We start from the raw sequence: 227,822 nt of genomic DNA, 5'->3' as shown, positions 1-227,822 counted from the left end.
TGAAACTCAAGCTCAAGTTTTTAGCTGGTTAATAATAGCTTAGGCTTCAACCACATTGGCCTAGAGACCAGTTGGTTACAACCTGGTAATCTCTGGTCAATATGGAAAAATATATATTCCTCAATTATTTGGCAAGTGGTTACTAGCTGTTGGTGAAGTAGGTTGCAAGAAGGGTGCTACAAAAACCTCCTTGTGATTGCTTTGGTTGCTAACTGGTTGCTGCTGTTTCCCATAGTTTCCAGTGCTGGTGCAACATTTACTTTCAAAGTAAAAGTTGTGCCTTACCACTGATGTTTCAAAGGGACATCTTTTATTTTGATGGTGAATGATCTGTTTCCAGCTGGCATAGCACTCTTCCCAATTTCTCTACTGCTTAGCAAGTGGTTGGCAAGTGTTTGCAGACAAGTCAGCATCTTCCCAATAAATTATTGACATTTGTGGTAATCTATTAGCAGCCCAAACAATCACAAGAAGGTGTTTAGTACTGCACCACCTAGTGACTGTTGGCAAGAACTGGTGAGGGAATACATGCACAACTAATTGGTGCCAGGCAGTTTCTAACCCAATTCTAGATCTGGGTAATTGAGGCTTTAGTGTTTTTGTAGCACTTGCAGTAACTAGGTTGACTGAGGAAGACATTGACTTTGAAACATGTCGGCCGAAGTAAGTCAAACTTGGGAACAAATGTAAAAGTGCTGAGAAAATTGTGCGCTCACAGTTGGTGATCCCAACTGCTGCTCTTGCCTTTTACACTTAGCAATCCAAGATGTAATTCTGCACTTTTAAAACTGTGGCTACATTTCTCCATGTTTTGTTATCCCCTGTTTAGGGGATGGAAACACAACATGAAGAGCATCCATCTTCCTCGAAGTCCCAAGTAGCCACTAGAGCAAGTTTCACAAATATAGTGAGCCAATGCCAAAGCAACAAACAAACAAGTGTGTCTATGGATCCAAACTGAGATAACCTGACCAAAAGAAACAAACCAAAACAATAAGACTAATAATAAAAATGTCCTGTCTAGCATAAACAAGAAAGAACTGTTCAAAATAAATTGCAGCTCAGCCCTGGTCACACCTTTAACCTTGAACACAAAACACATTGCAGAAGTTACACATTAGCACAGGCGTGGCTCTTTGGAAAGTGGAGATGTGAATCATCCTCTCCCTTAATGGTAGCCACCTTGGCTCCTTCTGTAGGGTGTGGTATTCAAGCTGAATCCAATCATCTTTGAGTTATATATGAGGCACACATATTGCTGCCAGGCACCTTCACTTTCCTTTAACGGAAAGAAACACGTTAGACAGAATGGCACAAAAACCATGACAACAGTTTTAACAGTGTACTCTACCTGTATTGTGGTACTGAGGTATGTTTTAAAGTAGATTATTAATTTTCAAACAAGTGGCCCATTATACAGTTATATTAATTGCCTCTTGCGGAACAGTTTTGGTGTAAATTGGGTCTTTCTGAGTGCACAGTGTGCAAGAGTGCACGAGGGCATGTAAGGGGCATAAATTTCCTTTCTTTTTAAACACTAAACTAAGTTGAACTAAATGCCCGCTGTCAGAGTTGGTTGCCTCTCCAAATGATATGTTCTGGTGCCAAGCTTGTAAGATTTATTCACATTGCTTTTTCCTGTGGCACCACACAACACAAGTTGACAGTTTTGAAAATTGTGACTCCACCAGAATTGGTGATCCTCTCACTTTTCCTTTCCTTTGGCCAGAATGTCTTTTTTTTGTTGTAAGTTCAATACCGACTGCAAAAAGATTACAAACCAAACCAAAACATTTCCTATAGTCAGAGGCCATGTCTAATAGATTTTCCTTTGAAAACGCATCTTTTTCTCTCCGTTTTGGCGTTCCGTCTACACTGAGACTGTTTTCGATCAAGGAAAACGGAATGTTTTGAAAACGCCGTTTTCGGGTCGCAGTGTGGCTAGCAAACCCGGAGCCTATTAAACTAAGATAGCGGAGGGCATAACACAGCAGTTGTTTTGTCTGCTCTCAATTTTGACAGCCCCATTAAAGATTAATATCTGTTTGTACATGCTTCATATAGCTTTTCTTCAAATTCTTTCATTCTCACTCGCTTTTGCAACTTTGTGCTTTTGTGTTACTCACAGCAACAACTCCACTTCATTGTTAGTCAATTTAAAAAACTTGGTGCCTTTCCTCAACATTTTGCTGTGACGTTTCAAAGAGCTGGAAAGTAAATAAACGGCAGACAGAAATGAGGCAGGTCGAATCGCTTTGCGTTTCACACATGCGCAGTACTGGAACATAAGCATTTTTGGACGTTTTTAATGTGAAAACGAATTAAAATGATAGTGTGAACGCAGAGCATCATTTTCAGACGTGTACAAATTTCAAATTTATCCGGGCTAGTGTAGACGTAGCCATGTAGGTCATTTGTTAGCTTTTTGTGTTTGACTGGTTGTTCTAAGTGACAAATGGCACCCTTACCCTTTCACAGTTAAAAGTAACTGTATCACACAGTGTGCTTGATTTTAAACTGACACAAAAAAGAACCATACTTTTAGCTAGCACGCTGCTAAACTGCTAAAAGATAGCTAACAGCACGCTGACATTATCACTGTGAGCATGTGAGCTTGATGATGGTGGGGATTTATCTCAAATTACCAGTCTCACAGAGCTGCTGGCTCTAGACTTGTTAAGAAATACTTTAACACAGAAAACAGCTTTATGTATATGAACAGGAAGATTGCATATCTTTGGTGCCATGACTAATTAACTCCTGACAGCTGGCGGTGACATAATCCAAACTTGTTCAATTGACTGTACACAAGCATGAGGTTCATGCCAAGAATATATGACGTTAATATTGCTTTGCAAAAAAAGGTCTTCTGTTTGAGAGGCGCGTGGGTGGGCGCGGGGCAGCTTGGAGCGGCAGATGTGGTGTGTGTGAAGGGACGAGTCCAGGCATGCTTATGCAAGTCACCACCACGTAGTTCATTTCATGTTTTGTGCATGTTAGCTTGCTGAAACATTGGAACACATAAAGAAAAGTGCTGTGATTATTTTATACCACCAAATGTTTGCTCTGTCATGTTACTTACAAGTGACTGAAGCAGAAATATGTTGCAAAGTGCAAACAAGTGCAAAACTTTTCATCTTTGCTTTTTAATCTTTCACGCTTTCAGTAAAATGACTTTATTGTTTATGTACTTCATATTGAACTTACTCAACAGTTTTCCTACTGACACCTGAAAACTGAGCTGCTTTAAACCCCTGAGCCGTCAATAGATCGGCTTGGCCCCCCGAGTGCCAGCTACTTTCTGCGATTGTTATTTCCTCTTTTTCTCTCCTCTCCTCTGCGACTGAGGGTGGGACATAACAATTTATTCCTTCGCTAACTGTTGAATCTGATTGTTGGTGACTTGAGTGCCCCAAAGGATCTGAGCAGTCATTTTTAGCTGAAGCATGTTTTTTGCCAGAGAATTACTGTAAACAATCATTTTCTAATAAGTAACAGACTTGTTTACAGTGTACACACTGACAGGCCTTTATCAAGCTTTATGGATGGGGAAAGAAGTGACCCTCGTACCCTCACATACCCCTGAGGGGATCTCATTAGCTGGTCAAGACCGCTTTTGTCCAGTTGAGCCAAAGGTCTGCCAGAGGCTTAGGAAAGACATTAACATTGTGGTGTACAGTATTTTTCTGTGCACCCTCCTCTTCCGGCTCATGTTTATGCTTTTTAACTGCATGTTGTTGGACTAATGTTTGAATTGAGCAAATAAAAAACTTTTATTAGGTTATTTCTGAATAATTTTAGCATAATTTTATGTTTTGTGCACGGAAATAGCTATGTTAATTGATGGTTTATAATTAAATGTAGTTGCAGTCGGGGGGCCTAAAACCGCTATCAGATTCCTGAGTCGATCAGTGCGTTAGGGCCTGTAAAACTTAGTTAAGCAGTTAAGAATCTAGTCAGGATTCAACACAACAAATAAAATTGTATAGAAGAAGAATAGAAGAAATGTGTATGCCATCCAACACTTTATTTATAATTAAGATATAGATACACTGAAACTGATTGTTTAAGTGGTATAATGTGATTTCTTTTAAATATGTGTCACACCATGTGCTTGTAGGTTATCACTGATCCATTAATTTTTCTTCTTTGTTGGTCACAGGAAATGTAAACTATTAACTTTACACTTGTTTGACACTATCACACATTAATTATGAAGTCATTCTTTTTCCCAGAGGCTGTGCTGTGTGAAATGATGATACAGTTTATGCATTCTCTTCCTTCGAGCTCTCATTTCAAAGAAAATCACATTGTGGGAGAAGAATTGTCTGCAAAAGCTCGATCAGCTCTTTTGTTTTTATTTCCTCTTTCCCACTAAACAGTGCTGGCATGTTCAGGAGGGTACGTTTAATACCAATACACTTCACATCCAGGACAGACAAATCCTACAAGTGCTGTGTCCAAAAAGCATACCTGAGGGAAGGAAAATAAGCCATTGTATTGCAGTCGTATTATTTCCTTAGTGTTTCAAAAATGGATTAATGTATCCTGGTGTTGCTGTATTGTTCTTATCAGGGAGGTGGGGGGGCGGTTACTGACTTTAATGCTGAATTGTAGATTATGTCGCCCAATGTGAGGAAATGCAGACCCGAGTCTTTGGCTCCTGCTTTCCTGCAGTAGCAAGGTTAAAGGAAGCTGAGGGTCTAGTACCAAGAGTATTGTTGGGGTAGTTTGGAAAATGTCTTAATCTTTGGAAAACTGCGGCAATTTCATGTAGAATTAGAAACAATAATGGCATCTTGGAATTTAACCACCTATGTTTACCTTGTAAATGATGCATCATTTAAAAATGACCTACAGTGTAGGTTAATAATAGGGAACCATGGTTTTCCCTCAGAGGATAGAGTATACACAGGTGAAATGTGATATTCTTTAACCCTAAGCCTAATTTAAATGCAAATTGTGTACTCTCCTAAGTACTCAGGCTTTCTTGAGCTTAGCTTAAATGTCCTCAGTACCGGATTGGTTGAGCAACTACACCCAGTTCCTGCTCATTTCCTGCTGTCTTTCTTTAGGGCCTGTGTTCCAGCTTGCTACTGCAGATAAAGGAGATGGAGTAATAAACTAAGCCAAACCACCTGTGCTAAATTAGACTTCTGCTCCCTTGCCTAATTCTCTGGACCACTTAGAGCATACTTACACTATGCTCTCTGTACCAGTGCTCTCAGTACGGTTGACCCCTAAAGTCTAGTTTATTTGACTAGTATGACTACTACACAGTGCCCACAAACCTTACAGTGTTTTCATTGTTTAGCCAATTGTTCATGTAAAAATATGGTAAACGAGGGAGGATGTGAGATGAGATTGTGCTTAAGCAATCAAACAGCTACTCATGCAGTTGCCTGCAATGGAGTATAAGCTCCACTTAAAGGAGTGGTTTTACTATGTTGCATGCATCTCAGAGCTGGAGACACGATGGCTGAGTAGTCATTCCTGTTATTACGCTTTGAAGTCAGCTTGAAGTCCTGACCAAGGATGCACGTCTGTGTTTTCACAAACAAATTATGAGACATGCACAGGGATCCTTGCAGCACCATTATGATCGCCACATCACCCATATTATGTGCAAACAGTGGCATCACCACAACTCTGAATGTACTGTCTACCTTACAATATAAAGCACCAAATCACAACTGTTGTTGTTGAATAAATAAAATTGAATTGAACTGAACGGAACCATTTCTACCAGTGCAGAGGATACCAGCGCCTACTGGAATAATCTCCTGAATGATAGTTATCTCTACTCAGACAAAACCTCCATCCACAAAGCCAAAACAGGAAACAACGAAACTGTATTTTCTGTGTTTATATGTATGTATGCTAAAAAAAAAGTCAAAATGATTGTACACCCCTGTTTTCATCAGTGGCACATGTGAGAGGTTAGAATGGCGAGTGTGAAGGGCCGATTACACTCAGTGTGTGATAATAAAACTTATGTGATGTGAACCCAAGTAGATTTAGACTTGCAGATGAAGGTGTATAACTGACAGAATGGTCCAACTAACTAAACTTTGGGGGTCACACAGATTCAGAGAGCATAATATGAATATGCTCTACTCTTTGTCCTGCAAGACTGATTGCAAATACATAAATATTAAACTTTCTAGTAAAAACAAGAGAATGTAGGAGGACAAGAGGACTATCCCACTTTTCATCCAAGATGCAAGGGTGAGTAAGAAAAATTTCACTTGTAATTATTCACAGCGCTCTGTGATAGAGCCAAGTAGTGTAAACATGGATCTATACCACCCTAACAGGGATCTTACAGCTGGTAAAACAGAAAGGTGATTTGTTCTGGTACATAAATGATTTGTTGCTCTTTAGCTTTCTTGTTATGTTCCTTAGATGTGTTCTAACAGTGACTCTAGTATCCCAGGTAGAACAGTCAGCAGTTTTAGTTTTACAACCATGCCGAACGGTCTACATGTTCAACAATATACAATAAGGAAACTCAATGCTTCTGATACCTATTAGGGATATCAACCTATCAAATCTTCTGACCCAGTAAGTTAAAACACCATTTGGGCCATTTCCTCTGCTACTGCCCGTTAAGCTAATTACACTAATGGTAGCTGTTGAATGGCATTAACAGTTTGTCACTTTTATGTCATCTGCAGCTGCTTCCCAGTATTGTGGTGGCACCCTGGCTACGTAAGCACAATGTGCGGACAGCCAGACGCAGTGGGTCAGTGGTTCTCTGGCCCAGAATGAAGAGTCGTGGGAGGTCCAGACCCCGGTTCTGTTTTTGGACACACAGTCACAAACAGGAAGTCCTTGCAAACCAGTCACACAGCGCCACTTCCTCCTTTTGTTTACAATGGGGGTTGAATTAAATTCCCAAAGACAAAGTTGTACCAGTGTTTGTTGCTCCAGCTCCATTTTGGCCCTGCTGCTTTGACTCTGATTTTTCAGCCTGCTGCCTTTGCTTCACAGTGAATCTTGATTGAATCTTGTTTGTTTTCCTTTACCCATCATCTCTTTTGAAACTCAGGAACCTAGGAATGAATGGGCTGTTTAGTTAAGAACATCAAATTCAAAGTTTTTTTTAAATGGAATAGCTCTTTTTTAAATTAAAAAAAAATCATTTCTAACTTTACCGATCGATATAGACATAAGCAGAAGATTTTCAGAAACAAATCTAATTTCTTACCTTTATACTTAAAACATTTTAGCAAGTAACCAGTTAGCTCACAACTGTGTTTTTTTATGTAAAACATCACGTGTATTCTGTATACCAGGGGTTTTTCGACTGTTCTTTTTTACCCGTTTCCAATGACTCCCTGTAGGTTTGACAATAAATAGATGAATAAGTATAATGATTGCTTTCATCTGATTCATAAAAGGCTTTCACGTGGTTGCATTGGTAAACATTGTTTATTAGTACTATAATTTCCTAAATACAACAGAAATCTGGTGTTATTGTAATGACAGGAAGTTAAAGCAACAAAATAATGTTGAATAAACATTAATAGCTCACTACGGAGTACCTTTGTGGATCCTTTCCAGATATTCCAGCAGAAAAACCCTACAAACTCCATTACTCCAAATACAGTTAGTGGGGTTAGGTTAACAGGGGATTCTAAATTGGCTCTAGGTGTGAATGTGAGTGCGAAACGTTGTCTGTCTCTCTGTGTTAGCCCATCGACCGGAAAAATGTATAGGGTGTACCCCACCCTATGGAATGGCTCCAGCCCCACTGTGACCCTGAATTAGATATGCAGAAGACGGATGGATGTTTCAGAGCATGGACAGGGAACAAAAGGCATTGTACCAGAGAGAAATGACATCAAAGTATGCTGATTTGAAATCTGCAGAATTATAAATCACTAAAAATGGTGGTAGAAAACTGAATATAGTGCAAGTCAGCAAACATTTTTAAAATTTTTAATCGATATATCTGATGGCTCTGTTATGTAGGTTTTATATCCAGGTGAAATTATAAAGGAAACTACCCTACACTAAGTGACCAGAGATATTTCCGGAAGGCTGCCAAGCGGTAAGACTTGCTTATGGGACCTCCTCTGCATGCTGTGGGATTTTAATATGGGATGTTTGGGTTACTTGGGTGCCTTTGTTGTGATCCTGAACAGTTTTTGGTGATGAGGCAGGTTTTGGTGATCAGCTACAGGAGGCTGCTGCTACATGAAAGTGCAGCAGCTGTGCTTGCAACCATATTTAATATGAGATTTTACGTGTTATGTGACTTTGAAGTAAATGCAGAAACCTGTGGATTCTCACAGAACCTTGCACTGGGACAAGGTGAACAATATTATACACTTCATCTGTCACTTGTGTAAATGTTTTGGCTAATCACTATACATCCAGATGGACCTTATGTAACTGTTGCTTTAATTATGCAGGTGCAGTCAGTGCCATAATGCCCTACACATAGCGAGTCTGTTGGGAGCAACACAGGAAGTTCACTTGATGATCGAGTCACAAAGTCTGCCGAGTGAATAGCTCAGGGACGTGAGTCAATAATATGCCTGACTATAAGAAGCACATTTAATGTTTTATTCTCTGTCTTCAATAAATGTTGATGTTGATACATGGGACCACGAAGGCTTAAGTAAAGACAGCGCTCACAGCTGCTGCTGAGGTGACAAAACGGGGACTAATTTCTTGGTTGAACACAGTTTGCATTTTACAGATTCTACAGAAAAATGGTGATACCGCTACCACAGTGCAGATTTCTTTCCTTCAGCAGTGCATTTATCTTGTTGTGGCTGAAGACTTGGTATGACACACCTCTGAATGTGCTCAGGCAGAAAATACAGTTCCTTTGTTCCCTAAATATCTGATAATTACCGCAGGGAACTCTGCATACCACACTATGCTACCTTTATGGGAAAGGCCTCCACTGTTTACATTGTGTGAAGTCTCTGCAATAATGAGTGAAAAGCATGTAGAATAATGGAAAAAGTAATATCAGAGGCTGTGTTCAGAGGATGCAAAGGCTTCTCAAGGGGATTATATGTTACTTAAAATGTTAACTTCGCAATATTAGTGCAGCCAGAGGGAAAAAACATGCTGTGTTTAAGTGAGTTTGGGAACTGTGTGGCCTTTCGCTTATTAGAATTTCCCAAGGGAGTGAAATTCCACTTCTCCCCCAAACTTCTTCACTTCTTCCGTATTTCTTACTGGGTTTCTCCCCCTCACTTAAAATGTATTTCACCTTTTTTTCTTTCCCTGTCTCTCCTTCTCGTTCTGTCTTTAAGTCTTCCATTCTCTGTTTTCTCCCTTAATATTCCAGCTTTAGCCAGGAGCATGTCACTCCCACACAACACTGGCCATGCCATGTGTCAGAGGTCCAGGCCTGTGAAATTCCCAAAGGTGGTTTAAACAATTGTAAAATGAAACACAAAACTAGTGAAATATATGAATATGTTACAGATGTAGTAGAAGGCCTGTTTTGGTCCTTAAAAATTTCCAAAAAGAGCAGTGACAACGTGCCATTAATATCTCTTGATTATTGTAAAACAAAAGAGCCTTGAAGTCACTTACATGTGCCACACAAAACCCCATTTATTGATGCCAGATTTGACACAATGATGTCACTGAACGGTACCAAAAATCTGCACCATTGAGTCACTTCCTGGAGGAGAACAGCCGCCACCTAACATCACGGTTAGGTGTGTCACCTTTTCCCACTCACAGCCCATTTGGGTTCAGTTTTGGCATTCCCACTCTTCTTTTTATGGAGTTACACAGCCCAACCTCTCTCGTGCTCACATTTCTGAGACATTAAATGGAGAAAGGAAATGGAGCGAAAAAGGTATAGCATGAGTCGCCAGTGAAAGCTCTCTGCCTGAAAGTCAGGGTGTGGTTCATTACTGTAAGTTAAGGACAAATCTGGTCAGAGTGCAACAGCTTTCCTTTTAAAATCGTATACTGCAGTTTTAAAAACGGAGGTTTTAAAAAAGCCTTTTAATTATTAGTATTGCTAAAATGAAAAAGAATGAAAAAAGGATGATTATTAGTTCATCAGCGACAGCGCCCCCTAGCAACACCAGTACTTTTTATCTATACCAACTAATAATGAGAGCGTTCATTGTATAAAACTGTATCCAAAAGATGGATGTAGTTTCATGGTGTGACAAATTTAACTAATTAAACTTCAGCCTCCATTTTTCTAGTGTCCACCCAGGGGCGACTCTCTTGTTTAAAAAAAGTCCATTTGTATAGAAGTCTATGCTTCATCCGTAACCTCTGAAAACACTTTACTGTAGGTTTTATGGTTAAGTCCTTCATTGAAAGTGTGACTGACTAAAACAGGATGTTCACTTTATGGTCCTTATGGTCATAAATAACGATAAAGCAAGGTATTCATTCATGTTTTTTTAACATCTGGTTTTAAAGATATACTTTTACTGTAAAACCAGATGTTATATATACAGAATACTCAGCTCGAGGCTTCAAGATCAGATTGTCAGCTGACCTCACAGTGACTACTACATCTTTTATTTACAGTCTATGAATGCAATATGCAGTGCAGTAGGTGTCTTGGGCATTAAAATTTGCTTATAACATTCGAATCAAATAGGCAAAAGCAATGCCTTTAAGGGGAATGATTTCCATAGCAATAGCTATATACACCCAAAGCTATGAAATATATGTGGCATTTGACTTAAAGTAGATTCAGTCATCTGCTGTCATGGAAAATGGTGGTATTCGATGATTAAATGTTGATAAGGAAAATACTGTGTTTCCCCCTTCTTTTTTTGGATAAATGAAAACCATAAATAACACACCAGCTGCATTATTTTGAATGTTTTCCTTCAGTCTGCATCATGCCATCTTTTCTGTCAGCACCTGCCTTCCACTCACTGTCAAATCTGCTCTCTTGTGATGTAACTTTGATAAGAGGGATGTGATGACAGAGGGCAAAGTTGTACCGTGCTGTTGGCACAAACGAGCTCCATGATCCTGTGGGATTGTGGGTAAATATCTGCAGCCCAGTCATGGGAATGAAATTGCTCCATGTCAAGTTTGTGAGCTGGGGTTACTAATATAGATTTAACCAGTGCAAGGTCACTTTGGAGGACCAAGGGACTTTGTACTCCTCTCATCAAGGACTATTTCTTCCCCTGTTTCTAACTCTGTAGAGACAAATTTACTCACTGTGTTCTTTTTACTCCTTTTCCCACTGTATATCTTCATAAGGAAAATATTTTCTTGAAAATAGCTGTTTACACGGAACTTTGATGTGCCCCGGGATTATTATTGTAAGATTTAATGTCTCCAAAAGTCCTCAAAGTTTGGACAACACAGTGGCAAGGAACCAATAACGTGTGTGTGAGTGTGTGAGCTGCTTGTTTGTGAACATAATCACATAATTGTAGTTTGTGTAAGAGAGAAGGAAGGGTGAGGATTAGCGTTCCTCTGTGTGTCGCTGTGTGATGTCTGCATGAGAACACTGTGGAAGCTCGTGACACAGTGCCACACAAAGAGTAAGGAAACCCGCTAGCGTGTGGGACAATGAAGCACCTGAGGAGTTTAGCTCAGCACTTTGGAGGAGGATGTGGCAGTAAGAACAAATTCACACACCTCTCATTTACGTATAACAATGACACTAAAGTTCTCGGGGGTCTTTGTTTCTTTCCTTCTTCTTTTTGTTTATTGGTTTCTGCCATGGAAAAAAAAATTGGAGGATGAAATAAAAACATAATTATTTTTATTCCCCTACAAAAATGTGGCTTGGTTTCACATCATATATTTTTTTCTCCTGTTTATCAGTGCTTAATCAGTGGGAACTCCCCACAATTTGAGAGCAGCTGTGTTAAACAGCAGCACCTTAAACAGTAAAAAGCTATTAAAAAAGAAAAAAAATTCAGCCCTGTGTGTTTTTCATGAGAAATATCTACAATATCTTGCAGCAGCTTGCTTATCCTTGGTAGCTGAAAATAACGGCACACCACAGTCTCTGATGTGTCTCATGCAAATATAGCTAAGCACACAGAATTACAAAATTTCTGCTGATGTGTTGCATAAAGATTTTTTGCATGAAGTTATGTCATTCATCTATAAATATAGAGAATATACTTCAGGTTCAGGTTAAGGTTACTTTAGGTTTGGTCTGTAGTAGTGAGTCATGCACCCTTACATTAACATTTTCAGTACAAACAAAGACAGCAGGTTAGCATAATGCAAAATACTGAAGAAATAACTAAATAATAACAAAAGAAGATTCAAACACCATCATGCAGGATGGAAAAGCTGTGATTTGTCTGTCAGAGAACTTTTTTTAACCCACGCTGTTGTCCACAGCATCATGGTTTTTGCAAAGAAAAACATTATTGTATGTAAAGTTTTGCTGAAAACTGTAACTGAGTTCAATTGTTTCTTTTGGCAAAATGTACAGCAATCAAAAAAGAACCTGCACAAACATGGAGAACATACTGTGCTGCTTTTCCCAGGAGCACGTACACATTTCAGAGGAAGTAAATGTTTTGTTTTCTGTGATTAAGGTCCTTAGCGTCTAGTTATAAACAGGCTTTCTGTTACCGTCTCACCTATACGCCTGCGAGATCAAGGATATCTCTGATTTATGTTCAGAATTCCCCTTTCACTTCCCAAAAAATTTAGAAGGACTTTTTTAAATTACAGGCTCTGTGACTATTTGCTTATCTACTTAATCCCTCTCTTTAAAGAAAACAGCTATTTGAGTCTTCCAGGCAGTTCACAGGCTACTAGAGTATCCCTTCCGTCTAAACAGAGATAAAAACTGTTGTCTTCATATTTAGACCTGTGTGTTCCTGACTGGCTCCCATGACAAGACAACGTCACGACGGTGGGAAATTCATTTTCCTGTTCGGCTAAACAATTGGGCGGCATTAATCCTGAAACTGCAGCTGTGAGAAAGTTCTGGAAAAAAAAGAGTTCATTACACCTTCTGACTGATAATAGGTGTGAACTGCTTTTTACTCAACCAAACAAGGAATAATGGGAAAAAAAACAATACAATACATCTTTAAAATCAGGCTCAGACTTCAGGCTCTCATCCTTCATTTCTCACATTCTGAAAACTTTCTTTTCACCGGCTGCTTTGAGTTCAAACACATCGTCAGTTAGAGACTTTAATGGATGCGCTAAGACTTCAAAAGGATGCATTAAATAAGACTGTTAATCCTATTGTTTGAGGTAGGTAGGCTGGAGCCTACATCAGCTACCATAGGGTGAGGGGCAGGGTAAACCCTGGACAGTTGCCAGCTTGTTGCAAGGTCAACATAGAGAGAGACAAACATTCACACCTATGGGCATTTGGTAACCTAAACCCACTAAGTGTGCCTCTGGACTGTGGAAGGAAGCTGGAATACCTGCAGAGAACACACAGAATAACAGGGGGCACTAACCCAATATTTTTAGTGGCGCCCATATTGCCACCTCTATTAAAAAAATAATAATAATAATTTGGAGGCACCCCTGCATGCAACCCCCCAGCCAGTTGGTGGATTAAAACCCAGGACCTTCTTGCTGTAAAGCAACAGTTCTGACCACCTTGCCACTGTGCTACCCAGCAATTTGTTGATAAAACAAAAACATCTGTGTTGTATATAACGGTAGAAACGTGTCCTTTTCTCTCTGTTTCTACTGGAAGATCATCAAAGTCATCAGTCAAAATTTCCTGTTTGTGAGTGCACTTCACTGCAAACCAATCAAACAACCATTTTTTCCTCCTACAGTCAAAAACCTCTCTCTGTAATGGCTTGATTAAAGGATGAAGCATGAACATAGTATATGGATCTTGTCCCTGGCTGACTAACTGAGTTCACATCACTGGTGCAAAAAGCTGGAGGTGGAAATCAGATGCCTGGGCTGCATGACAGGAAGTGGCCTGTTTTTCCCAGCGCCATAGAGCGCAATACATGTGGAGAGAATTCAGCTTAGGAGGTTCAGTCCAAAATCATTCCAATATATTTGATCTTTTTATGCATCTTTCAAGAATATATTACCAGTTGGAAAGTATCTAATAGTGTGAAATGCAGTCTGCAGGCTTAATATATCAAGACTCCCAACTTCCAGTTCCAGGAAAAGGTGACTGTGAGATATATGCCTATAACAGCTTCACAAACTCTTATCAAGCTGTTCATCAGTTTCCCACACCGTGTCCACAGCAAGCGATGTTCCCTCTCTGAGACTGGTTTGCAAATGCTGATGCTGTGTGATGGAGTATTTCACAGCCCGCATGAAACTAGAAGTTCTCGTTATTTTCTCCTGGCCCAGGTAGACTCAGAGACCGTTTATCTGACACCTGTCATCCTGTTCCATTCCAGCTGACGGTTTGTTTCCCCGCTTCATTCCTGCAGCACAATGGGAAAAAAGCCTGGGGGTTATTGTCTATTGTTTACCAACTAACCCCATATCTTTTACTCTCCCTGCGCACTGTTTTTGGTGAGATTTTCTTTTTTTGAGCGGGAAAAAAAATTCTCTGGAGGCAGCTTGGGGGAAAAAAATAAATAAAGGAAATGATATTGATGTTTGTGTTCACACAGTGGTTTTCCTGATACCCAAAGAGGTTTTACTAGGTTTGGAGTACCACTATTGTCCTCCCGAAATATTTACAGTTCATTTTTTTGCATGACAACAAGCAGATGTTTCACACTGAACGAGATCATATCACGGTTTTTACACAATCCATTACTGTTTCTGCTGGGAAAAAAACCTGTTGACAGTCTCATCAGGCAGCTCGTATCATTTTACATGATCATGTTTATCCTTTTAAGTGTGAGGAAGAGAGGAAAAAACATCAGCAAGAAATTCTGGATAACAGAATTTTTTAAGTGTTCAGCTGTGTAAATATTTAAGTTTTTCTGTGTTTATGAAAGAGCAGAACACACACAAAATTTTTCCAATCTTCCAGATCTCTATTTACAATATAAGCTGCATAACTGTAGGCAAACAAACTCATAAACAAAGAGCTATATTTATCCTGTTTGCTCATTCAGGATCACTCAGCTCTGACGGCAATCTCCAACTGACAGATCCTCTTGCTCTCTGGACCTACACCTCAACTAAGGGAGTTAAAGGCTCAAATGACCGGTTTCATACTACTGAATATAACTACTGTGAAAACTACTGTGAAGTACAAAGCAGTTTATGCTTCTTTGCTGTAGATTCAAATAACTGTTTCCTTCAGCGATTCATTGGGTAGAATTCCCCCTTGGAATAGCAGGAAAATTAACAGTACAACTGGGTTATAATCTATGACTAGTGACCCCCAAAGTGTTTTTTTCATTGAGATAACCATTTTCTATCTTCCATCTATCCATTCTCTGCCACTTGTCCTTTTCAGGGTCGTGAGGGGCTGGAGCCTATCCCAGCTGTCTTAGGGCAAGAGGCAGGGTACAGCCTGGACAGGTCACCAGTGTCTAAAATTGTTGCATACATTCAAAATGACTGAAGAAAACTATTTATATGGATTATTATACGTGGACTAATGTCAACTTGCTAATGTTAAGACCCCAGTTATGGTCTGTTAGATCCACATTGACAATCAAATGTGTTTTTCAAACGACAGTTTTTGGGTGGGTATGAATAGTGCAGCTCAGGGTTATTTCCATAAAGAAGTAAAACATGTAATAAATAATATAGAGCTAGAAGTTCAAGTGACAACGATAGTGATCACAATTGTAAAAGCAGATTGCAAGTTACTGCTTCCTCACATCAGAAAGGTGCAGGGGGAGCAACCGACGTGCAACTCAGACTGAACAAAATACAGCTGATGTTATATTTTTTTACATAATGTTTTATTTTATCCTGTGACCCCAAATCAGATAATTAAAAAAAAGAAATAAATGGATGGATATTTTATTTTGTAGTCCAAACACTGAGTTGAGGTTCTTGGACCGGATGCAATGTTGCATCAGGAATTGGGTGTAAAATCTATGCACAGTGTATGGATCCATCCGGTGTGTCTTTGGGAAATAAGAGAACAATCAAAATTACCTTTTCTTTGGTGTTTTTCTCCTCATGGATACCCTGTAGATAACTAATTCAAGCTTTTGGCCACCAACATCTTGGTGTTTTAAAATCAGACCTCATGAGGACAGACCTGCCTTAGAGGATACCCTGCTTTAGCATCTATCTTAACTCTGTATTTAACAAAATGAAGATCCTGTTTATTGCTTTTTAAGTATTATTAAGTCCATAAACTCATCAGGTGTGGTGCTTACGGAGGTCATGAATCATTCTTTACGGGACTTCTTTTTGCAGCCTTTGTGATTTTTTTTTACTGTTCTCTGAAAATCTATATTCACTCCCTGATCACAAAGTTCAGAAATATGTGGCTTTTTAGCTGTTAAATACTTACTGTAACTGTGTTCAGTGAAGAGTGTTTCAAATAAAGTATGCATGATCAGCATTGACCAACCTCATTCATGTAACTGACACATTTCATATTTGTCATTAAACAACCAAGGTTCCTATGTAGCCTTTTACACATACCGTAGCTAAAAAGCTTCGTTTGAATCAGCTGCAGACAAAAATACCCATTTCACTCAAAGGTTAATCCTTGCGCCTCATAAAAGCTCTGTTTTTCACAGTTCACAGTCCTATTAGATATCTTAAACCCTGTTTAATGTCTAATAGCATTTGGTCACAGTCTCCTTTCAGCTCCAACTGTCATAACCAGTACCATAACTATGAGGGCTTTTGCAGGGCAGCCCTCATATGGTCTGGGTGAACTGGTCATTGCCTCTTTCTGTAGCTGGTCTCCTCTGGGAATAAAGGCTCTTACTGTGTGTGGTTGGACACTGTTGATAACAACGAAATGTCTGGGTCTGACATAGTCAGGCCAACGGTGACGAGGGCCACACAGGCTCTCGTCCTTTCATCGCAATTATGTGCAGTCCTTCTGCTAATTGCAGAGAGCTGGCTGGAGTGAGGCAAGAACAGGCTGTTGGGATTTTATTGAGCGGAGGGACGGAAGGTGGAAGAGAGGGACGAAGCCGGGTCATGGAGATGGTTGCTCATTAGAGATTGAACAGCTGCCAATCTTCCAGCTGCCTCTGCTCGACACGGGGATTACTGAGGAGGCAGAAATGCAGAACATGCATGTCTGTGGTATACTTTTCCTAACAAGTTTTCTTTACCTTTCTTATTCTTTTTATTCTTTTCTGCTTTCTTTTCTGTAGTTTCACTTTGTTTCTTAAACTCCATCCTTCATGCTTTCTGCTTTAGTTTTGATGGGTTTTTTGGTACCTCTGTTGTGTTTCCCCCCTTTTATCATTTTGCTTGACCCTTCTTTCTGTGTGGGCAAAGAACAGGCAGGAGGACATGACTGAGATCAACTCTGGCTCCGGTATCATTTATCACTGATATCAGCACAAGACCCATCTGCAGAGTGATGCTAATTAACCAAACTCTAAAGAGAGCTTCAATCAGTTCTGATCTCCTGGTAGTCAGCACTGAATCCCAGCAGGTTTGTTAGGGCAGCATGGGAAATAGTGTTTAGCTGCTGTGTCCCCCATTAAAGCCCTGGGAAGTAGGAGACTTTTGGAGGGTGCTGGATTCAATTTGGCAACAAATGAGAGATTTCCTTTATTTTTGTCTGAGGTAATAAAAAGTTAGTAAATGTCACCTATTCCAAAATGAAACACAGGGGGCTACAAGTCATTGAAAGGTCTGGAGATTTTGCAGTAAAGCTGTATCAGCATAAACATGGCCAACAGACTGCTGAATTAAAAAACAAATAAACAGACAATTTATTGTTCTTGTGAGTTTTAAGGTCTTCATTATGTGCACCGTTCAGAATGCAGTTATTCCCAAATAGAGATCCCCAGTCTTTGCTTATTTGTGGTTCTATAACTATATAGTAGTGAATTCACATTTGAACGTTTTGGTTCAAATTATCATCAGTACACATGGAAGAGGTCAGGAGAGAGTTACAACAGTGGGTGGGTACAGCCATCTGTGAAACAGAGTGGAGGCTCTGTCATCATTTGAGCATTTCAGCCATCGTTATTTGGAATCTTGACAAAACTGAAGGGGATTGGAATTATGATCCCCGAAAAGAAGCATCAGATTTTTGCGCAAGACTAACTGAAAAACATCAGTGGCTCCATTTTTCAGCATGGAAATGAGCCCAGACACACTGCCAGAGCAGTCAAAGCCTACCTGGAAAACACACAGCAGAACACTATTAGTCATGGATTGTCCTCCTTAGAGCCTGGATTTCAACATTACTGAATGTGGGATTATTTAAAGGCAGCCAATATTCAAAGAAAAGCTTGAATATCCTTCAAGAACTCTTCCTGAAAACTACAATAAATTACAAGAAAGCTTGGCACAAAAAGGCAGGGGTTAAAACTGCACACTGCTTTGCAATTCTAACCACTTACTTCAAATGCAATGCCCCTGGAGGCCATTACTAACTGAAATTACTTTGTGAAGTTTGAAAACTGACAAAATAAGTTTTCTTATTTGTTTGAATAAGGTGTTTATTGATCGAGTCAACTGCATTTAAAAGCCTCTGTGTTTTTGTTGTTATACTTCCACTGATCTACTTCTGGCAATATGTCCATACAATAATAATTACAAAGACTAAAATTATAATAAAAACGAACCTCTTTCAAACAACAAAGTGAAACAAAACTGCATTGAAAAACAAAAATTAACCACAAAATTACAATAACTCTCAAAAGTAGCGAGTACCCACACATTATCATAAACCTAAGGAGAGATAAGAGATAAAATTAGTTAAATACATTATCCTGACAGCTACATAGGTATACCTGTACCTATGTAGCTGTCAGGATAATCTGTGTGTGAACCGGTGGCTGTTTATGATTGTGACCTTAAGGAGACCATTGTTCCTGTAGTGATGAGGTGTCATTCCAGCTCTATTGTCTACATGAGTGCAAATCTCTGGAAAGTATTAAGCTTGTTCCCTCCATTCAGCTTCTGCCAGCCAGAAGGCAGCAAAGTTGATTTCACTACAAAATGCTGGATGACAAACAAATAAACAAGGCAAACAGCTACAGCTGAAGCTGTTTGTACAAGGTCGCTTTTAGTTAAAGTTACAAACAAACAGGTGACCAAAGCTCAGAAGCTCATGTGCTTGCTGGTGCCTGGATGATAAAGTTTATACCCTGGACTATGTTTTTGAAAACACCAACCCTCCATTATAACATAAGCTATATAATATGAAGTCAGATGTTTTTGGATTAATAAAGATTAAAACATCTGTTGACCGTAGATTAGAAGACATACGACAGGAACGAGCAGCCACATATGTGTCCTCTGGCAGACTGACCGAGGATTTGTCCTGATTTGTGCTAAATTGGTTTGGCTGAGCTTTGTATGAGAGCTTGTAACACATTTTAGTGTTAAAGGGTTTAAAGAGAATCAAGTCTTTAAAGTTTTAAATACTTGCAAAAAAATAGAAAGCTACCATCATGTAAAAAATAAAATTAGTTAGTGGACTTAAATTTTTGACAGGACTGCACAGAGCCCTGTGAATCAATACCTTGTGGAACCTCCTTTAGCAGCAATAAGTAACTTGAAGTAACAGTTTTTTGTATTAATTTCAGTCTCTTGCGTCACTGTGGAGGAGTTTTAGTTCACTTCTTGCTTTAGTTAATTGAAGTTTGCAGGCATTCATTTGCACAGCTCGCTTAAGATCTTGCCACAGCGGTGTGGATTTTGACTGAGCCGTTGCAACACCTCGATTCTTTTCTTTCTTAGCTTTCAGTTCAGCTTTAGCTGTCGGACAAATGACTTCACTTTGAGTCTAGAATACCAGAGTACAGTTTTGATTTTGGTCATGTCTGTGCAAAGGACACTGATCCTTGTTGTGATTTGTTAAGATGCAATGCCGCAATCCTAACCTGTGCAAAAATACCTTCTCCCTCTCCAAACATGCTGTACTTGCTCAGTCTTTTTGCACATTGTACTTTAGCATTTAACATGCTAACTTAGGCCTGTATAGTCTAAGATATTCAAAATACTTTTTGTTTTGATTTTTTGTAAATTCTCTGAGCAAATGTGCTTAGACATTCATTCCTGGAATTATTCTGGCATTGCATAACACTGAATGACCACAAACTGCTCAAACCTCTGCTTTTATAGAGTTGATCACAGTTTTTTTTATGATCAATTAATCAAGTGCATTTAATTAGCAGGACCTGGCAACACTTTACCCTCTTATTTCTTATGGAAGCAGTAGGGGTATACTCAGTTTTTCACAGGAGTCTTAAAGTCCTGTGAAATCTCCACCAGATTTGCCAAGTCCAATAACAATCCATCTCACAGATACAACTGAAAAGTCTGGAAAATCTACTAAATGGACCTTGAGATATGATATTATATCGGCAACTTTCTAAAATCAAGACTGAGCTTGACCTTAAAAATGTGAGTGATTATGACCATGTGATCCACATGTAGCATGTGGAGTTTTTAGAAGTATATAAGAAAAAATAAAACGTGAAAAAATGAGCTGATAGATTTTCTGCCATGTATTCTGACTGTGTACAGTTCTTTAGTCTTCTTTCTTAGATAAACAGGTTGGTTATCTGAATACAAGCCACACTACGGGGAGCTCTGTGCGACAGGCTGCTACAGTAGTTTATTTTAGGTGTATCTTGAATGTACGAGCCAAGTTTACATGTGCCAGATTTTCTCAGACAAAAAAGAAAAGTATTTGACAGTTACGTTACTTTGTGCTGAACCTCTAAACATCATAAATCTCAGTCTCAAGAAAACAATCCTTAGCAAATATCTAAGCCTTTTGTTGACAGCAAATCACAGATGACTATTCTGGAAACAGACATGTCTGTGACAAAACACACATGTGAGGCATGTGAGGCACTGACAGTTCAATTCCCTGGTGGTGTCGTGGATGAAACCTGAAAACCTGAAACCATGTCAAGTATGCCTCAGCTGCTTGATGTTGAATTGTTGTGGGTCCAAGAGGAAACACAATACGCTTTATGAAATATCAGCTGTGATGGTCTAGCATGAGGTACACAGCGTTGGGCTTGGCACAACACAAAGGCTCCCAAGGCAAGCTGAATTTTGTGGATTCAGAATCAGAATCAGAATCAGAATCAGAATACTTTATTGATCCCTGGGGGAAATTATTTTTTGTTACAGTGCTCCATTTTAAACCAACATTAAGACAAGACAGACAATACGCTTATGATGAAAATAAAAAGTGGAACCTTTAGCTGCAAGCTTTTTCTTTGTCAGTTAATTATGAGTCTTATAAGAAACCTCACGGATGGACCCCAACTGAAAGCAACAGTGTTAAATGTTATTGGAACATTTAACACTGGGATTTGGTGCCATATGGATAAAACTGAACTAACTAAAAGTACAAAGGGTGATGACTTTATATCTTGTCCATCCAGTCATTCCGAAACTGCTATCCTTTACTCTTATTTAACTTCATGTTTTCTGTTTCCTTTAAAGGGTGCTCTTTACAGAAGGTCATGTCATTGCATTTGTAGCTATCTGTGGCAATCCTTAAATATCTTCTCCTTTTGTTTTCAGTGTGTTCACCATTTGACCTTAGAACTGAAGAAGCTTCTCGGATGAGAGGTGAAACGTCTTCAAGCAACTTAAAGAAGTCCAGACGCTTTTCTTTGCAAGCTCCTTTGACTACGATGACCTGGATGACTGAGAACCTTCACAGACATACTGTGTTTATTCTTCTTCCCCTCTGTCAGTTTATTCCCTTTTTATTTTGAAAGTTCATGTTTTACTTGCCTCGTTTGCTCTCTCTCGACTAAGTTCGCCCGGGCCTTATTCCCCATCTCCCTGGAGTGTGTCTGTGTTTTCTGCTTCAGCCTTTGTCAGGTCTTTGTCTAATCTCTCACTCGTTTTTCCTTTGAGTCATCTATTGTATTCACTTCCTACTTTTGGTTTATTCTAGTTATCTTGTTGGATTTGGTTTAGTTTGCTGGTTTCCCTCAGAGCAGCACTACTTAGTTTACTGTCAGCTATTCAGTTCCCTCAAAAACTTTCTGAGCTGTAACAAGTTGACTATATTATTTTTATGCTTCATCACAATTTTAAGAAATAGTTTTTCTTTTAACTCTTCTTTGATAAGTACTCTAAAGGATAAAAGACAGTTTGTCCATTGTGCTCAGCATATCCATCCCATATTATAATGATATTTTTGGCTGAAGCGTGAAGTCTGGAATGGGTATTGTTGTAAAAATATTGACACAGTCTAAAAGAACAGCAGTAGTTAGCTGTAAACTTGTGAAGGCTGCTGCACTGCTGTGAGCTTTGGGAGCAGCCGGCTGCTGTGTTTTGGCCGCTGACTGGAAGATGTACATGCTGCCGACAGCTGCTGCACATGCATGCACGCACACTTACTCACAGAAAGCCTTCATAGAGGTCTTTACACACACAGCATGCCATTGTTAACAGCTGGCAGGGGTTTAAGTGCTATTTTACTCTAGACACGCAAAGGAGAGGAGATAATGTGGCATGGTAACCTTGACTGTCAAAACTGGGATGTAAATGTAACACTGTGACACAAATAGCCATTTTGTTCGCAAGTGATTGCGAAACCGTGTAATCCCTGTGTAACTGTGAAGGAATGCTGGGGCACATTCATAACAAACGCGATTATAGTGAAACATCCATAATATTTGTAAAGAAGCCAGTTTGCAAGAAGCCACCTTTGCAATAAACACAGCATCAAATTGTGAGTTTGCGCTTGAATGTCTTAATATACAGAACATGAATAAAGATGTACAGGACACATTTTAATGCATGCAAGGTCAAGCAAATTTAGGTGAATCCATGATGACTCTTAAAAATAGTTGGCCCTCCTATTTTATCTGCTATTAACATCATTATATATCTTTACATGGCTTAGAAAACAATATTTTTCCTTTAAAAAAAAAGAAATTGCACCAACAAATTATTCCTCTGTCTGAGAGCAGGCAGTCAATCTGACGAGTTTGAAACCTGCTTTAATGCTTGTATAAAAAGCTTTAATTTTCCCAGATGGCAATTTCTGGAACTGAAAATTAAAGCCAGCCAGCCAAAACGTCAGTTCTTAAAACTTTCACATGAGACTGGATCTAAAAGCAAGTCAGTTAAAAAAATAGGTTATAAAATGTTAAAATGGTGTTAAAATGGCTAAACCGGCTAGATAGTGCTAGTGCTACTAAGTTTTATTCCTCATGTCTAATTATGGTCATTGACAACTATTAATTTATTTATTGTCTGAAAAAACAGGAGCCAGTTGTGGTGTTTTGTGTATCTGACCAGGATGCCTCTAGGGTACCTCCTGGGTTAGGCGCTCCAAAGACTTCCTCCTGAAATGGAGCCCTGGGGCAGACCCAGGATCTGCTGGGGAGATATATGTCTTGGTTGGATTGATAACACCTTTGTGTGCTCCTGGAAGAGCTGGAGGGGTTGGCCTGGGAGAGGGAGGTTTGGGCGTCTCTGCTCAGTCTGGTGCCCCTGCCACCCAAACTCAGATAAGATAAAGGTTCCAAAAAGGTTCTGCACTGGGCCCACAGTTACACTGGATGTAGCTATGTATATGATGTCACCCAGTGATTTCTGAAACCAAGTTTTGAAGCCTTGAGATGAGCGTTTCCAACACAACCTTGGTTGCAAAAAGTTGCACATGTCAAAAAAAGGGTTAGGTCAAACTGTAAAACTGCACATTCATTAGCTACGGTCTTGTGATCTACAAGAAATCAGCCAATTAACATGCAGTTTCACACCACAGATAATGCTCCATTTTGAAACATAAACTGGATGTCTGACATCTTGCAAGTTTGTCTTCAAAAGAAAATTTGAACTTCAACAACTTTATGTTGCCACATAATGTGCCATCTCCTCTAACTGGATGGGAAAAAAACTCTAACTGAAGCTGCACATATTTGTTTTACACTGGATCAGCTAATGGGTCACATTTAACAACCAAACAGCTGTTTTTAGCTTTGGGTGAAATTCTAATTGTCTATTTTCTGAGTAACACTTTAATTCTCCCAAACTCTTCATTTCTTATGAGCATGTGCATAAAGCTACTGTATGCCACCCATCTAAAGCAAATGGGGAATCAATATAAATGACCACAGGGTGACAATAAATAAGCATATACCTGCTCCTTGTTTGAACACATGCGTATTGAGTTTCAGATAACGCTATAGTTGTGTTTACAGCTGAACATTAAATCTAAAAGGAGGCCCTTGAACTTGATACAGTGATTTCAAATTCAGTAAAACCAGTAAGAATGAGATCATATGTAACTGTGTATTTATGGGAAGACTGCACTCAGTGTATGCTTGGATTGTGTACAACCATCCTTGATGCCATGACATCTGCAGAGGATGGTGGAGCCACATAGAGAAAGACAGAAAAAGACAACGATTAGGAAGCAGGAAGAATATAAAAAGCAAAGACTGTAGCGTGATGGAGTTAGGGAAATGAGTGGGAGAAGCAGGGGTCCCAGTCAGCCACAGAGAGTCCATGTTCAGTGGCGGGACCAGAGTTGGGGGAGGGTTGGGTGGAGATGTGTGAAGTTCCCATGCCCTGTAGTTCCCTGGGGAGTAGCGGTGGCAGATGTGACGTCTGGAGCCCGGCCTCCCTCCCTTCATCTGTGTCGCTCTTCCTCCCTAGCCTAGATGTTCTGGTTTCTCTGCTGCAAGTCTACTGAAGATAATCAAAATCTGTCACTCTGCCTTCGTTTACTATTTAATTTTTAAAAAGACTAGGCGAGAATTCTTTTTGTGCATTGTTACATGTCCAGTCAGAGATGTTGTGCCAAAGGAATGGACCACAAACTTCTTTTTAATGGTCTTACTGACTTAAATTTGTTATTTTTCAGAAGATGAAATACTTACATTATTATTTTTAAGCACTAAATTCCCAAGAAAGAGACTGGATTCCCATACAAAAGAAATGTTCCTTTTAATTTACAATTTAAGGGATTTAGGAAGTTAATATTTTCAATAAAGTTTGAATTAAGGGGACTGTTTTCATACTGGGATGTGGTACAGAGAGGACCCAAGTGCAAAGATGGAGCGAGTTGGAGTGCAGACAAAATGTTTAAGCTGATATTGATCCATAGATAAGAAAAGGAAACAAAAGGATAACTATGACAAAAGCAATACTTGGAGACCACTTGGAAGGAGCTTGGGACACACAGGCTGAGTACACAGAGAAGGCAGACACACATCACAACAACGAACAGACAAAAAACGATGGTTTAAATACGCACAGATACAAAGGCAATCAGCGAGGAGTGGAAACAGAAAGGTAACACAGCTGAAACTAATCAGAGACAAGACAAATAAAACTAAATATAAAAGCACAAAAGACAAAAAGACTTAAAGGCAAATAAAACAGGAACATGAAGACATCAAACAGGAGATGGAAATAAAAAACACAGGGGAGGCAGCCATAAACGGAAACTCCAGGAATAAAATATAAATTAAACTATAACCATGAATAGAAACTATAATGCAGATAACAGCAAAGTGAAAACGTAAGAAAACTGAGAGACTAAACTGGGAATATAATCATAACCAAAATAAACAATACATGAATACAATACAAATCTCAAAAAGGTTTTAAAACATCAAAAACACAAGAATCAGAAAATGAATGCGAAAACTCAAACTTCAGCAGAAAACCCAACAACTGTCATAATGTGTGGCTGCACTGAGAGGTTTGTTGGACAAGGACTGGGGGCAAAAATAGCTCATTGCTTGCAGTTTATGCATCAGAAACTGTGAAATAAATTTAAATTGTCTGCCCTAGTTTTAAGAGATACCTGCAGACTGTGACGTTAAGATAGCAAACACTGCAAACATTGGAGAGTCCAGTTGTTCTTTCTTGTCATTTTTTGGCGGTTATTGCGTGCAACTAGCATTTTCGGTTTGTGTCTTTTTCTGGGTTTTCCCAACTTGCATCACATTTCTGTAAATGCTGACCAAATTAAATTAGAGGAGGATTTAAAAGAGAATTGAAAGTGATTTTGTTATAAAGCCATAAAATCGCATTATAAAGAAAGTCAAGCTAGATGGATGGGTCAACAAAATTTGGCTCATTAACTCCTAAACAGACATCAGGTAAGCAACAGGCAGCAGAGTTTTAAAGCTGTGCTCTGAGTAGCTCTGAGGCATTTGGATCAAATTTGACTAACTTTGTTTGAAAGCATCATGCCTCACAGTTCAAATTGTGTAAAACATTTAAAAACGTCCGCACCAAAAGAGCAAAAGTTCCTTATCTTGTTCGTAGGTACTTGTTCAATCACTGTTGTTTTGGACATAAGCATTAAAAAAGGTTCTAATTATTGTTTTTTTGTAAAAGAGGTGATGGATGTTAAGGGTTTTTCCCAGTGAACAAAGATAGCCAGTGAAGACAAACTGAGATGTCAAAACAGGAAGTAACTAAATAGAGACTCATCACTTATCATTGTACATACAGTTTTTATAACTGTAAGTTCTGTGTCAAAGGTCTTCTAATCTTAGTAACGTAGTTCTTCTAATTCATACTACAGTACCAATACAACCTACTACCCAAAATGCAATTTATCATTAATCTAAAATGAATGTCAGCTTAAATTTTAAAGTAGAAATCCCTGCATACATGCTCCACTGAATTGTAGCACAGAGACTGTGGTTTCACTGTTTGTTAAATCATGTGTCTGAGAAAAACAGAAAAAATGTCTGAGGCTTTGCAGTGAAGTGAACAGTGTTATGAACCACAGCCACAAGGAGACCAATAAGAAGAGAGATTTATGGGTAAAAAGAAGGCCAAGCTTAAGTTTGAAAGGAATTGCAAAGGCTCCAAGGCAGAGACCTGAAGAGGAGATACAGCAGAAAAGAATGAAAAGATCAGTTTCTCCAAGAGTCTGTCAGCATGAGACAGCTGTGAGGAGAGGCCTTTATCTCACTAATGCACTGTATTACAGCAGGCCTCTTGGAAAAAGCCCTGTGCTCTGTGCGGCTTGATGAAAAAGATCCGGATTGGATGCCTCCTTTCTCTGAACAGATTAGGACCCTGTGAGTAGTCACACATCTGTAGCCACCACGTTGCTCTTTGAAGTCCCGCGAGTGGCTGTCGACGCCCATCAAACATGGCAGCAGGAGCACGACCTCTGACGCCTCACTGAGGGACCAAATCTCTGGGTTTGAATACCAGCAGGCAGCTCTCTTTGAGGCTTCTGAAAATAAACATGTTTTAAGACCCTGAGTGATAAGAGAGCGCTCGCTTTGGGCCAGTTTTGCAATGGGAATTAGAAAGAAAAGGAGCAGAGATGATGGAGGCATAACAAATTAAGCGGAGACTTCCTGGATGGTTGGAAAACAAATGCCGGGCCATTCAAGATGAGAGTTTCGGGAATAACAAACAGGATATGACCTCAGATCCTCTGTGAAAGAACGGACACGTTCATGTCCTGAGGGAAACCATCCTTCTAGGACATGAACGTGCCGAATGGTGTTTTTTATAATCAAACAGAAACATATCCAACGTTTTTCACACTAATTGATGAGATTTGCACAATAGTGTGATGAAATGTTACAACATAATACAGTTACAGATCAAGGAGCTCATAGACTTGAGCTGGTGGCTCATTGTTTACCAACCTTTGCTTCACCTCATCAGATAATCTTCATTAGGTTCAAAAGGATCAGTTAAGCTCAAGGGAAGTCCTAGAAGTGCTCAGAGTGAAGTTGCCTGATATATATATATTTTTTAAATATCTTGATATCTGATTACATTTATACCTCTTACTGATTGTCAACTGATGGTTAAAATAACTGAAACAAAGCAACTAAGATGACCTTTAATGGAGATCGTTCTGCCAAAGGATTTCTGTAAATACCAAAATTACAATCACAGAAGTTTATTGAGTAATACTGCAAGAAGAGGAGTTCATTTTCTTCTGGAGTCAGACCACACATAAAGACATGATAAATGCCATTGCCCCATTGACCATTGACCAATTAATGATGAACTGTGAGAATATTAATTGTAGGGGCAGAACTGAGAGGAGAAAGTGGGGCTGGACAACCTTGACATTATTTGATTCTTAACAGACTTGCGATATTAAGTGTAAGTTAGTATCATTTGGCCAAAAAGGTCAATTCATGTTACCGCCACTAATTACTGCCATTTGCCTGTCTGGCAGATAATCAGTATCACACAGCTGCACAGTCGAGCTATGAGCAGCTGTACAAGGAACTGATCTTTGTATTACTTTTGATATGAATTTACACAAACACACAAATTAAACTTTAACAGCTATGGAGGAAATAAAATGTTGCTGATTATTTTTAGATAATACACATGTTCTCTGTACTACACATTCCTCATGTATCCCCCCCCCCCAAATGTTCTTTATTCAACTGTGCACCACACAGGGAGAGCTCTTCCCTATTGATCCTTGGGGAAATCCCATCTGTGTGGCACCTGTTACATTTTTCAGAGAGGAGGATGTCCTCTCATCTACTAGCCCCTCACCAGCACATACAATACAGCCAACCCTATACTCCTCCGAAACACAACACATGGATATACAGTGTTAAATATAGGTCTCTCAACATTTGTCCCCGAGGAGCACCAATCTGATACCATTGTCTCTGGGTACATTACACCCCACACTCACACAAAGCTGAATCTATGAGCTCAGCTGGAGGACAAGGTAAAGAGCTAGACAAAGGGCAGTTTATACACCACAGTGCCTTCCTCTCTCCCTATCTGCCTACAGGGCAGAGCTTTCCTGGCACCTGAAGATACCAGAGGAAAGGAGAAAAATCCCGGCGGGGTCTCTGATCTGTTATCAACCAAAGGTCAGAGTTGACTCACGAGTCAGGTTTTGTTTCAGATGTTTCAAGCTTCATGAAAGAGATCTGGGCAGAGTGCTGTGCAGCATTGTGCAAAGCCAGTAATGGTGCCACTGCCCCCTCCTGGCCAAGTCAATATTGACTAAGAAGAGGCAGTTTGACTTCTTGATGCAGTGCCTGCTGTGTCTGGAGATGCAGAGGTGGTAGCTTTACGGAAGTTAAAGTTATGACACAGCAAAGATCAGGCATTTTGAGTAGAAGTACAGTATATGACAAAATGAAAGGCACTTTCTGCCATGGATGATTTTATACTAATGGATCAGTGTATAAGTAGAATTATAAATAGAATCAGTGTATAATAGAAGTAGACAACTGTCACAGCTCTCATAGCTGTCAAGCTGCACAAGCCAAAAAAGAGAAAAGCTCCTTTCTGTTGAAAACTAAGAGCTCATTTTAAGATGTTATGAAAATTGTTCCACCACTGACAAAAGAGTGACCGTAAAGTCACTGACATTTTCCTTTTCAGGTCAAAGAAAGTTACAGAGACTGTTTTCACACCCTGGGCATGTGCGAGATAATCTTTCCAGTCTCTGTTTTATTTTTTGTGTGAAGCTGTCGGGCTGTCGGGCTGGCGGGCAGCGACGAGGTGCATCCTGAACACGTTAGTTTACGCCCAGACTGCAGCTGTGTCAACAGCATTGCCCACGCAAGATAGTGATAATCTGTCAGTGTATGACTGAGGGCACAGATAAGATGCATAATAAGTTTGCAAACTCTCTTAGACTTTAAAATGTAGAGTTTGACATTTGTGACATTAAAAAAGTGTTAATCTTGATCTTGATCTTTCTCCCACACACTTATGATGACGAATTATACCATCATCATTTACAGCAAAATAAATTCCTATCACCACCAGAAGGTTTGGTATGTTCCACTTATCCAGACTTAAGTAGAGCTCTGAATACATTACTGTAAGTGGCATCTCTCTCTGAATCACCATATGGAACTGATCTGCTGGTTATATTAAAGGGCCTGGGCTCAGGTCAAAGGTTGCTGCAGGTCATTAGGGCCCCATGAGTATCTTCACACCACAACTGCCTGAAGCCAAATCAGCTGCATCTGCCATACAACATGGATGCTGATTTACTGGTTAAAGAGGAGCTTTCTGCATAGAAAACAAAAGCCTGGCCAAAGTCAAAGGTCTGCTTTGTGTTATTAGAGGTCATATGAGGTCATTGAAAGTCTTACAGGGAACACTAAAGCACACTTAACCCTTAACTGGAGTTCACTGCTGTGGAAAACTTGCAGTGAATTGGAATTTCATTTGGTTTTTTTTATTCCAATGACTGAAACATTTTCTCAACAAATGAACTTGAGTGCTGATGTAAAAAGTGTTTACCTCATCAAAGGTCGTAAAGGGCAGAGGTTAATCAGATGAGGGAGTCTCTCAGCTCATAATGAGGCCCTCATTTAAACAAAATAAACATGCAGGTTGAGGTCAAAAGTAAAACATAATGGACACATAAAGAGCTGATATGGCAAAACCTGAATTTCTATTTACACAAATGGTGTTCCTTGTAGAGACAAACCCACGAAGAATGATCACCTCACTCAGTTTGCCCAGCATTTTATAGCATCTGTTTTGTATGGGTCACAAAATAGCCACCACAGACAGTCAGAGTATATGTGGTGAATGATGTTAAGCAGAAAAAGAAACAGATAGTAGCTGATGACATGAATGAAGGTATAAATAGTGCTGAACTTGGATTCAAATTTATTTAATATTAAATAAATGTAACCATTCATAAGGTAAAAACACAGTAAATATTTGAAAACTATCTAATGGGAAGCAAGTTAATTTGCCTTTATATGGCCTTCATAAAAAAATCATTTATGATGATTAAAAAATAACTCAAAAACAAAACAAACACAAACACATAAGAAACCTCAAGCTTATTAAATAACTTTCTCTTGAAGTTTTAACTAACTTGTGGCTCCATTAAAAGGTCAGAGGTCAGAGTTCAATGTTTGACCCAAATACTGCTAACCAGTGCAGCAGGGTGTGTGTGTGTGTGTGTGTGTGTGTGTGTGTGTGTGTGTGTGTGTGTGTGTGTGGAGGGATGTAGTATATGCATTAGAACACAATAGTGCATTAGAACACAATGGTCTCAGCTCTCTCTCCCATTACTGCCACATCCACTCTCCATTCACCACTTCCTGGGCATCTGGTTTTACAACAGACTGGAGCGCAGTGTTTGTTTCTCTCCCAAGCCTTCCAACTGCAACAAACACACAGTCAAAGCTGACCTGGACAAATACTCAGAGGGAAACACACAGCGCCAGAGCCCACATTCCTGCTGCAGATCTGGGCCGTTATCAGCGATGCCTGGAAACAGAGGAGGGGAGGCCCAGGAAGTGAGGACAGCGTTGGCACCTTATATATATCTGAGCAAAGTCAGATCCAAGAGAAAGGCAAGAAAATATTCTGTTTCTTTAAAGAGGCTTTATTGTGATTATGCAGTCACACAACAACATTCTGTGCAGTAGTTCACAGCTTAAAACAGACAGTATTTAAAACACAAACACAATGAATAAATATACACAATAGGGAAATATTTAACAGCTGATTTAGTATTTTTGGTAATACTAAAGTTTCAGTTATATTTTCCCCCTGGTGATGCATGCCCAACCCGCAGGGGCTTGTACCCAACCAATGAGCAGGTGGTGGAGGAGGTTGAGGTCAGAATTCTGTTTTTCTTCATCTTTTTTTCCCTTTTTTTTTGTGGTCCTTGCTTTTGCCACAGTTAAAATCCCCACCAATTATTACGTGGTTCGGACACACAGGGGAGGTTTTTGCCAGAAAATTTGAATAGAACGATCTATCAAAAGTATTTGGTGCATAAACACTTCCCAATAGAATTAATTCCCCATATAGAAGCCCAGTAATCAAAATAAATCGTCCGTCCGTATCCCTTACAATAGTATGTAGCGTGAATGGTAGATTTTTATGGACCAATATTGCGACGCCTCTACTTTTAGAGTTAAAGGAGGAATAATAAATTTGTCCCACCCAATCACGTTTGAGTTTTAGGTGTTCGGAATCTGTGAGGTGAGTCTCTTGCAGTAATGCAATCTGCACTCTATCTTTTTTGAGTAAGGAAATTATCTTGCGCCTCTTAATGACGTGTCCTTGCTTTTGCACAAGTTGTAACAGGAAACATTCCTCCCCAAACACCTTTGAAATGTTTGAAAAAATCCTGCTTAGAAGGTGAAAAGCCAAATTTAACAAAAAACGAATGACAGATCCAGCTGTTGCAAGTTGCAAGGGACTATAAAAGTGTGCCGCAAGATGAATATTCTTATAATTATGATGTGATTGCAGAAGTCACTTGCAGATGTGTCTAAAATACATTTTTTACCATACTATAAGGAAACTATGTATCAAAGTCCTATGTATAAAAAGTATCTCTTTGATACATGTGGGAAATACAATGATTCCGTCCCCCAGCCTCCTCTTACAATGGCTAAACAAAGTTGTTGTTCTTTTTTGTTCAAATTGTGTTCATTTATTCCAATTTCAGAATCTTAAGCAGAGTCACAGCCAAACATAAATAACTGGTTAAATATGGCACAAAACTCCTGCCTTTCTATATGTCTCCATCTATGTTGGTGACATAAACACTCCATAGCGTGTTCATAGGGGAACTTTACAGATCACAGAAATCTTGGCCCTTTTACTGTCCATATAAACTATAGAGAAACACAGACCTCAAAGACATTCATAAGGAGTTAACAAAGAGTTCTCCCAACTCTTTTAACTGCTTCGTTGTAGAAAGTTAAACCATCCACTCAACTTTTGACTCTTTTCCAGAAGTTCCACTGTGCTGTTTTTACTTTCACTTATTCTTTTACATTAAACACATTAAAGTTTAAGTGCCGGCAAACTCTGATCCCTTCTGTATAACAGGTGGGCCCATGATCACACCTGCAGTAATATGCCTGAGGCCTGTAACCTGTGCCTGCTGTCTGTTAGCTGGAGATGCTATTATGCGTGATTAATGAACAGCATGTTTGTTGGCACATGTTCTCTCTCTCTCTCTCTCTCTCTCTCTCTCTCTCTCTCTCTCTCTCTCTCTCTCTCTCTCTCTCTCTCTCTCTCTCTCTGTGTGTGTGTGTGTGTGTGTGTGTGTGTGTGTGTTATAGCAGTTAGAGTTGTCACAGCTGTATACTGCCCTAAGGACAAAACCCCTGCACCTGCCTCTGTTTCTTATGGGCTAAACAAAAAGTGTGAGCAGGAGTAAATGGAGTTATTTGTACAGATGAGCTCAAGCTGTCAGGATGTCATGAGGCCATCATACATATGGAGGAAAAATTACACAGTACATCCTCCTCGGCCCTGCCCCCTGGCCCTTTTCTTTTTCTTGTCCTTCTCCTTCTTCACTTTATGCCATTATTCCAACTCCTCTCTTTTGCCAACCTGACCTCCACCTCCTGTCGACATTGTATAACCACACAAATAATAATGTTAATAATAAAGAAAGAAAAGAAAAAGACTAACCAGAGGAGCCTGTAGTATATAGCGCTCACCTTTGCAAAGTTAATGTACAACAGACCGTGATTCTACTTGATAAAATTGTGACACAGTACAGGTTAAACAAATACAAATAAAATAAATACAAAAACACTAAACATTGTTCTCAGAATATATCTAATGGGGTCACTTAGGAGAAGACCTGGAAGAGCTGATGGAGAAGATGTGAAGTGCACCTTGCATGTTGGGGCAAAACATCACCTCAGGAAAAGTTTCAAACTCTGACTCGCTGTTCACTTCATATTCTCAAGACAAGCTAAAGTTTTATATTAACATCAATTCAGCATGATTTTTTTTTAAAAAAAAATATATGACTCACAAAAACAGCAAGAAAAAGTATGAAAAAAGCAGAGGGGCCTTGAGCTAAATCGTAAAATACTCACAAAATCAATGCTAACATGAACATGTAACAGTGACTGCCACTCTTTAATGTTTTAACATACTAACATTTACTAATTAATACCACTAAAACCACAAAAGTAAGAAAAATCTAGGTGTCTTCATCTATGTTATTTGGGTTTTATTCCCTCCAAATCCAGGTTGAGTTTCCAGGTGCCGGTGAGTGGAGTTTAAGATTCCTGATCTTTACCTGTCACATCTTTTACTTGTGAATCTCATCTTTTGCTTTTACTTAAGGACCAGCTCCAACGTTTGATCTCCAATAGATTCTCTGCCTCCTTATAGTGGTAATCAGGCTCCTCTATGATTCTCCTGTTGTTTTAAGTTTTTTTGTTTCAGAGAGTTCCCTGTGTGGGGAACTCTCATTCCTGTCCCTGTTGAGCTGGTCTGTACCTTCTTGAATTCTTTCTCAAAAAACTGACAGCTCACCTGCCTGTTGACTTCCCCACTGTGGCAAACAGACCAGTGGCCCACTTCAAGTATGTTTCCCAGAATGATCAAGTAAGCAATCTCATATACAGGGAGTGCAGAATTATTAGGCAAGTTGTATTTTTGAGGAATAATTTTATCATTGAACAACAACCATGTTCTCAATGAACCCAAAAAACTCATTAATATCAAAGCTGAATGTTTTTGGAAGTAGTTTTTAGTTTGTTTTTAGTTTTGGCTATTTTAGGGGGATATCTGTGTGTGCAGGTGACTATTACTGTGCATAATTATTAGGCAACTTAACAAAAAACAAATATATACCCATTTCAATTATTTATTTTTACCAGTGAAACCAATATAACATCTCCACATTCACAAATATACATTTCTGACATTCAAAAACAAAACAAAAACAAATCAGCGACCAATATAGCCACCTTTCTTTGCAAGGACACTCAAAAGCCTGCCATCCATGGATTCTGTCAGTGTTTGGATCTGTTCACCATCAACATTGCGTGCAGCAGCAACCACAGCCTCCCAGACACTGTTCAGAGAGGTGTACTGTTTTCCCTCCTTGTAAATCTCACATTTGATGATGGACCACAGGTTCTCAATGGGGTTCAGATCAGGTGAACAAGGTGGCCATGTCATTAGTTTTTCTTCTTTTATACCCTTTCTTGCCAGCCACACTGTGGAGTACTTGGACACGTGTGATGGAGCATTGTCCTGCATGGAAATCATGTTTTTCTTGAAGGATGCAGACTTCTTCCTGTACCACTGCTTGAAGAAGGTGTCTTCCAGAAACTGGCAGTAGGACTGGGAGTTGAGCTTGACTCCATCCTCAACCCGAAAAGGCCCCACAAGCTCATCTTTGATGATACCAGCCCAAACCAGTACTCCACCTCCACCTTGCTGGCGTCTGAGTCGGACTGGAGCTCTCTGCCCTTTACCAATCCAGCCACGGGCCCATCCATCTGGCCCATCAAGACTCACTCTCATTTCATCAGTCCATAAAACCTTAGAAAAACCAGTCTTGAGATATTTCTTGGCCCAGTCTTGACGTTTCAGCTTGTGTGTCTTGTTCAGTGGTGGTCGTCTTTCAGCCTTTCTTACCTTGGCCATGTCTCTGAGTATTGCACACCTTGTGCTTTTGGGCACTCCAGTGATGTTGCAGCTCTGAAATATGGCCAAACTGGTGGCAAGTGGCATCTTGGCAGCTGCACGCTTGACTTTTCTCAGTTCATGGGCAGTTATTTTGCGCCTTGGTTTTTCCACACGCTTCTTGCGACCCTGTTGACTATTTTGAATGAAACGCTTGATTGTTCGATGATCACGCTTCAGAAGCTTTGCAATTTTGAGACTGCTGCATCCCTCTGCAAGATATCTCACTATTTTTGACTTTTTTGAGCCTGTCAAGTCCTTCTTTTGACCCATTTTGCCAAAGGAAAGGACGTTGCCTAATAATTATGCACACCTGATATAGGGTGTTGATGTCATTAGACCACACCCCTTCTCATTACAGAGATGCACATCACCTAATATGCTTAATTGGTAGTAGGCTTTCGAGCCTATACAGCTTGGAGTAAGACAACATGCATGAAGAGGATGATGTGGACAAAATACTCATTTGCCTAATAATTCTGCACTCCCTGTAACACTATCTGGAAAAATTCTGTGGAGCTGATGTCAGTGGGCTAACCAAGGCTAGCCTATCTCTCCCCTCTTCTCATGGTCTCCAGTCCTCTGAACTGTCCCCAGGAATTCCCACGACAGAGTTCACCTTCAGTGTCACCATTACTTAAGAAACCTTTTGAACTTGTCTGCACGAGTCCTGCTTTAGAGCACATTTATCATTTTGACAAATTTAGACATAACAATAGCACCAGATGAAGAATCTTATTTTTCTTATAATAGAATCTTATAATTTTATTTGAGATAAATGCTTGTATTATCATACTCACAATGATCTTCTAACCTTTGAGTATACTCAAAGTCTATAGCTTTAAAGAGGCCCTGATTCTAGTAAAAGTCTGTGTTTTCCTATAGATTCAAACTTCAGTACAGCTTGGATGAAACAGAACTCTTCTGCACAAAAAGATTAGATATACTAACAGCCTCATTAACTTTCTATGCTGGTAAAATGCTGCCTGTCCTGCTGATCCTTCTTACTTGGGTCCGTATAACCTTTAGCAGTTTTCACGTTATGGCTGTGCTTGACCCAGGACTCATACAACTCATACAACACGTGGTCAACTTCTCACAGTACATGAAGCCATTAGGAATTGATAGATGCCTTTAAATAAATAAATAAATAAAACATATACACATCTTCCACGAGAAAATAACTAAATACATTTTGGCCGATCCTCTGAAAACATAAAAGGTTAGAACCAAATTTTGGGATAATCCAAACTGGTGAAACTTTTCTTGAAGCCATATTGCTCCACAGGTTAGAAATATGTGTAAAATCAGGCCCGTGGCTCCTTGATGCTGACGTTGTCACTGTACATGAAAACAACTTTCCTTGAGGATTTAGCTAGTTTCTTTTACACAACTACAAAGAGCCCTCATCTGTTTTGCATCATCAAAAATTAACTCCATTCTTTAAAATAACAAAATGCCATGGGTGCATTGTTGGAGAAATCATTTGGATTTTTTTTCATCTCAGGATTTGCTATGCAGAGTGATTTTCTGGGTCTCCACAGGCTTTAATCAGAGAGTAAAAAATGGAAACCTGCCAAACAAGGGGCTCTGATTTTGAGAATGCCGCCTCAGGTTAAGAGGCAACGAACTATACAAGGCTTTGATCTGAGTTCATACCTAGGCAGAATAACGATGATACCTCTGACCAGAGCTATTGACGTCTGCGGAGTGTTAGCATGCTGCAGAGGGGAATTTGTAGCCACACAGGCCCCTTTAATGAGTTTTATTTGTTTTGTTTTATCCCCCTCCACCTCCTATCACCTCAGCACACAGAGTAATGATGAGGGAGGGGTAATACTAGTTAGGAATCAGCCCTCTCCACACCTTCACGGGGCTAATTATCTGACCCTCTTGAGGATCATCTCCTAGCTAAAGGAAGTGAGATTTCTCCTTTTCTCTTGACACATAAGTCCACATTAACCCCCTTTGTTAGAGTAAATTGGAATACTGCATGTTTGTCTCCATGCATATTGTTAGTGTGGAGGGGGCAAATAGTGCCTGGCATTTTCATGATAACTATTCGCATCCACGGGAGTCATAGCATGATATTTTGCTGTACAAACAAAAAGGTAAGATCTCAACAAATTAAACTATTATGAGCAATGTTGCATTTGTTTTACTTATTATTAATTATATTTCCTAATTTTGTGGAATAGGTATAGTTTTCATAGATTATTTCGCTCTTGAAAATAACTTTTTGTAACCCTGCGATAACTTAGAGAAGTTAATTTAGATAACAGAAAGATACCCTGGGTATGTTGAACTCTATTTGTAGCTCAGGGTCTGGAGAGATTTGAATAGAAAACAGTTTGCCCATTTGGACCAGCAGGACAAACTGTAATGGTCCCTGTTTTTTGGACCCTTGGTTACAATCATATGACCCCCCTATTAGCAACTGCTTTGGTGACGGAAAAACACCTGCAGGAAGAAACAGCAGAACCAGGCCATATTTAAAAAATGAATCCAAGGCAAAAGTATTATAATTTATTATTAATTCTAATGGCTAGCAGAGGGAAATGTCTCTTGTTGTCTCTTGTTAAAGCCTTGACTCCGCTGAACTATGATCACAGTAAAAGCTTTTCTCATGAGTTCACAGTCTCAGTTGATAGGTTTGACTTTTTATTTAATTTATATGATGTTATTTTTGTAAATTATGGTTTTCATTTGAGTCACAAAGGAGGATAAAGTGGAGCATGCTTTTAAGTCACTATCATATGAATATGCAGTGTTCTCCATTTTTCAGCCAGATCCACCCATTGTTTATCATGTTTCAAAATTTCTAACATGATGACTGTGAAAATGTCCAATTTGAGGAGTTAACAGAGGACCTCAATAAAAAGTAGAGGATGTTTTGGTGGCTATGTCTTTACACATTTACACAGCACTGCTCTCCATGCACTTTACAGAGAGGATTACTGTATTATTATTTCTGCATTGATCAGGCCATGCTAAAGGCTATCACTGATATCTAACATGGATAATATGAGTATGACTCTTTCCAGGTTTTGTGGGCAGAAGTTAGAGTATTTAGAGCTCTTTCAGGTATTCTTTTGTAAGAAACTTTATCTTTACTTAAGTTTTTTTGTCATTGTATTTAGTCATACAATCGTAATAATATTATGTTTCACATGCTTTTGTTTATTTTCGTGTTACGTACACAATACATTTGTGTATTTCTAAGGTGAAACTAGCTTTCCATAGCACGAAGTATATGTAAAACTCCTGTAACTTTTTTGTTAATGCTGCACAAAAGTAAAAACCTCGACTCCGAGTGTCTCCAGGGTTCAGCATGAAACGTTAATCCATCTGTCTCACTTCACAGTAATTTTCACATTCTCAGAAGTCATAATTACTGACACGGATGTTGCCTAGAAAGTGTGTCCTTTAACAGTATCGGTCACAGCACTTCCTCCACACAATACGCTTCCTATCTCGCTGTCAGACGGCAGGTCCCAGTCCATCCTTTCCTCATTAAGCATATGTCTCATTTTCCATTTCAGACAAGAGATAGCATAGAAGTGCTCACAAAAGCACTATTTTCAGGCCCTCGTCTGAAAGTCTAATGAGAGCAGATCAAATATAACTGACACCGAAGGGAGACAAAGGGAGACGTAGCCCTGGGTGAGAGATGAGGCGAAGCAGAACAATGGACCAGAATGTGCTGTCGCTGCGGCGGTACGGAGCAGGACGAGAGAATGCAGATGATTCTGTAATGAGGGATTAAGTGGTGGATTATGGGTCTTTATTAAGATGTTTCTGATCCTCATTAGGCTGAATCTTGTATCAGGGCATCGATTCCCTGCTTGCTCACTGGATTGGCTGTTCTCTGGAGGAAGAGTGGAAAGGAAAGAAAGAAGAGTGAGAAAGAATGATAGAAAGACATGCACTGCTAATATGCTCCTCGGAGGAATGGGAACTAAAAAAATTACGAGACAGGCAGTGAATTGTGCATATTTCTTTTGTCGTTATTGTTGAGACTTTTATATCACTAATTTAAACGAGGACCCACGCAGGACAATTAACGAAAACAAACCAAAATCTAAATTTTAGTATGTCATCCTCATACAACAGACATTACTTCTCATCACTTTCACAGGATTAAGAGTCTACAGCCATACTGACGGCTCTTTGTGGCTGTCTTTAAGCACCGTAGTAGTTTGAGTTCTGTAATGGTAGACGTACACGTTTTTTATATAATAGGGCATCATGGAGGGTGACATTTTTTCTGTAGTATGCAGGTTATGTGCACATTACATCAATATTAAAACAGTCAAAAATTGTTTTCTCTCTCGTCTAAATTAAAACAGTGTCAGAGTTAAAAGTGAAAACTGCTCCGTGAACAGAACCATGAATTTAAAAAAAGGTGACTTTAAGTCAAACAATAATTTAAGAATCACTTAAAGGGACAGGCTAACTTGTTTTCCAGCTCCATGTTATATTAGGCCTTGGTGCCCCCCTTAGTTTATTCAGTATTCGAATAAACAAGACATCCCTTCATACTGATATCACAAGAGCAGAAATAAACTGTGTTATTTAGAGCTGCCTGAAGCCTGAGCGTTTGGCTCATAAAGATTTCTTCAACATCCTGGCCTCATTATTTGAAGGTTTGACCATATTTAATAGGAGCATCCACCATTGTAACAGAATACACTCACCAGCTACTTTGATCAGCTGTTTGTTAACACAAACATCTAATTAGCTAGACACATTTAGGCATCTAGAGTTAAAATGACCAAGCAACAGATTTAAGTGACTATGAAAGTGGTGTAGCTTGGCAAAAAAGCGCTTACCAGGAGGTGGCTGGAGAAAGAGCCCCCAACAAAGAAAGATTGGATAGGAATAATGGAGGAAATATATAGAATGGAAAAATTTACTTTTTTTTTTAACCTCAAAATGGACCAATTTCATAAAAACTGGAGGAAGTGGGAGAGATTTGTTGAAGGTGGTAACATGGGATGAGATATTCACACAACTACTGGAAGAAGGAAGGTCTGCTAAGGACGTGGTCACGTTTTTTTTTTTAGTTTTTTTTTTTTAAGGTAGTTTATAAAAGAGACTGGAAATACCCTTCCGAATATGATCAGGGATGGACTGTAAAGTGCTGAGTGGACAGTAGTAAAAACCTAACGACATGGGACCTGTAAAGAGGTGGAGGGGAGCTCCCCCAGACCGAGCAGATCTGCGGGTTTCACTGTGCCATTATGTCATCGTTAGTGCGTAGTATCTTTGTTTGTTTGGTTGTTTTTTTTTTTGTTGTTGTTGTTTTTTTGGGGGGGGGGGGGGGGTGTTTGGGTTTTTTTTTTTTTTGTTTGTGTGTATTGCTAAATTAAAGTACCTTTTTATAAAAGAAAAAAAAAAGAAAGTGGTGTAGCTGTTGGTGCCAAATGGTCTTGATAGTTGAGAAACTCGTGATCTACTGGGACCACGAAATACAGACTAGACTGCTTTACAACCACAATATGCAGAAGAGCATCTCTGAATGTGCTACACATCAAACTTTGAAGCAGATGGGCCACAGCAAAACTTGACAACAGAAAATTGGGAAAATGTTGCATGGACCTGATGAATCTTGGTGTCTTGTAATTAATTTCTTTGTACTGAAATGATAGAATCAACTGCTGTTAGGCCATGTGAAAATTCAGAAAACATGCACGCCATCACCAAATGTCATGGTTGTTGAGATATATCAATATGTCAGAACAACAAATAGAGAATAAAAACAGACCATGTGCATATTGTTATTATGTAGCTGCTGTATATACACTGTGCTTTCAGGGTGCTTACCTGTATGCCTGCTCTATTCTTTTGCTCTAATGAGAACAGGACTGAGGGAAACAGTCTTGCAGAAACAAACCTAGGTGGTCCAACAATAACATTTGGATCTAATAACAACTCACGCTGAAACCTAACTGGTACAATGTAAATATAATCAGAGAATTTCAGCTATGCAAGTATTTACATGCCATTGTCCAAGTTTACTATAGAAGACTCTAGACACAACTGTTTTAGTTCTACTCAGAGTGAGACTAAACTTCCTTTATTTCAACAATTGCAACTATTGTTTTATAAACAACAAAGCTGCAGATCAGCATCATGTATTATGATTTCTCTGCTATTAAACAAAAGGCTTTACAGATAGTTACAGGCCCAGAAATTTACAGTGACTCTAAATGAAGGCCTCCTTCTTACAGCATGCTCAGAAACACTTACTGCTCTTTACAAGCATAAGTACTCAGTGTGTGTTTTGGTTCTGTGGAAAGATAGTCTTCACAAAGGGTGAAGTCTACAAATACTGTAAAAAACTAAAGTATCCTTCTAGAAGAAATCAAAAATGTCATACCAGTAACCTATAAGCCTGTAAGTTAAATCTGTATTCTTTCTAATGGCCAGCAGAGGGCGACTCTTCTGGTTACAAAGAAGACTGTTTACAACCAGAGAAAATGAATGTTCTTACCCTCAATAAACACTTTTCTAAAGTGCTCATGCTCTCAGTCTCTAGCTTGAAGCCTTAATGAATAGAATATGATGTTCATTTTTTTTTTTAATTTGAGTCCCAGTTAGAGTAGAGGGGTCAAAAAAGCAAACTATGCTTTGGGTCTCTGTTGTATCAAACTGAAATGTCTCAGGGTTTCTCTTATTTAGCCCCCCTGGTGAAAAGGCTAGGCTCAAGACCAGAATATAACTAAACAATAAATGTCTACTTCCATCTTTAATATACAGTCTATGTTTTGGTTTTTTTGGGGTTTGTTTTGCCTTTTAATTTTTAATTATTTTTTTTGATAGATGCAGTGAAGAGTGACAGGAAAGCAGAGGGAGAGAGAGGGGAAGACATGTGGCAATGGTCATATTTGAACCTGGGCCTGCCGATTTCAGCCATTTGGCTCATCCCAGTGAGCTAAATTTGGGCCCCACAGTCTATGGCTTTTAATGTAAAAAGATATGAAAAGAAGGTTATAAGAGGTTCACTGTGACAGTGAAGTTGTGGTACATATAAGTGAACATTTTGTGCTAAAAGGTTGCACAAATTTCACTTGTAGTTGATTTTTGAAAGAATGTGGTTTGAAAATAAGAATAAAAAGCAAATGACTTGCTTCTTCTGAATTACTGAAACGTTAGAATTTCTGAATGAACGTAAGTACTCAAAATCTACTCAAAATAATCCATGACTTAAACACACCAGTAGTTCAGTTCATGACAGCTTTATTTAGTGCAAAGACAGCCTAGTAGCAGGAGTCAGTGATGCGCCTCATGCTCATGAACCTCATGCCGCTGAATCCCATGTTCATGAAGCTCCTGTACTCTCCAGGCCTCATGTACATCATTCTGCCTCTGTAGTGGGGCTGCTCGTACATCAGCCAGTGGCCATCCATCACATTGCAGGACATGCAGTTGGACATGCGGTAACGGTCCATGATGTTATCACAGTCGTCCATCAGCTCATACATCTGACCACCAAAGTTCTCTCTCTCGTAGATCCTCATCCTGTAGGATCCCCTGTACTGTGAGGCAGAAGACAAATGGATTTAACTCAGAGTATTTTAATGATGTCATCCAGGGTAAATGACGACTGGCGTAAAATCTTACCATGGGGATCATACGGCAGGACCTGATGCAGTCGTTCATCCCCATCATGCTCATGTAGTCAGAATATTCACCCCTCCTCAGGAAGTACTGGTTGCCCATGTAGTTGGTGCGGTCGTACACCATGAAGCAGCCTCTCTCAACCCTGCAGGAGTGGCACCTGCTCAGGTAGGAGGACATGTCAGGGCAGTCGTTCATGACCTCATAGGAACGACCCAGGAAGTTCCTGTCCTCGTAGAAGATGATCTGAGGAGAGAGAGGAAACGAGCACATGTGAGGCATTTAATTTTTGAAGCTGAAAGAATTGGTGAGTTCAACAGTAGTACTGTTAAGTAGAAAGTTCAGGTGCAGCTTTAAACTTCTAATGAGGAATAAATCAATTTAGACATTTATACCTTTCTGTTAACTCTTAATGTGTCAGCTCCATGTCTGAATGAGCGATCTATGATTTTTCTATAAAGGTAACTAATCTAGTTTTATCAGGTCAGACCCAGCAGCAGTATAAATCATTTATACAAGAAGTGCACACATTTGAATCCACAGAGTCAGATGGGCACTCAAAGCACAGCAAAGTTCTCTTACTGAGCTGTTCAGCTCATGAGAGAAGCTCTTAACAGAAGCTAATATGTACATAGTGACATTTTATCTCGCAAAGTCTGTTTCTATTTTGTTGGCTTAGAATTTTAGAGCTTTTTTACTAGAAGAAATATCTGCAAGCTGTAGTTACTGAACCAAACAAGCACAGGCTCTGGCTGGAAAGCAAAAATAGGACTCAGAGATGCTTTAAAGCGGAGGAAAATTATACGATACACCATTCGTGCCACACCTCATGATTGGTTGCTGTTACAAATATAAATATTATATTTTTATAAACACACGTTTAAGACCTTAAAGGCAATTCTCTTACCCTGCTCATCATGTTCATTCCAGTGGTAGTCATATTGCTGATTATTGGGCTGCTGGCTGAGCTGCTGGTTGAGCTGCTGGTTGCTGCTGATGTTTCTGCTCTTGCACCAAACTGTATCCTACCTGGTTTAACCCTTTCCTTTTATACTAGACCCGACCGCACCAGCCCATTGTCCAAACCTCCTGAGTCAGCAGCTGTGTCATAGACATGCACTGAATATGGAGGGTTTTGTCCACATTTCCAGGGGCCAGCGAGCTTAGAAAATCCATTCAGCTGCGGTTCTCGTACATCACAGGGTCAGGGAATGGGTGAAAGGGTTAACAATCGGAGGTCACACCTTGACATTGTTTATTCAGTGTGACTTACACTGTTTTGTCAGCAGCAGCGTTTTTCTGCCGTTTCTTTGTGCTATTTGTAAAGTGACTGACTTTAACGTGTTGTAGTGAATGGAAAAGCTTTTGTCTTTTCATGAAAACACCCAGACAAGCATTTTTTTTCAATCAACTGAGCTAAACTAATGACGGCAAAATAAGTTACTTAAAGAACAGAGGATCTTGGATATTAGCAATGTAGTGCACAATAATATTGAGCGATTGAGTAAATAAAAGTCAGAAGTTTAAGTTCAGAGTCCATAAACGTAATTCTTTATCATCTGACTATGGCCAAATAACTAGTAAATGTATCTGACTGGATTATAATTTAAAGCATTATAATTTATAGCCCCATAGTATGTTTCTTTAAAAAAATCTTTGTAAGCTGACTAATACTTTTAAATACATCATTCAAATATATACTGGATATATATATATATATATATATATATATATATATATATATATATATATATATATATATATATATGATCTAAGCTTTGATCTGAGCAGATCAAAGCTTAGGTCATCTTTAGGTCTACTCGCTGAGAACAAAGGCTATGCTCTTGATTGTGATGTGAGGCAAAGTGGACAAATTGTAAGAGAATTAGAAATTAAATTGTAGCTGCAAATATCTACTCAATCGTATTACACTACACTGATTAAAATAGGCATGTTTTATGACATTTTGATGAGGGGTGGGCATGTTACTTGTGCTTCCTGACCTTTGTTCTCTGTCATTTTTATAAAACACCCATGAGTCTTTTGATGTCAATTATATAACATTTTTTTCTTGGCATTTTAAATGATATATTTAGAGAGCCAAAGCAAAAAAAGTGGTGCTCAAAAGAGGAAGGGAGTAGGAGCGCAGGATGGACTTTGGATTTGAGCAGTGTTGTCAATAACTTTGGTGATGTTCTGAGAGGTGAGTTGCCTTGTCTTTTTGTTTTTTAAGTATTACTAATACTTATCTTTTGAAAATGTGCACTCACAGTGTTACAGAGTTCTTATGCCAGCACATTGAGCTACAGTGTAAATTTAGTAAAAATTAGCCTCTTAGTAGGCTAATTTAGGTCAGATGTCTGTTGCCTGGAGTCCTCTCTCCTCGTATAAGAAGAAGCTCCCTGGAAATTATTCGAAGATGTGTAAGCTGCAGAAATGAGAAAGCAGGTGGTTATCCTAGTAGTTGACGCACAGGTATGGAAGTAATACCCCTTCTTAGCACACAGGGGCGCTGTGATACATGCTGAGTTCAGACTGCGACTCTCTTGGTAACAGAAATCTGTGTTGTCAAGCGTTGCTAAGGAAGTCACGGAGCTACTTTTAGTCAGTCTCCCTGACACCAACAGTGCACAAAAGGTAGCTTTACTTTCAGCCTGATAAAAGAGACATAAATTGTTAGTGCAAACGACAGAAACTACCAAAGTTATCCGTTTGTTAATGTGGTCACAGAAACGTACGCTTTAGGCAATAGTTAGCACAGCTTTAGCATTTTAGCTTTGTTAGCTGCAGCTGCAGGTTGTTATCCAGTGAAGAGAAAAGCTTAACAGATGACATTGTTGTGTATGTAAACGTGATTTAGATGATGGCTTAAGTAGAATTGTTAAAGTAGACTTTAACGGGACTTTTCGTTCAGCATTAAAGTTGTTGAAACAAGCAGTAATTGCGTTAGCTCATGTGCTTTGTCTTTTTTAGCTACAGCTCTTGCTTTTAATTGCTTGAAATCAAAAATGTTTGTTGTTTCCACTGATTGGGTATTTGATGCAGTAACCCTCTGCCGTGGCTGATATCAGAACGTATATCAGACAGTAAAGTGATCGTTTGAAGGCCATGTCAGTAAAACAAACTCCGCCGTGTGTCTGAACAGGTCTTGTGCCACTTGAAAATGAGAGCGCTTCATCCACCTCACCACAGCTGGACTCAGACATGAGAAGAGGATGACTGAGGATGGAGAGGACGGCCCCCTCCATCACTCCTGTGAGGCTCCTGGTAAAGGAGACTCAATTGCCAATGACAGCAGCAAACTCAATACCTCCATAGTAGATGTAAAATCCACCAACGGGCACAAGGATGACCTTAGGCTTAGAAACACAGGGGAAGGGATCAGTCCGTATCAGCCCCGCCCCCCCTTGCTACCCAGACTGTCGAAGTCCAGCAAAAGCATTTCATTGGAGGAGACTGTGAGAACCAGGAGGCTGAGAAACAGCCAAGAGAGTCTGAGCGACCCAGCTGAGACCGGCTCCTCCACAGACTCGCTTAAAGAGGATGAAACTGTTGTAGCTCCGAGTGGGTTCGTTATCCAGGGTACAGCTGCAGTGAGGAATGAGCGGGATCCCAGTGCGAGACCCCATTCTGCTGTTCCAACTGGATCCCCAGCCTTCCGGGACAGAGGGAGTAGTCTTTCTGACTATGAAAGGAGACCCCGCAGCCAGCAGAGCGACCTTACAGTCCAGCAGTGGAGGGCCGCCAAGGTGCGCCTGTCTCCGGTGCAACCCACCGGACCACTGCCTGCTCTGGAGAAGAGCTTTGCGTCAGCCACTTTGAGGGCAGCTAATAGGATTGACAGGGATTGTTTGGATTATGCCATGCCGGCCAGAGAGAAGCTTGGAGAAAGGCTCCACAGGAACCTGAGCGACAGCCGGCTTTTGGAGAACATGGGGTCGGATAGTGCCTCTGTCAACTCCATGAGGTCCACCTACAGCGTACTCAGCCCCATCAGACCGCAGGATATGAGGAACAGGTAGGTTTAGCAGGTAATATAAAGATGCACCTGTAGTCATCATCCTTGTGCTGGATTTGAAGGCTCTATTGTAAGATGTCCTGTAGATTAAAGTAACTGCACTCAGCTTCCTGTTAAACTGTAGTTACTTACCAGTCTCTTTCAAGGGTATTAAGCTAGTGACACTTAAAAACAAAAGAAGTAAGATGGGGTGTGTTTTTGTTTTGTTTTTGTTTTTTTGTCTGGATGAGCCCTTTCTAAGCTCACCCACTTTATACTCATATTACCCTTCTATTTTTCCTTTATTACAGTACACTTTAGCTCCAAAACCCCCACGCTCCCCTGCAAGCTGTGTTAGATTTAATTCATCTTTCATCATTCATCTTTCATTCCTCTTTCCAAACTAAATTTGAAATGTTTACACGTTAGTCTGCGATACTTTGTGGTAAAGAAATCAACATCTGAGCTGCTTTAGCTAAAAATGCACAAATAAGAATAAACAGCCTCCATTACTGGAGCAAAGAAGAACATAGGTGTGAGGAGATTCAGCAGGGTTTTTGACAGGATGAGTGGTAAAATGGTTCTTAGTCCACTGCTTTAATACTTATAAAGATAAATTATTGACCTGACCTCAGAGATAGCAGCCTTACAGCTGTGATTAAACTCGATATATGTGCTGATTTTACTTTTCGTCATCCAGGAGTTTTATGGAGGGCAGCGTGCTGGGTAGTGGTGCCTTGCTTGGGGCTGAGGAGCTGGACCGCCTCTTCCCCGACAGGAGAGTTGGCATCTACATCGCCACTTGGAACATGCAAGGAGAGAAGGTGGGAGGATGTTGTGACCTGCAGCATCTCTCACAAAGGTTTTTCTGATGGAGAAACTGAATCATAACCAAATTCCTGCCATTTTCAGGGCCTTCCAGTCAACTTAGATGATCTCCTCCTTCCAACAGACTCTGAATTTGCACAAGACTTTTATGTTATTGGGGTCCAGGAGGGCTGTCCTGACAGGTGGATCATTTAATGTTTTAAATAAAAGCCGGTTATTATGATGAATTACTCCGTAATGGCTTTCATTTTCCGCTTACTAATATGTAACTTTGTTTGTGTGCAGGAGGGAGTGGGAGACCAGACTTCAGGAGAGTCTGGGACCTTACTATGTCATGTTATATGCAGCTTCACATGGTGTTTTATATCTCACTGTATTTGTCAGAAGAGACCTCATCTGGTTCTGCTCAGGTCTGTCCTACTCTACGTATTAGTTCAGGAGGGATGGTGATTATGAAATGATATTTCTAAATTGCTCATATTTCTGTGGTGACTTGTGTATTTAATAGCATGTTGTCTTAAAGACAGGGTTTCTGGAGGTATTAAATGATTAAAATTGATTTCTTGTTCCTCAAAACAGGCTTTAAAAGGTTTAAATAGTCTTTAATTCAGATAGGTCTTTTATACTGTTGAATTAATTTTCTTAACTAATCAATTATTTGAGCTTTAAAATCTGAAAAAAATAATCAAAGCTAAGCTGTGAATGTTTAGTTTTCTAGATTAAACCTTTCTATAATATACTTAAAATGCTGTTTACAAGTCGATATGAATATCAAAACACTTGAAAAGATCCTTTAGTTTCAACTTACAACTCTCGACTGATATCCTTGTTGCTTTGGATGAAATGCTCCACCTACTATAACTGGCCAGAGGATTGTGACAAGGATTTTGTTGTAGTGACATGTTGATTTGTGTGCACAGACATGAACCACCTGAAAAGCGCTATACAAATACACGCCATTTACCTTTCTTCTTCTTTATTTTTTTGCACAGAGGCGGAGCACGCCACAGTCACAACGAGGATCATCTCGCAGATCAAGACCAAAGGCGCAGTGGGGATTGCCTTCACCTTTTTTGGCACTTCTTTCCTTTTCGTTACTTCCCATTTTACCTGTTAGTAGCAGCTTTTCCAAGTCAGAGAAGCTTTTTTTTACACTGCACATTAGTGTATTGCATTTAAACCCTACAGCCGGCCAATGTTGCATATTTCTAATGTGTTTTTCTGTTTTTCTCCCAGCCGGTGATGCCAAAGTCTACGAGAGAATACTTGATTACAACAAGATTGTCGAGGCTCTAGCTCTTCCAAAAGGCCTTCCAGATACCAACCCGTACCGCTCCACACCATGTAAGACTCTCTGAAGCTACTTTGTGTGAATAATTTAAAATGTTAAAGCTATTTGGATGGTTTATGCATCAGAATACTTAATCTTTTAAAGATGTAACAGTATAAAAGTGGCATGCATTCATTCTGATAAGACAAATAATCTTAAAACATTGCATTCATTTTCTAATTGTCCTTCTTTTTCAATCAAATCACAACATGATTGATTGCAACAACTGTAATTAGATTAAACATTCCTAGACACCTAGGTTTAGGATTATTTGCAGGAGGAAGGAATAAGCGGTCTGGCTAATGTACAGGAAGGTTTTTCTCTATAAATATAACAATCTATTTTTGTATTTGTTTCCATGGCCATCTTTGTACCAGCAGTTACTGATGATCTATATGTGGTTAAAATCTTAGTGCTTATAACACTAATTGCCAGTATTCAGTGAAAATTGATGGAATATAATTTTTCACTGCAGCTGACGTCACTACAAGATTCGATCAGGTCTTCTGGTTTGGAGACTTTAACTTTCGGCTGGATAAAGACCGGAGTGAGGTGGAGGCCATCATAAGCTCCACAGTAGGTGGCGATATGAGCCCTCTGCTGGAGCACGATCAGCTCTCCAAGGAAATGAAGGAAGGTATGCACATAGGAAGCCAAAGCGTCAACATTTGCAAAAACTCAGAAAGTTGATTTTGTTCATCTGGACGTCGCGCTTTCAGTGGGAGAAACATTTTGTCACTTCAGACTGAAAAAGTGGCTTGGCTGAGTGATGAAAATGATTTTCCCACAGGAAATGCAACGACTGGATGAGCAGAACCAACTTTCTTGGATTTTCTTCCCTACATGATTTTTTATGCATCTAAACAGTTGCAAAAGTTTTTATAGAAATAGGTTGTTGTTTTCCATTGATTCTTATCCTGTGAGTTGTTTGTCCCTCCAGGGTCAATCTTTAAAGGTTTCCAAGAGGCATCAATACACTTCTTACCCACGTACAAATTTGACATTGGTCGCGATGTCTATGACACCACTTCTAAACAGAGAACACCTTCATACACAGTAAGTAGAACAAAGACGTGTCGCACATGACAAAAGATAAACGCCTTAAGTTTTTTAAAAACACTTTGTTATTTCTATTAAAGTGGCTCTCAAACACATAGAACCTCTCTGTGTTCACAGGACAGGATCCTATTCAGGAGCAGGCAGGCTAATGACATAAAAACACTCATGTATACCAGCTGCTCAAACATCAAGACCTCGGACCACCGGCCTGTCATTGGTGTCTTTCAGGTCAAACTCAGGCCAGGAAGAGACAAGTGAGTCCCACTAACATTCACACATACACCTTAGTGCTGTAGTCCTTTTCAATTAAATTTAATTTCACATAAAGTTGGAATTTAATAGCCTGAAAGAAGGCATAAGTAAAAGTTGCCTTTTACTATGACCTATTTGACTGAGAGCCTTCACTCTCAGCGGTGTCACGTTTGGGCCTAGCACTTGTTTCTAGAGAGTCACTGGTGTAGGCATGTGTGGAGACTTATTGAGATTAGGCGCTGGCACAGGGTCTAGGGAAAAGAGATAAGAGCTTTTTTTTTTGGTTCCCACTCCTGTTATCCCATTCAAGTTTTCAACAAGTAACACAATTTATGAAGTAATATGTTAGATCAGATTCAGATGGGTTTTTTAGTGACACCAAATCACAGTAGTAGTCAGTCTCAAGCTCTTTGTATTGTAAGGTTAAGAGCTCTGCATCAGTAGAAACCCAAGAATCTCCTTTGACTAAGCATTTAGAAAATAAAGGAAGAAAAAGTCATCCCCAAGCAGAAGCAGCCTTGAGAAGACAGAACAGAGTAGAATAGAGAGAGAATGAAACACAAACAGGATGAAACTACGTGCAGCAGTGACATATAAAGGGGGAGAGTAAGAGAGTCCCCCAGAGGCTCCAGGCTTTAGTGATGTAATAAACTGTGCTGTCGTGGATTTTCGTAGGTAGTGCAAAGGTTATCATTGTGAAAGAATCCTGACAATCTTTAGCTGTGGTCACAAAACAGTAGCTCTGTGTCATACAAATTTGATGGCCTACCCAGGTTTATTAAGTTCATGTTGCACTGTGTGGGTTGCAGTTAAATTAAAGTCCATCCATCCATCCATCTTCATCCGCTTTGTCCGGGGCCGGGTCGCGGGGGCAGCAGCCTAAGCAAAGGGTTAAATTAAAGTGTTGCTGAAATATTACAATGCAAAAATCCATGCCTTAAATGATGGTTCTTTTTCACTGGACTGCAATTGATCATTTGGTAAACGATCAGTTGTGCTTTATGCATTTTGACTTTCTAACACCTGTAATGTTGTATTTGCTTGTATTTTTGTCAGCATTCCTCTGTGTGCCGGACAGTTTGACCGAAGCTTGTACTTGGAAGGTATCAGGAGGAGGCGGATCACCAGAGAAATAAAGACAAAGGAGGCCATGAAGAACCAAAGCAGCACGATCTGCACCATCTCTTAAAACCCATTAAGGAACACTCTGGACCAGATCAGGCTGGATTGGATCAGACCTGTGCCAGAAACAGGAAGGCCAGAAAGGACAAAAAGGAAAAACCAAAGTTGTCTTAACTACACAAATCCCAGCTGTGGTCGAGGTAACTGAGGTGCAGCTGTGTCCCGAAGAAGCTGGCTAGACTCGAGGGCAGGGATCTCGAGGTCATGCAGATATCAGCATTCTGGCCTTTATTTATTCTGCCCCCTGTACTCAAACATAACTAGGGAAGGGGGGTCTCCCTTTGTGGCTTAAAGTTCAGTCACATGCTCCAGTGTGGACTGATAAGACCTTACAGACAGTAACAATACCTATTTTCTCTCTATTTTTTGTAGCCGTTTAAGAAGCATCATATACTATAATACTCTGTTTTTCTGAATGCTATACCAGTGTTCAAATGCCTTGTGATTTTTGTCATGAAGTAATGTACTAAACATAACTACAGCACACTTTTAGGTGTCCGTTTTGTGGGGGAGTTTTGAGGATCAGGTCAAATATAGACTCTGAAGAGCATGTTGCACCTTGTTAAGAGCTACTGTTAAATTCAGGGAAATTACAGTTATTTGATGCTTTTATTCAATATTTCTTAAAGGAACTCACTTGCTATAAAAAAAACGTTTGAGCATTTTAATGATATTACTACTATATTACTACCATTATTGCTACCTTTTGTGTGATTAGGCCAAGTGAACCTTTGCAACACTAAACGCAATGCCTTACCTCTCATCTTATTACTGTGTAAACTGTCCATGTACTGTATGTAGCAGCACATTAATCATCTGCATTCCCAGCATGAAGAGCATTCTGTTTTTTAAAAAAAAGTGCCTGTGGGTATTGTTTTTACATCATCGGGACCTCTTATCCATAACTGTATCTTTTTATGTCACCTGATGTAACATCCCATAATAAAGGTTTGAAAACACCTTTGTTTGTTGGATACATTTTGCCCATAACAGATGTATTTAAGTGTGGGGGAGCACAATGTGTTGCAATGTTATCAACTTAATATAGTAGTTATAATACTGTGTTAAATCTAAGGTGAAGCTGAGCACCAGCTTCCAGAGCTTAAAGATGAAGCCTGTGTGGGAATCCCCAAAACTGCAGTTTCTCCAATGGCCACTTGAGGGTGCTTCTTAAACTGAGTCAAAAATAGTTGTCCCTTTGTCACTAACAAAGGTTAAAGTTAGGGGCATGATGTACAGGCTTACAGCCTCTTGTCAACAATCATGTAGTAAAAAGAAAGTGTGAAATAACTCATGTTTTATAGTCTAGATTCTTCAAAATAGCTATTCTTTTCTTTGATTACTGCTCTGCACACTCTAGGCATTCTCTCGACGAGCTTCATGTGATAGTCAGCTGAAATGGTTTTCCACTTGTTGGCCCTTTTCCCGTCACTCTGCAGTCCATCAGATCCCAACCCATCTAGACTGGGTTTAGGTCAGGTGACTGTAAAGGCCAAGCCATTTGGTGCAGCACTCCATCACTTTCCTTCTTGGTCAAATAGCCCTTACGCAGCCCATAGGTGTGTTTGGGGTGACTGTCCTGTTGAAAAATAAATGATGGTCCAACTAAACGCAAACCTGAGATGGGATGGCATGTTGCTACAAAATGCTGTGGTAGCCAATCTGGTTCAACGTACCTTCAGCTTTGAAAAAATCCCCAACAGTGTACCAGCAAAGCACCTCCAATCCATCACACCTCCTCCACGCTTCACAGTGGGAACCATGCATGTAGAGACCATCTTTTGATCTTTTCTGTGTCGCAGAAAGACACAGCAGGTGTAACCAAAGATCTCAGATTTGGACTCGAGCAGTCTCCTCTGAACAGTTAATGTAGAGATGTGTCTTCCACTGACTCTGTGAGGCATTTATCTGGGCTCTAATTTGAGGTGCTGTTAACATGATTTTCTGAGGCTGGTGAGGCAAATGAATTTATCCTCAGGAGCAGAGGTGACTCTTGGTCTTCCTTTCCTGGGGTGGTCCTCAAGAGTTTCATTGTAGCGCTTGATGGTTTTTGCGACTGCACTTGGGGACACATTCAAAGTTTTAGCAATTTTTCGTACTCACTGACCTTCAGTTCTTAAAGTAATGATGGACTGTTGTTTCTCTTTACTTAGCTGACTGGTTCTTGCCATATTATGAATTTTAAGTTGTCACAGCTGTTAGCTGTGTACAAACCTTACTTCTGCACAACACAACTGATGGTCCCAAACCCACTGAGAAGGCAAGAAATTACACAAATGAACCCTGACAAGGCACACCTGTGAAGTGAAAACTATTTCAGGTGACTACATCATGAAGCTTATTGAGAGAAGGCCAAGGTTTGCAGTGTTGTCAACAAAGAAAAGGGTGACTACTTTGAGGAATTAGGGTGACCAACCATCCTCCTTTTTTGCACTTGTTGACTTGTAAAAGTCTATATGATATTTTTTATTTTACCATTCATTAACGGCACAGAGAAGGCATTGTTTTCTTTAAACAAACAGTATTATTAAAGTTCTTCATGACTGGGCCAAGTGTCCACTTTTTGGGAAACCAAAATATGGTCACCCTACTAAAATATAAAACATATTTAGAGTTAATTATCTGCATTTCTTTGCTTCATAATTCCATATATTTTGTTTTATATATTTGATGTCTTCAATGTGTATCTACAATATAGAAAGTAGTAAGAACAAAAAAAAAACATTAAATGAGAGGTTGTGTTCAAAGTTTTGACTCTTAGATTGTGCGTTTCTGTGAGAATATCCATGAAACACAGACAAAAAAAGAATCAAGTCAACATATGTAGACAATCACTGCAGGTCAAACACTCAGACTATAACCTGCTTTTTCTTTGCCCTTATGTGGTCGTCACACAGCTGTGGCTCTTCATAACCAATGTGATTTGCAAAGCATTCAGCGTAACAGTAAAAACAAACACCACACTTGTTTAACCATCTTTTTACTGTACAATACACGAATCACAATTTCAGTCTGGAGGACAAGCAGTCAAGTCAGTGACTGATCCAAAAATCTCCATTTTGTTTTTAATCATATATTATGTAACTTTCTGCTGTCTCTGTACCTATAAAAGGACATTATGAAGTCTTGTCGTATAAATAACAGTTTAATCCACTGACTCTGGAATAAAGAATTTTTAGAGAGCTGCGATCTGCAAAGAAAGTAATGGTGGAATAAAAAAAACGAAAGAGTTTTAGGGGCATCCAGAACACAGTCTACTCTGAGTGGCTCTGTGACACTGATGAGGTTTTTAAATGGGAACCTTACATGATAATTTTGTGTTTCTTTAAAAGCAAACTCCTGCAAACCTCCCATAAAAATAATGAATTATTGACTTCCTGGCAACAAAACAAAAATACAGTTGTATACAGACTAGGATTACTGTAGAGTACAATGTGTCATTTCTTTAAAATCACCCCTTCTCTCAGAGGTATTTGTCACCCTTCACAGTAAGCTGTGGTGATTTCCGTGTTCGGAGGGAACACTAGTGTAATCTTCAAGTCCAGTTTATGTAAAGTGATGATGCGGGTCTATCTGAAGAGGCGGTATGTGCGGGGCAGACGTCCGTCCTTGCTGGACAAGGCGGCCTGGATGTGTTCGTACGAGGGCAGCTCCATGAGATCTCCAAGCGCTGCGACAGCTGGCTTACTGCGCAGCATCTTGGTGGTCACTCTTTTAATGTCACCAGGTGTCACGCTGCCTGAAAATTATTTGAATATTATCGTCACACAAATTTAGATGACTTGCAAAGAAAATAACACAAAAATCCTTCCAGTACTCACTTATTAGATGACAGAGCTCATGTGGCAGCTTTCTCTTTCCTGTGGAGAGAACCTGACGACCAACGTCTTCAAAAATAACCGGCCGTGATTCAAGGTTCATCATCAACATGGACTTAAGCTGAGTCTTTGCCCTCTCCAGCTCCATCTGGGCACATAAGGGAAATTTATTAAAAGAACTGTGTAATTTTTATTCTGCTAAATGATGATGACAAAGCTTGTGGCGATCATTACCTCTCCTGCACTGCCGCCCATCTGAATGAACTCTCTGGTGATTATTTCCACCATTTCTCTCACCTGGAAATGAATAAATGAAATAAGAAATAAGAAAAAGAACCACAAAAAACATGACAAACTATTCACTGGAGGTGAACTTTTCCCAAATATACACTCAGCTCCTTACAGGGAGAAAAAAGCAAGAGCACATTACCCATTCATCCTCTCTTTACTGGCTTCCTGCCACTTTTAGAATTTAGTTTTAGATTTTCACGGAGAAGCTGCATTCAGCTTTTATGCTCCTTATATCTGGAACAAACTCCCAGAAAGCCTCAGATCAGCTGAAACACTCAGTTTATTTAAATCCAGGTTGAAGACTCACCTGTTCTCAGCTGCATTTGAATAAAGCACCAAATCCACACTTTAAGCTTAAATTTCAAAACTTACATTTAACTACTGATTTTATCTACTGTTCTGATTTTATCTGTTTTGATTTTATATACTGTTTTGTTTGTTTGTTTGTTTGTTAATTAGTTAGTTAGTTTATTTGCTTGTTTTAATCAGTTTTAAATCATGCTTTTTATTTGTTCTTGTTTCTAATGTCTCTGTAAAGCACTTTGAATCACCTTGTTGTTGAATTGTACTATACAAATAAACTTGCCTTGCCTTGCCTTTATTGCTTGTTCTTAAGTCTTTGACCTTTGCCCCCTTTTTTATCTAAGCCTTTAAGCATCCACCCTCAAGTTAGGGCACTAAGGTTTTCTAATCAGAGGATTCTGGATGTTCCCAGGACAAGGTCAAAAACAGAGGGGATCGGGCCTTTCCAGTTGTAGGCCGTGTCCTGTGAAACCACCTACCCCAGAGCACCAGAGCTGCCAAAGCCTCATCAGAAAAAGTTTCAAAATTTAATTGAGAAATTTGTTACAGAATCCTAACAGATACTCTGCAGCTGTCCTGTATTGAGACTGTACCAACCTGTCTGGGGTCTGCACTAGCATGGATACACAGTAGGCCGCTGTCCTCGTAGCTATGATGGTAGGAGGTGGCGTTGTACATCCAATGATGTCTACAACAGATAACAAAAATTTAACAGTCGGTGACGACTAATTGGAATAGTTTTAGTACAATTTTCTTGTGAGACGCTCACCTGTTAAGGACGTTCAGGTACAGTCGGGTAAACATGCCTTTCCCGGGTCCTCCTGCAGAGAAGGAGCCGCCTCCACCCATCATCATGTTGAGCACAGCGAATGGGATAAAGTCATCCTCCTGTAAAGGGAACATTTTTACCCTTTAACATGTCTCAGGCCCCTGATTGGAGACTTTCCAAGACACTGCAAACACCCACCAGGTAGGAGCAGCTCTCCAGGCCGATCATGATGTGGGTAAGTTCTGGGATGGGGGTGGGGCCGAGGCTCACGTCTGACATATCCTTCTCCATCTAACAGAATAAAACACAATGTCCAACTTTTAAAGATCCGTTAAAAAGATCATTTGCTTTCTCCAGCAGAACGGAGGAATAATAACAAAAACAGGTATCTGCCAAACTTTGATTTTAAACAGAGCCTGGTTAATCACCTTGACGATGCCACCAGTGTACTGTGCTACAGAGAGGTCCACGTTGGGCGCTGAACTCGTTCCCCACACTGGTTTTACGTCCAGCAGGTATTTCCTGGCACTTTCGACCAGCTGCTCGTGCTCGATGCCCACTCCTGCCAGCACCATGCGCTCTGGACGGTAATAGTTACGCAGGTAACTGTGAAGCACATTCTTGTCAATCTTATCCACATTATCTGCAGGACAAAAACGAGGCAGCCCGACTGTGTTGCCTCGATACGCAGCCTGGAAACAAAACAACAAAGAAGGGTCACATATAGATTTAAAGATGAAAACAAACTAGGACTACTCACCATTGAGTTTGACATTAATGAGGTCAGAATATCTAAAAGTAATCCCTCTAACCCAATCAGACTTCAAATTACTCCAAACACTCATTTTCATAATTTTTGCCACTCCTGACTCTGTATGATATCAACAAGAGCGAAGCTCCTTAATGTGATTAACCCTGACATACAGAAGCCTTTTTCACTCCTTGTTCAAATCTTCTGTTTGCACGAGGCCTCCAATAAGAAGAAATTTGGCTTAAAGGAAGGGTGGACTCAAAGAGGGAAGAAGCAAAACAGCTTGGTTCAGACTGTGAGTGAATGGAGAGGCTGCACAAAAGCTCAGCTAAGGCAAATGGATCATTTTGGACTGTGAATCATGCAAAGTTACTCTATCAGAGTAGAAATGAGCATTGAAATTTTGACAGTGGATTTTGGTTTCATTAGTAATTCACTGATTAATAATAAAATGGGATGAATGGCTGGATGGACTAGCTAAGGAATAATGAGGCATAACTCACAGCATGGATCATCTCAGTGAGTAATGGCTCAGGATCTGGCCTCATGTTGAGATCTTCTAACTCAAAGCGCACCGCCATTCTGGTCATCTCGAGCTCTTCATCTGCACACAAAGAAACAGTTTGTATTACCGGTGGAGACTCTTGGACCGTTTGTGAGGACTGACCCTAAATTATATGTCCTTACCCAGCAGGCGAGGCTGCAGAACAGCATCAGACAGAAGACTGACCACTGTGTCCAGACCTTTCACTTCAGCAGACACTGCATACATTGTGGTGTCTCTGCAAAGCAAAACAACCAATCAACACACCTCAAATCAGCTGTGTGTTGTTTGCGTTTATCATTACATCATTCCACACTGAGACGGGAACTGTGTTAAATACCTGGATGTCTGGCAGTCACAGATCCCCCCGTGTTTCTCTAACGTAAGAAGGATTTCATCTTTACTCCCATACTGTGCAGTGGACTAAAGACATAAATGTTGTTGTCAGGTTTATTGCTCGCACCTCCACCTTTTTGGTCTTTTTCATTGGATTTTATTTAATACTTACAGAAAATGCAAGTTTTTCTAAGAAGTGTGCAATCCCACTTGGATACTTTGCTTCATGTCTGGATCCCGAATTAACCAAAACTAACAAAAGGAAGAAAGAGAGAGAATCTCACTTTATCCAGTTCTTGCAGGTGACAAAGAACTGTGAATATATCAGCACATCAAAGACACAACTTACCTCCAACTGTGCAGAATTCACCAAACTTGTTTTGGGAAGCAACTTTGAGGCCATTTTCTAGAGTGGTAATCTTGGTCTCATATTTTTCCTGACCATCCACTGAAGCGAACACTGGTTTGGGGATCCCAGGCAACGGTGTAGAGAGGGAGATATTTGGGTATCCGCCACCACTGCTGTATTTCCGGTAAGCTGCTATCCCATACCTTGGATGACAATAAAACAACTGCTATAAAAAAAAAAAAAAAAAACCTCATCGACTTTTAAAAGCTGAATTTCAAAAGCCAACTTTTGAAAAAACTGCAGCTTATACAACATGACCAATAAATATTAACATTGCTGGGTTTAATTTTTATACAACCTTTACATTGTACATAGCCCTTCTAGCCACAGCTACTTTAAAGACCTCACCAATTGGTCTTCTGACAAACAATGTGCCAATACAAAAATAAAAACAAACAGTACAACAAACAGCAATGAAAGAAGAAGAAGAAGAAAGTGTACTTTATTGGTCCCCGTGGGGAAAAAGAATAAAAAAGGAAAAGAAAAATCCAGCTTGCATGTTTTCCATACTCTTCAGAGGGAAACAGCCATTTTGCAAAGACATACTATTGTCTGCAGACTTTTTGGTCAGTAGGTGGTGATTTCATTACTGCTGATCTCTAGTCTGGACCAGGTTAGCTTTGCAGCATATTTTACCCAGTAAGAAAATGAAAATCGAATTACTTGATGAATTGTTGCAGCCCTAAATTCTAACAGCTGTAATCCTTTCAGTTTATGCATTTAACCCCCTCAAATATTACAATTTACACCAATTAAGTGAACACACAGGGAAAACTTTCGGTTAACTTAGCCAGCTGAAAACAAGCTTGACATGACTGCTTATCATGATTGCCAGTGTTAGGGTAAATGAATCCAGATAACATCACTTGAGTATACTGAAGTGGCTTCGTAGTACAGAGCCCTGGCCATGGTTAAGCTCCTCTAGCTGTGAGAAAACTCTGTTCTGATTGGCTGTCCATCATAAAAAGAACAGTGTGGGTTTTGTGTTTACAGCCACGCAACAGGGATCAGCATATTCACTGACATCATATAGCACCAAAAGTACGTAAAAACTCTCTGAAAATGACTATTTTCGCCTTTTGACTCAAACAGATTAGGTGCACATAGATACTATTATCGACTTCATTGTCCAAACGTGTTTGGAGCTTAAAAGTTTAACATTCCTCTTATAGCACTTCTATAATATCAGAATCTCAGCCACACAGTGATAAATTCAAAGTCAGCACGTATAATCCTCCACCATCCTCAGGCAAACGCACATTATTAAGTCCAGCAATCTATTCTCTTTTACCCAAATATGTCTCTTCATATTCAAATTCTCAACAAAAACAGCCTAACTAGCACGTCTATTTAAAATATATTAAAACAAAGCAGAACAATTCTTTATCTCGGACATTACAGAAAGCCGCTAAAATAATGCCAAAGCTTAAGCGAGAGGAGCATTTTTAGCTTCATTAACGGGTTATGATGTAACTTAGCATCATGCTAGCTGCTAATTAACGGTGACGAGGACGTAGAGAATTTCTAAACCCGCAGGGATGAGCGGAAACGTCAGGTGGGAGACAGTGGGTGTATCGGTGCTGCTGCAGTCTGTTCGCGTTAAACTCCACATTAGCGACACTGTAAGAGCGTTTATTTAAAACGTGTTACCTCTGAACCCGACTCCAGGTTCTGCACCTCGACATGTGAGTCGCCATCCTGGATCCTCTGTGACGGAGATCAACCCGGATGACGACGAAAGCTACTCGAAGCACTTCCGCTTTCAACCAGCTGACGGTTGTTGAACATGCAGCCCAGGGGCCAAAACCACACGATGTTACTGAATAATAAGAACATCACAGTGAAGTCATTAATAATTATTTAATAATCAGTTATAATTGTTAAATAAAAAACACTGCAATTTCAGCTAAGGGGGACAAACACATGTTTTAGGTTATTGCCATCCAAGTACATGACCCGTCCATTACCTCCTCAGTGTGGTGAAGTCACCCTGCAACCTTAACAGAAAAACAGCCCCGAAGCGTCATGTTTCCACCTCTGTGCTTGAGTGTGGGAATGGTGTGCTTTGGAAAATATTAAGCATTTCTCTTCCTCCAAACACGACAGGTCAAGCTGATGCCAGATAGTTTCATTTGACTACAGAACTTTCTTCCATGCTTTCTCTAAATCCTTTAGGTGTTCATTAAGTGTTTGTTGGGAAACTTAAGATTACCCTGTATATGTCCCTTCTTGGGCAGGTAGACCTTTGGTTGATATTCTGTTTTTCTCCATTAAAATGAAACAACCATAAAAATTACACTTAAAAATTCAACAAACTCAAATCAACATTGAGCAGAAATCCATTTTGAAAATTTATAGCACACCCCTGATCTAGAAGATTGACAGTACCTGTCTGGGGAGATAGTAACCCAGATTATTTTTTCTCTATGTACATTTTATAGATGTTCTGTAAATGCATCACACACAGGCAGTCATAAAGCAGAGTTTTGAAAACAGAACAGCTCCAAGTGTCGGCCGCCTCACAGGGCAGTCACAGCTGGCAGATCTGGGGTTGCAGCTTTCTCAAGAATTATCCATCCATCCATCCATCCATCCATCCATCCATCCATCCATCCATCCATCCATCCATCCATCCATCCATCCATCCATCCATTTTATGACAGCCTATCCATTGTCTTCCACTGGGTAGCAGCCAGAGGATGCACCACCCACCTCCTCCAGCTTGTCCAGGGGAACACCATGGTGTTCCCAGGCCAGCCAGGAGATATAGTCTGTGTGCCCTCGGCCTATCCCGATGGGACATGCTAAGAACACCTCAACTAGAGGTGTCCAAGAGGCATCCTAGTCAGAAGCCTGAAACACCTCAACTGGCTCCTATCGATGTGGAGGAATAGTGGCTCTACTCTGAGCCCCGTCTGGCTGGCCGAACTCACCTTATCTCTAAAGGAGAGAGTCCAGCCACACATCAGTGGCACGAGAAAGCTCATTTTGCTGCTCGTATCTGCGATCTCGTTCTTTCGGTCACTACACAAAGCTTGATTGACCATTTGATTTACCATCAAATGGTAAATCGAGAGCTTCACTTTTACGCTCAGCCCTCTCTTTTCCATGATGGGCTGGTACAGCGTCCGCATCATTGCAGCTGCAGCACAAGCCGTCAGTTAATTTCACACTCCACTCTCCCCTCACTTGTGAACAAAACCCCGAGATACTTAAACTCCTCCATTTGGGGCAATAACTCAAACCTTTTCCAGCTGAGGACCATGGCATCAGACTCAAAGGTTCTGATTCTCATTCCCGCAGCTTCACGCTCAGCTGTGAACCACTCCAGTGCAAGCTGGAGGCCACAACCTGATGAAGCCAACAGAACCACATCAGGTGAGAAAAGCAGAGACGAGATTCGGAGACCACCCAAGTGGAAGCCTTCCGCCACTTGGTTACGTCTAAAAATTCTGCCCATAAAAATTAGAAACACAATTGGTGACAAAGGGCAGCCCTGGCAGAGTCCAACACCCACCAGGAACACGTCCAACTTATTGCCACTGCCTGGGCAGTGTTCCGCTTGGCCTGTTGGTATATATCGGCTGCCTGCGAAGTTCTGCAGGCTAACCAAGCCCAATAGGACTCATTCTTCAGCCTGATGGTTCCCTTTACCTCTGGTGTCCACCATCTGGTTTGGGGGTTACCCCCAGGACAGGCATCAACCACCTTGTGGCCACAGCTCAGTGCAGCGTACCTAAATAGCATAAGTAAATAAAAAGTATTTTATTTATTTACAGGAAACCAAAAGCAACAAATACATAAATAAATAATCATTTGAGAACCAGTTTCGTTTTAGGCAAGCAAAGTAATGAAGAATTGTGAAAGAATTGTCTTTTTGGGGTGAAGGGACAAGTTAAAATTAAATTTATGTTAGGGTAAGATAAAGGGTTGGGCACTTAGCTGTAAAAGTTACAAATATAGCTAATGAGAATCCACAAATCTCACAAAGATAGCCAAATAAAGGAAGACACATTTAAAAGACCCCAAGAATACACTTGCCAAGTTTAAAGTGGATGGGACGAACTGTCATATAGACACAGAGATTTGTCTGACTATTAGTAGGTTTAAGGAGATAACTACTTACTGACTTAATTTCTTCAGTGCACTGCTCAAATTCACAGGTGCTTTTTGTTTTTGTTTTTTTTGTTTGTTTGGTTTTTTTGCTTTAGGATGAAGGTTTATTAACTCCAAACCAGCTCTATCCGTGTCTGTAATTTGGGCTCTAAGATCCAAAACAGAACAATTGATCCATTTGAGTGGGTAAGCGGGCCAAGAGCATTTAACTACCCATCAGTGAATCAATTCTGACACAGAAACAAGTCAGCTCCTCAATAACATTAACACTTCCACCTGACTTTAAAGCACTCTGCAGCTGAAGAGAGATTCAGCAGGACTGTGACCAGCAACAGCACATTTATTATTTGCCACAATGTTCTCCATTATGCATGTCACCGCAGTGCTTTGGATAATTTCTCTGTTTTCACACTCCGGCTCAGCTTACGAGCTCCAGGATACCATCCACACTCTGAAAGAAGAAAACCTCCACCTGCAGCACCAACTGGAGAACCTCACCAGGGCTCTCAGGGATTTGAAACATCTTCTGATTGAGCACTCCAAAGGTAAAAACAGAGCTTTCTTGTTACAAGTGGATAGAGTTTCAAAAATACAAAGTCTTAATAGATACTTTTATCAAATTTGAATATAGCTACTGGTGGGGAGCATGACCCTGAATATCTGCACGCCTGGAAGGAGTGGTCCCAACATGGTGAGCTCTCCAATTCTGGTTTTCAGAGCAGACTTTGTTGTAGCACTTAGTTGTCTCTATCCCAACAAAAAAACTCTATACTGTGTCCTTTAGGGATAAGTGCTGAGACCCACCAAATGCTGGAGCAGGCCCTGTGTTTAAACGAGCTCCACGATGCAGCGGATCACATCTTCATCACTCCGGTTTTCCTCCTCCTCTCACCTGTTATGTTTCTGGCACTGCTGTCATGACTTTGACCAACAACCCAACAAACATATTAAACTTTCACACAGATATGACACATTATAATAAGAAAATTTTCCTACATTAAAGTTCAGGATCAAAAATCAGATTGACTTTTAGATCTAAAATTGGACATAAATGAAATAAAGGTAGCCCTTGAGGATATATATGAATGCCTTGTACTAAGATGAATGGACAAATAACCATCTTATTCAACAACCTACACACATCTGCAGATTTACTCAGCTCAGGCTTTAACGACCAAAACAAAAGTCAAATGATGAAAAAAGGGATACCATGGTAACACAGTTAAAGCAGCATAAAAATGATAAGATAAATTTTGATAGATCTAATTTTAGATCTATCTACTGGGTCACACCCCTTTTGGCCTTAGATAAATCTAAAGATTTTAGTTTTAAGGTCATATTTCATCCTCCTGTATTTTTATATAGAAGCAGAGAAAGGGTACTGCACAGGTTGTATTTATTTATTGGTATATTTATTGTGTTTACAAACAGAAAATTACTTAAGAATGATGTGGAAATTTGTTTGGATAACATTTTAGACTAGATACAATCCCCTGCAATGAGTGGTATTTATTTTCTTGCAAATCTAATTGTCATTTGTTTGTGCTAATGTGCCCTTTTGTGTTTTGCAAAACAGTAACTTATGCACTGAAACAATATGGTTTATTATGCAGGTAATATGTGTTGTGAAATGTAATGTGATGTTCTATAGTTGTACTAAATGTAAAAAATACATTAAAAAAATATTAGAATTAATATGTATACAATACAAATTCTATATCTTGTTTGTGCAGACATGCAGTTTGGAAAGAAGAAATCCATCATCCTTCAGTCCTAAGGAAATACAATATATACAATACTTAAGTCAATAGCTCATGTATCAATATGTCATCACTTCAACTGTTATCAACATTTTTGCTCAGTGTTGAGCAAAGTCAGAGTGTCTTTTAGAATCTACATTAAACACAGTTCTGCCACAGTGGGAAAACTGGGACTATGAGAGTCTTTGGTGGATTTATGTGTTTGATGTTGTCCTGAATCCAACAGTGTTACATTTCACCCGCTACGTCTGCTTTGTCTGCTTAATTAAAATGACCCCTCCTGCATAGATTATAAATCGGTGCATTTGTACTTTCATTTCCATTTGATTATGCTGAATGGATTGCCAATTTACATTTGCAAGGACTTCATCTGGACCCAGTATTTGGCTGTAGACATGTCCTTGTGAATAAATGAGACAGAAGCCACCATATGGACAGTTTCTGTGTTGTTCTCCTTTTTTAATATAAAATATTGGTCACTTTGTGGATTAGGCAACATTAATAGTCTAAAGCTATGTTAGCAACTCTTAAGACATTAGTATCCTTTCAGGCTACTTATTCTTTTAAGTTTGTGGTTTAGCTGTTCACCACCTTAGTTTGGCCTGTTAGCATGCTAATTAGCACCAAATTTAAAGCTAAGAGTGATGAAAATGCATTTCCTGACGTATACCACTAAAAACATCAGGCAAATTCAAGGGATTACACACATAGTTAGGACTCAATTCCTTCCAGCTCCACTTTCGTTTGATGACTCTCAGCCACACTGTTTTCGCGTCTGGGACCTCTCCTTCTCCTGTGGGCCCTTTACAAGCCGCCTGTTTCGTGAAACTGGACACTAGCGCCTTTAGCTCGTTCCAGTAGTCTGCGTGGGACCGGTTCCCCTTTTTGTCCCGTTCACCCGAGCCCACCGTCCAAGGTGCCGGAAACTGTCTCCCGGTTTGCAGCTCGTATGGTGTAAAACCTGTGGATTGATTAACAGAACATCTTATGGTCATCAACGCAACCGGCAGGGCTGCGACCCAATTTAGCCCTGTTTGCGCGCAGATTTTTGCCAATTTGTTTTTCAAATTTAGGTTCATTCTTTCTACTTTCCCCTGAGACTGAGGATGATAGACCGTTCCAAATTTATGCTGGACGCCCAACATTTTTTCTACTTTTTCCAAATCTTGATTTTTAAAATGGGTTCCATTATCTGATCTAATTCTTTTTGGGAACCCATGACGGGGAATGTAATGATTGATTAAACCCTTAATGACAGTCTTAGCATCCTCCTTTTTTTGTAGCCCAGGCCTCTGGCCAGCCGGTCAAAGCGTCAACACACAATAACAAATATCTTACACCGCCCGGCCCAGAATCAATCATATCAGTGAAATCAATAACAATCTCCTCTCCCGGCCTCTCAGGGGGCCGAAACTTACCCACTTCCGGTTTTACTGCTGGTTTAGGATTGTGTGCCCCACAGATTAAGCACATCCTGGCCTTCTCCCTTATCATTCCTCGCAGCTCAGGATGCCACCAATGACACAAATTTCTTTCCATCTGGGCTCTCCCCACGTGGGCAAGTCCGTGGGCTTCATCCACCTTCTGTTCTTGGCTAGTCTCAAAGCTCGAGCTAAGGCTATCACTTCAGCTCTCTGGGCCGACTGCTTTCCCTCAATCCTTCCTGACTCTCTGACCTGATAATCTCCTTCTACTCTGCAGACCACCGCATACCCTGCTTTCAGTCCTCCTTCGTCTCGGTGGCAACATCCATCGGTGAACCAGTCCTCAGCTCCCGGTATGGGTTCGGCCTTCAGGTCCTCTCTAATCTTTTCCTCGATCTGTGCTCTTTTGGCGCAGTCATGTGGTTCCCCTACACCCATTAAATCTGCCATGTTAATTCCTTCATGTGTGAATGTCAAATTTGGGGCCTCTAAGACTTTGCTCAGTCTCTGTTGTGCCCGTGGTGACATACAAAATGCTTGTGAATTTACGTATGCCACTATGCTATGTGTAGTGAGTATTTTTAGTGGGTGTTCTCTCACTACATGTGCTGTTTTTTTGGATAATTCTCGCGACCCCTGCTGCATGTTGTGTGCATGTAGGATGCTTTGCTTCTGTTGGATGTAGTTTTACACTTACATACATGAGCACTTCTCTACCCCCCCCCCTTTTTTCTGAAACAACACTCCATTTACAATTGAGTTTGTTTCAGAAACATCCAAATAGAATGGCTCATCATAATTGGGTGTGGCTAAATCTGAGGCCCTTTAAATCTTGAGTCCATCAAACAATCTGAGCATGTCTCACCAAATGGCAGAACTAATCATTTTAAAGCCATTTTTTGCATATAATATATGGTTGACTAAAATCAAAGGGAATTATTTCCTAAGTACTCAGATCCTCTACATAGGTTGATTGCATTCTGTTGCAACAGTCATTATCATTCCCATTAACCTACATTTAAGAGGGAGCAGTTCAACCACCTCTTGCATGTTAAACGAGCTAAATAGTGCTCTTTATTAAGTGTTGCTGTGACGTCAGCTTAGACAACATTGTGCCAGCAATGCTCAAAACTCAGACAGCAGCAAGCTGATTTCAGCAGGTATCTGAGAAGTGATTTACACATTTACAAAACAAGTGAAAGGCCCCTAGTTAATCTAAGGAGGAGATTAGGTACTGCGGAGTCCCGCTGAAGTAGCTTTAGTGAATCATTGACCTCTTTCTGCATCCCTCCTGGTATTTGGTGTGGATGGTAGCCACATGTGAAGCAAGGTGTTCATTCATTAGAATCAGTCGCTGTATTATACAGACACTGGTATAAGAAGTCAAACCTTTATAGTTGCAACTGATGTTTTATCACTTCAATTCTCTTTGAAGTGTTTTGAAGACAAAGTTGGAGAAGTGAGGTTGAAATGGTTTAGAGGAGGAGGAATAGTAGATATATTGGACAAATGATGTGAATTATGGAGCTACCAGGCAGGAAGAAAATTTAATGGATGGAGAGAAGGAGAACATGCAGAGGGTTGGTGTGAGCAAAGACGATGCAAGTGACAGGGTGAGATGGAGGCAGATAATCCAATGTAGTGACTCTTAAAGAGAGCAGCTGAAAGAAGAAATGGAAGAACAGAGATATAGAGTATTTAAGCTTATTTGGGAATCGGCAGCATATTATAGTGGAAAAACTTTTACTTGTGCTCTACTCATGCAAAGTCTTTAAATCTATCCATCTGTTTTAATACCATAGCTACTATTTTTTATAATGTGTGGATATTTTTGCTTGACATTGTTCCTTGCACTAGTGTCATTTTATGATCATACTAATAATTTAAATAACTGGGGTTTTTGTCTCATTATAGCTGATGGCGTTGAATTAGAACACAGAGTATGTGTGTGTGTGTGCCAGATTGTGTGTGTTAAGTGGGTGTGGAGGGTGTCCAGAATATGTGAGCTGTTGCTTGCTGTTCACTCCCAGCTTGAAGCTCAGCAAATGTATCAGGAGAGAAAAGAGGAGAGGCACACAGAAACTGACTGAGAGCAAATTAATGGGCACCAGCGCAGAGAAAATTGTTCTAGAGTAAGTATCAGTTCTCTATATGAGCTTTCATTAACCCTGTGGTGGATACATTTTAATAGAAATCTTGTGAAAACAGCATGTGTGGGTATCCGAGGTTTATTTTTTACAACATGTACCTTTAAACTATCAAACTAGCTTTTAATATCAAAGCACATTAAAAGCTGCAATTTTGTAGTTTCTGAAAGTGCTTGTGCTGCACAACAGGTCCTGAATTTGTATGTCTATTGTATATCTACTGAAGGCATGGTCTTAAGTGTCAATAAGCAAAGAAAAAGATGAGATGTAGGCAGCAGGTAATAAAATAAATGGAATCATAACAATAAAAAAAGTAGGAATAGTGAATTAACTCATGGTATCATATTAAATCTACTGTATTTATTACATGTAAACAAAGCTGTTTGTGTATTGCTTGTATGTCTCAGAACATGTGAATTACTGTTAAAAGATGAGCAAAAGTTATCATCTTGGAAGCTGATCATGTGATTTAACTTATGTCCATTTAAAACCATACTACAGTCACAGCTCCTCATACAAACCTGAGCTATAACATCTTATTTTACCAACCGTGAACTGACTGCTACATCATCACCTGGATCATTAATGTTTCTATGTAGTGCCACACAGTGCGGGGCCAAAAATCTCACTCTGGTGTCACTCAGTGGTGGTGACAGAAATTCAGTGTTTGTGCCAAATGTTGTCTGTAGAAAGGAAGCTTACAAGTGAGTGTGTGGGCTAGAAACATCTTAATGACATGCTAAACAGTGTAAATGATCTATTGTGAGCCTTGTGAGTCAAACAAATACACACCCCCGGGCTCTTAGCATTATGTGAGTATAAGCAGCCCGTAGCCCCGCTGAACTCACCAGCAGTGATGGCTAATGTACTAATGTCTGTTTTGTCATTGCTTTAAGCACATCATCACTGGTGATTTCTTTTGTTCTTCAGAAGCAATTGAGGTGATAATTATAAAACTAAATTTACTGATAGTTTTTTTTTTCTTCTTTTTTTTGGCATGTAGTTCTGTTTGTCCATTCACACCGCTTTTGGTTTAAATTGTCCAGTATGGAGATATCAACTGTAGAGTGTAATGGAACCAGAAAGCACTCGCCTGGTTACTTACTGCTGAGCGGTTTCACTTAGTTTCAGTTTTCTTTCTAAGAAACGGGAAAGTAAGTCTGTGGCACAAAGCTGAACTGCAATTGCTAGCTTCCCGTTTTTTTTTCCCTCTTTTTTTGCAGTTGGTGGATCAGTTCGTAAAAATAAGCTCACTGACCACTTTATTAGGTACATTTTGCTTATACAGGGTCACATCCCTTTTGGCTTTAGAGCAGCCTTAACTCTTTGTTGCACAGATTCAATGAGGGGTTTGGAAACATTCCTTAAACATGCTGATGTAGATTGATTCATTCATTGATTCACCCTTGATTCATTCCAAGGGTGCTCTGTAGGTTCCAGATACAATTACTTCTTGAATCTTGAATCTACTGTGCAGGCCATTTGAGTACAGTGAGTCAATGTCATGTTCAAAGCAGTTTTTAAATGATTCGAGTTTTGTGACATGGTGTGTTAAACATGGCTGCTTTCAGACATGGTCAGTAACAATTCTCAGACAGGCTGTGGTGTTTGAACGATGCTCAGTTTGTGCGCCAGGAAATCTCCCCCACGCCATTACACCACCAGCCTGAACTGTTGATACAAGGCTTTCATATTTCTTATCCCAAATTCTGTCCCAAATGTCACAGAAGAAAATGAGATTCATCAGGTCATGATAATCTTCTATTGTCCAAATTTCGATAGCTCGAATAAATTGTACCGTCATTTTCCTGTTGTGCGTTTTCCTGTGTTGTGCGTTCAGAGATGCTCTTCTGCATCCTGTCATTTTACAGTAAGTGGTTATTTGAGTTACTATTGTCTTACTATCAGCGTCAAGCAGTCTGGCCATTCTGCTCTGACTTCTGGCATCAAAAAGGCATTTTTACCCAAGCAACTGCTGCTCATTGGATATTTTCTCTTTTTTCTCTGCAAACCCTAGAGATGGTTGTGTGGGAGCTCCACAGTTTCTGAAATACGTAGACCAATCCATCTGCTTAGAACTATTATTTTGTGCAGCTAGATCAGGAATTGTGGAAAGAAACATTGTTGCTGAGTCTTCTTTTTTGGTGATTCTAGGAAAAATCCTAGAATACGATTTTCTGTGAACTCTCTCCAATGTCTCATCTGCTACTTTTTCATTGCGTTGTGTTCTTGACAAATTTGCAAAATCGGGCACTGTCAATATTATCATAGAACTGTTTTGATTTTTATTTCAAGTTAGTTGCTTCCTGATGCTTGTTCGCCGTTTGGTTTTCTTATGGCTCACTCTTCGGCAATAATTTAATGGCAGTAGACCAGACATCAAGCTCCGCTTAATCATTTGTATTTTTTAAAATGTATTTTCTGATTTTTTTTAATATATTCATGAGCAGTCTGCTTTTTATATACAGAGGTTGTCTTAAAAAATCATCCCCAAAATACTAATAAATGTATCCATTATTAGCTTTTTGACTTTGTCACTGTCTGGCTTTAACTATATACTATAATTGTTCACTCGTGGAACTTCATCATCACATTCAAATAATAAAGGGTGAGCCCTTACATGGCCATACTGAGGATCATGAAAGCCTATACGATCAGACGGGTAGCTGTCCTCGCAGGGACCAATAACTGATCTTTACAGTACAAAGCTCCGCAGCCTCTTTTCATGTCACTTTCATTGAGTGGAGGGCCACGGTGCGAGCTCTATAAAGTGGCTGGGCCCATTCAAGGGACTAAAGAGGACAAAGCTGAGCTCACTGCGGCACCACAGACTCACAACCAAAATAGGAATGAAGCAGAGGGGGAAAGGGAGGGGAGGCTGTTAACAGAAAGAGAGGGAGAGAGGGAGGGATTTTAAATTAATCTGCTGAATATATTTACTGGAAACTGATGAGAAATGGTTCTATGCAACACCAGGTTCAGTCTCTGTGGTGTGTAGTGTATGAAAATAAAAGTCATATCACTGTGGAGAATCTCTGGAACACTATCATATATTTTTACATCAGATTGAACACTTAAAATCTGAGAATTACTGCCTTAAAATATGAATAAATATTCTGGTTATTTAAAAGTTGGAAGTATATGATGCTATGTACTACTGCCTGTTAATGGTAAGTGATGTCTTGGGTATGAGCTAACCCACTGTGTCTAACAATGGGTCATTATTTTAATACTAAATCAAAAGGACAACATTAATATAAAAGTTACACCATGTTAATATAACTGAGTAGGTTTACTCAGTTTTGTGTCAGTATATTTATCCAAACTGAACCTCATCCCTCATCCCCCCAAATTTTTTTACTGGTTGATAACTTTGTGTTATAAAAACCTATTTGATTGCTTTCTTGTGTGTCTGCATGTAGCTTAACAACAGCACTACAGAGCTGATAAAAACCCCTTCAGAACAACATAACCGTTTATAGTCACGTTTTGCTTCTGTCTCCTCCTTAAACTTAACCCTTTGCAGTTCGCGATACACAGCATGCATCGCCTCTGCTGCAGAGATGCTTTGAAGATCCATTTTAGCGTGTCTGTTGCCAAATGAAGATCACACACCTCAGTGCTGCCAGTAAATGTGCAGTCTCCATCAGTGATAGTAAGTAAAGAGAAATAAGAGCTCCTTTATGTGTGCACACTCTTCCAGCTGACACCATGGATGAAGCTGCAGGATGGTCTCCGAGTGGCTCCCATGGAGCTCGGCAATAGGATGCAAGTGTGTGTCTCCATCTGTTTGCTCCCACAGATGACTTCCCATCTTTGCTTACTCATCCTGTCTGGCTTGGCAGTCTCATCCCAGTTTGGTGAGTCCATCTACTCTTTTGTTTTTATTGTGTTTGGCCACGAGATAAAGTCAAAAGAAGGGTTGTTGGTCAATAAAAATGCCACTAAATTAAAAAAAAATAACAAATTTTTTTTATTAAAATGTTGAAATGTGGTAGCACTGTGCTTAAGTAAAGCTTAGATGTACTTGTGCTGTAGCCTGTTATGGCACTTTACACTTATTCTTCTTCCAGAGGATTATTTTACACTACATTTATAATGACTTTTAAACTTTTAAACAAAAAAGGAAACAATCATGCAACTGACATATTCTCTCATGAGAATATACTCTTAAATGTATATACCAGAGGTGGGACCAAGTCATTGTTTTGCAAGTCTCAAGTAAGTCTCAAGTCTTTATCCTCAAGTCTCAAGTCAAGTCTCAAGTAATGTCAGGCAAGTCAGAGTCGAGTCTCAAGTCACTGGTGTAAAAGTCCGAGTCAAGTCACAAGTCTGAAATTTTGAATTTCAAGTCCTTTCGAGTCATTAAAAAAAACGAAAAAAAGCATGTTGCAGTTATGCTAAATGTAAATTTTAGACCATGTGATTTTTAAATCTGTGTTTTTCTCAACACATGACAAAATAGTGAACTTAGAAAATATACACAAATTGTGAAATTGCACCTCTTTAAAATGCAGCTCAATTAAACCTAGCTCCAAGAATAATTTTCACCGACAGTTCTGAGATAAGCTGCATGTTATTCTTGGATGCGGTTGTAGGACCGGCTTTAAAATCGCATGACAAAAATATCACACACATTAAAAAAAAACTGCATCACCAACGTAGCCTGGAAAACATTTGCTAGTTAGATGAAGTCAGCTATCTCATATTTATATGCATATTTATAAGCATACGGTTCTTGGAGTGAGTGCATACACTCATGAAGTTTAGTAACTTCCGGTCACTGCAACAAGCCCAGGTACAGTTTACCGCCGGATGGGTGCAGGACCTTGAAACGCACGTGTAGAACGAAAGACCATCGTACGTATCATAAGTTTACCAGTCTCACAAATCGTCTTCATAAATACACATTCGTTAACCGTTTATTAATAGGACCTTTGAGCTCAACGGTAATTAATTAGTAGTGGAAATAATTTCTGGTACGCATCACAGAAATGTAGCAGTGACAATAATACTGTATGCTGTAATCGTACTGGGCAATTAGTGATACAAAAAACCTGTTTTATCCTGTGAATAAAAGTATATGTTTTTGTCAATGTACCATAATAACAGAAGCGAAACACAATATTGTGTCAGGACAATTCACTATTTATGCACAATAAATAAAGGAGCATAGCGCGACAATTTCTGTTCAGCGCCAGACTTGCTTGTAACCTATATCACTAATTATGTTATGAAAATGACGCATTAACTACAACAGCAGACTGACCTTTGTGGAAATGCTTGGAGCAGACTAACCTGTGAGCTGGAGTGTTCTGGGACGTTATATTTGATCTTTGAATGGCTGCAATCCAGGCCATCCGTCGCCTGTTTGTCACTTCGGAAACATGGCTCGAACAATTTCTCTTAAACGTCGTAATCCGATAACAACCGATCTCTTTACCCGTCGGCTTCCCGTGGCTGTCATGCGACCGGCTATCGCAGTTAATAATACAACGGCTTCTTGACATTTTTGTGTTTCTTTTTATCTCTGTGTAACTGATTTTAATTGAAAGCCTGCGTGCGCTAGTACTTCTTGCCACGAGTTCCCAGAATCCTTTGCGGTTCTACCCGTGAATGACGTCACATTTTCAATCTCTATATAATATGCGTGTTAAATTTTATATTTGGGGTGAAATATCAAGTCTTTTCAAGTAAACCGGTTCAAGTCCAATTCAAGTCCCAAGTCATTGGTGTAAAAGTCCAAGTCAAGTCACAAGTCTTAGAACATTTTTTCAAGTCAAGTCTAAAGTCATAAAATTAATGACTCGAGTCTGACTCGAGTCCAAGTCATGTGACTCGAGTCCACACCTCTGGTATATACTAATAATAAAACTACTACTACTAGTACTAATAGTTCCGGTTTTTTAAAGAAGATGCCTTTACCATCCTGTTCAAATATTGAAATTACTAATAAACTAAAGCTTTAACTTCTGGTTCAGCAACAGTGACACTATCAGCTGTGGGTAAAATTGATAAGTTGCTCACATTTTATCATCTGTATTTGCTGATTGAAGAAATATATCAGCAAATTAGCAATTTATTACTATTCAAGTAAGAAAATAACCATTAGTTGGTGTCCCCTGCAAAACAACATGGACACATCATTTATATCAAACTGATGATGCAGTGTAAGGCTTAACAGTTTTAGTTTAACATTCGCCTGACCATATCTGTGATATCAATACTTTTACTTAAGTAAATATTTTGAATACTTCCACTAGTGCTGGATAAAATATTGAGTAACATATTCAAAGCACACTGAATGGATACACTGTGTGTGTTCCAGGTTTGGAGGATGTTTTCTTCAGTCCGCAGGACCAGACAGTCAGAGAAGGAGAGGGAGTTTTCCTCCGGTGTGTATCAGGGGAGAGTTCACCTCCTGCAAGCATCACATGGCTCAAAGATGGAAAGGTGGTCACAAGAGGTAGACAGATTCAGGTAAAAAACAACTTCAGATTTTAGAAGGGCATCAAAGACTACTTTCTTGCAGAGTAGGACAAAAAGCAGTAAATATATCTGGTAGATATTAATGTAGTAACAGTCTCCATTAGACTCCAAGACAATAATCAGGCATAGAGTGGAGAACAGTTTTTACACTTTGCATTTCTTCTGCAGTTTAGAGAAATCCAGGCTAAAGAAAGGCCAATTTCATTCTCAAATTCATGTTTTTAACAGTTTTCTTGTGAATTTTAAAGCCATGGTTTGAGCCTCAACTTGATGGTTGGACATAAATTTCATGTGTAAGGCATCCACCTGCACTGCTGGAAACTACTATAATCAGATCAGGCTGTAGTTTCTCTCTTGGGCGTCTTCATTATATAAAAAAACTAATTGATTAGGAGTTTGATTACCCTGATTTTTCTTTTTCTTTTTTTTAAAACAGCATTTACTGAAACTGCTATAGCAATTTTTTTGTAGGTGCAAAATTTTCTGTCTGCAGAGCTTGTACACAGAACACAGTGCTGACTTAAATGCTGGGCAACCTTACAAATAGAAATTGATTTGAAGAACTCACAAACCTCAAGGAGACTCTGAAAGCCTCATGAGAAAAAACACTTTTTATTTCACTCAGGGCAAAAATAAAACAGAAAAATACACGTTGTTGCTTTTAACTTTGATATTGGACATATTTTCCATACTGTATGTGTCATCCTGCTCAGGGTGAATATGGAGGTGGGCACCAGAAGAAAACGTCAGGCACTCTTCATCTTTTCAACGTAACATTAGAAGATGAAGGGGTTTACGTTTGTGTCACACACAATCCTTCACTGAACATCAGCAAGAAGAGCAGACAAGCCAGACTTACTGTGCAGGGTGAGGCTTTTTCTTTAATTCACACTGACAAATTTTCAAATTGCAGCTGATCCAGGAGAGTTTATTAAATATAAATCCTGAGCTCTCTGGTTTTAACAAAAATACTGCTTTAATTAAAAAAAAACTAAACTAATTTATCATACTTGTGTGTGTTTGCAGAGGGTTAGTATCTTACTGTGACTGTCCGCCTTGCAGGGGTCCCTCGGAGGCTGCAGTTCATCCAGGGCCCTGACAACATCACTGTTGCTATAGGAACTGAAGTCTCCATGCACTGCAGTGTTCTCGGCTTCCCTGTTCCCATGGTGCACTGGTTCAAAGACGGGTGCCTCCTGATGAACTGCTCCGGCTCGTTCAGCCTCCAAAACAATGGACAGCTGCTCACATTCAGGTCCAACACTGCATGGCAGAACAGGAATATTAATTCTTTATTGTTTAACTCCAACTGTGGTTGACAGTTGATGATACAGTCAAAGATTTTGTCTTTTTTCTTCTGGTACAATTATAATAGTTTCTGGTTCTTACTGGTGCATAAAAGAAGGAAGGCTAAAGAGGAAGGATAAAGATTGGGTGTTTTAGAGAAAGAAGACATTTCTGTAAATATTCTGTATTCCCTGCAGGGTTGCCTCACAACAAGACTGTTGTGTTTGAATCTGCCACTGGGGGATTCCCTCCAGGAACTCTGGCTTCCTCCCACAGTTCAAATATTAATTAGTGTTTCTAAACTGGTTTCTAAACTGGCTAAGAAAAAAAAAAAAAAGCAAACAAAATCAAAAAGAATCCCTAAATGTTAAAATTACATTTAAAATATTTTTTGTGTTTGTCTTCTCCAGAAATGTGAGCAAGGAGCATGAGGGCTCATATCACTGTGAAGCATCAAACCAGAAAGAGACAATCAGGTCGCAGCCAGCCTTCCTACTTCCAGCTGGTATTGTCAACTCTGAACTGTTTAACTCAAGCAAGTGAATTGCCTTGTTAAAACCGTTTAGGTTTCTGCTTCAGCAGATTCCATGCTGTAAAAATCAGCAAAATCCAATAAGAGCAGATGTCCAAACTTATTAGTGATTTACATTTTGTGTTTACAGAAATGGACTGGAGTTTTGTGCAGCAGCCCACAAATCTAACGGTGAAGAGCGGCAAAAATGTTACGGTAACCTGTAGGCCTCCGTACAGCAGACCAGCAGCGCAGGTGTCCTGGTTTAAAAACAACCGGCTTCTCACTCCCACTGAAAATGTAACAATGCTGCCCAGTGGAGACCTCTTCATCCACAGGTCTTTATTGTTCATGCCTCATTATATGACTAGATAAATTAAATATAACACAAAAATTGTGTATAAATTAAAACTGGTTGGGCCAAAACTTTTAAAAAAGTTTAGTTAATTTGCATTGTTTACGGTATGTTTAGCGCTTAACATGAAGTCATAGAGTTATAAAATTGTGCCTGTAAATACAGCTCCAGGCAGCTGATTTTTGTTTTTAAAAGCTCTGCTGACCCTTTTCATAATTTTCTCTGTAGTGTGCAGGAGCACGATAGTGGCAGCTACTTCTGCAGGGCCTCAAACACCCATCTTCAAAGATTTCTTACCTCGAGACGAGCAACACTCAGTGTTTTGGGTATGACATCTGGCAGCCCTCCCTACTATCTCACTGGAAATGTATATATACATATATATATATATATATATATGTATATATACATATATATATACATGTATAGGTGCATAATAATATTCCAGACAGTGCTTTCCCTTCCTGGCAGCTCCTCCATCCGTCAAGCTATGGCCCCAGGTATTGACGGTGCCTTTGGGTGCTCAGGTGGTGCTGGAATGTCAGGTGTCTGGCCACCCTTTACCGTCCATCAGCTGGATGAAAAGAGGCCACACCAAGCAGACAGGAGGCAAAATTGCATTGGGGTAAGTTATAGTGTTCTGACTTTTTGAAAATTTTGTATACAAGCAGTTCATAATATATGGCAGCTTTCATGTTTCCTATTCAGACAGAGAAATGCCACTCTCTACATCCAGTCAGTCCGGAGCTACGATGAGGGGGTGTATGTGTGCGAGGCATCCAACACACTGGGACAAAGCCATGGCACAGCACTCCTGAGAGTTGCTGGTAAATTTTAAACCTTGCTGTTTTGCAATGTATTTACTCCTCAGATCAATAGACGAGTCAAAGTCAAGTCAGGAGCATGTGCCTGATACTTACTAAGCATTTATACACTTTAGATCAGGGGTAGGCAACTCCAGGCCTCGAGTGCCGGTGTCCTGCAGGTTTTAGATCCCACCCTGGGTTAACACACATGAATCAAATGATTAGTTCATTAACAGACCTCTGGAGAACTTCAAGAAATGCTGAGGAGTCATTTAGCCCTTTAAATCAGCTGTGATGGATCATGGACAAATCTAAAACCTCCAGGATACCGGCACTCGAGGCCTGGAGTTGCCTACCCCTGCTTTAGATGTTGTGGTTGGTTCAATACTAAGTATGATGACAGATATGTTCTTGTTAATGCAAACCTTTTAGATCATAATGAAGGTGAGGATTTAGATATGAGTTTGGTCTGACCCACTGATAAGTGTACTAAATAAAGCAAACCCTAGCCTGGAAGGCAAAGGGATTGTTGTCCCTCTGCTTTATGCCCCTATTTAATATTGCTTTTAAGTTGCAGTGAATTTGTAATTCCCTATAAGGTATCTTCATATAGTGTACATAATATTATCAAAGCATGGGCGTGGTCCTCATTGGCAGATCAACAAGTGTGTGTGATCATTCATTTTAACATGTCAGCTGTACTGTGTTGTTTTGAGAGTGCAGGAAAACTAGGCTGCAAAAATGAAAAATCATGAATAATTATCTAATAGGTATTAAGCTGAAATGCATTAAAGAAAAGAAAAGAAAAAACCTGTTGCTATTATAGAAAAGTACATGCTCGCAACCAAGGTCCTTCTAAAAGAACTGAATTATACACAGGAAAGAAACTGAGAAATTCTTCTTGTGTAGTACAAACGTCTTACAAATTTGAAATTAAAGGACATGGAGATCACCTTGAAATCCAGTCTTGCAAATGTGATCAAAGTAACAGACCATTTGAATGAAATTGTCATTTTATTTGCCATCTGCACACATTGCTAGTTTCATAAACTAATTCTAAAGAGTCATAGTCCAGGTAGCAGAACATACCGTGTCCTCAAAATTTTACATAGTTACTAAAATCTTTATAGGGGAACAGTTCTTGTATGTGTTATTTCTTTAAGGCACTTCTATGATCTATGAGCTTTATGTGACTTTTTTGATATTGTCTTTTCAATTTTCCCCTCTGCTTGGGCCAGTGAGCCCTTTAATAGTGGTCTTTAAAGATCAGGTGACCTACACGATTGGGACTTTAGTGGTCCTGCCCTGCAGAGCAATGGGGATTCTCCCTATCACATACACCTGGACGAGGGGCAGAACAGAGCCACAGTCCCCTATCAGTACCACCGAAGGCAGACACATAGATGGTGAGTCTAGTTTGTCTGGAGTCATTCTGCATTACTTTTCATCATGAAAACAGAGTAACCGTTTCAGGCACAACGTCCCCTACTTCATAGGTATGTAGAAGAGAATAAAATCTGAATAAGTTAATGTAACACATAGAACAACTTTATTGTTTGATGACCCTGATTAAGGCCACAGATCCAGTCAAGCAGTAGAGTTGTTCTATATACCACAAGTGTTGCTGCAGCTTGAACTTTCTCAACATTTATTTTAATCACCAGGTCCATCATTTGGAGTTGTTTTCAGCATATAAAATAAGTAGCATTCTCGGCAGAGATGGAAGTATACAGGAATTTTTTTTCTAATTTCTAAACGGTATGTGAGATCTCAGCTCTTTGTGTTTTATAATGTTTTGTCTTCTGGCCTGCAGAAGATGGGTCCCTGCATATTTCCAGTGTGCAGTACTCTGATGCAGGAGAGTATTACTGCACTGCTGAGAACCGAGCAGGACGACATCAGAAACGGATGATCCTCATCATCACAGGTGTGTTGATTTACCACCTCGTGTTATTTCTTCTCAGTGGCAATATTACTAAAATCATACCTGCATTTGGTATGCAATGGTAAAGCTCTATGAACAAAACTGAAGATGTAAAATGTATGAACAATTTGGCAATTTAATTGAAGTGACAGACTCCAATGTGTTGAGATCAAGGCTTTGTGAGGGGTCAGACTAGTTTTTTCAGGACATTGAGATGTTTTTCATGACTATCAGTGTATGTTTGGATCAGTATAATAAATGTGGGTCACTCAGATACTTCTCTCAGGGGAATTCGCAACTGTCTTCTGGTCATTTAGAGTGGGTGAAGTTCAGTGCATACTTAAACAACAAAATACTTCTTTGACCCCATATACCCAAGTTTCTTTTGCTTGTTGATTCTCTTTCATGTCATCCTTTGTCTTATGCTGAAGATCGACCTTCTGATAGAGGGAGACGGACAAGACTGGTTTTGTCTGCTGTGAGTATTGAGGATGTGGAAGTCTTTGCTTGTGTATTTTGTTCTCAAATCATTTTGCTAGACCTTGGTTTTATTTTCATAAGCAGTTCCAGTGTAGAAGCTGCAAATTTTCTAAGTGCATTTTTTCGCACAGATCATGTGATGGTCATGCATTGTTTACCCCTGTTTATTATTTGGTGTATGGACTTATTCCTTTTGACTGTGTCAAATGTGTCTCCTCTGAAAATAATCAGTGTTTTGAATATTTTTTAGAGCACCAGCGATAATGAACAACGTCCAGCTTCCAAGTGGAGCGACTCAGTAGCCGAGCAGCGCTTTAAAACAACACGTTATCCACATGTACAGGAAAAGCATAATGAGACAACATGTATGTATTTAAAAAAAATACTTAGCTCCAGTCATGTGTTGTGTAGGTCATTCAACATAACAAATATATAGTTACAAGTTAACAGGCTAAAACACGGTGCTATAAGGTTATAAGGTAAAATGAATATGGCTGAAAGCAGTGGTAAGGTCTCAGTCATACAGGCCTAGAGACCAGTCAGTGACTACCCCTGGCAACCACAGGTCACTAAGGAAAAATGTGTATTCCCAGATCAGCTGGTGAGTGGTTTTTGGAAGTTTTTAGTGGTTGCTGGCAGTTGCTAGGTAAAATTGGTCACAAAGAGGGATTCAGATCAGGCGATGGTAGAGTTAGAAGTTGGGTAACCAGAAGTTCTCACAAACTTTCCAGGATAAAGGTATCATTTCAATTTTGTGTCTGTTACCATTGCCACAAGACAAAAAAGATGTGTCAGGACATCCAAAAGCTAAAAAAAAAAAGCTAAATGCCAAATAATCCTGCTATAAGAGCTGCAGGAGTTTTTTCTGCTCAGATTTCAAAATTGACATGGAAATATTTTGTTTAAAAAAGTAATAAATCATATTTTTGTGTCTGTGTTATGTTAATGCTACTTTATGATTCAGTTACAAGAAATATTAGTAAATATAAATGTAAAGCAACAATTATGAGAGGCATTATTCTGGTGCGCACGTTACTAATCGAACTGCTTACAAAATGTATGGCTGGATCCCTTCAGATGAAATCAGATTTTTTTTCCTCTGAATGACACATAATAATAACACACAACATAAAATTGTTTAGGATATATTAAAGAAAATAAAGCACAAACTCTTTTTTTAATATTTACAGGTACCAACCCAGTCAGTGCAACTACACTTCCAACATTTTTAAGAAAAGCCGGGGCTGAGCTAGATATGCCATTGAGGACCCTTGCCCATGTTTTACATCACCATTTGAAACAGCCAACAACCAATTCTACCCAGTCGTTACTCAGTCAGATCAAGCCTCCTCTTCACCTGAACCTCCAATCAGAAGCTCTACACACCCAAGTACCAATGACCATTAAACCACATTTTATTTCACACAGTGAACCAGCTGCAACACAGAGCCTGGCACCTGAAGTAACCAGTGGAGTGTTGGTCGAAACCCTTCAGCATTCATTCAGTGAAAGTCGATCCCATTTGAGACAAATGCCATCAAAATTTCAGCATTCAGCCAGTAACAAGTTGTTTATAGTGCCCAGTTCTCAGGACCATTCTGTGCCTCAAGTTAATCAAATTGCAGAGACATCAGTAACTCAGCAACCATCTCAGCTACGTGTTACTGGACCTTTTGGCTTTCTAAAATCGGACCCCTTCATGGCAACTCCAACACCAAATCCTGTTACCCACGCTAAGATGAGACACTCCGATTCAGTCACCCTGACAGTTGCCTACAAAACATCATCATTTCAGCCTTTGCAACCTTCACCAACCCTCTCACAAACAACTCAAACTGATCCTCAACACTCCTCTACCTTAAGTTTTTTACCAAAGTTTCATCTTGAGCTTTCTACAATTCAGTATAATCTGCCTTCAACAGAACTTCCATCTTCTTTAATCCCCACGCCTCCAATATCCGAAATTCATCTTTCAACAACAACACCTTCAGCCAGTTCCAAACTTTCTCAAACCCAACCTGAATCATCTCCAACACAAAATTCACAGCTTCCATTCTCCACCATCCGCCCTTCAGATCAGTCACTCCATCCTTCATTGTTAGACGCTGAGGTAGTCCAACAGGTCAACAGGTCACATTGGCTGAATACTACTCATGAAAGTCATCCAGTTCAGCCAGAGCTCACAGACTGGTTGAAAAGGAACACTTCCCAGTCACCCATGACTAGCAATGATCCCAGGTAGGCAAAATAAAAATATGATAGATTGATAAATATTTCACCTGAGTTTATTACATTTAGGGAACAAAAGTAATAAAACATCAATAAGTCACTATCTTCTCCATTTCAGAGTGAAGCAGCAATCACCATCATGGCTGCCTGTGCTGGAAAAACATGACATCCCCATTGTGGTGGGAGTGGGTGTATCTTTGGCTTTCATCTTTATCACTGTTACCTTCTATTCTGTGGTACAAAAGAATGAACCCGCACCAACAAGCCGAGCAGGTCAGCAATCCGCCCTGCATGAAATGCTAGTGTCTTGGTTTTCCTAAAATCATGACCATATTTTGGCAAAATCGAAATGATTGGGGTGGTGAGGCTGCGACAGTCTGGTGATCTGTCCAGGGAGTACCCCACCTCTCACCCTATGGTAGCTGGGATAGACTCCAGCCCACCCTCGACCCTGCATTGGATAAGTGAAAGAGGATGGATCTTGATGGAATTGATAGAAAGTTATTAACCAACACTGCACTGGCTAGCAAGTGAGGTGCTAGTGTAACAAGTTGTAATTAACTGTGTATTAGAGTGCTAGGTTTGGCTAGTAAAATTAAACTATAATTTAGTTTATAGTTTAAATTTACTTAGGAAGTGAACATTTGTATTTTGACTTTCAATACATTGGGCATTTTAACATTGACTTGTTTATGAATTAACTCGCTTAAAGAGCCACCCTCAAGTGGCCATTTAAAGAACTGCAGGTTTTCCATATATACTTGGCTCAAACAAAAATGATATAACATAATAATAACTGAGCTCTACATGTGCTTTCAGATGAATTTTTAACACTGAACACAGTCTGGTTACCTCTTATATCTTTTTGCCAAGGTAAGCTAAATTAGCTTTATTTTAAACAGGTAATTGATCCACTTGTGTCACTCTACCAGAAAGCACATATGTAGAGCATTTTAACCCAAATGTTACTTTTTATTATTACGTCAAAACCACATTACATGTCTTTGACAGCTCAGAGGAATTTAGGTGTTCCCATACGACATGCTGAACGTCGAGCAGCAGGACGTACGTATGAAAACAGGTACTCTACTTCTCAGAATAGAAAAATAAATTATCCTTCACAACCCATCTTTCTGCATTCTAATACCAAGTGTTGTATGTCTTATGCAGAGCGTTTGAAGATGACGACTGTGTTGCAGTGATTGAACAGAGCCCCAACACATCAGAAACCAGAGCCAGACCCCCAGGGCCCAGCTTGGTTACGGTGCAGATGGAGAGCACGTTTGATGAACTACAAGAGGATACCCAGCGCTCTCTGGACAACCACTCAGTCACTGTAGAGACGTACCCTGAGCCTATTCTTGACATCAAGGTCTGGTAACACAGAAACACTTTACCATAAAAAAATGTATCCAGACATTTTTATCCGTGTTTAAGGGGAAGTTAAGAAAGTTACAAATTTATTGAGGCAACCCAATAGTATGGTGGTCAGCACCATTGTCCCACAGCAAGAAGGTCCTGGGATTGAATCCACCGAGCCACAGCAACAGCCTTTCTGTGTGGATCTTGGAGTGTGCATGTTCTCCGGCCTTCTGATAGACTAGATAGACTAGTGACCTATCCAAGGTGTGCCCCACCTCTCACCCTGTGACAGCTGGGATAGGGTCCAGAACAACCACTGATGATTCTTCTTCTTCTTTGGACTTCTTAGGCGGTCAACACAGCAGATCATCTGCCTCTATCTCAGCCCATCCCTTACATCCTCCAACCTTCTTTATGTCCTCTTTCACTACCTCCATGAATTTTCTCTAGGGTCTTCCCCTTTTCTTCCTGCCTGACAGCTCCATATTAACATAAAATACTAACATATTTTGCTTACTATATTGACTATCCCTCCTCTGCACATATCCAAACTATCTCACCCTACCCTCTCTAACTTTGTCTCCAAACTGGTCAACCTGAGCTGTCCCTCCAATATACTCATTTCAAATTTTGTCCTGGTAACTCTCAGTCAAAATTTGAGCATCTTCACGTCTACCACCTCTCGCTCTGCCTCTTGTCTTTTTGTCAGTGCTTTCCCTCTTGGCAATGATAATTTTATTTAAATAGCACATATGCTTTACATAGAAGATAAAAACCTGATTGCTGCCTCTTGCTGCGATCCTTCTGTCACAAATCACCCCTGAAACTCATCTCAACCCACTCCATCCAGCCTGGATAACTGGAAGAGGATGGTTGGATGGGTCACACTGTTAATGATAAATATTAGAAATTATTATATTTAGTTATGAAAACAGCATATCCAGCTTCGTTTATTTAACTAACAACTGTGGCATACTATATAACCTATAGGGGGAGCTAAAACCCTATATAAGTGTACAAACGGTCACAGTTTGCACAGTTTAATAAAAAGAACAAACCATTAAGATAATAAAAAAAAGTACTGCACTGAAAACAGTGCTGATGTCTCCATTTAATTTAAACTGGCACATGCAAGGACTAAACCAACAGCCTTATAGTAATAAAATGCTCAATCATCAGAGTTGTCTTTAAAGATAACAATGTGGCAACAGTGTAATGATTTCACTGCATTTTAAACATTTTTCCCTATGTTATTATTAACAAATCCTCTCTACTTTCAGATTGATCCTTCTCTGGAGGAGGAGAAAGGGTGCAGTTTGTCCCAGCCCAGCATTCAGGTGCACTGTACTGAGGATTGGACCAGTAACAGAGGAGACAACCAAAGCCCATGCCAGGACACGTTGCCTCCTCCCTCACCCTTAATCTCCCGTTCTCCTTCCCCATCACCACCATCCAGGCGGGAGGAAAGCGTGCACTCTTCTTTAACACTGCAGAGTGCTGAGCCATGCGTTGCACCTATCCACCACAGTCTCAGCATTTCACATGGCAACCCTCCACTGTTGCTGTCTCACAACGTCTCTGTGGGCCTCACCACAGTAGCTGTTGATGTCCATTTTTACCCTGCAGCTACTGCTCCAATGGCAGTAGGGACTAGTACTCACATTAATTCAGTTTCAAACTCCTCAGCAGTGACTGCACCTCTTTTTAGCCCCACGTTAGCTAACAGCCAGGAGAATGATCAGTCAGCTTCCAGGCTGCATCAGTGTAAATAGCTACATTATAGGACAAATCATCTTCAGTGCTGGCACACATTAAGTGAAATGGGAACAAAGCTTTGGCTAGCTTGATGGTGTGGAGATAGGAATGCATAGATTACTAACGGGCTGTCTAGCTGATCCAAATCACATTTAAGAGTGTTTTACACCAGTGGTGATAAGCAGAATATTATATTTCTCTTGGAGTTCATTTAGAGAACTAGAGAACATTTTTCTGTGTGAAAAAAAAAAAAACAAATGTGAAAAAAAGTGATGCAGACCAGAGTCAAACACCTATAGGTGTGAAAATGCCGCAAGTGACAAAGTGAGGAAAGTTGCAGCAAAAGACAAAGTAATATGACACCTGAGTAATTTGCAAAAGAACACATTATAATAACTCAGTTCTCTTTGCCATTAAGTATGAAACTAGAACCAGCAGAAAGGCCAGCTAAACTTGCTATAGATAATGATGTGCCATCATCAGTAGTTGCTGATGAAACCCCAGTTTATCAGTTCACCTTACACATCTGTGCAGTGTCACAGGTGCTATTCATAGCAATTGTGCAAAACAGTTTTTTATGTTTGTGCAAGGATTTAACACACCTAGATTAAATCTGTTAAATATTGACGAGTAGAGGTAAGTGTTAGCAGATTTCCCAGTTTCTAGTTGTCATAACCAAACAGTGCTAATGTTTTCTTGGCTTTAGCTGCATACTTGATGCATGAGTGGAATCCTCATGCACACTTTTTGCCAAGGAATACAAATACATTTCCCAAAATGAATGTAAAACAGCTGACTAAGGAAGCAAATATTCAGTATTAGCATTCACATTGTTTTTCTTAATATATGTATTTATTAGCTTTAGGGCACAATTTATGTGTTATACTTAATTGGCTACGTTTACTGTCAGGTTGTTTTGTTTTGTTCTTTAACCCTGAAAGAGAAAATGTATATGTAGTATGAATTTATCTGTTTTACAGGCCTAAATGGATGTAGGGTAGTTTGAGTAAAAATACTGTAATTTGTGTCTTTTTCTGTTAAACAGCCAAGGATACATGCTTTGCAATTTTTTTGTGATCCAGTCCTGCAAACCTGTTTTGGTTCATGACTCATCATTATGTTGAGGTTGACTGTTACACCTTTTTGAAACCAAAGGATGGTAACTGGTATGTCAGTGAACATGTAGGCAGTACACCAAAAATAGTTACACTGGAGAAGCACCTTCATGCTGTTAAAATGTTAGTTGCATTACTTTATTAAAACGCTGTAACTGTCACCATGTGCTTCATGAGTCCATATCCTGTATGCACTGTGTGTCCACTCTGACAAGATGCTAGCAAGAAGCTTTCTGCACACCATGATATTGTTTTCATATCTTTCGGCAAGGAGACAGTAGTCATTCAAAGTTTATCTGGAACTGTTTAGGTAAAAAATTATGCTTAAAGGGCAACAGAAAAAGAAAAACATGCAAATACATTGTTAAAAAAAATATGAAAAGACACATTATAAAGAGCATGAGGGAGAAGACGAAAAATTATTTAAAAAAAAAAAAGGAAAAGGGAAGATCCACAAAGTCAATAGATTCAACACAGTTAAGAAACTTCTTGAGACAGACTGTGTGGTGCAATTTTCTGGTCTTGCTCTGCAACAATGGCCACTGAGGATCTCTGCCACCTTGTTGCAGCAACACAGTGCTAATCAAGCCTCAATTCTTCCCTCTTCGTAGTGAACAATGATTGTATATGAAAAACCATACAAAAAAGTGACTTTAGATATATGCTGCAATTTTTATAGAATCAATAACTTTCAACAGTGATCAAAGGAGCTGCCAAACCAAGATGATTAAAAACAAGCCTTGATCCTTATAGCTTAACCTGTAAAATATTCATGATTTTTATATGTGAAATTTGATTTTTAAACTGGTTAACTAAATATTTTCTGATCTTGTTATAATAAATAAAATCTGTGTCTTTGATAGCTAACTCATCCCACAGGGTCAGGACTGGAGTAACCAAAAGTACATCCAAAAAGACCCCTGAAGGTTCTTATCTATTGCAGGCAGTATGACATCAAAATGTTGCCTCACAGCCAATCAACAATGAGGAAAAATGATCAGTATTAAGCATTTATGCTTTATACTATTATTATTTCGTGACAGTAACATTTAATTTGTATTCACAGAAGTTGAATTATGCATGCTGTATTATGATGTCATCTCATTGCCCTGCAGCCACCTAACAACAGATGAAAACGACTTGTTTTTAGCCTTTATGCACCTTTAACACCTTATTGTACGTATTGTACTATTTTCATTTTACGACAAAAACATCTCCTTTATATCCACATCTAATTTATGTCATCAATGGGCAAATTTTTAAAAGCATATTATTAAAATCTACCGCTCCTATTCATCAGTGCAAAAAGGCCCAACACTAATGTAGTATAGGCATGTGCTAGCAATAATAATATACAGAAAATATCCATCCATCCAGCCTCTTCTGCTTATCCTTGTCAGGGTCACAGGGTGGGGCTGGAGCCTGTCCCAGCTACCAGAAAGCGAGAGGCAGGGTACACCCTGGACAGGTCGCCAGCCTGTCGCAAGGCTAACACATAGAGAGATGTACATCCACACCTATTGCTGCTTTAGAATTACCAATTAACCTAACCTCACTAACTGCAGGTCTTTGGACTGTGGGAGGAAGCAGGCGAGAACCCACGCAAACACGTGGAGAACCTGCAAACTCCCCACAGAAAGGCCCCGGCCAGGTGGTGGAATCGAGCTTACAGAAGATATATATACAGAAATATCCTATCTAATATAAATAAATCGTTAATTGTTAAGCAGCTGTTCACTCTAGAGAAATCTAACCATATGACATGTTAAAAGTACCATCAAAGTAATACTCTGTGTGGAAAAATACAGCATGTCTGAAAGGTTACATAAGCCAGTATGGAGCTTTTCATTCAGTAAGTTCAGGTTGATACACAGAAGTAGCAGCGTCCTATTACTATAAATAACTTTGAATTCAGTGTTAGTTATAGTAATATAAATAACTATTTATAATTATTTATCATATTGTTTGAACCTCAGTTATTGCTCAGTTATTCAGCTTGGGTACTGTTATGATACAGCAGTTCTTTTCTCAAAGCAAAGAACTTTTAAATCTAACCACTAAATTCACACATGAAACAGAAGTAACTCTGGCCACCTTTTATGGGGTAAAACTTCCACAGCAGAGTGGAAGTACGTTTCTCACAAGACGAGACGCTACCCTCTGCATCCTGTCAGCCATCGTGTGCAAACAGAACACCTTAGACCTGTGGCGATAGCATGCAAGACTGCAACTTAAAAGCTCATTTAGACAGTAGCAACTTGTAATGTGTTACTGCAATGTCATGAGGGGTTTTGTGGTATGTTCATCGAAGCTTTAGATGTGTTTATTATCGTTATGTTTTGACTTCTGTTTGATTTTACTGCTGTTGGAATCATTTTAATTTTAAATTATTGCTAGGATTGAGATTTTTGGTTGATTCTAGTTTTTTGAAGGATTACATATTTGAGTCATGATTTCGTTTCTGTGGAATATGCAGCCCCTTCTTCCTTCTGTCTTTCTGTATCAGTTTTACTGTCCTCCTGTTCTATCTCAGTGAGTCTGTGTTAAGCTTCATGTTTTAATACTTCACTTTGATGCTCTGTGTTAGTTTTACTTCCTCCTTTGTGATTGTCCCAATTGTCTTCATCTGTGTTTAACTTCTTTCCCTTGTTTCTCATTCTCCAAGTTATCTATCCACCTGGGTTTCGCTGAGAAATCAGCCACACAGGGAACAAGACTGTTGATCATCTGTTAATCTGTTTCTCTCTGGTTAAAGTGGCAAAGTGAATGTCTTTGCCTCTTTTCATGACACGTTGGCTGCTGCTGTGACCCTTAATGACTCACGTGATTGCAGTTGACCTACTGTTGGTGATTTTCAGTCTGATGGATAGACTGCAGGGCCAGGTGCATCTCTCGGGTGTCAGGTCTTTGCTAGATTTAGTTTTTTTTATTTTTAAAGACTATTTTAAACTGTTAATCTGCTATATATGTTTTTAGGCCTGCTGTTTTTTTCCTTTGTCCTTCATTTGGGAGACTTCGCAAGTTTTCAGGCAATAGTCCTTTGGGAAAAATCCAAAGATTTTATGCAATGAAATGGTATTGGGCTGCTAATAATGAAGTGCCTGAAGATACCATTTAAAATTGTTTCTTTGCTGAGTTGTCTGCTATGTATAAGTATGTATATGACACAAAACTGTTTCATCGTTTGGGTTCGGTTCCTTTTTTATGCTTGAATGGTTCATAGGTCAGTGTTAAGCTTTCAGCAAAAAAACAAAAAAACCCCACCTAACCTCAAGGTTTTCTGTTTCAAAATGATACAAGAAAGTCTGGCTTCTTGGAGGCATAATATAAACAACTGAGAGGTGGCCTGTGACCTTTGCACAGTACTGTATGATTCATTTACAGGCTTTCATTTTTACTGCCAGAAATGCAGTTTGATTCGGTAAAACTACTTTTGTTTGTGAGCGCCTGCAAAATCACGTGTTTATCTGAACAAACTGGAACTTGAAACAATCTATGTGTTCATTTAAAAATAAAAAACATCTAAGGACTTGCACAGAGAACCACAGAATGAAGTTACACCCCAAGTATCAATATGCACAAACTGCTTCAGAGCAGATTTTATGTGCCTAAATGTACTGAGGATGTCTTTAAATCTTGAGAAAGAGGAATAAAATGTCATGGTGATAAAACTTATATTATGGTTGATGCTGTCTGTCAGTCTATACTATTTATTGCCACAGAGAATCGAAAACAGAAGTAATAGAAATTACTTTGCATTATCAGGAAATACATTTATAAAATGTAACCCATTAATCTTGGCCTTTGAAAAGATTTAAATCAACTTTTACTCAGGGTTTAATTAAGTCAAGCTTTCTTACTTCATAGAGGTGAATCCTACAATAGGTATAGTAGCACCAGACCCCGTAGGTAATGACAGACAGGTCAGTGTTAGTCAGTGTTGCCAGGATTAAAAAGAAAGCAACCCTCCACCTGTGGCACACACTTCCTGAAAACCAGAGGCTGGGTGATCTTGGCTCGTTTTAATAGGAGTTTAAATTTTGCTTGCTGTGACTTTTTTCTTGTCATACTGACCACTCAAAGAAATTTTGACTATAAATCACATTCTAACCGTATCTTCATACAGCACTTCATAAACTATCCATAGCTAATTTAGACTCAATGGTTAACCTAACATCCATGACTTTGGACTCTGCAAAGAGGATAAAGTACCCGAAGAAAGCAGGCAAACAGGAACATGCAAACTCCCCACAGAACGTCCACATTGCGATTTTATCCAAAAGCTTCCTTCACTCACCACTCCACTAACACGCAGCCTGTGATTTTTAATCTACTCAAGAAAGAAACACACATAGTTTGCCAAAACACTTTGATTTATTCGTAAAATCTCCTGTTATTATTGAATGACAGTGTTTCTCAGAGATTAAAAGCTCATTTTGATCAAAAATAACACATCAATCTTTGGTGTCTCTCACATTTATTTTTTGCACTTTAAAAATACACAAGTTTTCCTTCTTTTTAAAATGTAAAAAATATCATCTTATTCAAAAGCCTGCAAATTAAAGCATGTAAAAAAAAAAAGAAATCAAGGTTTAGAGGAACTGTGGTGCTGAGTATCAAGTCATATATGGGTCACCAGATCCGATTCGATGGTTTGTCATCTTTATTTCTATGAGGTAGACCTCCCTAAATTTTTGGCACATCATTCACTGCTGGCAGGGTTACACCTACTGAGTATTAAAATCATCCTTTCTCAGTAAAAGCCAAAAAACTCTGCCTGAGTAGGATAATAATTCAGGTCGGAATTCAAAGTTCAGTGGACGGTTTCCTCGGTTTTGCCTCGTCCTCATTGCGCGGCACATGGAAGTCCACATATGGACACCATTTGCTGTTGAGACACACCAGTTTTTTCAGAGTGGCCGTCTTGACGATATTAAAGCCGGTTTCTCCTCCAAAGGTGCTGGGCTTCCAGTATTCAGGCGAGCAGATTGGGTTTCCAAGCAGGCCTTTCAGTGAAAAGGGAGCACCCATCTCCACCATGCTCTCTCCAAAAATGGCATTAGGACGGATTTTCTCTAGCATTATGCCTGGGTAAAACTCCAGGGCGTCTATGTCACCATAGAGCTCTTCTAAACCTCGGGCTATTTCAGTGTTGTCTGTTTGGAAACAGAAAAATGGCAGGAAATTACTGCAGTGGTTTCATTTAATTCTTGTGTTGCTATAAATGTAAAATAAAAAGAGTGATTTTCTGTTGCTGAACCAATTTTATGTACACTTACCATAGTCTTAATGCCAACAGTTCGAAACTAGTCAAACACTGATTTCATTAGCTACTGGTGCGTTCATTTAATTGTATATAAACATTCATACAAGCACGAAACCCTCAAAATCCACTGATTCTCCAGCAATCTACATGAGGCAACTCAAATTACTCAACATACACTAAATGGTTGTACTGTAAAATTTCAGGCACACATTTAAGTTAGTTTAAATAATTTTTTCATCCAGCACTATCAGCTGAATATTTCTGCTGCTTTGGTTTATAATTTATATTTTTCTTGTCAAAAAGTGTATCCTGCCTCTCACTCAGCTGGGACTACTGCAAAAGGTTTTATTAAAGAAGTTTCAAAAGTGAGTATTTGCTTATATAACACTTTTCTACTCTAGTTGAGCACTATATCCTTTTATAAGCACTTTCTTCTAAAGTGTTTTTTATCTAACACCCACATTTACACTTCAGTGAATGCAGGTTTCTTTCCCAAGGACACTTTGGCATGCAAACTGGAGAGTGGAGCAGCCAGGGATCAAACAACCAACCTTCTAATTATTAGATGAGCTGCTCTACCTCCTGAAGTACAGCCACCCCAACTACTAAGTATCACAATAGAATCAAATTATCATTCTATATGGGATGTGTGAATTTACTGATCATATGTTCAACACAGGAAAAATAAATATATCTAGTAATGCTGTGTGAAAATGCAGACAGTGCCTTGAAAAGCACAGTCCAGTGCTGTTTACACATATGTGCTATGCTGCTGTGTGGTTGACGAAAATGCATGCATACTGTATATTGCATTTTGTGTCACATATGTGTAATGAGTAACAAAGGGGGCATGCATGTGTTCATATTTCTTTAACTTACCAGTTAATTCACCAAAGGACGTGTAAGGCTTCAGGTTAAACCTCTTCCTATATTCATTGAAAGGCTGCACACGTGTAGCTCTGGATTCTCTGATGACCATTTCTGCAACTTTAAGCACCACTTGATGAGAGTTGTGACCTCCTCCTATCTAAAAGTGTGAATATAAGCCACAAAAATGTTTTTTCATGAGCAGTGAGTGACAAACTCTGCTGTTCCATGACAGCTTGCAACACATTCTCAGCCTTGCAACACACAGAAGTACTATACCACTTTGCATTAATCTAATGCTGCTAAAAGACATAACTTGATAGCATTATCACTAATCTCAATTTAGGAAGTAATTGAGAGTTATGAAATGTAGACGTTCAGTGTTTGTGAAAATGTATTGCACTGCATCATCTGTCATAAGTAGCTGCAGTTTCATAACACAGTGAGAACCGATGATTATTGTGATTTATCTTTATTTATAAAACGATAAAGTGTATGAGGCTGATGGTGCTGCTTTCTGTTAACTGATTGACAGCAGCAATGATAAAAATATACATGACCCGTTTCCCGTTTTCTGACTTCTATAATTCTGTTACCTGTCCTGCAATCTGTCGAGAGAATGCATCCACCAGCCTTTCCACCCCGTAATGCATCAGGAGGGAGGTGTTGTATAAAAACTGAGAGTATGGTATTTCTTCTCCCTCTATGACAATGCTGTCGGGCATCAGAGGGTGCCAGTGGTACAGGTGGCAGAACTCCAGGGCGATTCGATTGCTGTACTGGAAACGTGTATTGAAGAGCAGCTCTGGGTCAAACTTCAAGTCCAGCATGTAGCCACTCAGGTGCTGCACATACTCTTCTATTATAATGTTGATGATCTCACCTGAGGGAGAAATACAAAAATTAGCTTCGATTTGTGGAAAAATAATATTATTTATCTTCATGTTTAGTAATTAACGAAACACTGAAACAGTGAACAGTGTCAAATTCATAAGTGGTTTGTTGGTGAATAAATGGCGTCTTCTTGTGGTTTGAACAACAAAACAGTGATCGGCAGACACATCAAACAAAGCCAGAAAAAGAACAGCAACCGTGCACATGTAGTGATCGTGGCATCACCTTCTCAAAGCAGAGCACAAACCTTTAAATTTACAACCTCAAACTTCAAATCTCACAGCGCTAAGGCTGAAGCACTGCCATAAACAGGACACAGCAAATGACTTTAATAAACATTAAAATAACTCTTAGACCTGCCTTTTGTTGTATACTGAGAGTATATGGACATTTTTCTGATTTATGCCTCAGAATTGAATCAGAAAACACCCAAGCTCATATGTGGCCTTTTATCTTAATATACAGCGGGGAAAATAAGTATTTGACACATCAGCATTTTTATCAGTAAGGGGATTTCCAAGTGGACTATTGACACAACATTTCCACCAGATGTTGCCATCAAGCCAAATATTGAAGTCATACAATCAAATCAGAACATATAAGTATACAAGTTAAACCATAATAAATAAAGTGAAATGACACAGGGAATAAGTATTGAACACACTTTATTCAATACTTTGTAGAAAAGCCTTTGTTGGTGATTACAGCTTCTAGACGCCTCTTGTATGGATAGACCAGTCGTCTGCATTGCTCAGGAGTGATTCTGGCCCATTCTTCCACACAAACGGTCTTTAAATCTTGAAGGTTCCTTGGGCCTCTTTTATGAACTTTAATCTTCAGTTCTCTCCATAGATTTTCTATGGGATTTAGGTCAGGTGATTGACTGGGCCATTCAAGCAACTTGATTTTCTTTCTTTGAAACCACTTCATTGTTTCCTTGGCCTTGTGTTTGGGATCATTGTCTTGCTGAAATGTCCACCCTCTTTTCATTTTTAGCTTCCTGGTAGATGGCAGCAGATTTTTATCCAGAATGTCCCGGTACATCTCTCCATTCATCCTGCCTTCAATAATATGAAGTCTGCCAGTACCCCTTGCTGAAAAGCAGCCCCAAACCATGATGCTTCCACCCCCAAACTTGACTGTTGGTATGGTGTTCTTGGGGTGGTGAGCAGTGCCATTTCTTCTCCAAACATGGTGTGTAGAATGACTGCCAAAAAGTTCAATTTTGCTTTCATCTGACCATACTATAGTCGTCCAATAATCCACAGGCTTCTCCAAATGCTGTTGCGCAAATTTTAACCGAGCCTTGACATGCTTTTTGTTCAGCAATGGAGTCTTGCGTGGTGAGCGTGCATGGATGCCATGGCGGTTCAGTGCATTGCTTATAGTTTTCTTTGAAACAACAGTACCTGCTGATGCAAGGTCTTCCTGAAGTTCTGTCCGAGTGGTTCTTGGCTCTTGGAGAACCCTCCTGATTATTCTTTGGACTCCTCGGACAGGGATCTTGCGTGGAGCACCTGATCGTGGCAGGTTTATGGTGAACTGATGCACTTTCCATTTCCGGATAATGGCCCCCACAGTGCTCACAGGAACATTCAGCATTCTGGAAATGCACCTATAACCATTCCCATCAAAATGCTTTTCAACGATAAGATTACGAAGATCTTGAGAGAGTTCTTTGCTTTTACCCATCATGAAGTCTTTCCTGTGTGCCTTCTGGGTAATGAGGAGCCTTTATAGGCCATCAATTAGGACTAAAGCAGCTGATATCAATTAGTACTGATAGGGGACAGGATTTCTCTATCAATACTGACAGATTTCAGGTGATCTCCTGGCTTTCTATGTCATTTTGCCCCTTGTTATCTCCATGTATTCAATACTTATTCCCTGTGTCATTTCACTTTATTTATTGTGGTTTAACTTGTATACTTATATGTTCTGATTTGTTTGTATGACGTCAATATTTGGCTTGATGGCAACATCTGGTGGAAATGTTGTGTCAATGGTCCACTTGGAAATCCCCTTACTGATAAAAATGCTGATGTGTCAAATACTTATTTTCCCCGCTGTATGTGTATCATATGAAAAATGTACTGGCCAAGAGCCTGAAATATGTTTTGTGCTGAGTAACTGTTTTGGTGTGTGGCCCTTTCACTCAAGTAAAATCATAATCCTGCTCAGGTGATAAAATTGATGACACAATAATATTTCTATACATAATTTAAGGTATAAATTAGGTTTGACTTAACATTTTGACTTAATGTAGACAAGTGATAATTACTTTGCATAGTCCCTAAAATGACAAGCTAAAATATAACCTTTCATTCAAGTGCTTCATCCAGGCTGTACAGAATTGCATACTATTCAACTGATTCAATCATATTCAAGCAGAGCCATTTAGGACATTTAGCTATGAATGTCTGCAGAAAACTTCATATCAGTCTGTTTTACCAGCAGCGGTTCAACAATAGTCACAAACTGTAGCCAATTACCACTGTAGCCAAAAAGGAAACAAAAAAACAAAAGATATCAACTCACAGACAAGTAGCTGATAAAGATGTACAAAAAGTGAAAAGACTAGTGTTTTGAATTTACTGTGTTTCACTTACTTTGTGTGTTTCAGTCATTCTCTGATTAAATATTTACTTTTACTCACCAATAATGATGAGTCTGGCTGTCTGGAAAAGCTGCTCATCATCCCAGGTGGGATGTTCTGCCTTTAGGATGTCACAGACTCTGTTATGTTCCCGCAGCCATATGGTGGCATACATGGTTAGACCCGGCAGAATGCCAAATACCTCCTGACCGATGGCCAGACGCTTGTCTGCTGGGATGTTTTCAGGATACACCATGTGCACTGGGACCTCAGACACTGTAGGAGGGTACACCTCACCATTTACCAGCTGTGGGTGGAAGAAGAGTTAATTCCAGTGATTTCTTTACTATGTTTACCGACTATATTATAGAAATTAACATATACTAGTGGAATTCATGTAAAATAAAATTAAAAAACAAAAACAAAAATCTGATGGACTATATTTGTAAAGCAACAACATCAAGCTGTTAGATGAAGATGGGTAAAATAAAGAGGCTTCTTAAACTGTTCTGAAGACATGCTGATAAGGTGGCAGTGAAAAAATGGTCACCGATTGAAATTTTGTTTTAACCACTTACCACAGGCATCTAGAAAATCCAACACGATGTTCTCACAAGTTAACATGCTAAAGGAAGTGCAAGCAATCTATATCTGACTCAGTGAACATATACAACACAGAGCTCTGGAGAGTTTTCTTAAAGATGAGGAGGTAAATTTGAATGTAGTATGTTACCCGTATTAGGTACCAACCCTTACAAGATATTGCTGAAACTTACAGGTATTACTTTTTTAAACATTTTACTTGAAAAATAAATATGACTGACTGGAGTTAATAAGTTCAGCATTTGGAAGAAATTTTTTGCTTGTCTGGTACATTAGATCAGATTAACTTCCAAGACTGTCGGTGGTCATGGTTCTCACGGTGACAGTGTAAATCTCATCTGTGATGTTATGCTCACTCTAACCACCTAAATTCAAAAGTGTAAGACTCAAAACCCAATGTCTAATTTTCTAACATATAAGGCTGACAGATTTTCACCTTAAAAAGGACGAGACTCAGAAATCTAAAAAATGTCTGAAAGACCTAAAGACATAAAAAGATAAAGCTTGACATGTTAGACAGCTCAGCTAATTTAGGTTAGGCCAACATTTCGGTTATATTGCCATCTTGTTGCTGTGGCATGGTCTTGATAGCACTTATAATTTTTCTGCTTTTTCATGTGGGTGAAGAAATTTTCTTTAAAAAAAATACACGTGTATGTGTGGACAAAGCTTCATTTTCTGGTGAGAACACCAAGTGAGCATTATATTCCTCATGCTTTCTGAAGGTCATTATCCTTAAAAATCTGAGGAAACTGGGCAAGTGGAAAACAGAAGAAGTGTCAGGCTCAAAAAACAAAAGTCATGTCCTTTAAAAACTAGGGGGAAAAAGAAAGGAAAAAAAATCCAACAAAGATCTAATACAGGACTATCCACTGTTTGCTGAAGCCTCATCAGAACTAGTCTCAGTGTGTGGCTGTCAAGAAGCCATTCTTAAAGGGAGGAAAGGCTGATCTATGCCAAACTGCCAAAGAACTGGACGGAATATCTGTGGCAACAGGTCGTATGGAGCAGTTACTGCTAATTAGAAGTTTTTGGTTCAAACCTTCGCCAATATGTATGGAGGAGGTCAGATGAGAGATACAACAAGTATCTACACCCCTCTGTAAAGCATGGTGGATGCTCTTTCATGGTCTGGGGCTCAACCAGTGGTTTTGGAGATTTCATGAAAATTGATGAAACTATGAACACAGAGATGTTCCACAATATGGAAACAATGGTATTCCTGTTCAAGTATTATTGGAAGTTAATTAAAAAACTAAGCTAAATAGGTTTTTGTTTTCATTCAAGTTTTTAAAAAAATCTTTTTTCTAAATGAAATTAAGTATTTAACTGTGAGTATATAACTATGAATGTATATGACAGTGTTTACAGGTTTGTAGATAGGTGTATGCGTTTAGCTAGTCATACTAATTATGTATGCAAGAAAGCTCAAGCACTTTCTTTTTTCTCTCTAACTTTTTATAAGGTTCTCCCTTTAGTGTTTATATGCAGCTATGTCAGACACACCTGATACTTCAGCTTTCCATCTTTATGAAGCCGAAGTTGATGTTGTCTCACAAGATCTTCTCCATAGATGTTGCTTGCGTCTACCTGTGTGGGTAAAAGAAAAAGAAAGAGGAAAAAAGGCTTACATTTGGTGTAATGAAATGATGTACAACACACATCTTTGTTATGTAGAATGTCAGAAACTCACACCATGCCCCAAACCCTTGGTGAAGCCCCCCTGAACTTTATGGTCTGTCTTGAAGAACTGGTGCGTGAAGTGTTGAGCCATAAAAGCAAACATCAAATTGGTTCCCTGAGGATTTGGCCTAAACTTCTGTCTCTTGAAAAACCTCTCAACTAAGACTTTGGCATCAGGAAGAACAGGTTTACCTGCAGAGAAAGAAACTCTTGAAGCTTTCCACAGAAACACAGTTATGTCTCTTTAGCTGTGTAGGTCTCACCTTTAGCACCCATAGGCAAAGGGCAGTCTTCAGGTATAGGAGGAAGGATCCGAGTGTAGTAGGAGATATTAGAGTAGGACTCCCAGTTAATGTATCCATATTTGGTATTGTAGGTGGGAGGGCTTGGAATAAGGTCACTCCTGACTTTAGGAATAAATGTCAAAGTCATAGGTAAAATGTCTTTATTAGATACATAAATTTAGCTTTATGAACTCTTCTTATATCTTGCAGGCTTTGTTATTTGCAGCTGTTTATCTGGAAATAGGAAATTGTCAAATCCCTATAACGTGAATTTTGAATGAGTTTTATGTGTCATGAGATTTTCTGGGACCTTCTCATTGGTAAAGGAATTATCTAAACATTTTATAGTCTGCTGACTGAGTAACTCATTTAAGAACGTTTATTTCACCTACCTGTCAACACTAATCTCATGAAGGTGTCTCGTAGGAAAGAGTTGTTTATCAGGCTCCAAAACCACGGGAAGTGAGTAAGGATGAAGTGAGTCACGGAAGGACTGGGTTTCAGCATGAGTCGAATTCTGGTCCAAAACTCCGCTACGCATAAAAAAATAAAAGTAAAAATAAAAAAAAACAAAAACAAAACTGTTTTTCATCCTTTAAATGCCAATTGTAAGCCATTTATAAATATATCACTAATGCCTGTATTAATGGGAAACAAATAAATGTATATGTATAACTTTTGTAACATTCGTTTTCTTTATTCATCACATGTAGCAGGTTTAGCCAAAAATCTATCTCTAAAACAACTTTCATAAAATCTAAGCAATGGGGTTGACATTTTGAAAATTGATGTTTCCGAATGTGACACATGCATGCCAACTAAAAACGTTGATAAATATCAGTAAGAATCGCTTAACAAACAGGTTTTGCATTTTGTTTCTTTCAGTGACTCTGACTTCCTCCCTTCACACAAAACCTAAACCTACTCATCTCAACCAAAAACAAATATTGAGAAGATGGTTTCTAAATGCAAAACATCAGCTCTTTTATCTAGTTACTCATGAGTGTTTCCTTTTGACTTATCTATCATAGCTGTGCACAGATAGGATTATCTAAACAAAACTAAGATAAAGGGTTAGCTGTGTACTCCAGATCAACTTGCTCAGTTTGTAAAAAAAATGTTGTACTCACGAATAGTGCAGTTGTCTCCATAAAAGCCAGTGCGAGTGCAGTCACATTTGAAACTGTCTGTACCAAATCGCACACACACTCCTGCATGTTGACAAGGGTAGTAGCAACAGGGATTCACTGCAAACAAGAAAAAAAATCAATGAATAACTTGAAATAAAAAAAAAAAAAGCTAAGCTAAATGATTCGTGGGGTGAGAGTGTGAGGGATACTTGGCTTATTAACATGAGGATATCTATATGAAGCAACGGTTGACATTCAAACAATTAAATGCATATACAGTGTTGTGAAAGATAAAGTTTTTGCATGACTCTATACAGATGGGGAAAATTAAGTGCATTAAAAGGTAACAGTAAGATGCTACTAATTACTGTAATTACTTCACTGTAGAGTAAAAATACCACTGAAACTTACAAATAAACCAGCAATTAATATCAGGGTTGGTGCATCTCAGATCTTAGTAGTGAGCAGTTTTGTACATGTACTGTAGGTATGTCTGTAGAAGACATGGAGTTACAATATTTGGATGTTTTTTTATTACACTAAACAAAAGTCTTTAAATTACGGTTAATTAATTCTGAGAAACGGAACTAGACTTGAGCTTTATCTGCACCTACATTCAAATAGCTTCAGAAAACCCACTGAATATGATTTTAAAAGCCCATTTTAATTAGGCACAGACAGTGTGAAAGTGCAGGATGAATTCAAATACAGCTGCATTTGTGCTTGTTAATGTATGCATGTCTCACTAAGCTTTTCACAGTCCTTAAGCTAAACATTTGCTGAACTCACTTCCCCAAAAATGTAACCAGAGGCATACAGCAAAAGAACCAAAAACAAAACATCAGTGAATTGGGGTGTCCTAGGACAATTAATAAAGGACAGAGTTTGCATTTAGCTTTTAACATAGAAAACATCCCATGTATGAACTGTGAAACTAAAGTTTGACTTAATGGTCTCTAAGCATATAATGTCTACGAATAAACCCAGCAACCTCACTGTGACTTTAACGCTTGCTGTAATATCGCTTCCTCCCCCCCCTTCCTGCTTGCAGAAGTTCAATGAGATAATATGACACTGAAGCATTTTTTCCTCATTAGTTGGAAATGAGTGGATAGTTAAGCATGTCTACCCTTGAATGAACAACAGATAGACTTAGGCGTATCAGTGTGACTTTGTCAAAAAAGTGTGAGGTGGCTCTACACTATTTTTAACAATAAAGTTATTAAAATACTTTAACAATTTACAAAAATACTGCACAGGAAGTATAACGCATTACTCCCGCATGAGTTTGGCAGCACAAAGAACTTCCCCTTAGGTCACAAGGAGGTTGTACCATGTAAATTCTAATGCTATGAGTTGTAAAAATCTACACAGTGGCAACAACATTAAATGTGCACACAATGATAGCGAAATGCGTTTTGTTAGTGCCATCGCTCTAAATGTCACCCTTTTCCCCAGTGTACTGGAGGAAAAAAGCAAGGTCTCCCCACGATCAATAAATTCATGTCCGAATAGTCAGTAATTTGCCCTGTGTACGTCTGTAAAGAAAATGCCCTTGTCTGAAACCAACAGGGGTCACCATTTGTGAGTTTAGGAAAAAGCCTTCTTTTCATCCCTCTGATCCAAAGTTGACCTAATTCATGATGGGTTATTAAATAATTCGTTTTTTCTTATGCATGGAAGCACATTCAAGATAAGAACATTTGGAGATTCCCTGTTTACTGTTGCTGACTATAGTAACTATGTTGCAAGAAGTTTAAATCTGTATGCCTTTGTTGACTTCCTTCCCAAATACCTTCCCTTATCTTGGCTTTCTAAACCATTTTTTCTTTCTTTCTTTGTGCAGAGTACCCTGCCAAATTTCACATGTGCATACAAAACCCTTCTCAACCATATATGAAACATACTAAACAGTGGAACTTAAAGCATTGTCAAGCTCTCAATAGTTCCTCCTGATCTGAAGCTCTCTCTGCACCCATCGTCTTCTGCTGTTGAATGAATGATGAATGAAAAAGGAAACAGATAATTTGCTAACCATCATGTGTGGGTAATGACTGTTACCATGCAACTGTGCTCTGCAGCACATCAATTAAAAGTCATGATAGAAGAATGGATGTTACTCAGAAATGCTGAGATACTTTCATAAATATTGTTTAATAAGCAAACCACTGGCAGAGAGAACACAATACGGGCAGCTTGAGATGTTTGTGAACAGCTGAAGTTTTGTGAGGTGTTACTTTCTGGCAGGAATACCAGGAGTATCAGTGCACTTTCCAATGTGAACTTTCCAGAGCCCTGCAGAGGAATGAATGGAAAAGCTAATTTTGGGTCCCTCAGGCCCCAGCTTTGACTCTTTATGTGCTAAATGTTTAATCAGCAAATATTAGAGTTGGTTTGGTGGTTGCTAATATGCTTGATTAACCTTCATGTAGAAAATGAACAGACTAACACAACAAGAAACGATATGGGAGAAATGATTGTTTACTGAAAATCAAAAGGTCATCAGGATAATCAATCATCATGTCCCATGTTGTAATTAAAGAAACTGCTTACCAACACTTGAGTCACCAGCACATGATGAACTCTCCAGCAGCAGCAACAGCAGCAGGGTGATGAACACCCAGATGAAGATGCTAAATGCTACAGAAGATAATAATAATAATGACACTGAGTTGATGTTTTAAAAACGAGCATTAAGTTTAGATAATTTTAGAACTTACCTTTCATGCTGAGCTAAATAAGAGTCTAAATGTTCTATTACAGTGTTATTCTGCTCTTTCTAATATGTTTGAGAAACAGAGATAGGTTGCTGTCTTCATAACGTGCCATTGAGACCATGCTGATGCAGCTTCACTGGCTTTATAATTAACTATCGGGAAATGGGCGGTAACAAAGCATCCTCCACTTCCTCTATTTAGAATTTCATAGAAAACCCACAGTGTACCACTGGCTTCAAAGCTTTCTGATTGGACAGTCTTACACAGACTGGCAGAAATTCTAACTTCAAAAACTGAAATAGACCCTTTATATATATACATATGTGTGTATATATACACACACATATGTATATATATATACCGTTCAGATCAATGCCGTGAAACCAAACCGCTTTGAGAAAGTTTCAAGGTGTTATATCCCCACCTGCTGGTAAATTTTATTTAGCACCGCATTGTGTGAACTAACAGGGGACATTAGCTCTGTAAAATCAACGCATACTGTGTATACAACCTTAACACCGCATTACGTTTCATTTCAGTGACAATTATGATGCAAAACTGTAGTCAAGCCGCCATTGTTTTTTTTAATTAGCATACACAATTATTTGCACTTCCTGTTGTATGTTCTGTAGTCTAATTGCACCTATCAAAACATAAATAGCCTGCTAGAATTTGACAGCAAAATAGTTTGTTTTGTTTTGTTTTTTCTAAAAACTTGAATTTGGGTGCATAGTTACTTTGTTAGCTTAAGCAACCCTAATCCTAACCCAGGATGTTTCACTCACTGAAGTATGACTAGGAAACAGTGGAGTCACAGGGGTGTAGTTTTTGGAGTGGTTCGTGTGCTTCATAAAACTCATAATCAAACAGTGGTACACGTCTTCTGAAACTGCACCCACACAACAATCTTTTAGAAAGATAAGACAAACATTTTCATAACAAAGTTAGAACCATATCTTTGCTGGATAAATTTGTATTATTTGGTTTATTTGGTGCATAATTTGGTATTGTTTGCTCTTAAGGAGCTTAAAGGCAATGACACACTGTATTTATTTTATTTTATATATATTATGGTAAACATCAACATCCATTCAGGCAGGTTTTTAACCAAAAACCAAATACATTAATACATACGTACAGTACAGCCCCAAACATAAATAAAGTAGTTTACTCAGGTAAAAAGTTGATTCTTCAGTTGTTTTCACTTGTATTACCAGTAAAGACTTTAAGACTGCCTAATCATCATACATAAAAATAAAATACCAGAATATGGGCTTCTCCTAAACTTATTATTGGCCCTTGTGTTTAGATAAAGTTTGTGTTTCTTTTTAATTATTGTGAATACTTTAGTTGTCCGAGAAGTAAGAAATGATTATAAGGATCTACTATTGGATAAACATATGTATTGACAATACAAAATATAACTGCCATAAGTACAAGTAGTCTGCATATAATTAAAGGAAAGACTTCACTGACTTTACTGAATTCCATAAACGTTAATATTACATTTTTTGTCATTTTCTAATCAAAAACTTATTTTTAAAGTCAGAGTAAATTAAATCACACTTATAAAACAAATGTGTCAGAAATCACAGTCCTGGTAATTTTTATTTGGATGAAGGTCAAAACCTTTTGGGTTCTGCCAAATTTTTTCATGTGCATGAAACAAAAGGCTGCGACCTTAGAAAGTAAGAGCTGTGTTTATTTTTTGTAAGGCTGAGGTCACCAGTCTTACCATAAAGATAGGAACACTGTCACTAGTGTAGCCAGGTTTGAATCACTGGGGAAAAGGAAGGAAAGAAACAAATGCAGCTGAGTTTCCATTTTCCGATCTCGGATACCTTCCAGTTGAGATGCCATTTGAGCCAAACCTTTGTGAGATTTTAGCCTTTTGAAAGCACTTTTGTATAATTCCCTGCATACTGTAGCAATTTTAGAGCTAACCTGTTTGTAGTGTCCTTATTCAGATAAGTTTGATCTAGACTGAAGAATTCAGCTAAGTCTTTTACACTTTGCATACTTCTCTAATTGTGGTGTCTCGGAAGGAAGTTAATCAAATCTGTTGTAAAATGATAACGATATAAGCTATTTGTTAGCCTTATAGCTAACATGTGCTCTGTAGCTGTAAATGCCTGCTAAAATCATACAGATACTTTATCCATTTTCTCCAAAATCCTCAGTGAAATTAATGTCGCTTTTTAATTTGTTATATTGTGATTGCATTAATCTAACTTATTGATTTAACTTGTTAAGTTAGAAGAATATTACTGTTTTCTAGTGATATATTTGTGTTTCCAAAAAGATTCCTGAAGGTCTACTTTAAAATGACCAGAGAATCAGACTTCTAAAAGTTGCAACAAAATAATTCAAAACAACAACAAAAGATGACATTTTAAAGTCTTCAAAGCTGGTTTTCCTTCACGAACTTAGTTACTTGTAGCGACTGTATGCCAATTTGGACAGTTATTATATTATTATTATTAAATTAATTAATGGGCACTGGAGAATAAAAATGTATAGAGTCACAAATCGAAACTTTTGCTGACTATGCCCAAAATAAGGTGTTTAAACTATTATTCCCCAGGAATTTAAACTTCTGCCTTCTTTGCTCTAGCTAAAATCTCCCATTTCAATTTAAAATGTTATGAGTGCTGTAAAAAGTCCACTTCATGTAGAATCTATTTTCCACTGTTGTTTTGATTACCTCAAAAATGGCACACATGCTAGATTTCCATATATAGTTTGTTGTCTTCTCTGCATTCGGTTGCTTTATATTCTTCCCGAGTTCATCAAAAACAGCACTGTTCTGTAACCAAAATGAAAACACTAATTTTATATGAAATAATTTAATCCAGCTCATTCTGCTGCCTATATGTGGTGCTTTCTGAAAAAAATGCACAATTTAAAACAACTTATTGTTTAGAGGAAATCAGCGCACCTATTGTTTACAGTTGTCTGAGCAGGGTTTTTCACAGTTTTTCAGAGTTTAGCATCTTGATGCTTTGTAAGTGAAAACTGAGGATCACTCTTCAGCCAGCATTAAGTGTACAAACCAACCAACCAACGTCCGAGGCTTCAAACTGTATTTGGGTTCCATTCTGTTTCCTAGACATGATCGATATGAAGAAGAATGAGACGCATCAGGAACTAATTATCAAATCATCTTTTCCCGCCTTACAAGTGCCTGAAAAGGACCTATCTGCGCAGGTTGCCATGGAGATGTTGGCGCAGGCTGCAACCGAGGCTCGCTGCTTCCTACAGCATTCCTGGTAATTGAGATCAGATGCTCCTCTCAGTGGAACCTGGACTGGGAGTAACCTGGAAGCATTTATTTTATGGAGAAGATGTTTAGTTAAGCCTTGCTCCCGCTCTAAATGAGCCTCGGCCCAGCTCTGGTGATGAATACGATTGGTGAAAGCAGTGAAGGCTGGTTCCTGACTTCTTCCTTCCCCTGGTTCGGGTTACAGATTAGCAGACTTCCTGTCCAGTTGTGGAATAAGCCAAACCAACTGATGGAGAGGCAATAGGTGTATGGGCAATGGCATCATGTGTTATCTCAAATGGGATTTCTGACAGAGCCACACAGCATGGATCCTGAAAGTATCAACTTATTAGAAGAAGCAGCTGATTGCAAAGGAGGGCAGACCTCCTCTGGAGTCAGGTGGTGGTCCATATTAAGTTACTACATTACTTAAGTCGTCCAGCTGTACTAGTAACATTTTGTGTACAGTACAAACAGTACAGTACATTACTCATTGGACCAAATGGGCTGACATTAGCTAGTCACTAGCCAAATTGTGTTAAAAGAATAAATTTCAAAAATTAAAAAAATATTGTTTGCCAGCATCCTGTGAGGATCTAGCTGGTTTAAGTGCCAACGTGTAATTTCTTTATATGGTCAAAAAGTTTAAATGATCAGGTACAAAGAGCAGATTGAAATGAAAAAAACAAACAAACAGCTAATGTCAGTCTTTTATTCCAAAGGTTTGGGCATTTAAACAACACTTGGCTTCAAACAGTTCTTCATATAGGGCAAACCCCCCCCAAAAAAACCCTTACTTTTTTACATTACATTCAGCTGCTGTTCTTATGAGCTCTCATAATTTGAACTTTCCTTTTGGTAATGAAAGACCTGAGCATATAAGCCAAACTGTCAATTTTCTGGTCGAGCTATGTCTCATTTATAGCCACGAACAAATAAGATCATGGATGGAAGTGTTCGAAATGAGCATTCTTCAGAGGGTGACTGGGCTCTCCCTTAGAGACAGGGTGAGGAACTCATTCATTTATTAGGGATTCACAGTACAGCCACAACTCCTCCACACTGAAAGTAGCCAGCTTTGGTGGTTTGGGCATGTCCTACAGGGAGGAGGCCCCAGGGTAGACCCGGAGTAGACACTCAGCAGAGATCTGGGAACAGCTCAGTGTTCCTCCAGATTAGCTCTGCCTAGGTTGCTGGATTAGACTAATACATGCATGGCTACCAGGTATTACTTGTAAAGCGTGTATTGTAGTCATACCACTGTCCTGCAGACAGTTGGATGCAGTTGGCATGAGAAAACAATTTACAAGTGAAACTGATGGAAATGTCATTATTTGTGCACGCTATATTCAAGCTATCCCCCGACAAGATGAAAAGTCAGGTGATCACCAAAGTAAAAATGTTTCATTTGAAAAGGGACATGTTGAAAAGTTTGAATTTGGACAAAAACTCGATAATGGTGTCTTCACTCGGAGCACAAAGAGGTACAAATATTAGGTCTACAAAGGGATAATAATTTTGCTCATTGTCTTGTATAATATATATTAATAATATGTAATAACCAAATGATGATGGAAGTTTTGTGTTTTGCTCTACTGCTATCAAGTGGTTCAAAGCAGCTGCTTTGATATATTTTCATGTAAAGCTGCAAATTGATTGAAATAGAAATGCTATATTTCTTTCCTATATAAGGATTTTATATGCATACAAAACATATCAACATTATTACTACCTAATGGTACTCGAGATAAATAGAAAGAGCCTGTCTCCTTTTAAAAATAGCGCTATACTGTAGAGATCATCTCTAACTGGGTCAGCATAGTTTCTCGTAAGTACTGTTTAGGTGGTCATAGTGCCGAGGCCTTTACACTACTTGTTACAAATGATCTGGGATCTGTGGGAGGGGCCAGATTTGGAGTCATTCATCAGCTGTCGACGAGCTGGCACAGTTCACCATAGAAAAACACAGTGTGCCCCCTCTGTAATGCAGCCACTCTGTAGTTAGACCACATTTTAAGTGTTTACACTTAGAGGCACACATGGTCGAGAAAATAAAAGCTTGCGTGCAAATTTGCCACTCTACCAGAAACTGTCTCAGAACTGGTAAATCTATAATGTGCCAACCATCTTTTTGTCTAAACTATCTCATCCCTGGCACCCTCTGCTTTACCACGCTCTTCTGCTCTTTATTCGCACTCATATGAAAACAAACTCTTTGGCAGTCCTGCTTGTGCTTCGGGTCATAGATCCTTTCCAATGCTCTCTGCTAAAACACCCCTCTGTTTCCTGCCCACCTCACCCTGTTCATCAGAGCATGAGCGTGCCCGCTGCCAGTCACCCCCACTTGACATGGCTCAAAAGTGCTGCCCTGCACCCGGGGCTGCTGGGATCAATAGAGCTTCAGGATATTGCAGTCGGCATCAAACTAAACACACAATGCATCCTGCACAAGTAATCTCCACGCTGAGTCTATTTGATGCGACAGTTTAAACACTTGAACTCAAAGCTCCCCTTTCGGGGGTGGTGGTGTTGAAGGAGGCTGGGTGGGCTGTGGTGGGGTGTGCATATGCTGACCTAAAGGGGTTTTCGTGATTAGGAGTCTCGTACACCTCTGATTGCTGCGGGTCACTGCAGGTGAGTACAAGTGGTCGGAAGGAAGTAATTTTCCTTCTGGAGCTGGTTACCTGATTGGGTAAGTAGCTGATCTCTGACACTGACCCAAGTCCTCTAACATATCTAGAGCTGAGCTGGAGCCTGTTTAGAGGCAAGATTTGGGGTAGATTAATATGTTGTGCTCATAAAATTAAAGATTTTGTAGATAATTGTCATATTTTTCCTGTTATTTTAGAGAACTATGGAATTATTGCACCTGAAGCAATTTAACTGAACTACATTAAAATACTTTTCTCCTGTTTGTTCTCAGTGAGTTGTTTTTTGTCATGAGTAGCTGTACATATGTTTGTTATTGTCAGCAGAGAAGACAACAAATAAAAAACAAACCCTTCAGGGAGGAGAGGGGTCAAATTCACGAAGTGGAGAAGTTGGATCCAGGTCAGAATCATCAAAAGATTAAAAATCCACAGCATCATGCTAATAGTTAGTCAAACCGTTTGAAATGTGAACCCAAAGCCTGATGACATCAACACTGTTTCTTTCACAAAATTTGAAAAGCTTCACCAGAGTGAGAGAAGATCAGTTCCTACACCCTGAAAATGACTGATCTTGACAGTAAAATAAGTACACAAGAGAAGTACCACAGATGACTCAATGGTAGAAAGAACAAAGTGTTAATTGAACACATAGGAGGATATGTAGCATGAACAGAACATGTTAGGCTAATTGAACACAGGTGTGAAGGACAACACAGGTAAGATTAGTTAGGCCTACGGTCACAAAGGAGGGAAAACGCTATGGAGACAGGAAGCAAAACCAACTTGGATACACGAAGCCCAATAATAATAATATAAAACAGGAAATTAATTGAAAGGATTCCAGCATCATGGCACACTGTCCATAATGAATAAAATAAACTTTTATTTTTAACAGAAGATTTCATGTACAGTAAATCCAGCAAATTCTAGCCTGTACTACTAATACTCAACATATATATTTTCACGAATATAATCTGAATGACAGTAGAGCCGTAGGTGTAAGCCTTGGGCAGTCTTGCATCAATCAGCATGAATTGTAGTCACAGCTTGTTGCACAGCTGCAAAGACGTCACAAAATTAACTCATTCACTGCCATTGACGTCTATAGCCGTCATTTGCAGTGAATGAGTCAATGGGTTTAACTCATTCACTGCCAATGGCTGGCAGTGAATGAGTTAAAAGAAAAAAAGTTTAAATTGCTACTTTTACTAATGCTATAAGATCTCTTGGTTGTAAATGAAATTTCACCACAAACCAATATGAGTTTGGGATAAACTTGTGATGTGTATATCTCTGCCTTTTGTCCCTGTTAGTCGGGTAAACCAGGTGCTCACTGGCTACTAGAGGGGTTTCTACTTTCACCTAGCAGAGGAAAAGGCTTTGGTCTCTTTCCTCCCTCCTGTAGTGGAATTGATCAGCTGCTTCCTGTCTGTAAATAAAGAGGCATACTGTAACCCACTTGATAAATATCAAGGAGAATACGGCAATCAGCTGAAAGCAATTTGCATGTCTGTGCTCAAGCCAGCGGCTCGTGATTTTCTCTCCTGTCATCTATCATAGACCACACGCTTGGGCCAAAATACACAATACTCCCAAATTGCTGTCATATGGAGTGCAAGGCCTGAAAAAAGCCCTTCATTTTTCCTTGTCTGTACTTCAAATAAACTTGTATTTGTTAAATAACTGGAGAGGGTTTTTTTCCTCCCCAGTGCAACTTTTCAGAGAGAGGGATGGTGTAATGTGCCATTTCCTTTGTTTGTTGAAAGCTTGGCTGCAGGACTGTAATCTAGATGGGTTTGATCTTAGAGTAGACACAGCCTGTTGAACAATGGTTGCTGCTGGATGTTAAGTCTTTAAACATAAAACTGACCTGCAACATTCACTAGCTGGATGGAGTATTGTCTTGGTCTTTCTTGTTTTATTCATGCATCGTCACATTTTCACTACTCATTGTGTAAAAAAAAAAAAAATCCCAAAACATAATTTTTCTCACATTTAAACAAACATATAAGGAGACTTCTAGCACTGGTTCCCAGTTTTCAATTTGAACTAATTTATCACGTTCCAAACGCTGCCCGACCTCATTAGGAGAGCAACTGGGGGTTAAAATGAGCAATGTTTACATAGGTGACTTCTTGCAGTTGTACGAATAAAGGCAAATCCACCACTGAACTGTTCTGAACACTTCACTTCAGCATCCTAGTCTTTGACCCAAATTTGGCACCCTTGACTTTAAATCACATGGTAGGCACTCCCTAAAATATACCCTGCTTAGTCAGATATTGCTGCACTAAACAGGATGTTATGAGTGGTGTCATATTTATGCGTTATATTACTTCATGTTCTTTATTTGTATTCTTTCTTTTTCTTAAAAAAGGGTCAGCATAGTGTTGGTGACAGTAGATGGATGCCTTAGTGTGGCCAGTGTGCATCTTACAGATGACTGGCCACCTCATATAGGGCACCAACATGCCACAGAACAGCTTTTTGTGCTGCACTAAAGAAGATTTAAACTATTTATTGAGCCTATCAGCCTGTTAGAAATGCTTGAATTCATAAACTGAGGAAATCATTGTGCCATAGATATCTCTTCTTGGTCAGTTTTCAAACTCTTTCTATCAGTCTGTGGCTTCTTCCTTTAACAGTGGGGGTGGTTTGGTGGTTAGCACTGTGCTTTTTGCCTGTAGTTTGCATGTTCTTCCTGTCTCCATGTTCTTTCCAGGTGCTCCAGCTTCCTCCCATAGTTCAAAGACATGCACAGGGTAACAGTAATGGCCTAAATTGGCTGTAGGTGTAAAAGTGACCGTGAATTGTTGCCTGTTTTCTATGTTAGCACTTCGACAGATTGGTGACCTGTCCAGGATGTGCCCTGCCTCTCACCTTATAACAGTTGGGACAGGCTCCAACTCCCATGTCACCCTGAAGTGGACAATCAATATTTTACGTTTTTCCAAGTCTTTTAGTTCAATACATGATGTTAATTTGATAAATATGTTGACGAATGCTTGTAATTATTGAAATTTTAACATAGATGATTATTAAGCCATTTTTTAACCACGTTTTTATCTTTAGCAGCCATAAGTAAACATATAAACTACATTTCACAACTTCTCTGTTCGGTTGAGAAATTAGGGCTTTCCACATTTACTCGGGGGTCACTCTGGTGACTACACAAGTAACCCTGTTGAACTGGTTAGTAGAGCAGATAAATCTTTTTCCAACAACATTTTAGAGCCCTGCTCTCACTCAAACTTCGGATATGTAACAATACTCACACAGAGTAGCAGAGTTTCTACAGAAACAAGATAAGAACCTACTGTTGCGTTTAGGGCTCACTCCACCCTTCTCCAAACATTTTAAATTCGGCCAACATGCCAAGCAGAGCATCAATCATCCCTGTAATGTGACTTTGGCCCTGTTCTCTGTAATATCCAGATACAGAGAGTCACGAATCATGCTCACTGCATTGTGACTGCAGCTCACCCCAAAAGAATCACAGAAAACAGACAAAATCATTAAGCACAGATAACTGTCTCCTAAAGAAGAAAGTTTGCATGTTTAACTGGTTAATCCTATAATCAAAATGTATATCCTTGCTGTTTCAACAATGGCAGGAGAAATACAAAAGAAGTGATGCAACATGTAATACTGACTGTCTGTGTTTAGTCTTTAAACTGTGCTGCCAGCAAACAAATAAATGAAATCGATTTAGGAAGAAAATAACAAAAACAAAACAGTGTGCATGCAAGAGATGAACCACATGATCATTATCAATTTTCTACTTCAGTTTCATGTCATTAAAAAAATCTTAATGTTGTGACAAACAGTTGTAATTAGGTTCTTCTTCAAAAATCGGGCTCTGTATAAGAAAGATGGTCGATGTACAACAAGATAACTTTGGTTTAAGGTGACAAATTTTGTGGGGTTTTACAGCTTTGTGTGAGACTGCAACCACATCTTTAGTGAGATTAAAGAAAAGTCATTTAATTTAGTGTATCTCATAACATTTTACTCTACTACATAAACGCTACAATATAAAATTGGGAATTTCACCGATAATAACTAAAAGAAAATCATCATAACAAATTAAAACTTTATTTCAGATCTTCTGTTTAATGTGTTTCACTAAACAATCTACCAGTAAAGTGAAACTTTTGCAGGGAAAAGTATTAAATAGGAGTTTTACAGTGAAAAAACATATTCTCCATCATACGGGTTTAATTTAATCAGAATTCATGGACAACATAAGCAAACTACCCAGAACCGTCCTCTGATCCTGAGTCAAATGCTGCTGAATCCTTATTGGTGCACAAGAGTATTTGCCCTTTGCAAAAGTGAGACTCGCCCACTTCAAACCAATGTATAAAGACCGCAGACAAAACTGCAAAAACAAATATCTCTCATGTGAAATTACCACAGGGTGTAAGATTAGCACAATATATTTTGTTCGGGTACTGCAGGACTCCTTTCCTCAGACTCTGAGACAGTAAAAAGCATTCCTCACTCATAAACTTGCATGTGCACATTCGTCCTTCGACAAGAAGAATGACTCATACTAAAAATGCACTAAGACTCATATTTTGGAGACTGAGATGACCTTTTAGTGAATCGTATCAGATAAACAAAACTTCAATAGGCAAAACAATGTGTAATAGTATTAAGAATAGAGAAAAAAGGGCAAAACCAGACATATGGCAGACAGCTGTGCATTGTACATTAATAAATTATTCTGTTCAATAGACCAATCAGGGGTTTCATACATTTGTTTTGATATTAGAAAAGTTGGAAACTGAGAGAAAATATACATTACAGTTTCCTTTAAAAAAAACTGTTGAGAGCACAACTAGATCTTGTGTGGAAAACTTGGAAAAAAATGATTTATGTGCCAAGTGTGTGAGAATTGTCTATCTTTCATAACTTCATTGACTACAGGCCAGTACGTTACACAAGCATTGTTATTGGGTTATGACAAAAGGACCCCACCTCAATATCGGGTGCTTCCCAGCGTTCCTCACTTTAAATTAGACTTTGCCCTCATGTGAACCTTGCTGCACGTCCACTGCGAGTGGACAACAGACGTCATACGTTGTTGACATACTAGCTATAAAACAATCCTCTGGGGCCTACCGAGTCTAATGACTTTAGCATGTGCTGCAGTTTTTTTTTTTGTTATGGCATTACGCCGATTTCTTATTGTTTGTATAGTAGCAGTGGTGTGAAATCATTACATCCACAAAGCTGCACAGGATGCAACAGGTGACCCATCATCAGATGTTTGCATTGTCAAGAGGCTGCTGTGCATTTCTTTTTGCCAGATCTTCAAGGAGGAAATTCTGTACAGTGAGCGGGGGGTGGGGGGAGGCGAGGACAAAGAAATGAGAAGTCACATGTGTAAAATAAACTTGTTGCATAGTGCAAATTATTTTAACGCTCACTTCCTTTTCTCTCTCAGGTTGCCTCTAACAGCCTGTGGACTAATTTCTATGGAAAGAAGTAGTAGAAGATCATCAGCAGAAATCCAATCCAGTCTGACGTGTATGGTCGCTCCACAGCGCCTTGATGAAATGCCTCTGTTTTGCTCTCCTGCAGTGCCAAACATGCAAAATACTAACTTGGAAATGTGACCCACTTATTGCTGAAAAGAAAAACCATCTCCCAGCAACACTGACCACTAATGTGGGTTCTGATTTTTTGCTCGCCACACACATGATCAAGGATGCAAGCCAAGGTTTGCTAGTGAGCTGTAATGTGAGGTGACTAGCACATGTTATCTAACAGAAGAAAGCCAGTTTTAAGCATATACAGCATATACAGCATATACAGCATGCTCAGCATGATGTCACCCATGTTAGTGGCAATAGTGAAATCCCAATAAGAAGCCTTGAAATGAGATGAGTTCTGACTCAAAAAATGTTCATAATTTGCCAAATGGTCTTAATGCTCTATTCAGTATGACTAGCAACTAGAGTGTTTGCTGAGTTCAGAGAGCAAGCATTTTCAAATATTTTCAAAGGTTTCTCATGTGATGTCATGCGCACATTATTGAGATTTTTCCATGATAATGGACATGATATAGCCACTGGTTGCCAGGAAAAAAGTAACTTCCCAGTGAATCCCAACAGTGGTTCACTGCATTCGCTGGGCGAAATCAATTGCAAAGTAGCTCCTGGACCAAAAACCTCCTTGGCTTTGAGTGATAGCAAATTTACACTCTTTCCTGTAGTTTTTCATGTTTGTCTGCTAACACTCACTAAGTAATAGCTGATTGGTAGTAAAACCGGAAATGGAGAACCAATACAGTCACAAGGAGGTTTATGCTTGTGATAGTTGGGTCACTAGGGAAAGATATGGGCCACTGACCATCTTTAGGCCAGTGCCAACAGCTGCCATCAGCTTCCAGCAACCACTTGCAACTGGCGAGGTAGTTCTTGTTTTTTCCTCATTGCATCCTGCCAAATGACCATTGACCAGCTTTGATTCTACACTGTCATTATATTTGTCATGCCCAAAATGGCTGACATGTTTATGTCAAATGGTTGGCGCTCACATGTCTGCAAAAGCTCTATATAAACAAAAGGTTTTCTGCAGCCACAGGGCTCACCCCCTGGTGGCCACTGAAAACACTGCAGGTTTAAGGGACTTTAGTGTTGGCTTCAGTTTTCAGAAATAGTAGGTTTGTGCTTCGTTTATACTGTGCATGACTTTTTCCAGTAAATCATATTCGGCCAAATGGCAGAAGAAACAAAAGTTAGTATTGTCAGTGCATTCAAACAACTCTGTGACACTTTTCTTCTGGCTAATTAAAAGTAAAAGTAGTTTGCCTTTTAGTTTAGACAAGTGGCTAGCGTAGAAAATTACTAGTAAATAAGGACTAAATAAAACAAATGTTATTTATATTGAGACTGTTACAAAAAAACATTTTAACGGTTCATATATCATGTAAGCTTGCCGTCTACAAGCAATACAAAGGTGGTGTTGTGAGCCAGATAGCTAAATAAAAAGCCAGTTAGCTGCACAGCATGTAGGCAAGCTAATGCTGACAGTTTTGTCACCAGATTGACTTTGTTGTCATTACAGTCTACTTTCATATAGGTATTTGATGGTTTCTTAGTTGCTGGAAAACATACCTTTTTGGAAATGCAGGTAACAAATCTGTCATTAACCCCTGATGACTTTTTTTTGGTCTATATGTTGACTTTAGTTCTTGAACAGCAAACTAGACAAAATCTGTCATCTAAACTAAAAGACCCACTTTATTGCTTTTGAATCACAGCGTTCATCTGATTGCTCAAAATATTGACATTTTAAATGTTTGAAATTCATTAATGAGTTATTGTAGAAATATTAGTAAAATATTAGCAAAAATGACGATAAAACACACAGCTGCTGAGTAGATTATCAACACTGGCGATGCTGAAAATTTCAAGAGAAGTAAGATATACCACACATCAGGACAAACAGATGTTGGCAATCAGAATTCTGGAGTGCACCTTTATTCATATACAGGCTTATAATATTATAAGTAATATATTTTTTTATGAAGTATTGCCTCATTTATTGCTAGTTTACAACATCTCTTTTCTTTTATCGCGACACTGTTTCAGTTGGGTGATATACAGAATTCAGTTTTTGGCTTCACACTAAGTAAACACTCCAGGAAGCATCATTGTTTGCCACTTCTCATTTCGAGGATGAAAATGGTCCTTTCAGATCATCTGTCAAACATCACTGTCTTTGATAAAAACCTCATAGTGTTCACATGGTCAGAAACTGGTCAAAACCCTCCAAAAACACGGTCACATTATCATTAAAGAACCTCTTTTCTCTTACAGCTTGACCAGCCCACTTCAAGCTGACCCTGCTCCATCTAGTAATTACAGTTAACGCAGAGAGCTTCTGAAGTGCATTACACTGACAATACAAACTGAGACAACCAGGGTTGCTTTTTAAGTGATCAATAAAAATTAAGAGTCATTGATTTTGTGGAAACCTTTACTTTTGTTCTGTTTGTTCCCCTCTCTGAAGGTGTTTGGAGTAAAATCTTATATATATATATATATATATATATATATATATATATATATATATAAAAACACCCAGCACGCCCCTGCGGGCGGTTTTATCCTTCAAGCTCGGGTCCTCTACCAGAGGCCTGGGAGCTTGAGGGTCCTGCGCAGTATCTTAGCTGTTCCCAGGACTGCGCTCTTCTGGACAGAGATTTCCGATGTTGTTCCCGGGATCTGCTGGAGCCACTCGCCTAGCTTGGGAGTCACCGCACCTAGTGCTCCGATTACCACGGGGACCACCGTTACCTTCACCCTCCACATCCTCTCGAGCTCTTCTCTGAGCCCTTGGTATTTCTCCAGCTTCTCGTGTTCCTTCTTCCTGATATTGCTGTCATTCGGAACCGCTACATCGATCACTACGGCCGCCTTCTTCTGTTTGTCTACCACCACTATGTCCGGTTGGTTAGCCACCACCATTTTGTCCGTCTGTATCTGGAAGTCCCACAGGATCTTAGCTCGGTCATTCTCCACCACCCTTGGGGGCATCTCCCATTTTGATCTCGGGACTTCCAGCTTATACTCGACACAGATGTTCCTGTACACTATGCCGGCCACTTGGTTATGGCGTTCCATGTATGCCTTGCCTGCTAGCATCTTGCACCCTGCTGTTATGTGCTGGATTGTCTCTGGGGCATCTTTACACAGCCTGCACCTGGGGTCTTGCCTGGTGTGATAGACCCCAGCCTCTATGGATCTTGTGCTCAGAGCTTGTTCTTGTGCTGCCATGATTAGTGCCTCTGTGCTGTCTTTCAGTCCAGCTTTGTCCAGCCACTGGTAGGATTTCTGGATATCAGCCACCTCCTCTATCTGCCGGTGGTACATACCGTGCAGGGGCCTGTCCTTCCATGATGGTTCCTCGTCTCCCTCCTCTTTCTTGGGTTTCTGCTGCCTGAGGTATTCACTGAGCACTCGGTCAGTTGGGGCCATCTTCCCAATGTATTCTTGGATGTTCCTTGTCTCATCCTGGACTGTGGTGCTGACACTCACCAGTCCCCGGCCCCCTTCCTTCCGCTTATCGTACAGCCTCAGGGTGCTGGACTTGGGGTGAAACCCTCCATGCATGGTAAGGAGCTTTCTTGTCTTTATGTCAGTGGTTTCTATCTCCTCCTTTGGCCAGCTTATTACCCCAGCAGGGTATCTGATCACGGGCAGGGCGTATGTGTTGATGGCCCGGATCTTGTTCTTACCATTCAGCTGACTCCTCAGGACTTGCCTGACCCTCTGCAGGTACTTGGTGGTTGCAGCCTTTCTAGCGGCCTCTTCATGGTTTCCATTTGCCTGCGGGATCCCCAGGTACTTGTAACTGTCCTCTATGTCTGCAATGTTGCCTTCTGGAAGTTCAATCCCCTCAGTTCTGACTACCTTCCCTCTCTTTGTTACCATCCGACTACACTTCTCCAGTCCGAACGACATTCCAATGTCATTGCTGTATAGCCTGGTAGTGTGGATCAGTGAATCGATGTCTCGTTCACTCTTGGCATACAGCTTGATGTCATCCATGTACAGGAGGTGGCTGACAACTGCTCCGTTCCGTAGTCGGTATCCGTAGCCAGTCTTGTTAATGATCTCACTGAGGGGGTTCAGGCCTATGCAGAACAGCAGTGGGGACAGAGCATCTCCTTGGTAGATCCCGCACTTGATGGTAACTTGTGCTATGGGCTTGGAGTTGGCCTCTAGTGTTGTACGCCACATCCCCATTGAGTTCCTGATGAAGGCTCTTAGGGTCCCATTGATCTTGTACAATTCTAGGCATTCCAGTATCCAGCTGTGGGGCATTGAGTCATAGGCCTTCTTGTAATCAATCCAGGCAGTGCACAGGTTGGTCAGTCTGGTCTTGCAGTCTCGGCTGATTGTTCTGTCTACCAGTAGCTGGTGTTTTGCGCCTCTGGTATTCTTGCCAATTCCTTTCAGTGTTCCGCTCATGTATTGACCCATGTGCCTGTTCATCTTAGCCGATATGATACCTGACAGGAGCTTCCATGTAGTACTGAGGCAGGTTATTGGTCGGTAGTTGGAGGGGACCGGTCCCTTCTTGGGGTCCTTGGGGATCAGGACCGTCCGGCCTTCAGTTAGCCATTCCGGGTGTCTTTCGTTAACTAGCAGCTGGTTCATTTGTGCTGCCAGACGCTCGTGGAGTGCAGTCAGCTTCTTCAGCCAGTAGGCGTGAACCATGTCGGGCCCTGGTGCTGTCCAACTCTTCATACTGGAGACCCTTTCTTGGATATCTGCCACTGTGATGGTTACTGGACCCTGTTCAGGGAGGTCGCTGTGGTCTGCCCTCAGATCCACTAGCCACTGAGCATTGCCGTTATGGGTTGCATCCTTCTCCCATATGCTCTTCCAGTATTGTTCCGTCTCCAGCCTTGGTGGTGCTGTTCTCTTATTGTTCCCTTGCCACTGAGAGTACACCTTTGCTGGTTCTGTGGAGAACAGCTGGTTTATTCTCCTGCCTTCTATCTCTCTGGTGTACCTCCTCAAGCGGCTGGCCAAGGCTGTGAGTCTTTGCTTGGCAGTTTCCAAGGCCTCAGGTATGGACAGCTTGCTGTATTTCTTAGGCACCTTATTTGTCGCACCTTTCTGCAACTCCGTTAGTTGGCTAATATATATATATATATATATATATATATATATATATATATATATATATATATATATATATATATATATATATATATACACACACACATAGACAAAGGGATATATTTTTGACGTCGATGCTGTGAAATCTCTAGGGAACACATTACTTCAAGCACAGAAAGAAAGATAAAAGCATTTCAAACATTTAAAAGTATATTTTGTTATGAACATACATAAAGAGTACAAGTACCCAAATGGTAGTTAAACATCTGTCAACAAAACTTTCTTTCTACAGAAACTCAATTTTATATTGCCATGTATCAGGGGAGCTATTCATAAACCACATTTACTTATCAGCTTAGCCAATCAAACATGAATGTTTACATCATCATATTCACACAACAGCCAAGGCGTTAATCGTCCTCCATGACCTCAGGGAACCCTGAAGTGAACGTGGCAGTCGTAACATGTTGCCATTTTAACATATTTAGAAACAACATAAAACATCATATAAATGACTGCAGTTAAACAATAAAGCCTCTTAAGTATCCCTGTGGAGATGCAAGCAGAATGAGGTGTGTGATCGGTGCTGGTTGTCTGTTTGTCAGTAAGATTACGTAAAAACGACCAAGCTAAATTTCATGAAACTTACAGAAGAGGTGGAGCATAGCCAAAGGAAGAAACCATAAAATGTTGGCACTGCTTCAGTTCACTTTCTTTAAAGTGGACTTGGTAGAGGATGTGCTCTGCACGTCCCTTCATTGTTCAAATGTGTAAGTAAGCATAAGAATAGGTATCTGACTACCGATGCTTTTCAATCTTTTCCACAACGAGTACAGTACTGCAGAGTCCCTTAAATTCAAGTGTTTTTGTCTGTCATTCAGTTTGATTAAATTACCTCAGAGTTGCTGAGATTCAATCAAACTTTAATATTGTCTCTAAACTACTGCCAATTGGGCCAGTAACATTATATTTAATTTCCTGTGGTATTTCTCAGCCTAAAAATGTCAGTGCAGGTGACAAACATGGCAGCAGATCAACAGAAACCATCAGTCAGGGATTAAAAAAAGTCAAGAAAGAGCTGCCTCTCTAGTTTACTAAGTAGCACTGTGATGCTGGGAAACATGTCATCAGTACTAAGTTTAAGTGTTGGAAGTAAAACTGTTATTCTAAGCAATGAGGGGCTTTCTCAGCACCAAATCATGGGTTCACTGCAAGGCGCTGTAAAAATACTGTGTAGATTATTGGATCATTTTCTATCGTTGGTATCGGTGGAGGAGAAGCATCACAAAACCCCTTCTTTGGAGGAGACCAGTGCCAAATGCTTGAGGTGAACAAAGTTATATCAGCATGTTTCTTTTCTGACAGGCAATAGAAAGGTGTCCAAGAAAGAGCTGGAGAATTACTATCCTGCAGGGTATGAGTGAAACTTTGTGGTGGGACTGTTTAAGTCTGGGGGTATTTTCTCAGTGCTTTGCTTAGACATTTTTACAAAGTCTCCTTCATCACGATCAAGTGGTCTATTCTATGATGACATCCTCCGCCTTCTGCTTTGCATTACTGCAAAACATGATTCATATTAGTGCAAACATAAGATACCCCCAAAACAGTTTTAATACAACTTGAAGAGTAGTTGTTAACCTCACTGAACTATTTCTGGAGGAAATCATGTTTGTTAGAATATCCCCAAAATGTATGGCGTCACTTAAGTCTGTCATTAAGCAGAAGGACTTCATCTTTTCACTGAAACTTTTTAACTCACATAATAATAATACTTTTGTACCCCAACTGTATATTTTTATGAACAGTATTCACTTATTTGCTAAAGCGCTGAACATGCACTCTCTAAAAGTATGAATAGAAATCTTCTGGGGCTAATTATATGCTTTAAACTCTAAATAGACCTTAAATTTCTGTAGAGCAGCATTTCCTATATCCTATAGGATCACAAATAGATTTTTTTTTCCCATTCTGATAATGCAAAAAAAAGTATACCACTTAAACCATTTTAGAAAAATTAAGAGAATTTCTACATGACTAATTATTACCACTGCAGACGTCATTAAACTCCTTACGTTGCAATCAACTCTTATACATGGAAGTGTGAAATCACTTCCATGTATAAGAGCTGATTGATGAAGTGGCCTCAAAGCTGTGACCTTTATATCCAAACGAAGAAATTCAGTTAATTAGCCGGTATTCGCTGTTTTTTTTTCTTTTTTTTCTTGAATTAATGCGCTAAATCTACATTTTCCTGTGAGAAAGGAGGTCTGCTGGTCCAGCGTGCAGCATCACATCCTGTCTGACTAAACTGGGTGTAAACTCCGAGTCGAGGCGGGGAGGAACGGCAGAACTGTGAGACTGTATGGGAGGGTCACTAGAGCCACTGGTTTGTCCTGCAGAGTGAATGAAGTTGGATTATTATTATTATTTTGTGTTGAATGCAGAAAAACAGAAGGAAACCCTTGGGAGAACAAAAGAAACATGGTCCCCGGAATTATTTGGATATTTTACCTGTGATGTTTTGGAAAAACTTTCATCGGACGATGTTTTCTCTGCTTTTGGGAGGTTTTCTATGTATGAAGAATATGTTTTTATGTTCCCATAGGCCCTCTCGCCTCATTTTACTGCCTCCAATATTTATACCGTAGCTGGTAATTAACATAATCTTGCATTCGTGTTAATTTCGAGGAATGAAGGACAACACGAAGTCCGGATTGCCACCCAAACGCAGATTTTTTGGCAGTTTATGAATGCAGCTGTAATCACGCAGGGGAGCCTCAAGTACTTAAATGGGTCCATCATGAGAAAGAGACAATCAAGCTCCTTTATGTCTCAAGATCAGCTGCAGTTTCGGCACATTGTCTGTTATGAATAGACCGATCTCCAATTGAGCCTCTTCACGTTGAGATTTTTCGATTTTCGATTATACGGCTATTGAAATTAGGATGTGCCGCTTTTTTCTCTCTCTTAGCTTGGTGGCTTGGTTGCCTTTTTTTTGATTGACAGATGAAATTGACACTCGGGTTGCCTCTTATCAAGCGAAGCATTTCAATCTACCGCTAATTGCAGATATAGTGCCATCCTTTCTTTTCACTGCGTTTGATTGCATGGGAATACAGCCTCCTATCGTGCACAAGAGGAATGATCGATCATATATAGTTTTTCCCCTCCTAATTGCATCAAAATTTCTTTTGTTGCCAGGGTTTAAATGCAGGAGAAACTGTTATTCCTTGTTTTGGACCGGATATAGTGTGGGTTGGGGCAGAGATGCGTAATGCGCAGAGCAAGCTCCATCTCTTCTCCAAATAGGCAGCCTTCAAGATCCGAAAATGGTGAGTCACAAACATCTGGACGAGTTTGGTTTTCAACCTTTTCATTTCTTTGTCTTTCATTCACTCTCCACATTTTATTTATTTATTTTCGTAACGGGATAGAGTTAATTTGGGGGAAGCGCAGGTTTAATCGGGAGGAGATGAAGCGTAAAGACGCCAAAACTCAGTTTATTCACTTTCCTTTTGCGGTTGGAGTTCACACATTGCAACGGTTCTGGGCTGAGATACAGATTCATGTAATTTTATGAAACTTGAAATTGCATGTTGTATACAACATATACGGGTAAATTATTAGTAAATATACACAGAAATAGTTAGCACTCACTAGCTACCAGATCGAGTTTTTTTTTTGTTTTGTTTTTGTTTTTTTATATCAATGTTTTTTCCTGGACTGGATCTTCATGTTGGCACCACGTCTCTGGTTAGGATTTACATATTTCACTGACGTTTTATTTTATTTTTAAATCTACAAGATGCAATGAAATTGTATTTGCTATAAAAGTGATTTATTTTATTTTATTTTAATTTATTTTATTTTATTTTGTTGTCTTTGCGCAGTCTAAATCGGAGGTGAAGAAGGAGTCTGGGGAGTCCAGCCCGTCGGAGGCCGCCTGCCTCTGCCCTCCTCCGGCGGCAAAGAACCAGTGCGCGAGCTGCGGCATGGAGATCCAAGACCGCTACCTGCTGAAGGTGCGAAATTAACCCATAATAAATCCTACAGTGAGAAGTAAGATTTGTTTTGTTTTTGTTTTCTTTATTTAAAGCGTAAGCTTCTCTTCACATCCCTGTCTTCAGGAAATCACTGATAATGACAGAAATGATCATCCTGCAAACGTTTTCTTTTCGAAAAAAATCCCAGTTAGTGTAGAATTCCACAGAAGACTGTACAGAACTGGTCAAATGCTTTTAGTTTTAGTTTTTTCTAACGCTGTTTAATTTCTAGTTGAGCATCTCGATTAAGAGAGCTATCGGAGTGTGATATGTCAGTGTGTGTGTGTGTGTGTGTGTGTGTGTGTGTTTGAATCTACTCAGGTCAACAACCTGAACTGGCACCTGGGCTGTCTGGAGTGTTCAGTGTGCAGAGCGTCTCTGCGCCAACACAGCAGCTGCTACGTTAAAAACAAAGAAATCTACTGCAAGCTCGATTATTTCAGGTAAGAGCTCTGATGTTTTACAACGACTGTAGTTTTCCAAAGCTGCCTGTAAGAGTCTTATAAGATTTACTTAACATTTTAATATTTTTCTTAATATTTTCTTACTATTTTTTCTTAGAGCTTTTTCGACCGTTAAAAAAAATAAAAACTCCGATATGTAATTTGATAACAGTCACAGCACTGAAATGTGTTTATTTTTCTATAAGGCCCGAACTGAAACTTATTAATCATCAGTTATCGTTTATATGGGATTTATATTAAATTTGGCAATTATTGAAGAATGATGTATGATAATAAAATAACATTTAGTGAAGTGTAGGTCGCTTTTTTGCCTGGTCGATGAAAATCATTCAGAAAAATTAATACGACGATTTAATTGAGAATATCCAAAAACGTGTATTATTAATGAACAACACGGGGCAATATTTCCTCTTTACGGAAAAGAATACACAAATGAAAAATGTGTATTTCACTAAAAGCATAATGCTGATACAGATTATTTATCTTGCCATTTTTAACAGTACCCGCCTGTCTTATCATATCAATAGAAATCTACACAGCCAGACTCGTTGGGCATCTACATATCTTCAATTATTTGGGGAAAAAATACAAAAAATAATCTTTTAAAATGCTCAAAGGGTGGAAAGTTTTCCCTAAATGTTTTACATTTAATCCTTCATTTAATAGAGTAGAAAAAACTTCCCATAAAACATTATTGTGCTTATGTGATAAATTATTGCACCTAAATTAAATTAAGTTCTAGCTGTTTTTACAGCTCATTGATCTTTGCTCTCCAAGTTGATCTTTTGGTCTCACTATGATTTGGCTTCAAAGTCATAATTGGAAAAAAAAAAAAAAAACCCAGAATAAATCACCAGTAAAACAATGTTTTTAAAATAACTTCTTGTGTTTCTATCTGCTTACTCTCATAAAACCTAATGACCAAAAGCCTCCAGAGGAAAGAGCTTGATTACCAGCCGGCTGCCCTAAATGTCCCTTTCCATTTCAGTTAGTTTTGGCCTTTTGACTATTTGAAAATTTGATAGAAAACTGGAGAAATGTGCAAAATCAACAGTTTTACTGACTGATTTTGTGGTTCTTTCTAATGGAAGCAGTGGCTATTACTTTAATTTGAACTTCTTTTTATTGACTTTTTTAAAAATTCAATCATCTTGAGATGTAGCAGTCCATTGCCACTGCCTGCTCTCCCACATTCTCTTACCCAGCATCTCACACAAATCACTCAACGATAAAGAGGACACTTATTATCTTACACTCACTTATTCTTCAGTCCAGTTACTATAAACCGTGTGACTCACAGAAATCTCTGCGTAGGACATTTAGTTTCCAGTGGTGGGAGGAATGCCTCCACCTTTCACTTTTCACGGTTCCAGTTTTCCAAAATCTCACTGGCTTTTCTTTCTGCACCAGAAATGTTCATATACTCAGTGAGATCATGTTGAATCACTGTTTTTTGTCCCAGATTGTACCTTTCAGGCTAAATGCAGACTGTATTTGGTGGAGAAGCAATTTGTATTGTGTGTGCAATGTTTAATTACCCCAAACAGAGATGTTGGATCATGCTAAGATAAGTCATGTTCAAAACCTAAAGCTTTATTGAGAGCAGATGATGCAAGATCATATCAGTAATACGACTCCTCTGCACAGATGTTACACAAAACAGTAAAACTAATTATTTCATATTTTGCTGTTCTATTTAGTCCAACAGTTTTTTTAGTCTTTCTGTGTGTTAAAAAATGTAACAAATATATAATAGTTTGGTTGGACACCAGAATATCCCTTCTTGAACTCTGTAACCTGCAGCCAGCCTTCACCTGCTCGTGCCTTTCTTCTTCACAGTAGGTTCGGCACTAAGTGCGCCCAGTGTGGCCGACAGGTGTACGCCAGTGACTGGGTGCGAAGGGCTCGGGGCAGCGTGTACCACCTGGCCTGTTTCGCCTGTTTCTCCTGCAAGAGGCAGCTGTCGACCGGGGAGGAGTTCGGCCTGGTGGAGGGCAGGGTGCTTTGCCGCAGCCACTACGACATCATGCTGGACAATCTACGCAGAGCTGCAGAGAACGGTAACCCAACCAGTGAGAGTTAATCTCACAGACACCGAAGATGAATGTCTGAGGTTGGATTACCAGCTAAAAACTCTGGGGGGAAAGTACCTGTTAGTATTTAGGCACACTAGAAATGCAGCTGTTTGATGACTGATGAATGGCAAAACTTTAATCATACATGATGTCCACGTGTGCAATTCTGAGGGATTTGTTTTTTGTTAATGAAACATTTTTGTGGTTTTTGACTGTTGGTCAAACACAACAACATATAAGAAGATTTTTATTCGGTCTGCACGGCTTAATGATGGACCTTTTCTGACTTTTTGTAAACTAAACAATCTGTAATTAGAGAGAAAAATCAGTCTTACTGATAGTTAGTCATCATCGATCCGTTTGTGGAATAAGATCACACAGGTCTTTTGGAGTGTTAATGGGTCCAAACATCGTTAAGAATCGGGCTGCAAGACTGGAGAACCAACATAGCTGACATGCTGGTTCAGTGGTTCAGATTTCGAACATATTTGTCATTAATTAAATAATTTGGAGTAAACCAAGTGGGCTTTTGAGGCCCCTGTGCAGTTATGACTTCACTTGTTTTGTAACCCAGCCTTGGTTTAAGCCTAAGTAACAGAAGGAGTAGTTCAAGCTCTAAAGCTCTTCTACTTCAGTTGCTCTCAAGCTATTCAGCCCCTTTTAACAGTGATATAATGCAAATAATCAGTTGGAAGGAACGTTTTTCTTGATGTTTTTGGATTTTGGATGCACCATTTTAACTGGTGTAAAGTTTCCGAATTGCTTTTGCTTTACTTTGACTATCTAAATTCCCTCCTGTTAATTTGTTGGACTAAAATTAAGTTGCGAGGGTCTGAAAACAGAGCGAGTGTAGAGGTTAAGAGAGCCTGGAAAGAAGGAAGAGACTTTACATGAAAGACAAATAGAGGAATAATTCCTTCATTTCTCACTCTGCTGTGCTCTCAGTGATTCAAACGTATCCCATAGTGGTGTAAATACTTTGGATAGTGCGGCTGCTGGCAAGAAAACATTTTAATTATGTTACTGAGTAAATCTTCCATTTTGTGACACTGTAATAAGATTTTAGTGAATGATTACTGTGTCTATCTTAAGGCACAGGACTGACTCTGGAAGGAGCGCTACCTTCTGATCAGGACTGCCAACCAAAACCAGCCAAGAGGGCACGGACATCATTCACTGCAGAGCAGCTGCAGGTTAGCACCATTCTAATACGTGTGTGTCTACAGCACAGTGTTACTTGGCATTTCATGCCCTCTGTGTCTGGCTTTGTGTGTTTGCAGGTGATGCAGACTCAGTTTGCCCAGGACAACAACCCCGATGCTCAGACGCTGCAGAAACTGGCAGAAATGACGGGACTGAGCAGGCGAGTCATACAGGTAGGCAATGGTCAAATCTGGTGATACACTATATAGTTCAAGTTCTACTTTATATCAAACTAAAAAAAAAAGTTTTCGTGTAATATTAGCATGATAGAAAAGATCAGAAGGATGGTTTTTCTTTTTCAGGCTCCTGGAAACTGGTTAATAATCACACTTAATAACACAAAGTTGTGATTGTAACTTGATCTTTTGGGATCATAAGTTAAAGAAACTGAGGAATCAGGGTATAATATTATCTGTTTAGTATCCAGAGTTTTAAAAGGGTGATCCCATTATTCTTACATTAAAACTTCACATGCTAACAGACTCATACCTCACAATACTTTTCTTGCAATTTGCTCTGATGATGCTTTGTCTTATTATGATTTAATTTTTATCCAAACGTTTTTGATTTTAAGGGTTTCCAAAAGAAAAAGCAGACATCTTTGAGAAAGCTTTCCTTTCTTTTCACTGTTAGTGCTTTAAAAACATGACCCCTCTGGGAATGATTCCATTTCAACTCTAAGACCAATAAAACACAATTACAATTGTTGTACTTCACAGAGAAGCCAGTTTAAACACTAACACCATTAAGCTGCAGACTAAAACACTCACACATCAAACTGTTATCACCTGGCTTAGGTGAAGAAACTAATGGGGTGTGGTGAGGGGAATCTGAACCCGGGACCTGCTCGGCGTTGTTGTAGTGTTTGATCATATCCACCTGCTTTTTGCACGATCACATTATCAGTAATATTTTTTACAGGTTTGGTTTCAGAACTGCCGGGCGCGACACAAAAAGCAGCCGCCTCAGAGCAGCTTCTCTCAAAGCGCTCCGCTGTCCAGGATGCCCCCGTCGCTGCCAGAAGATATCCACTATTCACCGTTCAGCAGCCCAGACCGACCACACCTGCTGGCCCTGCATGGATACCTGGACAGTGAGTGTCAAGTCTTTAATCGTCTGCTAGTGCCATTTAATGCAGGGCCCTTTTTTCCACTGCTGGCAGGTGAACGTTCAGCTTTCAATGCTTAAATGTGACATTTTACCTCAATCTCTCTCTCTTATATCATAAACTATGCACAGGTGGAAGCCAATTTACTCAAGTCCAGCGCTTAAGTAGGAACTTGAAGCATGTAAGGAGGCTACTTCGTGCTTCCTTTAAGGAAGGAAAGTCATGAAAGATGTAATTATTTTACATGTGAAACAGATTGTGCATTAAAAATAGCAGTTTGCAGTGTTAAACCACCAGTAGTAGTTTAACAGTGATTATCATTAAATTATGTTGCATAGAGGAAGTGTGTCATGTTATGGATCGATAATATTTGTGTCTCATTAAGTTCAGTTAACACTATTTTTAATGCAGGACTTAATTTTAACTATTACTTATTAGTGATTAGTGCAGTGATTAGTGCAGTGGATTGTTAAATGTGTCCATGTTTGATAAATAATAAGAATAAAAAGAAGAATATTTCTAGTGGTTTACGCAATCACCCACACACAAACAATTCCTGGTCTGAGACCTGGAGGAGACACAAATCACTCTGGGATCGTGCCAAATGAAATATGGGGAGCCATCCACTCTGGTGACCTCTTGTGAATAATGGCAAATTTCATGTTTGCAATATGAGTATTTACATGAGAGATAAACGGTGCTTTATTCTGGGGTGGAAGCTGAAAATTTCATAGAGTGTTGAAGCTCTAAGGGAAGCTTTAAAGTAATATGATGGAAACATTTGACTGCTAACATGGAAATTTGAAGGACTGTGAAGGAGGGATCCCCTGTCTGTTTCGTTTGTTTTTTCTCATCAGAATTTTGGTTTGATTTCTGGCAACAAAACAGAAAAATGTATTCATCAGACTTTCAGTCATTGCTGGTAAATTCCACTTGTGTTCATGGTACTTAAATGTTCACTGGAATCGCTTTGCACACAAGTTTTAAACTAGCTGAGCAAAAAACAAAACAAAACAAAAACAACTTTCTGTTCAAGCACCATGAAATAATATGTGGCTTAGAATATTGTTTATTAAACATTTGTACTAGAAAATAAGTTAAAAGAGAAAACTGTGCTAGTTTTTTAGCATTGTAAAGTAAAGAAAGTTTTTAGCCTGCACATCTTTGTGGTCACAAAGATTACTACATAAAAAATAACAAGGAGCCTAATTTCTTTCGTGTTCAACTGATTTTTAATATGTATTACTCTATTTGTGCACTGAACTTAAAGTGAATGTTAAAAAACACTAGCTATAAGTATTTGCACCCAAAACAGCTTCGCATTTTAAAACAATGACAGACTTAAATGTTTGTCTTGAGTAAAAATAAAAAATAAAATCTTTCTGATTTTGAAATTTCTTTATATTTGCATATGTAAAATAGAAAACAATAGCAATAATAAAGAAATAAAGTTTAGAAATAATAACATTTAGGAATTGTGATGTAAAAACTGAATGCCAAAACTCAAGTCTCAAAACATGTTGTTTACAAAAGTGTAGGTTGGGAGAAGAAAGCTATAAATAACTAATCACTCCTGGGAGGGTTTTACAGTTTAAACATCCACCCACCTCATCTCCACCCAGTCCAGGTTCTTCAGACTGACCACAGGACAAATTTGCTGGTGGGTGGAAGTTATTTGTGAACAGCTTGTGCAGAACGTTGCTGGTGACAAAACCAGCAACATTCACTGTACACTATGTAGGTATTTCATAGGTACAGATTACATCCAGTGAAGTTACACTTTTATAAAAATGCTGTAATAGTACAAGGTGTGCTTTATGGGTTTTAACACCCTATATGGGAATATTTTGTGATTTTGAAGTATTCACATTCACTCTGAGCCTTCTTCTCTGTGGTTTATCTCATTATTTTGATGCTTTAAGTATTTATGTCAGTCATCAGTAGCATATTTCTTCATTATAATAACGTGGTCCTGTTGCTTGCCAAGCTCATGTTGTTTCTCTTTCTTTGTGCAGCTCATCCCTTCTCTGTCCTCGCTGCTCCGGGCCACTTGACCCACCCGTCCATCTCTTTACCACAGCTTCCCATCAGCCGCTGACTTGCTGTGTCTACTTTTCCACCGTCGACACTCTGATGATGTTGTGGAGGGAAAAAAATCCTTTGGGACGCCCTGTCAGCAATTTGCTCCGTTTGGAAGTCAAGTCCTCGGGTGACGGCAGGACCGCGTTTTTTAATCAGTCGGGTTTCTCATTGTGAGACTGCTGAGTAAACTGTGGTGAAGCCTTCAGGCTAACACAGGAGTAACTTTTTAATTTTGTCTTGTTTTTTTTTTTTTATATAATGCAGAAGACCACTTTTATTTTATTTTCCTTTTTTTTCCACGGGACATGAAACATTGCATCAAGTTGGAAATGGTTTTCACTTTCAAACAAGATATTTTAATTGCTCCAACATGAGCTTAAAGAAAAGAAGAAAAGAGGAGTGGTTGTAGCAGTGTTACAGTAAAACCTCAGCATTTTTCTTTTTTACATTTTGTACTGGTGATGAGCACATTTGCAGCTTTATTGTTGTTTGTTGTTGTATTGTTGTCAGAAAATGGAAACTCTTATTTATTCAGAGCAAAACTTCACTTTTAAAAACGCACTTTTGAATGTGTCTTGAAATGGAAAAATTCAGTTACTGTACATTGTAAATACGGTCATGGTTTAATAAAATGTATCAGATCCCTTATGAAGGTTTTAGTGTTTGAATAATAGACAATCAGGCTGACTTGAAGAGCAAGGAGTAAAGTGTTTATACGTGTGTGTGTGTGTGTGTGTGTGTGTGTGTGTGTGTGTGTGTGTGTGTGTGTGTGTGTGTGGTTGAAAATGCAACAGCTTCTCGAAGATGGAGTAGAAAAATGTGATATTGTATGAGGACACTATTTTTACACTCAAAACCACTAAATCTAAAGGTCACCTGTCAGAGGCTAAGTACCTAAAGTAACCTGTTATTAAGAGCAATATCCCACGACAAACCTGCACATCATCTCCAATTTACATGCTGTACTTTACAGGAATTGTGATCAATCCCACTGCGAAAACGATTATAACCGTTTTCACTCAAAGCGTGGCCATCGATTGGGCAGTTTGTCGGCTTTTATGAGCTCTTCTAGCACAGATTATCTACAGCTGTTATACTGATTGACAGCACTTAAGGCGCCGTGATTGGCAAAGAGTGAATGGGATACTTCGAGCTAAAGCATATCGTTACATGTGTATTTTTCCAAACCGGATCAATGTGGGGGCTTTTTAACAGCAAATCCAAGAGTGCAGCACCTGTGCAATTTCACATTCCTGCTAAGGAAGACCCCTGTCAGGTTCTGTAGAGTTTAGCAAACCACATAAGAGATCACATGTGTGACCATGTGACCAGTATACAGTTAAAAAGAATAGGGTGCGTATTGATTTACTCGAGATTTTTTTATTGTATTAAACCAGTTTTCTGATGTGGTTTATAGATACAGATATATTTAGGATGGCATTAGCACGTTTTCAGATAAGTAGTAAGTTTTGAAGACCTACGGAAATTGAGCTAGCTGTTTACAACCAAAGTGAAAAGCTATTTTCTGTGCATAAAGAATGATCCATTTAAAGGACAAATGCACAGTATATAACTGTTTATTTTGATTCCTAGTTTGCATTTTATCTCATGAAATGAAATAGCTATTTGCACAAAAATCCAGAAACACCGGGATCAGTGAACTGACATACTTTCCATTGACGGTAGTCTTCCTCCTGTTGCTTGTAAAAAAGAAGCAGGAAAGTCCATTTGAGCCCCTGCTGCCTTTAAGCAGACAGCAGATAAACACACACACAATGGTTCCTTCATACTCCTCAGAGATTTAATTAAAGATGTCCATATGTTGGCTGGGCCAGGTGTGTTTGAGTGTCTATTTAGGTTGATTTTAATGTATATATAAGTGCTGTATTATCTCAGCGCTCTTGTTCTTTCCTAAACTTTGCGCTTAAATCAAACTTTCCTCTAATCAATCGCTTCCAATCAATTCAATCCAGGAGGAAACCTTTTCACTGACACGACGCTGCTCCTTGTGAAATCTCAGAACAAAAGCTGTCTTCATGCTGAGCAGAGATGATTATCAGGCTGACACAGCTTGGGCCACCTGCCAGCACTACACTGTAAAAACGCACATTTCTTCCCCTCTCAGACGCGAGCGCTTAAGGCAGCGTTTAGGCATGTCTCTCTCCATGCCAAGCATCCCCGAACGCTAAAGTCGACCCATTTTTGTCATGCTGTCATGCGTCCGCCTCTGTGATTGGCAGCCTCAAGTGGTTGCAGATGAAAGCGGGCCCCCCATGCTAATGAATAGGCCCCTGATTGCAGAGCTGCTCGCTCGCTGAATTACAGCGTCGGCCGCCTAATGAGCAGATACACTGCAGTGCCCCTCGTCTCCACGTATTCACATTTCTCTCCTTCACGCTGATGAGCGCTCCCCTGCGCAACAGTCAACAAAACCTCTGTGGAAGATTGCAACATGAGCCATCTTCATCAGCACCCTCCTCCTCCTCTAGTTTTTTTTATCAGACTGCCATATGCTGGCAGGGTCTTTTTTTGTGTGTGTTATTTTTCCTGCTTCACTAGATTATATTATTTGATTGCACTGAAGATGTTATACAAAGTAACTGAAAGGCTGATGAACATGATAATAGCTCAGTTCAGTTTAAATAAAGAAGCTAGATGTTTTGTGTTTTTTTCTTACTTCAGTGGTCTACAGTCAAATGCATTACAAATAAATGTAGTCAAACTTTGCTAATTTTACAAGAAACTAAAAATGATGCTTAAAATTGTTGGTTGGCTCTGATTTCATGACATGCACCTAAGTCAGTGAGTCAGTTCTTAATTGAAACCAGAAAAAACTCAAATACATTTTGACCACTGAAATTTGGCCAAAAAATTGCCAGCATAAGTCAAGGTAATTTTCATTTAATCATTCTTCCTTAACTATTTATCCAATTTCAATAAAACTCTATGAAGTATAAAACTGCATTTTCAAATTTCAACATTTATCTCTACTTTTGACCTTTTGACCTCCTCTTTGACCCTGGATCTGACTGGGAAGTTCCATGTTTTTTTTTAAGCATGTTAAAATATCCCACTAATAATAGTTCTCATTGAATGTACAAAACCTGAACCAATGAAATTGTACACTTACTGGCCACTTCATTAGGTACAGTAGTAGTACCTAATACCACAGTAATATGTCTCTTTTAGTGCTGTTCAATCGTTCGCTACAGCAAATATGACCTGCTGAAGTTCAAACTGAACATCAGAATGGGGATCAAAGGTTATTTATTTAATTTGAACGTGGGATGGTTGTTTATGCAAGGTGGGCAGGTCTGAGTATTTCAGAGTGTGCTGATTAACTGGGATTTTCCTGCACACCCATCTCTAGGTTTTGCAAATAATGGTCTGAAAAAGAGAAAATATCCCATGAGTAGAAGTTCTTTGGGGGAAAATTATGCCAGAGGAGAGAGTGGAAAGGCCTGGCTGCTTTAAACTGATAGGAAGGCACAGTAACTCAAATAACCAATGGTTACATGCACGGTATGCAGAAGTGCATAAACAACACATCAAACCCTGAGGCAGATGGGCTGCAGCAGCAAAAAAAAAAAAAAAACATACCTAGATCCACTCTTGTCTGCCAAGTACAGAAAACTGAGGCTGCAATATAGTTGCATCAAAACTGAACAATACAAGAAAATCATTGCCTGATCAAATCAGTCTCACTTTCTGCAGTGACATCGTAAGGTCAGTTTTGGCATAAACAATATGAAAGCACGGTATCAGTGGTTCAGGATGCTGGTGGTTTTTCATGCCACACTTTAGGTCTTTTAGTATCAACTAAGCTTGTTTAAATGATTTCCTGACCACGCCTATACCTTTGTAATTAGTGTACCCACTTCTGATGGCTGCTTCCAGCAGGATAACGCATCATATCACAAAGCCCAAATCATCTAAAACTGGTTTCTCATGTCACTGAGTTAATTGTGCTCAACCACCAGAGTCAAACTCAATCGAGTAGAGCACCTTTGGTATGTGGTGGAATGGGAAATTCATATACACCCAACCAAATGCAGCAGCTGTGTGAGGAATCTTTCCAGCACTCTCTTGAATCTGTGGCATGAAGAACTAATGCAGTTGTACTAGTAAAGTGTCCCTAATGAAGTTCCCGCTGAGTAAACCAATACTTGGTTGTGGAGACATCCGTGTGCATACATGAAACAGAGTGATGAAACTAACATATCTATTCAGTAATGTTCTGGGTAAAACTGAAACTGACATTTCTCCATGTCAGAGCATCCAAACTTGACAAAACTTCTTGATGTAGCCTGGCAGATCAGGCTCTAAACAAATTCAGTACAGTTTTGTTCAGCTGTCTTTTGATTTACTGCTATTTGCTAAGCCTTGTGTATCAGTTTGTAAAAACATGGAAGAAAAATGTACCCAAAAGTTTATTAGGGTCTTCTTTGCTTCTTTGAACCCTTGTCCTTAGTTACACATGAATGCAGATTCTCTGCTTAAGTTGTTCAGTCATGTATCCCTAATATCTTTATTAATGTTTTTTTTTTCTGTTCTTCGTGTACTTAGTCATGTAATTATTAACTCAATCCCAGAAGAAGGACATTTTTTCCAGTCATAGTTACTATGAGCAAAGAGTGTTTTTTTCTGATGTCCCTTATTCTGGAAGACAATTATTTTTTCCCACAGAAAGTCTTCTGTGACTCACAGTTGATGTCTATCTACAGCTTGGAGCAGCACGAGACTCTCCCAGTTAAAACATCAGCTAAGCATATTAAAAGATCATTCTGGTGTATTTCAATCAGATGTATTTCCCATTAAGGCTGCTACTTTGGCTCTAAAAGTCATTCTAACTTTGCTTCTCCTTCTCCACCATTCAGATCAGGGGTACTGAGGAGATGCAAGACAGGGCATCACAGCTTTGAGCTTTCATTATGTTCTTGATTCTTACATGAAGCTTTTAAAACCTTTGTTTTTAATTTTGACTCAGTATAAGTTAAATTCCTTACTTGCAAACATCTTACAAGACTCTTGACTATGCTGACATAATAAAATCAGACTATATCAACTGCGAATTTAATGTAAATGATGATTCCCAGTGTTCACATCTTACATGATAGGAATCTCCAGGTCCACAACGTCCCAAAGGTGACCAGATTGAGATGTGCTGGAAGGAAACATAAGAAGACAGATACACTGTGGTCATAAAGAGCTGGACATAACAGCAACAACACTCAACTAGGCTGGACAGTTTAAATGATGCTCAATAGGTACCAAGAGGCTCAAAAAGTTCCAAGTAAATACCCCCTCCACGAATGCTTCCACATCCCTCACATGCTTTCATTTTGTTAACGCTGAGCGACTATCTGGATGTTACAGCAAACGTAAGACTCTCCAGAACATGTGTTTTTCCAATCGTCTATTGTCCAATTTTGTTAAGCCCCAGTGAATAGCTTCAGTTTCCTGTTATTAGCTGACAAGAGTGGCACATACTGTGGTTTTCTGCTGCTGCAGCCGATCTGCTTCAAGGTTTGTTTGGAGATGCTGTTCTTCATGTCTCTTTTGTAACAAGTGGTTATTCAATTTAATGTTTCCTTCTACAACTGGAAGATTGACTGGTGATTGACTGATTTATGTCAACTAGCCTTTGCTATGCTAAAATGTAGCCTTTCTTACATTTTAGCATAAGAAGCTTCAAATTAAGTTTCTATTATGTTGACAGTTTACTTTATTTATATAGCAATTATCATGTTTAAACTTTCCTTTTAAGCTAATGTTAGCTTAAGCAGCTAATCAGCTATAATTGAGAAGATACTTCATCATGTGACTTTTTTTGTATTTATTTATTTTCAGTTATGCATTATGTTAGGTTTTTTGTTATATTTTTTATATAATAACAGTTTATATTCTTATTATTTATTATCAGTTTTGTCAATAACGTTACAAGGAAAACAGGTTTGGTAGCTACTCCGCTGCTAGCTACATTTATTGCAAAGTTTCAGTTGTAAACCTATTGATACTGCTCAGCCTTAGCATAGTTGGGTGTTATCAAAAGTGTTGCAGAGTGTCTAAGAGCCCCAATATCTTTTAAAGATTGAAACTTATGATCACCTTTTAGATTAGATTAGCTTTTATTACCTGCAACCAGGGCTGCTATGGCGGGGAAAAAATATAAGAATTTAAAAATTTGAAAACATTTTACAGGCCTTTCTAGAACCTAGATCTGGTTATAATAACCTTCTCTTTCTTTCTTTTCTTTTCTTTTCTTTTCTCATCTTTTGCAGTCCTCCAGCTGTCAGCCAAACAGCAATGACTTTGCTAATTTCCTCCCAAAAACAGGTGTTTATTTGCAGAGGCCTCACTTGTAAATGTAATGTCATCAACCATCAACAATTTCATCTTTTTTTATTCTAAGACTCTAAATGTGTACCTCAAAAGTGGATTATTTGAGGCTTCAGAGCTAGACCACGTCGACAAACAGCATGATGGTTAACACTACACCAGTGAGCATTTTTAGGTGAAATGTCCTTTCTTTAGGAAAACTGGACCACAGTGAATTTACTTTATGGCTTAGAGTGTTTTGTTTAAATATAGATACTGCACAGCCCTACCATTTAACCCTGGCTATAAAAGCACTGCACAACTGTATTTGGTATCGTGTTTCCAAACAAAGTCAAAACAAAGCAACAGGAATTTATTTGACTCTGGATTTTGGGTCGTTGCATAGTGCGCTGTAGAAAGTCATAGAAATAAACAAAGAACCTTTTTTTGTGTGTGTAACCGATAACTCTTACAGTAGCACATGAGAGCAGGGGCCCTGACGAAAGGCAAGGAAATAGCTGAAACTTATGATTCACTTCACCCAGGCTGACGGCCAACCACGCACCATGCAAAAATAAACATAGGACTCCACAGCAGGTTCCCAGATAGTGTTTACTTTGGGGAAATGACAACTGGTTTTGAAACATCACTGCACTTAAGTTTGATTTATGAGAAGCTGCAGATTCTGAATCAATCTCCTGAGACTGATATGCCTAGGTGTTGCATGTCATATAAAGACAGTGGCACTAAAGCACACCTGAAGGCTGAGAATGCTGTTGAATTACTACATTTCACCCTATCAGATGGAGACTAGCTTAAATCAAATGATTCTGTATATCATGTAGCTTCCACCATTTCCACAGGTTCACAGACACATTCAGAAATTTCAAATTCTCCTATAATTCAGTCCTGGACAAATATTAAATACATAAAGTAAAGAAGAAGTCACTTTAGTGTATTACAATAAAGATCTAAATGTTTTTAATCTCTGCACAACCATTTCCATGTCAGTTATGTGGCGTATGGCTGCTAATGATGGCTGTTTAAAAGTTGTTAGAGCAGTGATTCCCCAAGTGTGGTCTGTCGGCCCCTTGTGGGCGATGAAGGTACTGCACTTTAAAATTACAGATTATTGTTTTAATGGAGATTCCCAAATAAGTGAATTGATAAAAACACAAAGAAGAAAGTGCTTCATTTTCAGCTCAGAGGTGATCAGAGAAAGGTTTTGTTGGATACCATGAAATTTTCAGACTTTAAAATGGGCCAGAGTGACCAGTGGGCTTAATGCTGTTTCCTCCCCTTTAACAAAAAAACCCCAAACTTTACGAAAGTACACCCAGTACACTTATTTGTGTGTCTTGTAGTAGTACACTTAAAGGTTTGATCATATAAAGTCTATCACCAGTTAGAATAATTTATCAGTCTCATGGTAATGGCCTGATAACGATATAGGAAAGACAACATGAAAAAGTTATATTTGTTTCGTATCCAGTTCGAGCTTCTGCCATACTGGAATGAGATGCCTGCTAAGGCTAAAGTTGTCCTTATTCCAGGCCATGGGATATCAAAAGCATGAGGACAACATGTGCAATCACTTTATACGTTATTTATAGGTTATATTGGCTGTAGTCTAATTTAAAGTCTGCAAGTTAAGAACCAGTTTTTCCATTTTTTCTCCAGTTTTTCAGCATTGTGAGCTAAACAGAAACATCACATAAATCATTACCCTTATCAAAAGATGTTGTGTCTTGAGCTTAAACTTGTCTTGAACTTTTGTATATTTTGACATGAAAATGGGAAATAGTTTAAGTGATTTATTTAAACTTGTGCAAACCTACATGGGATAAAGCAAATAAGGCCAATTTATAGTAAGCTTGAAAGTCAATATTTGGTATGCTCACTTTTATGGACACTCTCAGGTAGGCCTTCTTGGAATTTTGTTAGTCTTGAAGGCCTCTTGAAGAAGAAGCTTTTTTATGTCGACTGCTTTTTGTTCCGTTTTCTGTCAAGCTGATCCTACACTGCTTCAGGGATGTTGCGCTCTGGGCTCTGGGGACGCTGATCTATGACTGACAGTATTGCCACCAGCACGGCTTTTACTGCGAAAGTATGCTGATTAGATTATTCATAATTCCATTAAATTTGACAAGATCCTCCAACACCACTGTCTGAAATACAGACCCAACCCATGACAGAGGCTAGCTCACAGATGGCTTTAGACACTCCCCTGACCTGGACTGGACCTATGTCAGGGATTTGCTGTATTTCTCCCAATATTTCTCAAGGAAAGGACTTTTAGATGCTTTTCATCTGCTGTAGATAGCGTTTTTGAAGCCTACAACCTCCATTTGTCATATTTACTTAATTTTTCAAGGAGACACTGAACATGCTGAGATATCCTTAGAATACTTAAAGTTATCCTCAAGTTGTCTGTTGTGTGTAGACACATCACTGGTTCATCCCTTGAGTTATAGGTTCCCTTTTTGTGCTTGAATGATTTATAAATCATTTCTAAGTAACTTAAACATAATTCCCCTGAAAATGGTCAAATACAAAGACTGGACTGAAAAATGAGTGAACAAGCAGCCGGTGCCTTTCAGAAAGCCTAGAGACCTACAGCTCAAGACCGCTTTAAAAAATTACAAGAACGTCTGGGTCATAAAGAAATCAGGAGTAGCTCAAGGGTTTTGCACTTTATTGGAATATAAATCTTTATTTCTATATAATGTTTCATTTTCATACCATGTCTCTTCATAATTCAAGTAACTTGTGTCTGAAAATTTGAGCTTTAAAAATACTTAAGTTCTCTGCTGTAGTATGTGTTTTAAGCCACATGATGTCGCTGTATCCTTGCTATGTCTTGCTTTTGTGCTTGTGAGAATCAGTTTTATGGCTTTTCCCCTTTGACTAAGGAACAAAGATCCCACACATACATCAGAAAAATGTAACGAATATCAACACAAGTGTATTTGTACAACATGTATGCATCCAGTTGTATTACATTATAATGTAGTGACACTGTAATACAGACACACTTGTCCTGCAGTTAAGACTGCATTCAGTTTAAGTTAATATCCATTTGTTTGATTCATTCTGGGCCAAGATGGACAGCTTTAAGTCATTAATGTTACTGTGCCTGCAGCCTGTAGAAACAGACAGGTTATAGGTGACTTTTACGGTTAGCTTAGAAACGGCACAAAAGAAAGTTTCCACCGTGAGCTGTCCCAGAATGTAGCTGGCCAATGCAGACGAGTGCTGGCCGGGGATGGCTGCAGTGAGATGTAATTCATACAGCACTAAATCAGGTCACTGTCACTGAGAGCTCTGATCTTCTTGGCATGATAAAGCCCAAAGAAATCAAAAGTCATACATGTTTTCAACAGTAACAAGGGATTATATGCTCTAAGATGGAAATAGAGGGCTGAGAGACAATTCACCCTTATAAAATGGTGCCTGTGCGTGTTGATGTGGGTGTGTGTGTCTGTGAGTGTGTAAATATAAGCCAGGTTTCCAGTTCATCCACAACTACGCCCTGCATTTCTTTGTGTATTTCTCAGGGGTCTTCACTTTCTTTTCATTCTTTCTCTTCATTGTTCCCGTTTCCTCTCGTTTCTTCCCATCCTGGCTGGCCGTCCTCAGGTGAAGCCTTCTCACATCACTCTAAAGCCATTGTGTCTGCTCTCAATACAACCACTGTGGAAAGAGACAGGTCAGATTCAAGTCTGAGGAAGCTATTGTGAGGACAAATATAGAAGTAAAGGCCAAATTTTCTGCTGGGCAGGACTGGCTTGTTTTTTATGTAACAATATTGAGTGAATGCAACTTTTTTCCCCCAACAACCTATTACATTTGTTCTCTTTTGAACGATTTTTCTGCCATATTCATCTTAGATATACTTATATTACCTGAAAAAAGCAGGTTAAACTATAAACTATACTGACAGTAGCAGTACAGTTTTTCCTCAAATGAAAGGACACATTGATTTAAACTCATGTGCACCTCTGTATTTTTTCAGTCCTCCACAAGGTGTCATATTGCATCCTCTCCTTTGTTGTTGTGGGATTGGTTACATGACTGGCTCCTCCCCAGCCAGGATAGCTGATCCTCTACAGCCGGACTCACCTGTGAAAGCTGCTCCAGCAACAACAATCACTCTCACCATCAGCGACAAGAAGAGACCAACTGAACAACTGAGCTCCAGGTAAATACTGTTTTTGTCCCTTTCCTCTGTTTCTGTTCATCAATTTACAGCTCAGAGTAGCTGAATAGGGAACACATTTTCTGGATGATGTAAAGCTCTCAAGGACTTGAAATTTACTAGAACGTCATTGCTGTTCTTCTTAAATAACTCTGTGACGAGGAAAGAGTGATGATGTTTGGTATCCAGCACTTGTATTTCAAACACAGTGTTTCTTTAGTAGAACAGAAACATGATTGGTAATTATTTCCTGCTTGAATGTTCAACAGAAACCTGGAAAAGGGAGACAAAAGATGACAAAAAATGTTACAGGGTGATCCAAGTGACTTTTTAAGTTTTTCAGGATCTCAAGAAAATCATTTATTGTTACATTTTTGGCAATCATTTAGTAGAAAGTCATAAAACTCAGAGTTGTTTCAGATCTATCAAATCCAACAAGACAAATCAAATGGCTGATCTTGCTGGATTAATCATGTGACTTTAAGAACCAATAGGTGTGCACTGTCTGTTTTCCTAACCATTGTTGTCTATTCTGAGGTACTTTCTGTTTTTTCCTTTTGGGTGATTTTGAGAACAAAATAAGACAGAAGTGGCCATGACAGCCTGTTCATGTATCAATCTACTAATATTTTTATTTTATTTTCTTGATGGGAAATCATCTCAAAAGGAAACTAGTTATAACCTAGTAAATAGTGACTCCATTCTTTGAACAATGCCTAATGACATACTACCTTAAGATATGACAGGGTGCCTTGACTTTTAGCCCTTTCAGAGTTTTCTGGTGTATGATAGGCATAAAAAACCTCTAGGTGTGTTTTTGTCTTCCTTATTGATCCTTATTGAATGTATCTAACTATCTGTGTAGTGGACACCATGGCATCTGCTCTCTCTGTGCGCTCAGTGCGGCAGCCCTCCTTCTCCAACATCTCTGTGAGGGGCAGTGGACGCAGCATCCGCTCCAAACCCTCTGTCTCCAATCTTTCCTCGATCGCCACTCTGTCGCGCTCCCTCTCTCTGGGCAATGGCCTCAACGTGCTGGGCTCCAGCCTCTCCAATGGCCTCAGCGTCAGCGAGAAGGAGACCATGCAGGGCCTGAACGACAGGCTGGCCAACTACCTGGACAAGGTGCGGTCACTGGAGAAATCCAATGCTGAGCTGGAGGTGAAGATCAAGCAGCTTATGCTGGACAGAGCTCCAAAAGGGTACGACATTGAGGGGATGATGGCACAGGCCCATGCCATTGGACAGGAGGTCAGTGTCTAGTGCTTTAGACTATACAATTCATTTTAAGACTTCCTGTCTTGAGAAAAAAATAATAATATTTGTGCGTGATGTTCTGTCATGAATTCTCTAATTTAAAGTGCAGTTTTGGTGGAAGAACTCAACTTAACAAATTAATATTTAACTAGACACATTAAAACTACACATAATTTTAACTTGCTGTGCATTGTGTTCTTTCACTTAGGTGAGAAAGAAGACACTGGAGAATGCCCGTATAATGCTGGAGATTGATAATGCCAAGCTGGCGGCTGATGACTTCAGGGTCAAGTGAGTGTCACACTGCAGTCTTTTCCCTGGCTGTGAGTGTTCACATGGGAGCGCCAGACTACAAAACAGTATGAATAAATGACCTTTCTGTCAGGGGCCAAAATAAATGCCTTATTCCCACGGCGGGTGCTCCAGTACCAAACAATGGCAACATCAGTTAGAGGGGAATATGATAGATGGTGCAGGCCAGAAAGAGAATCGTCCCCTTACGGAGATTCTACAGTTGGTAAGGTGAAGCTAAAGGTGACAGAGTCAGGAAATACCTGCTGCTGGTGTTTTTCACAGTGTGTTGATAGTATGTTTTGTGGTCTAATGTGAGGGAGTAATATGTCAGCTGACAGTGATTCATGTTATTTACAGCAAAGTGAGTGTGGACCTTAATAACTTTGAGCTTTGCAGGAGTTTGCATGCGATTTTTCACATTTGTGCATCCATTCCTGAGTGGCCTCAGTGCCAAATTCACAGAAGAGTTACTAATTAGCTCCAGCTGCCTTTATCAGGTGCCTGTTAATCAAAGTGTCAACACCCCTAACACCAGTATCCACACGAAGGAGTTAACAGGCTGTAAATCTGCTATTTAATGATGTAAAGTTGGATATTTTAATGTAGAAGTTCATGGGAACTGATTTTCTTTAAGAGCTACTTGCCTCCTGAGGTACTTGAGGAAAAATGAAAATAGCGTGGAAGTGTCACTTCTGGTACTTGTTCAAAAGTCTTTTTCTTTATGCAGAAGCAGGAATATTTTTGATCTATAGGTACAGAAAGATTGTATTAAATAATCTGCAGTATTTTCAGATCTCATGAAAATGAGTATTTTTCAATAATGTACACAAAAGGTACAAACCTGGCCTAAAATTGCACATGTTTACTGATGACCTCCTTTTCTCTTAACATGAACTTGTGAGAATTTACAGGGAATCGTGTTGGGATATTTTCCACATGTACAGACAGCAGGAAGTAGCCACTTCAGACACATTGACACAACTAGAAATGCTCTATGCACCATAGGTAACGTGGTTACTTGGATATAGTGTACAGGAAGAGCTGGCAGGTTAAAAGTAATTTCTGTGATTACTTTCTGCATTTACCCCCATTTCCTCAAGAAATTTTAGCTTTTCCCAGAATGTTGTGGTAATGTATGTGTGCATTCTTACTGATTTGCCTGGCTGACTTGCCACAAAATTGTGGTACATATTTCTATATATGAAATCTCTTCAACACAACACATGGGTCTTTTGGAAATAAAGTCACAGCTGTTATTCTGTTGATTGCTCATATCCAACCTGACTACATCAGATATTTCTGTTCTCAAGTGCAGAGCTACAGCACAAGTGTGAAAGTTCATTTATTTGATTTATTTGATTTAATCTTGTCTTTAATGCTGTTTTTTTTTTTTAATGCAGATGGGAGGCAGAGGCCACCTTGTGCCAGTCAGTGGAGAGGGACTGTCAGGCTCTGAGGAGAGCAAAGTCAGACCACGACCAGATCATCGCCACTCTCCGAGGAGACCTGGACAGCCTGAAGGAGGAGCTCTACTTCCTCAAGAAGAATCACCAGGAGGTGAGACTGCTGCCAAAACGAAGGTTACAAGAGGTTAAACAGTGTTTACATATCCATTATTATTATCTTCTTCACAAGACACAAGTTCATATAAACTAGTTCTCTGCCAGGTCAGTTTGTGTTTTCTCCCACAAGGTTTAAACAGTGTCCGGTGTCTGAAATACGATAATATAAGTACAGGGACACACCCTTCATCTTTGTAACCAGACTGCTTCAAGATAACGAGGTAACTCCAATGTACACAAAGCAGGAGTGTTTGAGCCCAGTCATCGCAACAGTCTGTGTGTGTTTAGGCAGTCAGGTGTGGTGTCCAGGATGTAGACTGAATTTTACACAGAGGGAATTTTTTATTTTGTCTTAAAAATGTATAAAATTTGACTGACTGTAATTAGAGTGTTATCATAACTGTACAGCGCAGCTTTTTTATTTTGTTATTTTTCAACACATCTAATTTTTCTTAAATCGAGAATTAAAAAACAAAACAAAATTCATAATTGTTGCAGCCAGTAAGAACTACAAAACCCAAGAGGTGTTGATGCAGCTACCATATAAATGTCTCAGAAATTAATTTGTAGCAAAGGTGAAGTAGATGAAGCCTTCTGACACACAACCTGTGGTTGCACTCTTTTAGGCAGCTACAGTGATCACTCATTTAAACTTTAATTATCTTGTGAGCTTTATGAACAATACAGTAATAACTTTTAATTCACGGTGGGATTCTTTCTTTAAAAAACCTTATTATATTTGGCTAGTCCTCTGAAGATTATCACTTGGCACTGGCTTTTTCTTGAGGCTTCATATGTTGTGAATAAAAACTTTACAACTACTGTAAAGATTTAAAGGAAGTGAGAAATGGTAGCGTAAAATAGTTATCGGAGAGCTGTGAAGTTTCTGTGATATGAAAGCTGAGCTGATTTTGTGGGATTACTCCTGCACATGTAGCTGATGTTATTATGGGTGTCAAAGTAGGAAGGCGAGAATTAAAATTCCAGAACAACTATTTTGCACAGCTCTTAACTAAACAAAGAGCAGCAGGTCAGGTGCTGAAAGTACAACTCATCTGGGGAAATGCACGAGGAAGGACACGGCCATGAGAGAGGATGTGATAAAGGGCAAGGGATGAATGAGACAACACATATATATGCAGAGGATAACGAGAAACAAGCAACAGGTGTGAGAACAGCTGCATCTAATTACAGGTGACAGGCAAATAGAACTGAATACACGACAAACCACCAAAATGAAACAGGAAGAAACGGAACACGGAAAGAGAAACTCAGACATGACACAAAGACAGAAAGATAAACAAGCACCAAAACAAGACTGACTTCACAAGAAGTCACAGGGAACACAGGGGAGACGTGTAAAGCTAATTTAACAAAGTACATTAGAGTTTTGATTGACTCTAACCTACATCTGCTGTAACAATAGGTTAGCTCATTGAAAACAAACAGCCAATTAGGCAACATGGATGATGTTAAAGCAGGTTTACCAGCTCTCGCGCTGATGGCATGACTTTCACCTTCAGTCTCACGCTGCTGAAACAGTCTCACACCAGTTAAAAGGAAGCCTCAAAGCTCCTCCTTTATTAAAACAAACAAACAAAACAAGCAGACAACAGGTTTTTTCCATCTGAACATCAGACCTTTTTCTAAATTTCAGCTCTGGTCCCTGAACATCTCAGTTTACAAGCTTAATCCACCAGAGGCATTTAATGGTTTTCATTTAATATAGCAGCTCTTTTAGCACACAACTTCTTTTTGTTTGCTCAATGTCTCTATCAAAAGGCAGTACTAAGTGTAGTAAAACCACTTGAAGTTGAAGTTGGTGGATTAATAGGTGGACATCAAAATATTTCTGTTATAACCATGATTTACATTACAGTGCATCTACAGTAAGATGCTGCTTTTTCTCTCCATTCCTTCTTTAAATGTCTGCAGGAAATGAACTCCCTGAAGGCCCGTTTGGACAATGAGCAGGTGAACGTGGAGGTGGATGCGGCTCAAAGTCCTGATCTTGGGGCCATCTTGGCTGAACTCAGGGTCCAATATGAGGGCATTGTTCGCAAGAACAAGGAGGAGGCCGAGTCTTGGTACCTGAAGAAGGTGTGTAACTGCACAAACCAGCTCTTGTTCTTCTGTCTTTTCCCCACAGTAAATAAATATGTAGGACTGCTTTCTTTCATCTCTGCAATATTGTAAAAATTACAATTTATCCTATCCTAACAAACTAGATGCATTGGTTACAGCTAGTCGGGACTATTGCCATTCCTTTTTATCAGCATGTCCTAAAAACTCCCTGAAAAGCTGTCAGTTGGTCCAAACGAGTAGAGAAAGAGAGAAAGCGAGGGATCATATTTGTCCCTTGTTTGTTCACCGGCTTCCTGTTAAGCTCATCATTTAATTTAAAATCCTCCTTCTTGCATAGAAAGTCTTGAAGGGTTAGTCCACATAACATCTTAAAGACCTTAATGCATTATATTATCCCATCAGAGCGCTTCACTCTCAGACTGCAGGCCTACGTCTGGTTCCCAGAGTTTCTCAAAATAGAACTGGAAGCAAAGCCTTCAGCTACCAGAACCACCTCCCTAACTAGGTTCAATGATATACTAATTAGGCTTCAAACTTTCACTTTTGGCTTATAGTTAGCGCTGCATCAGGTTGACCTGAAACATTGCTTAGTTAACCAGCTTAGGCAGCTAGAAAGTAATCAAGTACTTCACCTCTTGTTACTCATCGAGCATTTTTATGCTACTACATTAATTTTCTTTTCCCTTCCCTTCTCTGTCATCACCAAATCAGTTTTAGCAGATAACTGCTCCGCCCTGATCTTGGTTCTGGTTTCTTCCTGTTAAAGCACGTTCGTCCTCTTCAAGGTCTCCAAGTCATAAGGGATTGCCTGATTTTGGGGGTTCTCTACCTAATGTTGTCGGGTCTTTACTTTACAGTATGAAGCACCCTGAGTTGAGTGCTGTGTTGAATTGTTTTGAATGTTATGTTTTTATGTGTTTACAGTTAGAGGCAGTACAGTCGGAGGTCAAAGAAAGCAACGAGGCTTTGCGTTGTGCCCAAAGTGAGCTCAGTGAGAGGCGGCGTTTCCTTCAGGCTCTAGAAGTTGAGCTTGAGAGCGTTCGTAAACAGGTACAGTACAGTTTGTTCATATACATTTGAATGACTACTTATCTTCTTCAGCGGTGAGGTTTCCGTGAGACGGAGACATTAGAAACCCTGTATGAGGGCACATGAATGACTGGTCCTCACCCCATCCTCACATCCTCCCCCGCACACTTGTCGAGACTAGCTTTTTGTCAGTTAAGAGCTGCTGCTGTATAGATACAATGTACACAGCAGGTTAATAATGTTTCCACAATCAATCAGTGTGACAAGACACAAAAACCTGGTGTTTTGTCTCCACTTCCAGTGAACTCAGTAATAATGTACAGCATGCAGACATGTTCACTGGAGGCAAATGTAGCTTTCAGATATTTGCTCAGCCTGATCGCACAGTAATGAATGCAGACGTATTATAGTGCTGACAGGAAAACTTCTTAATAGGTAAAATTACAAAGCAGCAGTTTTTGACTGATTTTCTGACAGTGGTGACACTCTTTATGGTCCGTGTGAACAGTGAGTTAATATGGAGGCTTTACCGTTTCATCCTCACTGTGTTTACCTCCATCCTCAAAGTTTCTACTGTTGCATGAAGACCATACAGCCCGTTAGAGCAGGAGTATCAGACTATAAATTTACAACTTAATATTTTTTTAGCCATTCCCAAAATTAAGACTGCTATACTACTTTTTGAAATGTGAAAAGCTTTAACAAAGCCAAACCTTTAACACAGCTTTGATCCTTCTTTATGTTTTAATTGATTCATTTTAGTCTCCTAAAGATTTACTTCCTGGTGCTGAGCATCCTTTACAGTAACGGCTTCATTTCAGCTTCTTATAGCCAGTGCCTCATTTTAGCTATTTGCACTACTGATGAGATTTAGCAGTTAAAGATTTAAAGAAAGTCAGAAAATCAAGAATAACGTGTCATTTTAAAATTTTCTGACTGTCGGAAATCACTGTGTACACAATCGATGACAATTTAAATGCCATTAAGAGCAACAAAAAAAATGTTCATGCAGTTTTAAATATTTAAATGGCTGTTTTGTTATTTTGTTATTTGTGATTCCTCTGTAATTAATTCCCCAAAAGGCAAGTCTATTCTACTTTCACCCTAAGCCAGCACCCTCATTATTGATGCTTCATCTTTAGCACACAGACATTAGAGCATTAATTATTTCACTTTAATAAAAAATATATATATTTTAATATCAGAGTGGGCAGTCCCATCTTAAGTAAGCAAAGGACGACATTTTAGACAACTAACTCAAAATTTGATTATTGTTCCCAAAGACATTATGTGTTTTTAACCATGCATGCTCAGACTGTTATCTGTGCTTCTCAGGATGAAGCTGTTCCTTAAACGCAGTTCTTGATGACATATAGCGAAGGAGGCGACCTGTCTGAATATTCAAGCCAGCTTTAGTAATTATGTAACACAGAGGAGAATATGTTATCTGTTGTGGCTATTCAGCATCAGTATGCTGTGTTTACAGGTTAGCGTGTTAGAGGGAAATCTCGGAGAATCGGGACACAAGTACTCTGTGGACATGGACCGTCTTCAGGCCATTCTGACACAGCTGGAGGATGAGCTGTCTCAGCTGCGTTTGGACATGCAGCGCAACAAGACTGACTACGAGCAGCTACTACGCATCAAGCAGAACCTGGAGATGGAGATCGCCACCTACAGGAGGCTGCTGGAAGGAGAGGACATGTAAGCAAGTAGAAAAACAAATCTAAGCCTAAGGGATGCACAGTCCCAAAATAACAACAGTCACAGGACCAGTTCCTTTTCAAATGCATATTTTTTTACTTGAATATTATCAAAAAAACAAATGACTCTTGTAGTTATTCATACTTTCTACAAGAAGGAGGCATTTGTACATTTATTAGTCTTCGAATTAAAGGACTTGTTCTCCATTTTGGGACATATGTGCATTTTGTTTTTAGCAGAAATAAGATTATCATGTCCGTCCAGTAAATTTAACCACAGTTTGTTTTAGATGAGCATAGATTAGAAACAGGGGTCGCATTTACACGGAAAAATCAGCGTACCAGGAATCTCAAGTTTATTAACACCTTATATTTTATTTGGTTATTTACTTTTGCACATACGTTTGTATAGACTAAACTTTGGACAGAGTTAAAATTAAGCTACCCAGAAGCAACTGTAGCATCATATTCAGTTCACTATGATTGTTCATATCAGAGTTATTATAGCTTTGTGCTTTCTAGTTAGTATTTTTATTTCATATTTGAGTTTTTGTTTTTAAACTAGTTTCTTCTTAGTTTGTTTTCAGAGTTGATTTACTTATTTTCAGTTTAGTTTTCAGAATTTGAAAATGTTTAGTTTTTGTTTAGTTGTTATTAGTTTCATTGTTTTGTTTTAGTCTTTTTAATTACTGTATGGAGGGCATGTCTCTGAGACCAAATTTAGAAAAATCAGTGCAGGTAATTTAATAAAAACACATAACTTTTTAAAAGCAACTGACCGATGGTCAGACTCTCAATAAAAATGTGCATCAATGCCTCATCAAGCAAGGTGTAATAACATTTTTACTACACTAAGCATAAATGTTTCAGTTAGTTAAAACATTTTTAATCATTAACTAAAATGTTTTTTCTTTTAGTTTGTACTTTAGTTTTAATAAACAAGCTTAATGACCTTAAATGGTATGAATATTAGTGACAAGGTGTAATAAATGATACCCATAACTACAGTGAAAAAAAGAATAAATATAAAATACAATAAATAATTAGACAAAAGAAAACATGAGAACAAAGTGTTTTTTCCCACAATGCAGAACTGTATTTGCTTGAACCTGCTTTCTGCTTTGCCTTCACTGATTATAATTTTGTCCTACAGGGTGAAAGAAACTCCCCCTCCACCTCTTAAAAGTAAGTTCAGATTATTAAATGTAACAAATCTGTTGCAAATCTGAGCGTGTCATCTGTAAGTTTAGGTTGGATAATGCTAGTCTGGGAGAAGCACTTGAAATCCAACAAGTTTTCCGAGCCAGAGTTGACATGCTTTAAAACTGCTGAATTTAAACCAGAGATATAAAGGCTGTCGACGGTTTGTGTTAAATTCTTTCATAACAGAAGTTATTTGCTAGTAGAGCAAAAGAAACCGTTATAAATACAATATTGTGGGTATCATACTACAGGCGGATGGCACCAATAAGTTACTAAAAGTACCTTAATCTTACAGTTATGGTTTTTATAATTATAGTTTTTGCATTCAGAGGTGTGCTAAGGTCTGCTTGGGTCAGGGGGATGTCACTTGTCACGAGACAGTGATCGTGACACTCGTTGCAGATGTCCACTTGTCAGCCATTTAATACAACGCACCAACTAAAAATGTGATCTACAAGAGAACTCTAGAGAACTTTACAAGAGAATAGAATAGATATTTATCCACGGTGTCTGCTGCTGTCTGTGCTCCAAACATTTGAGAATTTATGCGACTTGGGACAGAGTGACATAAATTCAAGGCTCGATGCAGATGTTCGGGTTTCTGAAAATGTTTTGTGACTCACTGCGGCACAATGTCACACTACAATCCACCAATCGCAATGCATTTTAAGGCCAACTTAACTGGATATTATCGCTTGCAGAGGTGGGACGTCTTGTCACTATTATGGAGTCCCTCTGAGCAACACACTCTTATTTGGTAAAATTTTAGTAAAGCTTTGCTTGGACAAATAATTAGAGTTCGGAGCTTCGTTTTCACCTCATTGGTGATGAAATGTACATCACTCAAATGCAACCAATGTAAAAAAGGAAGGCTTACTCATCAGCAGTTTCTGCAGCTTATCCTCAAGCAGGCATGATCGAGGCCACAGAATCTATTTTTACACACTTGAATACAGGTGTGCCTCGAAACTTTGGTGCGCTCTGGGCAAAAAAAAGTTTGAAAACCATTGTTGAATGGTATCCAGTGTCATACCAGAGGCCAGAATTCATCACTACTGCAAAAGGGTCCCATGTTTCAGTACAGGCTTCTATAGGAAGTCAGTATAAAAAGAACTTGAGTGCTGTTGTCCTTTATGTCTGTTACAGTCTGCTCTTGTAAAGCTGGGTAATTTTAGTCATCTTAAATTCTTCCAGTAGGCCAACAATGCAGGAAAATCTGATCCTTTCCTTTGCTATTCAAACTCTTTTGTGAACATGTGTTCACTTGATACTCACACGGGATCATAAAAAAATCAAAATAGTACATGACTCACTCGGGGAAAGTAGGAATCCCTTTTCTCGGGGTCAGTGTGGCTTCGTAGCCTCAATATAAACTTCTTATCTGAGTATAGCACTGTTGTTACACTGTTAATGACACTTTCTGTGGCTTTAGATTAGCAGCATTAGTGTGACTAACCATTGTTCGCTCCTGTGTTACAGAAGACCCCGATGTGAGGACTAGGAAGATTGTGAAAGTCGTCACTCAAACAATGATCAATGGCAAAGTAGTCGATGAGTCCAGCGAGGTGGAGGAGATCGAGGAACGCAAAAAATGAACCAAAGTGCATCAGTACGGAAGCAATGTTTCATAAAGCATTAGCTGACTGTGGATCAAATTATTGTTTTCTTTATTTACTTTATTTAATCACAGATAATATTAGCCCTGTGAGGTTTAAATAATGGCTCCAGCTGTGACCATACAGCTGTATTTTGGAGATATATAAAAAGATCTTCTTTCCTATATAATAGTCTTACATAATAATAGTTTATACACATCACTTAAAATTACTTTTTTGTTCCCACGATTGCAAAGAATATGAAAAAAGAAGCAAAAATGGCATATTCTTCTACCGTAGGGTTAGGGTTGTGGTGATCAGCAGTGATGAATAAGACATCACAAGATTATCACATGTTATTGTCAGTGTATTGGAACAAGGCTGACCAGATTCTTCTTCTTCAATACTAAAATAAGTCTGACTAAAGATTTATAATTGCTTCCACACTTCTGAGGGTTACAGTCAGTTTAGAAAATGATGCACTGTGATGGTCTTTGTTGTGCTTTTCAGTCTTTAAATCAAATCCATGAAGTTTAATTTTCTTAAAATGTCTTTGAAAAGGTCAACCCATTTTTAATGCAACTTCTCGTCACTATTTTCTAAAATAAAATGGAATTACTGATATATCCTAGTTCTGCAGCATGAAAGATTTTCACATATTTTTAGAAATTATTAATTAAGACCCAGTTATGCAAATAATATACATAAAATGTTCTTTTTCCAGTATCATCACAGGTGGCAAAAGTATTCTTTATGTAAATAGAAGTACAGAAACCTGTGTTTAAAAAGTACTCCGGTAAAAGTGCAGGCTCTGAGATGTACTAAAAGTACTTTTAGAGGATATTTCTACCAGCGATTTTTGTGCAAAGCTAACTGAAGCTTGTAGTAATAATCATCATCATCATCATAAAATTATGTTAGTATGTGAGACTACAAACAAAATTCCAATCTGTATTCCAATTCTAATGAATGTAGTCAGCTTGAATCTGTTATGTAGGACACATTATCATCTGCCTAAAATCAAATTTGCTACACTGGATGTAACCCAATTTGACCATGAACACAACAGTCCAACACTGGTCCAACACACTGCCTCACTGTAAATCCATCAGCGTAACACTGAAAAATCTGAATTAGTTAGTTTACCTCAGTGTGTTTCGCAGGATGTTTCAAAAAATATGAAAGTGTATAATTTATCAGAACACATCATAAACAGACCCACTGTTTGATTAAAAATGATACTATAAAACATGATAGTAACAGTTTACAATTTTCAAATATCACTGAGCAGTCCTTACCTTTAAATATAACCCCTGTTCTTCCTATTCTGTCCTGTCTTTCTTACGTCGTTCTCCATCTCTGGGCAGCTTTAGCTAGCACACACACTGCCCGCAAACAGTTTGTGTTGATATTTGTTGAGCTGTTAGAAAAGTTTCTTTTGAAATTATCTGCCACAGCATGTTATTCCCGTTATGCTGTCATAGATGACTTTGCTCAAATTGCATTAAAATGAAACATCCAGGAAAAAACATGATCATGTATTTTTGCGGTTTCCAATATTTTAAAGGTTTAATATATGTGAAAAGTGAAAATGAAAGTATTTCCTAAACTTTAAATCCTTTCTTTTGATCATCACTGGAGGCTAAATGTGTTTAAATATTTGTCTTAACTGTGCCAATAATGTCATTCATAAAGTGACTGTACCAACTCTGTTATTGTGTGATAGTTTCACTGTGAAAAACTACTGAAAGTATTGTTATGTACTTTTAATATCCAAATAAACATTTTAACCAAAGCGGCTTTACAGTGCCAATAAAACTCAGTGATTAAAATGTGTTTTGTGTTCTGGGTTTGTTTCAAACAGAAACCTTGACTCATACTCAGAGAACAAAAACGAAATGTGATTCTGCACCTACAGAGCAGAAACTACCAAACCTGAATCCAGCAGTGTCGGGTAACAACCTTTGTGTGTGTGTTTCTGTGAGTTTGTGTTCACATTAAAGTGAAAATTTACAAAAAAGATGGCAGAGCAAGCTCCTGCAGTGTTTAATGTGGTCTGCTGTGGTGGTGTATGAAAAAGTCAGATGTCAATGCAGAAACAAAGAGCCTACAGTCAAAGCGCAACAGGTGGAACAGGTAAGAATCGTATCAGAGTTTGTTTTGGGCTTTTTTGCTGTATGTGCGACTCGAGTAAAAGATACTTGGGTGTCTACCCAATGGATTCGTCTTTGTTTTTGTGTGGTTTTTTTTACTGGGAAATGTTCCTCCTTTTGTTTCCTTGTGAAAACAAAGTGCTCCGTGTGCAGTCAGGATGTCATTTGGGGATTTCAGCCACTTTGAGTTTTTGTTGTCTGGTCGCTGAAGGATTTTATCTTTCTTAGAGGTGTTTGTGTGTTGAGGGAGGAGGCTTCATTTAAATACTGAATACATTTCAAAAATGTGTGTTCTTGGGATGACTCTAATATAGGAACACTGAGGACCAGGCAGTTGGGACACAAAGTAATGAATAGTCAGGATTGCTGGCAGGTGTGCAGCAGGGGTGTTTCCAGGCTTGTTAAAAAAAGGCTGGCGTGGGGGACATTGAGGAAACTGTTAAAACCAAATAAAATCAGTTCAGTGAGTTGTATTTGCACACACCAACTGCTGCCATAAACGTGCATTAAGATTAACATGGCACCTAAACCGAAGCACAACATTTAATGGAGACCTATCAAAGCTAAAATGCAGCCTGGTTAGAACAGTAAATGTGATTAACTTATTCTGATGTTAGAGGCGATCGTGGCTCAAGAGTTGTAATCGGAAGGTTGCTGGTTCGAGCCCCGGCTTGGACAGTCTCAGTCGTTGTGTCCTTCACCAATTGCCTACTGGTGGTGGTCAGAGGGCCCAGTTGCGCCAGTGTCCGGCAGCCTTGCCTCTGTCAGTGTGCCCCAGGGTGGCTGTGGCTACAATGTAGCTTGCCGTCACTAGTGTGAGTGGGTGGATGACTGGTTGTGTAAAGCACTTTGGGGTCCTTAGGGACTAGTAAAGGCTTTACTAGTCAGGCCGCTTAACTTACTGAGTGTTAATAATGTCTTACCGTTTGCAAAGTAAAGGAGGGGAGGAGGAGTAGGCTGTGGACCAAACCATGAGGCAGAGCCCACTTTAAAAAAATGAATTTGTTTGAACAGTTTGAATAATTAACCAATAGTATTCAGCTCATTCAGTGTTATTGTATACATTTACAACCATTCACTGAGGAGAACAATCATTTTTTTTGATGGGGAACCTTTTGATCTCACCCATAATTTCCACTTGCCTCCACTCACATGTCAACACATTTTTGCCTGGAGGCTGCTCCCTTCTGTACCTGGTTTGTTCGGTGTAACCATTTCTGTTTTCATTTTGTATTTTTGCAGTCTAGCTGAGCATTTCTTGGACATAAAAACTCAAATTCAAACTGCTTAAATAGCTCTGTTATGACCAAGAACTCTGGGGACTGAGTTGGCTTCCCACAGGGGCAGTGTCTGTCTTCTTGTCTTGTAAATAGTGAGTTATTTAACCCACATTGACTGTTGTGGCTCAGTGTGTGGTGTGGGTTTTGTGTGGGTAGAGGTGATGTGTTAAATGGGATTCAGTCCAGAACATTGAAGCAGCCCCCTTAAAGCTCCCCAGACTGAAAAAAAACTTTTAATTAAAACCTGCTGTGACACCTCTGCTCTATGTTCTACATATGGACTGTCCTCAGTTTTCCTTTATTTTTAATGACATGTTTTGGATGGACCAGTGTTCTTTTGTTAAAATGTAGAGATTTCTTCTGTCCTTTAGATGATTATTCACAGCTGCTCTATGACAGAGGGGTTCTAGGATTCCAGTCAAAGAAAATAAACCACCAGCTCTCCTATAAAAACCACTGGATGTGATTGTTGCAGTGTGTTTGGCATCCTCATCTAATTCCTCTCCTGGCAAGCTTCTGGAGAGCAGGAGTCATCTTTTAATTCAGTGTTGGGAGCATTCTTATTCACCCAGGCATCGCCCATAAAACCCTCACACAGCCTTGACAGTCCTGTGGTCTTGTAGAGACACAACACTGAACTTCACCTGATCTAAATACATTCTCTGTTTTCTTCTCTCCACACTGTCTGGGCATGACAGATAATCTTTACCAAGTCATAAGCAATTTAACTTGTTTTCAATGTAAGGCTATGTAAATAGTTAGTTAAACTGAGTGTCATTGATAATATGGCTGCCATTTTACTTCCTAACCCAGTGATAGAGTAAGCAGGTTAATATCACTCAACTAACTAAACAAATCCTTACTTACAATATAATTAGAGGACTTAGTGAATATGAATAGGTTATGTATTTCAAAGTATGGATAAACCATAAAAGATTGTATAATAAGTACAAATAAGTTTGTTGTATAATGCAAAAGTAGTTCTAAGTAAAAGAATAAAACTAAATAGTTACATAAATGTGGCAATATTTTTATAAGTTTAAATACATATAATAACAATTAGCTATCTGGAATAAATATCCATGTAAGTAAATATAGTTATAAAGTTATAAGTATTTAATAAAAGAGCTAAAGAGTCATAATATGTTGTGTATATTGCTGAAAAAGCTGAAGATAATGGACAAACGTTAAAACATATAATTATATACTATGATATACTATGAATAAAGTAGCTGAGACCAAACTGAGCTAAACACTGACAGTGTGACTGGATGAAAAACATCCTCTACATGAAAATAAAACATCAGAATAAGAGTTGTGTTTATGATGAATCAGTCTGACAGGCCTGTGGAGATGTCAGCTACTGTCCTGAAGTCTGCTGCAGCTGTTTGAATGTCTGTTCAGCAGCCCTGTGACACTCATGCTCCCTCTCACATCGTCATGAAGTCTCACAGTCTAATGTCTTCCTTGTTCAGGCAGCTTGTCACCACATGGAGCCACACTGCATAACACACAACCTACTGTAAGTTCAAACTATAGAAAGCTATGATATTTACTAGTTTCTATAATTATAATACAGTTGACTCTAACTAGAAATTATATAAATACTTGTGCCTTATATTAAGGTTGTTTATATTCATCTGTTTATATTGTATGTTTTAAATCATGGAAGAACATTCAGTTCATTCTGTGAATACCTGAGGCAGTAATCCAGAAATCGAGACAAACTCCAGCTCACATTTAGTGCAGTTTCATGTCAGTGTGAATTTTCTGTATGTTATCACTCCTGTGAGAAAGCACACATCGGCAGAATCTGCTGTCTTAAAGCGAAGCCTGTAAAGCATGCTGGTATTTTGTCACCTTGATGAGAAACTAGTGAACTCCAGACATAGACCTTTAAGCGTTTAATAACTTTTAGTTCATCCAATCAGGATACACAGAAGAATTACAGGGTCACAGAAGAGACAACACAAAGATAAAACTGTCAACACCCATTTTTTCTAATGAGGGGAAAGATAATAGAGAGGATGGAAACACCTCGCTGTTTGTTTCACTTTCTTTTCTTTTCTTCTCTTTCTTTTCTTTTCTGTATGATTGAAAATCATCACATGTTTGGAAAGTGAAAACCGGAGGGCCCATATCTTGTAGGCATATAGAAGAATTGGATTGGTAATTGTACTTCCTTGAATGATGTTGCTGTTGAAGAGCGCCCTCCTGTGGTGAAAAGTAGAGTGTACATGCAATTGAAAAGCAGAAAACACAGAAGCCATTTAGTTCATTATTACACTATAACTATTATTGTGTTGATTTGTATGGGAAATTGCAACCCAGTTTTTCCATATTTAATATAGAAACAATTTGCATTGTGCCACAATATGGCACATTAACACAAATACTGTGTCGGGAAAATAATGAATAAATAGCTAAGAAATATGTATTACAGTGAGCTTTATTTATGGTTATCTGTGATTTAAGTGATTAAAATCAGTCCATAGTCAACATCTTAGTTGATGTTATCCGTGGTGGACTGGCTTTATACAGGAATAAATAATGTATGACTTTTAAATTTACCTTTTATTTTGTTCAGTCTATTGGGGAATTTAAAGGGGCGTTTTGACACATAAATGTGTGTTTCTGGCATAATGAGACCTGTAGGCACTGACCCAAACTGAAATCTGGTGACATCCTGACATAGAAATGCTTCGTCACCAAGAAGAAAGGAAGGACTCGTGGACCATTGTACTGCAGAAACGAGTTCCTTACCAGACCAAAAACATTTATTCTAGCGCCTCTGATGGCCTATGTTAGGTATTAACATTGCCATCCACACAACCACAGAAAAAAACGTTGGCCAGCGTCCATTAAATATTTGTGTCCATGGGTCTATAACTTCAGTGGAGGCCTTTCCAGGATTTACAAAGAGCTTGTTGGGGTCCCAGAAATATTTTAGGTTTTCTAATTTTTTTTAGGCAAATACTATCCAGATATTTTTTTTTCAAAGGCTGATCCTAGCTTTACTGGTCATATGCCTCAGAGCGCATGCGTGACGGTTTCACCTTTTGGTGACCTGTTAATGCATCCTGAAAAAACAATCTTGGACACTACAGCCGCGCAACACTAAAACTTAATTGCATCATGTAAGTTTGCTGTTACTGAAACACACAGTGCTCTTATTTACATTTTTTTTGTCAGCTTTCCATATTTAAAGCTTTAAATTTAGAGTAAAAATGTGTAAAAAAAAAAAAAAGTTACCTAGCTATAGTACGACACTTGCTAGCTAAGCAAGCTAATAAACTTGAAAGATTTCCACGTGAAAGTTATTTTTATCCGTTTACATAAATATATTTGTTTATAGCACGAGACATTAAGTTAGTTGGTGTGATGTAAGATACCGAGGTACAGACATGTTACCTGTAACTCCGCTTCTTTGTGTGCACAGGCCAGAAAAGGACAACTCTCCCCAGACTGAAGTCTTCCCTGCTATCAGATTTAAAGCTCTTGACTATGTTTTTGAGGTGAGCTTGTTCATTTTACCCGGAGTATTTCTCTAAAAGCTTGTTGTTCTGATTCTTTGTGTGTGTATTTCAGGCCAGCACCAGTCTGAAAGTCATGATGAACCTGCTGGCTCTGCCAACACCTTACCTGACAGGTGCCAGTGACCTGTATCCACATAGTGGAAAGCTGCTTGAAGACACCTACAGGAAACCGTGGGTCAGAGGTATTAAAAAAACAACAACTTAAGTTTGTAGAGCGGGGATGTAAGTGGACCAGACTAGTGAAAATCTCATTTCTGTTAGTGCAAAGAAGTTTGACTGCATATTTAATCCTAATATAAGAAAAAGATGTGCAACTTCAATAGTACATTTCAGTTTTTATATATGATAAAGAAATGCTGCCATAGTTAATGAAAGAAATCTGTCAGCATGACTCTTTGGGCTTTGTAATAAATCAACGTGTAAAATTACTAAAGTAATTTTGAAAGTACTTAAGCAATCATAAAAAACCAGTAATAGTGTGTTGATGATACAGGTAATCTTCACATGCCTGCCATATGAGTTAATTTGCTTATATATTTATTCCCTTGACAGGACAGGTGATCTCCACTTGCAGACTTAATGTCGGTGGCTCTGTCCTTGATAATTTGAGAGAAAAAAATCCACCAGTAAATTCAACAGAAAGGTTCTCCTGTTTAAAAACACAATCCATTCACTGAATTTTGTATTTGTGGAGCGATATCATCAATACTTGTTACTTTTCAGATTTGATGTGAAAGATGAGGTGGAGGTGATACCCAGCTCTAATCCTGACTCACTTCAGGATTTAGATGAAGATTTGTATGGTTCCCTTTTAAAAGACTCACAGACTGATGGTCCATGTCAGGAATCGTTTTTTAAGCAGACACCTGACGCGATCACGGATAAGAGTGAAGGTGAACCATTTCTGTATACTACAATAAAGTTGTAATTCTAATCTTCTTAAGGAAATCAGTTATGTTTAGTAAAACATGTTTGTGTTCTGTGAAAGACCTCTTCTTGCCAGAAGAGCTCATTCCAGTCGATCACCTGGCAGAGTTTAAGAGACATTTGCCTACACTGAGAGTCAAGTTGTCCAGATTGAGGATGCTTCCTGTAGCTGACCCGCTGCTGAGCTCATCAGGAAATTCCATCTCAGAAGACAACATGTTCAGGTGCATTTTAAAACCTGCAAATGAACAACCTTTGTGTGTTTATGGCCCCACTAACCATCATGTTAAACCTGTTGGATTGTAGCTGTTTCAAGCACTGTGCATCTTATGAAAAACCGGCAGATGTGGACACCACTAATGTTCAGACATGCGTAGACATTCAAGAGGAGTTTGTTAAACAGCCACTCACGAACGGAGAGGTAACTAATCCTTATAAACATGAGACTATTTGCTCAGTTTATTGTTAATAGTTTTTTCTCTGTAGTTGCTGCTGTTGCCTGCTGTAGTGGAGACTCTTCAGCTGAGCACAGAAAAGTTCACAAGGTTTTCAAACATCTACAGTCATGTGAATGTTTCCACTGAGCTGATGGACGAGGAGATTCCAGTCCTAGATGTGCTTCGAAAAGGTGACAAAGACCAAAATCCTTTAAGATGAAATAAAAAATATTTTTTTAAACACTATTAAAAGATAAACTGATATATTTGACTTTTCTTCAGCTTCCCTTTCAAATCCTTCAGTGGATATTTCCAAGTTTGATGTACCAGATGAAGCCAGTGAAGAAACCAAGATGAATGGAGGCCTGATTGAGTCAGATTTTGCAGGTACAGAGAGCTTAGATAAAAACTGTAACTTGTTGGTTATACTTTTCATCCAATAATAGAGAAATATACAGAGGCTACATCAGGCACACCATGTCTCTTCGATTGTTTGAGGTGTCTAATTCTCTTTCAATGTAAGTTTTAGTTTACTGTGTCTTTAAGGATGTGCGGTGCTTCCCACTGAAATGGAGCTGGAGTTGACTCTCAACCCGACTCCCCTGAAAAGTCAAACTGACATCTGTCTGTCCACCTCTGAGCTCAAGAAGGAAGAGATGTCTCCTTGTTGCAGAATGTGAGTAATGTCAGGTTGAGCTGCTAACTAAACAGTTCTGATAGGTTTTTTTTGTTTGTTTGTTTACTTTCACTGATTTCACATTAACTGAACAAGCATGATGCACACATAGAGATGTCATCTGTAAGTCATCTGGATTAACATTCTTATAAACTGCTACAGCATGATGAGAAAATATGAGTGATTCCCATTTTATGGTAATTGGAGAAGCTTTTGAAACAATAATGATTTTCATCTAGATCTTTGGTGTCGCCGAGAGCTCAGAAAGAGATGAAGGCGGTGCTTTGGAAGGCAGAGAAGCACCTGAACTTTGTGGTCGGCTTTCTGTTGTCAGGTAATTTTGTAATTAAAGGAAGACTCCACAAATTTTCCACATTAAATACTCAACACTGATTAACAGTGGAAAAGTGCCAAAGCCTCCACTGGCTCTTTAGAAACCACTTTGTTCACTGTGACAGTTTTGCTAAAGTGACTTTGGGGGAATCAGCAGGGGGAACAAAAGCCATTAAGTTTAAATCATATGAGTACACATTTTGTTTTTATTATGCAAAATTTGGGGTGAATCTGCTGCAGCACTTCTGACTAAGAGGACTTTAAAACTCACTGAGGTGCTGCAGTGCTTTGGCATCAATAGTTAAAAGGCTGATGTTTTTGGAGACCACAAGATGTCACTGTGGCCCCAAAACATCTTGGTCTTCAACCACCCATCTACTTAAACATTTCTGATGGGTTTGCAGCTCTAAATGGAGTCTCAAATTGGATGTAGAGACTTAAAACGTAATGTATCACAATCTAGGGACAGGGGTTGACAAAATGTGACCGTTTACCATGCAGAGAAAGTCAATTCAAATGAATGTTGCTATCATGAAAACTCTGGGGTGCATGTTTTTGTGTCATGATTGGACTTAAAGTGAGATTTTTTTTGTTTTGTTTTTTTGTTTCTAATTTATCACATTTACAGACGTACTGAACACAGAAATCTCTGAACTGTGTCACTAAATTGCTGTATTTCCTACAGAGCCTCAAATGTATGAACCAGCTGTTGACTTCCAGCCTCTGTGGGAAGCCTTAAAAGTTATCAAACTAGAGAAAGAAAGTTTCATAAGCACTGCTGACAAACTGCAGTCCGAGATGGAGACGGAAGTCCCGCAGTTATCTTTGTGCTGCTGCTGCGACTTCACAGAGAATATGAAGTCTGATCTTCCCTCCATCAGAGAGGAAACTGGAGAAGACTTAAGTAAACTGCCACCTGAACATGTGGAGGGTGAGTGTTTTTGGTTTTTAGATGTGCATGAGTCCATGTGTAGCTGTATTAAACATATGTAGATAATTAATTACTAAGCTTTCGGTTTACTGACACTTTTCCGCATCCATTTCTTGGAAGCAGCAGTCTGAGTAGAGATACCCAGACTTCACTCTCCCCAGCCACCTCCTCCATCTCTTTCAAGGACACACCAAAATGTTCCCATCTAGCTGAGAGACGTAATGTCTCCACATGAACTGGGTCTGCTTGGGCATTTGCTGGCTAAACATGCCCGAAATATCTCATCTAGGTGGTATCCTGAAAGGATTCTATGCCAGAACCTCCTCTGCTTGCTCCTTTTGATGCAGAGCAGTAATCAGTCTCAGGTGGGGCTCAGACCCCTTTAGGAATTATCCACTCTGTGGTGGTTGGTGGTTTGCATGATAGTTTTTGTCCATCACTGTTTTTTGGCAGCTCACCTGGAGCTGGTTTAAATGCCGAAATGCCAGTCAAAACCAGGTTAATTGTTTCAGGTGTTTTGGGTTTTTTTTTAGTTGAAGTGCAAAAATTATTTATATTAAGTATCATCAGATCTCATCTATTTTCCTTCTATTCTGGTTTCAGTCGACTCCTTTCTATTGAGCACCACAGCTGAAACTCTTCTCCAAAAGAAACCCACTGATGATTCATCTCTGAATGCCTCCCAGATGCCTGCGTTCAACACAGTGAATAAAGATGTCAAACCAGCTCCTGTCACCACCAAATATGATATTGGTGGCAAGAAGTTTTCAGAAGTTGCAAGCTGGTCTTCAGCTCATGAAAAAGGCATCAGCAGACAAGGACATGACTGTCAGATGGAGCTGAGTGCAAAGATTTCTGAGGAGGCCTCCACACTGAATACTAGAGATGATGACAGAGGTTTGCTGTTGGCAAGAAATCCACCAGAGCTGGACCTTGACCCCCTGGCCACCTTCATGATGCTTAGGTCTCAGCAGATCGCTCCTGTTTCTGCATCACCTCAGAGCTCAGGCAGCACTGCAGGTACACTATGCTTACTATCTGTTCTTGCATAGTCTGAAGGTGATTTATGCTTTTGCAGCTTTATTTTCAAACATTGTTCTCTGAACTTAAGACCAGAATGTTTGTATCTATTATGTGAAAAATGTAAATGAAGTATTATAGTCAAAGTCTCCACAGGAAAACCGTGTGTAGCCACAGATCCCTACACTTCCCACAAAAGAAAACAAAACGCATGAATGCACTGTAAAGCTCTTAGATTCTTCATGTTAGATTCCTCAGTAATCATCATAATTTCTTCAGCTAATCTTTTAATCCCGATAAGTTTATAAACTTCTGCTCATCCAACTCACATAAAGAGGGCATTGTTTCTAAGAAGGCTCTAAAGCTCTCAGGTAAGCTGATTTTTTTTTTAATAGTTAAAAACCCTAACAGATCCAATAAATTTACCCTTGACCTGAACTTTCTTGCTATGACTCCAGATGTACACCTGTAAAAACTAATGTAGCCTAATAAAAACATGTTTTACCTAAGCTCATCCTTTTATTTATCAGCACATGAGGTGAACCACCAAGCACTATTATCAGAGCTGCAGCCTTCTCCAGTGCAGAGTCAAACACTGGACGTGAGGCCAGGAAATTCAAACAGAGAGGAAGAACCTGCTAATCAGTGGATGGGTCAACTCAGTGGAAAATCACAGCAAAGACGGGACAGCAAAGTAGTTAAGATCAAACCTACAGGTGCAACACAAGTTATCAGAGTGAAGTAAAGTTACAAATATCCACACCTTACGTTCACATTTGAGTTTCAGTCAAGTAATTCCACACTTTTACAAATGTATCATTAGCAGCAATTTAATGGAGACCTGAAAGCCAGGCGCCTCCATAATTTTTTCATAGGGGTGGCCCTATTGGGGCTACTAAAAATATTGGGGTCACAGACCAAAAACAGAATTTCCAATATAGGTTACTTGAAAAATATGACAAAAAGAGACAGGTCTTGACAGGAGGGACCACATGGGGGGCCAGCAAAGTTTGGGAGTCAGGCTGCTTGACTGCATGTCTCATTGACCAGACTGTAGTAGGGTCTGTTTGGAAAGCATGGTGCTTCAGATGGTGTTTTAAATTAGTGTTTTAAACCCTGTGCAGACAGCCAGCAGCGAGCCTACTGTGAGCTGCTGGCCTTCGCTCAGCCTTGTCTGAGCTCTGCCAGACAGCTGGGGCTCAACTTCCCAGGGTGTGGAGACTTCAGCAGCCTGGCACCAGACCAAACTCACTTCCTTCTCAAACAACAGGAGAGGGCACTCTGCAGGGCCCCTGCACAGACTGCAGAACTGATCAAAGGTAGGAAATGCCATGTTAATGTTTTAATTTGCATGTTGTTGTATTAATGTATTAAACCTAGATTTGACAGAAGTAAATTATCTACTCCCTCTCCCACTGTGTTGCAGATCAGGAAGCGCTTTTCAACCTTGCAGCTCTGATTCATGTGCTGGTGACATTTAAGGAGCTGCTGCTGAAGTGCGACCTCAGTACGGGTTTGGGTGAGATGAACTACTGTCACACAAGCACCCAACCTTTAAAGTTTATTAAGTTAGTTCAAAATGCTGCAGTTGTAAAGGTGGGAAAAATCTAATTGTAATAAATTAAAAGTTCAAACAGTTAACTGAAAGTAAATTTTATAATTGTGCTATTTTTATTATAACGTAGTATGATATTGTTTTTACTTTCATATAAGTAACGACTTTGTCGAGCCAGTAGGAGAGAACCTGGGTAAGATACAGAAATATCCCCTGTAAATATTCTAAAACAGTACGATAGAAATTATGCAATCATGTGGGATCCCATCACTCAAAACTGGAAGCTGGAATTTCCAAAATCTTAACTTTAGTTTCAGTGTCTACACTGAGGTTTTAACCAAACAGATGCCATGTTGTGAGATTTTTAACCTGGTGTTCTTGGACAACAGAGTACCTGACAAAGGCAGCTAAGGGATGTGCAGAGCAGAGTCTGCAGCAGCTGCTGAAGAGGCTGCACATCATCCTCTACCTCACTCAGAAAAACCAGGAGTCCAGCCTCAAACTGCAGGAGCTCCAGCACCTGGTGGCTGAGTGGCTGAACAGCAGTAAAGGACAGAACAGCACAGATAAAGTCAGTATTGTGTAATCAATCATATACTTCTATAAGCTAAATATGATATTCGTTAAAGTCATAAATCCTTATGTGAAAAACACTTGATAAGAGTTGCTTATTTACCTTTGTGCAGATTCTTGTTATCGTATCAGTTCACTGTGATAGCAGCAGATCAACAATAATCAACAGCTTGAACCAGGTGACAGGTAAGCAGCTCACTGATCATTTCAGTCATTTCAGTCAAAGGTTATTAAACTAAAAAATATTCAAAGAAAAATTAAATGCTGCAAAACATGCAGAAATAAGACAAACAGGTGACTGTCATTGTGTCATAGAGTTAATTATATTTGTGTTTTTTTGTTGTTGTTTGAGGCGCAACTGCAGTTTGTCCAGAGCAGGACAAGATAAAGCTCAATGGTGCAAGCGTAGTCAGCAGGTAAAAGTGTATCATAGTTCATTCATCTAGGCCTGTGTGATACATTGGTATATAGAGATATGAAGTCATATATAATTACATGATATTGTAGAGACACAATAAAGCTGTGCTTGAGGTCCCATCCCCTGCTTTCCAAGTTATTTTTTTTAATTAACATACATTCTTTATTTTATTTTATTGTTTCTGAAAGATTTGAAAAGCGTATTTTCAGTTTCAAATGGTAAATAATATCTATTTTATTATTTTATATTTTGGCAATAGCAAAATGTATACATCTCATAGCTATATTTTCAGATTAGGAGCCATTCATCACACTGTCTTGAGTATAAGTAAACACATTGTTGTCACACCTCTATCCTTTTTACAGCATGCATGATAGTGTGTGCGTGGTGGTGTATGAACAGGATATTGGCCCCGACTTCCCTTGGACCTGTTTCTCTCTAGTCGTGGAGTACGACCATCCGGGCCAGTCTCCATGGTCTGCAATCTGTAGGGAGAGGAGCATCAGCCACCTAACGTTCAACACCACCGTCTCTGATGCAGGTCAGCTGCCACCAAATTCCACATATTCATATTATTGTTGATATGTTCGCTTAAATGCTTTTAAATGTGCTTGTTTCCCTAAAGAGAATATCTTGTGGTGCCTGGAGGACAACGTGCCGTATGTGTTGTTTGTGACGGAGGGACTTATTAACTATCCGCTGCTACTGCAAATGCTTGAGTCAGAGTGAGTTTTCCTCCTCATCCAGACAAGTAAAAACAACTGTGTTCAAGTATCGAGTATTATGACCAGCCTTTACATCAGAATAATTTTTAAATGTTTTACATCTGAGTAGCTGAGATGAAAAAATAGTAAAAATAACTAACATCAGGTTACATATCACATAATCTAATATAAGAAGTTTTAATTTAAAGTTAAACAGAAAACTACAGCCAGATTTTAATAACAGTTAATGCAGAGTAGTATGTAAGCGCATGAATGAAAAAGGAACAGTGCATCATGGCAAAGCCCCATCAGCCTAAATCCATTGTAGGGTAATTAACCCTTTAAGACCTACCATAGAACCAAGTCCGCCAGAGCTTATCTTTATATTTTTACACGCAGTAGTGCCATTTTTGAGAGCATTTCAAGTTGCTATACATCAATACAACCGTTATAGCCCAAATTGTAATAATATGTATGCATTAAGTCCATAGTAACTACATAAATTGCAAAAAAATGCAATAAACTACAAAAAATTGAAAATTGTTTTTGGTTTTTTACATATATTTCTAGTTAAAGAAATTTAAGAGGTTTATCCCTCACAACTGTAAATACAAAAAAGTTGCACAAAATAGTTTCCAACAACAGGAAATTAAATTCATAGTCATAGTCAATTTTTATATACTGCAGGAAAAATGAAAATAAATATTATAATCCAAATTTTTGCAAAGCTATATGTGGAAGGAAACCATGACCCAGGGCAAGCTGATGGCATAAGATGTAAGTACAACTCCTCCGGTTTCATATGCAAAAAAAATTATTGCGGTAGCTTACGTGGTTCCGGTTCTACAGGGATTTAAAAATAGTTAAGCAAAACGGAACGTGCCTGCTCCAACCGGTTTTAAAGGGTTAAAGGACGACTCAGAGTCACCTGATCAAGCCTATAACTATATGCTTTAAGCCTAATCTTGAAAGTAGGAGCTGGCCCCACGGAAAAATGAAGACTCTGCCTCCAATTGTACTTTTAAATATCCTTGTAAGCCTTGTAAGTAAGCCTGCAGTCTGAGTGCTGTTGTAGTCATCACAGAGTTTACTCATATCATGGATGGAGGAAACTTATTTTCTAGTTCTGCTGTATCACTTTTGACATTTTAACAGATAATTATAACTCTGACAGCTAAAAATCAATCAATCAATATGCTGCCTCTGCCTTGGACTTTCCTGACCTTCAGACAGCAAAGGCTTTTTTTTTTTTTTTGTTAGCATTTTTTTTTTTTTTAGCATTTTTACCTGACCTCCCAGTCCTGACGAGAGCACTGTTTGATCATTTGGTGAAACATGTCTGTCACAGGTTTAATGTGATGGTGCTGGAGAGGAGCCACTGTCCCTCCCTGAAGAGGCTCGGAGGGATCCACAATTACACTCTCATCACAGTGGATGAAAGCACCGCCATCGTAATTCAGGTATCAGGAAACACATAAACACTTCATCTTTGTGAGGAAACTTCACGTAATACGGTGGTAGCTGTAAATTTTAAAGCACATCTAATAACAGTAGACTCCACAAATGTGGGAAAGGAAACATTTTTCTTTACACATCTCAGGCTCTTCATGGTTTGTAAATGTCTGTGATAAAATAAAAATCCGATGTCTGACAGTGTTTTTAAGGGAACTGGTAACATGTGTTTCACTTAGGTATGGAAGCTTTTTTCTAATGCTGAGAAAAAATGTACATGGAATTTAAACTGGTAAGTTATTGTGATGAAATTTTTGAGATACTTAACTCAAAATTTTGAGTTTTTAAGTTGAAATTTCAACATGCATAACTCAAATTTTTGACTTACAGACAAAATCAGTGATAAAAGTGTGCTTCCATACTTAGTTTTATGGTTTCAGCTTTTTAAACATCTTTGTTTTAGCCAATTTGTTTTAGATCCCACTCTCACCACTTGACGACCATCTTGATACACTTCTGGGCAGTTATTTTGAAGCATTATGTAACTTTCATTTCAGTCCAATCAGTCCTCATAAAGACAATATACACAGTTAGACTTGTTATGGGGGCGGATTTCCTCTGCGTTTAGTCCCAATGCTCTAATGAGTCTCTTAAGTGAAAATGCTGACCAATAAACTCTGCAACTACTTAAAGAAAAACACACACTTTTTTGCTGTGTGTGTGTGTGTGTGTGTGTGTGTGTGTGTGTGTGTGTGTGTGTGTGTGTGTGTGTGTGTGTGTGTGTGTGTGTGTGTGTGTGTGTGTGTGTGTGTGTGTGTGTGTAGGAGCAGGATGAACTATGTCAAGAGCGAGCCAGTGAGGGAGTGGTGATGAGGCTGACTGCTCTCTCTCTTCAGTACAGCTGCTGCTGGCTCATCCTTCATTGTCCAGAAGGTCAGGGAGGAAGGTGGGTGTCCACATATACTTAACCCTACACCCTCACTTGGAGAGTGTATTTAACTTTGAACCAAGTATTGACCCTAAAACCTGATGATTTTGTCTTCCAAAAGGGTCCTTATTTATCTCCCCTAAACAGTAGTAGTATATGAGAAGGCTTGATTTTGTGTGTGTGCAGATTTTCCAGTGAGGCCTTCAGCAACTTGGTGCTAGTCTATTCATCTCTGGTGCTATTGAGAATGAAGTCTGAGGATTTGGATGTGAAGGTAGAACATAAGTGGTGCCCCTCTCTGTAACAGATCATTATTATGATTATCATCTTCATTCAAGTCAAATTAATATCCTTTCAGGATATTGAAGACATTTCACCAATATTTTAAACAAAAAGACCAAAAGTAATAAAAAAGAATAAACAACAGTAGGATACAGGCATTTCTGTACATCGTCTTGCAGGTGCTGTTAGTGTCAGATGTATTGGAAATGGCAAAGTCCATCAGTCAGATCTGCTTCCACAGCCTGATGTCCAGTGACAGAGACCCTGTCAGCTTCTTGAACAGAGACTGGCTGACTGTGATGCCCTCACAGGTGAAACTCATATCCCCAAATCAAAGCTATTCATACAGAAAGGTCTAGAATAAATTGCACTGTTTTCAGTGATGAATTAAAGCAGTGTTTTGACTCTATTCTTAAGAGCATGTGGATACATTTTTTTTCTATGGTTAATTATAAGCTGGTCCAGTTGTAATCAAGAGGGATAACTGGACATCATACAGTTAGAAAATACAGGTTCTGTGTAGATTTGTTTTTGTATTTCTGTAGTCACATTGCAGAAAACAGTGGTTGGAGACCAAGATATTTTATTATTAACTGTGATAATTAATACTGATAAATCAGGGAAAAATGCCATCTACATAGACAGAAATTCACAGTAAACAGAATGTTTTTTCATTAAATTCAAATTCAAATTCAAATTTTATTCGTCACGTACACAGTCATACACAGTACGATATGTAGTGAAATGCTTGGACAACTGCTCGTGACCTAAAGAGAACAAAAAAGGAAAAGGCTATGAATAAGATAGGAAATAAATATGAAAAATTAAAAAGGGTAAATTTAACTAGGAAGGAATAAAATATAAATTAAGGTTAAAAATGAAATAACTGTACAACACAAATTAGAATGAAGGGTAAATTTAACTGGGAAGAATAAGATAAAGATAAATATATAAATTAAAGTTGAAAATAAAATAACTGTACAACAAAATACACAATACACAATATAGAACTATATAAGAATGTATGAAGGAATCTAAATATAAATAAATATATACACAATAACAGCAGCTGTACAAGTATTAACCGGAAATGAAGAATATAGTGACCAGTGTTGTGCAAAACCAAAGTCCAGAAAGTCCAGTGTGTGTGTAAGAACCATATGTGTGGGTCAGTACTGTGTGGTGGTGTGATTGAGAGACCGTATCGCCTGCGGGAAGAAGCTCCTCCTCAGTCTCTCTGTGTTGGTCTTCAGGGAGCGGAATCGCTTTCCTGACCTCAACAGAGAGAACAGTCTGTTGTTGGGATGGCTGAGGTCCTTCACAATCTTCCTGGCCTTGGTCCAGCACCGCCTGCTGTAGATTGAGTGCAGGTCAGGGAGCTCAGAGCGGATGGTGCGCTCAGCTGACCGCACAACCCTCTGTAGAGCTCGTCTGTCCTGCATGGTGCTGTTCCCGAACCAGGTTAAGATGTTTCCCGCCAGGATGCTCTCTATGGTGCACGAGTAAAAGTTCCTGAGCACCTTGGAGGGCAGTTGGAAGTCTCTCAAGCGTCTGAGGTGGTAGAGACGCTGACGGGCCTTTTTCACCACGGTGTTGATGTGACAGGACCATGACAGGTCCTGCGTGATGTGAACTCCGAGGTATTTGAAGCTGTCCACTCTCTCCACTGGGCACTCGTTGATGACGGGGGTCTGGTAGTTCCTCTCCTGCTTAGTGCTGAAGTCCACTATCAGCTCCTTTGTCTTACTGACGTTTAGAAGGAGGTTGTTCCTCTGGCACCAGTTCTCCAGATTCCTAATCTCCTTCAGGTAGGCCGTCTCGTTGTTATCAGAGATCAGGCCCACCACGACGGTGTCGTCAGCAAACTTGATGATGGTGGTGGAGCTGGTAGTGGCCACACAGTCATATGTGTACAAAGAGTACAGCAGGGGGCTCAGAACACACCCCTGGGGGGCTCCAGTGCTGAGAGTGGTGGAGGCTGAGACATGTCCGCCCATCCTTACTGCCTGTGGTCTGCCAGTTAGGAAGTTGGAGATCCACTGACACATAGATGAGCTGAGTCCCAGATGCTCCAGCTTGGTGGTGAGTGTGGAGGGAATTATGGTGTTAAATGCAGAGCTGTAGTCTATGAAGAGCATTTTAACATAATTCCCCCTTCTAGTGTCCAAGTGAGTGAGTGATGTGTGGAGGAGATGAGAGATGGCATCGTCTGTGGAACGATTTGGACGGTAAGCGAACTGTAGTGGGTCCAGTGTGTCTGGTAGTGAAGAAATGATGAAGTCTCTGACCAGGCGTTCAAAGCACTTCATCACTACTGAGGTGAGGGCTACAGGGCGATAGTCATTGAGAGAAGCAGGGTGGGGTTTCTTCGGGACAGGAACAATGATGGACTCTTTGAAGCATGTGGGGATCACCGACTAAGATAAAGAGATGTTGAATATCTCAGTGAACACAGGAGCTAGCGGGTATGCGCAGTCTCTTAGGATACGACCTGGGATGCCGTCTGGTCCTGCTGCTTTCCTGGTGTTCACTCTCTTGAAGGCTCTCCTTACTTCATGCTCGGAGATGACGAGCACGTTTCCGGTGCTGGCAGTATCTTCCTGTCTGCAGCCGTTAGCGCCGCTAACACTAGCATTGTTGGAGACCTTAGCTGCAGCCTCGAAGCGAGCATAGAAAGTGTTCAGCTCGTCTGCCAGAGTCACGGCCGCGTTCGTCATACCGGTTGTTGGTGCTTTATAGTCCGTTATTGTCCTTAGTCCCCGCCACAGGCTCCTAGAGTCACTCTGTTGGAGTTGTGACTCTAGTTTCCTCCCGTAGCGCTGCTTCGCCTCTTTCACCGCCCTCCGCACGTTATATGACGCGGCTTTGTACGGGTCCATGTCCCCCGTCATGAGTCCCGTGTTGTAGGCAGCGGTGCGGGATCTCAGAGCGTCGCGGATGGTTTTATCCACCCACGGCTTCTGGTTGGGAAACGTTGTGATAGTCTTTGTCTCCACGGTATCATCCGCTAGTTTCCCGATGAATCCCACAACCGCTTCCGTAAACACGTTGACGTCATCGTCGGAGCTGTTTCTGAACATGCCCCAGTCTGCGTCATCGAGTGCGTCCTGTAACGCGGCCACCGATTGATCCGTCCAGCGCGCGACCTTCCTCTGAACCGGAACTTCCTGTTTCAGCCTTTGTTTGTATTTTGGCATGAGGAAGATGGCGGCGTGATCAGATTTGCCAAACGGGGGGCGGGATTGTGCCTTGTAGCCGTCCTTGACCGTAGTGTAGCAGTGGTCCAGTGTCCTTTCACCCCTGGTGGGGCAGGTGATGTGTTGATAAAAGTTCGGCGCTGCGCGTTTGAGGTTGGCGCTATTAAAGTCCCCCGTCACAATAAGCGCAGCGTCCCGGTGTTGTGTCTGGTGCTGTGTGAGTGCCTCATGCAGCTCGCATAAGGCGGTGACCGTGTCCGCTTGTGGTGGAATATAAACGGCACTTACAATGACCGATGTAAATTCCCGAGGTAGATAAAAAGGACGACACATGATGGACAGTAGTTCCAGATTTGGTGTGCAGGAGCGTGTGAGAGGAACAACGTTCGCACTGTTGCACCAGTTGTTGTTCACCATTAAACACACGCCGCCTCCCCTTGACTTCCCCGAGTCCCGTGTCCTGTCCATGCGGTGAACCGAGAAGAACTCGGCCGGCTGGATGGCGTGGTCCGGCACCGCTGGGTTCAGCCATGTCTCGGTGAAGCAGAGGAGATTGCAGTCCCGAATGTCTCTCTGGAACTTTATCCTGGCCCTGAGGTCGTCAAGCTTGTTCTCCAGTGACTGGACGTTGGCGAGCAGGATGCTAGGCAGAGGTGTGTAGTGTGCACGAGCTCTCAGCCTGTTCCTGACGCCGGCTCGCTTCCCTCTAGGCCGCCGCCGCTTCCCTTTGTTCTCCCTCGAGATCTCACTCGGCCAGCTCGGATCCGGAGTTAAAAACTTCGAATTGTGAGTACATTGTATACCAATAGAAACAAGAGTGTCACTGTCATACCTAATGTACCCAATGGTGATGATTTTGCCGATTTAGAAACGCTGAAAACTAACTTAAAAAACAAAGACAAAGAAAAAGTGGTCGGAGCAGTCGTGACGGCAGCCGACCTCACCGGCGCCATCTTAAAGAGCTTTAACTACTTATACTGAGAGACCAGTCAGGACCTCATAGGTTTGAAACAGAAATTATTCCATAAATGGTTGTGAAGTTTCAAAGAGACAAAAACTAAATGCACCTTTTACAACTGTCTTATGTCTGCTGTGTGATTTTATTTATTTATTTATTTTATGAATCAAAATCTATTACATGTTTTGTCATTGATTGCATTTCTTTTTTTTCCCATTTGCTTCCTCCAGGAAGAAGAATGTTTGTCACAGTTCCCTTGCATTAACCCCCTGGTTGGACAGCTGATGCTGAGCAGAGTACCATCCTTTGAGTGGCTCCTGGGGGCCTCATTGTGTCAGCTGAAGGAGCTGCTTCCTGAGGTGCCACATAAAGTGCTAAAGGTGATCATGTGCTGTAAATATGTTTGTATTTCGAACACTTGTTTTACAAAAGCTTATTACTTTACACAGAAGTACAAATTACAAATAAAAATAAACAGAGTTCCGGGCGCCGGTTTAGCTCAATGCGTTGAGCAGGTGACCATATGCCATACGGCTAAGAGCAGCCGACCCGGGTTTGAGTCCGACCCGTGGCCCTTTGCCGCATGTCTTCCCCTCTCTCTGCCCCCGCTTTCCTGTCCTTTCTTCACTGTGTCTATCAAATAAAGCTGAAAAAGTCCCCAAAATATTTAGAAAATAAATGCATAAAAAAACCGAGTTGTTAAGAAATTAAATTTGATTTTTTCTCTCCTTCTCTTCCGAGTTTAGCTCTTCAGTGACACGACCTCCCTGTATCCACTGGCAGCAGATCCAAAAGACCGTCAAACTTTGACCACTGAGACAAACCAACAAAGCAGCCTACAGACTCACACTGGGGATTATGAATGCATGAAGTCCCCCCATCCAGACCTTCTCTGTAGCAACCAGAACACCAGCTTCCTGTTCGAGATTCCACAGGAGAGCTTCTACCCAATATTCGAGGATGGCAACTCAGATTTCAAACTTGACCTGAGTGATACTTTTGGCAGTTCAGATGTTTGTTTCCAGGGAAGCTGGAACATCAATGATCCATGGAGAGAGGATGGGAAGATCTCTGGCTGGAGGAGCATAGCTGGAGCAGTGGGGAGGGTTGTTGAAAGATCAGTCAATGAGTGGACACGCAAGACTCCGCTAAACGATTACACCACTTCTTCACACCCTGCTGACAGCCCACTCAAACTGGACTCTACCTTCAGTTACAGTACCAACCTGCAGCAGCCAGCCAGCCCCCAAACGTCCACATACCCTACACTCTACAAGGACTTTAATCCTCCCAGTCAGCACATCACCTACAGTCTTAGCACACCTACAGGTATCCTGTGGGGTCATGATCACGTTGGGGGAGGGATGACATCACTTTCAGCCAACTACGGCTCCAGATGCTGGGCAGGAGAGGAGAGGAAGAGGAACAGAGAGGCTGCAGGCTTGATTGGATCAGGTGAAAAATAGAAATAGAAGCTGTTCAGGTCTCTAGCACAATACTAGCTGTTGACACAACCTTTGATTCTATACTTACGTTGCCATGGTTCCCTGTAGTTTTTGTGGAAGATGTCTATGTCTGTAAATACTCATCAAAATCTCTCTGAGCAGCAGTAAAACTGAAAAGTGCAACACAAGTCGCAAATGGAGACCATTTGCCTTCAGAGTAAAAGTTGTTTCAAAAAGGTGGAGCTTTTACTTTGAAAGTGAATGTAGTTTGTATAGTTGACCATTCACAAGTTTACAATGGCAGGAAAATGCAACAAAGTATAAAGTACATTGTGCATTCTACACCATGGTCCTCAAACTTGCACAGAGAACAAACAACTTTTATTGTCTGGCATACTAACCTGAATTTTATGCTGGTGATGTGAGCTGAGTCACTTTTACTTCAAGAGTCAATAGTTTCCAAGCCTGAAGACAGCACATCAGGTGAGGAGCAAGACGAGGAGCATGCTCAGAATCTTTTTTTTTTTAACCTTTTTTGTTGTTGTTGCTTTACAACTAAAGCAACAACAAAAAAAGTCCACTATATACAGAAAAACAAGACCCCTCTAAATCATGACAAACTATGGCAACGTTCATAATGCCGTGCTACTCCCGGTGAGACTGTCAGCGTGGAGTTCTGCTGTGACATCCCCAAGTCTCTGAGAATAAACATTCAGCAATTTTAACTTTCTCGATTTTCCTCCCAGGTCCTTTATCTACATCTTATAATTAAAAATTTAGTTGAGTAGTCACACGAGAACCAGCAAACAAGTATAAGTGCGCATAACAGGAGTTGTGTTGGGTGATCTAATTTATAGATCCCATGTTCAGAGCTGCACGAGAAAATGATCCTGAACAGAGTTTGTGGTTGGAAATGCACATTATAGTCTCCTTTTTCTTATTTTGCAGGTAAACGTTTAGGTGCTAACATAGCCCATTTGTTCTTACTTTATTTTTTTTGTTGTTGTTTTTTTTACATTTGCAGTGTTGTCACCATCGAAGAAGGGAAGGCTGAGCTATGAGAGGGTGCCCGGCAGAGGTGATGGACAGACGAGGCTTAGATTGTTTTAGAAAAGAATGGGAGAAGGAATAAAAAATATTAAAATGCATTAAAACATTAAAAGTTCAGTCATGGCATAGTTTGCGGTGGGGGGGTTTTCTTCTCAGATTACATTTTTAGTTTTTCACCTAAAAGTCTACATTTTAAATGTTTATAAGCAATTGTGATTTTCTGAATTCCTTTTTTGTCACCGAAAATACTGTTAATGTTTAAAAAAGGAGGAACAGTTAATTTTATTAAAGTTCAAAGCAATATCATATGATTTTTGTATTATTTCAATCTAAACTATTGTTTATTGTATAAATTTGTTTTGCACTTTTTCATGTTATAGTATTAACTATTTTAAGCTGTTTTACAGGACACGCTGCTCCTTTTCTATTTATAATTATCTATTTGTAATTTATCAAAATTCAAAATTTATTTGTTTGATTTTTTTGTAAGTGTCCCTGAAGTTTCCCAGGCTGGTATAGAAACAGACAATGATTAGTACTAATAACATGGTAGCATTTTAAATTGATTAACGCCTTAAATCTGCTTACAACTACATTATAATGTGTTATAAATGATTATATGTTTAAATACTGCTAAGTAACAAGGAGAAGGTGTTGGCAGGTTCTTCTTACAAAACAAGATTAAGCATAATTATAATTATCTGCACATGTTTGCTGTGCCCCCTCCCCATACTGAGCATGCTCAATTGAGGAAAAACAAATTGTGATTTATGGCTGGAGGAATGGGATGGAGGGTGTTTCCCAGTTAACCTGATAAAGTCTCTTTTTAGCAGCTCCAATGGCAGGGCTTCTTTTTTTATATATATAATTTAGTGAAGCAATCCCCTTATCGTGCTCTCTCAGCATGTGGAGAGAGTGCTTATCTTCACAAGCCAGCAGAGTGAAGCCAGCTCCCTCAGGAATGATCCCCAGACAAAGACGACCCCAGGGACATCGACTCCAAGCCTCCCTGCCTCTGGACAGCCATATCAAGCACTGACTACCACCATCAATAACCCACCACTTTCTTTTTTTTTTTTTTTAAATGTATCCCTCTCCCTACGTGTCCGTCTCCCTGGCTGCTGCCTGCTTAGAAGCAGTGGACAAACAAAGAGAGAAATGGTTTGTTTTTTTAATGGCACAGGAACAAAAGCAGTCAGCAGGGTGGTCAAAGGAGTCCCCCTATGAAGGCGAGGCAAACAGTAGCCTAATGGTGCAGTAATGGTCCCTGACTACACTGGAGCCCTGCACTGAATGGGACAGGAGATATATTGTGGGAAGGAGCAGGCTGTTTAAACCAAAGCATCCTTTAGTCTGGCTCCTATTTTGGCTTCAGCTGTAAAGGTCACACTGTTATCTTTAATCACAGCCTGCAATTAAGAGTCACCTGTGAGTTTTCTGTTTTAAAGAAGAGATGAAGCCCCAGCAGAAGCACCTTTATAGTTGGATAGTGATTACAGATAAGGTCGGGGGGCTTTTGGGCACAAAAAGCAGCACCTCAAAATGCTGAGTAAAATGAAAATGACACAAGCGCCATGAAACAAATCAACAAATAATGATTCGCATGGTAAGAATAAAATTTTCTGAAGTATAAGTAATGTGTTGGTATTTGATAATCCAAATGTAGATTTATCTTGTAGTTTATCACCTGGTTCTAGTTTTAATATATAAGGTTTATTACATTTTCATTATATTCTGGGATTCCTGTTCTAAAAAAAAAAAAAAAAACACAATCTAAAAAGCCGGTGCTGAGTTTTGCACAGGGTTCTTATAACATAATTTTTTAAGGCAAATACATTTGAAAATAAAGTGAATTTAAGATTAGGATTTTTTTTTTTTTTTAATTTAAAAAAAACTGCCTCCGGGAAACAGTTCGTGAAATAATAACTAGTCAGTCAGTGATCATCAAGATAACAATTTAGTCATGTGTCAGTTCAAGTCAAGTCACAGTTTGACAAACCTTGAATCATTGACTTAGCAATCCACTGCACACATGGTGTCACAGTTGTGCTAAAATTATAATTGTATAAGATAACATTGTATGAATGTTAGCTTATACTGAACGATCTAAATTGTTTAAACTAATGATGGTGCTGTAGAGAATAACCAAAATGCTACATGAATGTCCATCTGTACAAAATGTGGTTCCAGTCCTTCAGTTTTCAGGGTGTTGTCCCACAAAAATGGACCTTTCCAGGTAGAATGGGTTGCTTTAGTTGATAAAAAATGATAAAGTTTACCACTATATGCCTCCTGATGATTAACAAAAATGTATTTAAGGCTAAGCAAAACTAAGCCCCAATCAACAAGGCTACTTAAAGTTTGCTTTGTTTTACATTTCTGATGAAAACCCCTCACATGGTACCAACTGTCGAAATGAGATGGTGCTCAGGTAAAATTAAAAGGAACAGTGCATCAACTTGCAAGGGACAAACTCCAAAAATAAAACGCCTGATTATGTGGTTTTTGTCAGCTGTTTGAACGACGGCATCAGCAGGACGTATTACGTTATATATACTAGTATACATGTAGCTAAAAATGTTAAGTATCCAAACAGCTCAGACTTAATTTACTGTAATTTCTCCGAACTTTGGCAGTGTTGTAACAGTGTAGGAAGAAGTAATGCAATTTGGTCTACTCCTAAAAAAAGATCCAGTGTTTGGGGTCCTTAGGGAGTAGTGAGATGCTATACAAATACAGGTCATTTACCATTTACAACATTTGTTTTTATATGAATTCTGCAGTGACTTCTGGCTTAGATTTTCTCTGCAGAACCCCCTGAAAAAACACAAGATGCTGCTTCATTCAGTTGAATTTATTTTACGAGTTTGCCCTCATTCTGCTCCCAGATGATGATGATTTACAGCAGGTACACTCCGCCATCAAACCACCACACAGAGAAGTGAGTCTGCAGACCTGGAGTGGAGGCTGGACGGAGGCAGCGAGCAGCGGCGCCTGGCCTGCAGGTGCAGCCTCTTGGACGTGCAGCGGGGTCTCATGAATGCCCGATTCAGAAAACGGCCCCCATCGGGCCTGTTCTCCAGGCCCGGGGCTAATCCCGGCCCCTAATCGGATTATGTAAATTCCTACTCCACACAGAGACTTTTATGGAAGGCTGCGTCTTTGAAACAACACTTGAAGGGTGTAAAAAGAACAGTGACAATTGGTTAAACTAGATGTGTTTTTCTGTCTGAACGAAGGTTGAAAGTGGGAGGCAGAGGAAGGGGGTGAGATGGGGGAGTGAGGAGTGGCTGCAGAGAGGTGAGTTAGACGCTGTGCTCTCCGTGTTTCCGCTCTAATTTATGTGTGGCCCCTTGGAATGGCTCAACAAGATTACCGTAGTCATAACAAAACCCATATTGTCCGACTGTCAATCTGGATATGGTATTTTTACCTTTTGTGGCCCAATCAGGCCGGATTCAAAGCAGAGCAGCCACTGATATCAAGGTCTTTTCCTCGGTGGAGGGGGCGGTGGGTTGTCCATGCCTAATGTCAGAGAAGCAGAAAGGAATAAGTGTCCACAGCAGTAAGAGAAGGATCAGAGAGATGAACGTCTCAGTTTCACTTCAATAGGAATTTATTTGTCACCTTTAGCGCTAACCTTCAAGGATTAAATGAGCAATGAATCATAAAAGCAGCACAAATAGTCATTTAAAGAGCTGTTAAATCATAAAAGCGGCAGAAAGGCCCCCACAAAAAAGACAAATCATTTAAACACAGCAGCATCATAAACACACACACACTTGTTCCAAGTGACAGAAAAAGGAGGAGTTACGTGTTTTAACAATCACACCAACCTCACACAATGCACGCAGCGGCTCCACGACAGCACACGTCAGACAATGGAGCTTGCGCTGCTATAAAAATGTGGGATGCGAGCACTCGGCACTCTCATCCCTCCCTCCTTCTCTGTGGCTCTCCCCTCTCCTCACTTGGAGCTCAGTGAGCATGAGGAGACGCGTCTAAGTGGACCTTCACACTGGTCTCCAGGACACGTCAATGACAAAGGAACCTCTGCCTCTGAGATTGCTGCACATTTCCCACACACAGGTACAGGTGAGACATTTACTTCATTCTCTAGGATTTTCCCTCCTCCGAGGCAATATTTCCAATTATAGTAGCATAGTAGATGTTTAATGTGCTGTAATTTATAGTTGATAGCTGCAGATATTTGTTATCAAAATATTAAGTGCAAAAGAAGTTTAATAAATAGATTCTAATGTAGCTTAAAATACCATCTGTTAATGATTTAAAGGCTTCATCACTTGCAAATGGTAAACACTGCAGAAGAACTTGATGTGTCACTTGTGCCAGCCAAAAAAAACTCTTGAATATGCCTTTAAATATGAAGAAAAACACAAAGGCTGCGTATTGCAGAAATAGGTAGCAAATGAATCAATTATGATAAATGCTTTTGGGGGGTTTAAAACAGTTTGCAAATTTCACCATGCTCCTGGTGCCTCCACCTTCCTCCTATCACTCCCCAGCGCTGATGATTTCTTTATTTATTTTAAAGCTTTTTTCTGTTTTGCATTGAGTTTGGAATCAAAAACTCAAAATAAACACAAATTACTCTCATATCTTGTATTAAGTGGCCTAACATTGTGTCACTTGTTGCAGCTGAGCTCAGCACCATGACCAGAAAGGTGTTCACCAACACGAGGGAGCGTTGGCGCCAGCACAACGTCAACACTGCCTTTGCCGAGCTCCGCAAGCTCATCCCCACCCATCCTCCGGAGAAGAAGCTGAGCAAGAACGAGATCCTGCGCCTGGCCATGCGCTACATCAACTTCCTAGTCCAGCTGCTGGAGAGCCAGAGCGGCCAGCCGGCCGGCCACTCCCCCACCGCCCTGCTCACCTTTCTCAGAGGCAACATGGAGCAGCTGCACTCCCCTCCTCACCCCTGGGCCCTGACCAGTGACACGGAGGCTCCGTCGCCCGGATCCAGCTGTGACAGCTCTGAGGCCTGGTAGAGCCACAGCTCATCTAACAGAAGCAACTCTGGAGTGAACTTTTGGACCCTTTCTTTCTTCCCCGGGGTTTCTGCTCTGATCTGGTCCTCTGTAAAGACTGTTGTGTGTCTGCCTTCAGGGCAGAGTGTGTGATAGTCAAACGTGGCTGAAAAGTGAGCACCGTCTCTGTGTTGAAGTTATGAAATATAATTTGCAGGTGAAATTGATTTGTGTTCTGCATGGGTGTGTAAAAACCTGGATGTACTATTCCTCTCGTGTCTTTATGTTAATATTCCTTGTTGCCGGCCCGCCTTGAACTAATTTCGTTTTGCAGTATCGGGGTGTTTTGCCAACGAGGAAAAATGGAAGGGATTAAGGAATTTCTCATTCCGAGCAAAAGATTGAATAAGGAATTTGAATAGATAATGGTTCAGCCAAGACTGCAAATAATCTCAAAATAACCAAGGGCACTTTTTCCCCACTAGTCGACATGCTACCCCCGTCCTCCGAGAGAAGACTACATGTGACCTTTCTTTTCAATTATCAAGGTTATACCACTTCACAAAACTCAATCCTAAGAAAGCCTTCCCCCCCTTTTCTCATCCCTTTCACACAACAGCGTCAGTATTTGTTACTAGTCAGGTTGGATTTTGGCAAAACTGACAATCTTCTTTCAGTAACTGTACACAAATCTCTTCGCTGTGTTTTCACTTGGTCATTTTTTGTACAATACGCATGTCATATAGCCAAAGATGATGATAATAATAATAATAAGTTGATTGTCTCCTGTTAAGAGTGTGCCGATGATCTTCTGATACCTCTTTTGTAAGTTATTTTGGTTTGTTTGTGAATATAAGGTATGTTATTTATTTGAACTATTTATTTAATAAATGATTTGTTACCTTCTGAATTGTTAAGTATGAGTAATTGTTTCACTAAAGTGTTTCAAAGCCCCCAGTAAGCAAATATTGAATCACATAGACATAGATACATTTTATCATTTTAACCTATTATAGAAAAGGGGATCTGGACGATAGTTTCAGTCTGACATTTACTCCAGGTGCTGATATGAAATCTAATCTTTCAGGATGGTTCAGTAAAAGCAACAATCCTGGTTGAAAAGTAGTTTTTAAATTGTAGCGTCGTCTGTGTGACCACTGAAATTAAAGTTTATTCAGATAATGCAACAAATGAACTGCTCAGAGGAGTTACAAAGATTATCCACACTTCACCCCATCTTTCCCCAGGTGTGTATCAATGCAGCTAACCAAAAATTTAATTGCATACTTTTAGATAATAAACTCCATCTTTTAACTAATTTACTTTGCCATTTCAAACTTTTGTTTTTTTTTATCCAACAGTTTTATTTTCAAAGCTAGTTGTTTCACCCATCCACCCTCCGTGTTTAAATGATTTATGCACTTCTTTTAGCTATCAGTAATTTTTGTTTTTACATTTTGTTTCCTTTTTTGTTTTATTCATGCTAATATTAAGTAATCTCTGGGATATTTGTAACCCTGCTTGGTAATCACTATTCTAAACTGGTAGAGGAAGCAGGAAAGTGGACACTCCTACAAAAAGGTCAATTTGTGGGTTGAGGTAAAAAAAAACAAAAAAAAAACATAAAAAATAAACACCCAAACACTCAAAAAACCCAAAAAATAACCTATAGTTAACAATAACCAATAAATATACTATATATAATTTCATATAGATAGATATATAGTTTTTTACAATGTAAGTTGCCTTTTCAGAGTTGCTGTGAATGGAACAAACTCATACAATGCACAGTAAATAGTGACATGTGGAGTGGAATAGTTAAGTTGTTTCACGCTATGTCAGAAACACAGCTGATGGGAAATTAAGAGCAAATCTGCTGCTCTTTGTTCTTGCTCAGTAAGCCCAGAGACATTTGCTTTCAGCAGCGCCCGTGATGACCGTGTGGACACAAAACTGACCTCTGCTCTCTGTCTACTGACCAGAGGCCTGAGGGATGAGTGCTCTATGTGACCGCTTAACTTGCAACCCCTGAGGTCAGAGGTCGCTCTGGAGTCAACCACTGTCGAGATGACCAGAGTGCAAATTCCGCTCTTGCTCGCTCTCTCTTATTTTTTTAAAGGATAGCATCACTCTGTTGCTTCATAAGGTATTTAGCAGCCCTCATTTTTACTGCTGCCAATTAATAATTAGGCCTTTTTTTAATTATCAGAATAGCTGCAGATCAATTTTTAGTCAGCAAACCTATTAATGGATTATTTCTTTCACCTCTAGCTACAATATCAACAGTCTTCTTGTTTGGCAGCCGGTTAAACTGAGGTCAGACATTTACATGTCTAATCGCCTATTGTGACTACAGAAAATGGGCCCCGTTTTCAGGCAAGAGGCAGCAACTAACTGAGCTGCAGAGTAAACACTGAGTCGGTTTTAGGCGCTTTCACCCCGGCTGTTAAACTCCGGCTAATGGTGTGTAAACGGAGCAGAGGGCAGCTGGACACAGTGACTGCAGGCCTGTGGGAAGTGACAGGTGACTCTTTGTGATGCTGCAGTAATACTAAATGAATTCTATGGTAGAGGCAGAATGACAAATATTTCAATCAAACATTATGACTCACCTATAACATGAATTTAGGAAGTGTTTACTGCTTGAGCAATTTAACAGGAAATTGAGAAACTTTCTGGTAAAATGCAAAAAAGATTAAAATAACAGGTGACTCCTCAGTGGGCTGAACTTTTTGGTGAAAATCATCATGATGTTTCATAATTCAGTCATCTGACACTGGAGGAAGGCGTGGGAAGCCTTTTCCGTACAGGCTGTAAGGCTGTGAAAAAGCATTTTGTTGAACCACCTTATTTACAGAAAACGCCTAAGCAGTGTGAGCATAACTCTGACCTCAACTTTCCACAAGGATTATGAAACCATGCACTGAGAAATAATAACAAATCTGTACGCTTCTCATTCCCTCCACCAAGTATATTTGCCTGATTGACTATTCTCTCCCAAGTATGTGGGCAATCGTCTATTGAGAGCACATTTCCTTATCAGCGTCTAGCACACTGTCTGAATCCGTTATCACAATGGGCCAGATCAGTGCAGGCAGCCCCTCGCTCTCTCGGCTGAGGCGCCCATGAAAAAGAATTTCTGGAGTTGGGTGCCAACCGATAGGCCCTGAGCTCTTTATCCCCTTAAAGCCAATTCACACTCTGCATGTTTAAATATCTCAGCTCAACCCCTGCCCTCCCACTCCCATCACGCACTCGAACCCCTCCTCCTCCCCCTGCACCTTCCTCTCGCTCTCTCTCTTACCCTTCCGAGTCCAAGCATAGAATTGCGAAGCTGCCGACCTGCAGCACGGGTGGGTGGCTGGGTGGGATGCAGGTGCAGGGCTGGTTGGATAGTGAGAGGAGGGGAGTCTTCCATTGTTGGGCTGGACAGCACCCTCTCTCCTCTGGAGCACCCTCTGATGGGGGAGCCCACTGACAATCACACATCCTAATCTGATTATGCAAATGTCTACTTCAAAAAGCATTGCGCTGTAACCCCTTACCCTGTGGTGGGAAGACAGAGCAAGGAAGGAAGAAGTGGAAGCAGTAGGAATGCAAACAGGAAATGGTAGATTGTTGAGTTCCAGAGAAAATTAAATATGAAGGCAAAAGCACAGTTAGGGGCTCAGTGATTCTGCTGGTTAATCACTCATTGATCACTCACTCTCACACATCCACTGCACCACCAGGGGAGGTCTAAGGTTGAAAACAGTACACACTCGCACACTGAATGGCCAGTGACTGCCTCAGCAGGGCATTGAATCCAATATTCAAATGCTTATTGTTTTTCCAGACGCTCCTGAATCCAGCGTCAAAAGGAATCTACAATGTTAATGAGGGGGACAAAGTACCCAGAGTTAAGATTTACACGCCCAAACAGTCAGCGGTGACATTTCCCAAGAACAACAACGATTCCTGAAGGCGTGGCTGACAACTCTTGCGACCCTTCTGGCCTCAGCAGGTTTCTGAAATCAGCTGCCTCTTTCTGCTCCTGGATATCTTTCTACTACGAGTCTTTAAAATGTTGGGAGACGTGTAGTTATACACTGTAGTACTTTCAGCTAAGTGCTAATGGTATAAAATTCATTGTCGTAGTGTATCATGTTGACATGCACACGTGCCTCTTATCCAAATATGGACTGGAGGCACAAGTGAATATTGTCAGATCAGAAAGTATTTGGTCAAAAACCAAAGTTGAAACTCAAACATGATAATATAAGGATCTGAGTTAGTTCTTGGAGAGCTAAAACTTTACCTATTTTCTTAACTACTTGTTGTGTTGGTAGCCTGGACCGTCCCCCAACTGACGTTTGGAGAGAGGCAGGATGTAACCTGGACAGGTCACAGGCAATGATGGGGTTAATTTGGAGTCACTAAACAAAGACAAAGAACACACAAACTTGCAGAGATGCTGGAACTAACCACTAGTTTTAAGCTAGGGATGCACCGATGCAACATTTTCCTAGGGCAGATATTAAACTCTAGCTTCCATAATCCAGATTTACATCGTAGATGTAGCAGTAAGTAGTGAAGAAGGCTGTGCAGAGACTTTATGTGACGCAGGAGGCTTTTTTAAAAAGGGAAGCGATCAGAAGTATGAGTAATCATATTACTAACTCAAGTTCCACATAAGGTGTGGGAGTTATGTATAAGCCTATATAACTGAAATTTCTACTGAAATTTCCAATTCACTCTACCTCTACTATACTAACAACCACAAACTGGTGCTCTGAAAACTTTTATCATTTCCTAGTGTATTTCTCCTATTTATTTGTTTTATTTTTTCCAGCACTGTCAAATTTACGGTTATTATGTTTTAACGCATGGTGAAATAAGACATGGTTCATAAAAAGGAAGTGAGTCAAGGTTCAGATTTATTTACTTAATAATCATCTTTTCTTATATACTTTTAAAAAAGGATCAGACCACAGCTGGTTTTCCTGCTGACATTCAGACACCATGGATCTGCGTCTCTCTGCCTGCATCCTGCTGGTACTTTGTGCGACATGGAGTGCAAACGGAGGGAACATTTTGGTGTGGTACACTGATGGCAGCCACTGGATAAACATGAAGCCTGTTCTGGAGACGCTGGTTGACAGGGGACACCAGGTGACTGTACTGGTCCCGAGCTCGTCATTATACATGAACACCAATGAGCCATCCCGCTTTCACTACGAGCCCTTCAACGTATCTTTCTCAAAAGATGCCCTGCAAGATTTTTTAGAAGAATTCCTTCGATTCTCCATGTATGAAATTGATTATATGAACTACTGGGAGATCTACATCAGATTCAGTGAAATAATCAAGACTCAAATGCAGTTTTCTATCCAGTATTTGGACGGTGTGGTGAAATCAGAAGTCGTCATGAAGAAGTTGAAAGAGGGAAATTACGACCTTCTCTTCGCTGATCCAATCTATCGTGGCAGTGACTTGGTAGCAGATATTTTGGGGATCCCGCTCGTTTTCTCTTTGCGCTTCTCCTTAGCTTATAACTGGGAGAGGCATTGTGGTCAGATGCCTGCTCCACCATCCTTTGTTCCCGGTGCCATGAGCAAACTCACAGATAAGATGGACTTCTCAGAGAGAGTGTGGAACTTTCTCTTCTATGCTCTCCAAGACATTGCAATGAGTCACATTTTTGGAAAAGTAGACAGATATTACTCTGATGTCAAAGGTGAGCAAATAGGCACTAAGCACTGATAAAAAAAAAAATTTGAAATCTGCTAATACTATAAATACAGTGTTTTATATCTCATCAGATCTGATTAAGAAAATATGTCTTCAATGAAATATTGGTGATACATTAATGTCCATTACTTATGCATTGCAACAGGAACTCCCACCAGTGCCTGTGAGTTGATGAGTAAAGCAGACATCTGGTTAATTCGAACCTACTGGGATTTTGAATTCCCTCGTCCTTTCCTCCCCAACTTCAAATATGTTGGTGGGATCCACTGCAGACCTGCTAAACCTTTACCAGAGGTAAGGACACTCAACTATTACCATCTGATTAATCATTACATCACAGAATATTCCTGCCAGGAGCAGTGAAGCCATCAAAATTTTGAACAAAAATGCAAAAACAGTTGGCTGTTGGTGGGATAATATTCGACTTGTTACAGGATCTGGAGGAATTTGTGCAGAGTTCTGGAGATGATGGCATTGTGATCTTCACTTTAGGATCCATGATCATCAACGTCACCAAGGAGAAGGCAAACATGATAGCCTCAGGCCTCGCTCAGATCCCACAAAAGGTCAGAGGATAATCTTTGTGCTAGCTGTAATCAATTTGTGTAAAGTATGGAGTAGTTTTTCATGTTTCAGATAACTGCATTAATTAATGACATTACAGATTGGACGTTTCAAGTTCCCCTCCCTTATGGGAACATGCCAACTTAAGTTTGTTTTGTTTTTTTAAATTCAGAGTGTGCAAATTCTTTGTCACCAACTTGATACACTGTGATACACCAACAAAAACACCACAGTACACCAACAACACAGTGTAAGCTTAGAAATGTTTCACCATTTACAGGTGCTGTGGAGATACAGGGGAGAAAAACCAGCAACTTTGGGTGCCAACACTCGAATATATGACTGGATCCCTCAGAATGACCTCCTGGGTAAGTAAAGTTGGTACTCATGGATATGGGCTTGGGTGGGCAGAAATTGTACTAGTGAAATGAGATGCTGGAAAGATTGCAAATTTAACAGTACCACTGCCAACCAAATTATTTTTTTTCTCAAAACCTTTACTTAATTTTAATTCTTAAAGCCACTTGAGGCTTATTTCACAACATTAAATGTGTTTTTGGAAGCTGTGAGCACTTTTTATAACACAAGGAAACAATTTAAAGACTGAGAATTTTCTGACATACTATCCTGATAACTTATTACTTCTTGTGCAAACCTGCTATGTTGATTAGGTTGTGATTTTCTCTCTCTCTCTCTCTCTCTCTCTTCTTCTGTTGCACTATAGAGTACTACAGTGCTAAAATCCCCTGTTCCGGATTATTAAAATGCTCCTGTTGTCCAAATGTAAAAAACTAACTTTCAATGTCACATGGTTATTTGGCATGTGTTAGGTCACCCTAAAACTAGAGCTTTCATCACTCATGGAGGCACAAATGGGATTTACGAAGCCATCTACCACGGAGTTCCCATGGTGGGCATCCCAATGTTCGGTGACCAGCCAGACAACATGGTCCATATGAAGGCTAAAGGAGCTGCAGTTATTCTCAATTTGAACTTCATAACAACGGAAGCGCTTAGAGACGCAATCAACACAGTCATCAATGACAAATCGTGAGTTCTCTGAACTATCTGCACTTTGGATTAAGCACTGAAAGCATAGACTGTAAAACAAAAAAAGCATTCAAAGAAAGGATGAATGTAGGTTCAGAGTCTGAAAAGTGAAGTCTGCCTCTGCAGAAATCCATACAAGAGGATATACAAGCCTATAGCTCTTTCAACACAAAGCGTTCCTAAATTATGGTCACATTTAAAATAAAACAGATGTCAACACTTTAGGACATGGCTACTTTGCGTCATTACCCTATGAATGTGCAGTAACCTCAGATTCTCAGTTAGTCATGCTCAAGTCAAGGCTTCAAAATAGGATTTTACTAATCTGTTATTTGTCATATGGGCAATTTTATTTTTTTATGTACAGTAAATGATTGAAGCTGATTTTTTTTCTTTTTTCAAAAACCTATATCCACATTCACAGGTACAAAGAAAATGCTATGCGGCTGTCCAGCATCCACCACGACAGACCCATCAGTGCTCTGGAAGAGGCAGTATTCTGGATCGAGTTCACACTGAGAAACAAAGGAGCCAAGCACTTGAGGGTCCAGGCCCATGAACTCACCTGGTACCAGTATCTCAGCCTGGATGTCCTGGGCTTCTTCCTCACTATAGTTCTACTCATCATATTCATCTTCATCAAGACCTGCAGTTTGTGTTTGAACAGGTGTTGTGTCAGGAAAGGAAAGACAAAAAAGAAGGCTGAATAACAGACTGAACAGAAACGGTGCTGTGAGTGTTGGACTGGGGCAATATTTGTTACCTGCATGAAACTTTCTTTCATATATGTTGAATTTCCCATCATCTTCTCCTTTATGTATCACCACTAGCTACATTAACAGATGCACCAATTTGCAGAAGTGTACCTGAAGTTGATCTGACATTAAAAAGAGGTTTACACAAGCATATACATTTGAATAACATCTATTATCTATGTTTCTTTTTCCCCATCTTCTTTGAACTTCCCCAGCATCAGCTCTATAAATACTGTACCATCTACTGCAGTGTAATGGCCACAAATCTGGATTTGAAAAATAATAGAAAAAGGTTTCTTTTTTAGGCAACTCAAATGTCAACCACCATCCTGTGAAGCAGCTGCAGTAAATTGGAAGATATCTGGTCACACGAAAATACACAACTGCTATAATTTTATTTCCAAAATATCTGATGTAATGTGGCTTTATTGTCATGTAATACCACTTAAATGGTGCACTGAGTCAATGTAGCATGATCTCTGCCCTGAAAGATGTAGGCAATACAATGCAAAGCACTGGTGTCCTAGTCAATGGGACAGCAAACAGTGACTTGAACACCTTGAACATGGCTCTCATCACTACCAGATCCTCCCAGAAGATAACATGCTCACTTCCAAAGAAAATAACATTGGAGCAGCTTACAGCTCTTCAAGAGTAAAATGAATCAATGATACTCAATTAACACCATTTCTTGTGAACTGATAAGATAAGAAATGTTGTTGCCTATGATGACACGTAGGAATAGCAATCTGTTACTGACAGTTCAAATACATTTGCTAAGATAGCTTTTCGTGAAACGGTTTCATACAAACACAATTGCTATTCATGATTAGCTTAATTATGTCAGAGCAAACTGTGAATTTGTTTCTATTTCATGAAAGTGTTGCCACCTGGTGGTGAAAGTTTTAGGTTCATTTTTGCTGACAGTAATTACAAATAGCACCCACATTGGTTCAGTTATGTGGATCTGGATGACACCTGGTGAAAATCAAATCTCAGGACTTACCACAATTCACTGATCACATTAACTCGGTGGACCAACATTGAAAATTCACCAGGTAGGATATGAAAAGTAGCAGGTTAGCCTTCCTAGACTGTGAGATTTCCATCAGTAATGGGGGGCATTGAAAAGTCAATGTGTACCATCAACCTATCCATACTGATCAGTATTTAAGCTTTGAAGCTCATCATCCATTGGAGCATAAACTGGGTGTCATTAGGACGGTACAACACAGAGCAAACACCATCCCCACAGACACAGCAGCCAGGGAAGCAGAAGAACATCACATCAAGAAGACCCTGAGTAAATGTGGTTATCCCAGCTGGGCATTTCTCAAAGCTGGGAAGGCGCCTCAAGAAAGCTCCAGCCAATAAAGGAAAGATGGTCAACTGCCGCCTAAGCAAAAACCCTTAGTGATCCCTTATGTGTCAGGAGTATTGGAACAGTTGAGATGCAATTTTTTTTCTAAACGCTGCATCTCTGTGGCTTTTAAACCCCAAAACACACTGCGCCAAAAGATTGGTCCACCCAAGGATTGGGTCCCCCAACACAAACAGAGTAATGTAGTGTACGCTGTTAAGTGCCAGTAGGATTGCCAGGATTTATACATCAGAGAAACCAAACAACCTCCAACTGTAGCCAATCCCCAACTCTCTGTGAATGGTACTCTTGGCCATTGGTCAATGGTCATTAGAGGATCAATAGGGTGCCCATGACCCTCTAGGGGACACTCCCACAGGGCTTAAAATCTGGGACTCTCCACCAATTGTTCTTACAACTGAAGAAGCTTCTTGGATGAGAGATGAAACATCTTCAAGGAAACTTAAAGAAGTTCAGACACTTTTCCTTGATTTCAGTCATTGTGCAAATGTACTGTTTATAAGATCGGGGAAACCTGCTGTCAACTGAGACTGAAGAAATCACTTGGATGAGTGACGAAACGTTTCTCCCACTGAAAATGACACGTCCAGATGAACAGAATCAACCTTTTGGAATTTACTTACCTGCATGCTTGAGCATGCACCAAGATACAAATAGCACAATTAAGATACTCTAGCTTGCCAAATGTATTTGCATTATTTCCCATCTGCCTTCAAATGTATATGAACTTTAGTGACATCTCACTCTTCATGGCGCAGGGTCAGTTTTTTGGACCCAGTCTCCTGTTCATTGCAGGCACTGTGGCACATCTTTTTGAAAACGTCGGGGTGCTTCAAATCTTAAGATTTTTGGGGGGCAGCTATTTTGGCATTTCATCACCATGTCGAAGGCAGGCGACTTGGCGCTCTTTTTTGGGTAATGGAATTTCAGTTCCCATTTCAGTTCCCTTGGTGTTCATCTGAACAACAGACTGGACTGGACTCATAACTCAGACGCCCTCTACAGGAAAGGGCAGAGCAGGCTGTACCTGCTGCGGAGACTCAGGTCGTTTGGGGTGGAGGGCCCACTCCTGAAGACCTTCTATGACTCTGTGGTGGCTTCTGCTATCTTTTATGGTGTGGTCTGCTGGGGCGGCAGCATCTCTGCTGGGGACAGGAAGAGACTGAACAGGGTGATCCGAAGGGCCAGCTCTGTTCTAGGATGCCCTCTGGACCCAGTGGAGGTGGTGAGTGACAGGAGAACGGCGGCTAAGCTGTCATCCCTGTTGGACAACGTCTCCCACCCCATGCAGCAGACTGTGACAGCACTGAGCAGCTCCTTCAGTGGGAGACTGCGGCACCCACGGTGTGGGACGGAGAGATTTCGCAGGTCTTTCCTCCCCACTGCTGTCAGACTCCACAACAAAGACTTTAACTGAACAAACACACACATCCACACATGTGCAATAACACTAAGTGCAATAATCTTTTCTGGCATCGTTGTATTTTTACTCAGTTGTATATAGCATTCGTATTCTATTTTTATCTTATTGTATATTTTTATTCTATTTTATTCTACTGTATATAGTATATTATTTTATTCTATTCTGTACAGTTGTGTACTGTATTTATTCTTATTGTATTCTAATTTTTGCGTCATAACTTTTGCACTGTCCACTTCCTGCTGTGACAAAACAAATTTCCCACGTGTGGGACTAATAAAGGTTATCTTATCTTATCTTATCTTATTAGATCTCTTGGGCAGAACCAGATCTAGCTGCAGTCAATATAAGGGTGATAATGTGGGCTGTCTAACTGCAGTCTTGGGAAGTGATTTAGTGGACTATCACTACAGCGACAACGATGACAAGCCAGCTTGTCATTGTTGCGCTTATAGACATTTTGCCCATGTTGTGCAAAATGGGGCTAACAGCCATTCATATACCTAAATCTTAAAATCTCTGTGTGGGAAACACTGATTTTTTTGTTTTGTACATCTCCAAAACATGAATTCTACCTAACCTAACTGATTTGCTTAGTTTTGTTCAGTTGAGTTGCAAATAATTCAGTTCAAATAATGATACTCAACAATGATTGCGCTTAATTGTCTAAAGCTGATGTATGAATGTACTGAAAAATATTGTTAAAGTTAAAATACTCAAGAGTAATAAACTAGTACAGTTTATGAACATTTTACTGATGGGCTTTTTTAGACAGAGGATTTAATTATTTCTGATATTTCTGAATTGGATTAAATAAACACTCTGTTTTAATGTTCTCCAGTGTGAGCATCTCTAATCTGAACTAATATCAGCCTTCACTGATAGCCAAGGCTCTCTGACACCGGTCATTGAGTGTTACTATTAAACCCCATTTCACATTTAACTTTCAAAGTAGCATTGCAAATATCATCAAAGGCAAATGTGCAATAAGAAAACGCTGAGCTTTTGTAGAGCCATGAACACGTTACTCAGCTACATTTCATCTTGAAAGGATCTGCTCAAAAATCAGCCACTACGAACGGATCCAAAACAGATCCAGACCAGATGAGCTGTGAAATGATTTGTTCCACACATCTGACTGCGATCATGATCCTTCCCGCTGTGCAAGTGGACCCGGTGTTACGGATCCGGTATTGAGCCTGTGGTACATCCGGGGCGGGTCCGGTCCGGTCCGGATTAGTCAGGGAAGTTTTAGCGGATTCAGGCCCGTGTTTACTTTCGGCGGTGTTGAGCTGTTCTGTCACCTGCTGTCGCGATTCACCGTCTCTTTACTCTGGTAAGCTGCGCTTATAGACATTTTGCCCATGTTGTGTAAGCAGTTACATTCATACTGACACTTTATAGTTTTATTTTAGGGAGCTCGGTCATGTCTCCGTCAGCGGCCCGAGTTTAATGCCTTCCGGTATTGTGGTCACGTTAAATCAAGGTTGTATAACGGCCACAACCAGTAACAATCTTCATTCTCGAAGATTGTTTTCCTTACTTTCTTGTTTGTTTTTCCGTGTGGCTTTGTTTGTTTTTTCTCGCTTGTGTTTCTGGTGACAGAAACTTAATTTCTTTCGAGGGGAATTTTGTTCCATCGAGCTGCTGGTGTCAGGTTCAGGCAGCAGGCTGACTTAGAAATTGTTTACTTGCACGCTAGATGTATCCTGTTGAATACTTTGTTGAATATACTCTAGTTTTTTATATTTTCAGATGTGATACGGTTTCTTGGACATCTCATAGAGAAGTTTGGTGAATTCAACATTTGAAATGACTACTATTTTGTATTACTTCACTCTACCTCTCCTCAACTAACAATTACAACATCAGGCTTTCATATCCTTTTTATTTCTTTGATTCTCATACAAGTTAGATGTTACTCTTGTTTTTTCCCCCACTATTGTCAACTTTACTATCATTACTTTATAGCCCATTATGAAATGACCAATGCAGTACACAAAGAAGTGAGCCAGAGTTCACCTTTATTAAGTTAATGATTATTTTTCCTGGAATGCTTTCACCAAAGGATCAGACCACAGCTGGTTTTCCTGCTGACATTCATGGAGCTGCGTCTCTCTGCCTGCATCCTGCTGGTACTTTGTGCAACATCGTGTGCAAATGGAGGGAACATTTTGGTGTGGTACACTGAAGGCAGCCACTGGATAAACATGAAGCCTGTTCTGGAGACATTGGTTGACAGGGGACACCAGGTGACTGTACTGGTCCCGAGCTCGTCAATGTACATGAACACCAATGAACCTGCCCGCTTTCACTATGAGCCCTTCAATGTCACTTTCTCATTGGAGGCTATGGAGGAGTTTCTAGAAGAGTTCCTCCAATTCAATGTATATGAGATTGATTATATGAGCTACTGGGAGCTCTACATCAGATTCATTGACATAATGAAAACTGACCTGCAGTTTTCTATCCAGTATTTGGACGGTGTGGTGAAATCAGAAGCCGTCATGAAGAAGTTGAAAGAGGGAAATTATGACCTTCTCTTGGCTGACCCCATCTACCCTGGCAGTGACTTGGTAGCAGATATTTTGGGGATCCCACTCGTCTTCTCCTTGCGCTTCTCCTTAGCTAATAACTGGGAGAGGCATTGTGGTCAGATGCCTGCTCCACCATCCTTTGTGCCTGGTGCAATGAGCAAACTCACAGATAAGATGGACTTCTCAGAGAGAGTGTGGAACTTTCTCTTCTACGCTCTCCAAGACATCGTGATTGATCAGTTTTCTTGGAGAGTATTAGACAGATATTACTCTGATGTCAAAGGTGAGCAAATGGACATGAAGCACACGGTTGAAAAAAACAACAACACTGTTAAATGTAGTGTTTTTATATCCCATCAAACCTGCCTAAGAAAATACAACCTGCATGAACTATTGGTGATATGTTGATGTCTATTATTCATGCACTGCAACAGGAACTCCCACCAGTGCCTGTGAGTTGATGAGTAAAGCAGACATCTGGTTAATTCTAACCTACTGGGATTTTGAATTCCCTCGTCCTTTCCTCCCCAACTTCAAATATGTTGGTGGGATCCACTGCAGACCTGCTAAACCTTTACCAGAGGTAAGGACACTCAACTATTACCAACTAATTAATCATTACAGAATATTTGTGCCAGGAGCAGTGAAACCATCAAAATGTTGAACAAAAATAATAAAAAAAACAGCTGGTTGTTGGCTGTGGGATAATATTCGACTTGTTACAGGATCTGGAGGAATTTGTGCAGAGTTCTGGAGATGATGGCATTGTGATCTTCACTTTAGGATCAATCATCAACAACGTCACCAAGGAGAAGGCAAACATGATAGCCTCAGGCCTCGCTCAGATCCCACAAAAGGTCAGAGGTCAGAGGATTTGTGCCAACTGTAATCAATTTGTGCAAAGCATGGAGTAGTTTTTCATGTTTTAGATAACCAGTTACCAAGTGCTCTTCTTCTGACCATCAGAAATGAATTACTATTTCTTAACATGTTGTATTGTAATTAACAATTATTATTCAAGTTGCATGTACCTTGTGGGAATTGGCTTACTTCATTTTTATATCCTTATTCTTTTAAATTTCACATTAATATTTCTGAGCAGTGTATTTTAAAAGAACCCTTTGAAAACACATTAGATCTCAGTGTGCAAAAAAAAATCATGTTGAATATCTATAATGATACTGACTGTAAAGGGAAAGACAACCTAACAAGTGCTGAATTCAAAGACGCACTGAAAATGCAAATGTAAAAAATAATGATTCAGCAGGCTAGTCTATTTTGCCAAAATATTATTGCAGCAAATCAAACAGGGTATTCTGTAGTTTCAGACGACTTCACAAATAGGTACCAGGGCATCACAGGCAGTCAGCGCTATCCATTCCTTTATCCACCAGGAACTGCCAGCATACTCCTGCCACATGAGCCTGTGTATTGTTGTGCATCAAGAAGAACCCAGAGCCCACTGCATCAGTGTAGAGTCTGAAAATGGGTCCAAGGATTTTATCCACATACCTAAATGCAGTAAAAGTACTGTTGCCTAGTCTGTAGGTCTATGCATCGCTCCATGGATATACCTCCCCAAACTATCATGTAACTAGAAACTCCTCCATGCTCACGACACTGTGCTGGGAGACAGCAAACCTTCTTTCAATGTGACATATTGAAGTACTACCTGCACAACTTTTAACTGATTAACAACTCCCGCAGCTACTTAGCCGATCAGTGTAAGTTTAGTTATGCTGGAAAAAAAACAAACCACCAATAAAATTATGTGATATATGTACTACAATAAATAAGTATAATAAGATGTAATGAAAAAACACCATGTGAACTTTCTATTTAAAGGTGCTGTGGAGATACAAAGGAGAAAAGCCAGAAACTTTGGGTGCCAACACTCAAATATATGATTGGATTCCTCAGAATGACCTCCTGGGTAAGTAAAGTTGGTACCAATCACAGTTATTTCTTTCTATGTCTGCCTTTTATTCCATGAGAAATAATCCTAATGAAATCAGATGCCACAGAGACGGTAAAGTTCACAGTAACACTGCCAACTAAGAATTTTTACAAAAATACTCAAATCAGCTCAAATTAGTTGTTCAGGTTTATTGAAACCTTTTTGCTGTCCAAGTGTGAAAAACGTACTCCAGATGTTTCATGGTTATTTGACATGTCTTAGGTCACCCTAAAGCTAGAGCTTTCATCACCCATGGAGGCACAAACGGGATTTATGAAGCCATCTACCACGGCGTTCCCATGGTGGGCATCCCCATGTTTGGTGACCAGCCAGACAACATGGTCCATATGAAGGCTAAAGGAGCTGCAGTTATTCTCAATGTGAATTTCATGACAACTGAAGATCTTAGAGATGCAGTCAACACAGTCATCAATGACAAATCGTGAGTTCTTTGAACTATCTGTACTTTGGATTAGGATTTGAAAGTATAAATTTTATAGCAAAGATGAATGTGGGCTCAAAAAGTATGAAGGCCAAGCAAAACATAAATATGGATTATAGTGGTTCTTCGTTTATCGCAGGAGTTACGTTCCAAAAATAACCTGCGATAGGTGAAATCCGCGAAGGAGCCAACTTTATTTTTTTTACAATTATTATAGATGTTTCACCTCTCACTACTAGGGATGGGTGGTTCTGACATAAACGGTAGTAACCAGACCGAAAAGCAGCACACATTTCAGTGCTTTATTTCTGTGCTTTTTTTAACTGAGATGTCATACATTTTGGATTCTAGCCAATCATTTTACCTTTACAAGGATAGTAGGCGGGCCCAGGTACATACGTTCTTTTAGAGCAGAGCTACAGATTAAAAATGCCCAAGGTGAAGCGGTCAAAAGTCTGGCTGTACTTCACAGCAAAAGATGCAAACTCAGCAGCCTACAACAAGTGCTTTAAGGTGATACTGTGCAAAGGAGGTAACACCTCGAATCTGATGAAACACCTGGCGACGCATAGCATTTTTTTAAGAGCCTAGAAATGCGCCGTATTTGATAGCTTGCTGCAAGACCTCACACCGAGTGTGGGTGGGTTGCCTGTTATCGGACCCGGAGTTAGCAACATCCCCCAAGAACCCGAAGAGGAGAGCCCTGGCCCCTAGCCCTGCCAGTGTAACAGAAATGATGACGGATGATGATGGCAGCAGCAGCCGTTCTCCTCTGTGCAAGTAGCTTAATGTTGTTCGAGTGTAATTTATGTTGAGTAGGCTAACCATGTTATTAAATTAATGCACGTAAGGTGAACTAGTAAACACCATCGTAGTTACATGCGGCTGTCTTCTTGTTTGATGGCAGATACTCTCTTGATCCAGGCAAAAAAGGCTAAAATGACCAAAGAAAAAGTGGAAAACGGCTAAACATGGTAAATGGTCTGTATTTATATAGCGCTTTACTTGTCCCTAAGGACCCCAAAGCGCTTTACATATCCAGTCATCCACCCATTCACACACACATTCACACACTGGTGATGGCAAGCTACATTGTAGCCACAGCCACCCTGGGGCGCACTGACAGAGGCGAGGCTGCCGGACACTGGCGCCACCGGGCCCTCTGACCACCACCAGTAGGCAACGGGTGAAGTGTCTTGCCCAAGGACACAACGACCAAGGCTGTCCAAGCCGGGGCTCGAACCGGCAACCTTCCGATTACAAGGCGAACTCCCAACTCTTGAGCCACGATCGCCCCCGACTAAACATGAGGTTTTTTGGACAAAGTTTGTGTTTTTTTTCCATTGTTTAAGCTCTGCTTCCAGCCAAGAGTGATACCATATATGCCCTATAGCTGCAGAAAAGACTAACATTGTTATCTTTTTATTAAAAAAAAAAAAAACAGCTAAAAATTAGAGGTTTTAGGACAAGTTTGTGTTTTCCATTCTTTAAGCACCAGTTCGAGCACCGTTTAAGCACCGGCACAGTTTCAAAAGTACCAGTTTGGCACCGGTATTGGATAAAACCTAAACGATACCCATCCCTACTCACTACACACTTTATACACTTTTCTCAGACAGGCACGAACATTTTCACACTTTTCTTTCTGTTTTAAACACTTTCAAACTTCAAACTTTTGTAAAAAAAAAAAAAAAAAAAATGTCCAGTATTATAGAATGAAACCAAAGGTCCCCAGGGTTCCTCTTGACGGTGCAAAACGTTTCGTCGGTATTGTTGTGTTTGTTGGGGAGAAAACTTACATACATACAGAACAGCACTTCAGAGTCACACTGCTAGTGATCAAAGATTTATGTCAATTTGACAAGCTGAACGCATTCTGTACTGTACTGGAGACACGGCACGAGGTTGATTGACAATGGTCTACAGCCAATCAGGACGCAGAACACAATGCGCTATAAAAACATTTTTAAAAAGCATGCAAAATTGCGTACACTCAACAATAGAATTATTAACTCGAACTAAATGAAAACTAATTCTGCAACATTAATTTCTGGTTTTCTTTACAAAAGTTTATTACTAACCTTATGTTCATTGGAGAAATTTAATGACCATGTTATCATCAGATAACACCTCTAGTATGCAGAACAAGAGTCAAATGACCTGCAAAATTCACATTTGTATTTCAGCGCACACAGATCCTCAAGCAGAGGGCCTGGCTTAACAAAGAAAGTTCATAACCATTGTGGTGATACTGGTCATCTCCAATTGGGGTTTTAAGTTTTGTGGAGCGAGCTAACACAAAGAAAGTTTAGAAGCTTTCTTCTAACCTCAGTAAACCCTTTGCCAATGATCTTGGGGTCTCAGTGGTCTCAAAGCTTATTTGGCTTCCATCTTTTTTATACAGTTCATGATTGAAAGGGTTTTTTTGGTATAAATAATAGATAATAGCAGGTCATAAAGGAACAAGGGTCTAATGAGCTTGATAGCGGAAGTACCACAAAAGCTTCAAAGGCCACAAAATGATTGAAATATCTCTAGATGTCAATTTTAACTTGAGGCGTTATCAGTTTTAGAGTTTTGAAATATATCCCTTTATTGTCTGGCAAAAAAAAAAAAAAATCTAAGTATAACAATTCAAAGGTTTTTTTGTTTTTTAAACCTATATGCACATTCACAGGTACAAAGAAAATGTTATGCGGCTGTCCAGCATCCACCACGACAGACCCATGAGTGCTCTGGAAGAGGCAGTATTCTGGATCGAGTTCACACTGAGAAACAAAGGGGCCAAGCACCTGAGGGTCCAGGCCCATGAACTCACCTGGTACCAGTATCTCAGCCTGGATGTCCTGGGCTTCTTCTTCACCATAGTTCTACTCATCATATTCATCTTCATCAAGACCTGCAGTTTCTGCTGGCACAGGTGTTGTGTCAGGAGAGGAAAGACAAAAAGGAAGGCTGAATAACAACTAAACTGAAACGGTGCTGTGAATGTTGGACTGGGGTAATATTTGTTACCAGCATGAAACTTTCTTTCATATATGTTGAATTTCCCTTCATCTTCTCCTTTATGCACCACCACTAATGACTTTAACAGATGCACTAATTTGCGTAACAGAACCTGAAGTTGATCTGACATTAAAAAGCAAATACTGATTGGCTGTGGGGTTTTTTTGTTTTGTTTTTTTTGTTTGGAAAAAACACTAACGTCAGATTGAATTCAGTATATTCAAATTTGTTTTTGTTTTTTAATGCATAAAGAAATATTTTCCTAAAAAGCATTTCATTATTTATGCATATATTTTATTTACTCTTTTCCCTTTTCCCTTTTTTTTTTTTTTTTAATTTTTTTTAATTTTTTTATTAATCAATTCAATCTAGGAACTGTGACAATCAACATCTTCATCAATAAATCTGATATCTGGATCATGATTCTGTGGAATTTAAAGTCAGATTTCACTGTATGATAATGATTTATCTTTATGTGGATCAAATTAACTCAACAATGAGATGATACTCTGTAAGGATTTTGTAATAACAAATAAAACATTTGCATGGTGGTGACCCATCACTCTCTTGAATGGATCATTATGATGTATTCAGCTGTGAGCTTGTTGCGGGTTAGCTTTTAACCACTGATGTATCCATCACCATCCCATGGAGCAGCTGTAGTAAACAGGAAGACATCTGAAGATTTTCTTACTGGTTACAAAAAAAAGCAACCTACATTTTACTGTCCAAAACATTTATGCAATAGATGTGTCAATTTAATGTGAAATAGAGCCAGCAGTACTTTCACAACTTGTGAGTAGATACAGCATTAACTCTGCCCTGGAAGATGTAGGAAATACAATGGAGAGGCAGAGGAAGTACCAGTGTTGTAGTCAATGGGACAGCATGCAATGAATGAAAACCTTGAAGGAGACCCTCATCACCACTAGAGTCTCCCAGAAAGACACCATGCTCATTTCCTATCAAAAAACAAAAAACCCAAACACGATAGCGCTTCAAGAGTAAAATAAATCAATGATTAATAACATTCTTGTAGACTGATAGAAGAGGCTGATATCTATGAATATGTAAGTGTTAATAACAGTCCAAACATGTTTCAAAATTTTTTTGAGAGATCTTTCATATAAAAAATATGATTAAGCTATTTGATTATCTTAGTTGCAAATCCTTTAATATTTGTTACTACTCCAAGAAAAGTGCGAGTAGCTACATCAAGACTTTTTCCAGTTGCCATGTGGTGGTCAAAGTTGTAGGCAAACTTTGGTTAGGCACATTACAAATAGTAGAGTTAAGATTGTTGAATTGAAATTTGTTAAGACTGAGAGATATAAAGTGAGATTACTTTTGTATGCATGTTCTTGCCAAATCACTTTTGTCTCAAACATTACTGTATATTTTTACACTTCTGCCCAGAAACGACTCATAATCAATTAATTCCGACTCTGCGGGACAAGACCACATGAGCATGATGCCGTTTCAATATCTGTTTCTCTCAGTCAGGTAATTGTGTTTGGCATGTTGTATCTTGTATCTTATCACCTTATATAAAAGGTGAGGTCAGGGGGGGAATTTCATTGACAAGCACTCAGAGTGCCGTCTTCAGATGTGACAAACGTGCATGCTTGTGGTTTCAAATATCCAGGTGGTTTCGTATCTTTTTCTTGTGTATCAAAGTTTAGTGAGGATTGTAACTGACAGATGTGAAAATGGCTGTGTATTAATAAATATAAAAAAGAAGCTGAAAGGTAAATTTGATTAAACACAAGTATGTTTTAAGGCTGTATCCAGTTAGAATGGAGTCAGGACTCATGAAACTCAACAGGATCTTTTGGACCTCTTATTAAAGTGAGTTCAGTTGAATTCAGTTTTATTTAAATAGTGCCAAATCACAACAGCAGTTGCCTCAGGGCACTTCAACTTCATTCTTCACATTCTCCTCAAAAAATCTGGAGAGATCATCACACAGACTGTATAAAAAACTTTTTATTAATTCCTTTATTTTACCAGATATGTCTTGAATGATAACTCTCCATCACCTTTTAAATATTGGCTTAACCTTGAACCTCAACACTGGCAGAGTCAAATCATCAATGGGGTTACAGCTTGTTTGAATTCTAACAATCCTGACTCCTTTGTGTTTCAGTGGCATGCATGGAAACAGTTGCACAGGCACCCACAACTTCCTCAGATTATGCAACAGTGTCCAAGCCTATACAGTTGAAATGACCATTGTTTTACATTACTTCACTCCGTCTCTACCCGACTAACAACAACGTCGAGCTCTGACATTTTTACTAATTTCTTAGTGGATTTCTCATACCGGATCAGTCCTGCTTTTTTCAGTACTGTCAACTTTATTCCCATTAACTTTTAACCCATTGTGAAATGAGCAATACTGTACAGAAGAAGTGAGTCAGAGTTTAACTTTGAGTTAATAATTATCTTTCCTGTGATACTTCTACAAAGGATCAGACCACAGCTGGTTTTCCTGCTGACATTCAGACACCATGGATCTGCGTCTCACTGCCTGCGTCCTGATGGTACTTTGTGCGACATGGAGTGCAAACGGAGGGAACATTTTGGTGTGGTACACCGAAGGCAGCCACTGGATAAACATGAAGCCTGTTCTGGAGATGCTGGTTGACAGGGGACACCAGGTGACTGTACTGACCCCGAGCTCGTCAATGTACATGAACACCAATGAACCTTCCCGCTTTCACTATGAGCCCTTCAACGTCTCTTTCTCATTGGAGGCTATGGAAGAGTTTCTAGAAGAGTTCCTCCGATTCTCCATATACGAGATTGATTATATGAACTACTTGGAGCTCTACATCAGATTCATTGACATAATGAAAACTGACCTGCAGTTTTCTATCCAGTATTTGGACGGTGTGGTGAAATCAGAAGCCACCATGAAGAAATTGAAAGAAGGAAAGTACGACCTTCTCTTGGCTGACCCCCTCTACCCTGGCAGTGACTTGGTAGCAGATATTTTGGGGATCCCACTCGTCTTCTCTTTGCGCTTCTCCTTAGCTAATAACTGGGAGAGGCATTGTGGTCAGATGCCTGCTCCACCATCCTTTGTTCCCGGTGCTATGAGCAAACTCACAGATAAGATGGACTTCTCAGAGAGAGTGTGGAACTTTCTCTTCTACACTCTCCAAGACATCATGATTGATCACACTTTTTGGAACGTATTAGACAGATATTACTCTGATGTCAAAGGTGAGCAAATAGGCGTAAAGCACTGATTTATAAAACTATTTAAAACTTGCTAAAGATTTAAACGCAGTTTTTTAAATATCCCATCAGATCTGATTAAGAAAATATGCCTTGTATGAACTATTGGTGATACATTGATGTCCTTTACTTATGCATTGCAACAGGAACTCCCACCAGTGCCTGTGAGTTGATGAGTAAAGCAGACATCTGGTTAATTCGAACCTACTGGGATTTTGAATTCCCTCGTCCTTTCCCCCCCAACTTCAAATATGTTGGTGGGATCCACTGCAGACCTGCTAAACCTTTACCAGAGGTAAGGACACTCAACTATTACCATCTGATTAATCATTACATCACAGAATATTCCTGCCAGGAGCAGTGAAGCCATCAAAATGTTGAACAAAAATGAGAAAACAGCTGGTTGGCTGGTGGTGGGATAATATTTGACTTGTTACAGGATCTGGAGGAATTTGTGCAGAGTTCTGGAGATGATGGCATTGTGATCTTCACTTTAGGATCCATGATCAACAACGTCACCAAGGAGAAGGCAAACATGATAGCTTCAGGCCTCGCTCAGATCCCACAAAAGTTAAGTTTTCTTTAAGGACAAGTGTCCTCTTTTTTGGAAATCAAAATATGGTCACCTTAGACTACTAGGACTACCAAAACTACCATTTCTACCATCTCAAATTTTACATCACTCAGTTTTTCCTGCGAAAAGTCAGATTTTGTCTGTTTGTCTGTTGTTTGTCTGATGATTTCTAATGACAAGTCTTGAGATGTCCCCTACCCTTCAAGTCTTGAAAAATTGCATTACAATATAAAACTAGCATACAAAACCCCCCCCAATCATGTTAGCAAATATCTTACTGTTTATAGGTGCTGTGGAGATATAGAGGAGAAAAGCCAGAAACTTTGGGTGGCAACACTAAAATATATGACTGGATCCCTCAGAATGACCTCCTGGGTAAGTAATGTGGGTACCAATCACAGATGAATAACGGATCAATAGATGATGGGCAGTATAGAAACATTGATTCCATCAAAACTTATCTTAGTGAAAACAGATTCCACAACGATGGCAAATTTTCACTGCACACTGAACATAATTTTTTCTACAAAAGTTTTTAAAAGCCTGGAGCTTATTTTGCCACATTCAACACTAAATGTTTTATTGGAGGCTGTGAGCATTTGTTATATTAAAAACAAGGAGAACTGAATGAAATATGATTTTCTCACAGATGAAATCATGATTACAAGTTGCACGCTGCGCTAAACTACTTTGTTTAGTTCATTTTCTCAAAGCTGTTCCACTTTAACAGATGTCTGGACATCTGGCAAGTTAAATTTCAACTTAAATCACTTCTTCACATATATTGACATTCCCAAGTAGTCCAAGTGTGTAATAAGTAATTAAATGTTTAATGGTTTGTTTAATGGTTATTTGGCATGTCTTACGTCACCTTAAAACTAAAGCTAAGTACTTGTCCAGGTTTAGTGAAACCTTTTTGCTGTCCAAGTGTGAAAAACGTAATCCAGATGTTTCATGGTTATTTGACATGTCTTAGGTCACCCTAAAGCTAGAGCTTTCATCACCCATGGAGGTACAAACGGGATTTATGAAGCCATCTACCACGGCGTTCCCATTGTGGGCATCCCCATGTTTGCTGACCAGCCAGACAACATGGTCCATATGAAAGAAAAAGGAGCTGCAGTTATTCTCAACTTGAACTTCATGACGTCTGAAGATCTTAGAGACGCAATCAACACAGTCATCAACTACAAATCGTGAGTTCTTTGAACTATATATACTTTTGGTTAGGATTTGAAAGTATAGATTTTATAGCAAAGATGAGTGTGGGCTCAAGAGTATGAAAAGTATGAAGGCCAAGCATAACATACCTTAAACCAGAATTATTTGCAATTTCAAGTCACAGTGATCAACCTACACTGAACACAATCTGGTCTTGGTTTCTCATTCGTTTATTTATTTTTTTTAATTGATTTGCAGCATGTTTTGGGGTGCTTTACAGAGCCTTTGCGAGGCTTTTTTTTCATAAATGTAAGTTGTTATGCTGTACCTTACTAAAACCACTGAGCCCTTTATTGTCACTGGAATGTGCATGTATTAATTTAGCAGGACAAAAAAAAGATATAAATGTTCTGGCAACACTTTATAACACAAACTACAAATATGGTGCAAGTACGCTGTACTTATGTGCATTTTGTGTCAAGTCAGGTTTTTGCAGGATATAATGAAAGAAGTACACTGTAAGTACCCTGTACTTTCTGGAATGCAAACCATATTATGGAGTCACCAGCGAAACAATGAAACAATTACAATGAATGTAGCACCCACAACTAAGGCACAAGTAGCCTTTAATTACATGTAATGTTTAATACCAAGTCAGGTTTTTGCAGGAAATAATAAAATAATTACATTGTTAGACTACAAGTACCCTGTAATTAAGTGCAATTTTTTGTGCAACATTTTTTAGTTACACCATAACACAACCCATGCCCCAGAAAGCACAGGATATTTCCAGTGTACTTGTTTTATTGTTTCTTGCAAAAACCTAAATTGTTGCCTGCAAATTGCACATAAGTGCAGGGTACTTATACGCTGGTCGTGTTAAAAAGTTTTAGCAACCCTTTTGTACTTTGTTTTAATTTGCTGTTAAACCTCTTTTACACTGATGGAATAGTAGAACACACACCAAGAATACCCATTCACACAATCAAATTCGTTTCACTTAAATCTACAACAAACTAAAGTTATTTCCATGTCTCTTATTAGGCTTTGAGACCATGACATTTAACGTTTGGAGTTTAAGCTCTAACGTGCAGCCATCTCCTTAGAAATAAACAGCAGCACCGAGACTGCACAAAGTGATTAAATTATTAACTGGAGTTAAGGGCTCTTTACAATAAATTTCAAGATTAATGATTTTCTGTACCATTAATCTCTCAGTTTTCACAGCTCGTACATTTTCTTTTTATAAATATATGTAAGCAATGAGCCAAATTTAGTAATGCCAACATACTGAAGGAACAACATTTGTCTCTTATATATGATACACCTATATATGCACTGTCAAAGATACTTGTCTTTGAGTGAAGATTTAAGGTGATAAGACAAATAAATAACTGCAACTTGAATCTGTACTGAGGCTCAGTATTTGACACAGAGTTCATGTTCACTGCTGTAATAGCTAATAATGATTAATATAATAACTATAATATTGGCCATATTATATTTACATTACCAAAGTGATATGACTTTAGTCTCATGATGTCATGGTCCTGGGCCATGTTGGCCCTGTATTCTTAGTTTTCATTTATTCTTGTATTTTGTTCCTTATTTAGGCCATGCTTCCTGGGTTGCCCTGTTACGTTGTTCTTTATGTGTTTTCCCCTTGTGACTCTTACCCCCTGTGTGCCCCTCTGTGTATTTGTGAGCCCTCGTCTCTCCTTGTGTTTTATTCCATGTTTTCCCCAGCCTGTTATGTCTGTGTGCCCCCCCCGTGCTCTCTCTCCTCCTGTCTGAACCTCTGTACTTCCTGTTTTACTTTGCCCGTCTCCCGTCAGTGTAGTGTTCACTCCTGCCGTGTCTTGTTATGATTATCAGTGTCACCTGTGTTCCCCGTACTTCCCTCGTTTACCCTGTGTATTTATGTCTGCGTCTCCCTCAGTTCTGTGTCGCGTTCTCCCTCATGACTGTGTGCCCCTCCGTGTGTTTCCTCGTAAGTCCGTTCCTTAGTACTTCCCAGTTTAGTTTCATGTTATTTTATATCGCCGTTATCTTTTGTCATCTTTTGTCAGCAATAAAGCTGCATTTTGAGTTCAGTCCTGTTTTCCCGTGAGTTTGCGTTTGGGTTCTATTTCCTGCCTGCCACACAGCCAGATCATGACACATGAACAACATTAGCTAATTGTTATTTACTAACTAATGTTAAATGACTGTTCAGTACAGAAATGAAGCCCAAAAATCATGTTTTACTGTCCTGTGGTCTCAGCCTCAGATACTTATCAAATCACACAAAGCTCTTGCAGAAAAAAACAAACAAATGAACAAAATATGTTCTCCTTCATTTCTGTCAAACAAAGTTGTATAACATGTTTCCAGCGGTTAGTATCATGGTTGCTAGGCAACCTGGGCAGCGTGACGGAGACTAGACCGTCCCATACAGCCCAAAAAACTTGCCGTTTATTTTGCAAATCGAGCTCAACACTGCCCCTAGCGTCCTGGAGCACTTCCATTGTGATTTGTAGTTTGGATGTGTTTTGGATTTTGTAAGTGTTTTGGAGTTTGGATGTGTTTTGGAGTTTGGATGTGTTTTGGATTTTGTAAGTGTTTTGGAGTTTGCATGTGTTTTGGAGTTTGGATGTGTTTTGGATTTTGTAAGTGTTTTGGAGTTTGCATGTGTTTTGGAGTTTGCATGTGTTTTGGATTTTGCATGTGTTTTGGAGTTTGCATGTGTTTTGGATTTTGCATGTGTTTTGGATTTTGTAAGTGTTTTGGATTTTGTACGTGTTTTGGAGTTTGCATGTGTTTTGGATTTTGCACGTGTTTTGGATTTTGTAAGTGTTTTGGATTTTGTACGTGTTTTGGATTTTGTACGTGTTTTGGATTTTGCATGTGTTTTGGATTTTGTACGTGTTTTGGAGTTTGCTCGTGTTTTGGATTTTGTAAGTGTTTTGGATTTTGTACGTGTTTTGGAGTTTGTAAGTGTTTTGGATTTTGTACGTGTTTTGGATTTTGTACGTGTTTTGGAGTTTGTACGTGTTTTGGAGTTTGTAAGTGTGTTGGAGTTTGTAAGTGTGTTGGAGTTTGTACACTGGGGCCACCGTAATAAAGGTCTAATGGGCATAAAAGTTCAAGTACCACAAAGTTGTTGTTTTTTTAAACGTATCTCTTTATTTGAATTTTTTGATACAAAACAACAACAACAACAACAAACAACAAAAACAACACAATGTCATGGTTCTGGGTCAGTATTGACCCAGCATTCTGAGTTCTGGGGCCCGTTCTTCGTACCTCGCTAAGTAGGTTAGCTGGATTAGATTGTTGACGATTTCGCGTGATCTTGGATCGTTCGGTTCCCCGAAGCTCATCCGGGACTTGCTGTCATAGCAACAGAGCCGTAAGCGTAAACCTGCTCGGGAGCAGGTTCACTTTATGTAAACAGGATTAGATCGCGGCCACGCAGGTATGTCCGCTTCATTTATACGAAAGCAACAGCGATATTCCACCACTGTTTCACCATAAATAAATAACATCAATGTAACTAAAGACAATGCAGCACCTGATCCATTTATTGATTTCACACAGATAGATACAGGTCATTTCCTAAAAAAGGGAAATGTACTATTAACATTCTATTACATGTATGTGATTATTACAGATGTAATTCATATTTCAGAGTAGCAATTGCAAATTACTTTGTGTAATCAAGATGAGAGACCACGGCTATAAAAGCGAAGGTGGATTTGGGAAGCCTGTCGCAGCCATGTCCTGTCCGTATACGCGAGCCACCCATTGCGGAAGGTGCAAGATTGATAAGGAGAGTTTTCAGAATTCAGCGTATATTGCGGGACAGACAGGATCCTTTAGCTCAGCGCGACAGTGTGCTCATAGAGAGATATCGATTTTCCCGTGAGGATATTATTTACTTAACCAACTTGTTGACGAGGGGGTGCAGGACCACCACCTGTCTTTTTTTTTGCTCTGCCCTTTTCTTGGTTGCTGTTATAAACAAACAGATTATTTCAGGGTCTCTTTCCAAGAGACGAAAAGCAATATAAGTGATAAATATTACCATTCTGTAGAATATTCTTATATTTCACTTTTACCTGTTCCCATGTTCTAGTGGGTCCTGTTGTGGCTCTAATGTGAAAGGGGATATAATATAACATATTATAATATAATATAATGTAATATAATATTGGATAATATAGTGTGATATGATAAATCTACCCTACCGCCTACTGGTGTTGGCCAGAGGGGCCGATGGCGCGATATGGCAGCCTGGCTTCTGTCAGTCTGCCCCAGGGCAGCTGTGGCTACAACTGTAGCTGCCTCCACCAGTGTGTGAATGTGAGAGTGACTGAATAGTGGCATTGTAAAGCGCTTTGAGGGCCCCGAAAAGTGCTATATAAACCCACTCCATTATTATTGTTATTATTAAATTACTTACGAGTTTAATTTGTCAGCAACTTTCTGCCAGCCCTCTCTCCTTGCTTTTGCAGCCTTTGCAGTGTTCCCTTGCGTTCTGATTAAACTCTGAAACTCCTGAAATCCCTCACTCAAGAGTTCTTGCTCTGCTGCCGAAAAATACCGAGCCGAGCGCGCTCCGTCGACATTTTCGCCGACCAATCAGAGGGTTGCCGATCAATGTTTCCACTATCGATGCGTAGCCCCTTTTACGACACCCAGTGATGTCACATTACTGCGTCCAGCTGTACTAATCGTCAACAGCAGGTGTGTTCGGGGAACCGGATTAGCGAGCTCACGGTTAGCGCGATGGTTTGGTCTTGGATGTGTCATTTGATCTTGGATGTAGTGAGCGACGTACGAAGAACGGGCCCCTGGTCTATTTTTGAATGAACGTTTTGTTTCTCTGGTGTTTTGTTGATGATGCTTATTATTGTTTGAGTTCTATGTGTTATATTCGGTATGCCTGCTTATGGGTCTGCGTCTGTGTCTCTGTCGTGTGCTTCCTGTTTTATTTTGTAGTTCTGTGTCCTATGTCAGTGCGTTCAGCTTTGTGCTCTCCCTGTCTCGTCAGTGTAATTAGCGTCAGCCGTGTCTCCCAGCTGTTTCCTCTTCACTCCGTTCACCTCTTGTATTTAGTGTCTGTGTCTTCCCCTACTCGGTGTCGCGTCGTTAACGTCTGTTCATCCTCTTACCTCCTCCATGCTGTGTGTTTGTCATGTTCCAGTTCTCCAGCACCACTGTTTGTACGTTTTTGTTCAGTTTTGTGAGTCATAGTTTGAGGAGTTTTTCCAGCAATAAAGCTGCGTTTTCAGTTTAAGTCCTGTCTCCAAGAGTCCTGCGTATTGGGTCCACCACTCCTGCCTGCCTGCCACACAGTCAACCATGACAAATAAGCAGTCTGAGACATGTAAAAGGAAAACTAATACAGTATGGTAAATAATTGGGTCTACCAGCCATTTACACATTTGTCCTGACAAACCCAACCTGCCATTGGAATGGGGCTGCCCCTCTCACTATAGTTTTCCTCAGATTATCAGGTAAGTAATCACTGGAGGGCGCCATATATCTAAAAAAAAGTGTCACTTCAATTCAGTCTCTGCCTCTGCTCTGGCCCCAATCTGTAACAACCACCTATTGCCACCATCCCTCGTGAACTCGTGTATATGGGAGTCCACGAGGGATGGGTATTACATGTTTTTATGATTTTTTTTTTAAACATAACACTATTCTAACCTTTGGTGACCTGTCTTCTTTGTATAATTTGTATTATTATAACTTGTATCATTTCTTCCGCTATTGTCAAATAAGACACTGTGCATCTTCTATCTTGCCAGAGTTTCCAAGTCAGCCCCCTAAGCAATGGTAGGAAGAATTATTTGAGCTGAAGTCTCACAGTAAGGCTCTTATAACACAAAAAAGGGCGATCGTGGCTCAAAGAGTTGGTATTTCGTCTTGTAACCGGAAGGTTGCCAGTTCGAGCCCCGGCTATGACAGTCTCAGCGTTGTGTCCTTGGGCAAGACACTTCACCTACCGCCTACTGGTGATGGCCAGAGGAGCCCATCGCGCGATATGGCAGCCTCGCTTCTGTCAGTCTGCCCCAGGGCAGCTGTGGCTACAACTGTAGCTTGCCTCCACCAGTGTGTGAATGTGAGAGTGAATGAATAGTGGAATTGTACAGCACTTTGAGGGCCCCAAAAAGCGCTATATAAATGCAATCCATTATTATTATTAAATACCTTAATTAAGACATGGGGCAATTACTGAACCCCCCCCAAAAAAAAAAAAAAAAGTTGGGAACAGGACCTGGGCCTTAAGTTTGGGAAAGATTACTGGGACAAAGTAATTGACAGAATTCATACCTTGTCCTCATGTGCAAGACTCTCTCTTATTCAGTTTAAGACGGTGTACAGATTGCACTTCTCAAGATCTAAACTTTTTGCAATGGGTACCACCTCATAAAATATATGGCTCTTAAAGTACCATGCTTATGACCGACATTAAAGTACAGTAGTATAGGCCTATTTAACACCTACATACAGTTTACACAAGACAATTTTATGTCTTATATGAATATTATTTATTTTAACTTTCATAAACAAGATGTGACGAGTGATAATATAACAACTGTACTGCATCAAAACATTCACAGCAGGTGGGATATCCAATCTTTAAGTGATTACCCGATGAACCCTGCTTCTGGGTCCAAACTACTCTGCATTTATTAAAGCGGTTTTAATGCTTTTTATTTTGTTCTATTTATTTTGAACAAGCCCCTAAAAACAGTCAGTGATCACTGTCGGCCTCTCTCGGTTTTTATTACTTCTAATCATTTTAAAGCTCAGTTTTTAAAACCTTACGATGTAACTACACCCCAGCCCATGCAGCAGAATATTAATGACTAACCTTGGATTGTGGATGGATTATCTCAGTTTTTCTACTGACTGAAGTTTGGTCTGTTTACAGCATCCAGCCATTCGATTAAATTTGTTCCTAATCATCAGGAACTCTCACGTCAACTTTTATCGAGTTGTAAAAAGTTAGCTATCATACTCCAGCTTCACTGAGTTTGTTATGCTAACATAGCTGTGCAGCTAGCCACCGTGCAGCACATAATTATATACCAGCTAGCCCAACTTCAGTAACCCTACAAACGCCACTGCTGTTTATTTTTCAGTCTTCATTTATGTTGGAAGTGATAGCAGAGCTGTACATTTTATCTTTTGCTGTTGTGGTTAAGCTGCCGGAATTATAGCTTCACGACCCTCCTTTGTGGTTCGTGCTCGTCGAAGTTCAGTTTGCTCTTCGTGACGTTTCAGCTGACAACATGAATTACTATCGTGTGGTGGCCTCGCTGGATCCGCTGTCCACCCGCTGTGTGATGACCCTCCATGATGATGATGGTGATCCCCCCCACCCAAGGGAAATACACCCCTCTCAAGGCACTGCTGCTGTGGTGCTACTCCCTCTCTGATGCAGAGCGGGCTGATAAACTCCCTCTCTCAGGCCTGGGTGATGGTACAGCTCTCAAGCTCATGGAGGGCATGCTGCCCTTGCTAGGAACGGATGACGTTGGATTCCTCTTCCTCCGACAGTTGCTGTTGCGAGGTGACCTCGCCAACTCCCCACTGCTGGCCGCAAAGGATTACCATTCACTCGCAGAAGAAGCAGGTTGCCTTCTCCTGGCTACCAAGGGCTTCGGCATCCAGGTGATAGTTCCCGACTCACCAACGGCATCTCCCGCGCCACGGATTCTCCAACTCATCGATTGTGGCTAGGATTGTGGCACTGCGGAAAAGGGCTGTGTTTTTACCATCAGTGCCGTTCCATCTTTGCAGTTTTAAGGCCCAGGGAAACAAGCCTGCCAGCGCTCTGTAGTTGCCGTGACTGCTGGCGATAAGGAAAGGCTGCTCTTCACAGAGGACTCGCGGTTGGAGAGACGTTTTCAGGTTCACTCCGGCTCACAGAAGAGCCTCGGGAGTCAACCCGAAAACGTCGGGAGCCTCCACAATGGCACATTATTTAATCTTTAAAAAATTGGAGCTTTCCCACGTACCACCAGAGAGAACCCAAGTACTACTAGTGGTACGCATACCACAGTTTGAGAAAGACTGATCTAGACTATCTAAAATATACCCAGACATTCCTGACCTGTGTAACAGTGGCAACACATCCACCTCGTATTTAACTCATGTGTTTTTTACCTGCACAACACTTCAGTTATACAGCACTTTTTATTTTGCAGTGCTCTCTCCTGTTTTGAGTGTTACACTCAAGCCTTGCCTATTTTTTTTTTTTTTTTTATTGGATTGGACTTTTGAATCAGGACTGGTTATCAGCTGTTCACTAGTTCTCAAAAATTGTAATTGCCTGAACTGTAATGAGGTATATCTTTGTATCATTTGGTACCTATTTTATTAGCCCTGATGCCATGGTCCTGGGTCAAGCGACCCATTATTTGAGTTCCATGTATCTTCTGTATTCATTTGCACCTAGCTTAGTTCACCTAGTTAATTTCTAGATTGCAGTTTAGTTTTGTTCCTTAGTTGTTTATGTCATCTCCCCCTGTACTAAGTCTCCCCGGTTCATGTGTCATGTCTAATCTCCATGTTTCCTGTTTTACTTTGAAAGTCTGTATTCACTGTCAGTGTATTCAGAATCAGAATCAGAATCAGAATCAGAATACTTTATTGATCCCTGGGGGAAATTATTTTTTGTTACAGTGCTCCATTTTAAACCAACATTAAGACAAGACAGACAATACACTAACTAAGAATAGTACAATATATACATATATATACATACATACATACATAAGTCACTTATAAATAAATATTTGGAAAAGAAACATGTGTAGTTGTAGCAGCAAACAGTGTGTTAAGTGGATGCGTTGTACAGGGAGATGGCCACAGGCAGGAATGATTTCCTGTGTCGTTCAGTGGTGCTTTTCGGTAATCTCAGTCTCTCACTGAACGTGCTCCTGTGACTGACCAACATGTCATGGAGTGGGTGGGAGGTGTTATCCAACATTGTCTTTATCTTGGACAGCATCCGCCTCTCCGACACCACCTTGAGGGAGTCCAGCTCCATCCCCACAACATTGCTGGCCTTACGGATCAGTTTATTAAGTCTGTTGGCATCTGCGACCCTCAGCCTGCTCCCCCAGCATGCAACAGCATAGAGGATCGCACTGGCCACCACAGACTCATAGAAAATCCTCAGCATTTTCTGGCAGATGTTGAAGGACCTCAGTCGCCTCAAAAAATAGAGACGACTCTGGCCCTTCCTGTAAAGTGCTGTGGTGTTTTTAGCCCAGTCCAGTTTATTGTCAATGTGTACTCCAAGGTATTTATAGTCCTCCACAATGTCAACACTGACCCCCTGGATTGAAACAGGGGTCAAGTGTTTCCTGGTCTTCCTGAAGTCCACGATCAGTTCCTTGGTCTTTGCCACGTTGAGCTGCAGATGATTCTGCTCACACCACGTGACAAAGGAGTCGACCACAGCCCGGTACTCTGTCTCATCATCCCTGCTGATGCATCCAACCACCGCAGAGTCATCAGAAAACTTCTGAAGATGGCAGGTCTCTGTGCAGTGGCTGAAGTCTGTGGTGTAGAGGGTGAAGAGGAAGGGGGAGAGGACAGTCCCCTGTGGTGCCCCTGTGTTGCTAATCACCTTGTCAGACACACACTGTGGGAGACGTACATATTGTGGTCTTCCTGTCAGGTAATCAACAATCCAGGACACCAGAGAAGCATCCACCTGCATCGCTGCTAACTTATCACCCAGGAGGGTCGGCCTGATGGTGTTGAAAGCACTGGAAAAGTCAAAAAACATGACCCTCACAGTGCTCGCCGGCTGGTCCAGATGGGTGTAGACACGATTGAGCAGGTAGATGATGGCGTCCTCTGTTCCGAGACGAGGCTGATAAGCGAACTGAAGGGGATCCAGATGTGGTCTTACTATGGGTCGCAGCTGGTCCAGGATGAGCCTTTCCAGGGTCTTCATGATGTGGGAGGTCAGTGCCACGGGCCTGTAATCCTGGGGGCCACTGGGACGAGGCGTCTTTGGTACAGGGACGAGGCATGATGTCTTCCACATCACCGGGACCCTCTGCAGACTCAGACTCAGCATAAACAGTTTATGAAAGACTCCACACAGCTGGGGGGCACAGGCCTTGAGGACAAGGGGACTCACTCCGTCTGGTCCAGCAGACTTGCCTGAGTGAAGTCTCCTCATTTGCATCTCAACCTGGTATTGAGTGAAGGTGATGGGTGGGGGAGGGGTGTCAGGAATCTCACAGGAGGCAACATGTGAAGAGAGAGGCTGGCACAGTGGTGTGGCTCTGGATTCCAGGCTGACTGCAGGTGAGGTTGTGGGGGTGGGAGCAGACACTGTGGTGTCGAATCTATTGAAAAACAGATTCAACTCGTCGGCTCTATTCTCACCTCCCTCAGCTCCCCTGCTGTTGGTTGGCCTGAATCCAGTGATGGTCTTCATGCCCCTCCACACCTCTCTCATGCTGTTCTGCTGGAGTTTCCACTCCAGCTTCCTCCTGTAATTGTCCTTAGCCTCTCTGATCTTGTCCTTTAGTAACACCTGGACCTTCCTCACCTCCTCTTTGTTGCCCCCTCTGAAAGCCCTCTTCTTGTTGTTGAGGAGGGCTTTGATGTCCTTAGTCACCCACGGCTTGTTATTTGGGTAACAATGAACAGTCTGAGCTGGAACAATGGAGTCGGTGCAGAAAGTTATGTAGTCTGTGATACACTCAGTAAGCCCATTGATGTCCTCGGCGTGAGGCTCACAGAGTGTTTCCCAGTCGGTCACCTCGAAACAGCCCTGTAGTTCCGCTATTGCCTCCTCTGACCACCTCCTAACAGTCCTGGTGGTCACAGGTTCCCTCAGTTTCACTTCTCCTGTCCTGTCGTTAGGTTCATGTGTGTCAGCTGTGCTCCCATGTGTGGCCACTTCCCCTGATCATCCCTCATGTGTAGTTAGTCTCTGTTTCATACAGTCTGTGTCACGTCATCTGTGTTCTCACCCTCCATGTTTTCTCGGTCAGTCTTTGCAGTGATCATCATAGTCTCTGAGTTTTCTTAGTTTGTCACGGTATTAGTTTTCCCAGTTTAGTTATAGTCTAGTCACGCTATCCCTGCTTTGTTTGTACACCTTGTCTTCAGCCATAATAAAGGCTCGCTTTCTGTTAAGTTCACTCCCGCCTACTCACTTGTGTACGCACCTGGGTGCATTACACACACCACCGCACGGCCTGTCTCTGCAGACCGTGACACCCTGATATGTCAAGCTACATGTAAAAATTCTATAAATAAAGAGGAAAAAAATAATAAAAATGTAACAATTCAGATTATCTTTTTTAATTCATATACACATTCACAGGTACAAAGAAAATGCTATGCAGCTGTCCAGCATCCACCACGACAGACCCATGAGTGCTCTGGAAGAGGCAGTATTCTGGATTGAATTCACACTGAGAAATAAAGGGGCCAAGCACTTGAGGGTCCAAGCCCATGAGCTCACCTGGTACCAGTATCACAGCCTGGATGTCCTGGGCTTCTTCCTCGCTATAGTTCTACTTCTCATATTCATCTTCATAAATACCTGCGGTTTCTGTTTGAACAGGTGTTGTGTCAGGAAAGGAAAAAAGAAAAGGAAGGCTGAATAACAGACTGAACTGAAACAGAGATGTGGGACCAGTGCAGTATTTGTTACCTACATGAGATTTTCTTTCATATATGTTTAGTTTCCCACCATCTTATTCTTTATGTATCACCATTGATTACTTTAACTAATTACAAGTGTGTTAATTTGCATAAATGTACCTGAAGTTAATCTGACATTAAAAACCAAATGCTGATTGGCTGTTGAGTATATTTTTTTAAGAAAAGAAAATTCATTCTATGCCTTTAGCTGAGTAACACAAGTTTCTCTTTTAGTAATCTAGGCATACATCCATGCCATCAACAGTTATATAGATATAAAAGGTTCAAATTAAAATTTTACATAAATTATGTTATTATGAATTGTGAGGAAAAACAAAAACAAAAAAACACTAAATCATGTTATGAAAGAGGTTGATACAAGCTGATACATTTGGATGACAAAATTTCGTAAACATTTCCTTTGTATGAACATGTTGAAAAGTACAGGAATAAGTTTTTACTTAAAGTGCTGCGGTGTCCTAAAACTCATTTTTTTGACGATAGTTCAGAATATGAAAAGATAAAAAAATTAATATGAAAAAGCAACCACTACATCCTGGTGTCCTGAACACGATGTAATGTAATGTGGCTATATACAGTATCTCAAAAAAGTGAGTACACCCCTCTCATTTTTTAAATTTTATTATATGTTTTCATGGGTACAACACTAAAGATATGACACTTTGACACAATGTAAAGTAGTCAGTGTACAGCTTGTATAACAGTGTAAATTTGCTCAAAATAACTCAACATACAGCCATTGATGTCTAAACTGGAACTAAACTGGAGTCCGCTTCCACTCCTCCATTATGACATCATGGAGCTGGTAGATGTTAGAGACCTTGTGCTCCTCCACCTCCCATTTGAGGATGCCCCACAGATGTTCAATAGGGTTTAAGATTGTAGACATGGTTGGGCAGTCAAGTACCTTTAACCTCAGTTTATTTAACAGGGCACTGTTTTGGGGGGGAATCATTCTCTGCTTCAGTATGTCACAGTACATTAGCATTCATGGTTACCTCAATTAACTGTAGCTCCTCAGTGCCAGCAGCACTCTTGCAGCCCCAAACAATGGCATCCCACCACCATGCTTGACTGGAGGCAAGCCACACTGTCTTTGTACTCCTCACCTGGTTTCTGCCACACACCCCTGACACCATCTGAACCAAATAAGTTTGTCTTGGTTTCATCAGATCACAGGTACCGGTAATCCATGCTCTTAGCCTGCTTTTCTTCAGCAAACTGTTTGCAGGCTTTGTTGTGCATTATCTTTAGAAGAGGCTTCCTTCTCGGACAATGACCATTTGATGCAGTGTGTGGCATATGGTCTGAACACTGACAGGCTGACCCTCCATGCCTTCAACCTCTACAGCAATGCTGACAGCACTCATACAGCTATTTTCTAAAGGCAACCTCTAGATATGATGCTGAGCACGTGCACTCAACTTCTTTGGTTAACCATGGTGAGGTTTGTTCTGGGTGGAACCTGTACTCTTAAACTGCCTTATGGTCTTGACCACTGTGCTGCTTCTCAGTTTCAGGGTGTTGGAAATATTCTTATAGTCTAGGCCATCTTTATGTAGAGTAACAATTCTTTTTTTTTCGGATCCTCAGAGAAGTCTTTGCCATGTTGTGCCATGTTAGACTTCCAGTGACCAGTATGAGAGAGTGTGAGAGCAATAACACCAAATTCAACACACATGTTCACCATTTGCACCTGAGACATTGTAACACTAACAGGTCACATGAAACCTGGAAAGGAAAATAGCTAATTGGGCACAACTTTTGTTGCCATGGGTTTAGGCAATAATGGCTGTGTGTTGAGTTATATAAAGGTGACAGCAAATTTACACTGTTGAACAAGCTCTACACTGACTACTTTGCATTGTATCGAAGTGTCATATCTTCAGTGTTTTGTTCCATTAAAAAAATATATACAGTGAGATACTGTCAGCTGAAGTTGAAATAGGGCCGGTGTTCTAGATTAATTGGCATTGTAAATTAACTGGTGACGGTCAAAGAAATGGGTTTATGTATTTATTTGTCGGGTGGTTTGCCATGTGTCTTTTTTTTTTAGTTTTGAGGTTAGAGATTTAGAGATTTTTAGTTTTAAAGCCAAGTTAAGAATATTCATAGTTTAATTTCCAAAATCTACTGACGTATCACATAGCAGCTGGGGCAGTCTCAAATGGAGTTTAGTCCACTACTGCCACCTGTGGCCAAGTGCCATACTACTACCAGATTAACTAGTGACCATCTGCACCTGGTTCTATGACCACCTTGAGTAGAGGCTGAGTGGCTGCACTTAAACCTGGTGCATTCAGATCTACCCATAAACACGTTGAAAGATGCAATGCTAGCAATTTGGATTGTCAACACTTAAACCAATCATTGAGCAAAGACAACAGGGATAATTTTTTCTGTGTATTAAGCCTGGGTAACATTTGTAGTCGCCTTCTGTACAGGGGAAGTCCATGCACAGTCCTTGTACGACTTTCCACAGCAGGTGCATTCAATAAGAAAGAAAATTTAGATTGTCAGAATCATTCATCTAAAGTCGGGCTGTTGAGTGAAGCAACTAACGATGATCCTCTAATCGCCTGAGCCAAGATAGATGGCAGACCAACTGTCTGCCATCTATAATCCAGTTTTGAGTTCCCTCCCCAGACACCTTAACGCCCACTCACATCCTGGGCCATCTGACCTCAGGAATTTGCATGATAAGGTGAGGCTAGGTTTCACAATGAGCTCACCCGAAATCCTGGCTGATTGGGACCCACACCCAGTTTCACACCTTGGCTAAGGGGATTAGAGGATCATCAGGGGGTCCTTTTGTCCCTCTGTGGGGGGATACTCCCACTAGGTTTAAATCTGAGACTCTCCACCATTTGACCTTAGAATGGAAGAAGCTTCGTGGATGAGAGGTGAAACGTCTTCAAGCAACTTAAAGAAGTCCAGACACTTTTCTTTGCAAGCTCCTTTGACTACGATGACCTGGATGACTGAGAACCTTCAGAGACACAATCACAGACAGAATTGAGTAAATGTTCATCTTAACTGAGTTCAGAATTATCTTTCATAAAATACTTTCACCAAAGGATCAGACCACAGCTGATGATCCTGCTGACATTCAGACACCATGGAGCTGCATCTCTCTGCCTGCATCCTGTTGGTACTTTGTGTGATATGGAGTGCAAACGGGGGAAATATTTTGGTCCTCCTCAGATTATGCAACAGTGTACAAGCCTATACAGTTGAAATGACCATTGTTTTGCATTACTTCACTCCGTCTCTACCCGACTAACGATAACGTCGAGCTCTGACATTTTTAATAATTTCTTAGTGGATTTCTCATACCGGTTCAGTCCTGCTTTTTTCAGTACTGTCAACTTTATTCCCATGAACTTTATTCCAATAAACTTTATTCCCATAAACGTGAAGTTTACCTTTGAGTTAATAATTATCTTTCCTGTGATACTTCTACAAAGGATCAGACCACAGCTGGTTATCCTGCTGACATTCAGACACCATGGATCTGCGTCTCTCTGCCTGCGTCCTGATGGTACTTTGTGCAACATCGTGTGCAAATGGAGGAAATATTTTGGTGTGGTACGCCGATGCCAGCCACTGGATAAACATGAAACCTGTTCTGGAGACGCTGGTTGACAGGGGACACCAGGTAACTGTACTGATTCCGAGCTCGTCAGTATACATGAACACCAATGAACCCACCCGCTTTCACTATGAGCCCTTCAATGTCTCTTTCTCATTGGAGGCTTATAAGAAGCTTCTAGAAGACTTCCTCCAATTCTCCATATACGAGATTGATTATATGAATTACTGGAAGATCTACATCAGATACATTAACATTTCAAAGACAAACCTTCAGTACAATATCCAGTATTTGGACGGTGTGGTGAAATCAGAAGCCATTATGAAGAAGTTGAAAGAGGGAAATTATGACCTTCTCTTGGCTGACCCCTGGAAAGCTGGCAGTGACTTAGTAGCAGATATTTTGGGGATCCCACTCATCTTCTCCTTGCGCTTCTCCTTAGCTAATAACTGGGAGAGGCATTGTGGTCAGATGCCTGCTCCACCATCCTTTGTTCCCGGTGCCATGAGCAAACTCACAGATAAGATGGACTTCTCAGAGAGAGTGTGGAACTTTCTCTTCTACGCTCTCCAAGACATCGTGATTGATCACACTTTTTGGAACGTATTAGACAGATATTACTCTGATGTCAAAGGTGAGCAAATAGGCGTAAGCACTGATTTAAAAAATATTTAAAATTTGCTAATAATGTACACACAGTGTTTTAAAATTTTCTGATTAAGAAAATATGATCTCTTGCATAAACTATTGGTGATATGTTAATGTTTTTGGAACGTATTAGACAGATATTACTCTGATGTCAAAGGTGAGCAAATAGGCTGATTTAAAAAAACTATTTGAAATCTGCTAATAATGCAAACGCAGTGTTTTAATATCCCATCAGATCTGATTAAGAAAACATGATGCCTTGTATAAACTATTGGTGATACATTGATGTCCATTACTTATGCATTGCAACAGGAACTCCCACCAGTGCCTGTGAGTTGATGAGTAAAGCAGAGATCTGGTTAATCCGAACCTACTGGGATTTTGAATTCCCTCGTCCTTTCCCCCCCAACTTCAAATATGTTGGTGGGATCCACTGCAGACCTGCTAAACCTCTACCAGGGGTAAGGACACTCAACTATTACCATTTGATTAATCATTACATCACAGAATATTCCTGCCAGGAGCAGTGAAGCCATCAAAATGTTGCAATGAGAAAACAGCTGGTTGGCTGGTGGTGGGATAATATTTGACTTGTTACAGGATCTGGAGGAATTTGTGCAGAGTTCTGGAGATGATGGCATTGTGATCTTCACTTTAGGATCCGTAATCAGCAACGTCACCAAGGAGAAGGCAAACATGATAGCCTCAGGCCTCGCTCAGATCCCACAAAAGGTCAGAGGATAATCTTTGTTTCAGCTGTAATTAATTTTCTGCAAAGCATGGAGTCGTTTTTCATGTTTCAGAGTGCTCTACTTCTGACTACCAGAACTACAAAAACTACATGTTTTAATGAGATTGCAGACTTTGGACATTTTAGGCTGCATGTTTGTGAGAATCAGCCATCTCCAATTTTACATCCATCACGCACTGCCGCTCAAACTCCACTCACACTCGCTCCTCTTCGACCGCTCACTCTCAAATTCCACTCACGCTGCCACACACAGGAATCTCAGGAAGGGTCCACCAACAGGTCCGGGAAATCTATTTAAAGAAACAACGGTTAGTTAAAGACAGACAACTTTAAAACAGAGCAGAGAGCATGAACTATGCGGGTTCAACGTTTCAGCGATGAGGTGCTCAGAGCCCTACCCTTAAATAGCGCCAGAGTGATCAGGACAGATCAGCAGGAGGTGGTGGCAATAAACCCAGGTGTGAAAGGTGCGAGCCAAAGGCAAGAGCCCAGTAACTCTGAACTCTGCCCAGGCAAGCAGGAGACAGTAGGGAGGAAAGAGAGAGAGAAACAAAAACCCAACCTGTAACCAGTGTGGGCCAGCCAGAGAGACACCGGGACCGTGACAATTCCTTTGACTGTTCACAGCAAGCACCACCCTTAAATTTAACTCCAGGCCTTTTATCTGCTTAATTGATAATGACATAACAAAGGAATTGCCCACACCTCATGATGAAATGGCCCTTTAGTCCAATTACTTTTGGTCCCCTTAAAAAAAGAGCATGGCACATGTTAAGGAGCTAAACACTCCTAAAACCTTCATCCAATTTGAATGTAGATACCTATCTGAGAGTCTACAGATTATGTCGATGTAAATGATATAACTACAAATAGAACAGGTTTCAGTAAACAGGTAAAAAGAAAAAAAAACTTGCATCAATCTTGTAAATACATATATAAATCTAACTTTAAAATAAAATCTAAAATTAGCATTCAAAGAGTTTTATACCCAAATCACTCCGATTATGCAGCTTTAGATGACAGGTAGAAAACAGCTGACTAGAAACACATACTGCAGTTTTATTTTCCCATAATATTTTGTGATATATTGCCTAAAGTGTGGCTGTAAGTATACTACAACAGAAAACAAACAAATCATGTAAGCTAAGAAATATGTTACCTTTTATAGGTGGTGTGGAGGTACATAGGAGAAAAACCAGAAACCTTGAGTGCCAACACTAGAATATATGACTGGATCCCTCAGAACGACCTCCTGGGTACGTAAACTTGGCACTAAACACAGATTTTCTTAAAACTGCAATGACATAAATTAAACGCACATTCAACATGAAATGCAAGCTGTGAGCATTCTGTTTATTAACAAAAGGAAAAATTGATCAATTATACTTTTCTAACAGACACCCTGTGCAAATCTAATCTGTTGCACTAAAAGATTAGTTGAATGCACATAAGTATTAGAACGTGCAAATCAATTTCAACTCAGCACTTATGCCGGGTTATTGAAATTCTCCTGTTGTTCACGTGAAAAACTAACTTTCAATGTCACATGGTTATTTGGCATGTGTTAGGTCACCCTAAAACTAGAGCTTTCATCACTCATGGAGGCACAAATGGGATTTATGAAGCCATCTACCACGGAGTACCCATGGTGGGCATACCCATGTTTCTTGACCAGCCAGACAACATGATCCATATGAAGGAAAAAGGAGCTGCAGTTATTCTCAATTTGAACTACATGACAGCTGAGGATCTAAGAGATGCAGTCAACACAGTCATCGATGATAAATCGTGAGTTCTCTGAACTATCTGCACTTTAAATTAGGCACTGGAAACAGGCTTTAAAGGGAAAAAATGGAGCAGGGTCAGAGTATGAAACGTGAAGAATTTACCTTGAACCCCTTTTTCTTGGAGCCAGCTAACACAAGAAAGCCTTGCTGAGCTGAACTTTCATGACCTGTGTAAACAATTTTTTATGGTCTCATAGCTTTTTGATTAATACTGCATGATATTCATTTTTACAAATTTTTTTCTCATTTATATACACATTCACAGGTACAAAGAAAATGCTATGCGGTTGGCCAGCATCCACCACGACAGACCCATGAGTGCTTTGGAAGAGGCAGTATTCTGGATCGAGTTCACACTGAAAAACAAAGGGGCCAAGCACTTGAGGGTCCAGGCCCATGAGCTCACCTGGTACCAGTATCACAGCCTGGATGTCTTGGGCTTCATCCTCACTATAGCTCTACTCCTCATATTCATCTTCATAAAGACCTGCAGTTTCTGTCTGCACAGGTGCTGTGTCAGGAGAGGAAAGACCAAAAGGAAGGCTGAATAACAACTGAAAAAGGTGCTGAGTGTGTTGTGCCGGGGCAATATTTGTTACCTACATGAGACTTTCTTTCATGTATGTTGAGTTTCCCACCATCTTATTCTTTATGCATCACCACTGATTACTTTAACTGAAGACAGGTGTACCGATTTGCAGAAGTGTACCTGAAGTTAATCTCACATTAAAAACAGAATGCTGATTGGCTGTTGAGTTTTGCTTTTTTAAGAAAGGAAAACACAAAATTCATTCTATGCCTTTACTTGAGTACTGCTCATGAAAAGTCACCACTGTGGGTCCTCTTGGCACTACATGTGGTCAACATTTATACAAATATGGAAGATGGGCTCCAAATTGAACTTTAACATACAGAACTCATTAACATAAATGTTAATGTGATTGTGGCTCAAGAGTTGGGAGGTCATCTTGTAATTGGAAGGTTGCCGGTTCGAGCCCTGGCTGGGACAGTTTCGGTGTTTGTGTCTTTGGGCAAGACGCTTCACCCGTTGCCTACTGGTGGTGGTCAGAGGGCCCGGTGGCGCCAATGTCCGGCAGCCTCGCCCCTGTCAGTGCGCCCCAGGGTGGCTGTGGCTACAATGTAGTTTGCCATCACCAGTGTGTGAATGTGTGCGTGAAGGGGTGGATGAATGGATGTGTAAAGCGCTTTGGGGTCCTTAGGGACTAGTAAAGCGCTATACAATTCAATTCAATTCAATTCAATTTTATTTATATAGCGCCAAATCACAACAAAAGTCGCCTCAAGGCGCTTCATAGATACAGAGAAAAACCCAACAATCATATGACCCCCTATGAGCAAGCACTTTGGCGACAGTGGGAAGGAAAAACTCCCTTTTAACAGGAAGAAACCTCCGGCAGAACCAGGCTCAGGGAGGGGCGGCCATCTGCTGCGACCGGTTGGGGTGAGAGAAGGAAGACAGGATAAAGACATGCTGTGGAAGAGAGACAGAGGTTAATAACAGATATGATTCAATGCAGAGAGGTCTATTAATACATAGTGAGTGAGAAAGGTGACTGGAAAGGAAAAACTCAATGCATCATGGGAATCCCCCGGCAGCCTACATCTATTGCAGCATAACAAAGGGAGGATTCAGGGTCACCTGGTCCAGCCCTAACTATATGCTTTAGAAAAAAGGAAAGTTTTAAGCCTAATCTTAAAAGTAGAGATAGTGTCTGTCTCCCGAATCCAAACTGGAAGCTGGTTCCACAGAAGAGGGGCCTGAAAACTGAAGGCTCTCCCTCCCATTCTACTTTTAAATACTCTAGGAACAACAAGTAGGCCTGCAGAGCGAGAGCGGAGCGCTCTAATAGGGTGATATGGTACTACAAGGTCATTAAGATAAGATGGGGCCTGATTATTTAAGACCTTGTATGTGAGGAGTAGGATTTTGAATTCAATTCTGGATTTAACAGGAAGCCAATGAAGGGAAGCCAAAACAGGAGAAATATGCTCTCTCTTTCTAGTCCCTGTCAGGACTCTTGCTGCAGCATTTTGGATTAGCTGAAGGCTTTTCAGTGAGTTTTTTGGACATCCTGATAATAATGAATTACAGTAGTCCAGCCTGGAAGTAATAAATGCATGAACTAGTTTTTCAGCGTCACTCTGAGACAGGATATTTCTCATTTTAGAGATGTTGCGCAAATGGAAGAAAGCAGTCTTACATATTTGTTTAATATGTGCGTTGAAGGACATGTCCTGGTCAAAAATGACTCCAAGGTTCCTCACCGCGTTACTGGAGGCCAAGGTAATGCCATCCAGAGTAAGAATCTGATTAGATACCATATTTCTAAGATTTTCAGGGCCGAGTACAATAACCTCAGTTTTATCTGAATTAAGAAGCAGAAAGTTAGCGGCCATCCAGGTCTTTATGTCTTTAAGACATTCCTGCAGTTTAACTAATTGGTGTGTGTTATCTGGCTTCATGGACAGATAGAGCTGGGTGTCATCTACATAGCAGTGAAAATGTATGCTATGTCTTCTAATGATACTGCCTAAGGGAAGCATGTATAATGTAAACAGAATTGGTCCTAGCACTGAACCCTGTGGAACTCCATAATTAACCTCAGTGTGTGAAGAGGACTCTCCATTTACATGCACGAATTGGAGTCTATTAGATAGATATGATACAAACCACTGCAGCGCAGTACTTGTAATACCTACAGCATGTTCTAATCGCTCTAATAGGATATTATGATCAACAGTATCGAACGCTGCACTGAGGTCTAGCAGGACAAGCACAGAGATGAGTCCACTGTCAGAGGCCATAAGAAGATCATTTGTAACCTTCACTAAAGCTGTTTCTGTGCTGTGCTGAGCTCTGAAACCTGACTGAAACTCTTCAAATAAAATACAGGCCATTTACCATTTATATTAACAAAAAACAAACTGCCCTCCGTGTCCTGAACGAGGTTTACACAAAATAATACATTTGAATCACAGCTAGTATTTGTTCCCCCTCCCCCCACATGAACTGTACAGGAATAATTTTATTTCCATCATTTTTTCAATTTTCCATCTTCTTTGACTTTCCACAACATCAGCTCCATACAGGCAGTAGCATCTTCTGCAGTGTCATGGCCACAAACTAAGGGGTATAAAAATAATCTTTTATTGGTGAGTGACTCAATGTAGCATGCTCTCTGCCCTGAAAGGTGTAGGAAATATAATGGAGAGTCAGAAGAAGTACTGGCCTTCTATTCAAAGGGACAGCAAACAGTGGATGAAACACCTTTATGGTAGCCCCGTCATCACCACTAGATCCTCCCAGAACGACACCATGTTCAGTTCAGGAGAAAATAACACTGGAGCAGCTTTCCATCACTGCACACAGCTCTTCAAGAATAAAATGAATCAATGATCCTTGAATAATAGATCTTTTTTGACTGCTACCTGTTAATAACTGTTCATATATGTTTTCTAAGGTAGCTTTTTGTGAGAGACTTTATATACAAAACAATTGCTGTATGTGATTTGCTTAATTAGGTCACAGCAAATAGTGACTTTTTATTTCTACTTCAAGACAGGGATTGGTAGTTACATTACACTGAGACTTTACGGTAATGTGCTGCCACCTGGTGGTAAAAGCTTTAGATAAAAATTTGGTTCAGGTAATTACAAATAGTATAATTAAGATGGAAAAAATAAAATACTTTTAGAGGACATCAGAGAGAAATAAAGTGAGATTACTGTATCATGACATTTCAACCCTTTTGTCCAAAAATGACTTATGACAAATTAAATTCAGGGTATACAAGACAAGACAAGCAGACCATGACGAATTTTCAATATCTGTTGGTCTCTGTCAACTATGTGTTTGAAATACACCATATGGAAAAGAAATAGTAAAAACTTATGATTTATATGTTATATTGGTTTAGTAAGTATCCAAAACATACAAGTTTCATTTATATAATTTTTCAAGGCATCTTATATCTGTTTTCACTCTTGTATGCTTTTCATACAAGTTTCACACAAGACAGATACAAACTTTATAAGATTTATATATATCTTTTCTATATGGGACACTACCCATCAAAAGTTTTGAAACACCTCAATTGTCCAGCTATTTATTCCAATTTATGTAATTCAAATCCAATGAATAGGTTGAAATGGTACAAAGGTAAGTGTTGAACTGCCAAAGGTTAAAAAAAAAAGGAAGAAAGGTTTCCCTTGATCTCTTTTTTGACTTCAATTGTTTGTTTCTACTATGCTTTCATTTCAGACTGCAATGTGACATTAAACAGCATGATTTTCAATAGAAAACTGGAATAATTGGGGTGTTCTAAAACTGGTAGTTTTTTAAGAAGACACAGTGGTGTATAGTATCTCATCAAATCGCATGCCTCAGAAGTTTGTATAGCTAACATTTTTGTATTTTCACAACAGCTGACCTCTGACCTTAATGCTGAGGGCACTGGGGTAAAAATGCGTGTTTTAAAAATCTTTCATTGATTAATCTAAAAAGACAAAGGAAGTCCTTGCAGTCCCCATGTGCTGCTCATAGGGGTCTGATTATTGGGATTCAATACCCGTTGCCGTGAACTTGTATAAGCTGCAAAATTTCTAGGCGAATCCTGTTGAATACTTTGAGTATATGATAAATAGAAAACATAACATTTAAAAAAATAAGTGTAACAAAAAACAAAAAGGTCCCAAATGGTATGTTCACAACCAATCAGATGTTTTGTACTTTATTTTACAAACGCCTTCCATGGTTCTGGTTCAAAACAGACATCCAGATGATTTTGTGTTAATTATTTGCACATTAAAGTCTACTGAGGACTGCAACTGGAAGATGTGAAATAAGCTGTGAAAAACTTAAAAAGAAAAAAGAATACATTTTTAAAAAAGGAAGTGAAGAAGTCACCTTGAGTAAACAGAGGTCTTTTTCCAGGCAGTGTCCAATTAGAATCGTGTCAGCATTTCTGAAGCCCAACAGCATCTCCTGGACATCTCTTAGAGAACCATGGTGACCCTTCACACCCTCCTCACTAACACCTGAAAATCTGGCCAAGTAAGTTGTCACACGGGTTCTAAGCAGAGCTGCATAATATGCGTTATAAAGCAAAACCTTACCATCTTTGAAATACTGACTAAACCTTGCACTTGGTGTTGACCAAATTTTCAATAGACAGAAAGATT

General features: G+C 39.7%; 14 protein-coding genes across 24 annotated transcripts; 11 read left to right on the top strand and 3 right to left on the bottom strand.

Annotated features, from left to right (window-relative positions):
* Positions 1–42,628: 42,628 nt before the first annotated feature.
* Positions 42,629–44,085, bottom strand: LOC146562954 (gamma-crystallin M2-like). The gene is made up of 3 exons (XM_085295222.1): positions 43,934–44,085; positions 43,030–43,272; positions 42,629–42,944 (listed from the first exon to the last, which is right to left on the bottom strand). Exons 1-3 carry the CDS (start codon positions 43,964–43,966, stop codon positions 42,666–42,668), a joined length of 555 nt encoding a protein of 184 aa, XP_085151348.1. The 5' UTR covers positions 43,967–44,085; the 3' UTR covers positions 42,629–42,665.
* Positions 44,086–45,559: 1,474 nt separating this feature from the next.
* On the top strand, positions 45,560–51,778 carry inpp5e (inositol polyphosphate-5-phosphatase E). Its single transcript, XM_085295221.1, has 11 exons — positions 45,560–45,663; positions 46,172–47,044; positions 47,724–47,847; positions 47,936–48,033; positions 48,137–48,261; positions 48,844–48,963; positions 49,088–49,195; positions 49,657–49,818; positions 50,122–50,237; positions 50,358–50,494; positions 51,549–51,778. Exons 2-11 carry the CDS (start codon positions 46,242–46,244, stop codon positions 51,679–51,681), a joined length of 1,926 nt encoding a protein of 641 aa, XP_085151347.1. The 5' UTR covers positions 45,560–45,663; positions 46,172–46,241; the 3' UTR covers positions 51,682–51,778.
* Positions 51,779–54,637: 2,859 nt separating this feature from the next.
* pmpca (peptidase, mitochondrial processing subunit alpha) lies at positions 54,638–60,669 on the bottom strand. Its single transcript, XM_085295220.1, has 13 exons — positions 60,546–60,669; positions 58,836–59,038; positions 58,659–58,738; positions 58,491–58,573; positions 58,294–58,388; positions 58,110–58,210; positions 57,284–57,547; positions 57,054–57,146; positions 56,856–56,974; positions 56,684–56,774; positions 55,727–55,789; positions 55,496–55,640; positions 54,638–55,413 (listed from the first exon to the last, which is right to left on the bottom strand). The coding sequence occupies exons 1-13, from the start codon at positions 60,590–60,592 to the stop codon at positions 55,244–55,246; spliced, it is 1,554 nt and encodes a 517-aa protein (XP_085151346.1). The 5' UTR covers positions 60,593–60,669; the 3' UTR covers positions 54,638–55,243.
* Positions 60,670–62,969: 2,300 nt separating this feature from the next.
* On the top strand, positions 62,970–65,213 carry LOC146562951 (uncharacterized). Its single transcript, XM_085293175.1, has 3 exons — positions 62,970–63,556; positions 63,643–63,702; positions 63,796–65,213. Exons 1-3 carry the CDS (start codon positions 63,367–63,369, stop codon positions 63,930–63,932), a joined length of 387 nt encoding a protein of 128 aa, XP_085149301.1. The 5' UTR covers positions 62,970–63,366; the 3' UTR covers positions 63,933–65,213.
* Positions 65,214–68,250: 3,037 nt separating this feature from the next.
* On the top strand, positions 68,251–86,816 carry LOC146562950 (uncharacterized). Its single transcript, XM_085295219.1, has 20 exons — positions 68,251–68,327; positions 72,046–72,202; positions 74,671–74,822; positions 75,545–75,698; positions 75,894–76,086; positions 76,529–76,623; positions 76,781–76,967; positions 77,213–77,310; positions 77,456–77,609; positions 77,693–77,811; positions 79,029–79,196; positions 79,604–79,717; positions 80,146–80,192; positions 80,445–80,559; positions 81,385–82,432; positions 82,542–82,696; positions 83,243–83,296; positions 83,435–83,504; positions 83,594–83,795; positions 85,066–86,816. Exons 2-20 carry the CDS (start codon positions 72,058–72,060, stop codon positions 85,555–85,557), a joined length of 3,762 nt encoding a protein of 1,253 aa, XP_085151345.1. The 5' UTR covers positions 68,251–68,327; positions 72,046–72,057; the 3' UTR covers positions 85,558–86,816.
* Positions 86,817–91,028: 4,212 nt separating this feature from the next.
* On the bottom strand, positions 91,029–102,803 carry ptgs1 (prostaglandin-endoperoxide synthase 1). The gene is made up of 11 exons (XM_085295218.1): positions 102,699–102,803; positions 102,532–102,618; positions 99,979–100,095; positions 99,241–99,381; positions 98,828–98,971; positions 98,575–98,756; positions 98,388–98,471; positions 96,339–96,585; positions 93,385–93,671; positions 92,801–92,948; positions 91,029–91,811 (listed from the first exon to the last, which is right to left on the bottom strand). The coding sequence occupies exons 1-11, from the start codon at positions 102,703–102,705 to the stop codon at positions 91,462–91,464; spliced, it is 1,794 nt and encodes a 597-aa protein (XP_085151344.1). The 5' UTR covers positions 102,706–102,803; the 3' UTR covers positions 91,029–91,461.
* Positions 102,804–121,449: 18,646 nt separating this feature from the next.
* On the top strand, positions 121,450–130,377 carry lhx6b (LIM homeobox 6b). 4 transcript variants are annotated; one of them, XM_085293174.1, is made up of 9 exons: positions 121,450–121,828; positions 122,456–122,586; positions 123,145–123,276; positions 123,619–123,740; positions 125,601–125,821; positions 126,929–127,029; positions 127,117–127,212; positions 127,961–128,132; positions 130,163–130,377. In XM_085293174.1, the coding sequence occupies exons 2-9, from the start codon at positions 122,584–122,586 to the stop codon at positions 130,243–130,245; spliced, it is 930 nt and encodes a 309-aa protein (XP_085149300.1). In that variant the 5' UTR covers positions 121,450–121,828; positions 122,456–122,583; the 3' UTR covers positions 130,246–130,377. The 4 variants fall into 4 exon arrangements, with proteins under 4 accessions (XP_085149300.1, XP_085149299.1, XP_085149298.1 ...); XM_085293173.1 differs by having other exon boundaries at positions 121,450–121,905; XM_085293172.1 differs by lacking the exons at positions 121,450–121,828; positions 122,456–122,586 and adding an exon at positions 122,725–123,007 and having other exon boundaries at positions 125,604–125,821.
* Positions 130,378–135,446: 5,069 nt separating this feature from the next.
* On the top strand, positions 135,447–153,297 carry krt1-c5 (keratin, type 1, gene c5). Its single transcript, XM_085295217.1, has 10 exons — positions 135,447–135,755; positions 140,563–140,748; positions 141,611–141,996; positions 142,211–142,293; positions 143,697–143,853; positions 145,794–145,958; positions 146,868–146,993; positions 148,459–148,676; positions 149,829–149,860; positions 151,358–153,297. The coding sequence occupies exons 3-10, from the start codon at positions 141,619–141,621 to the stop codon at positions 151,471–151,473; spliced, it is 1,275 nt and encodes a 424-aa protein (XP_085151343.1). The 5' UTR covers positions 135,447–135,755; positions 140,563–140,748; positions 141,611–141,618; the 3' UTR covers positions 151,474–153,297.
* A 4,605-nt stretch (positions 153,298–157,902) lies between these two features.
* On the top strand, positions 157,903–175,631 carry shoc1 (shortage in chiasmata 1). Of its 6 annotated transcripts, none has more exons than XM_085295212.1 (28): positions 157,915–158,043; positions 158,346–158,421; positions 158,495–158,624; positions 158,995–159,085; positions 159,166–159,335; positions 159,431–159,593; positions 159,676–159,790; positions 159,856–159,997; positions 160,089–160,193; positions 160,353–160,482; positions 160,722–160,816; positions 161,501–161,746; positions 162,350–162,766; positions 163,297–163,482; positions 163,891–164,085; positions 164,193–164,285; positions 164,711–164,892; positions 165,008–165,080; positions 165,259–165,310; positions 165,678–165,853; positions 165,938–166,037; positions 167,365–167,476; positions 168,293–168,414; positions 168,583–168,670; positions 168,858–168,989; positions 173,064–173,213; positions 173,580–174,288; positions 175,303–175,631. In XM_085295212.1, coding segments are annotated over exons 1-28 (4,338 nt in total). In that variant the 5' UTR covers positions 157,915–158,041; the 3' UTR covers positions 175,389–175,631. The 6 variants fall into 6 exon arrangements, 5 of the variants coding, with proteins under 5 accessions (XP_085151338.1, XP_085151337.1, XP_085151342.1 ...); XM_085295211.1 differs by having other exon boundaries at positions 165,247–165,310; XM_085295216.1 differs by lacking the exon at positions 163,297–163,482 and having other exon boundaries at positions 165,247–165,310.
* Positions 175,632–179,239: 3,608 nt separating this feature from the next.
* On the top strand, positions 179,240–181,219 carry tal2 (T-cell acute lymphocytic leukemia 2). 2 transcript variants are annotated; one of them, XM_085293167.1, is made up of 2 exons: positions 179,240–179,423; positions 179,988–181,219. In XM_085293167.1, exons 1-2 carry the CDS (start codon positions 179,240–179,242, stop codon positions 180,338–180,340), a joined length of 537 nt encoding a protein of 178 aa, XP_085149293.1. In that variant the 3' UTR covers positions 180,341–181,219. The 2 variants fall into 2 exon arrangements, with proteins under 2 accessions (XP_085149293.1, XP_085149294.1); XM_085293168.1 differs by having other exon boundaries at positions 179,286–179,417.
* A 3,879-nt stretch (positions 181,220–185,098) lies between these two features.
* Positions 185,099–188,672, top strand: LOC146562944 (UDP-glucuronosyltransferase 2A2-like). Its single transcript, XM_085295210.1, has 6 exons — positions 185,099–186,035; positions 186,195–186,343; positions 186,484–186,615; positions 186,894–186,981; positions 187,444–187,663; positions 188,088–188,672. Exons 1-6 carry the CDS (start codon positions 185,321–185,323, stop codon positions 188,371–188,373), a joined length of 1,590 nt encoding a protein of 529 aa, XP_085151336.1. The 5' UTR covers positions 185,099–185,320; the 3' UTR covers positions 188,374–188,672.
* A 3,621-nt stretch (positions 188,673–192,293) lies between these two features.
* On the top strand, positions 192,294–199,723 carry LOC146562943 (UDP-glucuronosyltransferase 2A2-like). Of its 2 annotated transcripts, XM_085295206.1 has the most exons (7): positions 192,295–192,555; positions 193,288–194,039; positions 194,191–194,339; positions 194,482–194,613; positions 195,602–195,689; positions 195,936–196,155; positions 198,833–199,723. In XM_085295206.1, the coding sequence occupies exons 2-7, from the start codon at positions 193,322–193,324 to the stop codon at positions 199,116–199,118; spliced, it is 1,593 nt and encodes a 530-aa protein (XP_085151332.1). In that variant the 5' UTR covers positions 192,295–192,555; positions 193,288–193,321; the 3' UTR covers positions 199,119–199,723. The 2 variants fall into 2 exon arrangements, with proteins under 2 accessions (XP_085151333.1, XP_085151332.1); XM_085295207.1 differs by having other exon boundaries at positions 192,294–194,039.
* A 1,700-nt stretch (positions 199,724–201,423) lies between these two features.
* LOC146562942 (UDP-glucuronosyltransferase 2A2-like) lies at positions 201,424–215,976 on the top strand. Its single transcript, XM_085295208.1, has 6 exons — positions 201,424–202,389; positions 202,551–202,699; positions 202,844–202,975; positions 203,266–203,353; positions 203,955–204,174; positions 215,499–215,976. Exons 1-6 carry the CDS (start codon positions 201,672–201,674, stop codon positions 215,782–215,784), a joined length of 1,593 nt encoding a protein of 530 aa, XP_085151334.1. The 5' UTR covers positions 201,424–201,671; the 3' UTR covers positions 215,785–215,976.
* Positions 215,977–219,297: 3,321 nt separating this feature from the next.
* LOC146562941 (UDP-glucuronosyltransferase 2A2-like) lies at positions 219,298–223,364 on the top strand. The gene is made up of 6 exons (XM_085295196.1): positions 219,298–220,068; positions 220,395–220,543; positions 220,683–220,814; positions 222,002–222,089; positions 222,402–222,621; positions 222,886–223,364. The coding sequence occupies exons 1-6, from the start codon at positions 219,351–219,353 to the stop codon at positions 223,169–223,171; spliced, it is 1,593 nt and encodes a 530-aa protein (XP_085151322.1). The 5' UTR covers positions 219,298–219,350; the 3' UTR covers positions 223,172–223,364.
* The last annotated feature ends 4,458 nt before the right edge of the window (positions 223,365–227,822 follow it).

The sequence above is a fragment of the Mchenga conophoros genome, linkage group LG12, assembly GCF_057382185.1.
Source record: "Mchenga conophoros isolate Kocher_MC1m ecotype Shallow Benthic linkage group LG12, M_conophoros_male_GT1.1, whole genome shotgun sequence".
NCBI lineage: Eukaryota > Metazoa > Chordata > Actinopteri > Cichliformes > Cichlidae > Mchenga > Mchenga conophoros.
Note: the sequence above shows the minus strand (reverse complement) of the source record. Positions and strands in the feature narration are given on the sequence as shown.

Bases quoted from the DNA above. Each gene is read 5' to 3' on its own strand.
- LOC146562943 (XM_085295207.1), top strand. From the start codon at position 193,322: ATGGAGCTGCGTCTCTCTGCCTGCATCCTGCTGGTACTTTGTGCAACA. The intron at 194,614-195,601 runs GTCAGAGGTCAG...TTCTATTTAAAG, and splicing joins TCGCTCAGATCCCACAAAAG to GTGCTGTGGAGATACAAAGG. The intron at 196,156-198,832 runs GTGAGTTCTTTG...GCACATTCACAG, and splicing joins ACAGTCATCAATGACAAATC to GTACAAAGAAAATGTTATGC.
- LOC146562950 (XM_085295219.1), top strand. From the start codon at position 72,058: ATGAAGCTGCAGGATGGTCTCCGAGTGGCTCCCATGGAGCTCGGCAAT. The intron at 72,203-74,670 runs GTGAGTCCATCT...TGTGTGTTCCAG, and splicing joins GGCAGTCTCATCCCAGTTTG to GTTTGGAGGATGTTTTCTTC. The intron at 82,433-82,541 runs GTAGGCAAAATA...TCTCCATTTCAG, and splicing joins ATGACTAGCAATGATCCCAG to AGTGAAGCAGCAATCACCAT.
- LOC146562942 (XM_085295208.1), top strand. From the start codon at position 201,672: ATGGATCTGCGTCTCACTGCCTGCGTCCTGATGGTACTTTGTGCGACA. The intron at 202,390-202,550 runs GTGAGCAAATAG...GCATTGCAACAG, and splicing joins ATATTACTCTGATGTCAAAG to GAACTCCCACCAGTGCCTGT. The intron at 204,175-215,498 runs GTGAGTTCTTTG...ACACATTCACAG, and splicing joins ACAGTCATCAACTACAAATC to GTACAAAGAAAATGCTATGC.
- LOC146562944 (XM_085295210.1), top strand. From the start codon at position 185,321: ATGGATCTGCGTCTCTCTGCCTGCATCCTGCTGGTACTTTGTGCGACA. The intron at 186,616-186,893 runs GTCAGAGGATAA...CACCATTTACAG, and splicing joins TCGCTCAGATCCCACAAAAG to GTGCTGTGGAGATACAGGGG. The intron at 186,982-187,443 runs GTAAGTAAAGTT...GGCATGTGTTAG, and splicing joins CCCTCAGAATGACCTCCTGG to GTCACCCTAAAACTAGAGCT.
- LOC146562951 (XM_085293175.1), top strand. From the start codon at position 63,367: ATGTTCTCCATTATGCATGTCACCGCAGTGCTTTGGATAATTTCTCTG. The intron at 63,557-63,642 runs GTAAAAACAGAG...ATTTGAATATAG, and splicing joins TCTGATTGAGCACTCCAAAG to CTACTGGTGGGGAGCATGAC. The intron at 63,703-63,795 runs GTGAGCTCTCCA...TGTGTCCTTTAG, and splicing joins GAAGGAGTGGTCCCAACATG to GGATAAGTGCTGAGACCCAC.
- krt1-c5 (XM_085295217.1), top strand. From the start codon at position 141,619: ATGGCATCTGCTCTCTCTGTGCGCTCAGTGCGGCAGCCCTCCTTCTCC. The intron at 143,854-145,793 runs GTGAGACTGCTG...AAATGTCTGCAG, and splicing joins TCAAGAAGAATCACCAGGAG to GAAATGAACTCCCTGAAGGC. The intron at 148,677-149,828 runs GTAAGCAAGTAG...TTTGTCCTACAG, and splicing joins CTGCTGGAAGGAGAGGACAT to GGTGAAAGAAACTCCCCCTC.
- ptgs1 (XM_085295218.1), bottom strand. The intron at 98,757-98,827 runs GTGAGACCTACA...CTTTCTCTGCAG, and splicing joins TTTGCCTATGGGTGCTAAAG to GTAAACCTGTTCTTCCTGAT. The intron at 96,586-98,387 runs GTGTGTCTGACA...TTCCACCCACAG, and splicing joins ATGGAAAGCTGAAGTATCAG to CTGGTAAATGGTGAGGTGTA.
- lhx6b (XM_085293171.1), top strand. From the start codon at position 122,963: ATGTTTTTTCCTGGACTGGATCTTCATGTTGGCACCACGTCTCTG. The intron at 125,822-126,928 runs GTAACCCAACCA...GTCTATCTTAAG, and splicing joins ACGCAGAGCTGCAGAGAACG to GCACAGGACTGACTCTGGAA. The intron at 127,213-127,960 runs GTAGGCAATGGT...TATTTTTTACAG, and splicing joins TGAGCAGGCGAGTCATACAG to GTTTGGTTTCAGAACTGCCG.
- inpp5e (XM_085295221.1), top strand. From the start codon at position 46,242: ATGACTGAGGATGGAGAGGACGGCCCCCTCCATCACTCCTGTGAGGCT. The intron at 49,196-49,656 runs GTAAGACTCTCT...TTTTCACTGCAG, and splicing joins CCCGTACCGCTCCACACCAT to CTGACGTCACTACAAGATTC. The intron at 49,819-50,121 runs GTATGCACATAG...TTGTCCCTCCAG, and splicing joins CTCCAAGGAAATGAAGGAAG to GGTCAATCTTTAAAGGTTTC.
- shoc1 (XM_085295211.1), top strand. The intron at 158,625-158,994 runs GTATTAAAAAAA...TTCCCTTGACAG, and splicing joins CAGGAAACCGTGGGTCAGAG to GACAGGTGATCTCCACTTGC. The intron at 165,311-165,677 runs GTAAAAGTGTAT...TCCTTTTTACAG, and splicing joins GGTGCAAGCGTAGTCAGCAG to CATGCATGATAGTGTGTGCG.
- LOC146562941 (XM_085295196.1), top strand. From the start codon at position 219,351: ATGGATCTGCGTCTCTCTGCCTGCGTCCTGATGGTACTTTGTGCAACA. The intron at 220,544-220,682 runs GTAAGGACACTC...GACTTGTTACAG, and splicing joins CTGCTAAACCTCTACCAGGG to GATCTGGAGGAATTTGTGCA. The intron at 222,090-222,401 runs GTACGTAAACTT...GGCATGTGTTAG, and splicing joins CCCTCAGAACGACCTCCTGG to GTCACCCTAAAACTAGAGCT.
- tal2 (XM_085293167.1), top strand. From the start codon at position 179,240: ATGCGAGCACTCGGCACTCTCATCCCTCCCTCCTTCTCTGTGGCTCTC. The intron at 179,424-179,987 runs GTGAGACATTTA...CACTTGTTGCAG, and splicing joins TTTCCCACACACAGGTACAG to CTGAGCTCAGCACCATGACC.
- LOC146562954 (XM_085295222.1), bottom strand. From the start codon at position 43,966: ATGACTACCACTGGAATGAACATGATGAGCAGG. The intron at 43,273-43,933 runs GTAAGAGAATTG...CTCTCTCCTCAG, and splicing joins GAATGAACATGATGAGCAGG to ATCATCTTCTACGAGGACAG. The intron at 42,945-43,029 runs GTAAGATTTTAC...TCTGCCTCACAG, and splicing joins CCTGCCGTATGATCCCCATG to TACAGGGGATCCTACAGGAT.
- pmpca (XM_085295220.1), bottom strand. From the start codon at position 60,592: ATGGCGACTCACATGTCGAGGTGCAGAACCTGGAGTCGGGTTCAGAG. The intron at 58,574-58,658 runs GTAAGTATTAAA...TTATGTCTTTAG, and splicing joins TAGAAAAACTTGCATTTTCT to TCCACTGCACAGTATGGGAG. The intron at 55,790-56,683 runs GTTGGTACAGTC...ATTCATTTCCAG, and splicing joins CTAGTGCAGACCCCAGACAG to GTGAGAGAAATGGTGGAAAT.